The sequence below is a fragment of the Orcinus orca genome, chromosome 7, assembly GCF_937001465.1.
Source record: "Orcinus orca chromosome 7, mOrcOrc1.1, whole genome shotgun sequence".
In the NCBI taxonomy this organism is placed as follows: Eukaryota; Metazoa; Chordata; class Mammalia; order Artiodactyla; family Delphinidae; genus Orcinus; species Orcinus orca.
Window position 1 is genome coordinate 72,760,995 of NC_064565.1, and position 288,358 is coordinate 73,049,352.

Sequence of the window (288,358 nt, forward strand, 5' to 3'; positions counted from 1 at the left end):
ACACACATTACATATATAAGGAAAATATGTCAATTATAAATCTATAACTAAAGAAAATTTGCATAAAGTAATCATGCTAATTCTGAAAAACTATTTTTTTATCTTTTCTCTTTTGCTTATCTTTAAAAATATTGCCTTGATCCACCGAGTTAATTTCACAAGTAGCTAACAGTTTTTGATCCTCCATTTAACAAAATAACTATACCTTTACCCAGATCAGTAAGCCCCTGAACTTTGTTTAATCTGCAGATACTGATAGGTTTTATACGTATCACTGTATGAAAGCCGAACAATTGCAATTAAAATATTCTGATGCAGTCGAAGTATGCAAGAAAGTTATTACTATAATTTAATGATGTATCTATTCTTTAAATAAATAATTAAATGAGAGAAAAAGAGGAATGACAAGCTATTACAGTTTTTTTTTTTTTACTACCCTATAGCTCATTTTTTAAAATATATATTGGAGCACAGTTGATTTACAGTGTTGTTTCAGGTGTACAGCACAGTGATTCAGCTATACACATATCAATCCTTTTCCAAATTCTTTTCCCATTTAGGTTATTACAGAATACCGAGTACAGTTCCCTGTGCTATACAGTAGGTCCTTGTTATATGTTTTAAATACAGTAGTGTGTATATATCAATCCCATACTCCCAATTTATCCTTTGCCACCCCTCCCACCCCCGCACCTTTCTCCTTTGGTAACCATAAGTTTATTTTCTAAGTCTGTGAGTCTGTTTCTGTTTTGTAAATAAATTCATTTGTATCATTCGTTTTAGATTCTGCATGTAAGCGATATCATATGATATTTGTCTTTCTCTGTCTGACTTACTTCACTTACTATGATAATCTCCAGGTCCATAGCTCATGTTCTTAACACTGTGTAGGAAAACAATAATTTAGGGATTAAAAATGTGGGATGCTATCTAAAGAAGATAGTGTCAATTAGAAAGATCATTGCTCAGAAATGGATGCAATAAAATAAAATGAAAACAAAAGCATAAATATCCTGAAGTAAACACTGGTAATGTCCTTTTAAGCAATAACCAAGAAAAAAATTTTCTCTTTTCTTAAATTTACTTATTTACTGAAATGGTGTTTATTGATTACCTCCTACTGTCTTTTCTATTTAATAATAATTACTGAGCACTGATCTAGTTATTGAAGAGTACATTGAACAAGACAGACAAATCTTCCCTGAAGAATTTTCATTTTATCGTGATGAGACAGACCCATGTCTTCATATGATCGTCCCTCTGTGCCTGTCTATATCCTAACCTCCCATTCTGATAAGGATATCAGTCATATTAGATTAGGGCCTATTCTGATGATCTCATTTTAACTTAATCACCTATTTAAAGGCCCTCCCTCCAAATATGGCGACATTCTCAGGTACTGAGGGTTCGGATTTCTACATAGGAATTTTAGGGGAACACAATTCAGCCCATAACAGAGCCCAAGGTTTTTATGGTGGATGATTAGATAGCACCTGCTCCCTAGCACATATCAAAATCCCAGACGCCCAGATAGAAAGCATGTGTCCCAGCATAAACACTGTCTTTACAGTCTAGGAACAGTGAACCCATGTAATCAGTTTGTGAGTGGTTCAACTGCCAAGTTCCCAGATGCTAGTCATGAGAGAATCTTGCAAGCAGGCGTCTCTAAAAAGATAGCAGGCTCAGGTGTAGTGTATTAACCCTTTTGTACACAGGCTGACAAGTTCAAGCTTATTTTTAATTTGTGATATATTTTGGGCTAAATATACACATATGTTTATTATGATTACTAAATGTTGCTTTAATTTTTAAAGGAGACAAAAAATATATTTTGCCGGTTAGTCCATAATAAGCAATTTGGCCACTACTTTCCTTTTATTCATTCCCTAAGCTTATATAACTTTAAATACATTAACAGAAAATTATCCAGTGATTTTGCTTAAAGTTAGCAGAGTAAAGGTTTCAAAATACAAGAGTGAAAAAAAAAAGAGCATGAAAATTGAGGGAAAAGTATCTATATTGTCTCTGAAACAAAAAAGAATTATAAAAACTAGTTTTAGCCGTTACTTGAAACCACAACCTATGAGAAATATCTACTCAGGACAGAAAGAAGACAATAACATCAGGCATGTACCTTACCAAATCTCTGTTTGTGGTAGGATGAATTAGTATAACTGCTTTGAGGGAAACATGACAATATCTGTAAGAAAAAAAAACAACATACCCTTTAATCTAGGAATCTATTTAAAAGGATGCTTATTACAGAATTTTTGTAACAGAAGAAAATAAAAATTCATAAATATAAGACTAGTTGAATAAATTATGGTAATTACACACTATACATGTGTAGTTAAAAACTAAATTAAATCACGGTTGTTCATATGGAATGATCTTCAAGACATTGTTCAGTAAAAATGAACACTAAATGCTTCATAAGATATGTCTGCATGTACATAACAATACACAGACTATATCAGTAGTTTCTTCTGGGTTGAGAGTCTTGGGATCTGAGAATAAGGGCAAATTAATTTTAGTCTTCAGATTTTTACCCACATATGTTATTACTTTACCAATATAAAATTCTTCATCTTATGCCTTCTGAGGGACATCAAATGACTAAATCAATCAATAGGATGAAAGCTGAGAAGGGCTATCATAGAAATCAATGCATCTTGGAATTTAAGATAACATAAAGGATTAGCTTGATAATTCAGATTCAAGGGACTCATACCCAGTATCAAGCTTTACTAATAATTTCAAGGATATATGTAATCATAAGGCACAGGTAACATTTAAAAAAAGGTCCAAGACCTCTAGCACAGTTCTCCAAGTCCTACTACACCACATCAGATGCACTCTGGCCCAAGTTAACAGATGAGGTTTTTGTGAGGAATGCATTACTTCACTTTGATAGAAGGAGCCAGTTAGATTATAAGACATTTATATTTTATATTGGGTTACGCAGATTATATAACATTTTCCAACCAACCATTATCCATAAATCTTTATATTCCAGTTTGTTTACCATAAGCAATTCTAGACAATTTAGGAAAGTCCTGCTAAAAGCATTCCATAGAAAAAGATTTTTGCTATTGCTATTGTGTGGGTAGGGCCATCATTAGTATGTAGCAACAAAAATATACTTAGGACTCACTAAATGCTTGCTAGGTACTATGCCAAGTACTGTACATATAAAATTGAATAAGCAAATACCTGCTTTCAAGGAGTTTCCATTCTATTAAAGGGAGAGTGACAGGTAAAGAGACATTTTTGATGTATTGGGAAAAGTGCTAAAACAGAGGGAAGCACAGAGGAAGATAATTTGAAAAAGCTTAGAAATGTCAGAAAGGCTTCCTAGAGGAGAGAATACTTAAGCAGTCTTAAAGGCTGATTGCAATTAGCCAAGCAATGAAGTGCAAAGGGCTGTCAGGCAGAGGAAACAGCACAGCAAAGACACAGTCAGTCTTGAATCAGCAGGCTCAGAAGGGGAAGTATCTAGAATTTCTCACCTTCTGGTTTGGGTAGATACTGACACTGTCACTGAGATGGGAAATGCAGGAAGAATAGGGTCTTTGTTTTGTTCTATGGTGGAAGGTGTCGGTTGAGATTTGAATATATTAAATTTGAGATGATTGTGAGACATCCGTTCAAATTTAGGAGTCCTAAGCAACTGCATGGCATTAAAACAAATAGAGCAGATGTAAAAGTACAGTGTACGGATTTAAGAAACTGCCTCTGGGGCCACTATTTAATAGTGATTGTTATTCTTCTTTAATCTTTGAAAAAAATGAGGTATTTCTTGACAAGGCTGTTATAAAGGTTAATGTAGAGAGTGTTTAGCACAGAATCTGGAGTTAGCAAATTCTCAATAAATGGTAGGTATTATTACTAATGACCCCAAAGTAAGAGGATAAGAGTGTGCCAAGGAATCTAAGAGACTAAGTCCAAATTCCTGACATCAGATACAGTCTCTGCCCTCAAAGTACTCACAGTCTAGTTAGCTCCTTGAAGAAAGGGACCATATTTTTTTTCTCATCACTGTATCCTTTAGTACCCAGCTCAGATGACTGGCCCAAAGGTGTCAGGCACTTGATAAATTTTGGCTGGATGGTTGAGAGGAGAAAGAGGCATATAGGAGAAGAGCAAGAGAGGTGGAGAGTTGGTGAGGAGGGATTGGGAGAGAGAGAGAAGAGAGCTATAAATGAAAGAGGAAGACTAGAGGGGGGTCGGAGGACGGTACGTCCTGTGGGACCTGGAGTGGGGTGGGGCGAGGTTATGGGAACCTGGGGATGTGGTATGGTCAAGTCTGCAAGGGGGGCGGGGGGGGCGGGGCATGTAGAAAGCCAGGCCTCTGGCCCTAGAATGGGCTGCACAGTCACTCTTTTTTGTTTGTTTTCTGCATGGAACCAAACCTTCTCGGAGGCCAGGAGAAATTAGCCAGCTGGCACGCCAGCAAAGCTTTATACATTTTGATTCTGAGTTGGTTTGACTGAGGGCTGTAGGGTTCAAAGAGAAAAGATATTTCGACCTTGGCGCGCTGGGACCAAGCCCCTAGTACCGATTTCCCCAGCTCTGAGGCGCCCAGGCCTCCGGCGCAAGGGACCGGCCCTCGCGGAGGGCACTGCTGTTGCTGCGCCCGCACATTCGGAGCCTGTGACGCCGCGAGGGTGGGCAGCCGGAACTCGGGGTACCGGCCATTCCGGCCCGGTGGGGACTGAGGGACAACGACGGGAAAGGGGTGCGAGGGGAAGCGAGAGGGGAGGGCGGCAGAGGCGCAGAGGGGCCCAGGCCGGCTATGGAGTTGTACCTCAGCGCCTGCTCCAAGGCTGCCAATGTCGCCGCTACCAAGACGGCCGCCAGCGGCGTGGCCGCGGACAGCCAGCAGTGCGGAAACGTGAGTGTCAGCGAAGACCGGTCGTCCTTGTCCTCTACCAGGCCTCAGGCCTGCTGGGCGCGGTGGTGGGGCGGTGCCGCGGACGGTCACGTGCGATCCCTGTGGACCGTAACCGTCCAGCTTCTGGCGCCCTCGTGCGCCGCGGCAGATGGCAGGGCTTGGGCGGCACTGGCCCCAACTGGCGCGGTGGGAGGGAGCTGGTAACCCGGAAGCGGAGGTCTTTCCGGCTGTCTGGCAGGGCTGGACCCTTCCGTTCCTTAGGTTGGAGTTAAACTAACATACCTAAAGGAAAGACAAAACTCTCCAATTGTACCTGACAGGTCGCGCACAAAACCCACTTTCCGGGGATCGGAGCGGCTCAACTACTGGATCTGCCTCTTGGGGTGAAGCTGCCTGTGATCCCAGGAAGCAACCCTTTATACTATACCACGAAATTAAGTGAAAAGGTAAAGTGATGTTTAATTGGCTTACGTTGGTTTCTTTATCCTTTTCGACTGCTGTTAAATTCAGGCGCTAGCTACATCAGGCGAAGTGCATTGAGGGAATTTGCACTAATGTTGCGTACCTATCCTATCCTAAGGTATTGTTTAGGATGCGTACCAAGCAACTTCATCTAGTATGATTTGGACAGAATCATGGGCTAGAAAGTTTAGATTCTTAGTTCTGTCTTAATATGATTCCATAAATGAACTTTATAATAACACTTCACTTATACCTATTTATTGAGATTTAATTCACTTAGAAATGTTTGGTCGAATGGTGGAAGGTTATCTGTACTGGCTGGCATTTAATTATATGTTATGATTTTAACCAATAATAGCTTGGACAGAATTCTCATTACAGAACACCTCTCTTTGTTTTGAGCTGAATTCTGTTTCACACACAAAGTGTGAAAAAAAGTAGAGTTGAAATGAATTAAAGTGTTTAGTCCTTTAACCTGACTTTAGGAAAACAAGGCTCTGTCTCCCTGAGGAGACTCCATGATTTGCCCCAGCCTCCCTATCCAGTCCTTTCTCCAGTGCACAACCTCTGCTTTTTCTAGTTGAGGTCTTTTATACCTACTCACACAGACCATGTTAATACTTCTGTGACTTTGTTCACCTTGCCTCCCAAACCTGGCATACCCTTTGCTCTTCTCCCCAACTGTGAATTTGGACCATCTTTCAAGATTCCTTCTCAACCATTACAGCCCCCCAATTAGCTTATATTTCCTTATAATTTGCATTGCCCTTGGTTTGTATAATTTTACTCAACACTATAATTTTATAATTTAAATCTTACTGGGTTATAGTGTATACTGCCCTCAAACTCTTTCATGTTTTTAGTCCTCAGTGTGACCCCCTCTCTCAAACCTCCCCATTCCTTGATTCAGTACTTAACACTAAAGGAGGTTCAATACATTCTTTTTGAGCAGTTGCTTTGATCCATATTGCAAAAAATTCTACAAGGAAGAATTCTGAGTTACCCCCTTACTCATCTAGTATTTATGATGTCATCAGAAATGAGTAGGGGCCCTTCATATTTGATACTTGCCTAATAAACATGATTTCTTAAAGTAAATTTTGTTTATGGAAAATACATAACTTCCCTTTTTTAAAAAAAGTCTCTTCTACTAGAATACAGCAAGTTAACTAAAAATATGCCAACCTCACACAATTTGACTAAGTCATATACACACAAACCAGCTTTCCTAAAGCATGCTTGAAACCTATATCACTCCTTTTTATTATGTAAACTTAGCCCTGTCTTCTGTCTGCTTCCTCAAATATTGTTTGCTATATTACCATTTTCTCTGTCAAATAATAATTCACTTGTCAACTACTTTTTAAAAAGATGTTCTCTGTTCTTTATTACATTCATTTTCCCCCAGACTCTTCATTTAATCATAATTAGGCCCAATTTCCCTGAAGACTGACTTTGTACTGAAAGAAAAAGAAGGATATCAATCTCCTCAATGAAGTAGTGTTTTATATTTACACTTTTAGTTGTTTCTTTCCAATTATTTTAATTGACAACAGATGGGTTACCCTGACACTAATAAATGGGTTTGTATTGGGTTGCCCAAAAAGTTCATTCAGGTTTTTCGGTAAGATGTTACTGAAAAACCCGAACGAACTTTTGGGGCAACCCAATAGGAAAGGTGTTTGTTTACAGGTCACTAGTCCAGGGCTGGTTTTGAGAAACATAGGCCATCAAAGCTAAAATTCAACATCTAAAAGAAGTTGACAGCTAAACATCAACATCTAAAAGAAACAATCCACTCCTTGACTCATGATTTTTGACTATTTCCCTTACAAGAAAGATATGAACTTTTTATCTGGTCTCACTGAATTTAAGACATTGCCCTATAGAATTCCCTTTTTTTTTTCTTGCCTTCTCAGGGAAGCTTTGGTAATTAGGGAATTCTACTTTACAACTTAGACCGCTTGGAAGAGATTAAAGTCTGGTATTAAGCAAGTGGTCAGAAACTTACCAGGAAGCTTTTAAATGGATAAGGAACACTAGCATCCTATCAGGTTCCCCAGTCTCCCCTTTTGTCCACATAAGAAGAATCCTCATACTTACCTTGAGGGAGTTCTTTTTAGGGTCCCAACCCAGGCTCCTTAGTGTTCGGAATCTGACTGAGGTGGCTACCGCCAGACAGAACACAGACTGAGCACAAATTGGTACCTCCAGACAGTTCTGGATTGATGCACAATGTGTGGGGTCATATAAATTGAATTAGATGCCTGCAGACAGGGCACGTGCTCTCAGGTTTGCCACATCTCCCAACTGCCTTTCACTTGAGGCAATTCCTGCTTTGACATCACTTTAGACTAAAATTTCTGTTGTTCTGGCCAAGAAAACCTAAAGGAAAGCACAAAGATAGGATGCAAAGACAACATTCGGGTGACTTCCACACCTGCTTCCATCCTCTACTTTTTCCCTTTCAGAGGTTCTCCCATTGCCCATTATCACCATCCTGCTATTGAAAAATTTTTGAAAAATGGACTAAGTACTCACATCCCCCCCGCAAATTTTAAACCCCCTCACTCTGTAATGTTTTAACTTACAGATGAGATTAAATAATTCATCTGCTTCCTCTAAAGTAACAGATATAGCATTATGACTATTAGCTGATATTTTCCTTCTTTTATATGTTAATGACTACTTCATAAGGTTGTATTTGGTCTTTACACATATGGAGAAACCTCAATCCCTATCAATATCCTTTATAATTGGTTCTTCAATATGTTGAACTGTATAATATAGACCTTGAATTTTTTCCTGACTGTAGTGCTCAGAAATCATTGGGTTTCTTGTATTAGATAAGAACTGAAAATACAGTAACTCTTTAATTCATCATCTTTAACATCTGAGTTTTACTTCTATTTTTTGTCAGAGTTGTTTCAATGAATTTTTGTGAAAGATTTTCTGTTTTCCTTCATTTTCAGATTATTGAGATATAATCATGATAATTGATATTATCCCTTTATCCTTCTAATGCAGTGCCTTGATCTGGAAGAGGGAGGAAGAAAAGGGAGAATCTTAGTATTAGTTTTATACATTAAAAAGAAATTTTATCCTATTCCCTTTCTTTTCCTTTCCTCCTCCGTTTTCTAGCTTTGGGTCAGGAGCTGATGGAGATTGGGGTAGGGGGGTGGATTAATTGAGTGAGGGTGGATTTTTAGAATAATTCAGGTCAGTGAAGAAAAGAGGTAGGGATAAGAAATTAACATTGCCCATTCCAAATTCTTCTATTGCTGGTTTTTCCCCACTTCACATTCTTCTTGCATACTTTATTTTCAGTGAACAATCTGGTATTTTAATAGGTTGATATTAAAAGTAAAATTCATTAATTTATGTTTAAATCCATGTTTGCAGCTTTTCCGACCTTCTTATGGTTTTAACCTGACTGATCCTTATTGTCGACTTTTGGAAAACCAATATAAAAGTCTCCATGATCCACATTTAAGAGCCTACCATAACCGTAAAGACATCTTGAGGAGATTAAAGAAAGGTGGCTACATCACCAGCAATAATAGAGTGAGTTGAAGATAATTTCTTTTAATCATTGAAAACCTCCAAGACTTGGTATAAGCTTGCTTCTGTACCTCACTGGGTGACCTGTATCACCTTTAACTTTGTCATAAGAGATACTTAATGGAAAAGTCCATAAATTATTCAGTATTTGGATCAAAGGAAGTCAGACAGCGGTTGTTTTCTAAGTGAAACTACTTCCTCATTTACGTTTTTTCTTTGTTATATCAAAAGATGATTACCAAATAATTTGAGGATATACAAATAATTTTCCCAACTGTATCATAGTCCTCTTTCTCTGTTTCTGATGGCATGTATGCTTGTCAAGGATTATGTCCCATACACTTTTTAAAAACTTTAGACAAAATAAGAATCTAGCAAAATCAGCCCGATAGAGTCCTGATAGACTCTATTCTTATTGGGGTTGAACATTATTACGTTGGTATTTTTTAATAGCTCCAATTGTGTGTACTCAATTCCTTATCATGGCATAAGTCATATTAATAAAGTAATGTTACTTGGATAGCAGTTTCCTATTGATTAACAATTTTAGAGAGATATTACTTACAAAATTGTTAGCAATTTATTACTCGATATCAAAATGTTATTTTTGCTCTGGAAAGTAATTGCTTTGATTTTAAAATATTTGTATTTATATATTTTTGTTGTTATTCTTGTTTTGTGTATTTTTTTTTAGATTGTATGTACCTTGAGGGAATTGAATAAGTACAGGCAATATCTTACCAGTTTAAAATTAGACTTTGAAAGAAACTATATAAGAGAACAAGTAAGTTAAATACTTAAATTTGTTTTTTTTACATAGAGTTTGGAGGAAAGATTTGTATACAAAGTATTTTCTTATAATATTTTACTTTGAATTTTGATAACTTAATTTTTCCAAGTAAAAATTTAGAGCAGTAGTAAATAATATTTTGAGGTTCCTATTTTGTGCCAAGAGAAGGAAAGGGACCAAATCATCTATTAATATGCCAGTGGTAGCTGACAAAATTTAGTAATTAAATTGCTACTCAGATGTGTCCCTTCTACGTGAGCTGGGACCAATGGGAAGAGTCCATTGTAGTAGCAAGATTCTTAAGCTGGAAACCAAAACAGCTTAAGTAACAGGAGAGGAACAGTATGAATAGTTATAACATCCTAAATGTGACTCAAAGAACATGTACACTATATGTTTGTACCCACACACATGTAGCTGTGTTCATACAGTAAAAAATGTCCTTAAAGGTGAACTGGAATGATTGGTATAGAGTGAGTGGGTAAAGTTAGTGACTTCCTTTCACATTTTCACTCAAAGTTCATGTGAGAGTGTGTGCACATGTGTGCCTGCGTGAGTGAATTCAGGCGTTAGAGTCAAGAGAGTTGGGTAAAAATGAGAAAGGTGCTCATATATGTACTTTTACAAGTTTATGTTGTAAGGTCAAGAGAGTTGTATAGAAATGAGGATTACTCCCCAGTACTTTTAAGTGTTCTATATTTCCCCCCATTTCCTCCTCTGTGCCTACAGTTTCTCCTCCACTTCTTCCATTTTTTAAAATTTCTTCAGAATGGGTAGAAAAATAAGCTGAAATATTTATCTTTTATTTTCAGAGAGAGAAATCTTTACTTTGGTTCAGTTGTCCATGTCTGCAGTGGATTCAAAATAGATTTAAATGCAGTTAGGGACTTCCCTGGCAGTCCAGTGGTTAAGACTTCACCTTCCAATGCAGGGGGTGTGGGTTCAATCCCTGGTCCAGGAGCTAGGATCCCACATGCCTCAGGGCCAAAAAACTAAAAACAAAAAACAAAAACAATATTGTAACAAATTCAGTAAAGACTTTAAAAATGGTCCACATCGAAAAAATCTTTTTTAAAAAAGATTTAAATACAGTTAAACAATATTAGTTATTTACAAAGTATGGGAATTTTACTAAACGCTAAATATGAAAAGACATATCAAATGACAGTTTTCTGGGAAATGTTTAAAAAAATTTATATATATATATATACACACATATACATATATATGATACACACTTTTTCTTAATAGAAAATACTTGCAAAACAAGTAAGTAAACTACAGGAAGACAATCAAATACGTGGACGTTCTGATGTTGCACAGTTCCAAAATTGGTTGTTACAGGAGGGCACCCCATCTATTAAGGACCAGGAACGATTAATAAGGCACAGGTGAGATTGAAGTTAATGCATATTTTATATATATAATGTGGACCCAAATAAGTTGGAAAATACTACAAATAATTGAAGGTAGGAAATTTTTTAAAGTACTGGATGCTATTTAACTCCACTCTTTCAGTATGGAGAGGAAGGGAGATCAAGAAGTACAGGAATTGGAAACTTGGGTGCCAAGGCTAAAGATGAGTTTCTACTAGAGAAGATAGAGTTTCTGGGAGTTCAAGAGGTAATCCAAGCTGATAACTGAAGAATTAATCAAATCCAAAATCCTTCCTATAGTAGGAGATGGTGGGAAAGTATCTTTAGCACATGCCTCTAATAATAGTTTTTTATGGGTCTTCTTTAAGCTCTGACAGCATTAAGTTTGAGGAAATTAATGCAAAGTCAATAAAGGAGTTTGGTATAACTTTAATACTAATCTAAACATGCATTATCTCAAAAAAAAACCCTGCAAGCTCTTTAGATATTATCTACTTACATTCAATCATTACCTTTACATGGTCAAGACCATTTCTTACTATAGTTCTTTCCTCCTCCTCCATTAAGGTGAGAAATTAAGCTGCATTACCTGATTTTATGTTCCATGGTAGTTCCATAATACAGATTGACATACCAGAGACCCAGACTATAGATGGAAGATTTGTTCAAGGCCTTATAAATTACAAGGGGGCTCAACACACATCTTTCTAAGGAAATTCAAATCTGAATTTTTCCAGATTTGAAGTTAGTGTTTCAGTTATTTCAGTCTTCTTTGCAAACTCATATTCCTAAGTCTATTGTGAATATGTACTGTACAAAATGTTTTTAATCAGTCTGCTCCACATTTTATCATTGTCTTGGCCATAACAACAGATTCTTATATATAGTAGGGAGATCTGTATAATGAATAAAATATGGTGAGTTCATGGGTCAGGCTGGGTTAAAGTCCATGAACAGAGCTGATAGAAAAACAGTAAAATTCCTGTAGCTCAAGAAATAAAAAGCAAGAAAGGAGGTAGTTTGGGAATATCAAAGCAGATGATGCCATAATAAGGAAAACTCTCAATTCACCTTCACTTACATTTGCATTTTTACTTAGATATTTGGGTACGATAAGTAGGGAATTAGAACATCTTGAGCGCACAGCAGAAGAACAACGCCTAATACGGATGGATAGAGAAGAAAGACAACAGCGAGAACACACAAGAAGAAAACTTGATCTTCGTAGAAAAATTGAAGAGGTGAGAGACAACAAATTTAAAATATTGAGAGAAAAATTGTGTACAGTTATTTCATTTGTAAATAATTTGAGCTGTCCATCATACTTCTTGAAGTCATTTCAAGTCTAAGCATTTTACCCACATTGATCTTTGTTCACAGCTATGGTATGCATGTTGTTACATAAAATGAGGATGACACCACAAACTACATATATGAGCTAATATCTGCTCTTAAAGTGATGATGGTGAAAGTTACTAGATACTGTTTAACTCTCCTATAGCCCTCAGTGTGGAGAGGCAAAAATTTTAAATTTAGCTTTAGTTAAAAATAACCATCCCTGCATTCCTAATAGGAGTGCAGTGAAGGAAGCGCATTCTAAAGCCAATGTATGACTTCAGTTACGCTTGACCTGATTTCTGTTAGGCTCTTGACTTGTTCTAACTTGCTTGTTGGTTTATTGTGAATACATCCTGAATACAGTAACATCGTGCTCTTTAGGAATGGAAGTCAAAAGAGATGTTACTTCTAACAAGGATCGGAGAAGATGCTAAAAGAGAAGCTAGGATAGAGGAACAACGGCGTAAAAACAGAGAAGAGAGTGACAGAAAGGTAGGGTGAGCTTTAACCTCTAATTGGGGCTGTTTGAGGACAAACTTTTGATAGTTTTGATTTTTGAATGTAGTTCACTTTGTGAGACGATAGAATAGTTACCCCAAATGATTTGTATTACACAGAACTGAAAGTTATAAAAATTTTTGCTATATTTTGGTCATATTGCAACTATAATATAAAAAGTACTTCTCTGTTTTTTGATATAACTACTTTTGACTTTATCTCACACCATAAACTACACTTGTAATTCCTATAGAAAACAATGACATAACTGATTGTTTTTCTTAGAATCAGAATTTCTTGGAGAAAGTTCTCAATTTTTCCCCACCAGTTAATTTTTTTAGAGTAACTGTTTTGAACCTTAAATAATATGTAATATTTTATGATTCAGAGTATAAATCAGTATAAAGAGAAAGAAAATTCATTTGTAATCCCAGCACCACCCTATTTATTGGTATATATACACACACAACTACATACACATACATTGCATAATATGTCTATGAATATTTATATATTGCAATAAATACATGTTATTGTTCCTTATAGGCTGTTTTGTAGACTGCTTTTTCATTTAACAAAATAACATTGACAACTCTTCATGTCAATAAGTATTAACCTAAAATAATCTAATCTAAATGATTATTTTAGGTAGTATGTTGTTGAGAAACCAATATGTAAGTGTAAGATTTACATAATTTGGTCATACTGCTATCTACTGCTATATAATTTTTTAAATATTGGAAATTGAAATATGTTGGTAATCTTTTATTCTACCCTTCATACATGTACCTTTAAGTATTATCAGGGACTCATTACCCATATGGCAAGCTCAGCTTATTCTAATTTACTATAATTATTATTTTCTAGTATTTAATTTTTCACCACTTTTTTATTGGAGTATAGTTGATTTACAACATTGTTAGTTTTCAGGTGTACAGCAAAGTGATTCAGTTATACATGTACCTATATTCATTCTTTTTTAGATTCTTTTCTCATATAGGTTATCACAGAATATTGAGTAGAGTACCCTGTGCTATACAGTAAGTCCTTGTTGGTTATCTATCCTATATATAGTAGTGTGTGTGTATTCATCCCAAGCTTCTCATTTATCCCTTCCCCCACCACGTTTCCCCTTTGGTTACCCATAAGTTTGTTTTCGATATCTGTAGGTCTGTTTCTGTTTTGTAAATAAGTTCATTTGTTTCTTATTTTTTTAAATTAGATTCCACGTATGAGTTATATCTCATGATATTTGTCTTTCTCTTTCTGACTTAGTATGATAATCTCTAGGTCCATCCATGTTGCTGCAAATGGCATTATTTCATTTTTTATGGCAGAGTAATATTCTATTGTATATATGTACCACATCTTCTTTATCCATTCCTCTGTCGATGGATGTTTAGGTTGCTTCCCTGTTTTGTCTACTGTAAATAGTGCTGCAGTGCACACTGGGGTGCATGTATTCTTTTAGATTATAGTTTTCTCTGGATATGTGTCCAGGAGGGGGATTACTGGATCATATTGGATTGCTGGATCAAAAATAGAATCATAGTTCTGTTCTCCAGCATTTATTGTTTGTAGACTTTTTGTTGGCCATTCTGACCAGTGTGAGGTCATATCTCATTGTAGTTTTGATTTGCATTTCTCTGATAATTAGTGATGTTGAGCATCTTTTCATGTGCTTTTTGGCCATATATATGTCTTCTTTGGAGAAATGTCTATTTAGATCTTCTGCCTATTTTTTGATTGGGTTGTTTCTTTGTTTTGACATAGAACTGAATGAACTGTTTGTATATTTTGGAGGTTAATCCCTTGTCAGTCACTTCATCTGCAAATATTTTCTCCCATTATGAGGTTTGTCTATTCATTTTATTTATGGTTTCCTTTGCTGTGCAGAAGCGTTTAATTAGGTCCCATTTGTTTATTTTTGTTTTTATTTTCATTATTCTAGGAGGTGGATCAAAAAGATATTGCTGCAATTTATGTCAAAGAGTGTTCTGCCTATGATTTCCCCTAAGAGTTTTATAATGTACGAACTTACATTTAGGTCTTTGATACATTTTGAGTTTATTTTTGTGTACCATGTTAGAGAATGTTCTAATTTCACTCTTTTACATGTAGCAACAACGTGCCCTAGGTTTCCTCTTAATTTTTGCATGATTACATTTGCTTTTCAAGGAGTCTTGGCCAATTTTAGTGACATCTAGTGCAGTGGATCAAATTATGGCACTGGGAGTGTCCATTAAACATGACCACTGATGGTAGGTATGGTAACACCACAGGCTACCTGAGGCATCTTAATGGCAGAGCTATTTGAATTATTGATATTTCCAATGCAGCTATTCTAAATTGTCGTTTTTGAATCATGTTTTAATATGAGAGGTTTTCAATTCATTTGTATATTTTTCTTAATATATTTATTTTTTTGCTTTAAGATTTGATATCTATTTTTACTCCAATTTATGTGCTTAAGTTACAGGGTTGTCAAAAACTTTAAAGAGATCTGTCTTAGCTTCTTTGTCAAAAATCATTTGTATTAGTCTAAATTTACTCCTTTTCTGCTCTTTGCCCTATGTATTTCATGATTTATGCTATTGTAGTTTGTATTTTTAATTTCAAATTCCAATTGAGGTTAGGATATAGAAAAACAATTTTTAATATTCATTTCGTATCTTGTATTGATAAAAACACTTTTTAGTTCTAGTTGTTTTATTCTATGTACCAATCGATATTCTACATGATCATGTTGCTAGAAATAAAAGTAGTTTAACTTCTCACTGAACATGGATGCCTTCTTATTTTCTTTTCTTGCCTGACTGCACTGACTAGAACCTCCAGTATTATGTAGAATAGAAGCAATTATAATGGATATTATTATCAATTTTTTTTTGTCCTATCTTGCCTCTCTACAGACATAATAGCCTGCTTGACACTGTACCAGGCTTCACTGATATGCTTTTCATTTTGTAACTTTTAAATTGAAATATAGTCAGTGTACAATATTATGTTAGTTTCAGGTGTATTACATAATGATTTGACATTTGCATACATTATAAAATGATCACCACAATAAGTCTAGTAATCCTCTATCCTTATACAAAGTTATTATGATATTATTGACCATATTCCCTATGCTATATATTTTGTCCTTGTGATTCATTTATTATATAACTTGAGGTTTGCACCTCTTAATCCCCTACATCTATTTCACCCACTTTCCACCCCCTCCCTTCTGGAAACCACCTGTTTCTTCTCTGTATCTGAATCTGTTTTATTTTGTTGTTGTTGTTCGTTTTATTTTTTAGATGCTACACGTGATATGCAGTATTTGTCTTACTCTGACTTATTTCACTTAGCTGTAATATCCTCTACTTCATCCACATTGTCACAAATGGCAAGATTTCATTTTTAATGGCTGAGTAATATTCCATTGTGTGTGTGACCACATCTTCTTTATCCATTTGGCTATGGATGGACACTTAGGTTGCTTCCATATCTTGGCTACCGTTAATAATGCTGCAGTGAACACTGGGGTGCAGGTATCTTTTGTATTAGTGTTTGTATTTCCTTTGGTTAAATACCCAGAGGTGAAATTCCTGGGTCGTATGGTAGCTCTAATTTTAATTTTTTGAGGAGTTTCCATACTGTTTTCCGTAGTGGCTGCTACCATCTAATAATTTACAATCCTATCAACAGTGCCTTGAGGGTTGCCTTTTCTCCACATTCTCACCATTTGTTATTAGTTGTCTTTTTAATGATAGCCGTTCTGGCAGGGGTGAGGTGGTAACTCATTGTGATTTTGATTTGCATTTCCCTGAAGATTAGTCATGTTGAGCAAGTCCTCTGACCATTTTTAAGTTGGCTTGTTTTTTTTGTTTGTTTTTTTTGATGAGTCGTAAGATTCCATTGTGTATTTTGGATATTAACCCTTTATTGGGTGTATTGTTTGCAAATATCTTCTCCTATTCAGTAAGCTGCCTTTTGTTTTGCCAATAGTCTACATGTCCGAAAACGTTTTAGTTTGTTGGAATCCCATTTGTTTATTTTTGCTTTTGTTTTTCTTGCCTGAGGAGACAGATCAAAGTAATAATAATAATGCTAACATCGATGTCAAAGAGCATACTACCTGTTTTCCCCTAGGAGTTTATTGGTTTGGGGTCTTACATTTAAGTCTTTAATCCAATTTTGAATTTGTTTTTGTATATGGTATGAGAAAGTAAATCAATTTGATCCTTTCCCTGTAGCTGTCCAGTTTTCCCAGCACCATTAATTGAAGAAGCTGTCTTTTCCCTGTTTTATATTCATGCCTCCTTTATTGTAGATTAATTGACCATGTATGTGTGGGTTTATTTCTGGGCTCTCTTCTGTTCCAGTGATATATGTGTCTGCTTTGGTGCCAGCTCCATACTGCTTTGAACTGTAGCTCTGTAGTATACTTTGAAATCAGGGACCATGATTTTGGTCATCTTTCTCAAGATTGTTTTGGTTCTTCAGGGTCTTTTGTGTTTTCATACCAATTTTAGAATTATTTGTTCTAGTTCTAAAAAATGCCATTGGTTAGGGTTAGGGATTACATTGAATCTGTATATTGCCTTGGGTAATATGGTCATTTTAACAATATTAATTCTTCCAATTCATGAGCACAGTATATCTTCCCATTTGTCTTCAGTTTATTTCATTAATGTCTTATAGTTTTCAAGTATTAAGTCTCTTACCTCCTTTGTTAGAGTTATTGTTAGGTATTGTATTCTTTTTGATGCAACTGTAAATGTGATTCTTAATTTCTCTTTCTGATAGCTCATTGTTAGTGTGTAGAAACAGGACAGATTTCTGTATATTAATTTTGTATCCTGCAACTTTACTGAATTCATTTACTAGTTCTAATAACTTTGGGGGGCATCTCTAGGATTTTCTATATATAGTATCATGCCATCTGCAAACAGACAGTTTTACATCTTCCTTTCCAATTTGGATGCATTTTATTACTTTTCTTGTCTGATTGCCATGGCTAGGACTTCCAATACTATATTCAAGGAAAGTGGTGAGATGGGGCATCCTTGTCTTATTCCTGATCTTAGAGGAAATGCTTTCAGTTTTTCACCATTGAGTATGATGTTGACTGTAGGTTTGTCACAAAGGGTCTTTATTATGTTGAGGTCCGCTTCCTCTGTACCCGCTTTGTGGAGGGTTTTTGTTTTTATCATAACTGGATGTTGAATTTTGTCAAAACTTTATTCTGCATCTATGGAGAAAGTCATATGATTTTTCTTCAGACTGTTAATGTGGTGTATCACATAGATTGATTTGCAGATATTGAACCATTCTTATATCCCTGTGATAAATCCCACTTGATTGTGGTGTGTGATCCTTATAATGTATTGTCAATTTCCGACTTCTAATATTTTGTTGAGGATTTTTACATCTTAGGTTCACCAGTGATAATGCCTGTAATTTCCCTTTTTTGTTGTGTCTTTGTCTTGTTGCAGTATCAGGGTGATGCTGGTCTCCTAGAATGAGTTTAGAAGACCCTTCCTTTCTCTTTGATATTTTGGAATAGTTTGAGAAGAATAGGTGTTAACTCATCTTTAAATATTGGTAGAATTCACCAGTGAAGCCCTTAGGTCCTGCTGGTTAAACTTCATTACTGGTAATTGGTTTGTTCATATTTTCCTCCCAATTCAGTCTTGGGAGATTGTACATTTCTGGGAATGTATATTTCTTCTAGGCTGTATATTTTATTGGCATATAATTGTTCATAATAATCTCTTATCCTTTGTATTTCTGTGATGTTGGTTGTAACTTCTTTTTCATTTCTGATTTATTTATTTGGGCCCTCTCTTTCTTGATGAGTCTGGCTAAAGGTTTATCAATTCTGCTTATCTTTTCAAAGAACCAGCTCTTAGTTTCATTGATATTTTCCACCTTTTTATTTTTAGTCTTTATTCCATTTATTCTGCTCTGACCGTTATGACTTCTTTCCTTCTACTAACTCTGAGTTTTGTATGTTCTTCTCTTTCTAATTCTGTTAGGTGTGGGTTAGGTTCTTTATTTGAGAATTTTCTTGTTTCCTGAGGTAAGCTTGTATTGTTATAAACTTCCTTCTTAGAACTGCTTTTGCTGTGTCCCATAGATTTTGGATCATTGTGTTTCTATTTTCTTTTGTTTCCAGGTATGTTTAGTTTGATTTCTTCAGTGACCCATTGGTTGGTTAGTAGCATGTTGTCTAGCCTCTACATATTTGTGTTTTTTGCACGTTTTTTCTTGTGGTGATTTCATTGTGGTCAGAAAAGATGCTTGATATGATTTCAATCTTCTTAAACTTATTTAGATTTGTTTTGTGGCCTAACATGTGATTGATCTATGCTGGAGAATGTCCCACATGTACTTGAAAAGAATGTGTATTCTGCTGCTTTTTGATGGAATGTTATATGTATATATAAAATCCATTGGGTCTAATGTGTTATTTAATGCTAGTGTTTCCTTATTGATTTTCTGTCTGGATGATCTATCTATTTATGTAAGTGGAGTGTTATTGTCCCCTACTATTATTGTGTTACTGTCAATTTCTCCCTTTATGTTTGTTAGCATTTACTTTGTGTATTTAGGTGCTTCTATGTTGGATACATAGATACTTAAAATTGTTATATCTTCCTGGATCAATCCTTTTATCATTATGTAATATCCTTCCTTGTTTCTTGTCGCAGTCTTTGTTTTAAAGTCTATTTTGTCTGATAAAAGTACTGCTACCCCAGATTTTGTATGGAGTACTTTTTCATCCCCTTAACTTTCAGTTTGTGTGTCTTTAGATCTGAAGTGAGTCACTTGTAAGCAGCATATATATGGGTCTTGTTTTTGTATTCATTCAGCCACTCTCATTTGATTGGAACATTTAGTCCATTTACATTTAAAGCAGTTATTGATATGTATGTACTTAATGCCATTTTGTTCATTGATTTGTGGTTGTTTTGTAGTTCTTTTACATTCCTTTAATCTTTTGCTCTCTTCCATTGTGACTTGATGAGTATCTTTAACATTATGCTTGGATTTGTTTCTCTTTTTTGTGTGTTTTATTATATATTTTTGGTTTGTGGTTACTGGGAGGTTCTTGTGTAAAAACCCATATATATATATGATTATTTTAGTTGATTATCTCTTAGATTCAAATGCATTCTAGCAACCCTACATTTTTACTCTCCCCTCCACTTTTAATGTTTTGATATATTTTACATCTTTTTGTTTTATGTATCCCTTAACTACTTATAGTGGATATAGATGATTTTACTACTTTTGTCTTTTAACTTTCCTACTAACTTTATAAGTGGTTGATTCACTGCCTTTATTGTATGCTTGCCTTTACCAATGAGATTTTTCCTTTTGTGTTTTTCATATTTCTAGTTGTGCTATTTTCTGCTTAGAGAAGTTCCTTTCACATTTCTTGTAAAGCCAGTTTAGTAGTGCTGAACTCTTAGCTTTTGCTTATCTACAAAACTTAAGAGCTGTCCTTCAGATGTGAATGATAGCCTTTCCAGGTATTCTTGGTTATAGTTTTCCCTTTCACACTTTGAATATATTGTGCCACTCTTTTCTGGTCTGCAAAATTTCTGCTGAAAAGTTAGCTCAGAGTCTTATGTGAGTCACCTTGTACATAACTAGTTGCTTTTCTCCTGCTGCTTTTACGATTCTTTAATTTCTGCCATTTTAATTATAATGTGTCTTGGTGTGGATCTCTTTGGGTTGATCTTGATTGGGTTTCTTTGTGCTTCCTAGACCTGAATGTCTATTTTCTCTCCCAGGTTAGACAAGTTTTATTCTATTTCTTCAAATAAGTTATCAGTCCCTTTCCCTCTCTCTTCTCCTTCTGGGACCCCTGTAATGCAAATGATAGTGTGGTTGATGTCCAGAGATGTCTTAAACTCTCCTTTTTTTGTTGAACTCTTTTTTTTTCTTTTTTCTGTTCAGCTTGGGTGATTCCAACTACTCTGTCTTCCGGTTCACCAATCTGTTCTTCTGTATCAGCTAATCTGTTGATTCCTTCTAGTGTATTTTTTATTTTAGTTATTGTATTATTCAGTCTGTTTGATTCTTCTTTTTTTTTAACATCTTTATTGGGGTATAATTGCTTTACAATGGTGTGTTAGTTTCTGCTTTATAACAAAGTGAATCAGTTATACATATACATATGTTCCCATATGTCTTCCCTCTTGCGTCTCCCTCCCTCCCACCCTCCCTATCCCACCCCTCCAGGCGATCACAAAGCACCGAGCCGATATCCCTGTGCCATGCGGCTGCTTCCCACTAGCTATCTACCTTACTACGTTTGTTAGTGTGTATATGTCCATGACTCTCTCTCGCCCTGTCACAGCTCACCCTTCCCCCTCCCCATAACCTCAAGTCCGTTCTCTAGTAGGTCTGTGTCTTTATTCCTCCCTTACCCCTAGGTTCTTCATGACATTTTTGTTTTCTTAAATTCCATATATATGTGTTAGCATACGGTATTTGTCTTTTTCTTTCTGACTTACTTCATTCTGTATGACAGACTCTCGGTCTATCCACCTCATTACAAATAGCTCAATTTCGTTTCTTTTTGTGGCTGAGTAATATTCCATTGTATATATGTGCCACATCTTCTTTATCCATTCATCCGATGATGGGCACTTAGGTTGTTTCCATCTCCGGGCTATTGTAAATAGAGCTGCAATGAACATTTTGGTACATGACTCTTTTTGAATTTTGCTTTTCTCAGGGTATATGCCCAGTAGTGGGATTGCTGGGTCATATGGTAGTTCTATTTGTAGTTTTTTAAGGAACCTCCATACTGTTCTCCATAGTGGCTGAACCAATTCACATTCCCACCAGCGGTGCAAGAGGGTTCCCTTTTCTCCACACCCTCTCCAGCATTTACTATTTCTAGATTTTTTGATGATGGCCATTCTGACTGGTGTGAGATGATATCTCATTGTAGTTTTGATTTGCATTACTCTAATGATTAATGATGTTGAGCATTCTTTCATGTGTTTGTTGGCAGTCTGTATATCTTCTTTGGAGAAATATCTATTTAGGTCTTCTGCCCATTATTGGATTGGGTTGTCTGTTTTTTTGTTATTGAGCTGCATGAGCTGCTTGTAAATTTTGGAGATTAATCCTTTGTCGGTTGCTTCATTTGCAAATATTTTCTCCCATTCTGAGTGTTGTCTTTTGGTCTTGTTTATGGTTTCCTTTGCTGTGCAAAAGCTTTGAAGTTTCTTAGGTCCCATTTGTTTATTTTTGTTTTTATTTCCATTACTCTAGGAGGTGGGTCAGAAAGGATCTTGCTGTGATTTATGTCATGTTTTCCTCTAAGAGTTTGATAGTTTCTGGCCTTACATTTAGGTCTTTAATCCATTTTGAGCTTATTTTTGTGTATGGTGTTAGGGAGTGATCTAATCTCATACTTTTACATGTACCTGTCCAGTTTTCCCAGCACCACTTATTGAAGAGGCTGTCCTTTCTCCACTGTACATTCCTGCCACCTTTATCAAAGATAAGGTGTCCATATGTGCGTGGGTTTATCTCTGGGCTTTCTATCCTGTTCCATTGATCTGTATTTCTGTTTTTGTGCCAGTACCATACCGTCTTGATAACTGTAGCTTTGTAGTATAGTCTGAAGTCAGGGAGCCTGATTCCTCCAGCTCCTCTTTTCGTTCTCAAGATTGCTTTGGCTATTCGGGGTCTTTTGTGTTTCCATACAAATTGCTAATTTTTTTCTTCTAGTTCTGTGAAAAATGCCAGTTGGAGTTTGATAGGGATTGCATTGAATCTATAGATTGCATTGGGTAGTAGAGTCATTTTCACAATGTTGATTCTTCCAATCCAAGAACATGGTATATCTCTCCATCTATTTGTATCATCTTTAATTTCTTTCATCAGTGTCTTATAATTTTCTGCATACAGGTCTTTTGTCTCCTTAGGTAGGTTTATTCCTACATATTTTATTCTTTTTGTTGCAATGGTAAATGGGAGTATTTTCTTGATTTCACTTTCAGATTTTTCATCATTAGTATATAGGAATGCCAGAGATTTCTGTGCATTAATTTTGTATCCTGCCACTTTACCAAATTCATTGATTAGCTCTAGTAGTTTTCTGGTAGCATCTTTAGGATTCTCTATGTATAGTATCATGTCATCTGCAAACAGTGACAGATTAACTTCTTCTTTTCCGATTTGGATTCCTTTTATTTCCTTTTCTTCTGTGATTGCTGTGGCTAAAACTTCCAAAACTATGTTGAATAAGAGTGGTGAGAGTGGGCAACCTTGTCTTGTTCCTGATCTTAGTGGAAATGCTTTCAGTTTTTCACCATTGAGGATGATGTTTGCTGTGGGCTTGTCATATATGGCCTTTATTATGTTGAGGAAAGTTCCCTCTATGCCTACTTTCTGCAGGGTTTTTATCATAAATGGGTGTTGAATTTTTTCAAAAGCTTTCTCTGCATCTATTGAGATGATCATATGGTTTTTCTCCTTCAATTTGTTAATATGGTTTATCACATTGATAGATTTGCGTATATTGAAGAATCCTTGCATTCCTGGAATAAACCCCACTTGATCATGGTGTATGATCCTTTTAATGTGCTGTTGGATTCTGTTTGCTAGTATTTTGTTGAGGATTTTTGCATCTATGTTCATCAGTGATATTGGCCTGTAGTTTTCTTTCTTTGTGACATCCTTGTCTGGTTTTGGTATCAAGATGATGGTGGCCTCGTAGAAGGAATTTGGGAGTGTTCCTCCCTCTGCTACATTTTGGAAGAGTTTGAGAAGGATAGGTGTTAGCTCTTCTCTAAATGTTTGATAGAATTCGCCTGTGAAGCCATGTGGTCCTGGTCTTTTGTTTGTTGGAAGATTTTAAATCACAGATTCAATTTCAGTGCTTGTGATTGGTCTGTTCATATTTTCTATTTCTTCCTGATTCAGTCTTGACAGGTTGTGCATTTCTAAGAATTTGTCCATTTCATCCAGAATGTCCATTTTATTGGCATAGAGTTGCTTGTAGTAATCTCTCATGATCTTTTTTATTTCTGCAGTGTCAGTTGTTACCTCTCCTTTTTCATTTCTAATTCTATTGATTTTAGTCTTCTCCCTTTTCTTCTTGATGAGTCTCGCTAGTGGTTTATCTATTTTATTTATCTTCTCAAAGAACCAGCTTTTAGTTTTATTGATCTTTGCTATTGTTTCCTTCATTTCTTTTTCATTTATTTCTGATCTGATTTTTATGATTTCTTTCCTTCTGCTAGCTTTGAGTTTTTTTTTCTTCTTTCTCTAATTGCTTGAGGTGCAAGGTTAGGTTGTTTATTCGAGATGTTTCCTGCTTCTTAAGGTGGGCTTGTATTGCTATAAACTTCCCCCTTAGAACTGCTTTTGCTGCATCCCATAGGTTTTGGGTCGTTGTACCTCCATTGTCATTTGTTTCTAGGTATTTTTTTTATTTCCTCTTTGATTTCTTCAGTGATCACTTCATTATTAAGTAGTGTATTGTTTAGCCTCCATGTGTTTGTATTTTTTACAGATCTTTTCCTGTAATTGATATCTAGTCTCATGGCGTTGTGGTCAGAAAAGATACTTGATACAATTTCAGTTTTCTTAAATTTACCAAGGCTTGATTTGTGACCCAAGATATGATCTATCCTGGAGAATGTTCCATGAGCACTTGAGAAAAATGTGTATTCTGTTGTTTTTGGATGGAGTGTCCTATAAATATCAGTTAAGTCCATCTTGTTTAATGTATCATTTAAAGCTTGTGTTTCCTTATTTATTTTCATTTTGGATGATCTGTCCATGGGTGAAAGTGGGGTGTTAAAATCCCCTACTATGAATGTGTTACTGTCGATTTCCCCTTTTATGACTGTTAGTATTTGCGTTATGTATTGAGGTGCTCCTATGTTGGGTGCATAAATATTTACAATTGTTATATCTTCTTCTTGGATCGATCCCTTGATCATTATGTAGTGTCCTTCTTTGTCTCTTCTAATCGTCCTTATTTTAAAGTCTATTTTGTCTGATATGAGAATTGCTACTCCAGCTTTCTTTTGGTTTCCATTTGCATGGAATATCTTTTTCCATCCCCTTACTTTCAGTCTGTATGTGTCTCTAGGTCTGAAGTGGGTCTCTTGTAGACAGCATATATAAGGGTCTTGTTTTTGTATCCATTCAGCCAATCTGTGTCTTTTGGTGGGAGCATTTAGTCCATTTACATTTAAGGTAATTATCGATATGTATGTTCCTATTCCCATTTTCTAAATTGTTTTGGGTTCGTTATTGTAGATCTTTTCCTTCTCTTGTGTTTCTTGTCTAGAGAAGTTCCTTTAGCATTTGTTGTAAAGCTGGTTTGGTGGTGCTGAACTCTCTCAGCTTTTGCTTGTCTGTAAAGGTTTTAATTTCTCCATCAAATCTGAATGAGATCCTTGCTGGGTAGAGTAGTCTTGGTTGCAGGTTTTTCTCCTGCATCACTCTCAGTATGTCCTGCCACTCCCTTCTGGCTTGTAGGGTTTCTGATGAGAGATCAGCTGTTAACCTTATGGGGATTCCCTTGTGTGTTATTTCTTGTTTTTCCCTTGCTGCTTTTAATATGCTTTCTTTGTATTTAATTTTTGACAGTTTGATTAATATGTGTCCTGGCGTATTTCTCCTTGGATTTTTCCTGTATGGGACTTTCTGTGCTTCCTGGACTTGATTAACTATTTCCTTTCCCATATTAGGGAAGTTTTCAACTATAATCTCTTCAAATATTTTCTCAGTCCCGTTCCTTTTCTCCTTCTTCTGGAACCCCTATAATTCGAATGTTGGTGCGTTTAATGTTGTCCCAGAGGTCTCTGAGACTGTCCTCAGTTCTTCTCATTCTTTTTTCTTTATTCTGCTCTGCAGTAGTTATTTCCACTATTTTATCTTCCAGGTCACTTATCCGTTCTTATGCCTCAGTTATTCTGCTATTGATCCCATCTAGAGTACTTTTAATTTCATTTATTGTGTTGTTCATCGTTGCTTCTTTCATCTTTATTTCTTCTAGGTCCTTGTTAACTGTTTCTTGCATTTTGTCCATTCTATTTCCAAGATTTCGGATCATCCTTACTATCATTATTCTGAATTCTTTTTCAGGTAGACTGCCTATTTCCTCTTCATTTGTTAGGTCTGGTGGGTTTTTATCTTGCTCCTTTATCTGCTGTGTGTTTTTCTGTCTTCTCATTTTGCTTATCTTACTGTGTTTGGGGTCTCCTTTTTGCAGACTGCAGGTTCGTAGTTCCTGCTGTTTTTGATGTCTGTCTCCAGTGGCTAAGGTTGGTTCAGTGGGTTGTGTAGGCTTCCTGGTGGAGGGGACTAGTGCCTGTGTTGTGGTGGATGAGGCTGGATCTTGTCTCTCTAGTGGGCAGGTTCACGTCTGGTGATGTGTTTTGGGGTGTCTGTGGCCTTATTATGATTTTAGGCAGCCTCTCTGCTAATGGGTGGGGTTGTGTTCCTGTTTTGCTAGTTGTTTGGCATAGGTTGTCCAGCACTGTGGCTTGCTGGTCGTTGAGTGAAGCTGGGTGCTGGTGTTAAGATGGAGGTCTCTGGGAGATTTTCGCCATTTGATATTATGTGGAGCTGGGTGGTCTCTTGTGGACCAGTGTCCTGAAGTTGGCTCTCCTACCTCAGAGGCAGAGCCCTGACTCCTGGCTGGAGCACCAAGAGCCTTTCATCCACAGGGCTCAGAATAAAAGGGAGAAAAAGTAGAGAGAATTAGTAGAAGTATGAGGAAAGAAAGAAGGAAAGGAGGGAAGGAAGGAAGAAAGAAAGAAAGAAGCAAAGAAGGAAAGAAGGCAAGAAGGAAAGAAAGGAGGGGGAGGGAGGAAGGAAGGAAGGAGGGAAAGAAGGAAAAAAGACAGAAAGAAGATACAGTAAAAATAAAATAAAGTATAATAAAGTTATTGAATTAAAAAATTCTTATTTAGAAACAAAAAAGGGACGGATAGACCCTTAGGACAAATGTTGGAAGCAAAGCTATACAGACAAAATCTTACACAGAAGCATACACATACACCCTCACTAAAAGAGGTAAAGGGGGAAAAATCATAAATCTTGCTGTCAGAGACCACCTCCTCAATTTGGGATGATTCGTTGTCTAAAGGAGGGAAGGAAGGAAGGAAAGAAAGAAAGAAAGAACGAAGGTAAAGTATAATAACGTTATTAAAATTAAAATTGATTATTAAGAAAAAAATTTTAAGAAAAAACCATGGATGGATAGAACCCTAGGACAAATGGTGGAAGCAAGACTATACAGACAAGATCTCACACAGAAGCATACACATACACATTCACAAAAAGAGGAAAAGGGGAAAAAATCATAGATCTTGCTCTCGAAGCCCGCCTCCTCAATTTGGGATGACTCGTCTATTCATGTATTCCACAGAGGCAGGTACATCAAGTTGATTGTGGAGCTTTAATCCGCTGTTTCTGAGGCTGCTGGGAGAGATTTCCCTTTCTCTTCTTTGTGCTCACAGCTCACAGGGGCTCAGCTTTGGATTTGGCCCTGCCTCTGTGTGTAGGTCGCTGGAGGGCGTCTGTTTTTTGCTCAGACAGGACGGGGTTAAAGGAGCCGCTGATGTGGAGGCTCTGGCGCACTCAGGCCGGCGGGGAGGGAGGGGCATGGAGTGCGGGGCGGGCCTGCGGCGGCAAAGGCGGACGTGACTTTGCACCAGCCTGAGGCCCGCCGTGCGTTCTCCCGGGGTAGTTGTCCCTGGATCCCGGGAACCTGGCAGTGGCGGGCTGTACAGGCTCCACGGAAAAAGGGGTGTGGAGAGTGACCTGTGCTCGCACACAGGCCCCTTGGTGGCGGCAGCAGCAGCCTGAGCGTCTCCCGCCCGTCTCTGGGGTCCGCGCTTTTAGCCGCGGCTCGCGCCTGTCTTTGGGGTTCGCGCTTTTAGCCACGGCTCGCGCCCGTCTCTGGGGCTCCTTTAAGCAGCGCTCTTAAACCCATCTTCTTGCGCACCAGGAAACAAAGAGAGAAGAAAAAGTCTCTTGCCTCTTCGGCAGGTGCAGACTTTTCCCCGGACTCCCTCCCGGCTAGCCATGGTGCACTAACCCCTTCAGGCTATGTTCAAGCCGCCAAACCCCTGTCCTCTCCCTGCGCTCCGTGCGAAACCGAAACCCGAGCCTCAGAGCCTCAGCTCGCAGCCCCGCCCGCAGCCCCGCCCGCCCCGGAGGGTGAGCAGACAAGCCTCTAGGGCAGGTGAGTGCCGGTAGGCACCGATTCTCTGTGCGGGAATCTCCCCGCTTTGCCCTCCGCACCCGTTGCTGTGCACTCCTCCGCGGCTTCGAAACTCCCCCCTCCGCCTCCCACAGTCTCCGCCCGCGAAGGGGCTTCCTAGTGTGTGGAAACTTTTCCTCCTTCACAGCTCCCTCCCACTGGTGCAGGTGCCGTCCCTATACTTTTGTCTCTGTTTTTTCTTTTTTTTTCTTTTGCCCTACCCAGGTACGTGGGGAGTTTCTTGCCTTTTGAGAGGTCTGAGGTCTTCTGCCAGCCTTCAGTAGGTGTTCTGTAGGAGTTGTTCCACGTGTAGATGTATTTCTGGTGTATCTGTGGGGAGGAAGGTGATCTCCGCGTCTTACTCTTCCGCCATCTTCCCACTTCCACCTGATTCTTCTTTATGTTTTCTAACTCTTGTTGAACTTCTCACAGTTCATCTTCTTCTGTGTTCCTTGAGTGTGTTTATGACCATTACCTTGAACTCAATTTTATCAGATAGTTTATCTCCACTTTATTTAGTTCTTTTTCTGAAGTTTTGTTTTTGTTTGGAACATATTGCTCTCTCTCCTCATTTTGCCTAATTCCTTGTGTTTATTTCTGTGTATTAGGTAGATTAGTTACATTTCCCAATCTTGAAGAAGTGTCCTTATATAGGTACCATCCTATAACGCCCAGCAGCACACTCCCCTCTGGTCGTGAGAGCTCTATGCTCTAGGAGTGTCCCCTATGGGGGCTGCATGGGCTCTTCTCTTCTGCAGTTGCAGGGCTGACTACTTTGGTGCGCCGGTAGGCAGGGCTGGCCCCTGGTCTGGTTGGCTACCAGGCCGTGCCTCATGTGATGGCTGCCTGCCCACTGGTGGACATAGCTGGGTCCTGGTGCAGCTGGTTACAAGGCCCAGGGAGTCCCATGTCTCATGCCAGCCAACTGGTGGGCAAAGCATGTCCTGGTGAGGCTGGCTATGGGGCCTCTGGTGGCTGGGTTAGGAGCTAGTCACCTGTTGGGAGATGGTGGGTCACAGTGAGGCTGGTTGTATGGCCCAGGTGGATCCCAGGACTGGTGCCAGCTCCCTGGTGAGAAGATCATCCCCCGGTGCTAATAAGCTAGAGGGAGGATTCCAAAATGGCACTTGCCAGCACTGGTGTCTTCATAGTAGAACAAGTCTCCCAAAATGGCTACCACCAGCATCTCCATCCCCAAAGGGAATGCCAGCTGCCTCCTATCTCTCCAGGAGTCTCTCCAAGATGAACAAGTTGGTCTGACCCAGGCTTCTTTCAACTTACTGTCTCTGTACTGGGACTTAGAACATGTGAGATTTACATGTGCCCTTTAAGAACAGAGTCACTATTTCCTACAGCCCTCTGGTTCTCCCATACACAAGCCCTGCTGACCTTCAAAGCCAGATGTTCTTGAGGTTCGTCTTCTTGGTGCAGGACCCCCTGGCTGGGGAGCCTGATGTTGAGCTTGGACCTCTTTCTCCTTGGGAAGAACCTCTGCAATTGTGATTATCCTCTTGTGGATACCCCAAGGATACCCCAAGCTACCCCAAGGTGTGGCTCTTGACTATACCTCACCTCTTCCCCTCCTACCCATCTCATTGTGGTTACTTCTTTATAGCTTTAGTTGTGGAAAATCTTTTCTGCTAGTCTTCATGTCATTCTCACAGTTGCCCTGCAGATAGTTTTAATTTCGGTGTGGAAGGAGGTGAGCTCAGGGTCTTGCTACTCTGCCATCTTGGCCACAGCCTCTCATTTTGTAATTTTCTTTTTCTCTCAGTGTTTCTTTTTAGATGGTTTCTTTTTCTGAACATGTATTAATTAATCTCTTTCCCTGCAATATCTACTCTGCCATTAATGCGTCCATTGCATTACTCATCTCACACATTAAAAAAAAATTGATTTGGGCCCTTTTTATATCTTCCGTGTCTCTTGTTTACCTTGTAAATATATGGAATGCAGTTACGTTATCTGTTTTTTTTAAATTCAAGTATAGTTAATTTACAAGTCGTGTTAGGTTCAAGTGTGCAACAGTGATTCAGTTGTACATATATAAGTATATCTAGATAGATGCTTTTTCTGATTCTTTTCCATTATAGGTTATTACAAGATACTGCATATAGTTCCCTGTGCTATAGATCAAGTCCTTGTTGTTTACCTATTTTATATATAATAGTGTGTGTATATGTTAATCCCAAACTCCTAATTTATCTCTCCACCCACTCTCTGCTATCCCCTTTGGTAACCATAAGTTTGTTTTCTATGTCTGTTGAGTCTGTTGCTGCTTTGTAAATAAGTTCATTTGTATCATTTTTTTAGATTCCACATATAAGTGATATGATATTTGTCTTTCTCTGACTTACTTCACTTATGTGATGATCTCTAGGTCCATCCATGTTGCTGCAAATGGCATTATGTAATTCTTTTTTATGGCTGAGTAATATTCCATTGTATTTATTTATATATATATATATGTATATATATATGTGTGTGTATATATATATATATATATATATATATATACCACATCTTCTTTATCCATTCCTATGTTGATGGACATTTAGGTTGCTTCCATGTCCTGACTGTTGTAAATAGTGCTGCAGTGAGCATTGGGGTGCATGTATCTTTCCAAATTAGAGTTTTCTCCAGATATATGCCCAGAAGTAGGATTGTGGCATCATATGATAACTCTATTTTTAGTTTATCTATTTTAATGTTATCTTTAATTCTAACAGCTGTATCATTTCTGGATCATTTTTGATTGATTACTCACTTTATGGGTCTGTGCTTCTTTATATGCTTGGTATTCTTTGATTAGATGCCAGATATCGTGAATTTTATATTGTGTGTGCTGAATAGTTTCAGCTTTTTATAAATATTCCTTAGCTTTTTTTCTTGAATATAGATAGGTAGTTTATTTGGAAATGGTTTGATTTTTATAGGTCTTGCTTTTTAATAGTTGTTAGATGGGGCCAGAACCATGTTTAATCTGGGACTAGTTATTCCCCACTATTAAGGCAACATTTTAGTACTCTACCCAGTGCCCTACGACTTACAGAATTTTTCTGGGGTGGCTGGTGAGAATAGGCATCATAGGTAGGTGCCAAGTACTGTTTTATTGAATCTTTTGGGATGATCCTGTCTTTGGTCTTGGATTGTCTCCTCACATACACATAGTGATCCATTCCATTGCTGACTACTTTAGGAAATTCTCTGAGGATTTCTGGGTGATTTCCTCTGTGCAGCTATCTCTTTTCTGGCACATCCAGTATCAATATTAGTCCAGAGATTTACAGAGAGAAGTCAAATTTCATGTATGATATTATGTTTACCTATAATATAATATATATAATTATGTATTATTATAATATATTATAATATATTATATTATTATTATATATTATTATATATATAACAATATATTATTATAATATATAATTATATATAATATATAATATAATAGGCCTGAGTGACTCTTGGTTAAGGAATCCTCCAACTGAAGATGATTTGAAATTGCCTAAACTCACCAGGAGAGCAATGCATTGAGATGCTATCTGATCTGAAACTAGACACCCTGAAGGTGTGCAGTGAGATAAGTTGCATCTAAGGGCTAAATATATTCTTCATGTTTGACCATGTGTGGAAATTTACCCCTTACTACCCTCCCAAATTTGTACTCAGAATAACCTTACAAGTCATAAGGCTTGCTCATTTCCAACATACTCTCACATTTTAAATATTTATTTGTATTTCTAAACAGCAAGTTGATGTTAACCAATATACTTCTTTAATATTTTAGAAACAAGCCCTTCTAGAGAAAAAAATGGCTTATCATTTACAAAAAATGCAAGAAAGTGGCATTAAAAGAGAAGATATGAAGAAAAATACAACTGATTACAGAGAACAAGATGGACCACATGAATGTGAGAACATTAAGGGCTGATGTAGCTATGTAGAAAGTGCTTGTCTGTGTATTTATGTAAAAGATCGTTTTACAAAACTCTGTTTGCTCACGTTTGCTACCTGCTTTGTGCCAGCGAAGGGTTCTAGGCATTTCCCTATAATAGTTCAAGTTGAAAAGTAGACATACATGTAAAAATTAAAATAACCTTATCAAGTGGTTCAGCAGACAGGCTTGCCTATATTGCAGTTCTAACCAACTTCCCTATACTTAATGTATTTTTTGCTACTGAAACCTTAAAAATTTGTAAGATAATTGCTATCACATATCAACATGGTGTTCTACTATTTTGCCAGCCATAAAGAATAGACAGTACCAGAAAAGAACACAGGGAAGAAGGAAAGGAGGAGGTAGAGAAAGATAGAAAGGAACAAAGAAAGGAAAAAAAGGGAAGAAATGAAAGTTTAAAGGAAGAACATCAAGTCATTACTTTGTTATGCCCAGTATCTACCAGCTTCCTTTTATTTTTAACATTTTAAGACTATAGTAGGATTTATTAAATTAATTAATGATATTAAAATTTCATGGCCAGAATACAAAAATGTAGACTTGTTTTAATTATCTGTGACTAAATGTATCAGGAAAGAAGATAATAATCTTCCATGAGTTATCATCATAGCATCCGATCAATCCTATCTCTGTCCCATCAATCCTGTTTCTATGTGAGAGCCTCCCTTTGTCACTTAAGTATATTACTAACTAGTCTCCATTGGCTCTTATTTTTACCTACCTCAGATCCATTTTTTACACTGCTACATAATTACATGTAAAACTCTGTTCTAGTTTTTTTCTCCTGGCCTCAAAACTTAAAGATCCCCATTACCTCTTAAATGAAGCTCAGACTTCTTAGACAACCATTCATCACCATCTAGGGTCAAACCCAAACCTAACTATTTCACATTACCTCCTTGAATAAGGCAGATATGATCTAGGGGTGATATGCTTAGGCTCTAGAGCCAAACTGCTGAAGTCAAAGTCCTGCTTTACCATTGTCTAGCCATGTAAATAGCTTGAACAAAATTATTTAACCTCTTTGAATCACAGTTGCATCATCTGAGAAGAAAATACTCCTAAATCCCATAAAGAGCCCAAGAGTTCTAGCCCATAGTAAGCATTCAATTAATTTCATTGTCTAATCAAACGAGACTGCTGACCGTTCCTAAAACACAAGTGAACTTTTATACTTCTGCGCCTCTCTTTATCCAAGTTTCTAGCCTGGAATGACATGCTCACTGTCCATCTCTGTAACTCCTACAATTCTTTAAGCTCCACTGTAAGTGACACTACAAAAAGTCTTTCTTGATAACTGTAATTGGAAGATACCTGTCCTTCGAATCACTTATAGTACTTTGTATTATTCTTAATACATGTATTCCATACTTCCCACTGTCTTAATTACCTATTATATTGTAACTCCCACCTTTCTGTTTCACAGAGCACCTAGTATTGTATGTATATATGTATATCTTTGTGTGTGTTTGTATACATGCATGCTTACTGAATGGACTAATTCAGTCTATTCAGCTCATTGAGATAATGATAGCAATTTCATCCTTCAAAAAAGAAATCACTTTAGAAACTATATACATCCCTGCATCAACAACCATTAATTTTCTCATTTAATAGGAAAAGAGTTTCAAGAAGACATTTTTAAACACTTGTTGCCTCAAATCCCTTTTTTTGAAGAAGTGGGATATAAATTAATTTATTTTATCAAGGTGACAAATGAAATTGAATTATTCCTCTGTAGTAATATTGTCATCTTCCACCAAGTAGATAGCTTCCAGAGGGACAGAGAGAATAAGAGAGGACAGGAACATTGGGTGAACCTGCTCCAATGAGAAGACAGATCACTCTCACATTTGACAGCCTTAATGAAAACCCATTGAGCGCACATGCTGTGAGGATCCTTTGCCCTCCTAAATGGTTAGAAACGGGAACTATAATTTCCTTTATCACAAAGGAGGAATATGTATATGGTTGTTTATGCTAGGCTGTGAGGTACATTCAAGAGTTGGAATTGTCACTGTGGGCTGGTGGGTCTCCAGCCAGTAGCTATATTGGTATCCATCTCTACAAAGACGAAATGGCGTGTTACAGTTGAGCCAGGTATAGCTTTTCTCTCTGTCAGAGGAAAATTCTGTCCTTCTATCTTTTAACTTGAAAGGATAATATTTGAAGAGTAATCGTTTTTCACATTCCTCCATCTTCTCCAATACCTCCCCACAATCCTAAATAGAAATTAGCATATAGGCTCACTTCCTACTGGGCATGAAAAGAGAGCCTGTCTTGGGTAATTCTGTCATCATCATTATTAAAAATAAATGTTTTGTTGCATTTTTTTAAGCTTATTCTCCAAAGAAGAAAAAGAAGAGTAATGATGACATAAAGATAATTTATCCTCTTGATGACCAGAAAGCAAATAAAGGAGCATATGGTAATTTAATATTGTGATAAGAAATATTAAATAGTATTTTTGGGAAAGACTGAATTTGGATGGCCTTTTTTGCTTAAGTTCAGATAATTCCTCTGTTCTTTGGTGTCAAATGACAGATTTAGAGTGATGCTTACAAACAATGATATAACCTCTATTGCTTTCAGAATTTCATCTCAAGTTACAGATTTAGTGTTCTAAACTTATCATTTTAGACAAATTAAATGGTCTATTGCTGCTGAATGAAAAATACATGAACGTAACAAATTGCAAGATAATTTTTATATTGCTCGAAATGATTTTTAAAAACTCTGAAACGCAAGAGGGAGGGGATATGGGGATGTATGTATACGTATAGCTGACTCACTTCGTTATACAGCAGCAACTAACCCAACAATATAAAGCAATTATACTCCAATAAAGATGTTAAAAAAAAAAACAACTCTGAAGTGAGTCAGAAATTAAGTTTATGTACATTCACTCAACCCACTAGGGACCCCAGTGAAATATCACTTTCTTTATTTATATCATTCTATGTTACTTCATGTTGTCCATTAGAGCTCATTGGATTAGACCAGAACCCAAACAACAGCATAAATATCCTCCAAATAATATACTATCAAAAGTATAAGACTGGGCTTCCTGGTGGCGCGGTGGTTGAGAGTCCGCCTGCCGATGCAGGGGACGCGGGTTCGTGCCCTGCTCCGGGAGGATCCCGCGTGCCGCAGAGCGGCTGGGCCCGTGGGCCGTGGCCGCTGGGCCTGCGCGTCCGGAGCCTGTGCTCCGCGGCGGGAGAGGCCACAACAGTGAGAGGCCCGCATACCGCAAAAAAAAAAAAAAAAAAGTATAAGACTGTTAGAAATTGAGCAATATGAATTCTTCTCCCATATTAAATTTCCAGGGAAAAATTAAAGTATAAAAATTAAATCCCTTTGTCTTTATCAGTTAAATTCTAAAGAAAAAGTTTAAAATCTTTTCTTCCCTGACTGTGTAATTTGATTAGTCTCATAAAGTCTCTGGGATAAGATAGGATTAGCTGAGGCTGTCTTCCACTCAGGACTACTGAGGTTTACTTAATTCAGCTCTAAGCTTTAAAGACCAAAGATTTTTGAAGTCCAAAGATTTTTTGGTCCCATTTTTAAAGTCCGAAGATTTTTTTAATAAAATATCAAAGAGTTACTTACAACACATACAATTATGACAACACAAGCCACATATCTACTAAATGTAGACAATAAAACTAAATTCTCAGTCTCTAAAGCAGTTATCTCATGCAGATGGTCTTCTAAAAGTCTAGTGTTGAATGCAGGCCAGACTGGTCTTACTGATGTCAAAAAAATCTCAGTGTTATTGGAGGAAAGGATGATAGATGGAAAATATGATTTTCAGCCTCACTAAGGTACCACTCTATCTGTGACAGTTGTCCAGGTATCAAAACTATAAATTTAATTAAGCATAGTTGGGAGACAAAGATGAATTCTAAAACTATATTAATACATATCTGGAGGGGAGAGGATCTATTTCTACCCTCTAAGAGATTGGCAAGTGAATCATTCTTGTTTTGTGTGAATTTTAGAAATGTACAGTAGTGATATCACAATTCATTATATATTAAAAGTGCCCCTCTTTCCCATTCACCATAATCAAACCTCCTTAGTTTCCATCTCATCACTGAACTGAGTATGAACTCCATACAGTGTCACAACCTTTACACTCTTATGGGCAGTCTGCCCCCACATTTTATAATTGGCAACTATCCAGAGTTCAGAGGCCAGAATTCTCTATAGTTCCTGCTTCTGATCTTGTCTCTGTATTTTTTCATTCTCATAAAAAGATCCTGAGGTAATTTATTTTGGATTTTAAATTACCCTAAAGCAAAATGGAATTTTTTTATATAATTGCATGAATTTTAACACACGTATGAATTAGTATGACCTTTACCACAATCATGTGAGAACATTTACAACATTCCAAAAATGTCCTTTTGCAGTCACACCGCCTTCTCTCCCACTAATAAGCCCAGACAACCACTGATATGTTCTCCATCACTATAGTTCTTTTTTTTTTTTTAACATCTTTATTGGAGTATAATTGCTTTACAATGTTGTGTTAGTTTCTGTTGTACAACAAAGTGAATCAGCTAAATATATACATATATCCCCATATCCCCTCCCTCTTTTTTTTTTTTTAACATCTTTATTGGAGTATAATTGCTTTACAATGGTATGTTAGTTTCAGCTTCACAACAAAATGATTCAGTTATATATATACATATATTCCCATATCTCTTCCCGCTTGCGTCTCCCTCCCTCCCACCCTCCCTATCCCACCCCTCCAGGCGGTCACAAAGCACCGAGCTGATCTCCCTGTGCTATGCGGCTGCTTCCCACTAGCTAACTACCTTACTTTTGGTAGTGTATATATGTCCATGCCTCTTTATCGCTTTGTCACCGTTTACCCTTCCCCCTCCCCATAGCCTCAAGTCCATTCTCTAGTACATCTGTGTCTTTATTCCTGTTTCACCCCTATTTTCCTTTGGAAAATGCCTTGTAAATGGAATCATATCGTATTTGATCTTTTGATAATTGCTCCTTTCAGCATGCCTTTGAAATTCTTTCAAATTATTTCATTTGTCAATAGTTGACTCTTTTTTATTGCTGAGTAGTAGTCCATTGTGTGTATGTACCAGGTTTATTTATGCATATGTCAGTTGAAGGAAATTTGGTTGTTTCCAGATTTTGGTGATTATGAATAGAAAGATCAGAAGTATACATTAAGCTTTTTGTGTGAACAAGGAATTGTTGTATATGTTTAAGTTTATAAAGAATTGCCCAACTGTTTTCCAGAGTGGCTTTAGCATTTTGCATTCCCTGTTTGCTGTGCATCCTTGTAACTGTTGGTATTATCAGTACTTTTTATTTTAATCATTCTAATAGATGTAATGGTATCTCATTGTGGTTTTCATTTGTATTTGCCTGATGGCTAATGATGATGAATATCTTTTCATATGCTGTTTGCCTTTTGTAAATCCTGCCTGGTGAAGTATCTGTTGAAACTTTTTGCTCTGTTGAGTTTTGGGAGTTATTTGTATATTCTGAATATAAGTATTTTTCAGGTGTGACTTGCAAATATTTTCTCTCAGTCTGTAACTTGCCTTTTAATTTTCTGTTTCTGTTTCTGATTGATCAGTGTGTCTCCCCCTTTGCCCATATTGCTCTGTCTTTGATTACTGTAGCTTGTTATTAAAATGTAGCATAATTCCAGCAACTTTACTTTTCTTCAAAATTTTTATGGATATTTTAATTCATTTGCCTGAGTATAAACTTTATACTCAGCTTTACTGCAAAAATTATGCCAGGATTTTTGAATGAAGTATATTAAATCAATCTATAGATCGATTTAAGGGGGAAACAAATCTTTACAGGGTCCTTCCAATCAAGGACTTTTAGGTAGTCCTTGATTTCTTTCATAAGTGTTTTGTAGTTTTCAGTATAGAAATCTTGTATATGTTGTTATGTGTATACATAAGTGCTTCATTTTTGGTACTGTTGTACATGGTATTTTTAAAGTTTGATTTCCAATTGTTCATGGCTATTGTTTTTACTATGTCTCTTTGTACAGATTTTTTAGTGGTTGTTCTAAGTAACAGTGTACTTACTTAGCTTATCACAGTCAACCCTAACTAGATATTCTACCTCTTTATGTAGAATGTGGAAACCTTACCACTATATATGCCTCCTTACTCCTCTCCCCTTTGTTATAATGATCTTATGTATTACATCTACATATACCAAACAGCCACTCAGAGTAATCATCATTTAAATGACTAAATAGGGGAAGAACAGCCTATCATATTTACTCAAATTTGGTCGCCCATTAATTCCTGATGTTTCTGGTCCCATGTTTCTTTCTGGTATCATTTTCCTTCAGTCTGTAGAACTTCCCTTAGCATCTCTTTTAGAACAAATTATCTGGCACTGAATTATCTTAGTTTTCCTTCACCTGAGAGTATTTTTATTTTACCTTCATTCCTGAATTATACTATTTACCCTTGATATCGAATTATAAGTTGTCAGTTTTTTTCCCAAAAAAACTTTAAAACTGTTGTTCTCCATGGTTCTGATGGACATAGATAACATTATTAAGGTATTTTAATATAATTGATATGATATTGTATACAGTGTTTTGTGACTTGCTTTTTATACTCAGCATTATATTTCAAAAGTTTTACCTATGTATTGTCCGACATTTTACTTCCTTTCAGTACTAATCCTATCCCATTGTGTGAATATCCCATTGTGTAAATATACCACAATTTAATATGTTTTTCTTTTGGTGGAAGTATCGGTTATTTGAACAATATTTCACCATTCTATACATATATATCTCCTGGTATTCATGGACAGGTGATTCTCTAGGGGTTATATGCCTCGATATGGGATTTCTGGGTCATGTTCCCTCTTCTGAGAAATTATTTTTTCAAATCTCTTGTCCATTTTCCTATTGGGTTATTTTTCTTTCTTTTACAGATTTGAAAGAGTTTTTTGGTCACACATTCTATTATATACATATATACGGTATAGCAATATCTTCTTCCAATTTGTAATTTGTTTCTATTCTTTTTTTATCTTTTGATGTACAGAAGTTCTTAGTTCAGTATAATAAAATGTTACATTTTTCCTTATAGTTTGTATATTTTGTTACTTTTTATTTGAGGTTCATTTCTATGAGTTCTCTTTGATATGGCAAAGACATTAATCTTTTGTCTTATTTGTGGCACATATTTCCATAATTTTGTTAATGACTTTTTTTAGCCTTATTAAGCATTTCAAACATAAACAAAAACCAACAGAATCTTTATGTGCCTATCTTTCAGCTTCAGCAACTCCTGGACAGTTTTGTTTTGTCTATGCCCTCAACTTCTCCCTGCTGCCATATTGTTTTAAAGCACATCCCACACATATTATTTCATCCATCAACATATCAGTATGTACCTAAAAGATAAGGATTATTTTTTTAATGCGTAAGCACAATACCATGATCACATTGCACAAATAATAATTCCTTAATGTAATCAAATATCTAATTACAATTCAGCTTTCCAGTAATCTCATAAATGTCACAAAAGTATTTTGACGTTACTTTGAATCTACATTGACACATACTGCGATAGTTTGTATGTCTTTTGAGTCTTTTAATCTATAGGTTCTCCTTCCATATATTCCTCTCTTTCCCTCCCTCCCTTCCTCCTCTTCTTTAAAATTAGTTTATTTGTTGAAGAAATTGAGTTGCTTGTCTTGTTGAACTCCTCAGTTACTGAATTTTTGCTGATTGCATCTATATGGTATATGTTATTTCTTCTGTATTTCCTGTAAAGTATTAGTTAAATCTATGCACTTTCAGGTTCAGTTTCTTTAGCAAGACTGATGCATACATGATGGTGTATCTTTCCATCAAGAGACACATAATATTGCATTGTCTTTCTCTTTGTGATATTAGCAGCCATTTATGTTCAAGGCCTTGATCCACACATTAATTATGCATTACAAAATTGGGATATTTTTCCTTCTTCGTAAACTAGCTAGAAAATTTCTAATAAAAAGAAACTTTCCCCCAACTACTATTTGGTTACTTTGTGATACAGGATACTTGAGAAAAGCAGACTGATGCTTAATATTTTACCATCATTTATTAGTTTTCAAAATAATGTATTGTTTCAGTAGCATCTTCTAACAGTGAGCAATTAGTTTTGTTTCATTATGAATTCACAGATTTATATAAATTTTATGTGCTTAAAATTTTCTATTACTGTGCTTACTAATGTTGAAATTGTGACAGCTCTGGCCAGTGAGGGCCCCTTCAAGATAACTTTCGAGTCCTTTTCGACACAACCCTAGTGATTTTTGTTAGCTTCCTTGCTATCTGAGAAGACTGGACTATCCAGTCTTACCTTGAACACATTCAGTTGTTTCAACACCAGTGAGTTTCATTGGTATCTTTGAGAAGATGAAGTAATCATATATTGTTGGACCTATTTCTGGACATGCTCTTTTCTTTTATTGGTCTATTTGTCCTTATGTGAGTATATTCAATAGCATTCTCATAATTACTGTAGCTTTATAATAAGTCTTGAAATTTGGCAGTTTGAGTTCTCCAACATTTGTTGTTCTTCTAAGTTGACTTGGTTGTTCTAGGGCCTTTGCATTTCCATAGAAATTTTATTTTTTTTATTTAAGTATAGTAGATTTACAATATTGCAATAGTTTCAGGTGTACAGCATAATGATTCAGGGGTTTTTTTGGCAGATTATATTCCATTATAGGTTATTACAAGATATTGAGTATAATTCCCTGTGCTACACAGTAAATCCTTGTTGCTTATCTCTTTTATGAATATAGTGTGTATCCATTAATCCAATACTAATTTGTCCCTTCCTTATTCCCTCTCCCCTTTGGTAATCATTAAGTTTGTTTTCTAAGTCTGTGAGTCCATTTCTCTTTTGTATAGATTCATTTGTATTATTTTTTAGATTCCACATATAAGTGATACATAGTATTTGTCTTTCTGTGTCTGACTTAATGCACTAAGCGTAATATTCTCTAGGTCCATCCATGTTACTGCAAACAGCAATATTTCATTATTTTTTATGGTCGCCTAATATTCCGTGTGTGTGTATACACATACATGATACACCACATCTTCTTAAGCCAATCATTTTTTGATGGGCACTTGGGTTATTTCCATGTCTTGACTACTGTAAATAGCAGTGCTGTGAACATTGGCATGTATGTATCTTTTCAGCTCTCCAGTTTCTACAACATAGTCAGCTGGGATTTTATTTGGGTTCACCCTTCATTTCTTTTTCTTGCTGGCCAGGACCTCCAGAACAGTGCTGAACAAAATGGTGATTGTGTACATCCTGATCTTGTTCTAAAATATAAGGCCAAGTGATCAATATAAATTAGAATATAGTTCTGGAGATTTGAAGATAGCTTTTATCAAAGGAAGGACATACCCTCATACTCCTCATTCACTAAGAAGTTTCATCATGAATGGGTGTTGAATTTTATCAAGTTTTTCCTTTCATCTTTGAGATAATTGTCTACATTTCCTCCTCTTTTCTCTTACTGTAGTAAGTTACTTTGGCTTATTTTTGAATGATAAACTAACCCTGCATTCTTGGAATAAGCCTCACTTATTCATTATGTATTATCTTTTATTGTATATTATTAGATTCAATTTATTTATAGATTTTGCATCTTTATTCATAGGAGAATATTGACTGAGTTTTTCTTTTCTTGTAATGTCTTGTAATGATTTTTATATCTGAGTGATTCTGGTATCAAAGTATGAGTTGGGAGAGGAGTTTACTCCTCTTCAATTTTCTGGATGAATTTGTGTAGAATTAGTGTAAATTCTTCCTTTGGTATTTTGTGTAATTCAGAAGTAAAGTCTTTTGAGCCTGGAGTTTTCTTTGTAGAAATGTTTTTAACTATATATTCCATTTCTTTAATAGATATGAGGTTCTTCATATTTTCTGTTTATTCATGAATGAGATTTGATTGTTTTTGAGGAAAATCTGTCCCTTTCATATAAGTTTATTGCTATAAATTTTCATAATCTGTTATTTTTAGTATTATCTATAGACTGTTATGCTGTTATCTCTAATTTCCCTGATGATGGAAATTTGTGTCTTCTCTTTTTCCTGGTCAATCTGGCTTTATCAGTTTTATTGAACTTCTCAAGGAGTCAACTGTTGGTTTTTCTCTCTTGTTTTTCTATTTCTTTTTCACTTTGATCTTATTTCCTTTCTTCTGCCTACTAAGTGTTGACAAGGATGTGGGAGAATTAAAACTCTGACACACTGCTGAATGGTATGAAATGGTACAGCCACTTGGGAAAACAGTTTGGCATTTCTTAAAAGTTAGACATATACTTACCATATGACCCAGCCATTCTACTACTAGGTGTATTTACCCAATAGAAATGAAAAAGTATGCCCACACAAAAACTTGTGCAGGTAAGTTCATAAATATTTGTAAGTTGCCAAAACTGGAAACAACCCAAACAACAGGTGAATAGATAAAGAATGGTAGCATATCCATACAATGGAATACTTCTCAGAAATTTTTTAAAAAAAAGGAATGAATTATTAAAACATACAATACTGAGTGAAAGAAGCCAGGCAAAAAATACTATCTATCACATACTATATGATCCCATTCATATAAAATTCTAGAAACTTCAGATTAATCTTGTGTAAGAGGTAGAGAGCACTGTTGTCTGAGGATGGGAAGAAAGAGATAAATGGATTACAAAGGTGGATGAGAAAACTTTCAGGGGTATTAGAAATTTTATTTTGGTTGCAGTGATGACTTCACAGTTATAGATGTATTTTTAAATTGAGGAAACCGTTCAATTTAAATAATTAAGTTATAATTAAACCAAACAATTATAATTAAACCATTAAATTATACTTCAGTGAGTTCTTTTAAAAGCTATACTGTTTCTTTCATTTACTTTTAGAACCCTTTGTAAACACCATTCATCGGTCTCTAAGTAGTTCAAAGAATATTGCCAAAACATCAGTACCTTCTCTTGTTTCTCAACCAGATGTACAAGATAATGATACTGAACAAAAGGTATGAAATTATGTCTCAAGCTTCTGTATGGTGATTATTAATTTATCTAGTTAACTTTTACTTCTGTGAACCATCTCCCTCTCTACCGTGTTATGGATTGGTTAGGGATATTAGGATCTATTTATGAGAACTGATCCCTTTCCCTAGAAGTGTTGAGTTACCTTTGTGCTAAACTCACTCACTCTCATTAGTAGAAACTAATCCAAACAAACATTTAGCAATTGCAATATCTAATATTTATTGAGCATCTACTGTTGGCCAAAGCCCTGTGACTTTTTCCTGAAGGAAGGGAAAATGAATAAATTGGTCACATAGGATACAAAGAAGAATCAGATATAATCTTTCCCCTTGAGGACTCATTGTCTAATGGGGCAGACAGATGCAAAAATGTTATTACAGTAAGTTGAGAGTCTGGGATGATAAATTTTATTTTGATTCTTAGCAATGTGTTTTTAAAGCATTAGATTGGATTAGAATAGGTTGGATTGTATTTCCCTGAAACAAACTGAATGACTAAACGTTTTAGAACCAAGCACTAAATAGATTACCATGTCTTTAAAAAAAATGTGGAGTACTAGAAGAGGGTAAAGTTTGTACGTGGCTGCATATTAAACTCAATTTTGAACTAGTGAAATTTGAGATCCCTGTGGAAGGTGTCCTAGGAGGTTGGTAATAAGTATTGTCCCTGAGACAATTTTCATGAGAGAGTTAGAAGATAAAAGGGAAGAAAATCTGTATTAATTTGGTTGATTGGTAGAAGGCAAAATCTTTCAGAAGTGAAGTTACTAACGAATGTTTTTATCTTTAATGTTGTACCATATAGAAAGATGGAGAGACAAATAAAAAATCAAGTGTTTCTGATAATAGAGGTAAGAAAATAAAAAACATTCATAATTGTTCGTTGTTTGTTAAGTACCTAATTATGGTTTCACCATATGGTTTCTCAAGTTACTTGTTATACCATGGATTTTAAAAACCATGGTTATTTTGGAAAATAAAGCATGATATAAAACTGTTTACAAATTTTGATGTTATAATTAGCTTATATGTTTGAATGATTGCTTGATAAGTATGACTTTTGAAATTTGCAAAGTGTGGAAAAGTTAGAGTCTCTGCTGTAGCTGTTTATAGTGATAGGTAGAGTAAGGTACTGACATACTATGGTTCAGTAGGTTATAATACAGAGAAATATGCCCAGGAAGGTCCTCATACTGCACTGCCATCTATTCCCCACAGACAATACATCCTATTTCCCATCTCCCCTTGAGTGGAATATACAATAACTAAGTTTTTCTGCACCTTGTTAGATTTTTGGAAGTCACTAAAAACACTCTCATGCAAAACCTATATACACACATAGAAAATACTAGACACCTCCATCCAGTGGCCAATGACCACCTCAAATTCAATACAAAAATCAAAATTTTCAACTTCTTGATCCTTCTGTTTTTACCCAGGCACAAAACTTGACTTATCTTTGACTCTTCCTCTTTCTTGAATTTTGTATCCCCAAGTTGCCACTCTCTGTCTAATCTACTTCCTTCATTCCTCCTTCCCTCTCTTTTGTATTCCCACAACTGCTGCCTTTCTTTCCTCCATCCTTGACTATTTCAGTAACCTTCCTCCAACCTCTCTTCGTCTTTTTAATCCACCCTACATTTTGGTGTAAAGCAATCTTTCTAAAACACAGATCTGTTTGTTAATGTGGTGTATTACAGTTAACCACTTGCATATGTTGAACCATTCTTGCATCACAGGGATAAATCCCACTCGATCCTGGCATATGATTCTTTTAATGTAATAATGAATTGGTTTGCTAATTTTTTTTTTTAGCTCTTACATTTCCTGTTTATTTTTTTTATTTTTTTTAACAGCTTTATTGGGGTATAATTACTTTACAATGGTGTGATAGTTTCTGCTTTATAACAAAGTGAATCAGTTATACATACACAAATGTTCCCATATCTCTTCCGTCTTGCGTCTCCCTCCCTCCCACCTTCCCTATCCCACCCCTCCAGGCGGTCACAAAGCACCGAGCCGATATCCCTGTGCCATGCGGCTGCTTCCCACTAGCTATCTACCTTACGTTTGTTAGTGTGTATATGTCCATGACTCTCTCTCGCCCTGTCACAGCTCACCCTTCCCCCTCCCCATATCCTCAAGTCCGTTCTCCAGTAGGTCTGTGTCTTTATTCCTGTCTTACCCCTAGGTTCTTCATGACATTCTTTTTTTCTTAAATTCCATATATATGTGTTAGCATACGGTATTTGTCTTTTTTTTTCTGACTTACTTCACTCTGTATGACAGACTCTAGGTCTACCCACCTCATTACAAATAGCTCAATTTCATTTCTTTTTATGGCTGAGTAATATTCCATTGTATATATGTGCCACATCTTCTTTATCCATTCATCCGTTGACGGACACTTAGGTTGCTTCCATGTCCTGGCTATTGTAAATAGAGCTACAATGAAGATTTTGGTCCATGACTCTTTTTGAATTTTGCTTTTCTCCGGGTATATGCCCAGTAGAGGGATTGCGCTGGGTCATATGGTAGTTCTATTTGTAGTTTTTCAAGGAACCTCCATACCGTTCTCCATAGTGGCTGAACCAATTCACATTCCCACCAGCAGTGCAAGAGTGTTCCCTTTTCTCCACACCCTCTCCAGCATTTATTGTTTCTAGATTTTTTGATGATGGCCATTCTGACTGGTGTGAGATGATACCTCATTGTAGTTTTGATTTGCATTTCTCTAATGATTAATGATGTTGAGCATTCTTTGATGTGTCTGTTGGCAGTCTGTATATCTTCTTTGGAGAAATATCTATTTAGGTCTTCTGCCCACTTTTGGATTGGGTTGTTTGTTTTTTTGTTATTGAGCTGCATGAGCTGCCTGTAAATTTTGGAAATTAATCCTTTGTCAGTTGCTTCATTTGCAAATATTTTCTCCCCTTCTGAGGGTTGTCTTTTGGTCTTGTTTATGGTTTCCTTTGCTGTGCAAAAGCTTTGAAGTTTCATTAGGTCCCATTTGTTTATTTTTGTTTTTATTTTCGTTACTCTAGGAGGTGGGTCAGAAAGGACCTTGCTGTGATTTATGTCATAGAGTGTTCTGCCTATGTTTTCCTCTAAGAGTTTGATAGTTTCTGGCCTTACATTTAGGTCTTTAATCCATTTAGAGCTTATTTTTGTGTATGGTGTTAGGGAGTGATCTAATCTCATACTTTTACATGTATCTGTCCAGTTTTCCCAGCACCACTTATTGAAGAGGCTGTCCTTTCTCCACTGTACATTCCTGCCACCTTTATCAAAGATAAGGTGTCCGTATGTGCGTGGGTTTATCTCTGGGCTTTCTATCCTGTTCCATTGATCTATCTTTCTGTTTTTGTGCCAGTACCGTACTATCTTGGTTACTTTAGCTTTGTAGTATAGTCTGAAGTCAGGGAGCCTGATTCCTACAGCTCCTTTTTTTGTTCTCAAGATTGCTTTGGCTATTCGGGGTCTTTTGTGTTTCCATACAAATTGTGCAATTTTTTGTTCTAGTTCTGTGAAAAATGCCAGTGGTAGTTTGATAGGGATTGCATTGAACCTATAGATTGCTTTGGGTAGTAGAGGCATTTTCACAATGTTGATTCTTCCAATCCAAGAACATGGTATATCTCTCCATCTATTTGTATCATCTTTAATTTCTTTCATCAGTGTCTTATAATTTTCTGCATACAGGTCTTTTGTCTCCTTAGGTAGGTTTATTCCTAGATATTTTATTCTGTTTGTTGCAATGGTAAATGGGAGTGTTTTCTTGATTTCACTTTCAGATTTCTCATCATTAGTATATAGGAATGCCAGAGATTTCTGTGCATTAATTTTGTATCCTGCTACTTTACCAAATTCATTGATTAGCTCTAGTAGTTTTCTGGTAGCATCTTTAGGATTCTCCATGTATAGTGTCATGTCATCTGCAAACAGTGACAGCTTAACTTCTTCTTTTCCGATTTGGATTCCTTTTATTTCCTTTTCTTCTCTGATTGCTGTGGCTGAAACCTCCAAAACTATGTTGAATAAGAGTGGTGAGAGTGGGCAACCTTGTCTTGTTCCTGATCTTAGTGGAAATGCCTTCAGTTTTTCACCATTGAGGTTGATGTTTGCTGTGGGCTTGTCATATATGGCCTTTATTATGTTGAGGAAAGTTCCCTCTATGCCTACTTTCTGCAGGGTTTTTATTATAAATGGGTGTTGAATTTTGTCAAAAGCTTTCTCTGCATCTATTGAGATGATCATATGGTTTTTCTCCTTCAATTTGTTAATATGGTTTATCACATTGATAGATTTGCGTATATTGAAGAATCCTTGCTTTCCTGGAATAAACCCCACTTGATCATGGTGTATGATCCTTTTAACGTGCTGTTGGATTCTGTTTGCTAGTATTTTGTTGAGGATTTTTGCATCTATGTTCATCAGTGATATTGGCCTGTAGTTTTCTTTCTTTGTGACATCCTTGTCTGGTTTTGGTATCAGGGTGATGGTGGCCTCGTAGAATGAGTTTGGGAGTGTTCCTCCCTCTGCTATATTTTGGAAGAGTTTGAGAAGGATAGGTGTTAGCTCTTCTCTAAATGTTTGATAGAATTTGCCTGTGAAGCCATCTGGTCCTGGGCTTTTGCTTGTTGGAAGATTTTTAATCACAGTTTCAATTTCAGTGCTTGTGATTGGTCTGTTCATATTTTCTATTTCTTCCTGATTCAGTCTTGGCAGGTTGTGCCTTTCTAAGAATTTGTCCATTTCTTCCAGATTGTCCATTTTATTGGCATAGAGTTGCTTGTAGTAATCTCTCATGATCTTTTTTATTTCTGCAGTGTCAGTTGTTACTTCTCCTTTTTCATTTCTAATTCTATTGAGTTGCGTCTTCTCCCTTTTTTCTTGATGAGTCTGGCTAGTGGTTTATCTATTTTATCTTCTCAAAGAACCAGCTTTTAGTTTTATTGATCTTTGCTATTGTTTCCTTCATTTCTTTTTCATTTATTTCTGATCTGATTTTTATGATTTCTTTCCTTCTGCTAGCTTTGAGTTTTTTTTTCTTCTTTCTCTAATTGCTTGAGGTGCAAGGTTAGGTTGTTTATTCGAGATGTTTCCTGCTTCTTAAGGTGGGCTTGTATTGCTATAAACTTCCCCCTTAGAACTGCTTTTGCTGCATCCCATAGGTTTTGGGTCGTTGTGTCTCCATTGTCATTTGTTTCTAGGTATTTTTTTTATTTCCTCTTTGATTTCTTCAGTGATCACTTCATTATTAAGTAGTGTATTGTTTAGCCTCCATGTGTTTGTATTTTTTACAGATCTTTTCCTGTAATTGATATCTAGTCTCATGGCGTTGTGGTCAGAAAAGATACTTGATACAATTTCAGTTTTCTTAAATTTACCAAGGCTTGATTTGTGACCCAAGATATGATCTATCCTGGAGAATGTTCCATGAGCACTTGAGAAAAATGTGTATTCTGTTGTTTTTGGATGGAGTGTCCTATAAATATCAGTTAAGTCCATCTTGTTTAATGTATCATTTAAAGCTTGTGTTTCCTTATTTATTTTCATTTTGGATGATCTGTCCATGGGTGAAAGTGGGGTGTTAAAATCCCCTACTATGAATGTGTTACTGTCGATTTCCCCTTTTATGACTGTTAGTATTTGCCTTATGTATTGAGGTGCTCCTATGTTGGGTGCATAAATATTTACAATTGTTATATCTTCTTCTTGGATCGATCCCTTGATCATTATGTAGTGTCCTTCTTTGTCTCTTCTAATCGTCCTTATTTTAAAGTCTATTTTGTCTGATATGAGAATTGCTACTCCAGCTTTCTTTTGGTTTCCATTTGCATGGAATATCTTTTTCCATCCCCTTACTTTCAGTCTGTATGTGTCTCTAGGTCTGAAGTGGGTCTCTTGTAGACAGCATATATAAGGGTCTTGTTTTTGTATCCATTCAGCCAATCTGTGTCTTTTGGTGGGAGCATTTAGTCCATTTACATTTAAGGTAATTATCGATATGTATGTTCCTATTCCCATTTTCTAAATTGTTTTGGGTTCGTTATTATAGGTCTTTTCCTTCTCTTGTGTTTCTTGTCTAGAGAAGTTCCTTTAGCATTTGTTGTAAAGCTGGTTTGGTGGTGCTGAACTCTCTCAGCTTTTGCTTGTCTGTAAAGGTTTTAATTTCTCCATCAAATCTGAATGAGATCCTTGCTGGGTAGAGTAGTCTTGGTTGCAGGTTTTTCTCCTTCATCACTTTCAGTATGTCCTGCCACTCCCTTCTGGCTTGTAGGGTTTCTGCTGAGAGATCAGCTGTTAACCTTATGGGGATTCCCTTGTGTGTTATTTCTTGTTTTTCCCTTGCTGCTTTTAATATGCTTTCTTTGTATTTAATTTTTGACAGTTTGATTAATATGTGTCCTGGCGTATTTCTCCTTGGATTTTTCCTGTATGGGACTTTCTGTGCTTCCTGGACTCGATTAACTATTTCCTTTCCCATATTAGGGAAGTTTTCAACTATAATCTCTTCAAATATTTTCTCAGTCCCTTTCTTTTTCTCTTCTTCTTCTGGAACCCCTATAATTCGAATGTTGGTGCGTTTAATGTTGTCCCAGAGGTCTCTGAGACTGTCCTCAGTTCTTTTCATTCTTTTTTCTTTATTCTGCTCTGCAGTAGTTATTTCCACTATTTTATCTTCCAGGTCACTTATCCATTCTTCTGCCTCAGTTATTCTGCTATTGATCCCATCTAAAGTACTTTTAATTTCATTTACTGTGTTGTTCATCGTTGCTTCTTTCATCTTTATTTCTTCTAGGTCCTTGTTAACTGTTTCTTGCATTTTGTCCATTCTATTTCCAAGATTTTGGATCATCCTTACTATCATTATTCTGAATTCTCTTTCAGGTAGACTGCCTATTTCCTCTTCATTTGTTAGGTCTGGTGGGTTTTTATCTTGCTCCTTTATCTGCTGTGTGTTTTTCTGTCTTCTCATTTTGCTTATCTTACTGTGTTTGGGGTCTCCTTTTTGCAGGCTGCAGGTTCGTAGTTCCCACTGTTTTTGATGTCTGTCTCCAGTGGCTAAGGTTGGTTCAGTGGGTTGTGTAGGCTTCCTGGTGGAGGGGACTAGTGCCTGTGTTGTGGTGGATGAGGCTGGATCTTGTCTCTCTAGTGGGCAGAGAGACAAGTCTGGTGGTGTGTTTTGGGGTGTCTGTGGCCTTATTATGATTTTACGCAGCTTCTCTGCTAATGGGTGGGGTTGTGTTCCTGTTTTGCTAGTTGTTTGGCATAGGTTGTCCAGCTTTGTAGCTTGCTGGTTGTTGAGTGAAGCTGGGTGCTGGTGTTAAGATGGAGGTGTCTGGGAGATTTTCGCCATTTGATATTATGTGGAGCTGGGAGGTCTCTTGTTGACCAGTGTCCTGAAGTTGGCTCTCCTACCTCAGAGGCAGAGCCCTGACTCCTGGCTGGAGCACAAAGATCCTTTCGTCCACACGGCTCAGAATAAAAGGGAGAAAAAGTAGAGAGAATTAGTAGAAGTATGAAGAAAGAAAGGAGGGAAGGAAGGAAGGAAGGAAGGAAGAAAGAAAGAAGGAAAGAAAGGAGAGGGAGGGAGGGAGGAAGGAAGGTAGGAGGGAAGGAAGGAAAAAAGACAGAAAGAAAGAAGATACAATAAAATAAAGTATAATAAAGTTATTGAATTAAAAAATAATTATTTAGAAAAAAAAGGGACGGATAGACTCTTAGGACAAATGTTGGGAGCAAAGCTATACAGACAAAATCTTACACAGCAGCATACACATACACCCTCACCAAAAGAGGTAAAGGGGAAAAAAATCATAAATCTTGCTCTCAGAGACCACCTCCTCAATTTGGGATGATTCGTTGTCTAAAGGAGGGAAGGAAGGAAGGAAGGAAGGAAAGAAAGAAAGAAAGTAGAGTGTAATAAAGTTATTAAAATTATAATTAATTATTAAGAAAAAAATTTTTAAAAAAAACCATGGACGGATAGAACCCTAAGACAAATGATGGAAGCAAAACTGTACAGACAAGATCTCACACAGAAGCATACACCTACACATTCACAAACAGAGGAAAAGGGGAAAAAATCATAGATCTTGCTCTCGAAGCCCACCTCCTCAATTTGGGATGACTCGTTGTCTATTCATGTATTCCACAGAGGCAGGTACATGAAGTTGATTGTGGAGCTTTAATCCGCTGTTTCTGAGGCTGCTGGGAGAGATTTCCCTTTCTCTTCTTTGTTCTCACAGCTCACAGGGGCTCAGCTTTGGATTTGGCCCTGCCTCTGCGTGTAGGTCGCCGGAGGGCGTCTGTTTTTTGCTCAGACAGGACGGGGTTAAAGGAGCCGCTGATTCGGTGGCTCTGGCGCACTCAGGCTTGGGGGGAGGGAGGGGCACTGCGTGTGGGGCAGGCCTGCGGCAGCAGAGGCCAGCATGACGTTGCACCAGCCTGAGGCCCACTGTGCGTTCTTCCCAGGGAAGTTGTCCCTGGATCCCGGGAACCTGGCGTTGGCGGGCTACACAGGCTCCGCGGAAAAAGGGGTGTGGAGAGTGACCTGTGCTCGCACACAGGCCCCTTGGTGGCGGCAGCAGCAGCCTTAGCGTCTCCCGCCCGTCCCTGGGGTCTGTGCTTATAGCCGCGGCTCGCGCCCGTCTCTGGGGTTCGCGCTTTTAGCCACGGCTCGCGCCCGTCTCTGGAGTTCCTTTAAGCAGCACTCTTAAACCCATCTCCTCGCGCACCAGGAAACAAAGAGGGAAGAAAAAGTCTCTTGCCTCTTCGGCAGGTGCAGACTTTTCCCCGGACTCCCTCCCGGCTAGCCGTGGTGCACTAACCCCTTCAGGCTACGTTCAAGCCACCAACCCCAGTCCTCTCCCTGCGCTTCGTCCGAAACCGAAACCCGAGCCTCAGAGCCTCAGCTCGCAGCCCCGCCCGCCCCGGCGGTGAGCAGACAAGCCTCTCGGGCTTGTGAGTGCCGGTCCGCACCGATCCTCTGTGCGGGAATCTCCTCGCTTTGCCCTCCGCACCGCTGTTGCTGTGAACTCCTCCGCGGCCCCGAAGCTCCCCCCTCTGCCTCCCGCAGTCTCCACTCGCGAAGGGGCTTCCTAGTGTGTAGAAACCTTTCCTCCTTCACAGCTCCCTCCCACTGGTTCAGGTCCTATTCCTATTCTTTTGTCTCTGTTTTTTCTTTTTTTCTTTTGCCCTACCCAGGTACGTGGGGAGTTTCTTGCCTTTTGGGAGGTCTGAGGTCTTCTGCCAGCCTTCAGTAGGTGTTCTGTAGGAGTTGTTCCACGTGTAGATGTATTTCTGGTGTATCTGTGGGGAGGAAGGTGATCTCCGTGTCTTACTCTTCCGCCATCCTCAAGGTCCCCCCTCTGGTTTGCTAATATTTTGTTTTGAATTTTTGCATCTATGTTCATCAGGGATATTGGCCTATAGCTTTTTTTTGTTTTTTTTTCCTTGTAGTGTTCTTGTCTGGCTTTGATATCTCAGTAATGCTGGCCTTGTATAATGAATTTTGAACTGATCCCTCATCTTCTGGGTTTGGGGTTCTTTTGTTTTTTGTTTTTTTTTTTTTTTGGAAGAGTTTGATAAGGATTTGTATTAATTCATCATCTTTGAATGTTTGGTCAATTCACCAGTGAAACCATCTGGTCCTGGACTTTTCTTTGCTGGAAGGTTTTAATTTTTTTCATTGAACTATACTTGATTTACAGTGTTGTGCCACTCTCTTCCGTACAGCAGAGTGACTCAGTTATACACATATATACATTCTTTTTTTATATTATTTTCCATTACGGTTTATCATAGGATATTGAATATAGTTCCCTGTGTGGAAGGTTTTTGATTACTGATTCAATCTCCTTATTAGTAATTGGTCTGTCAGATATTCAACTTCTTTATAATTCCGTCTTGGTAGGTTGGACGTTTATAAGAATTTATCCAGTTCTTCTAGGTTATCTAATTTGTTGGGATATAATTATTTATGGTAGTTTTTTATTATCCTTTGACTTTATGTGGTATCAACTGTAATGTCTTTTTCATTTCTAATTTTGAGTCTTTCCGCCTTTTTTTTCCTGTTAAGTCAAGCTAAAGGTTTGTCTATTTTGTTAATCTTTTTTTAAAAAGTACTTATTTTTATTAATCTTTCCTATTTTCTTTTTAGGCTCTATTTCATTTATTTCCACTCTGATCTTCGTTATTACCTTCCATCTATTATCTTTGTGCTTAGTTTGTCCTTCTTTAATTAGTTCCTTGAGCTGTTAAAGCTAAGGTGTTTATTTCAGATATTTATCTTCTCAAAAAATCAGTAATGCAATGGAGGTCCTACGTTGACACAGTAGACAAGTTTGACTTAATTGACATCTACAGGATACTACATCCAAAAAAAAAAAAAAAAGACTACACATTCTTCTCAAGCATGCATGGAAAGCTCTAGAATAGACCACATACTAAGGTAACCAAACAAGCTCCAACAAATTTGAGAGGGTGGATATTATTTCAAGCATCTTTTCTGACCACAATAGTATGAAACCAGAAATCAACCACAGAAAGAAAAATGGGAAAAGAATGAACACTAATGGAGACTAAACAACATGATACTAAAAAACCACTAGGTCAATGATGAAATCAAAGAAGACATCAGAAAATACCTCAAGATAAACAAAAATGAACTCACAACCATACAAAATCTATGGGATACAGCAGAATCACTTCTATATACAAAACTACAACAGTCACACAGAGATAGATAACAAATATATGGTTTCCAAAGGGGAGAAGGGAGGGAAGGAGAGACAAATGAGAGGAGTATGGGATTAACAGATACAAACTACTATACATAAGCAACAAGGATTTACTGTATAGCATGAAGAATTAAATTCAGTATTTTGTAATCTATAATGGAATATAATCTGGAAATATATATATAACTGAATTACTATACACCTAAGACTAAGGAAATATTGTAAATCAATTGTAATTTAAAAAATAAATAAGCAAAAAGTAAATTTAATAAAGTCAAAGTCAAACATCCATTTTTCCATAGTGATAAGGACAGAGCATTCCCAGCCAAGCTATTAACTCTGTCTTCCAAAACTGTGGAATTTTGTTTTGTTTTTTATTCTAATAATAATACCCTCTATGCTAAACATTTTCATGTGAGTGTAGCTCACAACTGTAGATTTTGATATAAATTGCTCTGTTTTTTATTGGTTTACACATAGATTTTACTTCCCCTCTTAAATTCTCTTTCAAAACAGATATCTGTGTATATATTTAAATTTCTAATAAATAATTTTGGTAACATTCTTAGTTTTAATTTCTTTGAATTAGTATCAGAAAATATAGCCTTTAAATCTCTCTTCATTGAAGTTAAGTTTTCTTCGTGGCCAAATATGTATTGATATTTTTTAATGTTCCACAGATATACCAAAAAAATGTCTATTCTTTATTTGAGAGACCTAAGGTTTTAATTCATGTGTTAGCCAGCCATGAAGTCTCTATTGCAACTATTCACCTCTGCCGCTGTAGCTGTAAATCAGCCATAGGCAATATGCAGTGAATAGGCATAGCTTGAGTCTTTCATCAGTTTTGCTTTTGACAATGTCACATGTAGTTCTTAGCCCTATGATTTCTGGGTTCCTCTTAAGTGAGTTTTTAATTTTCTCTACTTGGTCATACTTTTTTTTAATGACCTTAGCTGTTAGGCCTAGGTATTAGCAGGAAATCAGCAAGTAGAGGAAACCACAATTATTTCTGCATAAGGGGAACAGGATGAATAGAATCATAAATAACCCTCTGTAAAGAGAAAGTTCCTGTACCTCCCCTCAGGTATAATTTGTAGCCCTTTCTTACCTTAAGGACCTACAGCAAAACCAGTCTACCAGTAGAGCTCCCCTTCAGGTCCTCTCAGTGTAAAACTGTTATCTCCCTTGCCTTCCTCCCCACGTGAATAACTGTTTGCCTGAGAACTTTTTTTTCCATTTTAAATTTTTACTAGAGTATAGTTGATTTAAAATACGGTGTTAGTTTCAGGTGTACAGCAGAGTGAGTCAGTTGTACATATACATATATCCACTCTTTTTTAGATTCTTTTCCTATATAGGCCATTATACATTACAGAGTACTGAGTAGAGTTCCCTGTCATATACAGTATGTCCTTATTAGTTATTATATATATATAGTTATCCATATATGTATACACACACACTGTGTATATATAGTGTGTGTATATATCAATCCAAGTCTCTCAGTTTATCCCTTCCCCCCCTTTACCCCATAGTAATCACAAGTTTGTTTTCTACACCTGTGACTATTTCTGTTTTGTAAATAGGTTCATTTGTACCTTTTTTTTTAGATCTCACATGTAAGTGATATCATATGATATTTGTCTTCCTCTGTCTGACTTCACTCAGTATGACAATCTCTAGGTCCATACCTGTTGCTGCAAATGACATTAGTTCTTTTTTATGGCTGAGAATATTCCATTGTATATACGTACCACATCTTCTTTATCCATTCCTCTGTTGATGGACATTTATGTTGTTTCCATGTCCTGACTATTGTAAATAGTGCTGCAGTGCACACTGGGGTACATGTATCTTTTTGAACTATGGTTTTCTCCAAATATATGCCCAGGAGTGGGATTGCTGGATCATATGGTAAATCTATTTTTAGTTTTTTAAGGAACATCCATACTGTTCTCCATAGTGGCTGTACCAGTTTACATTCCCATCAACAGTGCAAGAGGGTTCCCTTTTCTCCACCTCCTCTCCAGCATTTATTGTTTGCAGATTTTTTGATGATGGGCACTCAGACCAGTGTGAGGTGATATCTCCTTGTAGTTTTGATTTGCATTCCTCTAATAATTAGTGAGGTTGAGCATATTTCCATGTGCTATTTGGCCATTGACATGTTTTCTTTGGAGAAATGTCTATTTAGATCTTACGCCCATTTTTTGATTGGGTTGTTCATGTTTTTGATACTGAGCTGCAAGAGCTGTCTGTATATTTTGGATATTAACCCCTTGTTGGTCACATCATTTGCAGATATTTTCTCCCATTCTGTAGGTTGTCATTTCATTTTGTTTACGGTTTCACAGCACCACTTATTGAAAAGACTGTCTTTTCTCCATTGTATATTCTTGCCTCCTTTGCCATAGGTTAGGTGACCACAGGTGCATGGGTTTATTTCTGGGCTTTCTATCCTGTTCCACTGATCTATATTTCTTTTTTTGTGCCAGTACCATACTGTTTTGATTACTGTGGCTTTGCAGTATAGCCTGACATCAGGGAGTGTGATTACTCCAGCTCCATCTTTCTTTCTCAAGATTGCTTTGGCTATTCGGGGTCTTTCTTGTTTCCATACAAATTGTAAAAATTTTTGTTCTAATTTTGTCAAAAATGTCATTGATAATTTGATAGGGATTGCATTGAATCTGTAGATTGCTTTGGGTAGTATAGTTATTTTCACAATATTGATTCTTCCAATCCAGGAACATGCTATATCTCTCCATCTGTTTGTGTCATCTTTGGTTTCTTTTGTCAGTACCTTATACTCAGTACTTATTCTGAGTACAAGCATTTGCCTCCTTAGGTAAGTTTATTCCTAGGTATTTTATTTTATTTGTCTTGATGTGATGGTAAATGGGATTGTTTCCTTAATTTATTTTTCTGATCTTTCATTATTAGTGTATAGAAATGCAAGAGGTTTCTGTGTATTATGTATTGTGCAACTTTACAGAATTCATTGATAAGCTCTAGTACTTTTCTGGTAGCATCTTTAGGGTTTTCTATGTATAATATCATGTTATCTGCAAACAGTGATAGTTTTACTTCTTCTTTTCCAATCTGGATTCCTTTTATTTCGTTTTCTTCACTGATTGTGTGGCTAGGACTTCCAAAACTATGTTGAATAGTAGTGGCAAGAGTGGACATCCTTGTCTTGTTCCTGACCTTAGAGGAAATGGTTTCAGTTTTTGCCATTGAGAATGATGTTTGCTGTGAGTTTGTTGTATATGACCTTTATTATGTTGAAGTAGGTTCCCTCTATGCCCACTTTATGGAGAGTTTTTATCATAAATGGGTGTTGAAATTTGTCAGAAGCTTTTTCTTCATCTATTGAGATGATCATATGGTTTTTATTCTTCAATTTGTTAATACAGTGTATCAAATTGATTGGTTTGCATATATTGAGAATCCTTGCATCCCTGAGATAAATCCCACTTGATCATGGTGTATGATGCTTTTAATGTGTTGTTGGATTTGGTTGGCTAGTATTTTGTTGAGGATTTTTGCATCTATGTTCATAGGTGATATTGGCCTGTAATTTTTTGTGTGTGTGACATCTTTGTCTGGTTTTGGTATCAGAGTGATGGTGGCCTCATACAATGAGCTTGGGAAGTATTCCTTCCCTTCCTCTGCAATTTTTTGAAGAGTTCCAGAAGGTAGGTGTTAACTCTTCTCTAAATGTTTTACAGAATTCCCCTGTGAAGCTATCTGTTCCTGGACTTGTGTTCGCTGCAAGTTTTTTAATCATAGTTTCAATTTCAGTACTTGTGATTGGTCTGTTCATATATTCTATTTCTTCCTGGTTCAGTATTGGAAGGTTGTACCTTTCTAAGAATTTGTTTCTTCTAGGTTGTCCATTTTATTTGTGTATGGTTGCTTGTAATGGTCTCTTATGATCCTTTGTATTCCTGTGGTGTCAGTTGTAACTTCATTTTTTCATTTCTAATTTTTTTTTTTTTTAACATCTTTATTGGGGTATAATTGCTTTACAGTGGTGTGTTAGTTTCTGCTTTATAACAAAGTGAATCAGTCATACATAAACATATGTTCCCATATGTCTTCCCTGTTGCGTCTCCCTCCCTCCCACCCTCCCTATCCCACCCCTCCAGGCTGTCACAAAGCACCGAGCCAATATCCCTGTGCCATGTGGCTGCTTCCCACTAGCTATCTACCTTACTGCCTTTGTTAGTGTGTATATGCCCATGACTCTCTCTCGCCCTGTCACAGCTCACCCTTCCCCCTCCCCATAACCTCAAGTCCGTTCTCTAAGAGGTCTGCGTCTTTATTCCTGCTTTACCCCTAGGTTCTTCATGACTTTTTTTCTTAAATTCCATATATATGTGTTAGCATACGGTATTTGTCTTTTTCTTTCTGACTTACTTCACTCTGTATGACAGACTCTAGGTCTATCCACCTCATCACAAATAGCTCAATTTCGTTTCTTTTTATGGCTGAGTAATATTCCATTGTATATATGTGCCACATCTTTATCCATTCATCCGATGACGGGCACTTAGGTTGTTTCCATCTCCGGGCTATTGTAAATAGAGCTGCAATGAACATTTTGGTACATGACTCTTTTTGAATTTTGGTTTTCTCAGGGTATATGCCCAGTAGTGGGATTGCTGGGTCATATGGTAGTTCTATTTGTAGTTTTTTAAGGAACCTCCATACTGTTCTCCATAGTGGCTGAACCAATTCACATTCCCACCAGCAGTGCAAGAGTGTTCCCTTTTCTCCACACCCTCTCCAGCATTTATTGTTTCTAGATTTTTTGATGATGGCCATTCTGACTGGTGTGAGATGATATCTCATTGTAGTTTTGATTTGCATTTCTCTAATGATTAATGATGTTGAGCATTCTTTCATGTGTTTGTTGACAGTCTGTATATCTTCTTTGGAGAAATGTCTATTTAGGTCTTCTGCCCATTTTTGGATTGGGTTGTTTGTTTTCTTGTTATTGAGCTGCATGAGCTGCTTGTAAATTTTGGAGATTAATCCTTTGTCGGTTGCTTCATTTGCAAATATTTTCTCCCATTCTGAGGGTTGTCTTTTGGTCTTGTTTATGGTTTCCTTTGCTGTGCAAAAGCTTTGAAGTTTCATTAGGTCCCATTTGTTTATTTTTGTTTTTATTTCCATTACTCTAGGAGGTGGGTCAGAAAGGATCTTGCTTTGATTTATGTCATAGAGTGTTCTGCCTATGTTTTCCTCTAAGAGTTTTACAGTGTCTGGCCTTACATTTAGGTCTTTAATCCATTTTGAGCTTATTTTTGTGTATGGTGTTAGGGAGTGATCTAATCTCATACTTTTACATGTACCTGTCCAGTTTTCCCAGCACCACTTATTGAAGAGGCTGTCCTTTCTCCATTGTACATTACTGCCACCTTTATCAAAGATAAGGTGTCCATATGTGCATGGGTTTATCTCTGGGCTTTCTATCCTGTTCCATTGATCTATCTTTCTGTTTTTGTGCCAGTACCATACCGTCTTGATGACTGTAGCTTTGTAGTATAGTCTGAAGTCAGGGAGCCTGATTCCTCCAGTTCCTTCTTTCGTTCTCAAGATTGCTTTGGCTATTCGGGGTCTTTTGTGTTTCCATACAAATTGTGAAATTTTTTGTTCTAGTTCTGTGAAAAATGCCAGTGGTAGTTTGATAGGGATTGCATTGAATCTATAGATTGCTTTCGGTAGTAGAGTCATTTTCACAATGTTGATTCTTCCAATCCAAGAACATGGTATATCTCTCCATCTATTTATATCATCTTTAATTTCTTTCATCAGTGTCTTATAATTTTCTGCATACAGGTCTTTTGTCTCCTTAGGTAGGTTTATTCCTAGATATTTTATTCTTTTTGTTGCAATGGTAAATGGGAGTGTTTTCTTGATTTCACTTTCAGATTTTTCATCATTAGTATATAGGAATGCCAGAGATTTCTGTGCATTAATTTTGTATCCTGCCACTTTACCAAATTCATTGATTAGCTCTAGTAGTTTTCTGGTAGCATCTTTAGGGTTCTCTATGTATAGGATCATGTCATCTGCAAACAGTGACAGCTTTACTTCTTCTTTTCCAATTTGGATTCCTTTTATTTCCTTTTCTTCTCTGATTGCTGTGGCTAAAACTTCCAAAACAATGTTGAATAATAGTGGTGAGAGTGGGCAACCTTGTCTTGTTCCTGATCTTAGTGGAAATGCTTTCAGTTTTTCACCATTGAGGATGATGTTTGCTGTGGGCTTGTCATATATGGCCTTTATTATGTTGAGGAAAGTTCCCTCTATGCCTACTTTCTGCAGGGATTTTATCATAAATGGGTGTTGAATTTTGTCAAAAGCTTTCTCTGCATCTATTGAGATGATCATATGGTTTTTCTCCTTCAATTTGTTAATATGGTTTATCACATTGATAGATTTGTGTATATTGAAGAATCCTTGCATTCCTGGAATAAACCCCACTTGATCATGGTGTATGATCCTTTTAATGTGCTGTTGGATTCTGTTTGCTAGTATTTTGTTGAGGATTTTTGCATCTATGTTCATCAGTGATATTGGCCTGTAGTTTTCTTTCTTTGTGACATCCTTGTCTGGTTTTGGTATCAAGGTGATGGTGGCCTCGTAGAAGGAGTTAGGGAGTGGTCCTCCCTCTGCTATATTTTGGAAGAGTTTGAGAAGGATAGGTGTTAGCTCTTCTGTAAATGTTTGATAGAATTCGCCTGTGAAGCCATCTGGTCCTGGGCTTTTCTTTGTTGGAAGATTTTTAATCACAGTTTCAATTTCAGTGCTTGTGATTGGTCTGTTCATATTTTCTATTTCTTCCTGATTCAGTCTTGGCAGGTTGTGCATTTCTAAGAATTTGTCCATTTCTTCCAGATTGTCCATTTTATTGGCATAGAGTTGCTTGTAGTAATCTCTCATGATCTCTTTTATCTCTGCAGTGTCAGTTGTTACCTCTCCTTTTTCATTTCTAATTCTATTGATTTGAGTCTTCTCCCTTTTTTTCTTGATGAGTCTGGCTAGTGGTTTATCTATTTTGTTTATCTTCTCAAAGAACCAGCTTTTAGTTTTATTGATCTTTGCTATTGTTTCCTTCATTTCTTTTTCATTTATTTCTGATCTGATTTTTATGATTTCTTTCCTTCTGCTAGCTTTGGGGTTTTTTTGTTCTTCTTTCTCTAATTGCTTGAGGTGCAAGGTTAGGTTGTTTATTCGAGATGTTTCCTGCTTCTTAAGGTGGGCTTGTATTGCTATAAACTTCCCCCTTAGAACTGCTTTTGCTGCATCCCACAGGTTTTGGGTCGTTGTGTCTCCATTGTCATTTGTTTCTAGGTATTTTTTGATTTCCTCTTTGATTTCTTCAGTGATCTCTTCATTATTAAGTAGTGTATTGTTTAGCCTCCATGTGTTTGTATTTTTTACAGATCTTTTCCTGTAATTGATATCTAGTCTCATGGCGTTGTGGTCAGAAAAGATACTTGATACAATTTCAGTTTTCTTAAATTTACCAAGGCTTGATTTGTGACCCAAGATATGATCTATCCTGGAGAATGTTCCATGAGCACTTGAGAAAAATGTGTATTCTGTTGTTTTTGGATGGAGTGTCCTATAAATATCAATTAAGTCCATCTTGTTTAATGTATCATTTAAAGCTTGTGTTTCCTTATTTATTTTCATTTTGGATGATCTGTCCATGGGTGAAAGTGGGGTGTTTAAGTCCCCTACTATGAATGTGTTACTGTCGATTTCCCCTTTTATGGCTGTTAGTATTTGCCTTATGTATTGAGGTGCTCCTATGTTGGGTGCATAAATATTTACAATTGTTATATCTTCTTCTTGGATCGATGCCTTGATCATTATGTAGTGTCCTTCTTTGTCTCTTTTAATAGTCCTTATTTTAAAGTCTATTTTGTCTGATATGAGAATTGCTACTCCAGCTTTCTTTTGGTTTCCATTTGCATGGAATATCTTTTTCCATCCCCTTACTTTCAGTCTGTATGTGTCTCTAGGTCTGAAGTGGGTCTCTTGTAGACAGCATATATAAGGGTCTTGTTTTTGTATCCATTCAGCTAATCTGTGTCTTTTGGTGGGAGCATTTAGTCCATTTACATTTAAGGTAATTATCGATATGTATGTTCCTATTCCCATTTTCTAAATTGTTTTGGGTTCGTTATTATAGGTCTTTTCCTTCTCTTGTGTTTCTTGCCTAGAGAAGATCCTTTAGCATTTGTTGTAAAGCTGGTTTGGTGGTGCTGAACTCTCTCAGCTTTTGCTTGTCTGTAAAGGTTTTAATTTCTCCATCAAATCTGAATGAGATCCTTGCTGGGTAGAGTAGTCTTGGCTGCAGGTTTTTCTCCTTCACCACTTTCAGTATGTCCTGCCACTCCCTTCTGGCTTGTAGGGTTTCTGCTGAGAGATCAGCTGTTAACCTTATGGGGATTCCCTTATGTGTTATTTGTTGTTTTTCCCTTGCTGCTTTTAATATGCTTTCTTTGTATTTAATTTTTGACAGTTTGATTAATATGTGTCTTGGCGTATTTCTCCTTGTATTTATCTTGTATGGGACTCTCTGTGCTTCCTGGACTTGATTAACTATTTCCTTTCCCATATTAGGGAAGTTTTCAACTATAATCTCTTCAAATATTTTCTCAGTCCCTTTCTTTTTCTCTTCTTCTTCTGGAACCCCTATAATTCGAATGTTGGTGCGTTTAATGTTGTCCCAGAGGTCTCTGAGACTGTCCTCAGTTCTTTTCATTCTTTTTTCTTTATTCTGCTCTGCTGTAGTTATTTCCACTATTTTATCTTCCAGGTCACTTATCCGTTCTTCTGCCTCAGTTACTCTGCTATTGATCCCATCTAGAGTACTTTTAATTTCATTTATTGTGTTGTTCATCGTTGCTTGTTTCATCTTTAGTTCTTCTAGGTCCTTGTTAACTGATTCTTGCATTTTGTCCAATCTGTTGTCCATTCTATCTCCAAGATTTCGGATCAACCTTACTATCATTATTCTGAATTCTCTTTCAGGTAGACTGCCTATTTCCTCTTCATTTGTTAGGTCTGGTGCATTTTTATCTTGCTCCTTTATCTGCTGTGTGTTTTTCTGTCTTCTCATTTTGCTTATCTTACTGTGTTTGGGGTCTCCTTTTTGCAGGCTGCAGGTTTGTAGTTCCTCCTGTTTTTGATGTCTGTCTCCAGTGGCTAAGGTTGGTTCAGTGGGTTGTGTAGGCTTCCTGGTGGAGGGGACTAGTGCCTGTGTTGTGGTGGATGAGGCTGGATCTTGTCTCTCTAGTGGGCAGGTTCACGTCTGGTGGTGTGTTTGGGGGTGTCTGTGGCCTTATTATGATTTTAGGCAGCCTCTCTGCTAATGGGTGGTGTTGTGTTCCTGTTTTGCTAGTTGTTTGGCATAGGTTTTCCAGCACTGTGGCTTGCTGGTCGTTGAGTGAAGCTGGGTGCTGGTGTTAAGATGGAGGTCTCTGGGAGATTTTCGCCGTTTGATATTATGTGGAGCTGGGAGGTCTCTTGTTGATCAGTGTCCTGAAGTTGGCTGTCCTACCTCAGAGGCAGAGCCCTGCCTCCTGGCTGGAGCACCAAAAGCTTTTCATCCACAGGCTCAGGATAAAAGGGAGAAAAAGTAGAGGGAATTAGTAGAAGTATGAGGAAAGAAAGAAGGAAAGGAGGGTAGGAAGGAAGGAAGAAAGAAAGAAAGAAGCAAAGAAGGAAAGAAGGCAAGAAGGAAAGAAAGGAGGGAGGGAGGGAGGGAGGAAGGAAGGAAGGAGGGAAAGAAGGAAAAAAGAAAGAAAGAAGATACAGTAAAAATAAAGTATAATAAAGTTATTGAATTAAAAAATTCTTATTTAGAAAAAAAAAAGGGACGGAAAGAACCTTAGGACAAATGTTGGAAGCAAAGCTATACAGACAAAATCTTACACAGAAGCATACACATACACCCTCACTAAAAGAGGTAAATGGGGAAAAATCCTAAATCTTGCTGTCAGAGACCACCTCCTCAATTTGGGATGATTCGTTGTCTAAAGGAGGGAAGGAAGGACGGAAAGAAAGAAAGAAAGAACGAAGGTAAAGTATAATAAGGTTATTAAAATTAATTATTAAGAAAAAAAATTAAAAAAAAAACATGGACGGATAGAACCCTAGGACAAATGGTGGAAGCAAGACTATACAGACAAGCTCTCACATAGAAGCATACACATACACATTCACAAAAAGAGGAAAGGGGAAAAAATCATAGATCTTGCTCCTAAAGTCCACTTCCTTAATTTGGGATGATTGGTTGTCTATTCAGGTATTCCACAGATGCAGGGTACATCAAGTTGATTGTGGAGCTTTAATCCGCTGCTTCTGAGGCTGCTGGGAGAGATTTCCCTTTCTCTTCTTTGTTCTCACAGCTCCCAGGGCTAAGCTTTGGATTTGGCCCTGCCACTGCGTGTAGATCGCTGGAGGGCGTCTGTTTTTTGCTCAGACAGGATGGGGTTAAAAGAGCCGCTGATTGGGGGCTCTGGCGCACTCAGGCCGGCGGGGACGGAGGGGCACAGAGTGCGGGGCGGGCCTGCGGTGGCAAAGGCCGGCGTGACTTTGCACCAGCCTGAGGCGCCCTGTGCGCTCTCCCGGGGAAGTTGTCCCTGGATCCCGGGAACCCGGCAGTGGCGGGCTGCACAGGCTCCGCGGAAGAGGGGTGTGGAGAGTGACCTGTGCTCGCACACAGGCCCCTTGGTGGCGGCAGCAGCAGCCTTAACGTCTCCCGCCCGCCTCTGGGGTCCGCGCTTTTAGCCGCGGCTTGCGCCCGTCTCTGGATTCCGCGCTTTCAGCCGCGGCTCGCGCCCGTCTCTGGATTCCGCGCTTTCAGCCGCGGCTCGCGCCCGTCTCTGGATTCCGCGCTTTCAGCCGCGGCTCGCGCCCGTCTCTGGATTCCGCGCTTTCAGCCGCGGCTCGCGCCCGTCTCTGGATTCCGCGCTTTCAGCCGCGGCTCGCGCCCGTCTCTGGATTCCGCGCTTTCAGCCGCGGCTCGCGCCCGTCTCTGGATTCCGCGCTTTCAGCCGCGGCTCGCGCCCGTCTCTGGGGTCCGCGCTTTCAGCCGCGGCTCGCGCCCGTCTCTGGGGTTCGCGCTTTTAGCCGCGGCTCGCGCCCGTCTCTGGAGTTCCTTTAAGCAGCGTTCTTAAACCCCTCTCCTCACGCCCCAGGAAACAAAGAGGGAAGGAAAATTCTTCTGCCTCTTCTGCAGGTGCAGGCTTTTCCCCGGACTCCCTCCCGGCTAGCTGTGGTGCACTAACCCCTTCAGGCTATGTTCAAGCCGCCAACCCCAGTTCTCTCCCTGCGCTCCGGCCTCAGCTCGCAGCCCCGCCCGCCCCGGCGGGTGAGCAGACAAGCCTCTCGGGCTGGTGAGTGCCGGTAGGCACCGATCCTCTGTGCGGGAATCTCCCCGCTTTGCCCTCCGCACCCGTTGCTGTGCACTCCTCCGCGGCTTCGAAGCTCCCCCCTCCGCCTCCCGCAGTCTCCGCCCGCGAAGGGGCTTCCTAGAGTGTGGAAACTTTTCCTCCTTCACAGCTCCCTCCCACTGGTGCAGGTGCCGTCCCTATTCTTTTGTCTCTGTTTTTTCTTTTGCCCTACCCAGGTACGTGGGGAGTTTCTTGCCTTTTGGGAGGTCTGAGGTCTTCTGCCAGCCTTCAGTAGGTGTTCTGTAGGAGTTGTTCCACGTGTAGATGTATTTCTGGTGTATCTGTGGGGAGGAAGGTGATCTCCGCGTCTTACTCTTCCGCCATCTTCCGCCTTCTCCTCATTTCTAATTTTATTGATTGGAGCCCTCTCCCTTTTTTTTCTTGATGAGTATAGCTAAAGATTTATCAGTTTTGTTGTTCCAAAAGAACTAGCTTTTAGTTTCATTGATCTTTACTGCTGTTTTCTTTATCTCCATTTCATTTATTTCTGCTCTGATTTTTATGATTTCTTTTCCTTCTACTAACTTTGGGCTTTGTTTGTTCTTGTTTCTCTAGTTGCTTTAGGTGTAAGGTTAGGTTGTTTGAGATTTGTTTTCTGAGGTTAAGATTGTATTGCTATAAACTTCCATCATAGAACTCCCTTTGCTGTATCCCATAGGTTTTGGATTCTCTTTCTTTTGTTGTCATTTGTCTCTAGGTATTATTTGATTTCCTCTTTGATTTCTTCAGTGATCCATTGGTTGTTTAGTAACATATTGTTTAGCCTCCATGTATTTGTGTTTTTTATAGGTTTTTTTTTCCTGTAATTGATTTCTAAACTCATAGCATTGTGGTCAGAAAAGATGCTTGATATGATTTCAGTTTTCTTAAATTTTCAAGGCTTGATTTGTGACCCAAGGTGTGATTTATCCTGGAGAATGTTCCATGTGCACTTGAGAAGAAAGTGTATTCTGCTGGTTTGGGATGGAATGTTCTATAAATATCAAGTCTATCTTGTCTAATGTGTCATTTAAGGCTTGTGTTTCCTTATTAATTTTCTGTCTGAATGATCTGCTATTAGTGTAAGTGGGGTCTTAAAGTCCCCCACTATTATTGTGTTACTTTTGATTTCCCTTTTTATGGCCATTAGCATTTGCTTTATATATTGGTACTCCTATGTTGGGTGCATATATATTTATAATTGTTATATCTTCTTCTTGGAATGATCCCTTGATCATTATGTAGTGTCCTTCCTTGTCTCTTATTTTAAAGTCTATTTTGTCTGATATGAGTATTGCTACTGCAGCTTTCTTTGATTTCCATTTGCATGGAATATGTTTTTCCATCCCCTCACTTTCAGTCTGTGTGTGTCCCAGGTCTGAAGTTGGTCTCTTATAGACAGCATATACACAGGTCTTGTTTTGTATCTATTCAGCCATTCTGTGTCTATTGGTTGGAGCATTTAATCCATTTACATTTTAGGTAATTATTGATATGTATGTTCCTATTACCATTTTCTTAATTGTTTTGAATTTGTTTTTGTAGGTCTTTTTCCATCCCTTCCTCTTTTGTTCTCTTCTCTTGTGGTTTGATGACCATCTGTAGTGTTGTGTTTGGGTTGCTTTTTCTTTTTTGTGTGTGTATCTATTTTTTGGTTTGCACTTCCCATGAGGTTTTGATATAGCAGTCTATATATATACAAGTTTGTTTTAAGTTGCTGGTCTCTCAATTTCAAATGTAATTCCCATTTCCTGTATTTGTACTCTCCTCATGTTTGCTGGTTTTGCTATCATATTTGTGTATGGATGATTTCCTACTTTTACTGTAGGTTTGCTTTTACCAGTGTACTTTCCAATTTGTGAGTTTCTTGTTCCTAGTTATGGCCTTTTTTTTTTTTTTTTTTTTTTAACCTCACCTGCCTAGAGAAGTTCCTTTAGCATTTGTTGTAAAGCTGGTTTGGTGGTGCTGAATTCTCTTAGCCATTGCTTGTCTGTAAAGCTTTTGATTTCTCCATCGAATCTGAATGAGCGCCTTGCTGGGTAGAGTATTCTTGGCTGTAGCTTTTTCCCTTTCATCACTTTAAACATATCCTGCCACCCCATTCTGGCCTGCAGAGTTTCCGCTGAAAAATCAGCTCATAACCATTGGGGATTCCCTTGTATGTTGTTTGTTGATTTTCCCTTGTTGCTTTCAATATTTTTTCTTTGTATTAATTTTTGTTCATTCGATTAATATGTGTCTGAGCATGTTCCTTCTTGGGTTTATACTGTATGGGACTCTTTGTGCTTCCTGGACTTGGGTGACTATTTCCTTTCCCATGTTAGGGAAGTTTTCTACTCTAACCTCTTCAAATATTTTCTCAGTCTCTTTCTCTTCTTCTGGCACCACTATAAGTCAAATGTTGGTGTGTTTAATGTTGTCCCAGAGGTCTCTGAGACTGTCCTCATTTCTTTTCATTCTTTTTTCTTTATTCTATTCTACAGCAGTGATTTCCACCATTCTATCTTCTAGCTCACTTATCCATTCTTCTTCCTCATTTATTCTCCTATCAGTTCCTTCTAGTGTATTTTTCATTTCAGTTATTGTATTCATTTCTGATTGTTCTTTAGTTTTTCTAGGTCTTTGTTAAATATTTCTTGTATCATCTCGATCTGATCCTCCATTCTTTTTCTGAGATTTTAGATCATCTTTACTATCATTACTCTGAATTCTTTTTCAGGTAGATTTCCTATCTCCTCTTCATTTATTTGGTCTTGTAGGTTTTTATCTTGCTCCTTCTGCAACATATTTCTGTCATCTAATTCTATATAAGTTACTGTGTTTGTGGTCTCCTTTCCATGGGCTGCAGGATCATAGTTCCTCTTGCTTCTGGTATCTGCCCCTTGGTGGGTGAGGTTGGTCCAGGCTTCCTGGTGGGGGGGACAGGTGCCTGCCCTCAGGTGGGTGGAGCTTAGTGTTGTCCCTCTGATGGGCAGGGCCATGTCCGGGGTGTGTTTTGGGGTGTCTGTGAGCTTAGTACAACTTTAGGCAGCCTGTCTGCTGATGGGTAGGGCTGTGTTCCTGTCTTGCTGGTTGTTTGGCCTGAGGCATTCCAGCACTGGAGCCTGCAGGCTGTTGGATGGGGTTGGTTCTTGGTGCCAAAATGGGGACCTCCAAGAGAGCTCACGCCAATTAATATTCTCTGGGGCCTCTGCTACCAGTCCCCTTGCCCACACAGTGAGGTACAGCCAACCAACCCCCATCTCCCCAGGAGACCCTCCAAGACCCCTAGGTAGATCTAGCCCAGGTTCCTATGGAGGTACTGCTTTATGCTGAGTCCCAGTGTACATGAAACCTTGTGTGCACCCTCCAAGAGTGGAGCACCTGCACTCAAGCCCTGCTGGGCTTCAAGGCTAAATTCTCTGGAGGTTCTTCCTCCTGATGCCAGACCCTCAGAGTTTGGAGGGCTATTTTTATGTGGGAACATCCCTATGTAGCCTGCTTGGGTTTAATGGGTTTGTTTTGTTTTGTTTTGTTTTTCGTGCAAGGGCTGTTTTTAGTATGGATGACTGCCACCTCTTTTCTCAGTGTATGCCCTATCCCTTTGATGGAGGGTTTGACTGGTGTTGTGCTGACTATAGCCTGCCCTGGATATTGAGTGGGGCCTGCCCTTCACTCTGTGGTTGTCACTGCCCTGTCAGGGGCAGGGTCTGCTCCCTAGTTGTTCACATAGAGGCCTCCAGATCTGTTTCTTAGCTGTGTTTCTGGTCTATGATATGAGGTAGGTGGGACTGGAGCACTCCCATGGGGAGAGAAGCCACTGAGTATTCCACCTCTGGAGCTGTTCACCTGTGAGTGTGCTCTGTTGTGTCCCCTTTTGCCTATTGTGCGGGCTCACAAAGTACACTGTTGTTACTGCTCTCAGTCCCAGCTTAACCGTGGGTATACCAGCAACTGCTATTGACTCTCTGCCTGATAACTATTCTTTTGAAAGATCTGTCCTCACCCACTTATCTGGAATGCCAGCTTGCTAATATGCAGACACCATATATGTGTGGATCTATTTCTGATTTCTCTATTCTGTTCCAAAAGATCAGTTCGTCATTGCACTAGTATCACACTGTTGATGATTCACAATGTCTTGACATCAGTAAGGAGAAGACACCTTATCCACCAGCTCCCATCTGCTACCACTTTTACCACTTTGTTCTACTTTTCTGGGAGTGCCTTGGCTAAATCTATCTTCCTCCATATAAATTTTAAGTTGACCTGCCAGTCTCAGAAACACATGCAAACACACCCAGCTAAGGTGTTGACTGAAACTGCATTGAAACTATAAATTAATAAGGGGAGAACAGATATCTTTACAATACTGATTCTCCCTATCAGCGTAAATGGTCTATCATTCCATTTTATGGAAATTTCATTTCTTTAAGTTTAGTGTTTTCGCCAGAAACATCTTACACATCTTTTTGTTAGATTTGTTCCTAGGTACTATTTCTATTGCTATTAAAAATTGTATATTCTCTGACTACTTGTTACTAATGTATACTAATGTGATTGATTTTTATATGATTATGTGTCCAGCAACCTTTTCAAATCTCTAATTCTTATTCCTTATTTGTTGATTCTTTTGTTTTTTAATATAAACATATTACCGGTAAATAATGACAGATTAGTTACTTTATTTGCAATCTTAATATTTTTAAATTATTTCTTGTACTCTTCCCATTTCTAGGGCCTTCAGAGAAATGGTGAATAAAATGATGAAAGTGGGCTTTTTGTCTTCTTTCTGATTTAAAATATTTAAAAATTATTCATTAAATATGATGCCTAGGGCTTCCCTGGTGGCGCAGTGATTGAGAGTCCGCCTGCCGATGCAGGGGACACGGGTTCGTGCCCCAGTCCTGGAAGATCCCACGTGCTGCAGAGAGGCTGGGCCTGTGAGCCATGGCCACTGAGCCTGTGCATCTGGAGCCTGTGCTCCGCAACAGGGGAGGCCACAACGGTGAGAGGCCCGTGTACCGCAAAAAAACAAAAAAACAAAACAAATATGATGCCCACCACAATATTTTGGTAGATGCCAGGTTAAGAAAATGCACTTCTGTTTCTAACTTGCTAAAGTTTATCAGTGAATGTTGACTTTTTAGTGCATCTCTTGTTGAGATGATCACTTTTTATTCTCAGAACAATCGTTCATTCCTTGATTAAATCAAATTTATTCATCATGTAGTATACATTTCTAGATTATATTTTCTAGTAATTATTGTAGGATTTTAGCATCCAGGTTCTTGAGAGAAGTTCAGCTGTAATTTTCCTTTTTCATAGTTTTCTGGTGTGGTTTTTCTACAAGTTTACACTAGCTTTATGAGTTATATTACCTCTTTATTATTTTCCAGAAGTTTCTAAAGTTAGAATCATATATTTCATAAATGCTTGGTAGAAATTACTGGCAAAATAACCTGGGCCTGGCTCACTATGTGACAAAAACTTTACAGATTCAATGACTTTAGTGATTCAGAACTATTCCTATTTTTCATTTCTTTTCAGATTTTTGGGGCATGTTAAACTTTTCTTGAAAATGTATTCAATTCATATGAATTTTCAAATTTATTGACATAAATTTATCATATATCCTTTCCATACATATTGAAAGGATAGGATTATTGAAAGGTAGTATGGCATAGTGGGAAAGAACACATACTCTGACCCCAGACTAGTTAAGTTGAATCCACACTCCCACACTTAAAATTTATGTTTGGCCAAGTTGTTTAACTTCTCTGCTCTTTAGTTTTTCCAACTATAAAATGAGACTAATAATAGTATGTTGTTCATATGATTGCTATGGCAATTCAATAACTTAATATTTGTCAAGTGTTTAGAACTGTGTATGACACTAAATTGGTGGTATGTACAAAAGAGATTTTGAAATGTACTGCAAAATTTGATGTGCAGTATTTTTATTCCCTAAATCATATCTAAATTCCAATTTTGTGTGTTATTTTGTATTCATGAGTTTTAAAATTTCAAGTATATTGGATTTGTTTTTCTTTTTGTTATTGATTTCTAATTGCTTTGTAGACTGAGAACATGACATTTATGTTACCAGCCTTTTGAAGTATCTGAAGAATTGCTTTATTGGCTTAGCGTACATGATTAAGTTGTTTAATGTCCTGTTTGAAAACAATGAATATTGTCAACTTTGAACTACAATATTCTAAATATTTCCGTTCAACTGAGATGTTTAGTTGTATAGTTCAAGTAGTCTATAGTCTTACTTTTTAAATTCTTCAAAAAATTATTGGGAATGACAGGATAGTTTAACTCCTCTGTGTAGTTGTATCCATTTTTGCTTTTTTATTTCTTTTTTTTTTTTTTTTTTTTTTGCGGTACGTGGGCCTCTCACTGCTGTGGCCCCTCCCGCTGCAGAGCACAGGCCCCAGACGCACAGGCTCAGCAGCCACAGCCCACGGGACCAGCCACTCTGCAGCACGTGGGATCCCCCCAGACTGGGGCACGAACCCGCGTCCCCTGCATCAGCAGGCAGACTCCCAACCACTGTGCCACCAGGGAAGCCCTGCTTTTTTATTTCTTGATCAAGGTTATTAGTCATACCTAGGGTTATCTTGGTAACTTATTACCAAGTTAATAACTTAATCTTATTATTATGTAGTGACCTTTATCCTGAGCCATGCTTTCTGTCTTAAATTCAATTTGCCTGATGTTACTATAGTTGTATCAGCTTTCAATCTTAGAGTCTTTAAGAGCTACAATGTTTAATTGTAGCTCTTACAAATACTTGACTTTGGATTTTGCTTTATTTTATTCAGTATTAGAAGTACTGATTTTTAACTGAGTTTAAACCATTTACATTTATGTTAATTACAGATCTTTGGAAGATTTTTACTGCCTTATTTTTGCTTTCAGTTTGTTCTCCTTTTAAATATATATATATATATATATATATACACACACACCTATATTTAATTTTTCCTTTCTTCTTCTCTTTTAGAATATTAAGTGTATTTTTTAATTCAGCTTTCCTTCTGCTGTTTTGGACATTTTTTACTATGTGTATATTTCTTTTGACAATTACCCTTAAATTTTAACATGTATACTTAAAGTAAAAGTCAAAGTTAGAATAATTTACTTCTACTCACTATCTCGTATCATATTTAATAATTTATCTGGTAAAAAATTCAAAATTAAATTACTTTTCTATGTTATAGAAATTATGTTTCTATTTTTCTATTAAATTACTATTCTATTTTTCAAGTTTTATTTATATTTTCTTACATGTTAACCATTTTATTGTTGTTCATCATTCCTTTTTGCATTTCATACTTTATAGAATCACCTTCATTTTTCCTAAAATACATCCATTCTTTAGAAATGTCACTAATGAATGTATTTTGGGAGTAAAGTCTCAGATTCTATTTAATAAAACTGTATTTTATCCATGTTATGGGATATAATTACGGCTGGATATACCAGTTCTCAGGGACAGTTCTTTTTTTCTTAGCACTTTAAAAATAGTTTTACTTAAATGATCTTTCTGTTCTACTTAATTCCTATGTAAGTGGTCCTTCCTCCCACATCCCCCTCCCTACCTTCTCACTCCTGCCACACACACACCAAAGGCTGCTTTTAAGATCTTTCATCTGCTTTACTTTAGTATCACTATGATGAGCAGTTCTGGCCAAGTCTCAGCTGTTTTTCTCTCCTATGTTGCTTCTCCTCATTTTCTTTATTCTTTTCTTCTGAAACTCCAGTTATATATGTGTGTGTGTGTGTGTGTGTGTGTGTGTCTACTTCTACATCGTCTAAAAACCACATTTTCCATTTCTCTCTATTGTATTCTGGTTAATTTCTTTGAGGTTGTCTTCCATTTCACCAATTCTCTCTTCAGTTGTATCTATTTTACTATTATATAAATTTAATACACTTTTAAATTTGTTTGATTAAACATATATATATAATATATATTATAAAATGTCTCATTATTATTCAGATTTGATTGGACTTTTTTGATAGGTTCCATTCCTGTGATTTCCAATTACTACTTTATTTATTTAAACATATAAAATGCACATATTTTATATTCTATATTTGATAATTCCAATATCTGAAATATTTGTGGTCTAATTTTAATGCTTTTTTTTTTCCTGATAACTGGCATGTTGGTTTGTTTCTTCATATTTGTGTATGTGTGAGTGGCAGGGATGTGTTGTTATATGTTAGCTTGTTTTTGACAGAAATGCATCATTTTTGACAGAATTCCATACTTTGATAGGATGTATTACTATGTAGAAACTCAAACTGAACACATTAAATATGTACAGTTTTGCAAATATCAATTATACTTCAATAAAGCTGTTTAAGTTTTCTTCATATGCTACTGCTAGGCATCTGGGAGAGCGATAAAAACAGGTTCATTTTAAATTTCTCATTTGGAGTTTTATGGACCATACAGTGAATTTGAACCTCAAAGTCACGTAAGAGATAATATATGGTTATGAATTCTTCAGAGATATTTTTCTTTTCTGCTGTTCTTCCTCTATCCACAGCTGATGCCAAGGCATAATTTGTTTGTGCTGCTACCTCTGTGGCATGATTTTTTTAAGACAGCTCTTTCACCAAGGGTGTAGTTTTGTGGGATAAAGTATATTTTCACAAGCTCTAAGATTTTATTTCCCATCTGGTTTGAGCCTGATATATGGTTTTAAGTCCCCTGGTTGTCCATTAAGTTTGCAGTTATGGCCAGTGGGTACAGGGCAGGCATCAGCTTCATCATTTGCTTACAGTTCCATATGTGTGTTCCCCCCAATTTTTTACTCTCAAAGATTTCTCTTACCTCCTTGAAAGCTTAGCTGTTTTTAAGAGGATGGTTTTAATATTTTATATAGAATTCTAGGAAAATATTTTTAGAATATTTACTCCAGAATATTAATGAAACCACAGAAGAGTTTGTTTTTTATTTTGCTTTTAAAATTATATTATCTTCACACTTAATTTCTCAGGTCTATGAACTCTTAATTTCAGGTACTGCTTCTCCAAATCTGAACACACACAAAAAAACATATCTACACAAAGTCAAAAAGGTTCATAAGGATTTAAGTAAGACTTTTTTACACATCACTGGTACCTATTGGTTACTCATTTATTGAGAGAAACGAGTTACCACTTAAACTTGACTGAACAGGCTCTAATTACTAACACTACTTTCTGTAACCAGGACATTCTTTTTGTCTACAGTTTTTATTCATTTGTGTATTTGCATAATTAACAAACACCAAATCCAGTGTGAAGGTGTTGTGCATAAAAGCTTTCTATGTCATCTATATCCAGAATCTTTACTAAAATCCAGTAATGAAATCTAGCTAGATTACATACAAAGCGAGTGAGATGATGTTTGAGTGGGAAGAGATTAATGGCCAACAAATCAATGAATAAATGTTGAGGAAACATATTAATTACGTAGTATTCTCCAAAAATAAATGCTGGAGATATAGTGAGAAATTTACATCATAATCAGGGAGACAGAAGAGTAAACCTTTAATTACAGTATAGCATAATGAGTTTTATAATAGAAATGGGTAGAATGCTTTAGGACCACTAGAGAAGAAGATTTACTTAGTTTCAAGGAAGGCTTTCTAGAAGAGTTAACACAAGCTGACTGAGACCTAAAAGATAAGTTAAAAGAGGGCATGGGGGCTTCCCTGGTGGTGCAGTGGTTGAGAGTCCGCCTGCCGATGCAGGGGACACGGGTTTGTGCCCCGGTCCAGGAAGATCCCACATGCTGCAGAGCGGCTAGGCCCGTGAGCCGTGGCTGCTGAGCCTGCGCGTCCGGAGCCTGTGCTCCGCAACCGGAGAGGCCACAACAGTGAGAGGCCCACATACCGCCAAAAAAAAAAAAGAGAGGGCATAGGGTGCTCCAGACAGAGGAAATGACAAAAACAAGGGCCCAGAGGCATGGAAAAGATGATACATTTAGAAAATAAGTTATTTTGCACCTCTGATCCATAGAATACACATGGAAGACTAGCCAGAGAAGACACTAGAGAGGTAGATAAGAACATCAGATTGTATGGTATATTTTATGCTTTGCAAAGAAATTTAGACTTCATTGTCGAGAGTCTCTGGAGGCTTTTAAACAAGACTGTGACAACAGAGAATAAAGAACTATTAGAGGATATTATCATTTTACAAGTTGTTGGGGAAGGATGCAAACTAATTATTTTCTTTTTCTGGTAAATAGGACCTCGGGCTCCTGCCACAGTCCAGGGTACTTTCTCTTCTTCTGTTTTCTCAAATACGTAAGTATCTAAGAAAATTAATGTATAATGATAAATTAATATTCTAATAAGTACGTGGGTCATATTAAAAAGCAAATAATTACGTGGAATCCTCCATTCTTGTACTTCTACTTAGATTTAGTGAAACGTTTGTCTTTTGCAAATTCTCCTCACTAAGCTTAAATTGTAAAGTAGACAAAGTTAATGTTCTTCCTTTTCCTTATTTCCTTACCCCACTGTGGTTCTACACGTGCCCTATATTCAGAGTCTTCATGCCACTTTCAAGTATATCCAACCATGTCTTCTCCTCTTCAGGTAGCTTTCCAGGATCTGGACTTGTCTCTTTGCCTTTCTCCCCTTTGAAACATTTACCATTCCTTAAACCTTTTGAGATTACTGGTTTCCTAAGGACAGGTTAGTTTAGATTAGTTTTACTTTTAAAATTTTTAATTAGTCATTCCTAACCTAAAGTGTATTTGCCATATAATCCAAAATAATAATCTCTAATGATGGAACTTGCAAGTCTCTGGAGAAGAAATTTGGGGAGCCTGAGGGATTTTTATTCCTCAAACTGGTGGCAGCCTATTTCTGTTGGTGTCTATATATGGCTTTCTCAACTTTAGAGACTATCATTTTAGACCCAACACTGTTGCCTTTTTTAAAAAAATCAATAACTCAACTGAGGTCCAGGAAAGACTTTACAAACCCCAAATTTCTATGAAAATGGTTGGATAGAGTTAAGTGGTATATGATGGTAAATGATGTTGACATATTCAGACCAAGCTTTCTTGGAGGAAGGATCTTGACTTTAGGACTGATGAACATCAGTTTAACTGACTTACTGAGAGTTCATAGGATACACAGCACTATAATAGATGCAGAAAGAAGGAAACTGGACTAGTCCGGTTTAAAGAAATAGAACAAGGTGGAAGAATGGTGATCGTTTGTACAAAATGGCCATTTTTATTTTAGTTATTTAATAAATGTTTATTAAATATAAATACCTGCCTCTATATAGAAGTGGTTAGAGGAAGATCATAATAAAGTCTTGAGTGCTGCCTCTTTATTCTCCACCCAACATTATAGAACTACAGAGTCATTTGGATCTTTCATAGCAAATACTTTGGATACTTTTTCATTAAAAATCTTAGCTCGGTAAGATGAGTAACTCTGTATTACCTGGAGATTCTTCACCACGCCCTCCCAAATTGACAGGGAAAAATACTTTTAGTTGCAGCCAGCCAGCCCAACATCCTGTCAGAATACAAACAAAACACAGCTAACAATACTTTCTGGTCTGACTCTGCCCATCATACACATTCACATTCTTCTCATTCTGATTTAATTCCAGATTTCGTAAGACTTTACTGTGGAATCATTGCATGTATTTTATCATCCACCCTATCTCTCCCTCCCTTTCGTCTATTGATTAGTTCTATTTTTTCTAATGTTAATACAAAAGACAGAAACATTTGTAAAATAGACATGGAAATTCAAGACCAAGAGAATGAAGACAAAGCAAGTATGATAGCAGTGGGTATAAACAGTTTCAACAATTACGCATTACACTTAGATAATGAATATATTTATATTATTGGGATGGAAGATGTAGGAAGTAACAGAGTGATGAAGACAGTAAGTCTGCCTGCTACTTGCATACTGTGGTCAGAAATTTATAGTTTACTTATTGGGCAATACTCTGATGTGTTGGAAGGGGAATGATATGGTCAAATTAGCATACATGATGGATAACTCCAACAGAAATATATAAGAAAAATTGATGGCAAGAAACTAGGAACCAGTTGTAGAAGTCCATTAGTGGCCTGCACAAAGGCTTCATTTTGTGTTAGAGTGAGTAGGCCCAAATCCAAATGATTTTAAATGGGAATTTATTTATGTTCAAAGCATAATGCTAGATATTGGGCATATACCACAAGGAAGAAACCTATGCCACTGTGATTGTGAGCTGTTCTTTTTCAAAGATACCCTGTTGGTGAGAAAGAGAATGTAAATAGGACAAGTTAAAACACCACAAAGCTCACTGTTCTTACCTAGATGATCTATTTTTCTTGAGTAAACACTCTCTGGAATGCTGAAAGCCTTTGGTTAATTTTCAGAGTTCTGAAAACTAAAAAAAATTGACTATGAAAACCATTTACTATAAAATAATGAAAAAATTTGTTAGTTTACCTATTGCTTTTAAGAAGGAGTAAATTTTCAGAGCTCTTTACTCTGCCATTTTCACTGATGTCAACCTTTATCTGGTTATCACAGTTGTTTTTTAGTGGTCTTCTTTGAAGTTTTCTCAGTTATTTGATTATTTTTATTCTTAGTTCTTTTCTCTTTGTTTGGATATTTCTGCATGCCTTTGAGGAAGAAAGTCTGTTGGAGTCAGGTACAGGTATCAGTTAATACAGTGGACTCCTTGAGTTCCATTTGGTGCCTACAATATAATGTGAAGAGAATGGAAAAATGAATCTGGGAGAGTTAGGTTGCAGAATATCAAAAAGAAAAAAAAAAAAACCTGTGCTTAGGTTGACCTAAGAAAACAGATCCTGACAAAATAAAGGAGGCCAAAAGATAAAAACATGTCACTGACATTACCTTTCAGGCTCCAGGTTCCATATTGCAAAAAGTACTAGTCTGAGTATGGACTGTTGCTACAAAGCCCATGTCTGAGCTGAAACCAGGGAGTTTTCATTTTCTGCCAAGATATAGGATATAATTCTCTGTCTTGCTGTTTCTCGTAACTGAATTTTAGACTTTAGGAAATTTTTAATTTTATTTATTTTGTTTATTAAAATTTTTTTTTATATTGGAGTATAGTGGATTTACAGTGTTAGTTTCAGGTATACAGCAAAGTGATTCAGTTATACATATACATATATCTATTCTTTTTCAGATTTTTTTCCCATATAGGTTATTATAGAATATTGAGTTGAGTTCCCTGTCCTGTACAGTAGGTCCTGTTAAGTATCTGTTTTATATATAGTAGTGTGTATATGTTAATCCCAAACTCTGAATTTATCCCTCCCACCCCATTTCCCCTTTGGTAACCAGAAGTTTGTTTTCAAAGTCTGTGAGTCTGTTTCTGTTCTGTAAATAAGTTCATTTCTATCATTTTTTAGACTCCACATATAAGTGATATCATATGATATTTGTCTGACTTACTTCACTTGGTATGATAATCTCTAGGTTGATCCATGTTGTGGCATCATTTCATTCTTTTTTGTGGCTGAGTAATATCCCATTGTATATATGTACCACATCTTCTTTATCCATTCCTCTGTCAATGGACATTTAGGTTGCTTCTATGTCTTGGATACTGTAAATAGTGCTGCAATGAACATTGGGGTGCATGTATCTTTTTGAAGTATGGTTTTCTCTGGATACATGTCCAGGAGCGGGATTGCTAGATCATATGGTAGTTGTATTCTTAGTTTTTTAAGGAACCTCCATTGTTCTCCATAGTGGTTATACCAGTTTATATTCCCACCAACAGTGTAGGAGGGTTCCCTTTTTTCCACACCCTCTCCAGCATTTATTGTTTGTAGACATTTTTCTTTGGCTGCGCTGCATAGCTTGTGGGATTCTAGTTCCCCAAACAGGGATCAAACCCAGGTGCCCTGCAGTGGAACCGCAAATTCCTAACCACTGGAAAGCCAGGGAATTCCCTGTTTGTAGACTTTTTGATGATGGCCATTCTGACCAGTATAGGTGATACTGGATTGTAGTTTTGATTTGCATTTCTCTAATAATTAGCAAAAATGTTGAACATCTTTTCATGTGCCTCTTGGCCATCTGTATGTCTTCTTTGGAGAAATGTCTGTTTAGATCTTCTGCCCATTTTTTCATCGGGTTATTTGTTTTTTTAATATTGACCTGCATGAGCTGTTTATATATTTTGGAGATTAATCCTTTGTCCGTTGATTCATTTGCAAATAATTTCTCCCATTCTGAGGGCTGTCTTTTCGTGTTGTTTATAGTTTCCTTTGCTTTGCAAAAGCTTTTAAGATGCATTAGGTCCCATTTGTTTATTTTTGTTTTTATTTCCATTACTCTAGGAGGTGAGTCAAAAAAGATCTTGCTGTGATTTATCAAAGAGTATTCTTTCTATGTTTTACTCTAAGAGTTTTATAATGTTCCATCTTACATTTAGGTCTTTAATCCATTTTGAGTTTATTTTTGTGAATGTTGTTAGGGAGTTTTCTAATTTTATTGTTTTACATGTAGCTGTCCAGTTTTACCAGCACCACTTATTGAAGAGACTTTCTTTTCCATGTATATCCTTGCCTCCTTTGTCATAGATTAGGTGACCATAGATACATGGGTTTATCTGTGGGCTTTCTATCCTGTTCCATTGATCTATATTTCTGTTTTTGTGCCAGTACCATTCTGTCTTGATTACTGTAGCTTTGTAGTATTGTCTGAACTCAGGAAGTCTGATTCCTTCAGCTCCATTTTTTTCCCTCAAGACCGCTTTGGCTATTCGGTGTCTTTTATGTCTCCACACAAATTTTAAGGTTTTTTGTTCTAGTTCTGTAAAAAATGCCATTGGTACTTTGACAGGGATTGCATTGAATCTGTAGATTGCTTTTTGTAGTATAGTCATTTTCACAATATTCTTCTAATCCAAGAACATGGTATATCTCTCACCATCTGTGTCATCTTTGATTTCTTTCCTCAGTGTCTTATAGTTGTCTGAGTACAGGTCTTTTACCTCCTTAGGTAGGTTTATTCCTAGGTATTTTATTATTTTTGTTGCAGTAGTGAATGGGATTGCTTCCTTAATTTATTTTTCTGATCTTTTGTTGTTAGTGTATAGGAATGCAAGAGATTTCTGTGCATTAATTTTGTATCCTGAAACTTTACCAAATTCATTGATTAGCTCTAGTAGTTTTCTGGTGGCCTCTTTAGGATTATCTATGTATAGTATCATGTCATCTGCAAAGAGTGACAGTTTTACTACTTCTTTTCCAATTTGTATTCCTTTTATTTCTTTTTCTTCTCTGATTGCCATGGCTAGGACTTCCAAAACTATGTTGAATAATAGTGGCGAGAGTGGACATCCTTGTCTTGTTCCTGACCTTAGAGGGAATGCTGTCAGCTTTTCACCATTGAGAATGATGTTTGCTGTGGGTTTGTCATATATGGCCTTTATTATGTTGAGGTAGGTTCCCTCTATGCCCACTATATGGAGAGTTTTTATCATAAATGGGTGTAGAGTTTTTCAGAAGCTTTTTCTGCATCTATTGAGATGATCATATGGTTTTTATTCTTCAATTTTTAATATGGCGTATTACATTGTTTTGCATGTATTGAAGAATCCTTGCATCCCTGGGATAAATCCAACTTGATCATGGTGTATGATCCTTTTAATGTGTTGTTGGATTCTGTTTGCTAGTATTTTGTTGAATATTTTTGCATCTATATTCATCAGTGATATTGGTCTGTAATTTTCTTTTTTTGTGATATCTTTGTCTGCTTTTCATATCAGGGTGATGGTGGCCTTGTAGAATGAGTTTGGGAATTTTCTTTCCTCTGCAGTTTTCTGGAAGAGTTTGAGAAGGATTTGTTTTAGCTCTTCTCTAAATGTTTTATAGAATTGGCCTGTGAAGCCATCTGGTCCTGGGCTTTTGTTTGTTGGAAGATTTTTAATCACAGTTTCAATTTCATGACTTGTGATTGGTCTGTTCATATTTTCTATTTCTTCCTGGTTCAGTCTTGGAAGGTTATACCTTTCTAAGAGTTTGTCCATTTCTTCCAGGTTGTCCATTTTATTGGCATAGAGTTGCTTGTAGTAGTCTCTTATGATGCTTTCTATTTCTGCAATATCTGTTGTAACTTGTCCTTTTTCATTTCTAATTTTATTGATTTGAGTTCTCTCCCTCTTTTACTTGATGTGTTTGGCTAAAGGTTCACCAATTTTGTTTATCTTCTCAAAGGACCAACTTATAGTTTTATTGATCTTGCTACTGTTTTCTTTTTCTCTATTTCATTTATTTCTGTTCTGATCTTTATGAATTCTTTCCTTCTATGAACTTTGGGTTTTCTTTGTTCTTTTTTCTCTACTTTCAATAGGTGTAAGGTTAGATTGTTTATTTGAGACTTTTGTTTCTTGAGATAGGATTGTATTGCTATAAACTTCCTTCTCAGAACTGCTTTTGCTGCATTCCATAGGTTTTGGATCATCATGTTTTCATTGTTGTTTTCTCTAGGTATTTTTTGATTTCTTCAGTGATCTCTTGGTTATTTAGTAATGTATTGTTTACCCTCCATGTGTTTGTGTTTTTTACATTTTTTTCCCTGTAAAAGATTTCTAATCTCATAGTGTTGTGGTTGGAAAAGGTGCTTGATATGGTTTCAATTTTCTTAAATTTACCGAGGCTTGATTTGTGACCCAAAATGTGATCTATCCTGGAGAATGTTCCGTGTGCACTTGAGCAGAAAGTGTTATCTGCTGGTTTTGGATGGAATGTCCTATAAATATCAATTCAATCTATCTGGTCTAGTGTGTCATTTAAAGCTTGTGTATCCTTATTAATTCTCTGTCTGGATGATCTGTCCATTGGTGTAAGGGAGGTGTCAAAGTCCCTCACTATTATTGTGTTACTGTCGATTTCCTCTTTTATAGCTGTTAGCATTTGCTTTATGTATTGAGATGATCCTATGTTGGGTGCATATATATTTATAATTGTTATATTTTCTTGGATTGATCCCTTAATCATTATGTAGTGTCCTTCCTTGTATCTTGTAACATTCTTTAAAGTCTATTTTACCTGCTTTCTTTTGATTTACATTTGCATGGAATATCTTTTTCCATCCCCTTATTTTCAGTTTGTATGTGTCCCTAAGTCTGAAGTGGGTCTCTTGTAAACAGCATATATATGGGTCTTGTTTTTGTATCCATTCAGTGAGCCTGTGTCTTTTGTTTGGAGCATTTAATCCATTCACTTTTAAGGTAATTATTGATATGTATGTTCCTATTACCATTTTCTTAATTGTTTTGGGTTTGTTTTTTTAGGTCCTTTCCTTCTCTTATGTTTCGCACTTAGAGAAGTAACTTTAGCATTTGTTGTAGAGCTGGTTTGGTGCTGCTGAATTTTCTTAGCTTTTGCTTGTCTGTAAAGCTTTTGATTTCTCTTTCGAATCTGAATGAGATCCTTGCCGGGTAGAGTAATCTTGATTTAGGTTCTTCCCTTTCATCACTTTAAATACTTTAAATATATCATGCCATGCCCTTCTGGCTTGTAGAGTTTCTGCTGAGAAATCAGCTGTTAACCTTATGGGAGTTCCCTTTTATTTTATTTGTCATTTTTCCTTTGTTGCTTTTAATAGTTTTTGTCTTTAATTTTTGTCAGTTTGATCAATATGTTTCTTGATGTGTTTCTCCTTGGGTTTATCCTGCCTGATACTCTCTGCACTTCCTGGACTTGGGTGGCTATTTTCTTTCCGATGTTAGGGAAATTTTCAACTTTAATCTCTTCAAATGTCTTCTCTGGTCCTTTCTCTCTCTCTTCTCCTTCTGGGACCCCTATAATATGCATTTAATGTTGTCCCAGAGGTCTCTTAGGCTATCTTCATTTCTTTTCATTCTTTTTCCTTTATTCTGTTCTGTGGCAGTGAATTACACCATTCTGTCTTCCAGGTAACTTATCCGTTCTTCTGCCTCAGTTATTCTGCTATTCATTCCTTCTAGTGTATTTTTCAATTATTGTATTGTTCATCTCTGTTTGTTCTTTAATTCTTCTAGGTGTTTGTTCTTTCATTCTTCTAGATCTTCATTAAACATTTCTTGCATCTTCTGGATCTTTGCCTCCATTCTTTTTCTGAGGTCCTGGATCATCTTCACTATTGTTATTCTGAATTCTTTTTCTGAAAGGTTGCCTATCTCCACTTCATTTAGTTGTTTTTCTGGGGTTTTATCTTTTTTCTTCATCTAGTACATAGTCCTCTGCCTTTTCATTTTGTCTGTCTTTCTGTGAATGTGGTTTTCGTTCCACAGGCTGCAGGATTGTAGTTCTTCTTGCTTCTGCTGTCTGCCCTCTAGTGGATAAGAGGCTTGTGCAAGCTTCCTGACGGGAGGGACTGGTGGTGGGTAGAGCTGGGTGTTGCTCTGTTGGGAAGAGCTCAGTAGAACTTTAATCGGCTTGTCTGCTGATGGGTGGGGCTGGCTTCCCTCCCTGTTGGTTGTTTGGCCTAAGATGACCCAGCTCTGGAGTCTACCTGGCTCTTTGGTGGGGCTCATGGTGGACTCTGGGAGGGCTCACACTAAGGAGTACTTCCCAGAACTTCTGCTGCCAGTGTCCTTGTCCCTGTGGTGAGCCACAGCCACTCCCGCCCCCACCTGTACAGGAGACCCTCCAACACTAGCAGGTTGGTCTGGTTCAGTCTCCTATGGGGTCACTGCTCCTTTACCTGGGTCCTGATATACACACTACTTTGTGTATGCCCTCCAAGAGTGGAGTCTCTGTTTTCCCAAATCCTGTCGAAGTCCTGCAATCAAATCCCACTAGCCTTCAAAGTCTGATTCTCTGGGAATTTCTCCTCCTGTTGCCAGACCCCCAGGTTGGGAAGCCTGCTATGGGGCTCAGAACCTTCACTCCAGTTGGTGGACTTCTGTGGTTTAAGTGTTCTCCAGTTTGTGAGTCACCCACCCAGCGGCTATGGGATTTGATTTTATTGTGATTGTGCAACTCCTACCATCTCATTGCAGCTTCTCCTTTGTTTTTCGATGTGGGGTATCTTTTTTGGTGAGTTCTAGTGTCTTCTTATTGATGATTGTTCAGCAGTTAGTTGTGATTCCGGTGCTCTCGCAAGAGGGAGTTGAGAGCACATCCTTCCACTCCGCCATCTTGAACCAATCTCCAATATCTGTCTCTAGGTATTTTTTGATTTCCTCTTTGATTTCTTCAGTGATCCCTTGGTCCTTTAGTAACATATTTTTTAGCCTCTACTTGCTTGTGGTTTTTATAATTTTTTTTTCTTGTAGTCAGTTTCTAATCTCATAGAGTTATAGTTGGAAAAGATGCTTGATATGGTTTCAATTTTCTTAAATTTAGCAAGGCTCACTTTGTGGCCCCACATATTGCCTATCCTGCAGAATGTTCCATATGCACTTAAGAAGAATGTGTATTCTGCTGCTTTTGGATGGAATGTCCTATAAATATCAATTAAGTCTGTCTGGTTTAATGTGTCATTTAAAGCCTGTGTTTCCTTATTGATTTTCTCTCTGGATGAACTGTCCATTGATGAAAGTGGAGTGTGAAAGTCCCCCACTGTTATTGTGTTACTTATGATTTCTGTTTTCCGAAGTTGGCTATTGCTTTAATTCTGATTTTAAACATATGAATACTGCCCAGCTAAGAAATTCTACTTCTAAGAATTTATTATAAAAAAATGAGAGATGTGCAGAAATGCATATATAAAGGTGTTCATCGAAACATTTGTGTTAATAAAGATTAGGCAAAAGCATAAATGCCCAATAATAAAGAATTGGTTAAATACTTTGATATAGTCATTTTATGGAAAGTGCTTTGGTTATTAAATATGGCTGTATTTTTATCTCTCTATATACCTGTATTTTCTCATTTTTATCTACCACAAATATTTTGTAGTTATATAACTTAATTGAAAAGTTTTAAAATCTGCCCAGCTCAATGCTTTGTCCAAAATTATGTTCCTTACTTGTTTTTATTATGCTTTTTTTCCAATTTGACTTTATAACTGAATAGCCAAAGTTCAGTATATGTAGACTCTAAGTTTTAATTTTTCAACTTTAGCCTTTACATCTTCTGGTTTTATGTCGTTTAGCTTAACTTCAACACCTGACACTGAGCTGCTATAGAACAGCACACAAGCCAATGGAAAGCTGTCATTTTCATTTTGAACACTGTCTGTCTCCTGCAAGCTCATATCTGAGGCCTGTACATTCTAATTAAGTATCAAGAAGGACAAGCACAACCATAAACTCAAATAACTAGGAAATATTTGAAGATGTAATCAGTTGAAACATTCCTTTTTTCATCTAGACCTGACTGCATCCTAACTCAGAGTAGGAATTTTGGCATGATTTTGCCAGGGTTGCAGCCTGTTGGCCTAAAAGCCAGAATGAATAGTATCTTTAGTATTTATAGCTCAAAAGTTGTCTCTTTGAAAGGAAGACAAAGAGGTGCCTGATTACATCATAGCTATGTGTGCCTGTGTATGCACCTGTGCGCCCACAAGTGTGTGTGCATGTGTGTCTGAGAGAGGAGGGATGGGGGAGGGGACGGAATGGAGGAGAGGGAGAGGAGAGAGTGAGAAAGTGAGTGGGATTGTGTAAAGGGTTTCTGTTATCTTTCGCACTCGGTTAATTTGCCCTTTTAAAGTTCTTATAGACTCCAATCGTTCTTCCTAGTAGATGTTCTACTTTTAATTAATTGATTAGTTGTTCAATGTCTGACTCTCTTTCTAGCAAGTAAGAGACATGAGGGCAGGAACCATGTCTCCACCCACTCCCCTCTCTCTTTCCCTAGTTCCTACCATGGTGCTTTTTGCATACGTAGTGAGGATTTAATAAATATTAGTTGAATAAATGCATGTATGGGTCTTAAAAAACCATATATAAATATATATATATATATATATTTTTTTTTTTTACCTTGTCTAACAGCTTCTGTGGCTGCTGTAGCTCCCCCACCCCCAACTGCTCCTTAAAGCCATCTTTATAGCAGGAGAGGACCATTTCCTCAAACTGAAGGAGGTGCTTGTTGGCTACTTCTGCAGCGGGAGGGTTGGCCCACCCTCCATCCGATGTGAGCTTCAAAGGTGGGACCCACTCTTCAGCCCTGTTTTACGGCAGTTAGGATCGGTGTTTGCACCTCCCTTCCTAGCTGCCCCTATGCTCTAGATAGTTCTGTGACAAAAACCAAGCATGCGTTTCACAGTCTGCAGTAACACAGGGCTGTAGCCTTTTTAGGATGTCTCATTTGGATGCCAGTGTGACTGTGGGAACTCCAGCTCTCTCATAGACAAAGTACACATCCATCTTTAATTTGTGCTACATGCTAGGCTTTGCCTCATGAAAGCTTGACGAAGGCAGGCATTTTTGTCTGTGTTGTTCACTGCTCTGTCTTCATCCTTAAGGACAGGGCTTGAATGCCCACTCTGGGCACTCAGTAACTGTTTGTGGAATGAGCGAATGAATGATGAAATATCCTTATAGCTGGTGAATGTCATCTTGTGTTTGATGTGGCATTTTGGCTATAGTTCACTCAGTTAAGAACTTGAAATGTGTACTATTTATGAAGAGGGCAATCTTTTTCTCACCCCCCTATCCCCATTACATTTCTGATACTCTGCTGCATGATCCTTCTAAACTGGATGCCATTTCTCCCATTTTCCTTTACAGAACAGACCAAACCATTAATGTTGGCAATCATGTGCTATTGAGTATGTTGTTACCAAATTTCCAAATCTTTTTCTGATCAACCCACAGAATTTACAAATATAACAAATTCACTTTTTTTATTGGTAAAATGCTATACTTTCAAATCAATGTTTTCTGTAAGAATACTGATTTTTGCTGTGTGATTCAGAAATCAGAGGACAAATGGTGATAATATATGCTAAAATTAAAATTAGTCCACCTCCTTTTATATACAAGAACCTTGTCACTTCCCAGTTTGCTTTGTCTCTCAGGAAGCTCAGAGCTAAGAGTTATGCCCACCTATTCTTACCCTCAATTTTCTGACACAGGGATTTCATCTCTATTTCTGTTCATTACTTTATTCTTTTAAACATAAAAAAATATATATGATATCATGCTTTGTCAAAAGTAACCTCAAATTCTTTTTGGTATTTGAAAAATTATAGTTAATGAGAAGAAAAATATTTAACTATTCACAGGTGCTTTTCAAAGCCTGCCTTCCTTGATGCCATCAATGCCTGCCTCTCACTCACTAGATATCAATGCTTTTCATGAGCTGGATTTCTCTATCGTCACTGGCACTGGGAAATAAGCATGTTATGCTGGAACATTAGTGTGCAGCAGAAAGAGCCCTTGGTTTAGAGTCAGAACTGGGTTCTTGTTACAACTCCACGTACTACGGGAGTGATCTTGGACAAGTCACTTAACCTCAGTTTCTCTTCTAAACATTGAGTATAAAGTCACGTGTTATACCAGCTACCTTGGGTTCTCATGATGTAAATGAGATAAGATGTGCCCATGTGTTTTGTAAATATTACAGTTGCCTACACATCTGTGTCCCCACAAGTCTGTACACTCCTTAAGATCAGGGACTACATCTTGTTCATATTTGTGTCCCTGGGGCTTGGCTTGTTGAACTGAAGACACAGAGGGCGCTGAATGTGGGTGATACTAATTTACTCATTGTTTTCTTTCAGAAAAGTTCCTCTGGAGTCTGTTCATTAATAAGCCTTCATTGGTCAGCAGATCTTAATTGAGTACCTTCTACATGCTTTCTACTACTCCTAGATTATTTATTTATTTAATCTTTTTTTTAATTGGAGTATAATTGCTTGACAGTGTGCTAGTTCCTGCTGTACAATGAAGTGAATCAGCTGTATGTATACATATATCCACTCCCTCTTGGACCTCCCTCCCACCCACCACCCCTCCCACCTATCTAGGTCATCACAGAGCATTGAGCTGAGCTCCCTGTGCTCTACAGCAGGTTCCCACTAGCTATCTATTTTACACATGGTAGTATATTTATGTCAATCCTAATCTCCCAGTTCATCCCATCCTCCCCTTCCCGCCATGTCCACACCTGCTTTCTCTATGTCTTCATCTCTGTCCCTGCGCTGCAAATAGGTTTCATCTGTACCATTTTTCTCAATTCCACATAATGCATTAATATGCAATATTTGTTCTTCTCTTTCTGACTTCACTCTGTATGACACATTCTAGGTTCATCCAAATTTCTACAAATGACCCAATTTTGTTCCTTTCTATTGTTGAGTAATATACCATTGTATATATGTACTACATTTTCTTTATCCATTCATCTATCAATAGACATTTAGGTTGTTTCCATGTCCTGGCTATTGTAAATCATGCTGCTATGAACATTGGGGTACATGTCTCATTTTGAATTATGGTTTTCTCAGGGTTTATGCCTAGTGGGATTGCTGGGTCATATGGTAGTTCTATTTGTAGTTTTTTAAGGAACCTCCATACTGTTCTCCATAGTGGCTGTATCAGTTTACATTCCCACCAACAGTGCAAGAGGGTACCCTTTTCTTCACACCCTCTCCAGCATTTGTTGTAGATTTTTTGATGATGTCCATTCTGGCTGGTGTGAGGTAATACCTCATTATAGTTTTGATTTGCATTTCTCTAATAATTGTGTTGTTGAGCAGCTTTCCATGTGCCTCCAGGCCATCTGTATGTCTTCTTTGGAGAAATGTCTATTTAGATCTTCTGCCCATTTTTGGATTTGGTTGTTTGGTTTTTTTTTGATATTGAGCTGCTTGAGCTGTTTGTATATTTTGGAGATTAATCCTTTGTTAGTTGTTTCATTTGTAAATATTTGCTCAGAATATTTCCCATTCTGAGGGTTGTCTTTTCATCCTGTTTATGGTTTCCTTTGCTGTGAAAAAGCTTTTAGGTTTAATTGGTCCCATTTGTTTATTTTTGTTTTTATTTCCATTACTCTAGGAAGTGGGTCAAAAAAGACCTTGCTGTGACTTATGTCAGTGTTTTTCCTATGTTTTCATCTAAGAGTTTTATAGTGTCCAGCCTTACATTTAGTTCTTTAATCCATTTTCAGTTTATTTTTGTGTATGGTGTTAGGTAGAGTTTGAATTTGATTCTTTTACATGTAGCTGTCCAGTTTTCCCAGCATCACTTATGGAAGATACTGTCTGTCTTCCATTGTATGTTCCTGCCTCCTTTGTCACAGATTAGGTGACCACAGGTGCATGGGTTTATCTCTGGGCTGTCTATCCTGTTCCATTGATCTATATTTCTATTATTGTGCCTGTACCATACTGTTTTGATTACTGTACTTTGTAGTATAGTCTGAAATCAGGCATCCTGATTCCTCCAGCTCTGCACTTCCTTCTCAAGATTGCTTTGCCTATTACGGGTCTTTTGTGTTTCCATACAAATTGTAAAAGTTTTTGTTCTAGTTCTGTGAAAGATGCCATGGGCAATTTGATAGGTCTTGCACTGACTCTGTAGATTGCCCTGGGTATGATAGTCATTTCCACAATATTGATTCTTCCAATCCAGGAACATGGTATATCTCTCCATCTGTTTGTGTCGTCTTTGATTCCTTTCATCAGTGTTTTATAGTTTTCTGAGTACAGGTTTTTTGCCTCCTTACTTAGGTTTATTTCCTTAGCTTCTCTTTCTGATCTTTCATTGTTAGTGTATAGGAGGTACAAGAGATTTCTGTGCATTAATTTTGTATCATGCAACTTTACCAAATTCATTGATTAGCTCTAGTAGTAGCATCTTTTCTGGTAGCATCTTTAGGATTCTCTATATATAATATGTCACCTATAAAGAGTGACACTTTTACATTGTCTTTTCCAATTTGAATTCCTATTATTTTTCTTCTCTGAGTGCCACAGGTAGGACTTCCAAAACTATGTTGAATAATAGTGGCGAGAGTGGACATCCTTGTCTTGTTCCTGATCTTAGATGAAATGCCTTCAGTTTTTCACCATTGGGAATGATGTTTTCTGTGGCTTTGTCATATATGACCTTTATTATTTTGAGGTAGTTTCCCTCTATGCCCACTTTATGGAGAGTTTTTATCATAAATTGGTGTTGAATTTTGTCAAAACCTTTTTCTGCATCTATTGAGATGATCATATGGTTTTTATTCTTCAATTTGTTAAAATGGTGTATCACATTGATTGTTTTGCGTATTTTGAAGAATCCTTGCATCCCTGGGATAAATCCAACTTGATCATGGTGTAGGATCCTTTTAATGTGCTGTTGGATTCTGTTTGCTAGTACTCTGTTGAGGATTTTTTCATTCTATGTTCATCAGTAATATTGGTCTGTAATTTTCTTTGTGATATTTTTGTCGGGTTTTGGGTGACAGTGGCCTCATAGAATGAGTTTGGGAGTGTTCCTCCCTCTGCAATTTTTTGGAAGAGTTTGAGAAGAATTGGTCTTAGCTCTACTCTAAATGTTTGATAGAATTGGCCTGTGAAGCCATCTGGTCCTGGATTTTGTTTGTTGGAAGATTTTAAATCACAGTTTCAATTTCGTTAATTGTGATTGGTCTGTTTATATTTTCTAATTCTTCCTGGTTCAGTCTTGGAAAGTTGTACCTTTCCAAGAATTTGTCCATTTCTTGCAGGTTGTCCATTTTATTGGCATATAGTTGCCTGTAGCAGTCTCTTATGATCCTTTGTATTTCTGCAGTGGAAGTTGTAATTTCTCCTTTTTCATTCCTAATTTTATTGAGTCCTCCCTTTTTTTCTTGATGAGTCTGGCTATAGGTTTATCAATTTTATCTTCTCAAAGAACCAACTTCTAGTTTTGATCTTTGCTATTGTTATCTTAATTTCTATTTCATTTATTTCTGCTCTGATTTTTATGATCTCTTTCCTTTTACTGACTTTCAGTTGTCTTTGTTCTTCATTCTCTAGTTGCTTTAGGTGTAAGGTTAGATTGCTTATTTGAGATTGTTCTTGTTTCTCAAGGTGAGATTGAATTGCTGTCAACTTCCTTCTTAGAACTGCTTTTGCTGCATCCCATAGGTTTTGGGTTGTAGTGTTTTCATTGTCATTTGTTTCTATGTATTTTTTCTTTCCTCTTTGATTTCTTCAGTGATCTCTTGGTTGTTTAGTAGTGTACTATTTAGCCTCCATGTGTTTGTATTTTTTACAGTTTTTTCCTTTAATTGATTTCTAATCTCATAGTATTGTGTTCAGAAAAGACACTTGATACAATATCAATTTTCTTCAATTTTCCAAAGCTTCATTTGTGACCCAAGATGTGATCTGTCCTGGAGAATGTTCCATGTGCACTTGAGAAGAAAGTGTATTCTGTCCCTTTTGTGTGGAATGTCCTATAAATAGCAAGTCTATCTGGTCTGTGTGTCATTTAAAGCTTGTGTTTCCTTATTTTCTGTCTGGCTGATCTGCCCATTGGTTTCAGTGGGAAACCAAAGTCCCCCACTATTATTGTGTTACTGTCAATTTCCCCTATTACAGCTCTTAGCATTTGCCTTGTGTATTGAGGTGCTCCTATGTTGGGTGCATAAATATTTGATTGTTAGATCTTCTTCTTGGATTGAACCACTTGATCATTATGTAGTGTCCTTCCTTATCTCTTGTAACAGTCTTTAAAGTCTATTTTTTCTGATATGAGTATTGCTCCTCCAGCTTTCTTTGATTTCCAATTGCATGGAATGGCTTTTTCCATCCCCTCACTTTCAGTCTGTATGTGTCCCTAGGTCTGAAGTGGGTCTCTTGTAGACAGCATAGATATGGGTCTTGTTTTTTTATCATTTCAGCCAGGCTGTGTCTTTTGGTTGGAGCATTTAATCCATTTACATTCAAGGTAATTATCAATACATATGTTCCTATTACCATTTTCTTAATTGTTTTGGGTTTGTTTCTGTAGGTCTTTTTCTTCTCTTGTGTTTCCCGCCTAGAGAAGTTCCTTTAGCATTTGTTGTAAAGCTGTTTTGGTGGTGCTGAATTTTCTTGTCTTTTGCTTGTCTGTAAAGTTTTTGATTTCTCTGTTGAATCTGAATGAGGTCCTTGTTGAGTAGAGTAATCTTGGTTGTAGGTTTTTCCCTTTCATCACTTTAAGTATTTCCTGCCGCTCCCTTCTGGCTGGCAGAGTTTCTGCTGAAAAATCAGCTGATAAGTTTATGGGGATTCCCTTGTATGTTATTTGTTGCTTTTCCCTTGCTGCTTTTAATGTTTTTTCTTTGAATTTAATTTTTGTTAGTTTGATTAATATGTGTCTTGGTGTGTATCTCCTTGTATTTATTCTGTATGGGACTCTCTGTGCTTCCTGGACTTGGGTGCCTATTTCCCATGTTAGGGAAGTTTTTGACTATAATCTCTTCAAATATTTTCTCAGACCCTTTCTCTTTCTCTTCTTCTTCTGGAACCCCTATAATTCAAATGTTGGTGCATTTAATGTTGTCCTAGAGGTTTCTGAGACTGTCCTCATTTCTTCTCATTCTTTTTTCTTTATTCTGCTCCTCAGCAGTGATTTCCACCATTCTATTTTCTAGCTAACTTATTTGTTCTTCTGTTACTGATTCCTTCTAGTGTATTTTTTACTTCAGTTATTATGTTGTTCATCATTGTTTGTTTTTTCTTTAGTTCTTCTACATCCTTGTTAAACATTTTTTGTATTTTCTCAATCCGTACCTCCATTCTATTTCTGAGATTTTGGATCATCTTTACTGTCATTATTCTGAAATATTTTTCAGGTAGCTTGCCTATTTCCTCTTCATTTATTTGGTCTTGTAGTTTTTTACCTTGCTCCTTCATCAGTAACATATTTTTTTGTCATCTCATTTTTTTTGATGGGTGGGGTTATGTTCTTCTCTTACTGGTTGTTTGGCCTGAGGCATCCAGCACTGGAGTTTGCAGGCAGTTGGGTAGAGCTGGGTCTTGGTGCCAAGATGAGGACCTCCCAGAGATCTCACAGCAATTAATATTCCTTGGGGTCTGAGGTTCTCTGTTAGTCCAGTGGTTTGGACTCAGTGCTCCCACCACAGGAGCTAAGGTCTGACCCCTGGCCTGGGAAACCAAGATCCTGCAAGCTGCGTGGCACAGCCAAAAAAAAAAAAAAAAATTGGCAACAAACAAAAAGGAGAACAACAACAAAGAATAAAAAATAAAATTAGAATAAAAAATACATTAGAAAAAATAAAAATATAAATGAAACAACAACAAGGCAAAACCAAACCACAACAGCAACCAAAAATAAAAAAGAGCCAGAAAAGACCTCGATGGGGGGTCAGGGATTAGGTGAGGGGAACAGGGCATAGGCTCAGGACTGGCATGCCGGAAAAGGCCTTGGGGGATTGAGGGACAGGGCCTAGGCTCAGCACAGCCAGGGGGCGAAGGTTTAGGCTTGGGACCCCAGGGTCCAGAGCCAATGGGGAAAATGCTGGCCGTGTTCCCTTCTGATCCCCCAAAAGTCTCTCCCCATCCCTGCTGATCCCCTCTCCATGTGTGGGCCCCTCTGAGCGTGGGAACTGCCCCCATACCCCAGCCTCTCAGGGGCACGTGTCCTGTCTTGCCTCTACTTGCTATTTTCTTAATTTTGGGGGGTTTGTTTATGTAGGGTTTTTTCCTTCTCTTCCTCTTCTCTTGTGATTTGATGACTATCTTTAGTGTTGGATTCCTTTTTCTTTTTTGTGTATGTATCTATTGTAGATACAGTTACCATGAGGTTTTGATAAAGAAGTCTATATATATGCAAGGTTGTTTTAAGTTGCTGGTCTCAATTTCCAATGCATTTCCAATATATCATGCATTTATACTCTCCTCTTCTCACGATTGATGGTTTTGATATCATATTTGTGTGTGGATGATTTCCTACCTTTATTGTTATGTTTGCCTTTACTGGTGAGCTTTTCCATTCATACTTTTCTTGTTTTTAGCTGTGGCCTTTTCTTTTCCTCCTAGAGAAGCTCCTTCAGCATTTGGCATAAAGCTGGTTTGGTGGTGCTGAATTATTTTAACTTTTGCTTGTCTGTAAAGCTTTTGATTTCTCTGTCAAATCTGAATGAAAGCCTTGCTGGTTTGAGTATTCTTGGTTGTACATTTTTCCCTTTCTTCACTTTACATATATCATACCACTCCCTTCTGGCCTGAATGTCTATGTTTGTAGTCTCCATTCCGCATGCTGCAGGATTGTAGTTCTTGCTTCTGGTGTCTGCCCCCTGGTGGGTTAGGTCGGTTCAGGGGCTCATGCAGGCTTCTTGGCAGGAGGGACTGGTACCTGCCCACTTTGGGTGGAACTGGGTCATGTCCCTCTGGTGGACAGGCCTGTGTCAAGGGGCTCAGGAGGACTTTAGCCAGCCTGTCTGTTGATGGGTGGGGCTGTGTTCCCATCCTGTTGGTTTTCTGGCCTGAGGCATCCCAGCACTTGAACCTGCAGGCTAATGGGTGGGGCCAGGTCTCAGTGCCAAAACGGTGACCTTTGGGAGAGCTCATGCTGAGGAATTTTCCCAGGGTCCTCTGCCACCAGTGTTCTTGCCCCCCAGTGGGCCACAGCTGACCCCCAGTAGACACTCCAAGACCCACAGATAGGTCTGGCCCAGGTTCCTACAGAGTCACTGCTTTGCCCTGGGTCCCTGTGCACATGAAACCTTGTGTGCACCCTCCAAGAGTGGAGTCTCTGTTTCCCCCAGTCCGATGGAGCTCCTGCACTCAAGACCTGCTAGCCTTCAAACCAAATGCTCTGGGGGCTCCTCCTCTTGGTGCCAAACCCCCAGGCTGGGGAACCTGATGTGTGACTCAGAACTCTCAGTCCTGTGGGAGAACCTCTGTGATATAATTAAGTTTCCAGTTTGTGGGTTGCCAACCTGGTGGGTATAGGATTTGATTATATTATGAAAGCACCCCTTCTACCATCTTTTTGTGGCTTCTTCTTTGTCTTTGGATGTAGAATATCTTTTTTGATAGGTTCCAGTCTTTTCTGTCAATGGTTCTTCAGCCATTAGTTGTGTTTTTGGTGTTTTCATGAGAGAAGGTGAGCTCAAATCCTTCTACTCGGCCATCTTGCCACCCTTCTGAGGGAACCCATTTAACTGTATACATGTTCTTCTGAGATCTTGGGAGAACACAGTTGATGAGTAGGCTATCACTGATTTCAGTCCAAGTTTGTTTCCTCTGCGTGTGGTCTTCTTCACAGGTCAGTGATGCTCACTGCTATTGGAGCAGGATCCCAGCTCTCATCACTGCACAACACAAACTCAGTGTCTAATTTTATAATGTAAAGTACAGGCCTAGAAAAAGTAAAAAAGGTATATCAATTATCTCTTAAGAAAGCAGGAAGAAGGTAAGCAAAGGACCTATGTTGAAATTTTTGAAAATAAATATCTGAAATATACAAAAATAAATCAGAACTAAAGTCTTAGATCTTGTTTCATTAACTGTATGTTATTCTATATTTTTCATTGAGTTCTTTAATTTTTACAATTCAGAAAACTATGTTGTTTATTTCATTAGTATCATGATAAAAAATCTAATTAGAACACATGATAGAATATTGTCATACATAGAAAAGGGCTACATCTAAATTAGTATTTAATATGGCTAGAAATTTATGATTTTAACCCGTAGTTATTAAATAGTCACCACTTAATTCCTTACTACTGTTTGATGAGAGTGTGGGTAGGACTATGGGATTTGAAAGGATAAGTAAGAATTATCCGGAAGCTCTTGTCAGATTGTCTTGCTACCTCATGTGTCTTTTAGCAAACAGAAAGGACTAGCTCACTGTCTCCCTCCAAGTCTGTGGCCTTCCCCAGAGAACCTCAAAGCAGGAATGGTTAACATGGGTCAGAATTGGAATTTTCAAATAGACATACTTTTTATGCAGCAGCCACAATTCTACTCCTCTGAGTAATAAATCATGTGGGCCAAAATCAAAGAAGGAAGAGAAATAGGTGGTGGGGGTGGACAATAAAAAAGTTTATTCTTTTGAATTTCTTTTAAAAATCTCTTAAAGAGAAAAAACTGATTCACTGATTAGAAGTTTTGGAAAAAGCTACATAAATTCGTGACCCTAAATAATAACTAAATCATCAACCTTTCTTGACTTTACAGACAACAGAATCTCCTACAAAACTGCTTGCAAGAAAAAGTATGTATCATAAAACTCATTGATAAAGCAGCATATTAACGATACTCTTGTATGTGTCATAATAGGAAAAAAACTATGAATCAAACAATGAGTAATCATTTATTGATATTAGTGTCCCTCTTTGCCCTTTTTTTCTTCTTTAATAAGTTTACTTTAAGTTAATTCTTAGATTTCACAGTAGTCTAAAGTTCTCATCAATATATAATTTTGCCTGTTCAGGAAGATGTCTCATGGGGATGAGCAAGAAGTCAGGGAAGGGTCATTAAGGGACCTAGCCATCAAATAATCATAAACCCAGTCTGTCATGGGAAGCCATTAACAAAATCACTTCACAGACTTGGCTAATGAGTTGGGATGCCTGGGTTTGTCTCTAGCCAGTTTGGTGGGAAGCACCCAGTTACATAGAAAGGACCTGGTCACCTATGAGCTGAGACTTGGATAAGAGGGTATTTTTATAAGGCCTAATTCTGGATCCAGTCAGACCAGTTAGGAAAGAGAGAGGTTTGAAAACAACATATATTCTGACATACTTTTTCACATGGACTCAATTCATAGAACATGTAGCAAAATGAAAACTTTGATTCAGGAGAATGTTTCTCAGTTTAATATAATGGAAAGCAACTGCAAACTAGGTTCTATTTATCGTATTTTACTACATAGAAAATTTTAGGAATATCTTTCATATATCAAGGTTGGAAACTTTTTCTCATACCTAGCCTAAGAGTAATAATGTAGGGCTACTGTTTATTATCTCTGGTACTAAGAAAAATAATATATGTTGAATGTCTTAGTTTATATGTCATAGTAGATTAGAACAGTTGCTTTGTTCTTAAAATATTAGATTTTGGATGTGATTATATAAATATTATATGACATATATGCTATCGCCCAAAATATGTTTTTCAGACCACTAGCCATTGTCTGTATAATAAATGCAAAAATGTATTAGGAGATTCAGGGATTAGAGCAGAATAAAATAGCTTTCCTTGGGGTGCCCGTAAACAGTCTTTAATATGTCAGGAGAGAGTATGCTACATAGGTGTTAACTTATTTTTCAATGTTGGTCTGAAATGGGAATAATTCTAACTAACTTAAGGCAATATTTTGGGTGTGAACAGCTCCATTACAGGAATCCTATTCTTTATCCTCCTGCCTACAAGCCAGCCTTCCAGGCTTTGCTGCCAATTACTTGTACTTATTGCTTTTTGTTTTAAGAGTAATAACAATTTAAAACATACTATTAGTTTATTATAGGCAAGAGGATGTTTTGTGAGTCCAAAATATATTTTCAGGGGCTTCCCTGGTGGCCCAGTGGTTGAGAATCTGCCTGCCAATGCAGGGGACGCAGGTTTGAGCCCTGGCCAGGGAAGATCCCCCATGCCATGGAGCAACTAAACTACTAAGCCTGCGCTCTAGAGCCTGTGAGCCACAACTACTGAGCCCACACGCCACAACTACTGAAGCCCATGCACCTAGAGCCCATGCTCTGCAACAAGAGAAGCCACTGCAATGAGAAGCCTGTGTACCCCAACGAAGAGTAGCCCCCGCTTGCTGCAGCTAGAGAAAGCCCGCACACAGCAATGAAGACCCAATGCAGCCAAAAATAAATGAATAAAAAAAATATTTTTTTCAGTACATAATTTGAGGTATATAGAAACAGATAGATTTTGTTTCTACTGTTGGTCCAGTTTAAATGTAGGACAGCACCACTGACCACTAAGGAAACTGTTATTCAAATCTGGTCCCTGAGTTGTTATTTCCAGCTCAAAATGAGGGATTCTCCAACACCTATTCTTGCTCAGCCCTCCTGACTGACTCTTTGAGACTCAGTTCTAGATTGCCCTTGTTTTCAATCTAAATTCATTTGTTCCCTCAGTGCATCACCTTTTCTCAGCCTTCTTAACAGTTTCCACTGATACTTTTTTGTTGGATACAGAGCCACGCAATCTCTGTAAAGCATGAACTTTTTTGTTGCCTATCAAATGATTCTTAGCAATTAGCTGTAGTCATTTCCATATATACACATCACAGGCTCACCCCTGCAGCAGGGAAGGGGAGGAGAGATGGCTTCTTGTCCATCCTTACATCTTAGCTAGACAGATGCCTCTGAAGGCACCCAAATGTTTTGACTGCATCTGTTTGAGAAATGCTTTGTTAGAAATAATCTGGTTCATTTTAAAGTAATTTTGCTGGGTTGTAGACACCATATTTCTTCTTGCCGAAATACTTGCCAGTAATGTGCCTGGATAGCTAGTTAGTGATCTTTTTTTTTTTTTTTTTTTTTTAACCAGAAATTCATTTATCCTAGCAATAAAGGTTGGGGGGGAGAAAAAGCTTCTGAGGGAATGGGAGTCAATTGGAAACTTATACAAAAAGTATTTTACTGTAGCACAGAATAAACCAACTTGAAATTAATTTGAAATTCCAAATAGGTTTTCTTTCACTGTGTTCTTTTTATAACGATGGTGGTATCAAGCTATGCATTGTTTGACATAAAAAATTAAATGTTATCCTCTGTCCCAGAATAGAGTAAGTTGTTAACATGATTTTCTTTTCATTCCTGCTTGCCTCTTTTCCAGGTAACTTCTGGGGAACTGAATAGCACAATTCAGAACATAATGACCTGGGTTGTGGCTACAGTGACCAGTATATTATACCCAGCCATCACAAAGTATGAAGAAAGGTTGAAAAATAATGCATACCCAGTATCTGATGACTCCATCCTCTCTTCAGATAGTTCGAGTTTTTGTAGCACATGCAGTGAAGAGTTTACATATGGAAGCTACACATCTGCAACAACTAAAACATTTCAGGGAGAGCCCTGTGCATTTGCAGTTGACATATCAGTAAGGCGACCAACCACACCTTTAAAACCACCATCTGCCCATGTGGAAAGAACAGTTGTGGGAAAAACACATCACATTAAAGGACAATCTATAACATCTGAACTCAAATATAATAAAACAAGCATGATATATACATACCCTAAGCTCAGAAGTTGTAAATCTGATAGTCACCTTCTAGCATCATTTGAAACGGGCACAAAAAAATCAAAGGATGCTACCACTGAAACAGACGGCTTAGAGAGTCCATTGTTTTCTGATCAAAAAACAAAAGCTATGAATGAAATGAAGAATTTAAAGAATGTTTTTGTTAACTTTAAATGTCACTTAAAAGGGGAAACTGAATTGATTTTGGAAAGCATTTTTCAAGAAATAATGTCTGATTTAACACAGGCCATTCCTTCTATTTCTTCTGTTACTGCTGAAGTTTTTGTTGACCAAAGTGAGCCTGAAAAAGGAGACTTGGTTTCTAATGCTGATATCTGCTCAGTAGCTTCAGAGATCGTGGAAAACATGCTTGAGAAGCTACAGTCTGCAGTTGAGAAAAAATGTATCCAGATATTTTCACAAGAAGATTTGTCAGTCAACATTAAACCAAGCTTAACACCCAGTGGAGAATCTCTCACTCCATCATATGGAAAACCTTTAATAGATTCACTGCCTCATACTGTGGAACCCATGTGTGATATTGCAGAGGATATGGTGCATGCCATTTTAGAAAAGTTGATGACTCTTGCATCTTGCAAGCAATATGAACTTCCTCATCTTGAAGATGCAGCTAAACTTTCTTATCAGCAACATATGGCAGACCCAACATATATGTGCTTTATAAAAGCCAACAAAAAGAAATGTCCTGAACTTGATGCAGCTAATTTAATTGTTAAAGAGGAAATACAAAATTTAATGTCAAATATTTTTTCCCAGTCCTCTTTGGTTGGCTTTATAGAGGAAGCAATCAGCACTATACTAAGACATGTACAAACCGAACTTAACAATGAGAGACTTATTGCATCTGATGAAACAGTAGTACTCCTTAAGCTGCTCGATGAGATCTTTACTCAGTTACATCAGGAACCAGTAAAAGCAGATAATCAAAAATGTAGACATTCTAGACTGAGAAGTCCTTCTGACACTGAAGTAAAGTACAGACTCACTGGCACTAGATTATCTAATGGTTCTGGGTCTGGAAGACCATTTCCACCTATTAATGTTCCTGGCATGGTCCTTTATTCTGAAGATGATAATGAAGAAATAGACAAAATTGTGGAAAATGTGCTTGATTCATCTTTTAAAGATGAAAAAGCAAAATCACAAGAACAGATTCCTGAGCATTGGTTTACAAAAGGAAACACTTGTCTTGAATACAAAAGAAATAGCAAACAACCTACAAAGCCTGCTTCTCCAAGAAGCAAAACTGCATTTCATGATCGGAGGTTAAAGACTGAGCTACCATTTTTTAAGAATAAAATTTTAAAGGAAAATCCCTGTTTAAATAAAGACATTTTGTTTTTCAGCCAAGATCAAAAGCATCAAATACAAAAGGCTTCAGAAAACATAGTTAAAAGTGTTTTAACGGAAATGCTCAAGGACGTATCTTCTATTCCTCTTGGTCATTTAGACAGTAAAACTGGCAAAGAAGCTTCAGTTGTTGTTTCAGAAAAACCTCAAGGACTGTCACATCAAGAATGGATGGACCAGATGTTTTCTGTGTCAGAAATTAGTGCAGTGGCTCAAGAAATAACAGATGCTGTATTAAATACACTTTATAAGGCAAGCTGCATTCCCAATGCCACCAAAAGTTCCATTTCATCATCAGTTCTTCAAACTTCTCTAGAGAGTCCTGACACTCTCCACATGGTCAAAAAAGCACCAAATCAAAAGCCATTAAAAATATGGTTCGAGAGTGAAAAGAAAATGAAATATTTATCTTCACTCGATGTAGATCCTGCAAAGCCTTCCCTGTTAAAATCTGAAGAAAGTGAACCTAAGCCTATAGATGACATTACTGATAAGATCATTAATGCAGTTTTTAAAAGGCTGAAGTTATTTGTTTGTCCAAAATTGCAAATGGGCTTCAAACCTTCACTTGCAGAGCAATCTTCATTACAATCTCAACTTAGTACTTATACAACTAAAGTGGTAAACATTGTTTTGCATGCTATCCAGAATGAACTGGAACTCAATAAGAAAAACCTAAATCTTAGGGAAACAGACCATACCAAATCCCTTACAGGTAAAGGATTTTTTACTGACACTGATAAATCAGAATCTCTTGTCTCAAATCTCAGTGATGACATTATGGCATCTGCATTATTAACTTGCATTTGTGAAATATTATCAAGTGGACATTCAGATCAAAGCAATATTTCACTCCCTTCAGAAAATCCAAAGCCTATGACGTCATGCGGATCTGATAATGTTGATAAAGGGAACATTTTGCCAAGTGGACAGGATAAAAACACTTTTTACAAATTTTTAGCTACGCCATGTGCTCTCCACAGTGTCATTAATGAAAAAGATCTCAAAGAGAATTCCAGATTGCAAGTGTTAGATGATATTGGGGAAACACTCTATGAAATGTTATGCAAGCTCATAGGAGCCCACCCTCACTGTCAGCCATCTTGTAGTAAGCTAAGCAGAGAGAAGACAAATGAGAATCAGCAAACAGCCACTGAAATGCAGTCTAATATTCAGCTCATTTCCACAACAATTTTGGAATATATCCTTGCAAAATTATGTAGTGTTGACATGGATAGTAGTTCTGTAAGTTCAGGATTTAAAGCTGTCTCAGAGTCTCTTGATATTGACAGCCTATTGTTTACTTCAATTATTGAGGAAATGGCCAAGTGCACTGACATAATCTCCAGCATAGTTTCCAGGATGGTTCAGCAGGGTAATAAAGAGAAGACTAAAAGCAAGGAAAAATCTATTGCTCCTAAGTCTTCCAAAACAGGGAGCAAAAAAGAAATTCATTCTAATAAACTGAAAGCTGTGGCTTCAGATATTCTTAATATGGTTTTTGCTAAACTAGAAGAGTTTGCCAATGGAAATTTAGAAACTCTGGAGGCGTCTATCAATGATGGAAATAAAAAAATCAGTAAGATGGACTTGGAATGTGAAAGTCCCAGTGTTTTCACGGACACACATGAAGAACTATTGCAATCTGCTTTATACACGCATGCAAAGAAGGTATCAAGTGCTATTTTGAAAGCTATTCAAACAGAATTAAAGATGAACTCATTAGATTTGAGGACAAGTATGGAAACACCATCACCTGACAAACAAATGCTTGAGAATATAGTCAGTTTAATTTTAGATGCAGTATCCTCAGATATGCTTAATGAAACTGAATCTGAAGAGAGAGGCATTCAAACTTACAGATACAGGCCAACCTATGGAAATTTTCTTCCTGGTGGAGTTGAATCAGATTCATTTCTAGAAGATGCTGCAAATACAGAGAAAGAATTCATTGGAGAGAGAAGATCACTTAGAGAAGAAACTAAATCAGATTCTCTTCAACAATGTGTTCTAGAAAGAACCTTAAACAAAACTGAAGTGAAACTCAAAGAACCACAGAAATCTCCAGTTGTTCCCATTATAAGAAATATTTTGAATGAAATTTTTCAAAGTGCTTTGGTCAGTCAATTAAATGTGCTTTCTCTCTCCCACTCCTATTTAAGTGGCATCCCTCACAATATTGAAGAGACAGTTGCTCAAACATCTGCTCAATTTATAGATAAAATGATGGTGTCTGAAGCAGATGTAACCAAAGTGGTAGATGATGTTGTTAGGACTGTGTTTGATAAACTTTATTCAGCTGCTATGACAGGGAGAAATGCAAGTGAAAACCGGTATAAGACCATCACCTTTTCAACAAATGTTTCTTTTCATGAACACACCAGTGGAGGAGAAAAGCCCTCCATCACTGTGCCGAACAAGAATCCGTATACTCTTCAGTCCAGATTCAATGTTGACAAACAGGCTAAAGTAAACATAGTTGAAGATATTATACAGGCAATATTAATAAGTTTAGAAATTTTTGCTACTTCCAAAGTACAATCTCTCTTTTGTCCCCAGATCAACTTCACAGTTCCAATGGCTTTACCTATTCAGCAGGATAAGAGTACATTAAGCAAAGCATTATCAGCCAAAGATTTGTATTCTGATGATCAATTTTCCTGTTGCTCAGTGGATCATATTATGTCAGAAAAGACCAACTCATTATGTCAAGTCTCTTTGAATAAATTAAATACATATGCAACAGAAGTGGCCAGAAAAATTTTACAAGGAATCAAACATGAATTAGATAAAGAAAGGGAAAATTCTTTCTTAACTCATAACATTGTGGTTTCTGAGAGTATTGCAAGTCAAATTGTTAACACAATGTTAGATATTGTATCATCTAAAGGAAAATGTGACAAAAACAATCCTGACAAAGACATTAATTCAGATCAGCAAGAAGGTATTATTGAAAAGCTGTTTATTAAGACTGAGTATCAAAAAGTACTTCAGTTTCAAATACAAGATACCATTGAAAGTATCTTATGTGATATTTATGAAAAAATACTGTATCAGAATAATCTCTCATTTGCCACACCCACTTTGAAATGTAGCATAGCTGGCAAACATTCCAGAGCAAATTCTGAAATGTTCATTGAGGGTGCAAATAAGATTCTTCCAAATTTTTCAGTTCCTAACTCAGATGTCATATTGATATCCACTGATATAGTAGATATCGTTCTGCATAATCTCAGTTCTGCTGTCATACTTAGCATAAATTCAAAGGATCCTACTTCTACAAGATTGCCCCTGACCTTTTGTGATATGTTTCCAAAAGCAGAGTGTCAACAGCCTCTTCTTATGGAGTCAAAAAGTGAAAGAAAAACAGGGCATTTTCCATCTTCAAAAAATCTGAAATCAGCTTATGCTAATGATACTCATATAACTATAGTAGAGAAAGAAGACCCCAAGAAATCTGTTCCTGACCCATGTGAGGAAAGTGCTGACTTCATTACTAAAACTATTTTCAATCGGTTAGAATCATTTGCCACAGAAAGAATGGATTTGTTAATTACTCTTGCTTTCCAGCCTAAAGAAAAGTCATTTCTGAGCCCAGAACTGGAAAACTGTAGACGAGATGACAGCATCTTTCATGAATCAAGCCAGGTGGAATCAAATGTGAATATTCTGAAAATATCAAATGAAACTGTTCTCAGTGAAGAGCTCACAGATTTCACTTTTGCCAGTTACAGAGAAAAACTTGGATCTACAATTCATCTATCACAAGCTAGTCTTAAAGAATATGCTGACATCATTGCCAGTGCCATTTTGAAGCTGATTAAAAATGACTTAGACCTCAAAATCCAAAAGATGCATCCATACCCAAACAACATTTCATTCCAAGAAATCACCACTGTGAGTGAAATTGTCAACAGTATCTTAAAGATTTTATATAATAAAAGATCTGTAAAGGAAATCAGTTTTTACTCAAAGGACAATCCTAACTTACTTTCACAACGAACTGCATCAAATGAAATATCACTGGGACAAAGAGCTCAGGAAACACACACCAAACTGTCTCTGTTTTCAAAGTATCCATTAGAACAAAACCAAATGGCATTGGAAAGGGAAAGCCAGAGAATTGTTCTAGAGGAAATATTTACAAAAAATGAAGAATCAAAACAAAAAGCAAGAACTGCATTATTCAGTGCAGTGGAAGAAGTTTTAAGTAAAGTGTATCAAAGAACAATGGAAATCATAGGCCATTTGCCTTCATTTAATGAAATCCCCCACTTTATGTCTAGCTCTAAAATTAAAACATTAGACATAACACAAAAAAACTTCTTTCAATCCCATATTAACAGTGTAGCAAGTGACATAATTGAAAGCGTTTTGGGGGAAATGTACTCTGTAGTTGTGACGTCGTTATATGAAAGTAATAAAGTACAAGCAACTGACAAAAATATTTTGCCAAAGAAATCATCATGCATCAGAGAAACTACACAAGCAGGAATAGGAAGTAATCTCACTAGCTATATGCTACCACAGGTTTATCCTTATGCAGGCAGTCAAAATGTCCCTCTATTGGAAAAAACTTTTTTACAATATTCACCATTAAAAGTGGGGAAGGATTTAGTCCAAATGGTTCTCAATAAGATCACAAATTTTGCCTCACTTTATCTAGAAGAGGCCCTGTCCCATAAAGGTGGTTCTGTTGAGTTGCAACCTCTAAGGCTACACAGTTCTAAACTAAGCCCTAAGGGCAACCCTAAGCCAGGTTTTAAAACAAGTTTAAAAGCAAGATCAAAAGTTACTCCTTTGCCTAAATTTAGAGCAAAACCACACCTAGGACCTAGTCGTACTAAGGCCAAAAGCAAGACTAAATTAGGTCCTGGAGAGAAGACTCCAAAATACATCTGGTCCAAGACTGCCATTGGGCTGCCACACATCCTATCAACGGGAGATGCCAAAAACTTACTGAAAGTAAAGTTGCCTACTTCAGAACTAAAAATGTATGCCAAGGATATAATAAGTAATATCCTGAAAACAACTGTTAAAGAATTTGAAAAGGTGACGCAAATTAGAGCAATGGTAGGTGATAAAGCTTTACCATCCGATCAAATCATGGCAGCAAATAAAATAGTTAGTACGGTTTTGCAAGGATTATATGCTACAAATAACCAAAATTTGGCTAATCCTATCGTATTCTGTCATCTGGATGATCCCAAACTTTCACAGGGGAATATAGGTGCAGAGTCTCTTGTCAAACCACAAGCATGTTTTTACTTGGAAAATGTTTCTTCACAGTTAGAACAGATTTTTCCTAAAGAAGGTGTATTTAAAAAAATGTTTGACAAATGGCAAGCAGAATCAAATGACATGGAAAATGAAAAATGTAAGCTCTTGATGATAGCTGAAAATGGTTTGACAGAAATTTCAATAAAAGCAAAAGAATTAGAATATTCTCTTTCGCTTTTAAATTTGCCACATCTTGAAGATTGTGAAAACAGGTTTCATAGTTGTTTTAAGGGAGCTTCTACAAGAGCTGAAGACACCAAAGCACAAATTAATATGTTTGGAAGGGAAATTGTTGAAATGCTATTTGAAAAATTACAGCTGTGCTTTTTATCCCAAATGCCCACCCCACGTGGTAAAGAAACTCCAGCAAGCAGGAAAGAACACATTACTACTAAAAGTAAATGTGGTTTTCCAACCAAGGACATCCTCAGCAATGAACCAATATATAACACTAAAACCGAAGACCAAAGTCTTTTGGGCTCTAGCAACCAAATTGTTCGAGAAATTGTAGACAGGGTTTTAAACCTGTTAGAGTCTTTTGTAGACTTACAGTTTAAACATATCTCTAAATATGAGTTTTCTGAAGTAGCGAAGATGCCTGTAGAAAACCTTTTTCCTGTCCAACAGAGACTAAGCAAAAAGATGTTGCCAAAATTACAACCACTAAAAAAGTTTTCTGATGAATCCAAGTCAAGTACTGTTATTTCCAAGGAAAATGTACAGAATACCCTTCTACAGGTTCATTCGTTCCATTCAGAGTTACTTACATATGCCATTAATATTGTCAGCGACATGCTTGGTATAATTAAGAGCAAGCTGGACAAAGAAATAAGCCAAGCAGAACCATCTTCAATTAGCATATTGAAAGAAAATATTGCAGCAAGTGAGATCATTGGTACATTGATGGACCAGTATACTCATTTCAATGAGTCTCTGATCAAAAACCTTCCAAAGGAAAGTTTGTTCCAAGGAGTAGAAAATACCTACATTGTTAATCAGGTTGAATTAGCAACTGATACGAAAATGCCCATGTCAAAGTTAAAGGAAGTAGGATTCGGGAATCATCCTCCACAAAGCAGCATACCAGGTTTAGGGTTTTATTCAGAGGAAGATAAGAAAAAAAGGTATAAGTCTTCATCAAATTTACCCTTATATTCCAGAGCCTCCGTAGAAGACACAATTAGAAACTCAGAGCCAATGGAAAGGCCTGATTCAGAAAACATACCATCATGCTCTAGAAACAAAGTACAAGACTTTAGCCGAAAGGAATCTGACTTGGGCTATTTTGATCAAGCTATGAAAGGAAATAGCTCCCTCCCTGAAGGGAGTGTCTTACAAAAACTGTTAAAGAAAGCAAATGAATCCACAGAAACAGCATCACAGCAAGTCACGTCATTCACAGAAATGAGAAAAGGTGAAAATCCAAGAGTGTTTCATTATGAGATCTCCAAACCAGTTGTTGAGCCAAACCAAATTCAGACAACTGTCTCTCCACTCAAAATTTGTTTAGCCGCAGAAAATATTGTCAGTACTGTGCTGTTAAGCTACGGCTTTCCAAGTCAACCACACATTAATGAAAGCACAGAAACAATGAAACCATTTTTCATATCAAAGCAAAACCCTTTGTCTGTAATATATGGTCAAAAGAATGAGGAAAAAAGTTTGCTTAGAATGTGGGATAAAAGAATCAGTTGTATACCTGAAGAAGAAAACAAAAAACCTGAAGCCAGCAGGGGAGATTTTTCTTTAATGCAAAAATTGGAAAATAAGAGTTACCTGAAGATAAAGACTCTGAAGGAAGTTGAAGTCATTGCTTTTGCTGATCATGAACTGGGTCCAAATGAAATTCATTTGGTAGCAAGACATGTCACCACATCTGTGGTCACATATTTCAAGAACTTTGAAACTAGAGGTAAGTAAGAGTGGGCATAATTTAGAAAAAAATAGATATATTTAAAAGATCTCCTGTCCAAGAAGCTTCATTTACTGTTTTTCTGAAAACAGCCTTAGAAGGAGGGTATTTAATTACTTCTTAATATATCAGGATACTAAAAAAAAAAAAAAAAAAATTAAACATTCATATGGTTTGAATCTGAAAAGGTCTGTCTCTCAATTTTCCGTATCTGCAGGTGAGGGAAAATGTGACTTTTTTAAAGCAGGGGAGTTTGGTTGAACATGAGGTCCGAGTTCCAAAGATTATTAAAGTTCTCATGCATGATTTCTTTATAATCATACCAAATGTACAGGTAACTGAAGGTTGTGATTCAACTTTAATGTGTACAGTTGAAGTCGTTGCTATTATTAGTCACAGTGTATAAGAACAGTTGTGTTAAACATCTTATTTTGCTTATATTCCAGTGTTATTAAATTCCTTTTAGGTATAATACTCTAAACATATATTTAAAAATATATTTTCATTCCCTTTTTAAAAAGGCTTATCTGTATATGCTAGAGGTTGAACCATATGTGATAGCTACTTTCATATGTGAAAATTTATTATTGGAAAGTTCATAACATTCAATCTAATAATCTATTATAGCTTTGAACTGGATCAGTAATTCTAGTTGCCAATAATTAGTTGCTACATTACCAGTCCAGATACATCACTTGCCCATCATTCAAATTGCAGAACACATACTATCAGTCCTACCTACCTGCACCATGAGGCCATTTCCTATACTTAAAACTGGTATGATTTCAAGGTGGACAGTTGTGTGTCTGCAACTGCAAGCTTATAAGTAGAATTTCTTTAAGCATAGCCTAATTGAACTTAGAGAATAAGAAAAAGAAAGCAAACAAGAGAAGATCCATGATTCCCTCCCACTGGTATTTGGCTCTTTCTATCATATATCTTCTCTATTCCCAGACATGTCCAGGGCCTTCCAGCGATTTCACTCATGTTCCTTCCACGTGGAGCACTCTTTCCTCCCTCCCTTCATCTCAACATGGCCAAAACCTGTCTAGCTGTCAAAGTTCAGCTTAAAGCCTCCCCTCTCCACTGAGTCTTGCCTGATTCCACATGCAGAGGTATAATAGGTTATTACATTCTGAGGTAGTTTTGTGAAAAAAACAGTATGTAGCTCTGGCTGCCACTCCAAGAAATTGGCCATACCAAGTAGGTATATGATTTGCAGTACTCTGTTGAATAGCAGAATACAGTCCTGCACCTGGTTGGGTTGGCCCATCATCTTTGTAACAAACTAATCTAGGGGTTAAGGTACTGCTGATGTTACAGTCCATCCCTAACCTTTCTGAAGTGAGCACTCTTTTATTTCAGTCAAGTTGTTATTGCAACACAACTCTTTAGTTTCCTAAAAGTAATACATATTATATGTTTGACTAAAAATATTTTTTTAAATAATTATATGAAGTCTCTAGAGATCACTGCAGACATGTTAAGATGTAACATCACACTTGGAAATCATTTCTCTGCCCCAGGATTTCCAGCTTCTTTGAGCACCTTCACCCATCTAAGCAAGACAGGTATCAGCACTAGACTTAGAGATTTGAATTCTTTAGGGTTATTTTCTCAACTTTATGGCTAAAACTAAGATTCCACAGGTGGGAAAATAAGTATCTGAAGAAAACCCAATATCTTTCTTGACTAGATTTTTCTTTTTCTTTAGTGAGGTGTTCCAAAGGTGAAATTCATATGTAAATAACTACCAATATATAGAATTTTCCATATGTCCCTTAATGCGTGCTAAAATGGTAATGTTTTCTTTTTTAAGTTTCCAGTGAGGAGGTGTCTATTGTTTCCACACCGTCAAGAAAAAAATATGAATCAAAACAGCCTCTAAGAAGCATATACAATGATTATTCTCTTTATCAATTTTGTGAACATCTCACTGAGTCCGTCATTTGCCATTTAATTTCAAGCATTTCTGATAGCACCACAGATAGCAGAGAAAAGGAGAAAGCTTCCCATGCAGCATTTAACACAATTATTTCAATTGATTCTCAAGTGTTTGAGAGTAGGTCAATTTCTGTTGGAGAACTTGCTTTAAGTATTTCTGAAATCATTGCTGAAATCCTTTTAAATAGTAACATCATAGAGATTGACATTGCACAGCAAATGTCTTCGTTAAAAAGAAAGTACATTTGCTGCCCAGGAGTAGCTGCTGCTGACTTTGATGATCTCTTTCAGGATCTCTTAATAGGTGTGATACATGTACTGTCCAAAGAAATAGGGTTAAATCATCACCTGGAAAACAGTGGAAGAAATAGACCATTTTCCATGCTTAGAAGCAACAGTGTGCCCATTTGCAACAAAAAAAATACCATGCAAAGACAGAAAGCTTCCAGAGACTGGGAATTATCTACTCACAAAACTGATCATATCATTCAAAAAAATAAATTAAGTTATCTGGCCCATAAGTTAGATAGTCTGGCTGGTAGCCTAAAACCTCATGAATCCAAAGAAGTAGTCAACAAAGTTTTCAGTATTGTTTTGGATTTATTTTTACCAGATGAACAGCCAGATGAGGCTATGGATGCTGATAAAAAAGCAATATTTTTTTCATCATCAAATGATCGGCAATGTAATAACATACTTGGAAATAACTTAGGGCTCACCCCCAAATCAGTTTTCCTTCTCAATGTTGTGTGTGAGAAACTTATTAGAACACTTTTAGAAAAATGCACAAACTCTGTCTTTCTTGATAATAGCCCTCTTTCTGAAGAGATATCAGCAGAAGAATGTCAACTTTTAAAAATACTTCAAAGTGTACAAGGTGAAGAATTTGGTTGTTGTAAGAGAACGATGGACTGTGAACAATTTCAAGGGGATTATATGTCAGACGTTTTGGAAAATCTGGCAGAAATGGATCAAGATTTACTGTCATCAGACTCTATTCTTACTGTTCTTTCCCACAGCTTGGTTAAATCATTGATGGATAAATTATGTCACAGTATACAACTGCCCCAAAGTCCACCTTTTGCAAACAAGCATTTGAAGTATGGAACGAGAGAAATACAGTCTAGTTTCATAAAAACAAAAAGGCCAGAGTTAACAGAATTAGGACAAGGTAAAGGTTCTTTAGGACTCACGAGTTATGAGGGCAATGCTTTGACAGGACCCCTGAATAATCTCAGTGTAGTTAACTCCAAAATACAAGCACCATTTGGCAAGAAGTATTCAGCAAATTTTGCTAATGTGTCACCTCTTAAAAGACAGGGAACAAAGGATATGGATACAATAGCCATCCATAATAAGCTATATCCAGGAGATATGAATACGGGTGTTTATTCAGCCACATTTTTAGAGGACATAATTTCAGAACTGTTTTTTAACCTCTCTATTTCACTGTGGGGCAAAAATGAAAACATCACTGAAGCCCAGCTCAATGAGATGAATGCATTATTTATCAACAGTGTAGTGAATGAGTTTAATAAGGCAAGGGTCACTGTTTTACGGAATTCTGAAGAAAGACTGTGTTTTCCACCAATCCATAAAGAAACTTTTAGTAGGATTGTTGACTCCGTTTATTATGATGTTTTACAGCAATATAAGTTGAAAATGACCTGTGGTGGTAATCTGGCATGTGACAGTACTTCAATAGCAGAACAAATAACGAATAGCATATTGTTAGAGATTTTGGACTACCAACTCCCATCTTGCTTCAGGGGAAAGCTCTTACATAATTCATACTACCCTCTCAATGCTGAAATTATATTACAGAAACTTCAAAACAACCTGAGAGAATTTACTTCCCAAGCTAGTTCTTCAGCGGGCTATAGCACCATGTTATCACACTCATTTTTAGAAGATATCATCAGAAGACTTTTATCTCAATTCATTCCTCCACCCAGTAAGGCGTCCTCTTTGGGAAAAAAATATTTCATGAGTTCAGATTTTAATGAAATATCAACCTGTATAATAAATAAGGTTATATCAGCCATTTCAAAACATAAAATTTGGTTCACTATATATGATAATCAATATCTATGTACAGGAAAAAACCTCCAGAAGATGGTGGATTCTGTTTATAGAAATATTATGCAAACATCTGACTCTCTTCTTTCAATACAGAAAAGTATAGTCAGCAGAAGCGCAATTATGGTTGACCAAATAGCCAGTTTTATTATCCAAGAGATTATTGAAAATCATCTTCAACCATTTTTGTGTGGAGAAGGTTTACCTCGTCCAAAGACTCCATCGGATACAATATCGAATACGGTTAAACAGGTTCTCAGTGAAGTCATAGAGTCACACAGACCCCAGACACCATCACCCTCAGGTATTTACCCTAAGACATTTGTAGGGGAAATTGTTGCCAGACTTTTATCAAAAATTTTCAGTCCAAAGCATAACACTGAAATTGAGCTGGAAAACATGACCCAAAAAATAGTAAACTCAGTAAATAACCATTTTGACAAAGCTAAAGTTCACATTCTATATAATGACAAAGAACAGTCTTACCCCTCTGTAGATACAGATATTGTGGATGAACTCGTCACCTCAGTTTATAGAAATGTTTTAAAACAGCATGGATTAGACCCTGAGGTTGATAAAGAGTCTGAAGACAGAGATATTTTTGTGAAAAAAATTACCAACTTAGTTGTAGCAGCTATTTCAGATTACCTTCTTCATCCACTGTTTTCTGGGGATTTGCCATCTTCATATTTTATTTCAACAACTGAGAATATCATTCAAGATGTTCTTAGTAACATCAGTAGGTCTACCAAGCCAAGTCAGAGTTTATCTCCATATAACACCTTGCTGCCATATACATTTTTAGAAGACATGATCAGAATACTATTATCTAGAATTTTCCCTTCTGCATCTAGCATTGTTGCAAACAGAGAAACTCCAAAAGATAGATCAAAAGTTAATTTCAATGAAATTGCTTCAAATATAATCAGTGATATTAGGATGAAAATTTCCCAACATGACATTCGATGTTCAAGAGATGAAGAAACCAAGTTTGTTTATTCAGAAGACAGTGTTCAGCATCTTGTGGACTCAGTATTCAAAAATATTTCAAACTCTGAGTCTCAAGAATCAGTTGAGCAAAATATCACAAGCAGTAATGACGTTTTTATTGACAGAATAGCAGGTTTTATCATTAAACATATCTGTCAACAACATCTTCAGCCATTTGTGAACAGAAAGTCATTACCTTCTTCATCATATACATATTTTGGTGATGAGAAAAGGCAGTGGTTTTATGCCAGTGTTTATTCCTCAACTTTTTTGGAAGATGTGATTTCTGGGGTTTTAGGCAAGATATTCCACAGGGTGTTAGGCATTGTACAAACAAAATCAGTAACAGATTCAGAAGATGAACTGTTTGATAAAGCTGAAAAACTCATACAGTTCATAACAGAGGAATTCTCAAAAGCCCAAGTTAGCATTTTAGAGAATGCTGAGGAAAATTTATGTTTGCCTCCAGTGGAGAGAGATGTAGTCAAAAACATTATTGACATGGTGTACAGCAAAGTTGTGCAAGAATATGAAATGGATATGATGCCTGATAAAGATTTTCTAAATGACACAAAGACACTGGCTGCAAGGATAACTAAAACCATCCTAGCCGAAACCTTTGATTTCCAAATTCATACAAATCTTATAGAAAAGTTTCCATTTGGATCACAATCCAAACTTAGTACTGATATTTTGATAAAGAAAGTTCAATGTGACATTACTAAATCAAGATTCCAAAGACAGGCTTCAACAATATATACTACTATGTTATCACATACTCATTTGGAAAAAATTGTGTCTCAGCTTATATCTCAGATGAGTCCATTGGCCTCCAGTACAGAACACCCAAATACTTCTCAATCAGACTTAAGTAATACAGTAATAAAACTGATAAATGAAATCATGTCAATAATTTCAAAACATTCAATATGTATTATTAAACATGGGAATGAAAAACATAGTATGATTTCAGAAAAAGATATCCAATCCATGGTTGATTCCATTTATGCTGATCTTTCCTATTCAAATATATACCAGTCTCTTACAAAAGATAAAAAAAATATAAGTAATATACCTGTTTCAAAAATAGCAAGTTTTATAATAAAAGAAATCTTTAACCATCATCTTCAGTTATTTTTATCTGGAGATAAAACTCTCCTTTCAGCCGCAGTTGATCAAACTTACAAACAGAAAGTAGTAGATTCTAAACAAAAAGAGTTGTCTTTAATTGTGAATTCAGCTGTCTTTTTGGAGGAAGTAATTTCTGAACTTTTATGTAAACTTCTTTATGCATTCTCACATAATGTCTTGGCTGCTGAAAATCCAGATATAGTTAAAGACAAAATTACTGGCATTGTTACAACATTAGTAAAATCAATTGTTCTGGAGTTCACCACATCGGAGATTTTAGTTTCAGATAACTTTGATGATGATATGTGTTTTTCAGAAGGATATAAAGAAATGGTTAAAAAAACAGTCAACCTAATTTATGAAAAACTATTAGATGAATATAAATCTCTGATTCAAATATATAGGGCTATACAAAGTGACACAGCTTGTTTTGGAAGAAAAATATTTAATTTGCTTTTGGAAGAAATTTATGATTATCAGGTGCAGTCATTAGTTTCAGGAGAATTAGTATCTTCTTCCTACTCTTCCCCTCAAGCTGATAAAATCATCAGAAATGTGCTCAATGTCATCATGAGAGATAGCCATGCCTTGCCATTACGTATTACTGTGCTGTCACATTCTCTTTTAGAAGACATGATTTACAAGCTTCTAGTGCATATCTTCCCTTCAACTGACACTGAAAGTGAACTACAAGAGGAAGAGGTTTCACCAGATTATGAGTTTGTGGATGCAGCATCAAAATTAACTGATGAAATTATCAAAGAAATTTCTGAACATGAGATCCGTCTTGCTAGGGCAGAGGAGAACACAGAGAGTATGCAATTAGAAGTGACTGAGAATTTGGTTGACTCTATATGTAATAATATTTTGAAAAAATCTGAATTTCAAGCTGAAGTCCAGAAAGATGCAGACAAAAAAGGAGGCTCATTCCTCAGTAAAATAGCTGGTTTCATTATGAAGGAAATCATGGATCATCATCTGAGGCCATTTTTACATGGTGAAGAATCATCTTCCAATAACTTATCTAATTATGACCATGTCTCTGTACATACTAAACCTGGTAAAGAAAAGAGACAGCCTTCTCTATATTCAGCTACATTTTTGGAAGATGTAATTGTTGACCTTGTTCACAAGTTTTGCTCTCTTCCAAGTATTACTGAAGATTCTAAGAAAAAAGAAACACCAGAGCCAGACATTGTGAGCTTGGCTATAAAATTTGCAAACTCTCTGATAGGAGAATTTAGGAAAAGTGAAATTAAAGTTCTACCAAATGCTGAAGAAATTTTTTCTTTTCCACCAATTGATAAAGAGACAGTTGATAAGATATCCAATTTTGTGTATGATCAGTTCATAGGAAAGTATGGATCTAATGCTATTCAGAAGGATGATAAAAACAACATTGTTACAGAAATGATTTCTGCTTCAGCCCAGAAGGCCATCTCTGCTTTCAAGATTCAACCACTTTTTTCAGGAGACTGGTCTTCCACCTTCTATTCATTTCTAAATCCAGATAACATCACCCAAAGGGTTAAACACCTTCTACAGAAAACCTCTACACAGATAAACAGATGCTTAAAAGGGAACCAACTTACTTTACCAGAACAATCATATAAACACACATCTCTAACCTCAGACCAGAAAAATGTGTTGGATACTTTGGAAATAGATAGAGGTGCAATGAGTAAAAAGAAAAGTTTCAAAACTAAGGAGACATCAATGAAAAAAGGTGACATCCAAGATCCAATAGTTACCTCTGTAACTAGAATTATGAAAAGCAACATGGTTAACCTGTTATCAGAGTCAGCTGCAGATGTGGCAAATAAAAAGAAAGAGAATGAAAATAAAATGGGAATTCCAATTCAAAAATATAATGTATCAGAAGTTACTTCTCCAACTACTAGTGTGAAAAATAAAGATAAACAGGAGCTGTATTTGAAGGGAACACTTAAAAATAATGAAATTGAGAAGAAAAGCATATCACTTTCAAATAAGGAGGGGCAAGGTAAGGAGGTACACACACAATTTCTAGTAGCTACTGATGGTACAGAATGTGAAAAGGAAATACTTGGACCAGATTTTGCAATAGACATTGAGAAGAAGATTGACAAAACAAGAGAAAATTCATTAAAAAAAGAAGACAAGCCCTTTCAGTTATCTTCTTTGACAACCAAAGCAAGAAATACAAAGACCACAATAGAGAAAACAGTTGCCCAAAAGCCAAACGATGAGGAAAGGAAAGACTCTCCAGCTCAAATAGATATAAAGGAAGGACAGTGCTCAGATTATGAATGTGTTCAAAATGTCATTGAAAATATTTATGATAATATCTTAGGAATATATCATTCTCAAGAATTAGCAGATTATTCAAAACGACAAAGTCTGCCAAGTTATATATCATTGCCTCTAGTTCAAGAGGTTGGCAAGGATTTTGCACAGTCCATTTCAACAAAGGATTTATACCTGTCAATTAACAAAAATCTCCCTGCCAAAGAGAAAAAAGAAGAAAAAGAGAAAGCAAGAGAAATAGAAAAAGAGAGGGAGAAAGAGAAAGAGAGAGGGGAAAAAAGAGAAAAAGAGAAAGTAAAAGTTAAGGATATTAAAAAGGAACCTAGTAAATCAGACAGTCCTCAGTACCCACCAAAAAGTGAACCTGGAATTTTTCCTGCTAAATTTTTAGAAGATGTTATCACCGAAATGGTTAACAAATTGGTCTTTTCTTCCTCAGAAACACAAACATATGATAGATGCCAAAATGTAAGTGATGATGAAAATCAAGCTGAACTCTATGACACAGCTATGAGACTTATTGATTCACTGTTGAAGGAGTTTTCAGATGCTCAAATTAAGGTATTTAGGCCAGATAAGGAAAATCAGTTTTTTCTACCTGTAGATAAAGTGTCATCAGTTCCTAAAGAACCTCCCAGGCATAAAGAATCAAATATAGATAAAGCACCATCCAATGTCAAGAAAATAACTGTGGATAATATGCATAAAATGACTGAAAAACCCTCTTCAAATAAGATACTTTTCCTAGATAAAATATCAATTGATAAAACATTGGTCAACAAAGTTGTTCACTCCTCTGTGTGCAATATTTTGAAGGAATATAAATCTCAAGACTCCATTTGTAAGACTATAAAGAGTAATGGGGGAAATTTAGCAAGACGACTAACTAGTGCAGTGATAAGTGAAATTTTTCAATATAAGCTAAATTTGATATCGTGTGATGAGTTTCCACCTTCATGTTTGCCTCTGGAAACTAAAGATGTTGTTAAAAAGGTCCAAAAGCTGGCTCGAACAGCCAGCAAAGAATGTCAAACATCATCGCCATATACCATCATGCTGCCTCATGAATTCTTAGAGAATGTGATTTACGCTCTTTCATCTAAAATTTTCTCAACAGTATCCAACACTGAAGCAGAAACATCTGAGGGCAACTGGTTCACAGAACTAGATTTCTTTCAAATGAAGTTATTAAGTACAGTTACAACAGAGATCTCCAAAAATGAAGATATGATTATACAGTATGTGGAATCCTTACATCCCAATGATGATGAAATTATTCAATTAGTGGTTCAATCGCTCTATAATAATCTCTTGTCACAGTTTGGATCACAAGAGATTATACAAAATTGTGCAACCAGTGGATGTAGAATTCTTTCAGAAACCATGGTTGACTTAATTCTACAAGAAGTGACTGGTAATCAGTTGCAGAACTACTTTTCTGGAGAGCTAACTCCATATCAGTGTGCAGAAGTTGACAATGTTGTTGAAAATATTCTTAAAGATGTTATCCAAACTGCTGATGTTCCCCAGCCTCAACCATCACATGCTCGTATACTGCCTTATAACATAATAGAAGAAATTGCTGTGAAATTTTTATCGAAGCTTTTATCTATGTTTCCAAAAGTAGATAATGAAAGACCCAAATCCCTAGAAACTGAAATTCAAAAAATTATCTCAAAAATATTAAATTCAATACAAGAATTTATCTCCAAAAGTAAGATTAAAGTTGTATCACCAGCGAAGGAATTGCCTACTGTACCTTTAGCTGACAATGAAACCATTGAAAAAGTAGTTAATTCTGTTTATACCAGTATTTTAAAGCACTCTGGCTCACACATTTCTATATTTAAAGATTTAATGGGTAAGAGTAATGTCCTCTCTGATATAATAGGTTTTTTATTGGTGAAAGAAATTTCCAATTCTAAATTTCAACCTCAAGTAGAGGAAGAATTACCAAGTTCAGAATTAGCTCTGGAAGCTATCAAAATTATGGAAAGAGTGGCCAAAATGGTTAATGAATTTAAGTCCCAGGAAAAGTCTTCATCCAAAAAACGTTCTGTGTTAGATGCCACGTTTTTAGAGGAAGCATTGGCTTTGTTCTTGGCTAAAATAGTAAGGTTGCCAAGTGCCTCAAGCAAACATGCAAAAAACTTATCAAAGCCTGAGTTAAATAAAATTGCATCTCAACTGACAAAATCTGTGACGGCTGAAATTTCTAAGAGTAATATTAATCTTGTTGCTGCTGATTCTGAAGAACACTTTTTAAATCCAGAAAGTATAGAAATGATTTCTCAGGTTATTGATTCTATTTATAGTAATGTACTACAACAACCGAGAACCCATAAAGATCTTTATTATGATATAAAAAGTACAAATGGAGTTTTCCCTAAAAAAGTGGCCAGTTTAATTATTAATGAAGTTTCAAATTTTCCCTTAGATATCGTTAGTCCAAAGAATTCAAATGCTGGTCTCTTAGGAGATCTAGACATTAACAGAATTGTTCAAAAGGCACAAGAGCATGCTAAAGTGATCCCTGACTTAGATAAAGAAGAGTCAAATAAAGATTCAATTGTAGAGGACTCTACAATTAAAATAGTTCCACATGTTGGGAATAAACCACTCAAAATAGATCCAAACATTATCTCAGAACATTTAGCAGTAATTTCTGTAAAAACTCAACCTCTTGAGAAACTTAAGGTGGAATGTTTTAAAAACACTGGACATAACATAGCAGAACTGAGAAGAGCATCAATAAGTAGAAGAAGTTATTCCTCAGACACATCTACTGTAGGACAGTTAAAAAGAGAAAGACGTACCTCATTGAATAAGATGGGACGACTCGATGTAAAACCCTTTGAGGTAAGTGAAAAAGAAATAGAAAAAAAAAAAAAGTGAGCCATGGTTGTTCTGTGATTCCCTTCCTCAAATAGGTATATGGGAATATATTTTTTTGTTGTTGTTGTTATTGCCTAGCCCAATAGGAAAATTGGTTGCACAAGTTCATTCGTATAGTTATATGACTTACTGGGACTTGCCATATCAGCTCTGTGGCTCACTCTAAAGGTCTCAGGCTAGTTTTCCTAACACAATAAGTTTAAACTGGCTTTAAAAAAATAATGGGAATATAGGGAAATACCCTTAACAGTAAAATCAGGCTGACTGAAATTATAATGATAAAAACTATCTAAAATACATTTCTCAAACCTAAGGCTCTACAGGAGTAATACTACTCTTTTTACTTTTAACAACATTCATCAACACATATCAGACTACTCTGATTACTACTGCTCTATAAACTCTTAGGTTATACTTGTTTCTTATTATTTCACTTTAATTATATTAGCCTTCCTCAAGTTCTTCTATACTCTCAAGAAGTGGCAAGTTTCTTTCTTCTTCTATCCTTGTTCTAGATTTAGCTGCTTTAATGCTGCCATATTTATGAACCTGTTTCCTCATGCTTTAGTCCCTAGCTCTGCCCTGCAGCTCCATACTTAGGCCCCAAATATATTAAACTAATTGAGACTTTAAAATGACAAAATGATGTCCTTGTTACAAGGAAACTATACCACTGAGGTCAAAGGGTGGTCTAGCCAATAGTTACACTGATCTACTACACATTTTGATTTTTATCAGAGCCTCTTCTACTCATGGTATTCACTCATAAGAGGACTGAGTGTGCTTAGGGGTACAGTCTGTGGCCTGGACAATGAGCAAAGTTTTATAGAACCATTCTCGCTGGAGCATAAACTTGAAGTAAATTTTCTCCAGCACTATCCTGCAACCCATTGAACTAGGTCTCAGGGCTGTTAAATGTTAATTGGCACTTTGTGTTTTCATACTCAAATACTGAGATTATTATGGGCTAACATACTAATTTAATCTTCTTTTCCCTAAATTTTTTGAACCAGATGACAGTCCTTTCAAACTCTAAAATTTATCCTTCCACATGGATTCTCATTGTTTGCATTAGCATATTATTTGGTAGTCTTCATTCATACATAAGTAACCCCTTAGGAGTAAAATCTGTTGAACAGACTATAGAATAACATTAGTCAAAAGCAGTTTTTAATTATCTGTAGAATTTTCTGTCGCAAATCTTACTCGTATTTACCAGTTCTCTTTCATTAAGTCATTTATAGACCACAGGAAAGCAGGATGGGAATATTTAAACCAAAATAATTACTGCTGTCCTCTTAAGGGGAAGAAAATCCATCCTCAAAATAAAACACAAAGAAGCAGACCTAGACAACTCTGATACGACATACGATTTGTACCAATCTGAGTATCAATCTCCTGCATAGGGACCAGAGAAGAAACCAAAGAACAGTAGATTAGATCAGCGAATCTAGACACTTGTTGGCCTCACCCAAGGGCTTTATTTTCTGTTTTGAGATACCATAAGTTCCCAACACACTAGGCATGTACATATGAAAACCATATATAGTCACAAATTCCAAAGCCATATAGAAAGATTTTGGATTTTGTAAACCACTGGTCCCCTCCACTAACACAGAAAATCAAAACTGATTAGTTTTAAATTCTTAAGGAAGCTGTTTCTATATTTTTTTTCCACAGAAGATATTCTTTTAGGACACCAATATCTGAAAAAACTGGCTTAAAGTGTTACACAGGGATGTTGAAGTCTAGAATTATTAACTCAAAACAATTTGGAGGTTCTGTGGCATCATCAAAGGCTACTGAAATGCGGAAGTTCTATTATTTAATTGTAACTGTCTTTTATCTGTCTTAAGACATTGAAAATGGAAAGTGAGATTTGACTAGGGAGGTGAAAAAAAAATGAAGATTTATATTTTCAAGATTCTTTTGGAAAATATATCCAAAGGATCAGGGGTGGAATGATAGGGATTAAAGAGTCAAAGACCTTCACAATCTTGGTTATTCATCATTTTTAAAAGTCAAGATCAGATAATACCTTGCTTTCTTGTTGAAAATATGTACATTTCAATTTCTCTATGATAACCCATCTACAATTTTAGAAAAATATATTATCATGTCTACTTCTGTCACAAACTTTCAAAGTAACCAAAAAACAAAGAAGTAAATATGATGCAACAAAATATAAAGTTTAACCAAAAAAAGAAGAAAAAGTCCTTCCTTTAGTCCTTCCTTTAAACTCTGAAGTAAATTATGGTAGATTAATAAAATAACCTCTGAAGGTAAAAGAAATGATACCAACAAATATTTCTTACAATTTTCATGTTTCTTTTTTAAAATATTGCTAATGTAAGCATGGCATCTTAAGATAATACTACTTTAACAATGAAACTAGAAATCATACTAAAATAGCTGTATTATAATAGAATCATAGGAAAAGTGATTGAGGCATTTGTTTTTGATATTCATTATACCTTCAATTCCAGGCTGTTTGCAGAAATTCATTTCAGAATATAAGGAAGCCTGATATCACCAAGGTGGAGCTTTTAAAAGATGTTCAGAACAAAAAAGAACTTATCCTTCGGTTAGTAGCTCATGATATTGATCAAGAAGTTTCAGAAAGTACCATAGAAGAGGAACTAATGTCTGATGAAAATGAAGTTGTTTTAAGAGAGATTGTACAAGAAGAACACTTAGGAGAAAAAGTTGAAGATCAAGTGAAAGAAGCCACAAAGCCAATAGAAACCAAAGTTGTTTCTCCCAAGCCAACACGAAGCACAAGTAGCCTGAAAAAGAATTTTTCATTAAGCAAATGTTGTCAGCCCACATCCAATGCAAATGTTGAAAATACTGAAGCAACCTCAAATCATGTAATAGAATCGAAGGAGGGACAAGTTAAAAGAACTCTTGCTAAACTTGACATGGCCACCTGCTCAAGAACCTTGACTGAAACAGATTCTATTTGGGAGGAAAAGCCACAGAGCAAGGTGAGTGAGAAATATGACTGTCAATAACCAGATATCTATGGAAAGAGTAGAGATCTTCAGAAATTCTGTCCAAGAATGTACCTTAATTGGGCAGAAAAAATTACTAAAATGGTTCCAGATAGTCTCTTCCTTAGTCTGGCAACATTTACAGTATGAGAGAAATAACTAACAGATGAAGCCATAAAACAGAATTGAGGGAAAGCAGGTAATGGAAAGAGACATATATTAGCTAGAAGTCCAGGGATAACAGAAAATGGAAGCTATTTAAGAGAAATGCAAGCTAATTATTTACATCCATCTTTTAATAGATTCCAGCTCTTTTGTATTTTGGCTGACAAATACCTTTTGAGCAGGTAGGTTGGGACCAGAAAATAGGCCAAGGTAGCAAGAGGTAAAAAAGAATCCATGCGAATTCAGATTGTCTGAGTTTGAATCTTGACTCTCACTTTAATAGATATATATCTTTTGGGCAGTTACATAGCCAACTTTTTCCTTACAAGTTAGCCAACTTTCCCAAAGTTAAGTTAATCAAAATATTTTAAATATCACCCTTGCAATCAGCCCATAAACTCCACTCTCGTCATGGGGAACAGCTCTTGTCCCTAATACCATACCCCTCACATAACATAATGGTCTAGACTTCAGTGACCCTTTGGGTGGTTCCTGTCCAAAAATCCATACCAAAACATGTCTTGGAAAAGTGTATATGGTACAGGATTTCCTGGTGAGACAATTCTATTGATTATCCATTTGACATTATTCCTAGGTTAACATAAAAGCTGAGATGAGCCAGAGAAAAAGAACAGAGATACAACTCTTCAGTTCAGAAGTTTCCCAGGTAAATCATTTTAACACATACTCTGACCTATTTGTTGGGAATCTATGTGTGATTACATGACCAAATGCAGTCTGCAGAATAGTTTTCTTGAGCCTCATAGTCAGAAATCCTGGCTTCATAGATAACTAAAGAATTGTTATAACAATACCAAAAGTCAAAATGGATTTCATATAATGGATTATTGTTCATATACAATAATCCCCATAATAGTAGTCTGTTTTTTCAAGATTCTAATAGACATAACAATTAAGGTATTCTTACAAAAGTTATAGCCATAAAATCACACGTGACTTCCCAACAAACAGATCAGAGTACGGTTAAGATGACTGACTTGACAAGCTTCTGAACTGACCAGAATTATATATATATCTGGTTTTTTTCTTTTTGAACTAAGTTTTCATTAAAATATTTGTAAAGTACAGAAATGGAAAACTATATTCTTCAAAGTTTGTGCTAGGTTAATCTTTAATGTTTATTCAGACTTCAATATTATAATATAGATCATCTGTACTAGCCATTTCCAAAGAATTATTGGAAAGAGACATTTTAATTAGAATTACAGTGTTCATCCATTTTTAATGTAATCTCTGAAACTTTTTCTAATAATAGTGTAGATTAGAGGGCAGAATATGCCAAGTATATGAGAAAGTGCATATCAAATGCTACTTTATATAACATATGGTTTGCACTTTTCCAGAAAGAAGAAAGAAACCATATTTCTGAGCCGACACATTACTTCATACACAGAATTATGAGTTCATCTTCATACAACCAAGAAGACCTGATTTCATCTGCTGGGTACATGAGATTAAAGCAATATAAAAATAGAAATATGAGATGAAAGTAATGCTTATGGGAAGAATGAGTTCTCTGATAAAACTACGATTGGGCAAGTATTCAGCCCTAGACCTTCCCTCACTCCTTATCCTTTTCTCCCTTGGCTCCCTACTGTGGACATTCCCTAAACCCTCTCCTTTCTATCTGATTCCCCATTTCTAGTTACTTGGCCTCTATGTTCTTCCTAGTATAGCAGTGTCTTGGATGAAGAATTTGCTAGTGTGTTTTGGTTTTGTTTTTTGTTTTTCTTACCTGGAAGATAGAGCAGATTCTATTGTGACCCAGTGCCTTTCAGCCCAAAGGGTTCCTGCTCAACTCTCTTTAAGTAACAAAATGTTCCAGTGTGTATAACTGCCTCTAAGAAGAATCCAAATAAGAGAGGGAGCAGTGTAAGCCGAAGCATTCAGGGATGAATTCTAGAAAGCAATTGAGTTTGATGTGGGCCTGTAAAGATGGACAGCATTTACATGAGGAGAAGGCAACCCAAGTTCGGATGACTATAGGAGGAAAGTCTGAACTATATGGCATTTATAGAGGACAGAGAGAAAAAGTACACTGTAGACTTGAAATCTAATTAATAACTATATCTAAAACAATAACTATCTAAAACAGTTAGAACTTGTCTAAAATTATTCTTAAGTTTATAAGAATATTCATAACCTAGAAGAGGTAGCATTTCTATTGTGGGAGAAGCAATAAGTATAAATAGGAGAAAAATCTACCTGGTTATAATTTTTTCCCACTCAACATGATGGAATTGTTTCTTTTTGACACTGACACTATTTTGGGACATATTTTCCTGACCAATCATTGCCTCTTTTTTCCTGTGTAATGATTATATTAACATACAAAATTAGTAATGCAGGTACCTCTCTATTGTTTATATCAGTGGAGACAGAGGACACAGATAATACCAAATAAAAGATAATTTAGAGCAAGATAGCAGACCAAGAAACTGCACACCCTTATTTTCTTGTAGGAAGAAAAAATAGACAACTACACACTGCTAAAACAACTTTATAGGAGCTCTGGAAACCAGTCAAATAACTGCAGCAACCAAGGGAATGCCCAATCAAAGAAAAGCCACATTCAAAGTGGCAGGAAATTCCACACACTTTTACTTGTTTTTGCCCAACCCCCTTCTGCAACATAATGTGGCACAGTTGGGAAGAAATGGCCCAATTCTCAGTTTTCTCTCTTGAGGTGGAAAAAGTAGATTGGAACTTGTTTGTAATGTTTGGGCCTATCTGTGGGCTGCCTGAGGGAATGTTTTCTGTCTCACCTGAATAGGAGCTCAAATTGGGAATGCTGGCATTGTTTGGGTCTAAGCCTAGAAGCCACTGAAGTCAGTAGATGGATGCCATGGTGCATGAAAATCACAAGGGACTGCAGATGCACAAACAGGTACCTGAGGAAAAGAGATTACAGGCAGGGGGAAACAATAAGATAGCTAAGGCCCTTAGAAGAAACATGATGAGACCCTTAGGAAATAAAACATTGAAAAGCAGGTCAGGAAAATGGAAGAAGGAAAAAAAAAAAGTACATACATAGGCCCAGAAGGACATTTACCCAGAACAAAAGTAAGATTTGAAGGCTTTACCTCAGACTGTTCCCAAGGTTCAGAGTCCTACTAATTAGTGAAGGGCTTCTACAACAATCTCCAAAAACTGGAAGAGGTAGCTATTTCTTTAAATGCTCAAATTTCGACATAAGATCACAATGCATATTAATGAAAATAGGGCACATTTTAAGAAACCAAATAAATTCCCAGAAAATGTCCATGGAGAAGCACACGAATTAGACATACATGAAAAAGATTTTAAAATAACTGTCTTAAATATGTTCAAAAGCTACAGAAAAACACAGACAAAGAACTAAAGGAAATCAGGGGAAAAGTATATGAATAAAATACATATAAATAAAAACAAAGAGATAGAAACTAAAGAGGAACCAGACAGAAATAACAGAAATTCTGGAGCTCAAAAATTCACTAGATGATTCAAGAGCAGACTCAATCAAGTTGAAGAAAGAATCAGTGAACTTGAACACAAGTCATTTGAAATTATTGAGTCTGAGCAGCAAAAAGAAAAGACTGAACAAAGAGTGAACAGATTCTGTGGCACTTAATGGATACCTTCAAGCAGTGATATATACATATGTAAGTATATATATATATATATATATATATATACACACACACACACACCATGGTGAGTTCCAGAGAAGAGAGAGAGAAAGGGGCAGGGAGATTATTTGAGGAAATAATGGCTAAAACCTCCTCATATTTGAAAAAGCATGAATATACAAATACAATAAGTTCAGTGAATTCTAAGTAGCATAAGCACTCAGAGACTACCTGAGACATCTTATAATCACAGTCATCAAAAGCCAAAGACAAAAAGAGAGTCTTGAAAGTGACAAGACAGAAATGACTTGTACAAGAGATCTCCATAAAGTTATCAGTAAAATTTTCAGAAGCAATCTTGCAGGATGGAAGGCAGTAGATTATATATTTAAAGGGCTAAAAGAAAGAAAACTATCAAGTGACACTATAACCAGCAAAAAATACCCTTCAAAAATGAGAAAGAAATCAGAATATTCTAAGACAAAAACTAAAACAAAAAGCTGAGAAAGTTCATTACCATTAGACATGACTGCAAGAAACACTAAAAGAAGTTCTTCAAATTGAAAGTAAAAGATGCTAGACAGTAACTCAAAACCATATGAAAATATAAAACTCTCTAGTAAAGGTAAACACAGGGACAAATATAAAAACCAGTATTATAATAATTTCAGTTCATAATTCCACTTTTATTTTCTACAAGATTTAAAAAACACATAAAAATAATTATAAATTTATGCTGATGGGCATGGAATATATAAAGCCATAATTTGGGACAGTAATAACAAAGGGATGGGTGTTGATCTATAAAGGAGTAGAGTCTTTGTATGAAGTTGAGGTTAAATTGGTATCAGTTTAAGAGAGACTGTCATAACTTTAGAACATTATATGGAATCTGTGTGGTAACAAAGAAAATATAGAATATAAATGAAAGGAAATAAAAAGGTAATCAAAATGCATCTCTGCAAAACCTCAACTGACACAAAGGAAGGCAGTAGTGGAGGAAATGAGGGATTACATACCTCAATATAATAAAGGCCATATACGACAAACCTACAGCTAACATCATACTCAGTGAAAAGCTGAAAACATTTCCTCTAAGATCAGGAGCAAGACAAGGATGTCCAGTCTTGCACTTTTATTCAACATAGTTTTGGAAGTCCTAGCTCTGACAATCAGAAAAAAAAAAGAAATAAAAGGAATTCAAATTGGAAAAGAAGAAGTTAAACTATCACTGTTTGCAGATGACATGATATTATACATAGAAAATCCTAAAGACACTACCAGAAAACTACTAGAGCTCGTCAATGAATTTAGTAAAGCTGCAGGTTACAAAATTAATACACAGAAATATCTTGCATTTCTATACACTAATAATGAAAGATCAGAATAAGAAGTTAAGGAAACAATTCCGTTTACCATTGCAGCAAAAAGAATAAAATACCTAGGAATAAACCTACCTAAGGAGACAAAAGACCTGTACTCCAAAAACTATACAACACTGATGAAAGAAATCAAAGATGACACAAACAGAAGATATACCAGGTTCTTGGATTGGAAGAATCAATATTCTCAAAATGACTATACTACCTAAGGCAATCTACAGATTCAATGCAATCCCTATCAAATTACCAATGGATGGGCTTCCCTGGTGGCGCAGTGGTTGAGAGTCCGCCTGCTGATGCAGGGGACATGGGTTCGTGCCCTGGTCCGGGAGGATCCCACATGCCGCGGATCGGCTGGGCCCGTGAGCCATGGCTGCTGAGCCTGCGCGTCCGGAGCCTGTGCTCTGCAATGGGAGAGGCCACAACAGTGAGAGGCCCGCGTATCACAAAAAAAAAAAAAAAAAATTACCAATGGCATTTTTCACAAAACTAGAACAAAAGAATCTGTGTGGAGACACAAAAGACCCCAGATAACCAAAGCAACTTGAGAGAGTAAAAGAGAGCTGGAGGAATCATGCTCCCTCACTTCAGACTATATTACAAAGCTACAGTAATCAAGACAGTATGATACTGGCACAAAAAAAGAAATATAGATGAATGGAACAGGATAGAAAGCCCAGAGATAAACCGACACACCTGTGGTCACCTATTCTATGACAAAAGAAACAAGAATATACCATGGCGAAAAGACAGCCCCTTCAATAAGTCGTGCTGTGTAAACTGGACAGCTACATGTAAAAAAAAAAAAAAAAAAATTAGAACACTCTTTTACACCATACACAAAAATAAACTGAAAATGGATTAAAGACCTAAATGTGAGACTGGACACTATAAAACTCTTAGAGGAAAACATAGGCAGAACACTCTGACATAAATTGCAGCAATATCTTTTTCAATCCATCTCCCAGAGTAATGGAAATAAAAACAAAAGTAGGGCTTCCCTGGTGGTGCAGTGGTTGAGAGTCCGCCTGCCGATGCAGGGGACACGGGTTCATGCCCTGGTCCGGGAAGATCCCACATGCCGCAGAGTGGCTGGGCCCGTGAGCCATGGCCACTGAGCCTGCGTGTCCGGAGCCTGTGCTCCACAACGGGAGAGGCACAACAGTGAGAGACCCGCATATCACCAAAAAAAAAAAAAAAAAAAAAACTAAACAAATGGGACCTAATTAAAAGCTTTTGCACAGCAAAGGAAATCATAAACAAAATGAAAAGGAAACGCACAGAATGGGAGAAAATATTTCCAAATGATGTGACAGACAAGTGATTAGTCTCCAAAATTTACAAACAGCTCATGTGACTTACTATCATAAAAATAAACAACCCAATCAAAAAATAGGCAGATGACCTAAATAGACATTTCTCCAAAGAAGACATACAGATGGGCAAGAGGCACATGAAAAGATATTCAACATTGCTAATTAGAGATGTGCAAATCAAAACTACAAGGAGATATCACCTCACACCAGTCAAAATATCTATCATCAAAAAAATCCACAAACAATAAATGCTGGAGAGAGTGTGAAGAGAAGGGAACCCTCCTGCACTGTTGGTGGAAATGTAAATTGGTACAGCCACTGTGGAGAACAGTATGGAGGATCCTTAAGAAAATAAAGCTACCATATTATCCTGCAATCTCACTCCTAGGCATATATCTGGAGAAAAACATGGTCCGAAAGGATACATGCACCCCAATATTCACTGCATCACTGTTTACAATAGCCAAGACATGGAAGCAACTTAAAAGTCCATCGACAGAGGAATGGATAAAGAAGATGTGGTACATATATACAATGGAATATTAGCCATAAAAAGGAACAAAATAGTGCCATTTGCAGAGACATGGAAGGACCTAGAGATGGTCACACAGATTGAAGTAAGTCAGAAAGAGAAAAACAAATATCATATAATATCACTTATATGTGGAATCTAGAAAAATGTACAGATGAACTTACTGGCAAAGCAGAAATAGAGTCACATAAGTAGAGAACAAACTTATGGTTACCAAGGGGAGAAGGGTAGGGTGGGACTAATTGGGAGATTGGGATTGACATATATACACTACTATGTATAAAATAGGTAACTATTGAGAACATACTGTTTAGCACAGGGAACTCTACTCAATGATCTGTGGTGACCTAAATGGGAAGGAAATCTAAAAAGAGTGGTTATATGTATACGTATAACTGACTCACTTTGCTGTACAGCAGAAGCTAACAAAACATTGTAAAGCAACTATACTTCAATAAAAAAGAAAAAAGATCTTATAATAACAACCTAACATTACATCTTAAATACCTACCTAGAAAAAGAAAAATAAGCTAAACTCAAAACTATTAGATGGAAGGAAATAATAAAGATTAAAGTAGAGATAGACAAAATAAGAGAATACAAAAATAAAATCAGTGAAACCAAGAGTTGGTTCTTCAAAACATTGATAAAATTGACAAATTTTAGCTACATTGCCTAAGGAAAAAAAAAGAGAAGACTCAAATAGCTAAAATCATAAGTGAAAGAAGAGACATTATAACTGATTTTACAGAAATAAAAAGAATTATAAGAGTACTATGATTTTACAGAAGTAAAAAGAAGTATAAGAGTACTATTAACAATTGTATGCCAACAAATTGGATAACCTAAATGAAATAGACAAATTCCTAAAAACATGACCTACCAAGATTGATTCATGAAAAAATGGAAAAATCTGAAGAAACCTATAACTAGTAAAGAAATTGAATCAGTAATTAAGAAGCTCCTAACAAAGAAAAACTCAGGACCAGATGATTTCACTGGTGGATTGTAGCAAACATTTAAAGGAGAATTAAAACCAATCATCCTCAAACTATTGATGTAAAGTAAACTTCCTCCAAAGAAAACAAGAAAAAACCTCTTCAAACTATTGATACAAAAATCTTCAACAAAATACTAGTAAACAGAATTCAATAGCAGATTAAAATGATTATACACTATGACTAAGGTTGATTTATCCCAGGAATACAAGGGAAGTTCAACATATGAGAATCAGTCAGTGTAACACAAGACATTAACAGGATGAAGGAAAAAGAAACACATTCTTATCTAAACTAATGCAGGAAAAACCATTTAACAAAATTCAACACCTTTTCATGATAATGACACTTAACAGACTAGAAATAAGAGCAAATTACATTGAAATAATAAAAGCCATATATGGAAAAACTACAACTAACATTATTGTACTCAGGGTGAAATTCTGAAAGATTTTCCTCTAAGCTCAGGAAAAAGACAAGGGTGCCCATTCTTATCACTTCTGTTGAGTATATTACCAGAAGTCCTAGCCAGAGCAATTAGGCAAGAAATAAAAGGCATCTAAATTGGATGAGAAGTAAAGTGAGCTCTGTTCACAGATGGCATTATCTTATATGTAGAAAACCCTAAAGATTCTATACAAAAAAGAAAGAAAACTCTTAGAACAAATAAATGAATTCATCAAAGTTGCTGGATATAGAATCAACACAGAAGAAGAAAATTGCATTTCTAAACACTTAATGATGAACAATCCAAAAACGAAGAAAAATTCAATCCGCACTAGTATCAAACAGAATATTTAGGAATGGACTTACCAAGCGGCAAAAGATTTGTACACTGAAAACTACAAAACATACCTAAAGGAAATTAAAGGAGACACAGATTAATGGAAATAGGCCGTTAAGATTTCAGTATTACGCAAAGGATTCTACAGATTAAATGAATCCTTATAAAAATACTTAATGACCTTTTTCTGCAAGAGAAGAAAAAATTCATTCTAGAATTTATGTAGTATCTCAAAGGACTCTAAACAGCCAAAACAATCTTGAAAAGGAAGAACATACTTGGACTTCCTGATTTCAAAACTTACCACAGAGCTATGGTAATCAAAACAGTGTGGTGCTGACATGAAGACAGATATGTAGACCAATGGAATAGAATAAAGAGCCCAGAAACAAATCCTTAATATATGGTCAAATAATTTTTGATAAGCATGCCAAGACCATCCAATGGAGAAAAAAAAAAGTCTTTTCAACAAACAGTGTTGGGAAAACTAGATAACCACACACAAACAAAAATGAAGTTAGACCCTTACCTTATATTGTGTATAAAAACTAATTCAAAATGGATCAAAAACCTACATAAAACTATAGAACTCTTATAAGAAAACATAGGGGGAAAGCCCCATGACACTGGATTTGACAATAGTTTCTTGGATATGATACTAAAAGCACAAGCAGTAAAAGAAAAATTAGATAAGTTTGACTTAACCAAATTTAAAAACTTTTGTGCTTCAAAGGACAGAGTGAAAAGTTAGCACATAGAATGGGAGAAAATATTTGCAAGTCATATGTCTGATAAGGGATTACTATCCAGAATACATAAAGAACTCCTATTACTCAACAACAGCAAAAAACCAAACAACCTGATTAAAAATTGGGCAAGGGACTTGAATAGATATTTCTACAAAGAGGATGTACAAATGGGCAATAAGCACATGAAAAGATCCTCAACATCACTAATCATCAGGGAAATGCAAGTCAAAACCATGAGATGCTATTGCACACCCATTAGGATAGCTATTATCAAAAAAATTTTCAGAAAATAACACGTTGGCAAGAATGTGAAGAAACTGGAACCCTTGTACAGTGCTGCTGGGAATTTAAAATGGTGCAGTCACTATGGAAAACAGTGTGAGAGTTTCTCTAAAAAGTTAAATATATAGAGTAACCATATGATCCAGCAATTCTACTTCCGGGTATATACCCCAAAGAATTGAAAACGGGGACTCAAGCAGATATTTTTACACTCATATTCATAGCATCATTATTCACAATAGCCAAATCATGGAAGCAGCACTAAGAGTACATTGATGGATGAATGGAAAAACAAAATATGGTATATACATTCAGTAGAATATTATTCAGTTTTAGAAAGGAAGAACATCCTGACACATGCTATATGTCACCTTGAAGACATTATGCTAAGTGAATAAGTCAGTCTCAAAATGACAAATATTATATGATTCCACTTATATGAGATACCTAAGTAGTCAAATCACAGAGGCAAAAGGTGAAGGTTGGTTCCAGGAGATGGAGAGAGAGGAATATGTGGTGTTAGTATTTAGGAGTACAGAGTTGCAATTGGGGAAAATGAAAAAGTTCTATAGACGAATGGTGGTGATGGTTGCACAATAATGTGAATGTACTCAAGCAAAGAACTGTACACTGAAAAAGGGTTAAGATGGTAAATTTTGTGTTATGTGTATTTAACCAAAATTTTTTAAGTTGGGAAAAAAGAGTCAATTTATAAATAATTTGCATTCAATTTGGAAACTCAGTGATACACTCTTCCAGGTTTATTTCCATATGAAGAATGACTGAGAGATTGTTCTTTTACTTAACCAGTAATTTCTTGATTCATTAAATACACAAAAAAATTAAATATTTTTTTCTTTTGTTTTAGTGAGACTGAAGATTGTATGGCAGATAAAAGTACAAAAATTATGGAAGGTTGGAGTTTTGTATTTCTTGATTTAAAGTAGAAAGTATTCAAAAGGACACTCTACTGCTTTGATCAGTGTTTTTAGTTATCAAACCTGAAATTGATACTTTTTTTTTTTCCTACGAGCTTATCTACTTTTAGAAATGATCCAGTACGACATCACACATGTGTTAAAATAAGTCAGCTAGTTTGTCTTATTAATGATTTTGGTCAAGAATATAGTATAATATGAATTTATATTTACCATGCTCCTGTGAGAAATATTCATAAAATCAGGGTATATCATGATAGTTTCTAGCTGAACCAGAACCCATGATACTAGGATTTAACAATTTCTTTGAGAAGTTATCCTTCATTTGTGCTTAACCCTATCAAAATGTACCCCAAAAAAGACTTTTATAGCTAAATTTATTTGCTTAAATTTAAATATGGCTAGTATGGACCTCACTTTGTTGTTTTTTTAATCTATAATTGTACTGACTGCTTAGAACATTTGTGTGATGACTGTTTGGCACTCTGTTGAAACCTCAGATGATTAATGTGGTTCTAACGATGGTAGCATGTCCAAGAGGTTGAGTGTCATGTTTACTATAAAGTGGCCTTGAAATTTGAACCACAGGTTTACCCTGGCTATTTCAAACATACAACTCACTTAGGTTGTTACTACAGAAACATATTCTCTCAACTTGGAAGTGGAAGTCAGTTTTATTAAGATGGGATTCATAGAGTAACAGTAAGCATGCCAAAATTCTATAAATGTACCATAACCAGGGATCAAAATAATCACTGTATGATTCCTGTATTATGGAATCCTAGGCTGCTAGAGTTAGACAGAAATCACTTACTATAACGCCCCTCATTGTTTACATGAGGAAACTCAAGCTCAAGATGAGAAAATGTCCAAGATTACTTTGAGTCAGAGGCGGAACACAGTCTAGATCCCAAGGCTCCTGACCCTAAATTCAGTGTTTTGTTTTTTCCAACTTTGTTGCAATTATCCAGCTTAATTCTTATATCCTTCAGTAATATTGCAGCTGTCCAATTCAATCGTTTATTCATTCATTCATTCAAAGATTTTACTGAGCACCTCCTTTGTGTTCTAAAATCCCATGTGTGAACAAAACTGAAAAAGTCCTTAATCTCAAAGAATTTACATTGTAACTTGAGGCAGGGCATCAAAGATAATTTCAAGTATAAGTATTACCCATCTCATCTGGGACAAAAGCCAAAGAACTTACAGTGGCTTGCAAAACCATACATCATCTGGACATCACTCCAAACCCCTATTACCTCTCTAACCTCCTCCTCTGTTTCTTTCTGGCTCACCCTGCTCAGGCCTCACTGACCTTCTTGCTGTTCCTCAAATATTCCAGGAATTCAGGGTCTTTGCACTTGCTGATCCTCATGTAGTGCTCTTTCCTCTGTATCTACATTGCTCATTCCTCACCTTCAGAACTTTGCTCCAATGTCACCTTCTCAGTGACATCTTCTTTGACCACTTTTTGAAATTGTAACCTCATTCTCAAGATGGCACTGCATATTCCACTTCTTTGCTATTTTTCTCCCTAGCATTTATTACTATATGCCAGACTGTATGTTTTAATTAATTGTTTTTTCACTACCTCCCTCTAGAATGTAAGCTCCATGAAGATCACAGCTATATTCCCAAGAGTCTAAAACAGGCATATAGTAGGAGGAGTTAGTAAAATAGGAGAGACTATGGGAATCTAAGGAGGTTACACAAGAATTCTGTTTTGGTTATGTTAAGGTATTAGATATTAGATATTTAAGTTGAGGTGTCACATAAGCAATAGGATATTTCAATCTGGAGTTCAGTGACAAGCTTAGGGTTGAACACATACATTCCTAATTTTAGTTTATAGTTTTATATAGAATATGGGAGAAAATCTCAAATAAATCTGAGTATGTTAGATCCTGAATTAGCAGGAATTTTTCTGTGACTCTTCATCAAAACAAATTCCTAGTATAATCCTGGAAAGTTGATAGCCATCTAACCTGGAAACATAAAAACTAGTGTTTGGAATAATAGTCCTGGTAGTAAACCCAAATGTCCTCAGTCATTTAAAAGCAAAAGTCAGTTCAGCTATATGTGATATAGAGTCAGACACTTCAGAAATATTATCAACCAACAATGAAATTTTACCAATTTTCTCAGATAAGTCAGATTATCAGCTCTTATCATATTTGAGTTAATTGAGGTTTTACTATTTTTTTCCAGAACCTACACTGACCCAAAGGGTAATTCAGAGAGTAATCACATGTGTGGACTCTTGATGATCGCATGTCTATAAAATGCATACTTTTTACGTATGAGATATCTCATTGAGTCCTCTTGAGTGACAGGCAGGAAGATAGTCTTATTCACATTCTACATAGGAGGAAACTGGGAGAGAAGTTAGATTAAATTTGCCAATATTCACACAGCTCTAAGTAGTGAAGCCAAGACTCAAACTCGGGTTTTCTGACTCCCTAACACGTTAGCTGGGGTCTTTATGAAACTTATCTCACAGTACCATTTCTACCTCCTTGGGTTGAATTCTTCTACTGGTGTCTTGACCTCACCTGAAATTTAGGTAACTTTTAGTTCTGTACAACTCCACAAGGTTTCTTCTTGGTATTGCCTCAAAATTCTCCTGATTTTCACTCAGAGTATTTCATAAGACCAGCACCTTCCTCTTTGTTCCAATTATCTGCTTTTAATTAGCTATGTAGAATCAAAGAGTGTTAAAGCTAGAAAGGCCCTTAGGAATCACCTACAGGGTAACTTCTCATTTTACATGTACAATAAATAGGCCTGTAGGGATTGAGTGGCCATGCATAGATGTATGCCTACTAAGTTACAGAATCTGCCTTACCTACTACATCACACTTCATCTTTCATAATTTCTAAAAGAAGGGCTAAGATATGCCACAGAATTCTAGCAATCTCACCTATTTCAGTTTTGTTCACATTGTCCGTGCACTAAAAATAATAATAATTTCCTCTATCAGCCTAAATTATATGACTTTTTGGTGAAAAACAATAAGATCAGATTTGTGTCAACACTATTTATGCCTCAGAAAAAATACTATTTTTCCCCCCTCTACAGCAAGTTCTCGGGAACGAAGCCCAGAAAGTTCAAACAGTGTTAAGGTAAATATTTTTCAATATCCTCTAATTAGAATACATGGAGTCCAGGTGAACATAGCCCAATTTTCAAGGTCAAACCAGGGACTACGTGGTGCTATTTGAGAGGCATCAGGAAGCATTCCCCTATTTGCAATTTCTTCATGCTCAGATCTCTCCTCCTGGCTGAGACTTGTTGGTGGTACCCAAGAAATCCATTAGTTCTCACCTTAGGGTTAAGTTATCATTCCTTGCTTAAGTGCACTGGATAAGCCACCGTTCCTCCCTAGCACCTAATTGCAATTCCATCCCTTAACCCTGTTACTGCAGTCTCTGGAGGAAATCCTAGAGGGAGTGAGTCACTTGGCCCTGCCTAGGGCAGGTAGACCCAAGTGAGGGACTTGGTGGAGGCAGGGAGGAAATACAAGCAAAAATGGAAGAGAGCAGTTTATAAGAAATAATTGCTGATTCCATCTATTTCTCTGTATTCCTAAGGACTGACTGTCTAAAGGCAGTTTTCCAAAAGGCCCAGCTGTTCTCCAGTGTAAACTCAGAAAGTGTCCTCTTTGCTAATCCTTTTCAGAAAGCTTCCAATGAGTGCTCAAGCTACAAATCCTCTTCTGTTTTGTTTGTTTCTTCACTCAATTTAATCCCATTTTTAAGCAAATCTCCCCAACCCCATGACATTATAGTCCATCGATTATCCAGTCACTTCTCATTATCAGAGTAATTTTCAGAACTACAACTCATACTTAAGATAACTTTTGCCACATATCTAAAGATGCTGGGTTAGTTCCTCACTCAACCTAATCTTCATTTTTGAACATAAACATCTATTTGACAACCTCAGGCTGCACTTAGGCCATATTTTCCAAGTAAAATCATATGGCACTAAAGGGGAGACAATGATTCTCTAGTCTGATGACAGGCCATTCCTTGTGCCAAAGTGAATTGCAGGCTAATCTGGACCCTTTTGGTTCTTGCTCTTTTCCTTGCTTACTGCTTTTTCCATGGTAAAACTATAACTAAAGTTGTTATTCAGTCCAGTTCTGAGTAAGGTGGAGTAATAAGCACATTCCACCTGTATCTCTCACTGATTAAAACTAAAAACTTTGGACAACTACTGAGGGTTCTGAAAAGTAAATAATAGAAGGAGTTTGAGGAGGGAAATCAAAACTCAGAAAATAATACCATTATGAGTTTCCTGCGTTTTTTCCTCTCACATCTCCTAGCAATGACCCAGGGCAGTTCAAATCCTGTAATTATATAGAGGGAATGGATAAAATAAGAAAGCTCCAAGAGAATCCACTGCTCTCTTACCAGAATTAGGAAGAAGTTCCTATGAAATGGAAAATAGGGAAGCCCACTTTTTCCCCCTCTTCTGCCCCTGCCACAAGGTAAGTTTCAGCCATGAAGCTACACAACAATGGCAGCAAAGGCTGTGAGGCACTTAGGACTGAAAGAAAATCCTTCTGACCAGAGGAATTAGGAAAAAGGCTCCAGTAACCTGAAGAACATTAGGGGGAAACGTGCTACTTTTTTCTCTGCTTTCTCTTGTTAATTTACCCCAGACGTGGATACAGTCATGGGATGTGAGAGACAGCACACAGGAAGGCTAGAAGCACACAGCATTCCAGGCATAGAACCAGAAAAGGGGACTGTTGAGCGTCAGAGACACTAAAAGAAATCAAAGAGAGGAGGGATATCAAAAAAGGAATCCCTCCAAATCTGTTTATAAATTGTCTCCTGAGATGTGCATGCCAGGAACTGACCTGAAGTTCTATAGACAAAAGACTATGAGAACTTGAACTACAGTCTTAATAGTGGTATAGACTAAAAAATAACACCAAGACTTTGAAAACTGAACTTACATTGGAACCACAGCCATAGAAGGCAGAGTAGGATGTGTGGTCTGAAACTTAATGGGTTAATTACGTACTTTAAAAAAATCAACCTGCTACAAAGAATTTTAACAGTTCTTAGAATCACATACATTGTTTAAAATGCTCAGGATACAATCCAATATTACTTAACATACAAAGAACTAAGACAATGTCTACCACTTTCAAGGGAAAGGACAAGAGATGCCAACTCCAACATAGCCAAGATTTTGAAATTTTCAGACAAAAACCTTAAGTGATTTTAACAATGTTCCACGAAGTAATAGCAAATACTCCTGAATCTAATGCAACGCTAGAAGTTCTTAGCAGAACTTAAGTATATTACTCATCTCATAAGTAGGGAGCATCTGCTCCCTACTTATAGATTAGGGCTTATCAACTCTAATTCTCACAAATTAGAGCCATGATTTTTTTTAATATCAATATCTGCCCCACCCTCAAGGATTTCAATTCCAGTTGTGGTATGGGACCCAGGTATTCATATTTTTTAAAAATTTTCCACAGATAACTCTGTGAAGCCAATGCCGAGAATAAATTCTTTAGGTAGTCTCTGCTCCATTTTATTCTTCAGGCATCCTGTTCAAAATATTTCAATACATAAACTACCTCAAGTCCTTTTGGAGGAATTGTGGTAAAACTCATTAATATCTGGTAGTCTTTACATAATCTATATACAATACATTTTATGTTACATGTATTTAGCCTCACTTCATTGACTTTTTTACTTTTTAAATTTCTAGCATTATAGAATAGTTACAGTGAAGCCCAGGTACCTGTCCCAGGCTATTTTATGCCTTTCTGGGAAAACTGCTCCCTTTGCATTCAAAGATATGATAAAGACGTACAGAGTAAAACCAGTACCTGAGCCATGTTCCTGGCCCTAGCTCCACACACCTACTTTACTTCTCTAGATTCCAAAATTGCTAAAATTTCCATAAAAGGAAATTGGGCTTATATAGTAACATCCATTTTCCTTCTCTTATCTCTATTATCAGAAAAGAATTTATAACTTACTTCTCACTCCAATTCATCCAAAAGGGGAGGGGGGAGAGACAGAGCTGACATTTTTTGTCACTTTTAACATGCCTGAACCTTTAATCATCATTTGGTAGCCAAGGCCCATATCTATGAAAAGGGTCAATCCTAGCCATCATAATTGGCAAAACGTATGAGTCTAAGTCTCAGAGAATAATTATTTATGACTGCAGAACACAGAAATTATATAAAATGCTGTAATGATTGTGCTACATCTCTTGAGGATTTCTAGGTATCTCTAGTGTGTAGTATCCAACAAAAGATCGAGTCAATACTTTGTTTTGTCTTGGCAGTTTACCACCATATTTGAAGGAAACAAGAATATTCTTGGTAGTGTGAATTCCTCAAAAGAAGTCATTTCAGGTACAAAATATACTATCCTTTTAACATTACTCCTAGAATGGGTAGGAGTAGTATTGACATGTATTATCAATATGAGATTGCTATATATAAAAATATAAATAGTAAGATATTATTTCCATTTGCAGTTTTCTATGCAATTCTTAAACCAAAGGAGTAATAGATAAGAGAACTAATGTTGAACAGGTATCAGCTATCTTCATTTTACTAAAGAGAAAGTGAGAGTAGGTTACTCAAGGTCACCCCAAGCTAGTAAGCTGCAGAGCTGGGATTCAAATAACAGATCTGCCCGACTTCAAAGCCTAAGCTCATTCAACATGACCACAGTTCACATAATCAAATGTTCACAGGAGCTAGGTAGGTAAAAAACAAGAGCAGTATTTTGAGCAGGGGTCTGTGGTCCACTGGAGATGGCATGCCCCATTTAAAGAAGGGAGCTGTTACTCAGGTCCAGTCATTGGCATGCTGGATTGTTGCCAGGACTTCTAATTCAGGTTCTAGCATTTTTCAAAGAAACTGGAAATGGAAGTTCTATGTGAAAATTCCTGACTTTCAGGTTTTATCAAGTAATGCAAAACACTTTATGGACCAAACCAAACTTGTTCATATCTCCTACACCGTATTATATTCCCTCTGCAAGTCTTAGAGCCCTAATTTACAAATGAGAAAATGTAGGTAAATAACTGGCTGAGGTTATACAGCCAACAAATGGAGAGCTTTTAGGGCTCAAAAACATATCTTCTGACTCTGACCCAACATTCTTTCTTCCCTCTACATTGTGGTTCCATAGAGTTGCCATTGCATCCCAGAATTATGTCCTCAATGACAAAGATAGCTTAAAGTTTTACTGCGAAAAGAGCTATTAACTGATAAGCACAAGCATTCACTATTCTCTCTGGGGATGATGCTATTAACCTAGGACACCAGCAACCCACCAGTCTTCTAATAGTGAATATGGATTTGGGCAGTGTCTTCATTGTGTTTCTAGGAACTGCTTTATACTGGAACCACCCAGCATACTTTTTAACAATGGACCCTCTCTAGCTGGCTAAGTTAGCATCTTAGAGTAATGATGCCCAGGAATCTGCATTTTTAACAAGGCCACCAAGTTTTCAGAACATTAACTCTTACCTCTCCAACAAGAATTTCAGAAGCCTTGTATCAGTGCCTTGGTCATGTTAGTAAAAGTTTTATCTTGCCTTTTCAGAATATACATCTTTCTCTTTCATTCATGCTTTTGTCTTATCTGCTGCAGATTTTGGCTTTTTCCTTTTTATAGCACAGTAAAAACCTAAACATACATTTTTATTCTTTATTCTGTTGGCTTTCTTAGTTTTAAATCTGCTGTTGGCTATCTTAGCTTTAACAATAGAAGATTACCTTGCTAGAAAAGACAAATCTAGGTAACTGCAAGAGGTATAGTCATGAACTTTGGCATGTACTGAAATTAAGAAAAGATGGGCTTTTACTATCATGTGTGTTTTCATGTCCTATCACATCCTATCATAAAGTTTCAGAGAAGTAAATATTTACTTGTCTTTACATGTAAAATATTCATTTTGTTAAATTATAATATATTCTGAGAGTCCATGCCCTGAAGAGTGGTATAGAAAAATGAATCCAAATAGAAATTTTTATTATCTATACAGTCTTGTTACATGACAAAAAATAAAAAATACTTGAAGTTATCAACTAAAAGTTTACCCAAAGTGGTGAGAAATTATAGCAGTTTTAATGCACTTCTGTTTTCAAGTGAACACTCTGAAATAGACACCCTCACTGTATAGCGCTGAAAGTTACTTTCCCTTGTGAGTTTAGCTCATCAGACTTTTTCAGAGGTTTTTCTGCTAGAAAAAGAAAGGTATTCTTTGTACACCTGATTAACGAAATATCAGAGTGCAGCATATAATAATGCCATGAGAGAAAGCTGTTCCCTGTCCAAGCTTGGCCACTCCTCATGTGACCTTAGGCAAGGTTTCTGACCTCGCCAAGATTCATATACAAAAATGGAGATATTTTCCCTGTTTCCTTCACAGGAGTGTTGGAAGAATCCAATCAAAAGAATCTTTCTTTTTTAATCCCATAAATTATTCTATAAATGTCAGTTTTTGAATTCTAAATCATTAATTGTATAGTATGGCTGCCTCAACTAGAATGTCTAATAATTATCTATACTACTTTTGTTGCTTTGTCCACAGAAACTCCGAAGGCTAGTATTCCTAAACAAGGATCTAAAATGCTGGCAAAGATATCTTCAGCTCTGTCAAAGGTGTTTTCTCGAACTAACACCAATATTTCCAAATCTTCCTCACCACCTCACCAGGACAAGCACTGAAGTTTCTACACCTGATATAACTATGCTTACTTCCCTTAGAAAATAAAATATTTTTTAAAACATAACATAGTGTCCTGTAAGATGATTCTTGTAATGCTGAGCAAAATATTAAAAGCAAGAGAAGTATATTAGAGACCTGGGTGAGAGAAAGTTTTGATAATGCTTTTGATAAGCATTTTGGTATAAGAAGATGCTGAGTGCTAGTATTATTCAATACAAACATGCCATGAAGATAAAGAGACAAAAAGTGTACCTAGTAAACCAGTTAGTCCTCATTACTCATCAGAAAATGAACTTGAATTTTTCCTGTTAAATTTTTAGAGGGTATGTTCACCAAAATAGTTAGCAAACTGAGATGAAACTCAAGCTTAATTCTATGACACAGCTATGAAACTGATTGGTTCACTATAAAAGATGTATTTGGATGTTCAAATAAAAGTATCTATACCACCTGCAGATAAAATTTCATCAGTTTATAAAACACCTCCCAAAAAGATCCAACTATGGATAAAGCACCATCAAGAAGTAAAGAATTATTGTGCATAAAATATTATATATACATAAAAAGACCCCGTGACTAAAAAACCCTTTTCTGACAAGGTACATTTTGTGGATAAAATACCATCAATACATAAATTGTTGGTCAATAGTTATTAAATCCTTTATATAGATACCTTATATGAATATAGATATAAAGATTCTATTTGTGAGAACATAAAAAGCACTGAGGAAAACTTAACAAGATGGACAGCTAGTGCTATCTATTTTTTCAAAATCAGTTAACTTGCTACTTTGTGACATGGATCCAACTTCGTTCAGCATGTTTGCCTCTAGATTCTAAAAGTCTTGTTTAAAAGATAAAAAAGGTGGACCAAACAGTAAAGAATTTCAATCATCATCACTATCTACCCTAATGCTGACTCACACATTTTTAAAGAATGTGGTACCTTTTATCTATAATCTTCTTGACAGTAGCCAGCGCTAAAGCAGAAACATCTGAGAAAATTTTGTTTCACAAAATTGGATTTCCTTTAATAAAGTTAGTCAGTGAGGTTATAACAGATAGCTCCAGAGGGAAAAAATGTAATTATAAAGAATTTTTACATTCCAGTGATGATGAAGCTACTCAATTAGTAATGTAGTCTATTTATAATAATCTCTGATAAATTATTTGATCTCAAAGATCATACAAAATGATATACCCTGTAGATGTAGACCTTTTCAAAAATGATAGTTGATGAGAAATGACTGGCAGTCCAGATCAAAACAATTTTCAGGAGAACTAATTCTTCCAGTGTGCATAAATTGACAGTGGTATTGAAAGTATCCTTACAGATGTCGTCCAAACAAACCACTGATGCTCCCCAGCTTCAGAAATCACATACTTTTAGGTTGCCTTTTAACATAACAGAAGATTTTAGTGTAAAATTTTTTTATCAAAGTTCTCGTCCATGTTTTCAAAAGTTGATAAGGAAATAATCAAATCTTTAGCGCTGAAATGCACTCTGATTTTAAGGCATTCTGGTTCATATACGTCTCTAATTAAAGATTTAACATATAAGAGTAATGTACTCTCTGATAGAAGGTTTTTAATGATAAAGGAGATTTCCAATTTTCTCCAACTCGAGAAAGAAGCATAAAGTTCAGAATCCTTGAAGCTGTCAAAATTATGGAAAAAGTGGTTTAAATTATTGATAAATTTAAGTTCTAGGAAAAACCTTAATCCCAAAAAGCTTCTGTTATATGTCATGTGTTAAATGAAACTTTGTGGGGCTTCCCTGGTGGCGCAGTGGTTGAGAGTCCGCCTGCCGATGCAGGGAACACGGGTTCGTGCCCCAGTCCGGGAAGATCCCACATGCCGCGGAGAGGCTGGGCCCGTGAGCCATGACCGCTGAGCCTGCGCGTCTGGAGCCTGTGCTCCGCAATGGGAGAGGCCACAACAGTGAGAGGCCCGCGTACCGCAAAAAAAAAAAAAAAAAAAAACTTTGTGACTGTTTAGATAACTTAGTGGGAAAAAATGCATATTACCTGATAAAGTCTGTAGTAGCTTAAATTTCTATAAGTAACGAGCTTTTGATTCTGAAGAATACCTCTTAATCCATAAGGCATGGGAATGAGTTCTCAGGTTGTTGACTCTGTTTCTGTTGTACAGAGGCTGGCAAACCTTTTATGTGAAGGGATAGATAGTAAACATCATACTTTTGCAGGGCACAATGGTCTCTGTCAAAATTATTTCATTATGCCTTGCTAGCACAAAAGCAACCATAGACAATATATGAACAAGTGAATGTGGCGGGAATTCAATGAATATTTATGAAAAGTAAAATTTGAGGGTTTTTTATAGTTTTACACCCCAAAACATCATTTTTTTCCAGTGATTAAAAACTTATAAAACCATTCTTACTTTGCAGGCTTGTCAAAAATAGATGGCAGGCCAGGTTTACCCCATGGGTGGTAGTTTCCTGACTCATGTACTATGAAAATTTGGGACCCATAAACTAACTGAGTTTGATATTAAGGGCACATATATTTCTAAAAACAATGAACTTTGGGAGTTCCCTGGCAGTCCAGTGGTTAGGACTTGGAGCTTCCATTGCTGAGGGCCTGGGTTCAGTCCCTGGTCAGGGAACTAAAATCCCACAATCCGTGCAGTGAGGCCAAACAAACAAAAGCAATGAATTTTACTAGGGAAGTTTCAAATTTTATTACAAAAAATTAATACATAAGGTTTAAATATTCATATTTTTAGTAATTTGGGTATTGAATACATTGCTGAGAAGGCACATGAGCATTCTGCTAAAATATACCTTGAGTTAGAAAAAGAAAGTTGGAAAAAAAGTTAGATCAAGACTTAATGTGAGGTTGAATTTCCAGTAAAAATTGTTTATTACCTTAGAAATAGCCAATCAAAATGGATCCAGACATATTTTCAGAACACGTGGTAATCACATTTGTGAAAACCTCACCATTAGTCTAGATTGCAGCAAAATGGAGTATACACCTTTAAGTTCCCATACCCCCACAGAAACACTGACAAGCAAAAACTGTCAAACCCAACTTTTCAGAACTCTGGAAAACAGTTAAAGGTTTACAGTAACTAATCAAACATTGAATCAAGAAAAAGGTAACTTTCAAATGGTAGCAAAGATTTATGATGTTTTTACTTGTCCTTGCCCCACCCCCTCCCCAGCACAGTAGCAGTCTTAAAGAAAGAAACTTGCATTCCTTGTGTAAGTCCTTGGTCCCTGCTTTTGAAGGAAGCAGAGCAGACTTCATTGGAAAATTGTTGTGTTTGTCTGTTACAAACTGGGAGCTGCCTGAAATGTAGAAAAGCACTTGTCCCCATTTAGCTTAACTGGGAACTCAGACCAGAAAAGCAGTAGGCATAGCTCAAAAAAGCTGCAAGCCAAATTAACAACTCACAGATGCTTAGGGGAAAAAAATGTGATGGAAACATAAAACAGATGCCAAAAGCCCTGGAACAAAAGTTAGGGAGTTTCATTAAGAAATTAAGGCATTCAAAAGCATCCATGCGAGGAATTTAGAAAGCCATGGACAAGCCCAGAACAAAACTCATGCTCAGAAAAGATATGAAACACCCTAAATTTTCACCTCAAACCAATCCTTAGGCTCAGTGTAAGCCTACCTAAGTATTTGAAGTAGTTCCCTTCATAGATCCAATCTGCACAGACTAGGGTGTGTATGTTTTTTAGCTCCTGGTCTTCAAGGGAATCTCTATGAAAACTCTAGCTTAACACAAGGAACGGAGACTTCAGTGACCACAGAAGATAAGGAACACATCCTCTGAAAATATAGTTTGGGGAAGTCACTAAACAAATGGGCTACTATAGCCTTCAAAAATCAAAAACATAAAAACACCAAAAAACACGGAAAAGAGGCAGATCTGATTTCCAAGTTACCACATTATAATATGCAAATGTCCAGTTTTCAACAATAAAAACAACCCAAAAAACCCCACAAGGAATACAAAGAAACAGGAAACATATAGCCCCTTTAGAGGAACAAAATAAACATTAAGAAACCCTCCCTGAGGGAGTCCAGACTTTGGAGTAGTTATACAAAGACCATAGAACAATTATATTAAATATCCTCAAAAAGCCAAAGGAAAACATAGACATAGACTGAAGGAAATCAGGAAAATAATATGTGAACTAAATGAGAGTATCAGTACAGAAGTAGAAATTATAAAAGGGAACCAAACAGCCGCCATGGAAAATTTTGACAGTCCCTCAAGAAGTATAGAATTGCTACATATTTCATTAATTCCACTTCTAGGTATATAACCAAAAGAACTGAAAGCAGGGATTCAGATACTTGTACACCAATGTTCATAGCACCACTATTCACAATAGCCAAAGGTGGAAACAACCCAAATGTTCATCAATAGGTGAATGGATAAACAAGATATAGTATAAATGTACAAAATATTATTCAGCCTTAAAAAGGAATAAAATTCTGATATACACTATAACATGGATGAACCTTGAAAACATTACGCTAAGTGAAATAAACCAGACACAAAAAATGGTTAATGTATGATTTCACTTATCTGAGTTACACAGAACCAAAAAATTCACAGAGAAAAGTCAAATAGATGTCAACAGGAACTGGAGAGAGTGTGGATTGGGAAGTTATTGATTAATGGGTACAGAGTTTCTTTGGGGGATGATGAAAAAGTTCTGGAAATGGATAGAGGTAATGTTTGCAGATCATTGTAAATGTACTTAATGGTGCTGAATTACACACTTAAATATGGTTAAAAGGGTAAATTTTGTTACGTATTTTTATCATCATCATCATAATAAATAACTTGTAAAAAAATGGAACCACACAGATTCTGGAGATGAAAGTACAATAACTGAAATAGAAAATTCACTAGAGGGGTTCAACAGAAGATTTAAACACACAGAAGAAATAATTAGTGAACTTGAAGATAGAAAAATTGAAATTATTTAGTCTGAGAAGCAGAAAAAAAAATGAAGAAAAATAAACAGAACCTAAAAAATATATATGGACCTATGTTAAGAGATAAGGACCTATGTGATACCGTCCAGTAGACCAAAATATGCATTATGTGAATCCCAGAAGGAAAAGAGAAAAAGGACAGAAAGAATATGTGAAGAAATAATGGCCCAAACATCCCAAATTTATCGAAATTCATGAATCTAAAAACTTTAGTTTCAAAATTGGATAGACTCACACCAAGAAACATTATAATCAACCTGTCAAAAGACAAGCTATCATGAAAACAGTGAGAGAAGTGACACCTCACATTCATGTACAAGGAACCTCAATAAGATTAACAGGTAATTTCTCATCAAACTATGTGTGGCAGAAGACAGTATGATGACCCGTTTAAAGTGCTGAAAGAAAAAAACTATCAACTAAGAATTCTGTGTCAAACAAAACTGTCCTTAAAATAGGGAGAAATTAAGACATTCCCAGGTAAAAGCTGAGGGAGTGTGTTATCACTAGACCTGCCCTACAAGGATTTATAAAAAGAATTCTTCAGATTGAAATGAAAAGATGCTAGACAGTAACTCAAAGCTTTGTGAAAAAGTAAAGTTCTCTGGTAAAGGTAAATACATAGGCAAATATAAAAGATAATGTTATTAATTTTTGGTTTGTAATTCCAAATTTTCCTATAGGATTTAGAAGACAAATACATTAAAATTATAATTCAGTGGTATTGGCCATATCATGTATATATTTTTTACAATACTTATTGTATTCTACATACAATAAGTACAGGGGAGAAGAGGAGATAAAGCTGTATAAGAAAAGTGATTTTCCATGCCATTAAAGTTATGTTGACATCAATTCAAATTATGTTATAAATTTGTAAATGTATTCTCTCCATGGTATGGTAATAAAATAATGTTATTTTATTAACATTTTAGATATTAATAAAACATCTAAAAATATACAGAAAATAAAAAGATAGTCAAATGGTTCATCACAAAAAAAGCAACAACACACAAAAGAAGGCAGTGATGAAGAAAGTGAAGGATAAAAATAGCTGTAAGCACACAGAAAATAGTTAAATGGAAAAATCCTTCCCTATCTGTAATTACTTTACATGTAAATGGAATAAATTCTCTAATCAAAAGACAGAGGCATATAGAATAAATAATAATAATACAACTATATACTGCCTACAGGAGACACATTCTAGATCCAAAGAAACAAATAGATTTAAAGGATGGAAAAAGATACTCCATGCCAATAGTAACCAAAAGAGGCCTAGGTTGCTATATTAATATCAGGCAAAATAGATTAGGTCAATGTTACGAGACAAAAAATGGAATTATATGTTGATGAAAGGGTCTATTCATTAATAAAACAATTATAAACATATCTGCACCAAACAACAGAGCCCCCAAAATAAATAAAGCAAATAATGACAGAATTCAAAGGAGAAACAGTTTTTCAATATACCACTTCCAATAATGAATAGAACTTCTATATAGAATATCAATAAGTATTATAGAAGAGTAAGGTAAAACTATGAATTGATTAGACCTAACAGACATATAGGGCACTCCACCCAGGAAGAGAATCCACAAGGGCACACAGAATATTCTTCAGAATAGACCATGTTAGGCGACAAAACAAATCACAATAAATTCTAAAAGACTGAGTCAAACAAAGTATCTTTTCTGACCACAATGGAGTAATGTTAGATATCAATAAGGAACATTGGAAAATTCACAAATATGTGGAAATTAGACAACATACTCTTAACCAATGGGTCAAAGAAGAAATCTCAAGAGTTTAGAAAATACTTTTAAATAAATTAAAATAATGATGCAACATAACAAAACTTATGGGATGCAGCAAAGGCAGTGCTCAGAGGGAAATTTATGGCTGTAAATGTCTACATTAAAAAAAGAAGAAAGATCTCAGGTCAATAACCTTAACTTCACACCTTGAGGAACTAGAAAGAGGAGCAAAATAAACCCAAAGCTAGCAGAGAAAATGAAATAATAAAGATTAGAATGAAGAAAAATAAAATATGAAGTAGAAAAACAATAGAATCTATGAAGCCATATGTTTGTGTTTTTGAAAAAATGAAAATTTACAAACTTTTAGCTAGATTGACCAAAAAATAGGAAACTTTCCACTTTTCACCATTGAGTATGATGTTATTAGCTGTGGATTTTTAATAAATCCCCTTTATCATGTTGAGGAAGTTCCCTTCTATTCCTAGTTTTATGAATGTTTTTATCATGAAGGAATGGTGGACCTTGTCAAATGCCTTTATCTCTGTTCATTGAGATGATCATGTCACTTTTCTTCTTTAATCTATTAACGTAGTCCCAATTAGTTACTTAGGGCTACTGTTACAAAGCACCACAAACTGGTGCATTTCTTAAACAACAGAAATGTCTCAGTTCTAGAAGCTAGAATTCTGAGATCAGAGTTTGCAGGGCCATCCTTCCTCTGAAAGCACTAGAACAGGATCTGTTCTAAGCCTGTCTTCTAGCTTTTGGTAGTTCCTTGGCTTTGGGCAGTATAACTCCAGTCTTCACATTGGATTTTCCCTGTGTATATCTGGGTTTTTACATGATGCTCCTTCTACAATAACATTAGTCATATTGAATTAGGGTCCCACCATACTCCACTACAACTTCATCTCAACAAATAATTACATCCTCAATGACCCTATTTCCAAATAAAGTGACTTTATTTGGTAGAGAGGTTAGAAAATCAATATATGAATTTGGAGGGGGCACAATTCAAACCATAACACAGTGTATCATATTGGTTAGTTTTCTCATGTTGAACCTTCCTTGCATTCTGGGATAAATCCCATTGAGTCATGATGTCTAATCCTTTTAATATGCTATTAAATTCAGTGTGCTAGTTTTCTGTTGAGAATTTTTGCATTTATATTCATAAAAAATACTGGTATTTAATTTTCTTTTCTTGTGATGTCCTTACATGGCTTTGGTGTCAGGGTAATGCTGGCCTCATAGTACAGGTTAGGAAATGTTCCTTCCTCTTCCATTTTTGGAAAAGTTTGAGAAATACTGGTGTTATGTGTCATTTAAGTGTTCAGTATAATTCACTACTGAAGCCATCTGGTCCTGGATTTTTCTCTGTTGGGAGATTTTTAGTGCCCTGTTTCATCACTACTATTCAACATCATAATAGAACTTTTTTTTACCAGAGCAATTAGACAATAAAAAGACATAAAAGGCATCCAAGTGGGATAGAAAGAAGTAAAACTATCTCTATTTGCAGATGTGAATAGACATACCCAAATATGCAAATCCACAAGAAGGCTACTAGAACTAATAAGTGAACTCAGCAAGGTTACAGGACAGAATATAAACACAAAAAGTCAATTGTATTTCTATACACCTAAAATAAATAATCCCCCCCAAAATTAAGAGCAATTCCCACTACAATAGCATACCTAAATAAAATAATAATCAATCAAGGACGTGAAAGACTTATACAGTAAAAAGTTCATAACGTTTCTGAAAGAAATTTTAAAAGGACTAAATAAATGGAAAAGACCTTCATGTTCTTATATTTTTGGCAATGCATTATTAGATATGACACCAAAAGTGTGAGCAACATATCTGGACTCCATCAAAATTAAAAACTTTTGTGCATCAAAGGATATTATCATGAAAGTGAAGAGACAACTTGTAGAATGGAGGAAAATATTTAAATATTTTCAAATCATATATCTGATAAAGGTGCAACATCCAGAATATATAAAAAACTCATGCAACTCGAAATAAAAAACAATTAAAATATGGGCAAAGACTTGAATAGACATTTCTCCAAACGAGATATAAAAATGGCCAATAAGCTTTTGTAAACATGCAGTATCATTGACCATTAGGAAATTGAAATCAAAACCAGAATGAGTTACTGTTTCATACATACTAGGATGACTTTTTTTTTTAAGGAAAATGACAGGGTTGGCCAGGACATAGAGAAATTAGAATTCTCTTAAATTGCTGTTGGGAAGTGCAGCTGCTGTGGAAAAGTTTGGTGGTTCCTCAAAAAGCTAAACATAGAATTACCATATGACTTAGCAATTCCACTCTGAAAACAGGAATTCAAATACTTATACAATAACATTCATTGCAGTGTAATTTGTCACAAGGTGGAAACAACTATTGTCAACAGATGAATGGACAAAAACAATGTGGTGTACACATATAGTGGAATACTATTCAGCCATCAAAGAATGAAGCCCTTACACATGCTATAACAGAAATGAACCTCTAAAACATTATACTAAATAAGTGAAATAATCCAGACACAGGACAAATATTTATTCTACTTAAATTATATATTGTATACAATAGGCAAATGCATAGACCTAAAAAGTAGATAAAAAGTTACCAGGAACAGGGGTTGAAGGTAGGAATGGAGATTACTGCTTACAATTACTACTTAATTGTTGCAGTTTCTACTTGGAGTACTGAGAAATTTTTGGAAATAGTGGTGATGATTCCTCACCACTATACATCAAATAGTGGTGATGTAATCCTCACAGTGATTACACTGTGAATGTAATGCCACTGAATTTTATACTTAAAAATGTTTAAACTGAAAAATATTGTATGTTCTATCACAATAAAAGAAATTTAAAACTCTCACCCTTCTAGAGAAACTGAAGATGTTATATCTAACTAGAACTGGACATAGAATAACTGAACAGAGAAAAGCATCAATAAATGAAAAGAGTTACTTACTAGGCACACCTAATGCAGAAAACAGGAAGACCTATTTTAATAGATAAACCTAGACAACTGGATGCAACATTTTTAAAGGTAAGTGAAAAAGGCAATGATGAGAAGAAATGAGTGGGCAGTGAGACACAGTTCTTCTATTACCCTCTTAAACTGGACTCTGGGAATGGAAATGCAGTAAAACTGACTGGCTGAAATTGTAATCCTCATTGACCATTCAGAAGAAATGCAATCTTTTACAGTTTCTGCAATTCTTTATTATGGATATTCTTTATCATACACTGTAGTGATGCAAAAGGGCTAATAAATAGAACAATGGAAAACTAACCTCTACTATAGTTTTAAATCCTCAAACTAGTGTTCCACAGTAACACTGTTCTTATTTTAACAATATTAATTAGACTTTAAATACTAGGTTTCCCACACTTTTTCTTATTATATTTGCATTATATAAACCTTTCTCATATATTTTCACATCTTCATAATAAAACTAACTTCTTCCCTCTTTTACCTTGTCCTAAAGCTAGCTGTCCCAATGTTGCTAATCTTATGCATCAGTTTCAATAAGGAGCTTATCAGGTCAATAGTTTTATCTCATACTCTATTTTTTTGGAAAACATAGATATCATGACCAAATGCAATGTGCAGTTTCCCACTGCAGCATGGTCAGAAATGCTGGCCTACAGCATTTCTAAGGAAATTTTGTGGGTTTTTTCCTTAATTTATACCAAACTCTAATACTGGACTTGCATTTTTTCCTAAAGAAGAAAGGAGACCAATTACTGAACTAACACATTACTTCATACATAGAATTATGAGTTCACCCTCATATATCCAAGAGAATCTAATTTCATTTGCTGCTTACACTCAATTAAAGGGAATTAAAAACTATGAATCTGAGATGTAAATTAAGCATATGGCAAGATGGAGCCCTTGATAAAACTTTGAGGAAAACAGTGATTAGCCCTCAATCTTCGTTGACTTCTTGACCATTCCTCCATCAAGTCAGTTCTTAGACCTCCCTTTTCCATCTGCTTCCCTGTTTCCCTGATTTCTATTTCTTTTTCTTGAGACCATCTTGGTTGTAGAGTGATGCAAGGGATCAAATGTTTGGAATGTGTTAGATTATTTAATTGGGACACAGGCACTGAGTTAACAATAATACAGTGCCTGTACTATAGGCCCCAAAATTCACTGATTCAAAGCTTGCATTTTTGTTTTTAGTATTCAATTATTCAATCTGTAAATCTCAGTCTCCTTAAACTTGTAACACAACCTGTCACTTATAATAGTCACTTGTAAATATAGTAAATTTGTGTTAAAATTAAAGGCACTCACTTTTACTTGTGTCCTTTGTTCAAATAATACTTAGTTTATCATTTTGACAGTGGAGAATTACCGTAAGTATTTACCAGTTTACAAATTTCATTAGGTAAATTCCTTAAGATGGTTCAAGCTATACGAAAAATTAGTTTATTTTTCTCAAGCATTCAAAATATCTACATCTCAATCTAGACAACAAAGGCTTCCTACCACTTATAAAACTCTTTTAAATTTAATAGATCAGACTTTTAAATTTAAAAAATCACTCAAGTATTTCAAAGCATGAAGAAAAGCATAGCGATTATAAAATTTGTCACTATGATTCTTAAATATATCAAATAAATTAGCAATGTTATGGATTTTTTATAAACATGCACCCATTCAAGTACACCCACACACATATATGAATATTTAAACATTATTATAATTGCAAGGCAGCTTTAAGCTTTGTGACCAAAAATAAAGTTTGGGGTGATGAATTTCATTGATGGGTGTCATTAGAGGGCCTGAAATGACTGAAGATTACCAGGATCACCTCACCACTCTAAGGCTAAGAGCAATGATCAGAGAGGAAACCCAACTGTCAATACTTGCTCAATTGAAGCAGTCATCCCCAAGAGACTATTTGTCCTCTGATACTGCTTAAATTAACTGAACATGTAACCAAAAGAGATTTAAACAAGAGTAACAGGATGTTGTCAAGTAAGGAGTTTATTTTTCCATTAGCAGAGTGAGATCCCATGGAAGGCAAAGGGAAGGAATATTAGAACACTTACAGAAAGATGAAGAAACTGTTTTCTCTGAATACCAAAGTATTGTCTGGGTTAATGTGCAGAACTTGTGGCTGGGACTTCTGGCTATGGCTTTGAGGAATTTAATGAATCCTCCTCCTCAAAAATACGTATAAAATTAGACAGAATTATCAAAACAAACCATATTAGGAATCTGGAAATAGAACAATGGCAAAAAAATTTGGGAAGGTATTATTCATAATTTCAGGTAAGAACAGAGTCTGTTTTTTGCATGGGTGGTGTGGGGAGCAGTGTGGGGCTGCTCCCCTCCTTCTCTCTTCCCATCTTGATCAGCTAGGACAGTTTTCACAGAGCATGGTTGACCACTATAACCAGAAGCTTTGCTTCCAGAAAGGGACACTTGATTTGGGGTGAAAGCTAAAAACTTGTGGTGATTTTTTTTTCATTAATAGTAGGGAACTGAGTGGGAAATAAAGGGCAAAACCTGTAACTCTGCTAGGAATAGTTTGTAGTCCTAGTTGGTACACAGTGCCCTAGCCAGAGAGGCTGGATACTGGAGAACTATGTAAGGGTGAGATAAGCTGTCCTGGCTGACACATTCCTGGCTGACAAAGAAACTATGTACATGCATAAGGGATACTTGAGAGATCCTGAGATCTCTCATCCCTGAGATATTTCAGATATCTGAGAAGTGGAAGCCTAGAAAGACTGGAAGACTGGCTGTATTTTGAATGCATTTCAACATACATGCAGGTAATTAGGCTAAGGTTTAAATTCTTAAGGACTTGAGTTGTAGGAGCACATGTTTTTCCCCTATCACTGGCTGACAGCTTTGCAGTCTTAGCCTCTTAGACACTAGGCTAAAAAATAATTAGAATAAAAAATATGAGAAGAGATATAACCAGATATATTCTTTGAGATGCAGGAAAGTTACAAAAAATAAAGGATTCAGACTTGCTACAACATATTACCTAAAATGCACAATTTTGTCAATAAAATTAGGAAATATGAAAGAATAAGAAAGCCATGATCCATACTCTGGAAGAAAAGCAGGCACTAAAAATAGACTTTCAGAGGGCCTAGATGTTGGATTTAGTAGATAAATGCTTCAACTATTTTACATATATATATATATATATATGTTTAAAGAATTAAAATAGGATAAAAATGACTCAATAGAGGGAATTTTCTAGTTATTTTTCTGTTATTTCTAGTTCAATTCCATTGTGTTCTAAGAGCAGTCACTATATGATTTCCATTCTTTTAAATTCATTAAGGTGTGTTTTATGGCTCAGAATGTAGTCAGCCTTGATGAATATATTATGTGTGCTTGAAAAGAATGTATATGCTGCTGTTGTTGGAGAAAGTGGTTATAGATGTCAGTTATATCCAGTTGATTGTCCTTATTGATTTTCTGCCTACTGAATCTGCCCATTTATAATATGGGGATGTTGAAGTCTCCAGTGATGATAATTGGTTTATCTATTTCTCTTTGCAACTTTATTAATTTTTGCCTCATGTAGTTTGTCATTCTCTTATTGGGTGTATACATGTTAAGGATTGTTATACTTCTTGGATAATTTATATTATTATGTAATGCCCTTATTTATCTCTGATATCTTTCCTTGCTTTGAAGTCCTCGCTGTCTAAAATTAATATAACTACTCCTGTCTTCTTTTGATTAGTATTAGCATATTATATTTTTCTCCATCCATTTACTTTTAACCTATATGTGTCTTCATATTAATGCAATTTCTTGTAGACAATATATACTTAGTCTATTTTTTTACCCATCTGACAACTTGTCTTTTAATTGGTAAATTTAGACAATTGATGTTCAAAGTAATTACTAACTTAAAAGGATATTAGAGGATAAAACTACTAATCTTCCCAAATTTCATAGATCATTTGTTATCACTTTAATGTCAGTGTTTTTACTGGCAAAAAAAAAAAAAAAAAAAAAAAAAAACGAACAAATATAGCTATATTACAAATTAATGTTATTACAAATTGATCATGTTTTCAAAAGTAACACTAAATTATAAAATTTCCAGTATCATGAAGAAAAAATGTGCTCTCAAACGTTTCTATGCTATAGCACTTATAAGAATGCCATTTAATTTAATAATGCTATTTAAAGCATTTCAAAAGTTGAAAAGCATAGTGAAATATACTTTTGTGAAGGAGATTATTTTTGATAGTACATATAACTTAAGTCTTTATTTTGATGGAATAAAATCACCTTTGGAATTTCTAAGAAAAATCTTATTTCAAAAATTCTTATTGAAATTCCAAGAAAGTTGTACTAGAGAGGTGATATGATGAAAATTGAAGAGTTATGAGAATTAAATGATTTGCAATGTGTAAAGCACTTAGAACAGCCTGACACAAAGTAAATTTAAGAGTGCTCAAATGAAATAATTAACATATATTCCCAACTAACCTCTCATTCCTAATTTCTTCTCTGGAGAATTAAAACAATCCAGGAAATCATATTGAAAGGCACCTAGTTTACTTTAGACCAAAAGCAGAGTTAACAGTTATACAATTTTTTCAAAGGCAGTTGGTGACGGCCGAGGGACCTATGGCAAGGAAGTCTTGTGGCACTTTCACGTGAGGTAAAATCATAGATTTGGAAATGTGCTAAGAGTTCTAGGGATAAAAAAGAATAATAAATATACTTAGGAAGTGCTCATATCAGTTAAATTTGGTTCTTGTAAGAGTTAACTAGCTCTTTTTACCCCAATAAATATGTGAAGATGTTATGTTGGTCAGATAAATTGCTCCCAGTGGGCACAGTGGCATCCTTAGAGAATATTGCCACTTGCATCCAGAAAGATCTGAGTTAAGAGAGACAAGAGGTAGTTATGACTTTTCACCTCAATATATGCAAACTACAAATGCTATGTTGATGATCTCAAAAGCTAAATTAAATTGCACACAGGATTTTAGATATATATCCTGATGCTCTTGAATGCCACGAAGAGGGATGGCTTCAAATATTTACTGAGCTTCTACTACATCTCAGGCACTGCTCACATTGGGTAATACAGAAATAAGTAAAACAGTTTGCAGCCTCTGGCTCAGTATAGAATACAAGGAATATATATTAACTGATAATCACAATAATGTAAAATAGGTAGTATGGCTAATATAAACAAAACATGAAAGATAAATGAAAAACATATCTAAATGTACCAAATAGCATAATTTTTAAATCACTGAACTTTCAGTTCCATAGTAATTATATAAATAAATTTGTAGAAAATGAAAATACAAATATGTCTTCTGTAACAAAAAAAAATAACTGTACAACTGATGGAAATATAAGCAATATAAAGAACTGTATTATATCACCATCATAGAAAAGAATCTGGAAGTCAGATATAAAAACATGTAAAGAAATATTTATAAATATGCATGTATATAAGTAGAAGTCTGGAAAGTGATATGGGAAATTGAAACAGTTGTTTTAGCTCTGAGGAGCATTTACTTTTTTCTTTTATAAAATACTCTTGGGGTTAAAATTAATAAGTGAATAGCTATATTGATCTTCCTTTCTGCTATTACGTTAATTATCTACTACTTCTGTTATTACATTATCTATCATGGAGTACATGTCAAAACACGTGGGTTTTGGTTAATCCATATTTAAATATTATAATGTGGTGAATAATGACAGAGAGTTGAGAAACAAACACACCTGGGTGCATATTTTCTCTCTGTCACCCACTACCTGGGACAGGTTACTTATTCTTGCTGTACAATGGGATACTAAGAATTCCCATTTCACAGAGATGTTGTGGAAGAATTATTGAAGCATGTAGATGATGCTCAATAACTGTTATTACTCTCAATTATTATCAACTACTGACTTTGTTTAGCAATTTCACTTTACAGATGAGAAAACTGAGATCGAAAAAAGTTAATAGACTTACCCAAGGTCATAGATCATAAAATTTAAAGCCATATTTACAACTATTTATTCTAAATAACAGCTACTTTGCTGTATGTTGATGAATTTTAGTTAAATTTACCATTACTTCAATTTTTTCTAAAATTAATGAATTGAATAATTCACAGATAATTTTCATTCAGATCAAATATCCTCAATGCCCTAATATTCCTTCACAGGCCAGAAATATTCACTCCACTATTGAGTCTTGTGCACATGTTCCATACTCTATAAAAACACGAGGAAAAGGTAAAAATCTCACCTAGCCCCACTCCACACCTGGAAGCCCTTTCTGCCTTGCAGTGAGAAAACTATTTCCAGCTAATAATTTGGAAAAAATCACAGGATCATGTTGTTCGCTTTTCTCTTCTCAAAGGATCACAGACTTACACTGCATTTTGTCCAATGTCCAAAAACAATTATTTCATATTTTTCGTCTGCCTTCAGATTTTGTTTTTGCCGAAGGAGAAAGGGTAAATCCAGTTCATTACTCTGTCATAGATGGAAAGGGAAGTTATTATTTTATTTTTACTCTTATTTTAAAATTTTATTAGAAAACTATTAGGTAGTTTTAGTTGGAAACTTCCTAGCAGATCAACTAAAAGATTTTATACACTAGAGTTTAATCAGTTCAGTTCATGATCAAGACAGTTTTATATACATTCCTTGTGGAGCACATGAATTTCCTCTGAGCTTAGAACACCAAGTCTAAATATCCCTGACCTTAGAGAACTCTTAGTTAGAGTGTATGAGTTTAGTTTTTTATTGACTTGAGAAGTGTGGTTTAGATAAATCACTTTTTGATGTTCTAAACAGTTTCATCACATCATTCAGAACAATTAAATTTTGTGTTTAAGACTCCCGTTGCTAATATGTGCCAGGCTCTGATATTATATATTTATAAAAATTTTACATCTGATCATCTTTTATCGATGATTACACAAAAGATTCCAAAATTCACAAGCTTCAATTTCTTTAAAAGTTTGAAATAGGGTATTGTCTTAACTAAGAAATAAGAGTTTCAAAATAATACTATAACACAATCAGATAATTGATCATTATCAATATGTTTTGCTATAAATTATATACTCATTTTCTGAAAATTATATAATTCTAACTTGCTGACAGCCTATTTTAAACACTGAATAAACTATTTTACTCTCTAATGTATTTCACTTATGATTTATTTTTTATTGCAGTATAAGGAAAAAGAAAGCAGCTGCATTCTCCAGCTGTGACAAAGTGTTTCAATATATGAGGCAAGCAACATCAGTAATAAATAAAGCAATTTACTTCTTTACAAAAATGACTATCTCTATTTAATATCAAAGCTGTGGTAATATCAAAGCTAGTGGTAGAGACTAGCAGCTGGTATGGCTAAAGTGAATACTCACAGGGAAATTAGGCTGCCACTATATCAGCTATATTATGCTCACAAAGGCATACTAAGATTCCTGTGGAAAACATTTAGGTGCTTTCCTTTTGAATTCACTACCAAGAAACTATCTTATTTCACTTAGGTCACTGATAACAATTGAGTGACAGAATGCAGTCCATTGCTGCTACCACAAAGCAGTTAACTTCCACTTCCCATTGTAGGCAAAGAGTCCAGAGTGTCCTTTAATGTAAATAATATACTAAATTCATAAAATTGATGCAAAAAAATAAAATTATATTGAATCTCCAGCAGTTGCCATGTTTCTAGAACAGCTAGGGGCTGTGGAAATAGAGTATGTTCCAATATGAAGCTTTCAGGTAATTCATCATTTTACACACACACACACTTCCCCAGTTATCAACTATCACAAGTTAGACTACTATGATAAAGTTAAAACTTCCCAAAGGGACTTCAGAACTAGTTGTATTTTTGAGCAACCACTAATCTATAAGGATCTATAATTAGACTGAATTTTCTAATGTCATTTTCACTAGAGAAACCAGGCAACTACCCAACAGGTATTTTTCAACCATCGACCTGGAATCATATTTTCACACTAATATTTGGATATTAGAGATCAAGGCATCATCTATTCCTGGATCCAGGTATGTGTCTTGAATTTACATATGTCAACGACTAAGATGCACTGTGTTCATATTTCATTGAAATAACTATAGCTTATATTTGGATATCACCTTATAGTTTACATTATATTTTTTGTATATTAATATATTTAATAACTATGTAAGATGGATATGAGAGTGTAACAGAGAAAAACAAACCTGACTTCATATTGGATCTATTCCTTTAGCTCTAACCCTTGTGCTCTGTTGCCTGTGCTTAGTCATGCTGGCTGTGCACCTTTGTAAAAGAATGTTACCTATAGCCTGAAATATACATGATAGGCTCTGACCTTTAAAGGTATAACACTTTTCCATTTATATAGAGATAAAAAGTTGCAAAACAGAAAATAACATTTGCCTTCTTGGAGGCTCACAAGAACATTGTGAAGGACAGCTGCAAGAACAAAGGATTTCTTCACCAAGAAGTCTGCAACCTTTTAGTATAAAAGAAGCCTGAATTCTAACTCGGGTAAGATGGCTCTTTGGACACTAGTCCACCATCTTTTTGGTTCAGTCTGCTGGATTTCCAAATAAAGACACTAGTCCTTGCCCCAACAACTTGTCTCTCATTTACTGGCCTGTCATGAAGCGAGCAGTATGATCTTGGACTCAGTAAAAAAGGAATTATTGCCCCACTTGATATGAGACCATGAATTTCATAAGGGTAAATAATAGCCTAATGCTACATAGCAGTCATTTGCAATCTGTTTGCTAGACTGTGAAAAGGGAAAATTCCACAGAATAACTGTCAAAGTCATTATCATTACACTAATACACCAACTTTTGGAAATAAGTTAATGGTAGGGAAAAAAAGCTTATAATAGATAATGGAGAAAGGAAATGATTACAAAGGAATTTCTGTTAACTTGCATGTTTTCATCAGTATTTTATCCTATATCTTTTTACTGTATCAACTGAAATAAGTTTCTGCATATAAAACCACATTATATATTATTTGTGGAGAAATTCTGTATTCTGAGAGTGCTAACAATCTTGTCAACTTGCTTGAGCTACTAAATGCCCAGCAGGTACATACTGATAAGAATTTTTATACCCCAAAGGTCTGACACTGAGGACAAATTGGAGAATTTTTCCATAGCTGTCGAATAGTACAACATGATTATAGAAAACTAATAGGTAACTTAGAAGGCCACTTCTTGGTTTTCTATATCTCATAAAATGGTCAGTGAAGTAAAAATTATTTTCTCAATAATAATAACAGTAATATGAAGCAGCAGAAGAGAAGGAAGAAGAATAAGAGGAAGAAGAGAAGGGGGAGGGGAAGAAGAGCAAGTTTGCCTTTTTCATGCTACTTTCTTAAGTATTCCAGACCACGTGATGTATATTACAACTGAATGAATAAGCTCTGTTCTATTGAACCAAACATGAGATTTCTAAAATGATAAGATGCCACTCTTCTTGCTATTTTTGTTTTAAAGTTATTTTTAGTTATATAAATATATAGAATATTTTATAAATATTTCATAATATATTCATTTTAATTATATTGTTTTATATTATATACAATACCTATTTTAAATGAATATTCTAAAAGTTCTCCATTTAAATTTCTAATATGAAAAATATAGATAGAATTTACCCACTTTAAGGGTCTCCACAATTTTTAAGAATTTTATAAGTTTCTGAGAGAAAATTTTGAGAGCCACTCCCTTAAATTATGTTTTAGAGTATGTTACACCAGGTACATAACTAATATATTCATCTTTTCAAATGGGCAAAGAGTTCTGCTTGTGCTACATATAATATAATGAGTTCTTTTTGTCTGGTCTACTAAGTTAAAATTTTAGAATAAATATTTTCTATGGAATATTTTAAAAATACTCAAATTATCATTAAGCATAGGTAAATGAAATAAAAATTCATATTAAGGATGTGGGTCAAAATTTGTTATTTAATTTGATAGTTTATCATTATAGGTAAAGAATTTTCCTTTTCATAGTCATGACAATTTATTATTATATTGGTGAGTGACTATAAAACTTATCTGTATAAGGAGTAGTATATTTTGAAGTAGAGAGAAAACATGTAAACAGTATTCTGGCAATGGTCAAAGTGGATTATATTAAATGACTTCAGTAATAGCACTCTCTTCTTTGGTGTTCAAAACAATAGATCTAAAAGGTTCCTGACTGCAAATTCTGAGAATCACTCAAAGTCACATGCGTATTAGAAAATTTTTTTTCAATGAATGTAATTGTCCTCCCTTATAACACAAAATATTTAAAATAATCAGAAGTTAGAAACAACCTATAAAATAAGAATGCTAAAGTTAAAACTAAAGTAATTTGAAAGTATACTATGGGATGTAGATTGGCATATTTTAGATTACCTGAATAATCCCATAATTCTGTCTTTTACAATTTCTAGAGTATGGATATATGATGTTACATTTTCACTTAGAAAACTGATTTAACACATATTATGTGTCACAAATTGTGAGTAAAACTGGAACACGAAGTTAAGATTGATGTCTCAGGCCTAGATGTTACAAAATTTCCAGTCTCTTAGTATGAAAAGTATATATGTATATTATTTGTTAAGTTTTGATATATATATATATATACACACACATATATAAATATACACACACATACACATAAATATAGATATAAATATAGGTATAAAAGGGTGTGAAGACCAATTCTTAATCTATGCAGAAGCTGGGAAGACCTGAAATAGACTAAGGGGTTCTATCAGTCTACTGCAGGTCATGAAGTTCTGATACAATACTATGATGGTTGGTCATTTTGCATGAACTTTGGGAGGTTCATTTCATTATTAAATTTAACTGAATATTTAGTTTGTTTTGTTATTCTTCCACGGAAATCTAAAAAATCTAGCTTGATCTGAGTTATGCTAGTTCTGCCTGTCTTAGTATAAAAGTTAACCTTTATTCTATCTTGGTTTACTTTGTTTCAGCACCAACTTTTGGTCCATATTCAACTGTTTTATTCTTATTGGAAGAAAATTATATATTATATAATTTTTTATCATGGATCATAAGAGTAAAACTAAATTTATCACCACTGCCTAAATTAAAGATTTTTGGTTACACTACTTTATTAACCTAACCACCTGCTTATGCTTCAATAGTTAAATAAACATCTTAATTTATGAAACTAATTGTATATATAACTGCAATTGTACTAGTTAGGAATTATTACTAGAGCTCATACATTGAAAATCTAGCAATCTAGTTAAACTAGCTAATCCCAGTTGTCTTGCATTGGGAAAGAGTTTAAGTAAACCATGCTAATAATAAAGGATACTTCTCTAACAATAATCAGTGCTCTTCTACTCATTTAGCTGTAAGGATAGATAGGGCTCCTTAGCAAAGAAAATAAAATAATGCATTGAAACATTTTCTTCACTATGTAAAGCAATCTATTAAAATATCAACACTGTGATTCCCTTGCAGGTATGAAGAAGCAACTGCCTCAAATCAATCATCTGAGCTCCTGATGTGGTTAGTTTTATGTCAACTTGACTGGTGCCCACGGGGTGGCCAGATATTTGGTCAAACATATTTATGGGTCTGTGAGGGTGTTTCTAGATGAGATTAACATTTGAATTCATAAAAGCAAGTAAAGCAGACTGTCCTCCCCAATGTGAATGGGGCTCAACCAACCCATTGAAGGAATGAATAGACTAAAAGACTGAATAAGAAAACTTATTTCTAACTGCTTGACTGTCTTCAAGCTGGGACATCAGTCTTCTCCTGCATTCAAGCTCAGTCTGGAACTTACACCACTAGCTGGCTCTCCTGCATCTCCAGTTTGCTAACTACAGATCTCAGATCTTATGTCAAAAAAACTCGCCTCGCATCACTTCGCTTCACCTCACCTCGCCTCGCGTCTTCGCCTTGCTGTGCCTCAGCCGAGTCATGCCACGCCTACCGGTTCTCTGCCTACTTCCCAGCTGCCACGTGACCCTGCTGGTCCTGCAGCCTGGTCAGCGCCTGGCCCACTCGGAGCCTCCCCGCCAGCACCCCGTGTCGACCGTAGAGGTGGCTATTGCCCTCGTGGTGTTTTTTACCACCTTCTTAACCCCTAGTGGTTATGTGCTAAGCAATATGAACCAGTTCTGAAGACGGTAGTGGGAGAAGATGTAGAGCAGCTGTTAACGTCCAACAAACTTTCAAAAAACGCTGTGGCTTCTTTAAATGAGTAAAAGTGCTTAGTTGGGTTGATGATGCAACCGCTGTGGGTATTCACTTTCATAACCACATGCTTATGGTAAATATTTTGCACTTTTTTTGTACTGTGTATTATAGAAAGTTGTATAGTCATTTAAAAATGTTAAATAAGATTGAGACAGTTGTTCATGCTTGGTAAAAAAAAAAAAAGAGAGAGAGAGGTGTCTTATATTGATACGACACACACACACACAGAGTCAAATTCTCAAAAGCAAAGAATACAACAGTGTTTGCCAGGGGCTGGGGGGATGGAGAAAATGGGGAATTGTTATTTAATGGGCATAAAATTTCAGTTACACTGGATGAATAAATTCTAGAATATATGCTGCGCAACACAGTACATATAGTTTACAATACAGTATTGCGCTCTTAAAAATTTAAGAGGGTAGATCGCATGTTAATATCTCACCACAATAAATAAATAAACAAGAAAACTCTGGAAGGTACTGCTATGTATATTACCTTGATTGTGGTGATGGTATCAAAGGTGTATCAAAGGTGTTTGCATATGTCCCAATTCATCAAACTGTACACATTAAATACATGCAGCATACATATAAATGATAACTCAACAAGGCTGTTAAAAAATAGGAAACTTCCTCAATCTGATCAAATGAATCTAAAAAAAAATCTACAGCCTAGATTTTCAATAATGAAGGAAACCTGAATATTTACCCTGTGTAATCAGGAAAAGGGTAATGATTCCCACTTTCAACATTCCTGTTCAACATTGTTCTGAAGGCCCTAGCCATTGCAATAAGGCAAAAAAAAATCAATAAAAGATAAAGCCAGGAAAGTAAGAAGTAAACCTTTTGCAGATAGTATGATTGTTTAAATAGAAAATTCCATGGAATTCACAAAAAAAACTACTAATATTTATGAATTAATACGGCAAAATTCAAGGATAAAAGATTAAAATACCAAAATCAGTTGTACTTTTGTTAACTAGTGGCAACAATTAAAAAAATAAAATATTTAAATTTCCATTCACTATACACAAAATAAAATATTCATGAAAAGTCTAACAAAAGATGCACTATTTCTCAACAATGTAAATTACATATCATTAATGATAGAAAATAAAAGACTACTAGGTGGAGAAATATTCAATACTCATGGACTGAAACACTTAGTATTTTTAAGATAGTAACGCCTCCCATTTCAACTATGCATTAAATACAATTCCAATCATACAAGTCGACAAGCTGATTCAAAAATGATTTTGAATAAAAAGAAAAATCTGGAAGACTTATTCCACCTAATTTTGAGAATAAAGCTACAAAATCAAAACTGTTTGGTATTAGTGAAAAGATAATATACATCAATGTAACAAAATGGAACATCCAGAAATAGGCCACATATATAGGGTCAATTTGTTTCTGACAAAGATGCCAAAGCAATTAAATTTAATCTGTATGCATAAAGATTGAGCATTCTCCCTTTTCTCATGCCATGAAGAAAAAATGAACTCAAAATGAAAAGCCTACCTAAATATTCAACTAAAAATGATAAAATTTCTTAAAGAAAACAGTTTATTTGTAATCTAATAAAGATTTTTTAGATAAATTAACAAAACATGGAACATAAAAAATTGTAAACTGCGACTTCATTAAAAAAAGTGTTCTTGGGCTTCCCTGGTGACGCAGTGGTTGAGAGTCTGCCTGCTGATGCAAGGGACACGGGTTTGTGCCCCGGTCTGGGAAGAGCCCACATGCCGCGGAGCGGCTAGGCCCGTGAGCCATGGCCGCTGAGCCTGCGCATCCGTAGCCTGTGCTCTGCAACGGGAGAGGCCACAACAGTGAGAGGCCCGCGTACCGGGAAAAAAAAAAAAAAGTTTTCTTCAAGGACTTCCCCGGTTGTCCAGTAGTTAAGACTCCACACTCCCAATGCAGGCGACCCAGTTCCATCCCTGGTCAGGGAAGTGGATCCCACATGCCTCAATTAAAAGATCCCACATGCCTCAACTAAGACCCGGCGCAGCCAAATAAATTTTTTTTTTAAAGTATTCCTCAAAAAACATTATACAATGAAGAGAAAAACTGTTGAGCTGCCAGGTGTCAAGGTGGTAGATTACCGACAATGAGCCAAACCAAAAGTAACAATCAAGGCTTTGTTCACTTACTGTGTGTGTTTGTTAGGACTGCCATAACTGCCTAAACCATACCACAGACTGGGTGGTTTAAACTTACAGTTCTAGAGGCTAGAGATCAAGATGTCAGCAGGGTTGTTTCTTCTGAGGCCTCTCTCCTGGGCTTGTAGATAACCATCTTCTCCCTATGTCTTCACGTGATCTTCCCTCTGTGTGTCTTTGTCCTAAAATTCTCTTCTTATAAGGACACCAGTCATACTGGATTAGAGTCCATGCCAATGACCTCATTTAAACTTATTACCTCTTTAAGTCCATATTTCCAAATACAGTCACATTCTGAGGTACTGGAAGTTAGGACTTCAGCATATGAATTGTTCGGGGACACAATTTTCCCCATGATACTGCGATAGTGCAGGCAAGAAGCAAAGAAAAAGAAAAGTATAGGCTAGCCAATGTTCCATTTTTCCCCATGGAAGGGTACCGGCAGAGGGTCAGTCAGATGATATGCAGCACAGTGGGGGAAATCATCTCAAGGCTGAGGATCCTGAAAAAGAAAGAAAGAAAAAGAAACCCTCCTGCCTTTTATAGACCCAGGTGGCCAGGAGCAGGGGGAGGGAGATGTGGTAGGAGTGAAAAAGTGCTGAGTCAGAGTGGAGCAAATATTTTAGCAAGAAGGTTTCAGCTGAGGCGCCTAAAATGTGCCTCAGCTGTGGGCTCTGAATGGCAGCACCTACTTTAGGAATGCTGATATGCATATGAACATGGCTCACCCAGAAGTGGGGGGCTTTGTCCTTGTCTGCCACTCTCTCCATAGTTACAGTCTCAAGAATGGTTTTTCATGAATACAGTGTATAAATACGTGAAAGTCTACATTTTAAATATAAAATTAGGAACACATATTCTAGAAGCAATTAAATTTGTCAGGGTACTGATAAAGGAACTGTGGAAATAAACTAAGACAACCCAAATGAGAATGAGCAAATGAGATTTATTCAGAGCCTGCTATAGCAAGGGAGTCAGCCATCAACCCTTTTGTTGGCAGAGACTCAAAGGCAGACAGATGAATGGGAAAGCTTTATATGGAAAGAAAAAAAAAGGAAGGCTTCAGTATCCTCTGATTGGAGGCTGTTGCCCTGGAGAAGCCGTAAGCAGACTAACTAGAAGTGGAGCAACCTATACAATTGGTTAGGGGAGCACACTTGGCTTTCTCTGGTTGATCCTAAGTTGGAAGCAGGGGCAAAAATTAGAGAAGCCTCCGTTACTGATCAAGTCCTGGCTATTTTGGGTCAATGGCTACTGAGGCTGTTGTTTAGCTTCCTGGACTGGTTGCTGCAGGTTGAGGGTCAGAATTCTACTTTTATATATGGTTTTGAGATAGGCTGGGACCGGGACCCTTTACTGGAGTGCTTGCCCCTGGACAGACGTCTCCTTCTTGAGCAACAGAATACAAAGAAACTATAAGGGATTAAAAATAACTGCATGCATGCACAGTTGGGGCAAATTATGAACAGTAAGATAGAAAAAGGCCAAAAACCAACTGACACGTCTGAGGTTCCAGGAGCAAAAGCAGGGTACTGCACATGATCCCTGCACACAGCACCACCAAGGGGGTACGCAGACCACCTAAGCCACCCTTCCGGCTCACCCACCCATCTGCCCCTACTCTCACCACATTTAAGGAACCAGCTTGCTCCACCCTGGGGGAGCAAGCAGGGCACCTGTTACTTGTTTTCACTCCCTCTTGCTGAAGCAGGAGTCCCAGTAAAGCCTTGCTTAAGTTTCTCATCTGACCTCTATCAATTTCTATTTGATTAAGGAGTCCAAGGACCTAGGTTGGTAACACTTTGGCTATTGTCCATTTATATATTCAATCTCTCAGTGAGAAAGCAGTAAAAAATTAGTGCAGAATTTTATGACCAACTTATACTGTCAACTGCTGAATAAAGCCCAAGTAACGTATATTCTTTTGCATTTTTTTCTGTAGTTTATATGTGGAATTGAAAGTAACATTAAATATGTAATTAGAATTAAAATTACATTGTAAAGTAGGAAAAGTGTGCACAAAATTAAGTGAAATAACCATGAATGTACTATAAGATACTGAGGAGGAAAAATCAAAGCCTGGAGTTTCCCAGAAGACAGTGAATGCAATGCAAGTCACAAATAAGGCATAACACAAGATCAGCAGATTAGAGATCCTAAAGGCAAATTATAATTTTTTAATTTACCACATTTTTTTCCAGAAAAAAACAACAACTTGGAGTAGTATTTAGAACAGGCATATATTCCAAGGCATTGAAAAAATTAATGACTGGAGAACAAACCAAATTTTAAACTGTCTCTCAGCCAGGGTAAAAATAAATGTTAATTGCATTTGCTCTCTTTAATTGAAAGAATGAACAATACCGAAACCTCAAAGAAGGGAATCATGTTTTAAACACTAAAAGAAATTTCTCATAGTCTGGTAGTTTGATATGATGATAAATAGTGTAGTCTCTAAAATCAGACTGCCTCAGATCAAGTCCTATCTCTGCCACTTATAAGCTGGTTGTTTCTCTCTATAACATGAAATTCTTGTCATGGTTATGTAGCATATATTTAAACCACTTAAACATAACACCTAGCACCTCATTTAATATCTCTTCAAAGTTAGCTATAAATATATTATTCACATAAGAAATAAGTATTGAGTGCTGAAAACTGTCTAGTCACTATTTTAAACACTGGGGATACAACAGTAAGCCAAATAGACATGGTCCCTGGTTTTATAGTTGCATTATGGAGCCATATAAATGCTATAAAGAAGATTAGGGCAAAGTAAGAGTTAGCCATACTGCAGAGAGAAGTGTTCTATATATAGAATAGTCCAAGAAGAACTTCTACACAGTAACTTTTGAACATAGACCTGAAAATAGGGGAAAAGTCACAGGGAAAGGTAGAAGAGTGTGTTTGATAGAAGGAACTTTCTGAAGTGTCACACACATGTCAATGCATTCTTAGCATGTTCCAAAAACAACAGGGCCATATTGGTGAAATGGAAACCATGACATGCTTTGAGCAGAGCAATGATTTGATTTTATTTTGAAAGTATTATACTGGCTACTCTTAGCAGCATGAACTATAGGGAGGCAAGACAGAAGAAAGATCATTATCTTTGTCAATGTCTCCCCCACCTTTCCCCCATATATATCATCCATCCATTCATTTATCTATCTATCTAGAGTATATTATATAATACACATATGTTATATGTATAAAAGAAGACCAGCTATTATATTTGCCTTGTTCATCTAAGGTGATATAACGAGAACTCTTTTGGAGAGAATTTTTAAAACAGAAGTAAATAGAGGGTATTGTTTTGCTTTGGTTTTTGTATTCTGTTTGTCTTGCTATAATTTTAATAAAAGATGACGGCCTGGGAAAGTGAAATTCAACGAAAGCAAGGTTGTAAGCATCTAAGATAAGTATGCCTCAGTTTGGATCTTGGTTCTGTGACCTTGGACAAATTACTTAACCTCCCTGTGATTCAGTTTCTTCATCTTTAAATTGGAATAATGCTAGGACCTACAGCAAAGTTGATATTTTTGTTGTTGAGAATAAAGTCAATATATATAAAATACTTAGGAAAATGCCCAATTTAACAAGCATTTAATAAATATGAGTTCTTATTATTCTTATTATTGAAGAAAGAGAAAAATGATTTGATTGACCAAACATCATGTGGCTCTAAAAGAATATTTTAAATTCTGACTTAACTAGTAGAATTGTGTCAGTGTAGGTGATTTTGCTTAGCAGCACAGTGGTGAGCCTCTGGGTCAGACACTCTGAAGGACAGCAGCCATCTGAGGTCTTTTATAGACTGAGGTTTATCATACAGATGGCTAGCAGGTGTTGAGTGCAGTTTTGCAGGGTATGCAAAGCAAACAGTCTCTAAATGGCGTAATCTAAAAAATCTGAGTTTGGTGCCTGTGGGCTTTGGAGCTAATGGGCCCCAGCCTGCTATGAAGAAATAATCACCATAGGCCCAATAGACAGAGGCCATCTTTGCCTTGTTTTTATTACAGAGCCTCCCATGAGTCCCATGTGATGTGGACATGACTGGTTCAGAGTCAAGTCTGTAGTCAGGGACCCTGAAATAGCAGGGTCCCAAAAAGCAGGTGCCCGAAGAAAAATATGACAGAGAAGTAAAGAGGGCTCCTCTTCCACTTAGGATGAAAGGAAGCCTGAGAGGGACAAGCGCTGTCAGTGGGCACTTTTTAAGACACGGAGATCAGGTTCTTTGTTACTCTGGCATGGACTTTTGTTGCAAAGGCTATCTGGGCAGTGACCAGAGGATACGAATGACAGAAGTGTTCTGTGCCTCACCTTAATAAGAGATCCCATAAACCATATTTCCACACACCTCTTGTCATTTGTAGACAAAGTCTGAGAAGCCTGAGAGACCAAGCATTTTACCTAAAGAGACTGAATGTTTCCTTAAAAGATTCTTGAATCACTTATCTATACTAAGTCTAGCTCTTTTGTTGATTTTCCTTTGCCTGCTATCCAAGATAGGGGTTGGGGATGGCCTGTGAGGAAAAAGAAACCATTTATAGACAAAGAAATCACCTTTCATCTGATCACAGCTGTGGTTGTTTGAGGATTTTTCCCAGGCTTTCTACCTACTCATTTTTTGAGATTATGGTATTGCGGGGGATGGGGGGGGCGGGGGCAGGGGAGGGAGGTGTGGTATCTGTGTTTGGTAAAAAACTTTTATGGTTGCTTGTATTTTCTTTAGTTCTCAATTTATTCAGTTTACAAATTTAAAAAACTATTTTCCTTTTAAACTCCTAAACATGGTTTATAATCTGGTGTATTCAATTATAAATATAGTAATGTGGGTTATCATTAAATACCTTTATTTGGAAAATTTGTTTTTTTAACAACTTTATTGAGGTATACAAAAAACTACACATATTTAAATATGCCATTTGATGGGTTTAGACACAAGTAAACATCTGTGATGCCATCAGTATAATCAAGGTAGTAGACATATCCAACACCTCCCAAAGTTTTCTTGTGTCCCTTTATTGTTGTTTAATTTTTCAGTAAGAACACTTAACATGAGGTACACCTTCCTAACAAATTTTGGAGTGCACCATGCCTTATTGTTAGCCATAGGCACTATTATACAGCAGATTTCTAGAACTTACTCACCTAGCATAACGGAAACTTTGCATCCATTGAACAACAGCTCTCCATTTCCCTCAACCCCCCAGCCCCTGGCAACCACTATTCTACTCTCTGTTTCTATGAGTTTGACTATTTTAGAAACCTTAGATAAGTGGAATCAAATTTAATGCCCAATTAATTTTCATTTTCATTTCCATGAGTAAATTTCCCTAAATATCTAGTAATGTTTACAAACTTAATTTTATCAATTCTGTAAGACATTTCAAACTACATCTGAAAATGTAATCTATTTCTCTCAACCATTTGCAATACCTACTTCCAAATGTTTGAAAAACTCTTTTACATCTAATAAATCAGACTTTTTTCAATCTCCTTCAATGCTTCAAATAAACATAGAGAAGCACAATGATTTTAAAACTTGTCACTACACTTGTTAAATACAATTTAAACCAATTAATGTTATATTTAAATCTACTATAATTCTATAAATACAAACATTAATTTAAATCTATGAATGTTATAGAATTTGATTTAAAAATCACACAAACACTCCCATGCAGACATGCATAAATATGGATAATTATAGACATAGGGGACAGTGTTAAAAATAACTACATCAACTTCATAAACACTGATCCACTTACAGACACCTCCCATCTTCTCTCATTCCCACATACATCATATTCAAACCATCCATACATGTCCATATCCAAAAGCATAAGACCCATTGTTCCAAAAGCATACATAAACTCATATTTACATATACATATTTAAATATAACTGGAATGGACTTATAAATATTGTTGGAAAAATATCAATCCTAAAATAATCTTGCCATATTAATATATTCTAATGATTTAAATACACATGTGGTATAATAAATAATACCAAAATTCTTATAAAAATTGAATTGCTTCATTTGGTATTGCAATATAAAATATTCACATAAAGAAATCTTGTAGAATTGGCAACAATATAGCATATCTGTTCCTTTGTGTTTAAAGCACATCATTTCTTAGGTGAAGATTAGCTCCAGATCTCTAAGGAGTCACTTTTAGTCCTCAAAGTGAACATTGTGAAGAATGGGACATTCTTATATAATAGGTTTCCTTAGATTTGTCACCTATTTCAGCCAGGTTTAAGATTATTTTAGACTTTGCATCTTTTAATCTGAACATCAGAGTTTTCGCAGCAACTTTTGAATAAGCTTATTACTAAGTCATGGAGTTGGAGATGACTAGTTGAGAATGGCCCTTGCAAAATAGCACCTGAGCTGTATACCCAGCAGTAATAGGATTTGCAAAGTGAAGCAAACAAAAAGTCTAATTCATTCTCTTTAGATTTTAAAATAAAAGGGATCATTTTACATAGTAAATAATTAATTCATTTCTCAAAATGATAACCCCCTGCTAGTTACCTTCTGAATAAAAAACTATTTTTATGGTTTTGGATATATGTAAACAGAAAGTTTTAATGCTTAAAAATATATGTAGATTCCAAAATGAATCTGAGGATACAGTATATTTAAATATACTTCAATATTAATGTTGAAATATGTTATAATTCATCAATGAGTTTATTTTTGGTTTCAGTATGAATTCATAATTAGACCAAACATGGTTTGAACAGTATATATTTGCAATGAAGAAACTGAATATTTGGGGTAATTGAATCATAAATTTTACCCATTATACCTGGACTTTATGTCTATATCCTTCAAAAGAGCTCTAACATCCTTAATTGCATCCTGTATTATTTTTGTAAAATAGCTTTGCACAATTTATTGCACAATTATTTCAGAACAATATGAGGACACAGAGATATCACATTCATTTTATTTTCTTTCCATTGTGTTTTATGGTTGTGTGAGGAACTGTGGTTCTATAATTTGTATTTTGTTTGAATATTGGACACTACATTAATTTAATTGAAATTTTTAAAAACTCAACAATCGTCCACAGTGAAGAAATACTATTTCAACATTTTTGGTAAATATAGAGATGTACCACCAGATCTCCCACAAGGAAGGCTGACTGCATAACAGTGGAGAAGAAAGTCAGCAGACAGCTTCCAGCTCGTAAGTTCTTCAGAGCCTGCCGCAGCTGCAAACACCTAACCTCACCCAACTTCATGCCCTTCCCAGGAAACCTGTATCCAGACTGAAAGAGATAAGGAGTCAAGGGCCTTGCCCTTTTGAACCAACTGGATATCATCTGATGGGCAACACTCCTGAGAGCCCCTTGCCAGGTTGACCAACGCTTTTCTTTTATTTTTTTTTTCTTTTTTCCTTTAACATCTTTATTGGAGTATAATTGCTTTACAACGTTGTGTTAGTTTCTGCTGTATAACAGAGTGAATCAGCTATATGTATACATATATCCCCATAATGCCTCCTCCTTGCATCTCCCTCCCACCCTCCTTATCCCACCCCTCTGGGTGGTCACAAAGCACCGAGCTGATCTCCCTGTGCTATACAGCTGCTTCCCACTAGCTATCTGTTTTACATTTGGTAGTGTATATATGTCAATGTTACTCTCTCACTTCATCCCAGCTTACCCTTCTCCCTCCCCGTGTCCTCAAGTCCATTTTCTATGTCTGTGTCTTTATTCCTGTCCTACCCCTAGGTTCTTTAGAACTTTTTCTTTTTAGATTCCATATATATGTGTTAGCATATGTGTTAGCATACAGTATTTGTCTTTCTCTTTCTGACTTACTTCACTCTGTATGACAGACTCAAGGTCCATCCAACTCACTACAAATAACTCAATTTTGTTTCTTTGTATGGCTGAGTAATATTCCATTGTATATATGTGCCACAACTTCTTTATCCATTCATCTCTCAACTTAGGTGGCTGCCATGTCCTGGCTATTGTAAACAGAGCTGCAATGAACATTGTGGTACATGACTCTTTTTGAATTATGGTTTTCTCAGGGTATATGCCCAGTAGTGGGATTGCTGGGTCATATGGTAGTTCTATTTTCAGTTTCTTAAGGAACCTCCATAATGTTCTCCATAGTGGCTGTATCAATTTACATTCCCACCAACAGTGTAAGAGGGTTGCCTTTTCTCCACACCCCTTCTAGCATTTATAGTTTGTAGATATTTTGATGATTGCCATTCTGACAGGTGTGAGGTGATACTTCATTGTAGTTTTGATTTGCATTTCTCTAATAATAGTGATGTTGAGCATCCTTTCATGTGTTTGTTGGCAATCTGTATATCTTCTTTGGAGAAATGTCTATTTAGGTTTTCTGCCCATTTTTGGATTGAGTTGTTTGTTCTTTTGATATTGAGCTGCATGAGCTGCTTGTATATTTTGGAGATTAATCCTTTGTCAGTGGCTTCCTTTGAAAATATTTTCTCCCATTCTGAGGGTTGTCTTTTCATCTTGTTTATGGTGTGCAAAAGCTTTTAAGTTTCATTCGGTCCCATTTGTTTACTTTTGTTTTTATTTCCATTTCTCTAGGAGGTGGGTCAAAAAGGATCTTGCTGTGATTTATGTCATAGAGTGTTCTGCCTATGTTTTCCTCTAAGAGTTTGATAGTTTCTGGCCTTACATTTAGGTCTTTAATCCATTTTTAGTTTATTTTTGTGTATGGTGTTTGGAAGTGTTCTAATTTCATTCTTTTACATGTAGCTGTCCAGTTTTCCCAGCACCACTTATTGAAGAGGCAGTTTTTCCTCCACTGTATACTCTTGCCTCCTTTATCAAACATAAGGTGACCATAGGTGTATGGGTTTATCTCTGGGCTTTCTATCCTGTTCCATTGATCTATATTTCTGTTTTTGTGCCAGTACCATACTGTCTTGATTACTGTAGCTTTGTAGTATAGTCTGAAGTCCGGGAGCCTGATTCCTCCAGCTCCGTTTTTCTTTCTCAAGATTGCTTTGGCTATTCGAGGTCTTTTGTATTTCCATACAAATTGTGAAATTTTTTGTTCTAGTTCTGTGAAAAATGTCATTGGTAGTTTGATAGGGATTGCACTGAATCTGTAGATTGCTTTGGGTAGTATAGTCATTTTCAGAATGTTGATTCTTCCAATCCAAGAACATGGTATATCTCTCCATCTGTTTGTATCACCTTTAATTTCTTTCATCAGTGTCTTATAGTTTTCTGCATACAGGTCTTTTGTCTCCTTAGGTAGGGTTATTCCTAGATATTTTATTCTTTTGTTGCAATGGTAAATGGGAGTGTTTCCTTAATTTCTCTTTCAGATTTTTCATCATTAGTGTATAGTAATGCAAGAGATTTTTGTGCATTAATTTTGTATCCTGCTACTTTACCAAATTCATTGATTAGCTCTAGTAATTTTCTAATAGCATCTTTAGGATTCTCTACATATAGTATCATGTCACCTGCAAACATTGACAGTTTTACTTCTTCTTTTCCAATTTGTCTTCCTTTTATTTCTTTTTCTTCTCTGATTGCTGTGGCTAAAACTTCCAAAACTATGTGAATAATAATGGTGAGTGTGGGCAACCTTGTCTTGGTCCTGATCTGAGAGGAAATGGTTTCAGTTTTTCACCATTGAGAACAATCTTGGCTGTGGGTTTGTCAAATATGTTTTTTCTTATGTTGAGGTAGGTTCCCTCTATGCCTATTTTCTGGAGAGTTTTTGTCATAAATGGTGTTGAATTTTGTAAAAAGCTTTTTCTGCATCTACTGAGATTATCATATGGTTTTTATCCTTCATTTTGTTGATATTGTATATCACATTGATTGATTTGTATTTATTGAAGATTCCTTGCTTTTCTGTGATAAACCCCACTTGATCATCATGTATGATCCTTTTAATGTGCTGTTGGATTCTGTTTGCTAGTATTTTGTTGAGGATTTTTGCATCTATGTTCATCAGTGATATTGGCCTGTAGTACTCCCTTTGTGACATCTTTGTCTGGTTTTGGTATCAGGGTGATGGTGGCCGTGTAGAATGAGTTTGGGAGTGTTCCTCCCTCTGCAATTTTTGGGAAGAGTTTGAGAAGGATAGGTGTTAGCTCTTCTCTAAATGTTTGATGGAATTTGCCATCTGTGAAGCCATCTGTTGCTGGGCTTTTGTTTGTTGGAAGATTTTTAATCACAGTTTCAATTTCAGTGCTTCTGATTGGTCTGTGTATATTTTTTATTTCTTCCTGGTTCAGTCTCAGAAGGTTGTACTTTTCTAAGAATTTGTCCATTTCTTCCAGGTTGTCCATTTTATTGACATATATTTCCTTGTAGTAACCATTTTATCTTCCAGCTCACTTATCTGTTCTTCTGCCTCAGTTATTCTGCTATTGATTCCTTCTAGAGTATTTTAATTTCAGTAATTGTGCTGTTCATCACTGCTGTTTGCTCTTTAGTTCTTGTAGATCCTCGTTAAATATTTCTTGTATTTTCTCCATTCTGTTTCTGAGATTTTGGATCAATTGCAGACAATTTTGTTATACCACTACTTAAATGAACCAAGGCTCTTAATATCAACCTGAAAATAAACATTATGACATTTTAAGAGCTCACAGAACTTTATCTGTGGTCAGGTCATTATTAACCTCAAAGCACTACACTTTCTGTTAGGGAGCACTTCCTGACCTTTAGTTTCTTGGTGTCAAGACTACCCTTCTACCCTCTGCTCAGTGATGCTGGGGTAGGAAACCTGCAAACTATATTTAGCTAATTCCTTTACCAGCTGAGAGTTACTCTCTCCTAGTAGTAATCACTGGTGGAAGATTAGAAAGCTGGAATGAGGAGAAGAGCTTCCAGCTCATTGGTCTGGTTGACCTCTCTCTGGTTAGGAAGGTTAAGTCCAGATTCCAGCATCTTTTGACACACCCAGCAGTCATGTGTCACTCCCTCTGGAGTATGCATAACAGCCCAGAAACATGAACTGAGGCGTTAGAGCTTCAGAAGCACCAATTTGTACCCACCCCTCCTCTGCTCTCTATACTCCATCAATCACAGCCCTTCATCACAGGTGTGAGCATCAGAGTCAGGATTCCTAGACTCAGGTGATATAACTTCTTCCCTTTGGTTTCCCTGCTCAAATAACGGTGGGGCCTTTATGCAATTTTGATTCTCTGGGTTCCCTTAGGATCCTTTTATCCTCTGTTGGGCTCCACCTATGAAAACAGATGCCTGTATTAAATCTCTGTGTTTTGTTTTTTTTTTACTGGACCCTGACTGATACAGGATGTTTTCTCAGAACTGGGGTGGAGTGGAATATAAATTCTTATACATCAAGAAAATTTAGTTTATAAACATGAACACAACATGAAAAGATGTGACAGCATGAGAGCACAAGCCAAGTATTATTGAAATTCTTACATTGGAAAATCAATACAAAATACATGTTTAATAAAATCATGTTTTAAGTAGTGATCTTTTTTCACAGTGCATACATATACAAAACAAGACCTAAAATGAAGTTACCTAGAAAAGATAACTTCACCAACATCTAATTAGAGTCTGCTAAATTATAACTTACAAGATACATTGAGAAAATCGTCCATTCATTCAAGATTTGTAATTTTTTCTTTAAGACATAAAGTATATAACATCTTTGGTAAAAACCTTGCAATTGGGGGTAATATTTAACTCAATATTACAGACAAAACTATTGCAGCATGCAGCCTTGAAGATGTTCCCTACCTCATCCCTCCATTGCCCCTGCCTATGGGTATTCAAGTCCTTGTGTAATACCCTACCCTTGAATATGGCCTGGACTTACTTGCTCATTTCTAGTGAATATGATATAGCGGACATGAAGAGCTGCAGTCTTTCTTGCTCTGTCTTAGACTGCCCACTCAGTGGGAAACCAGCTGGCAGCCCTGTGGAAAGGCCACATCACTATGCCTACAAACAGACTTACTGAGGCCTGTCAGTAATCGTGAAAGTAAGCTTGGAAGTGAATCCTACCCTAGTTGAAATATGAGACAACTGCAGTCCTAGCTGACACTTTGATTGCAGTCTCTTGAGAGGCCATTGAGCAGTAATACGCAGCAAATCTGTGCCTGACTTCCTGACTGACAGAAACCGTGAAATAATAAAAGTTTGCTGTTTTCAACCACTAAGTTTTGGAGTAATTTATTAGGCAGAAATAGATTACTAACACAGATTTTGGTGCCTGAATGTGAGGACTGCCATTACAAAAACCTAAAACGTGGGAACAACTTTGAAACCGAGCAGTGGACTTTAAGGAGAGTGTTAGTGAAAACTTAAAATGCCTTCAACATTCTGTCTGTGGAATTTAGGACTTTATGCTACAGGTGAAGGCTTACAAGAAAGAGAGGAAAATCTTTCTGAAAAACGGAATAAGGAGAATCCTTGTTACTTAGTGGCAGAAAGATTAACAACACTAAACTGGATTGTGTAGAAAGTAGAACATATGCCTAATGAGCTGGGTGATCTCCCTAAAGAGATGTATAAGAAAAGAGATACATAAGAAAAAAGATGTATAAGAAAAGTTTTGAAGGTGCAGCCTAGCTTCTTCATGTTGCTAATAGTGAACTGAAAGAAAAAAGAGATAAATTGAAAGACAGACTTAAAAAAGAGCCAAAACTTGACGGTTTAAAAAATCTTCAGCCTCTCCAGACAGCACATGATGCTAAAATTAAGAATATACCAAAAGAGAAGAGGCCTTTGGACCTCCAGATTCTACTTGCAGGAAGCAGGCTACTACATCTGTTTAGCTACAAAAAAAAGTGCTACCTTTCATGCAATAGGTAAAATGACTCAGAGGGTGAAAACATGAGCCCAGAGATCAGATGTGAGTGCCAAGGAAAATTATTTCCAGGCCTTAAGGCATAATCAAGGAGCTCCTAACATTTCCATATATTTTAGAATTCTTATAAACAAGTGACTACTTGTCTCACTTCCCCCCTTTCTAAACTGAATGTCTATAGCAGTTATCCTATACCTGTCTCACCATTAATGTTAGGTATTTTGAGGGCGGACAACATGTCTTTTTGGTTTCCAGGGTCTACAGATTCAGAACTATAATTGAGGAGCTGTACTTAGAAAACAAACTTAAAGGGCTTTATCCATGTATGGACCTGAATTAGATGATGAGATTCTGGACTTTGAGCTGATTAAGTAATGGTATAAAGAGCTCTCTAAGGAGAAATACAGGATATATGTCAGAAAATAAAACTGTTTTGAAATGGAAAAGAGTTTTCAAAAACTATCCAAACTTTACTAATTTCTTAAAAGCATAAGAAGGAAAAAATAATCAAGAACATAATCTTTTCCTCATTTTTATTAGATTATGTTCTTATTATTGAGTTCTAAGTGTTCATTTTATATGTGTGTGTGTGTGTGTGTGTACAAGTCCTTTATCAGATATGTGTTTTGAAAATATTTCCTTCCATTCTATGGCTTGCCTTTTTATTTTCTTACAATGACTATTGAAGAGCATCATAATTTTAACTTTGATGAAGTCCCATTTATCATTTTTTTGGATTTTATAATTCATGATTTTTTTGTCCAGTCTAAGAAGTATTTGCCTAACCTATGGTCACAAAATTTTTTTCTTTGTACTCTACTAGAAGCTTTAAAGTTTTACTTTTTACATTTAGGTCAATGATCAGCTCTGAATTAGGTATTGTAAATGTGTAAATTAAGTTTTTAGGTTAAATTTTTTTCCCATGTGGATATTTAACTTTCCCATCATCACTTTTTTTTAAGTATTTCTCCCACTGTATTTCTTTTATAAAAACTGAATTGACCATATCTGTGCAGGTGTATTTCTGAACTCTCTATTTTATGCCACCTATATATACATATAATACTTAAGTAATAATACACTATCTTAATTACTGTAGCTTTATGGTAAATCTTGAAATCAGGCAGCTTAAATCCTTTAACTTTGCTCTCCTTTTTCTAAAATGTTTTGGATTTTCTATGTCCTTCATATTTTCTTATGAATTTGAGAATCAGCCTGTCAATTTCTGAGAACTCCCAGTGAGGTTTTGATGGAATTAATGTTTGCCATGTTTTACATATGGTTGCTTCCTAAAACTTAGTAGTATACAGAAGAAAATAGCTTAGCTTTCAAAAGTGCTTACTCAAGGAAAATGCAAATGATTAGTTAGAGAGGAAAACATTTGGCCAATAGGCTTTTAATCAATTAATAATTTTCTTCATTAAAATACATAAATCCAGCAATAACTCTTAAATAAAAGAAATACAATATTGTCTAACTCCCTTTTTGTATCTAGCTTTACATCATTAAGATGTCTTTCTCACTAGATTACAGGTGAAAATCAAAATGTTAGTGCAAATTAACAATGCTTGCTATAATAAGCATAGCGTAAACACTTTTTTTAACATCTTTATTGGAGTATAATTGCTTTACAATGGTGTGTTAGCTTCTGCTGTATCACAAAGTGAATCAGCTATACATATACATATATCCTTCCTCTTGCATCTCCCTCCCACCCTCCCTATCCCACCCCACTAGATGGTCACAGAGCACTGAGCTGATCTCCCTGTACTATGCAGCTGCTTCCCACTAGCTACTTTACATTTGGTGGTATATATAAGTCCATGCCACTCTGTCACTTCATCCCAGCTTACCCTTCCCCCTCCCCGTGTCCTCAAGTCCATTCTCTACGTCTGCATCTTTATTCCTGTCCTGCCCCTAGGTTCTTCAGAGCCATTTTTTTTTTTTTTTTTTAGATTCCATATATATGTGTTAGCATATGGTATTTGTTTTTCTCCTTCTGACTTACTTGACTCTGTATGACAGACTCTAGGTCCATCCACCTCACTATAAATAACTCAATTTCGTTTCTTTTTATGGCTGAGTAATATTCCATTGTATATATGTACCACCATATGACCCAGCAATCCCACTACTGGGCATATACCCTGAGAAAACCATAATTCAAAAAGAGTCATGTACCACAATGTTCACTGCAACTCTATTTACAATAGCCAGGACATGGAAGAAACCTAAGTGTCCATCGACAGATGAATGGATAAAGATGTGGCGTAAACTCTTCTTAATTTTCTTATTGTTCATTAATGAGACAGCAACACATTTTATTTATATATTATTATATTCATTATAAACATATAGCACTCTTATTCTTCTCAGATGCCCCACTGAATGAGTTTGATGATGCAATTCTCAAGAGAGAGAAATATATAGTGCTGTGTGGCTAAAAGCAAATTTTCTTTAAATAGATTATCTCTTTCATAGACTAAAAAGTACATGCAGTTCTTATAAACATTTAAATTCTGTTTAAGTAGTAGAATAACAATTTGACAATATACTTCAAACATTTTTTAGGTTTAAGTAGATACATTTATAAACAGTCAAAAAATATCTGTCAGCTCTTTTGGTCTACAATTATAATATATAGACTTAATAGAACAGCATCTCTGAACACTTGTACCTTTACTGGCTGGAATGACAACAGGAAATCATGTTGAGTGGAACCTAGAGAAATATGCTTAAGTATTCTGCTGTCTAGGGAGCAAAGGCTCTGAAATACCTCAGTCTGGCACTGTTCCCACTGAGTGAGCTGAAAAGGTCAGGCAAGGGTCTTTAGGGAGCTGGAAGGGGTCAGTGTTTATAGGTATGTTGGGTTATCTGTCACTCAGTTTCTCTGGATGATCAGTATGAGATTTCCCACTGGCTAATCATCTTTCATAGCATATCTAGACTGACACATATTATCTGAAACTCTGACCATTTCTTACTATATCCACTGTGAGTAACCACCACCATTTCTCAGCTGGGTCATTATTATAGATTCTTAACTGGTCTTTCCTCGCATTTCTATGTCTATTCTCTACTCAAAAGCCAGAGTGAGGCTTAGAATCATTATCCAGATCATCTCATTCTATTTTTCAAAACCATTCAGTGCCTCTCCATCTCACTCAAAGCAAAAGCCAAAGTTCTCACATGGTCTGAATGACCCTCCAAGGTCTGTGCTTCTCAGTAAAGTTTTGTCCCTGCTTCTTTCAAGACAGTATTAAAGGCCACAAGAATGCGTCAACATAATTCTACAGTCTGACATTTTTCTGCTTAGTTCTCTAAACATCCAAACTCTGTAGGCATATGATATACGTCTTTCCACAACACACACACACACACACACACACACACACAAAGAGATAATTTAACCAGGTGCTTAATTACCAAATAAGGATTGCCAAATGCCCACTTGTTAGTGAATGTATTGGGTTGGTCAAAAAGTTTGTTCATTATGTTATATAAACGTAACATCTTATGGAAAAATCTGAATGAACTTTTTGACTAACCCAACAAATTCCCATCCTTCTGACAACTCCAAAAATTTCATACTTTAGAGCTTGTCAGAGGTAACAGCCTACTTGCAAGTATCAGATTAAGTATTAGGAAACTTTTGACTGCAAATGATGCCAGTACATCTCAGACTAGCTCTAAGAAAAGAAAATATAGTGCCTAAATTGAGACTTTGAAAGGGGAAAATGAATTCAGGTCTCTCTTCTCCTATTGACTTGGCTTTGCTTCCTACTGTGCAGGGCTCCTTTTGTGAGCTCTACAGATGGGCTTCCAGCATTCAAATAGGTGAGATGACCATCAGAGTCCTCAACATCACATCTCATAGTTTAGCAGGTTTAGAGGGGGTTTTCTTCCCTCTTTCCTTGTTTCTTAAAATTAATATTTGAGAGTATATCTCACTGGCACTGTTTAGATTACATGCATAATTCTTTGACAAACACTGTTAAGAAAGAGAAATCATAATTGGCCTGATCTTGATCACTGTTCCCGTAAAACCTGGAAGTGCCTTACCAGGATGACATACAGGTAAGACAGTAATTCCCCAAAGGGAAGGATGCTACACAATGGGAAGAGGAAAATTCTCTGATATCTTGCTATGATATTGTATATTTGCACTTTCAATGATAAGATATGGAAGCTAGTAGCATTTGCCAAATTCTGCATCTTTCACTATAACAAGAATTTCTACTCTGAACAAAAATGCAATGTCTTCCATCCCAAACCTGAAGAAGGAAACAGATATCCAGGTACGGGAAGCATAAAGAATCCATCAACAGAAGAATGGATAAAGAAGGTGTGGTATATATATGCAATGGAATATTACTCAGCCATAAAAATGAATGAAATATTGCCCTTTGCAGCAATGAGGATGGACCTAGAGAATCTTATGCTTAGTGAAATAAGGCAGACAGAAACAAATACTGTATGTTATCACTTATATGTAAAATGTTGAAAATAAACTAATGAATATAACAAAACAGAAGAAAAGTGCAATATTTTTATAGAAAAAAATAGCAACAGGCTAAGTACTGAAGTTTTGCTCTTAAGAAACTTTATGGGTGACCCATACCAATGAGAAGTTGGGGACTACTGTGCTATTTATGAAAATATTATATGGCTTAAAGCTATACATGGATAAGGTCTCAAAATGTTTAAATTCTATGATACAAATGGAAACAAACTGCTATAACTATTAATAGAAAGAGGAAAGGTTGTTGGATCCAAGAAGAGTTTATAAATTTTTCAATATAAAAAACAATTATAACACAGTGGCATAAATAAATTAATCAATTCACCTAACAAAAAATACATAACACCTTTATGCATATTTTTAAAATTCAATTAAAGAACAGAAAAAAATACCTATATAAATGCAGACATATACCATTTTCATAGTGATGAAAAATATCAATACTGTAAAGATGCCATTCTCTCCAAAATAATTTAAGTATATATTTAAATAAGTAAATTTAATTTATAAATGTAAAGAAATATGAACAAAATATGCAATTTCATAAAGGGGTCCTAAAATTTACATGAGAAAATAAATGCCCACAGTGAGCAAAAGCAATTGAAAAGAACACACATAAGAGAAGTCAAGGAAAATGCACCCTAACAGCTATTAAGCCAGCTGAAGCCACTGCAATTAAGACAATAAGGAACTGATATAGACAAACAGACCAAATAGAATCCAGAAATAAGTATGATTTATGTAGAGGTATCATCACAAATAAATGTGAAAATAATAGAATGTTCAATAAATTATTTGGGGAAATTTAACTCACTTTAAGAAAAAAAATATGATGCTATTATCATTAACTCACATCATAAATAAAAATAAGCCCCAGGTGGATTAAATGCCAGATATGACAAGCAAAATTATAAAGCCTGGAAGATAAAGCTAAGATGATTTATGGAGTGGGAAGGATTTCTTATACAGGGCCTAAAATGCAAGATCTAAGATAATTTTTAATGAATTTTACTACAAAATATAAATACATTTTATTTAGTTACTATAGCTTTGATCAAAACAATCTCCATACCCCATATAAATTTATCAATAATAATTAAGTAATTAATAAGTTAAAATATAGAAAATACTATTGGGAATATAAAAAGTAAATAAGACAAAAATCTCTATTTTCAAGTAGTTGACATGTGCATGGATAATAACTAAAATTCCAAGTAGAATCTGATAGATTTTTTAAAGATAACTCAAATTACTGATCATTTTTCCCACCTTGTATGTTTTAAAACATAATTTGTATGTGTTATCTTCTCCCTATTTCAGAGAATTCATTATAAATGATACATTCAATAATTTTTATGTTTTCATTTATGATAGTACCAGTCAAACTTACTAATATGTTTGTAAAACTGCTTCAAAGAACCTATTTCCACTTAACTTTAACCTAACCTAAATAGCTTTTTGGCTAACAAATCTTTGTGTTTTAATTACTGTTGTTAAAAGTGTAAAGGCTTTTCTCCCTCATGATTTTATTGAAAATATCTACCTAAGCCATATACCATATGGACCACACTAGAGAAAATTTATTTAATGTGTTATAAAAGGCTGTACTCCTCTCTTTAATTAGGACTTTAATGCCAAAAACAACCACTGCATCTTAAGTTAGCCACAAAATTATCAAATGCAATGCTTAGATTTAATTAAACATTTTATAATCCCTTTTAACCTGGCAAAGATGTTCACCCTTTTCCCAAGTCCAGTTATAAGAATAGAATGGTATATAACTAATAAATTAGAATTAGGTTTATAATTTTATTTCCAGAAAAATTACATGTTTTTAATATGCATTTCAGCTTATCTGTAAATAACCTAAAAGTGATGTCAAAATCTTACCAGGTAATATCCCTTCTGTCATATTCAAGTATAAGCTGGTGGGTGCTGTGTGTCAAATGACCACAGTTTTCCGAAAACATACAACATAATGAATCACATATTTTAAATGTTCATTAAATACCCATTTATTGTCATTTCTCTTAAGACAAAGATAACATGTACTCATTTGTGGAATATTGTAATAACCTTCTGTTATTTTTAAGGTAAAATGAAGCAAGCTCAAAATTATCAAAAAAGATGAGTGTATTTGGAATACAGAGGCATTACAATTCCAGACACACAAACAGGTGAATCTGCTGAGGGTTTAGGGTAGGCTCTATATATGGTTAGGGAACATAACGAAGGGAGAGTGCAGTTGGAATCTGTTAAAATCAAAAACAAATGGAGACCAGATGTGAAAATTCCCTGAGCAGACAAAACCAGTCCAGACATATAAACAAAGCTCAATTCAGCTTATTTTTCAAGACCAACGAGACCTGGCTCATATCTTGTTGCCTCTGGAAATCATAAGCAAACTTTCCCAAGGTTGATATGAGGCAACCCCTAACCAACTCCATATCATTTAAGAAAATTCCAATATTATCAGTCATCTGTAAATCAGGCATTTATAGGAAATCAGTCTCTCAGTCCTTAAGTTTTGTTTTCTTAGGACACATGCATGACATTTTCCATTTTATACTCTCTGGTTCCATTTCAGATTGACATTCTTTCTAACTATACTCTCCACCACCAGCTTCTCTCCTTTGAATTGTCCCAGCATAGCGCTGCTTGCTTATTCTTTCAAAAGCACCCTCAAATGATTTCTCTGTTCAAGAGTCATCAGTTCTCCACTGCCTATAGAAAAATGTCTACACTCATTATCTTACTTAATGTCTTTTATAACCTTGCCCAAATAGTTTTTCAATCGAATTTCCCAATACTATCATACAGGAAATTTGCATTTAAAGACCAAGAGTCTACTTACCATCACATAACTCACTTGTAATTTAACTCAAATCATTGAGTACCTACTATGTGCCAGGTACCACCTTAGCACCCTTGTTCATCTCTTGTATAATATGACATCATTTGGTGATTTTAATTATTAAAAGTCTATGGGTCTTTCATGTCCCAGAACAGACACCATCTGTACCATGATACCTGTCCTAATTGCTTAAACTCAGTCATCTCTACTTGAGCCAAGAACCCATATTCTGTACAGTCGGAAATACTGACAAAGCGTACTTCCTTGTATAGTGTTGTATATTTTCTCATAGTGTTATTTTATGTTTTGATATTTATTGGTTTATTTTACTATAATTCACATGTATATGTCTTGCAGAAAAAGATAATTGGTCCCTACAGTGCAGAGACAAAATATGGAATATGAATAAAATACTGTTCCTGCTTTCAAGTGCTTATCAACCCCAAATAGATATCAGATGACCTCACAAATACTTTCCTCTGCTATAAACATCAATAGGCATCCAGCATATCAATACACACACACACACACACACACACGGAACAGTCACATTAACTTCAAGAAAATACTTCTCTATAATTTATTTACATTTCCCTCTTTCACTTTTAAGATGTATGAGAATTGAAACCATTTACCAGTACATGCACAGAGCTTACCATCTATATTAAAATGACTTCTAGTTTTTCACCGTCTTCATCAGCACAACCAAGTGGTCATAAAGCAGTTACGGCTTTTGAGCTTTTTTTGGTTGTGTTTTCCAGGAAACGCTTGCCCAGGAAGAAAAAAGTTACAAATAATTTTATTATTCATTTCAGGAACAGTTCCTGAGAGATCTATTTCATTGAACATCAGATTACTGAGCATTTTAATCAATAATCTCAAATGACTGTTTCTTTCCCAGACTCTTTTTTTTTTATTGAAGTATAATTGACATACAATATTATATTAGTTTCAGGTATACAACATAGTGATTTGACATTTATATATATTACAAATTAATCACCACAATAAGTCTAGTTACCATCTGTCACCATACAAAAGTAATAGAGTATTACTGACTGTATCTCATATGTTGTACATTACTTCCCCATGACGTATTTATTTTATAACTGGAACTTTGTACCTCTTGATTCCCTTCACCCATTTTGCCCACCACCCAACTGACCTCTTCTCTGGCAACCACCAATTTGTCTTCTGTATCTATGAGTCTGATTTTGTTTTTTGTTGTTGTTGTTCAGTTGTTTTGATTTTTAGATTCCACATATGAGTGAAATCATATGGTATTTGTCTTTCTCTATCTGACTTATTTCACTTAGCATAATACCACATTTTCTTTATCCATTCACCTATCAATGGACACTTAGGTTGCCTCCACATCTTGGCTATTATAAATAATAGTGCAATGAAATAGGGGTGCATATGTCTTTTCAAATTAGTTCTTTTGTTTTCTTTGGATAAATACCCAGAAGTGGAATAATTAGAACTACCATATGATCTTCTAAACTCTTTCAATCCCTTTCCTCAAAACCCTCACTTTGTTGTATCCATGAGGCCTCAAAACCCTCACTTTGCTGTATCCATGAGGCCTAAACTATCATATCATAATCTTTACCCAATCCTAATCAGACTATACTATCAAAAAGTTCATAAATTTCACAACTCTGTGTCTCCCCTTGGAGATGCTAAGACTCTATCTAGGTAGTGCTCACTCTTATCACAGAAAGTAATGGACTCATCTTTGTCTTATTAACAAATTATTCCAGTGGTATTTTGGGGAGGCTAGTATTTAACATTTGTCATCATTATATATTATGTATTCATTTAGAGTCTGTGTTCTTAGCTAGAAATTAGAAATTAAAACTAAAATCCCTAGGAGTAATTTGAGAGACTAAAGATTCTTGGTGCATAAGGTATGATGCAGAAAGGAATAGACCATAAGCTTAGGAAAAAATTATATTTGATGTTTGGAACTTATTTTCTTTTAACACCTGAAGAGAAATTTTATATCTTGGGATTTACTCTCTCTGCATTCTGACATATCTTGATTATAAAAGTTATTTAAAAACAAATTGAAAGGGCTTCCCTGGTGGCGCAGTGGTTGAGAGTCCGCCTGCTGATGCAGGGGACACAGGTTCGTGCCCCAGTCCGGGAAGATCCCACATGCCGCGGAGCGGCTAGGACCGTGAGCCATGACCGCTGAGCCTGCGCGTCTGGAGCCTGTGCTCCGCAATGGGAGAGGCCACAACAGTGAGAGGCCCGCGTACCGCAAAACAAAAAACAAAAAACAAAAAACAAAGTGAAACAAAAACTCAAAAGGCATAAGCACTTTGTGTCCACTTAAAGGTAAATAAGGATAGTTACGAACCAAAATTCTATCTCAATCTCTAATTGAGCCACATGGAGAAAGAAAGCTAACAGGAAATAAATTATTTGGGGGAATCATCATAACTAATCTTGGAAAAAAATGTGAGAATTATTCAAGTGAAAGACCAGGCTCAGAAACTGCCTTTTTGCTCACACACTGTCTATAGCACTCAAATATGTCTCAAATATGCCACATGGACTGCATTCTTTCGCCTGGTAACACTTGGGGTTAATGTGAGACGACCACATGCCAACTCTTTACTTTCCATAATTAAGGGTTCAGAAACATTGAAGAAGAGTTAGAGAAACAGGATAGGATTGATGGGACTTCTCCTGGCCTTAGTTCCCTAACAGATGTAAAGTTGCTGGTAATCCTGCCCAAGCATGATAGAGTCCAACCAGATTTGAGGAAAGTCAGTAATTACTGGCATTAGGTCTTTAGTAATTCAAGTGTCCAGCCCAGCAGAGGGTGGAGGTTGGGGAGAATATACAAGCTTATTTCGTTCACTTAAGGGAATATGAAACTCATTATTAGGGAGGCCATACCTTCACCAATGGGCAATATATAGAGTTCACAGGTATCCTGAGAGCCATGACTGCTTCTTCCCATCCAATGTCTCAAAAAGCACAACCCTCATGAACATATACTGGCACATATCATCTCTAAAATAAAATGGACTTAGGTTAAACTGCATTGCAGTTAATGACTTAGGTTATCATGCAATGAGGACAGGAGAGAAAGCTGTATGGGAGTGAGAGCTTGAAGTCAGGAAAACTGCAGTTTTAGACAAATAACAGATGAAAACTCAGCACTCTAGGGAAACAATGTTGGGCTTCTGGAAAGCTACTAAAGAAGCCTTAAAAATTGTTAGTTTTTACCAAAAAAAGAAGAATTATATCTATGGGAGCCTGGGAGTAAAGAAGAAAATTTTAAAGGCATTTGTCTGAATCATTTACTGTCATTTCTAAAGGATGTAAACATTTCTAAAAAAAGTACATATTCACAATTTTAGAATTTGTGGATTAATCCCTTTGTATTACAGATGAGGAGCAGACAGCCAGAGTTTAAGTGACATATCCAAGGTTATATAGATAGAAACAAAGCTATTCAGGAATAGAACCTCAATTCTCTTACCCTTGAGAAAGGTTTTTTCCCCCTCTACAATATCACACTCTCTATTTCAATCAATTAAATTGTGTTCTGAATATTCATTATACAATCAAAAAACATTTTAAAGAATCTACCAGCCACTGGGCTAAGTACGAACAATGGTGATCAAAATGGGTATGCCTCCTCCCCTCATGACCCTTACAGTTTGATATTATGAGAAGGAAATAATGGTAGAGTACACGTACAAGTCCCATAGTGCTTCAAATAAAGTTGGGGAAGTGGGACTTCATGACTAAATGCAGACTAAAGGAATACACAGGGGGAGACATAGTTCTTTAAGTCAGAAACACAGATAGTGTTTACATTTTACACTTAAAGAGAATGGAGAAGGCATTGCTAGCTAGAATGGTAACATGAGCAAAGAAAAGGACAACTGGGTGAAAGAAAGCAATCTTGCATTGCTTTATACTTAAAATTCTTTTTACATATCTACATAATTTAATTTTTAGAAATATCTGTAATTTAGTTTTAATTTTTTTGTATTTTGTATTTAAAATAGCTTAGATTTAGAAAGGCAATTAATGTGTTCAAGTCAGCTAAGCTAAAAAATGCCTAAACTTGGACTAGACCATAGGTTTTCTGATTTCAAGTCCAGTGCTTTTCTACTATAGTGTTGCATAAATCACAGCTCAGATACAATTTCCTGAAGCAAACAATCACAGTTGATGTTGTGCCTGATTTGTGTAACAAAAATTGGATCTGGTAATAGAAACGCCAACTCACAATCTTAATAACCTAATCATTCAGATCTGAAATTTGTTTTTCAAAATGTGTGACAAATTAGTTTGAAGTAATAATTTATTTGCTTTTTTCCCAAATTTTCCAATATGTGTTGTAATTCTATCACTGTTAATTGGACATTTGATGTTAATAACCATTTTGAAAACTTCAGTACATTTGAATTATATAGCTAAAAGATAAATCAATTTTTCGCTACATTTCCCTATTAAATAAATACTTATTACTAGGATAATCTAAGAAGGAATATATTTGAAGACCAGAAATGAGTTATAGAATAGAGAAAAAATTATCTAATCTTTATTGCATACATTATCCTATACTATTAATTTTAATCCCTGTATTTATATTATAGACAAAGAAATGTATAGAATTAATAAAAAATAAATTTATAAATAGTCAATAATGACTCACAAAGGCTGCTGCTATGAGACAAATGATAGAATTGATCTATTTTCCCTTTTTCATATTTTTAAGTATTTTCTACTTTAGTCATATTCCTATGTACAGAACTATCAATATACACCAGTTCTTAAAAGTAAAATAAGGTTTGCAATAGGGAAGAATGACTCTGACTCTATATGGGTCTGTTTCTTTAACTTTCTATTGTTTTTGCTACAAGTTAATTACTAAAGAGATGTTGCCTATAGTTTAAAGTATACATAATGGCCTATCCCTGGGAACCCTGCCTCCCAAACAATGAGGTTAAACTAAAATACCTTTGTTTAGCTCACAGGAAACATCTTGACCAGGCTTACCTGTGAATAGCTGCAGGAAAGAAGAAATTAACACATCCCTTCTGGAGTCTGGTGGGAACCAGGAAATATCTGCAATAACTTATCACCTTTTTTTTACTCACCTCCCCGTCTTTGTTCTATAAAAGAAACTAGCATCCAAACTCAGGCAAGATGGTTCTTTGGGACACTTGTCCACTATCTTCTTCATCAGCCAGCTTTCAGAATAAAGTCATTTCTTGCCCCAACAACCCATCCCTCCACTTATTGGCCAGCCGTGTGGCAAGCAGTATGAGCTTGGACTTGGTAACAAGTTCACTCCCTTCCTCTACTGAAAAATGTGTAATATTTCATACCAATGACCATTGAATAGAGTATAGAAAGTAAGACAGAAAGAGTAAGAAAGGAAGAAAGCAAGTAAGCAAGAAAGAAACAAGAAAAAGAAAGAAAGGGAAAGAGAGAAAGAAAGTTAGACATCACAAACTCTTGGATTATGAATTTGGTTTTATGACCTTTATGTTTTTAATAATTTGATACCAGGTTATAAATGCTCAGAATGTGAAATGATGAAAGCAGAAAAAATATTAGAGGGATGTTTATTACATACTTAACATCTGAGAAGCCTATATTTTTAAAAATCCTTACATAAAGAGTATATATACATATATATATATATATATATATATACATATATAACTAGTTAATGTAGAAAGAAAGAAATAGTTGCTAATTTGTGGCCATTTCTATTATTAAGCTAATGGAGTACTTAGCTCAAGCATAAACTAAACTTTTTTACTGCTTTATATTTCTAATATAACTTTAGAGCTTGTAGTTTACAATGTTTATAGTCTACTTTTTATCATATGAATGGCCCTGTTAGTACATAAGCATTTACAGTCTTAGTTATAGATGATGAACTGCAGGCTTCAGTGGTTAAGTGATTTTCTTAAGGCTACTTAACTAGTAAATAGTAAAGTCTAGATCCAACCATATCTTCTGAATTTAAAGGCAAGGCACATTCTATTATAAATAATTCCTCTGAAAATGAGTTTTCATTACTTAGTAGTCATAATCAAGGCACATATGCTCACTAATTATTAATTCTAAGGATAGAATTCAAAACAGTCTAATGATTACTGAATTAGTTGCTATGAAAAGCAATTTGAGCATGCTTGAAAATTTTCAAATGCCTGGTTCTGCTCCAGATATCAAGCATGTTACCTACCAGAGAAATAGCTCTCTCTTAGCTATAAAATTTTGCTTCTCATCTCTTAGAATTCACCTAAGACTGGTAAGGAACAGAAGAACTCATCATTTCTTTTTCTCATTTCCAAAGCTCTATTTTCTGCAAAGAGGAAAAATCCAAAGTGGAATATCCCCCTGAGGTGAACCCCATATTACAATATTGCCATGAAATGATGGTGTAAAAAAAGATGAGCACATAAAACAGGAGAACCTCTAGGAGATGTTTCCTTAAGGATGTGATATTGAGTTGAGGTTTGAAGGATAAGATCAACAGAATAGTGAAAATGTTTTAGGCAGAGAAAACAATGTGGACAAAGACCCTCTTACAAGAACATATGACACATTCAAAGAAATATTAAAAAGTCTACATGACTGGCTCAGACAGGAAAAACATGATGGATGTTGTGATAAACTTTTGACATAATTTCTCACTGCAGTTTCTCTATTGTCTATTGCATCTGCCTTTTGTGGCTTTTCTTTCTTTCTTTTTCTTTTTTGTCCTGCTATCCTAGTCCTTTCAGTCTTTTATTTTCAAAAAAATGGAAAATGAAACCCATTATCAGATAGTAAGTAAATTTATTAAGCTTCCAAGAACTGTACTAATAAGTAAAATATATATAGAATAAAGCACTCTTTCACATATTTTCTTTTGTTTTGTATTAAGTAGTTCAACATTTTAACTGTCATGCTTATTTAAGTTAACACAATCATTCAAAAATCATGATGATTCTGAAAATATAACAAGAATCTTTTTGTAATAATTTTATAGTCCATAAATAATGTATATTCACTTAGTAAAGATTAAATGAATTCAAAGTGAAAAATATCTAGATAATCATGTTACTCACTGAAGTCCATTAGAGAGAAAGTGAGAAACAGAGAGTTAATAAATGAATAACTGCCAAATAGAGAATATTTTGAAACCAACTAGTAGAAAATATCAGAACTGGATATATAAATATATTTACAATTCCCATGGAGTGTATAGAATTTTCTAAGAGAATTTGGCACATCTCTTAGGTATCCAAATAACAAAATCTTGAAGTAAATGTAAGTTTCAGAACAGGCCTGTTGCAGGTGAGATGTGAATCATCCCTAGGTTTCTCATTATAGACTGTATAGTAGTCAGGAAGGAAGAAATAAAGTAGGATATCTGCTTCTTATTCTTCTGAGACCTAGTTGTATAAACCAGAACTCTGGACTGAAGATGTTGCAGAATGGAGAAAAAAGCTTGAGAAAGAAGCACCTTTGTAACTACTGATCCAAGTCACTTGAAACCAGATAAATAAATTTCCACTTGGGAGAACTATGAAAGCAATAAAAACTCCTGCAGATAAAAAAAGGGGTCACCAAACATGAGGGCAGACATGTTACCCCAGGGAGAGGACCCAGTAGATGTGGTGAAAAAGTATCCTTATAGAGTACAACCTAACTAAAACTTTCAGATGATTCTTATCATTCTCCCCAAATTTCCCCCACAAATTCTTGACGTAAATATAGGCAAAGTTTAAAAAATTGTCCCTGATATGAACAAAGTAGCAGTTTTGTTTTGAAATCTCCCATTCAAAATATTGATGTTCTTTCTTAGTGTATAGGACAACACACTTAACAACAAACACACAAGCACACACAAACAAAAAACACTTTCTCAGGGGAGAAAAGCCAAAGAAAGAATGAAAACACTCACACTTGAAACTAGAACACACTAAGAGGAAATCCTCAAATTCTAAATGCTAACAGAAACAACAGAGAACTTTGGAACATCAGGAAGCAGCAATGGGAGTGACAGTAGAATGGGGAAAGAGAGAAAGGCATTGAATGGCAGATACCCAAAATCAGAAGCAAAAGTGAGCTTTCACCTCATGTTGCATTTGCACAGGATGTGAGCATATGTGAAGGGATAGAGAGAAAGTGTAGAAATAACCCAGTGACACAAAGTTGGCAGACCTCATAAGGTATGAGGAATAAACATCTTCTAAAACAGAGGAATAGGGCTTCCCTGGTGGCGCAGTTGTTGATAGTCCCCCTGCCGATGCAGGGGACACGGGTTCGTGCCCCGTTCCAGGAAGATCCCACATGCCGCGAAGCAGCTAGGCCCGTGAGCCATGACCGCTGAGCCTGCGCGTCTGGAGCCTGTGCTCCGCAATGGGAGAGGCCACAACAGTGAGAGGCCCGCGTACCGCAAAAAAAAAAAATTAAAACAGAGGAACATAGCTTATAAGGGGTAGGAAGTTTGGAGATAACAGCCAGGGAAGGAACTAGAGAACACAGGAAGCTCCCCAGAACATGACTGAGTTCATAAAAGTCAGAAGCAGGTTACCTACCAATTGGCACAGCACTTAAAGAGAATAACTGCCCCCACAAAGTTCCCTGGGGGTAACTTCCTTGCCTTCTCCCCTTATGCAAAAAGCTGGTATAGAAAAATTAAACTTGGAAGCAGATTCTAGGACTAAGTTAACTGTTAAGAAACAGGCAAAACTCAGTTTCTTAGAAACATAAAACATTTACAGAAACAAGGTCAAAATTTTAAGTCACACGGGAGATGACAGACCTGGTTAGTAGTTAAGTAGAGAACATAAAGGACAGAAATAAAATAGTGAGCAAACTGAAACAAAAATAAACATTAAAAATTACTAGTAAGAAATTAATCACTGAATAGGGAAAGGATAGCTACTGTATGTATACTTGGAGTTTCCAAAGAAAAATATTAAAACAACTGGAGAGAACAAATGTTTAGTAATACAATTCAATAAATTCCTATAATAATAGACTAGAATCTGATGTTGAAAGGGCACTTTTTGTGACGGAGAAAGTTAACCAAGAGTGTCGAACACCAAGTCAAATGTTAGAGAAATATTTAGATTTTTTAAACAAAAAAATAATTTTTGGTTACTAGGCCAAAAGATCAACTCATATATTTTAGAGAAAAGGACTATGACTAGTATAAAATTTCTCTGCATTAACATTCAACATACACTAAGACAGGAGTGTGCATACTTTGGGATGAATATGACCACGTTTGCATTTGGGAGGGTAGCCATAGGACTGACTACATAGAAAAATTCTAGAATTAAGAAAATAGTAAAGTTAAGAAAACAGTTTATAGTTTAACAGTAAAAGAGACATAGCTAAAGAGAATGAGTGAACAAGCAGAGAGTTCACAAACAAATATACCAACTAAAACACAGAGCAGGAAAAGAGAATTACAGAAAAAAAAAGTTAAGAAATACACAGGCTATGGTGGAAAAGTACAACATAAAGTATAAATAAAACACTAAAAGGAGAGGAGATAGATAATGGGGCAGAAGAAATATTTGAAGGTTTTTGGGTAAGAATTTGTAATACCAATAAAAGACATTAACCTATATATTCTATAAGAACTAGGAACACCAAAGAGGAAAAACATGATAAAAACCATACTTAGGGTATCACAATAAAATTTCTGGAAAAAAAAAAAAAGGAAAAGATTTTAAATGCAGCAAGGAAAAAAAGATAGTTCTGCTATAATGAGACATATGTGTTCCTATAAATCATTGTATTATGCAAAATGACATAATAAAATCCACAGGGATTATGGGTCAACAGGGCTTCAGGCACAATATTCAAAAACTGTCAGTGACACATTAAAAACAACAACAACATGGGACTCTAATAAAACAGTAGTACAATTTTATACACATTAAATGATTAAGAAACACATAAATACTATAATAAATATGGCACTTTGCCTTGAAAAATGCCCAAAGTTTGTGAAAGAAACTGTGGGAAGAGTTGCAGCTAATACACAATCTTATGAAAATTAAAAAAAAACAAAGTAGCTCTCTCTGATTATCAGTCCTTTCAATACCTACTTTCTAGAATTATTTTGAGTATAAAATATAAGCAAATTGCTTAGAAGAATGCCTGGCACTTTATGTGTTCACTAATTGTCATTAGTTATCAAGGAAATACAAATAAAAACCACAGTATGATAGCACTTCATACCCAATAAAATGGCTGAAATAAAAAGGATTGACTATGCCTAGTGGCGACAAGGATATGGAGCAACTATAATTCTTATATATTTTAGATGAGAGTGTAAAATGTTACAACTACTTTAGAAAACCTTATACAATTAAACATATATTCATTCCGTGTACCAGAGATAGCAATTCATGGATATATACCGAAGAGTACATAATGTATATACTAATAAAAGATTTGTAAACTAATATTCATAGCATTTTTATTCATAATAGCTAAAAACTGGAAACAACACAAAAGTCCATTGACAAGAGAATAAATATGAAAGTTTTGGCATATTCTTACATTGTGATAGTACTCAGTAATAAATGATATAAACTATTGCTTTGTGAAATACCACAGAAAATTCAAAAAAATATATCATGGATGAATTTTTAAAAATAACATAACATTGCTGAGTGAAAGAAGCCAGATGAAAAAAATTTACAACACAATTTATATGTAGTAGTTCCAGAACTGAAAAATCAAAGCTGTAGTGATAAAAATCAGATCAACAGTTACCCAGAGGCCAGGGCATTGAAAGCAAAAGATCAGGAGGACCTTTCAATGATTATAGAAGTAATTTCTATCTTGAGATTGTGGTTCCACAAGTGTATAAATTTGTCAAAACTCATCAAATTGTAGTCTTAAAATCTGCTCATTTTAATTTATGTAAACTTTACCTTGGTAAAATTGATTTAAAAGATCTGAAAACAACCCAAATATCCATCAACAAAAGAATGGATAAAACATTTGGAGTATACTCATATAATGGAATACTCCTAGGATATAAAAATGAATGAAGTACTGATTCATGCAACAATTGGATAAATCTGAAAAACATTGTGTTAAGTATAAGAATCCAGAAACAGAGCACCTGATGTATAATTGCATTAACATGAATTTCTAAAACCAGCAAACGAAGCTAAGGTGCTAAAAGTCTGAATGGTGATTGCTTTGGGGTGGTTTTGGGAGATTAGATAGAAAAGGGAAAAGCATAAATTTCTGAGATGATGGAAATGTCCTATATCTTGATTTGACAAAGCTTGTTAAACATACAATCAAAATTTTAAAATTTTCTTGCATGCTAATTATACTTCAATGATAAACAAGAACATACATATCTATGGATGTATGTCTTTGAAAAGAAATACAATAAAATAAAAGTTCAAACTATGTTTTTAGTAGTCTTAAACTAGTATGTAAACTAACTCATGTTTCTAGTAAACACAGAAACTGATGTTTACACAGAAACTGATGTTTCTATGTAAACTAACTGATGCATAAAATTCAAGTTCTCTGACAATAAATTCAAAACTGAAGAGAATAGGGAGAAAAAATTCCATTAGTCAAAGAAAACATGAATGATTTGAATTTGGGGATGGAAATATGTAAGTAATACAAAGACAGAAAACCTCTTATAACTGAACATATTGGTTTACTGTCTCTCGTAGAAATTAAAAGAAAACAAAATATCAATGTACAATATTTGCTTGACGTTTTCAGAGTCAGCTTCAAAAGGCAACCTATTGTCTTATATATCAAGATCTAATCATGCAGCTCAGTGGCCTGCATCTATGCCTTTGCTGCTTGAGAGTGAATTTTGCCCATAACTATAACTAAAGGCTAAATTGGAGCTCCAATCTATCATCTGTTTAAATTTCTTTTACTCATGATGACATAAAAATTACTAGGCAGATAATGTCTATCTCTTCTGTAAGATTCCTGTGCTGCGCTTTTCCATTTTATTTAGTAGTTTTGAAAACATGTTTACAAACCAATAATTCCCCTCCAACCTAATGTAACATTTTTCTTTTTCTCTAAATTTAAGATTATATTCGTATTTTAAGGTGAAAGACAGAAATCAGTTCAAATATAAGTTGGAAGACCCTAGCTTGACCCCAGAGGATTGTGCATCAGACCAAATGTTTGTGGGTCTTGTCTCTCCTTCACGTTATTTATTGCCTGTGTTCTACAATTTCAAACTCCCTGTAATATTCTAATTTGCAATATTCTAATTTGCAATATTCTAATTTGTTGCCACCACTCATTTATAATTCAGTCTTCATGTCATCTAATTAGTATCCAGAAATTTACACTGCCTATTTGTAGTTGTAACATAAGCTCAACCCAGACAGAATTCTCTAAATCAGTGGTTTTTAATAATTTTTGGGCTCATGGATGCTTTTGAGAGTGTGACAAAAGTATGAACTGACTCTCCCAAGGAAATATATGTGTGCACAGAGACACATACATGTGCACATTTACACGTATATGTCCACATATTTATTACATATATGTATATATGTGGATTATCAAATTATATATTCTATTGTCAAAAAAAATTTTTCTTAAGTGAAGGACCCTCCATGGATCTTGTAGGTTTTTCTGGACACCCGATTGAAGTAGGTCTCCATATTTGGTTTTACTTATTCTGGGCTCTAGCGTTTGGGCAGATACAGATTTCTCTGTATACCATTATCTGATGTAGACTTTTACTCAAAGTTTTATGAAATTGACAGAATTTATTAATAATAACTAAACTGAAGAATAAATATCCAGAATAATAAGTGATATGGATTGTGATTCTAAAACCTGTTTCTAGAACACTAACAACAACAAAAAAAGCTATCATATAAATACTGACTAGGGGAAGTTTTGATAATATTAAGACCATGGAAGGACAAATGTTTTCCTCTCTTCCTGCTGCATTAAATGTAATGAAGTCCATTGTTCAGTTTGGTAAAGGCTCCAGCCACTTCTCTACATAAGCAGAAAAAGATGATCATATTGGAACAGATCTTTAATCTTTAGAGACCTTTGAGAAGCTCTTAGTTTACACAAATTTAAATAAAATAAACACTTTGTGCAAAAAAGAAAAATTCTCAATACAGCATGACTGCACTATGCCTTGTTATTAATATTCAGGAATCTGAAGAGGTTGGACCTATGTATACAGGGTATAAGAAAACTAGAAATCTTGGTAGCAAGATTAAGCAAGGAAGGAAATCACTCAGTCTCCTTCTCCCTAGGCTTCAGAGTTCTGCAAATCTGTCAGATGGATCTCAGTATCTTTGATCAAGGGATCATTTACTGCTATTTACCATCATAAATGACATTAATTGACTGACCATGAGAGGAGAGTCAGAATTTTGTGACCTTAACAAAAGGACACAGAGGTCCTCTTACAGATGATTTGATTTGGAAAAGATGATGTATAGACTTTGAAGCTTGTTGTTGGGGAATGTTAGTGGTCCAAGGAGGCTCCTCTGTTACCTACTGCTGGTTCCACTGTTCTGACTGAACCTTGACAGACACATACATTGAGAGTGGTTCCAGAGGATCAGACTCTTAAGGATAAGTTCTATGAATTTGTTCTAAGATTTATGGAATGAGATCTCTGATCTGATTAGATATAAAAGCATTAAGGACTCTGCTTCCAATGGTAAAGGAGGCATGATATTCTATGACATGCATAGGAAAACAGTTACTCAAATTATCATGCTAAGATGCTTGTAATCAAGTGTCAAAAGGCAAGGCTCTGTGTGATTATGTATTCACTCCCATAGAATATTTTAGTGAACATAAACAGAATAGGGCAGATGGTTAGTTGCTTGCTTCTCTGTGATTGCTTGCTCCAACTGTGCTGGAGGGTTTGAGAAAAGAAAATTATGCACTCAGGCCTTTAAATTCCTAGTTCAAGGCCTTAAGTAAGGGATGTGAAAGCCTCTATGACTTTGCTGAAGAAAGTCTTATTTCTGTAGCTACAGGACCAAGACTTCTGAAAACCAAAACAAGCAAATTGAACTCCTAAACTTGTGGGGTCTCTTTTATTAAAGTTAGGTCATTAATTGGGAAGGAATGAGATTCTGACAATTGTAATGGAGTTAGAGGACAGATTCCAATATGGGAAACTTGGAATTAGGCTGAGAGAACCGCTCGGTTGTGAACATGTGCTACATTTTCTGAGAAAGAAACTTCACTCAAAAGAGCCCAAAAGGTGGAGCTCAAAGCCATGGAGAAGTATTCCAAAGCCTTAAGACAATTCAAACTTGCAGCATTATTCAGTATGGACTTTAGAAATTCTATGGACCAGTGATCAACTTTAGCCTCCCATTTCCCACATTTTGAACAGGAATGTCTGTAGTGGCTATCCTATATCTGCTCCACCATTGTATGTTAGGTGTACGGGGAGCAGATAACTCATCTGTTTAGTTTAGGTCAAAAGGAGTGTGTTCAAGAAGCTGTAAAGAAATTACACTTGAGGAGCCTCATCCATGCCTGGACCTGATTTAAAGGACAAGGCTATGGATTTTGAACTGATGCTATGAGATGAGACTTCGGGCACTCTTGGGAGGAAGAGAGTGTATTTCATATGTGGGAGGGCTGTGACCTATTGGGGCCCAAAGGGTAGATTATGGAAGCCAGCATCCAAGATAGCACAAATCATCTTACCTCCTGGAATTCAGTCTTTGCATGATCCCTTCCCCTTGCATGTGGACTAGATTTAGACTTACATCTAATACATAAGGTTAAGTGATAATTTACTTCTGAGATTAGGTTATAAATATCTGAGGTGCATTCTTACTTCCTCCAAGATCATTTATTCTGGGTGAAGCCAGTAGCCATGTGAGATTCCTATAAAAGGTCCACATACAGAGGCCAACATCCAGGGATGAATTGATGCCCTCAATCCAAAAGCCCACAAGGAACTGAGGTCTGCCAAAAATCTCTGAGTGACTTTGGAAACAAATTCTACTCTAGTCAAGCCTTCAGATGAGAATGCAGGCCCAGCTCAGAGTGTGACTGAAATAATGAGAAATCTTGAGCCAGAGTTACCCGCTTAGGCTGCTCCTGAACTCATGATCCACAAGAATTATAATATTTGCAGTTTTAAACTGCTAAATTTTGGAGTAATTTGTGGTATAATATATAACTAATATAGTACTGCTAAAATGAATAAACAGAATTGTAAGAGATATAGACTGTGGTTCTGATAGCAGTATCTTAGGTTTTCTACAAAGCAAGTGAAAAGTAAACCTACCAGCCTTTTCAAGGGAAGGATATCTTTTCTGGTCCGGTTTGAATTATATATGTTGTTCACTTTTGATGATTCTCTTTAGTGGATCTAATATTCTTTTATTTCTTCATATCATCACTATTAGAATTCCACTTATTTGTCACAGTGCCCTTACTATTAAGTTCTTAGCCTTTGTATGCTCAATGCTGCAAGTACCACTTAAGAACTGAACCTTTATCAGTTGATATTCAATGCAGAGTCTATTTCTAATGTGTTTTACAAAATGCCAGCTTTCTGCTTTACTTGTTAACCTTGGGAATGACTATTATCTGTTTGGCCCTGCAGTTCCTAGTTCCTTCTGTAACTAATCAGTCTGTCTTTTTTTTTTTTTTTATCTTGAAGTCATACTAAAAGTCAGCCGTGTCATCTCTGCATGCTCGGGCAAATGTGAGTTTTTATTCTTAATTTTTACCAGTAGTAGGAAAAGGGAGGGAAAATATGCCTGCAATCTTATATAGTTACACAGTAGCTCTTTTACTGAAAATTTATTTGAGGGGAATAGTCTCAATTTATGCCTGTTGTCCTAGCATAATTTTTAGCATATCCTTTTACTCTAGAAAGTGTCTAGATATAAATGATAATTCTTGACAACTGCATTTTTAATCCAAAGTGTTCAATCTAAAGAGGCAGTGTTAAATTGTGATAAGGAGTGCCATTTTTGTCACCAGAAAACTGTAATGAAATTCTAATGCTATCTTTTTTCAGCTTTTTTGCTCTGAGGCAAATTATTTACCTGCTCCTCATTTCCAAAATAGAAAAAAAAAAAAGTAATATGAACTCATAGATTTGTTATGAGTATTTAATAAATTAATACAAGTAAAATCCTAAGAAAAGTAACTGTCATACAGTAATCAGTAAATATGAATATTGCTATGGTTAATTTTCTGTGTTAACTTGACTGGGTCATGAAGTACTCAGATATTTGGCCAAACATTATTCTGGATGTTTCTAAAAGGGGGTATCTGAATTAGATTAACATTGAAATTGGTAGACTGAGTAAGGCAGATTGCCCTGCCTAATGTGGGTGGGCTTCATCCAATAAGTTGAAGGCCTGAATAGGATAAAAAGGCTGACCCTCCCCTGAGTAACAGAGAATTCTTTCTGAATGACTACCTTCAAACTGGAACATTGGCTTTTTCCTGCCTTTGGACTTGAACTGAAAGATCAGTGCTTCCTGAGCCTTGAGGCTGCGGTCTTCAGACAGGAACTACACAATTGGCTCTCCTAGGACTCCAGCGTGCTGACTCACCCTGTAGATCTTGGGAGTTGCTAGCCTCTATAACTGCATGAGCAATTCCTTTAAATAAATAACCGATCAAACTAACAAACATCTTATTGATTACGTTTCTCTGGAAAACCCTGACTACTACACGTATTACATAGTCTATGAGAAAATTGCTTAATAACCAGTTGTGTATGCTAGAGAAGGAAAAGGATATATTCTTCAACTTTTCCACCTGTAGCTTTTTAAAAGGGGAGAATTTAACACTGATCCTGAGCAAATCCATTTACAAAATGGTCTGTAGAGAATTTGATTAAATTAGCTTACAATTTAAAAATATGTAGTATACTATAATTCAGGAATTGGGTTCTCAGAATTTTGATATCGTGGTGAACATGATGACAATGATGACTATGGTTATGGAAATCAAAACAACTATTACAGTCATCATTTACCTTAATACAAAGTGACTAAGACTTGAACCCAGTACCGAGGCAGACAATATTTTAAAATGTCAAAGAAAAAAAGGTGTTTCTTATCATTAAAATAAAAAACTATTCCAATTAAAATAATGAAGCACAATTAACCTATTAGAATAGCAAAATATTTTCTTTACTTTTCAAGTAACAATAATTGATTTTGAACAGTATCCTGTGAAATGGGTAGTTTCTTAAGAAAATAATCAGTCACACTCAAAAAACCAAATAAATAAAAATGCATTTCATTGAACTTTAATATTCTTTGTTGTTTTCTTTGGATATAAATTAATAGAAGAACAAATTCCAACTATTCCAACCTACTATGTTGTTCTTAGTGAAGGTCTCCATTAAAATCATCCACAAAGGATAACCATTATTAATAGTTCATGTTTTTTCCTGTAAATGTTTTTCTAGATCTCTTTCTCTCCCTTCATTAGTTTATATCATTGGATCTTGCTATAGAAACTATAAAATGACTTTTTCATTAAAAAATATATAATATCGTGGGAGCTGAGGCTCGGGCTTCGGTCGGAGCGCAGGGAGAGGACTGGCAGCGTGAACACAGCCTGAAGGGGTTAGTGCACCACGGCTAGCTGGGAGGGAGTCCGGGAAAAAGTCTGGACTTGCCGAAGAGGCAAGAGACTTTTTCTTTCCTCTTTGATTCCTGGCGCGCTAGGAGAGGGGATTAAGAGCTGCTTAAAAGAGCTCCAGAGACGGGTGCGAGCCGCGGCTAACAGCGCAGACCCCAGAGAAAGGCATGAGACGCTAAGGCTGCTGCTGCCACCACCAAGAAGCCTGTGTGCGAGCACAGGTCACTATCCACACCTCCCTTCCGGGGAGGCTATGCAGCCCGCCACTGCCAGGGTCCCGGGATCCAGGGACAACTTCCGCGGGAGAACGCACGGCGCACCTGTTCAACGTCACGCTGGCCTCTGCCGCCGCAGGTTCGCCCCGCACTCCATACCCCTCCCTCCCCCCGGCCTGAGTGAGCCAGAGCCCCCAAGTCAGCTGCTCCTTTAACCCCCTCCTGTCTGAGCGAAGAACAGATGCCCTCCGGCGACCTACATGCAGAGGCAGGGCCAAATCCAAAGCTGAACCCCGGGAGCTGTGCGAACAAAGAAGAGAAAGGGAAATCTCTCCCAGCAGCCTCAGGAGAAGCGGATTAAAGCTCCACAATCCACTTGATGTACCCTGCAACTGTGGAATACATGAATAGACAACGGATCATCCCAAATTGAGGAGGTGGACTTTGAGAGCAAGATTTATTATTTTTTCCCTTTTTCCTCTTTTTGTGAGTGTGTATGTGTATGCTTCTGTGTGAGATTTTGTCTGTATAGCTTTGCTTTCACCATTTGTCCCAGGGCTTTATCCGTCCATTTTTTTATTGTTGTTGCTTTGTTTTTACTTTTTAAAAAACCTTTTTCCGTAATAATTATTTTAATAACTTTATTTTATTTTACCTTATTTTATATTCTTTTATCCTCTTTCTTTCCTTTCTTCCTTCCTTCCTCTCTCTCTCTCTCTTTCTTTCTTTCTTTCTTTCTACTTTTTCTCCCTTTTATTCTGAGCCATGTGGATGAAAGGCTCTTGGTGCTGCAGCTAGGAGTCAGTGCTGTGCCTCTGAGGTGGGAGAGCCAACTTCAGGACAATAGTCCACAAGAGACCTCCCAGCGCCACATAATATCAAACAGCGAAAATCTCCCAAAGATCTCCATCTCAACACCAACACCCAGCTTCACTCAACGACCAGCAAGCTACAGTGCTGGACATCCTATGCCAAACAACTAGCAGGACAGGAACACAACCCCACCCATTAGCAGAGAGGCTGTCTAAAATCATAATAAGTCCACAGACACCCCAAAACACACCACCAGACGTGGACCTGCCCACCAAAAAGACAAGATCCAGCCTTATCCACCAGAACACAGGCACTAGTCCCCTCCACCAGGAAGCCTACACAACCCACGGAACCAACTTTAGCCACTGGGGACAGACACCAAAAACAACGGGAACTACAAACCTGCAGCCTGCAGAAAGGAGACCCCAAACACAGTAAGATAAGCAAAATGAGAAGACAGAAAAACACACAGCAGATAAAGGAGCAAGATAAAAACCCACCAGACCTAACAAATGAAGAGGAAATAGGCAGTCTACCTGAAAAAGAATTCAGAATAATGACAGTAAAGATGATCCAAAATCTTGGAAATAGAATAGACAAAATGCAAGAAATATTTAACAAGGGCCTAGAAGAACTAAAGAGGAAACAAGCAACGATGAACAACACAATAAATGAAATTAAAAATACTCCAGAAGGGATCAATAGCAGAATAACTGAGGCAGAAGAACGGATAAGTGACCTGGAAGATAAAGTAGTGGAAATAACTACTGCAGAGCATAAAGAAAAAAGAAAAAGAACTGAGGACAGTCTCAGAGACCTCTGGGACAACATTAAATGCACCAATATTCGATTTATAGGGGTTCCAGAAGAAGAAGAGAAAAAGAAAGGGACTGAGAAAATATTTGAAGAGATTATAGTTGAAAACTTCCCTAATATGGGAAAGGAGATAGTTAATCAAGTCCAGGAAGCACAGAGAGTTCCATACAGGATAAATCCAAGGAGAAACATGCCAAGACACGTATTAATCAAACTATCAAAAATTAAATACAAAGAAAATATATTAAAAGCAGCAATGAAAAACAACAAATAACACACAAGGGAATCCTCATAAGGTTAACAGCTGATCTTTCAGCAGAAACTCTGCAACCCAGAAGGGACTGGCAGGACATATTTAAAGTGATGAAGGAGAAAAACCTACAACCAAGATTACTCTACCCAGCAAGGATCTCTTTCAGATTTGATGGAGAAATTCAAACCTTTACAGACAAGCAAAAGCTGAGAGAGATCAGCACCACCAAACCAGCTTTACAACAAATGCTAAAGGAACTTCTCTAAGTGGGAAACACAAGAGAAGGAAATGAGCTACAATAACAAACCCAAAACAATTAAGAAAATGGGAATAGGAACATACATATCAATAATTACCTTAAATGTAAATGGATTAAATGCACCCACCAAAAGACACAGACTGGCTGAATGGATACAAAAACAAGACCCACATATATGCTGTCTACAAGAGACCCACTTCAGACATAGAGACACATACAGACAGAAAGTGAGGGGATGGAAAAAGATATTCCATGCAAATGAAAACCAAAAGAAAGCTGGAGTAGCAATTCTCATATCAGACAAAATAGACTTTAAAATAAAGACTATTACAAGAGACATAGAAGGACACTACATAATGATCAAGGGATCAATCCAAGAAGAAGATATAACAATTGTAAATATTTATACACCCAACGTAGGAGCACCTCAATACATAAGGCAAATACTAACAGACATAAAAGGGGAAATCGACAGTAACACATTCATAGTAGGGGACTTTAACACCCCACTTTCACCAATGGACAGATCATCCAAAATGAAAATAAATAAGGAAACACAAGCTTTAAATGATACATTAAACAAGATGGACTTAATTGATATTTATAGAACATTCCATGCAAAAACAGCAGATTACACATTTTTCTCAAGTGCTCATGGTACATTCTCCAGGATAGATCATATCTTGGGTCACAAATCAAGCCTTGGTAAATTTAAGAAAATTGAAATTATATCAACTATCTTTCCCGACCACAATGCTATGAGACTAGATATGAATTACAGGAAATGATTTGTAAAAAATACAAACACATGGAGGCTAAACAATACACTACTTAATAACGAAGTGATCAGTGAAGAAATCAAAGAGGAAATAAAAAAATACCTACAAACAAATGACAATGGAGACATGACGACCTAAAACCTATGGGATGCCGCAAAAGCATGCCCAAAGAGGGAAGTTTATAGCAATATAATACTACCTTAAGAAACAGGAAACATCTCGAATAAACAACCTAACCTTGCACCTAAAGCAATTAGAGGAAAGAAGAACAAAAAACCCCCAAAGTTAGCAGAAGGAAAGAAATCATAAAAATCAGATCAGAAATAAATGAAAAAGAAATGAAGGAAACAATAGCAAAGATAAATAAAACTAAAAGCTGGTTCTTTGAGAAGATAAACAAAATTGATAAACCATTAGCCAGACTCATCAAGAAAAAAAGGGAGAAAACTCAAATCAATAGAATTAGAAATGAAAAAGGAGAAGTAACAACTGACACTGCAGAAATACAAAAGATCATGAGATATTACAAAAAGCAACTCTATGCCAGTAAAATGGACAACCTGGAAGAAATGGACAAATTCTTATAAATGCACAACCTGCCAAAACTGAATCAGGAAGAAATAAAAAATATGACCAGACCAATCACAAGCACTGAAATTGAGACTGTGATTTAAAATCTTCCAACAAACAAAAGCCCAGGACCAAATGGCTTCACAGGCGCATTCTTTCAAACATTTAGAGAAGAGCTAACACCCATCCTTCTCAAACTTCCAAAATATAGCAGAGGGAGGAACACTCCCAAACTCATTCTACAAGGCCACCATCACCCTGATACCAAAACCAGACAAGGATGTCACTAAGAAAGAAAACTACAGGCCAATATCACTGATGAACATAGATGCAAAAATACTCAACAAAAGACTAGCAAACCGAATCCAACAGCACATTAAAAGGATCATACACCATAATCAAGTGGGGTTTATTCCAGGAATGCAAGGATTTTTCAATATACGCAAATCAATCAATGTGATACACCATATTAAAAAATTGAAGGAGAAAAACCATATGGTCATCTCAATAGATGCAGAGAAAGCTTTCGACAAAATTCAACACCCATTTATGATAAAAACCCTGCAGAAAGTAGGCATAGAGGGAACTTTCCTCAACATAATAAAGGCCATATATGACAAACCCACAGCCAACATCGTCCTCAATGGTGAAAAACTGAAAGCATTTCCACTAAGATCAGGAACAAGACAAGGTTGCCCACTCTCACCACTCTTATTCAACATAGTTTTGGAAGTTTTAGCCACAGCAATCAGAGAAGAAAAGGAAATAAAAGGAATCCAAATCGGAAAAGAAGAAGTAAAGCTGTCACTGTTTGCAGATAACATGATACTATACGTACAGAATCCTAAAGATGCTACCAGAAAACTACTAGAGCTAATCAATGAATTTGGTAAAGTAGCAGGATACAAAATTAATGCACAGAAGTCTCTGGCATTCCTATACACTAAGGATGAAAAATCTGAAAGTGAAATCAAGAAAACACTCCCATTTACCACTGCAACAAAAAGAATAAAATACCTAGGAATAAACCTACCTAAGGAGACAAAAGACCTGTATGCAGAAAATTATAAGACACTGATGAAAGAAATTAAAAATGATACAAATAGATGGAGAGATATACCATGTTCTTGGATTGGAAGAATCAACATTGTGAAAATGACTCTACTACCCAAAGTAATCTACAGATTCAGTGCAATCCCTATCAAACTACCACCGGCATTTTCCACAGAACCAGAACAAAAAACTTCACAATTTGTATGGAAACACAAAAGACCCCGAAAATGGGCTTCCCTGGTGGCGCAGTGGTTGAGAGTCTGCCTGCTGATGCAGGGGACACGGGTTTGTGTCCTGGTCCGGGAAGATCTCACATGCTGTGGAGCGGCTGGGCCTGTGAGCCATGGCCACTGAGCCTGCGCGTCCGGAGCCTGTGTTCCGCAATGGGAGAGGCCACAACAGTTAGAGGCCCGCGTACCGCAAAAAAAAAAAAAAAAAAAAAAAAAAGACCCCAAATAGCCAAAGCAACCTTGAGAACGAAAAACGGAGCTGGAGGAATCAGGCTCCCTGAGTTCAGATTATACTACAAAGCTACAGTAATCAAGACAGTATGGTACTGGCACAAAAACAGAAATATAGATCAGTGGAACAGGATAGAAAGCCCAGAGATAAACCCACGCACATATGGTCATCTTATCTTTGATAAAGGAGGCAGGAATGTACAGTGGAGAAAGGACAGCCTCTTCAATAAGTGGTGCTGGGAAAACTGGACAGGTACATGTAAAAGTATGAGATTAGATCACTCCCTAACACCATACACAAAAATAAGCTCTAAATGGATTAAAGACCTAAATATAAGGCCAGAAACTATCAAACTCTTAGAGGAAAACATAGGCAGAACACTCTGGGACATAAATCACAGCAAGATCCTTTTTGACCCACCTCCTAGAGAAATGGAAATAAAAACAAAAATAAACAAATGGGACCTAATGAAACTTCAAAGCTTTTGCACAGCAAAGGAAACGATAAGCAAGACCAAAAGACAATCCTCAGAGTGGGAGAAAATATTTGCAAATGAAGCAACTGACAAGTTGCAGCTCATGCAGCTCAATAACAAAAAAAACAAACAAACCAATCCAAAAATAGGCAGAAGACCTAAATAGACATTTCTCCAAAGAAGATATACAGACTGCCAACAAACACATGAAAGAATGTTCAACATCATTAATCATTAGAGAAATGCAAATCAATACTACAATGAGATATCATCTCACACCAGTCAGAATGGCCATCATCAAAAAATCTAGAAACAATAAATGCTGGAGAGCGTGTGGAAAAAAGGAAACCGTCTTGCACTATTGGTGGGAATGTGAATTGGTACAGCCACTATGGAGAACAGTATGGAGGTTCCTTAAAAAACTACAAATAGAATTACCATATGACCCAGCAATCCCACTACTGGGCATATACCCTGAGAAAACCATAATTCAAAGAGTCATGTACCACAATGTTCATTGCAGCTCTGTTTACAATAGCCAGGACATGGAAGCAACCTAAGTTGAGAGATGAATGGATAAAGAAGATGTGATACATATATACAATGGAATATTACTCAGCCATAAAAAGAAACGAAATTGAGTTATTTGTAGTGAGATGGATAGACACTGAGTGTGTCATACAGAGTGAAGTAAGTCAGAAAGAGAAAGACAAATACTGTATGCTAACACATATATATGGAATCTAAAAAGAAAAAGTTCTGAAGAACCTAGGGGCAGGACAGGAATAAAGACACAGACGTAGAAAATGGACTTGAGGACACGGGGAGGGAGAAGGGTAAGCTGTGACGAAGTGAGAGAGCAACATTGACATATATAGACTACGAAATGTAAAACAGATAGCTAGTGGGAAGCAGCTGTATAGCACAGGGAGATCAGCTCGGTGCTTTGTAACCACCCAGAGGGGTGGGATAAGGAGGGTGGGAGGGAGATGCAAGAGGGAGGCGTTATGGGAATATATGTATACATATAGCTGATTCACTCTGTTATATAGCAGAAACTAACACAACGTTGTAAAGCAATTATACTCCAATAAAGATGTAAAAAAAAGAGAGAAAATGGGTAGGTGCACATTCAATGATCTGTGATTCCATTTCTGGATATAAAGCTGAGAAAAATCCCACTCAGGGTCACCACAATATTGCTTGTGATAGCAACACAGTGGGGGGCTAGAATGGGGTTTGGTTACAAGTGACAGAAATCCTCCAATAGCAGTGATTTTTTTTTTTTTTTTTGGCCACACGGCTTGCAGGATCTTAGTTCCCTGGCTAGGTTTTGAACCTGGGTCCCAGCAGTGAAAGTGCCAAGTCCTAACCACTGGACCACCAGGGAATTACCACCCAATAGAAGTGATTTAAACAAGACAGGAAGTTCCAACCCCGAAAAAAAAAAAAATCTATCTAAAATTCTATTATCATAGCCAATAGCATGGATTTTGTAATTATAAACACTGCATTCAAATTCTACCACATACTGGCTGTGTCACCTAGAAAAATTATGTAAATCTCTCAAAAGCCCAATTTCCTAGTATATAAAATGCTGATAATATTTTCTGACTCATAGGATTCTAATAAAAATTCAATGAGCCAATACATGTAAAGCTCTTAGCACAATGTTAAATATGTTCAGCTGTTTTTTAGTTGTTGGTATTGTTTATTATTATTATTTTATATTTTACAACAAAATAGTATTTTTACATGCATGAAACATTTTCTTCCATCCGTTTCTATTGCAAATTTTTTGTTCTTACAAAATTTATTGTTACAAATATATATTGGATAAAACATACCCATGGCAAATATTGCTTGAGGATCTATTTTTATAAGTGAAATTATGGATCTAAATCTTTTCATCTTAAAAAGTTTTAGCCAATTTAAACTCCTTATAAAAACATATGAGAGGGCTTCCCTGGTGGCGCAGTGGTTGAGAGTCTGCCTGCCAATGCAGGGGACACGGGTTCGTGCCCCGGTCCAGGAAGATCCCACATGCCATAGAGCAGCTGGGCCCGTGAGCCATGGCCGCTGAGCCTTCGCGTCTGGAGCCTGTGCTCTGCAACGGGAGAGGGCCACAACAGTGAGAGGCCTGTGTACCACACACACACACACAAATATATATATATCAATGGTCTAAATACACCAATTAGAAGATAGTTTGGCCAACTGGACAAAACAAATTGACGAATCATATGCTAGCTAAAATAAACTTACTTCAAATATAATGATTTCAAACAAAATGATTTCAAACAAACTGATTTTAACAAAAATACTTAGGTTGAAAATAAAAGGATGGAAAAAGTTACAGCATGCACCACATCAAGTGAAAGAAATCAGGAATGGCTATATTAGTTAAGTAGGCTTCAGAGCAAAGAGAATTATTAATGACAGAGGGTGACATATTGAAATGCTAAAAGGGCTAATCTACTAAGAAGATATGGAAATCCTAAATGTGTATGTACCAAACAACAGAGCTGCAAAATATGTAAAGCAAAACTGATAGATCTGAAAGGAGAAATAGGCAAATGCACAATTATAAATGGAGACTTCACTTCAATATCCTTTTATCAACAATTGATACAGCATATTTGTCTATTGACAGAACATCAACAAAGATTTAGAAAAACTTAACAACACTGTCAACCAACAGGATCTAATCAACCTTTGTAGAACAGTCCACTCCAAAACAATAGAATAGACATTTTTTTCCCAGCATGGAATATATACCAAGATAGACTATATTCTGTGCTATGAAACAAAACAAACAAATTTAAAATGATATGCTCTCTGACCACAGTGGAATCAAACAAGAAATGAATAACAGAAAGAAAACAGAAAAATCTCCAAATACATGAAAACTAAACAGTGAATTTCTTAATAATCCATAGGTTAAAGAATAACTCTCAAGGGAAATAAAAACAATGCCTTGAATTAAATGAAAAAGAAAATAAAATATATCAAAATTTATGAGAAGCAGCTAAAGCAGTGTTGGAGGGAAATTTGTAGCACTAAATGCTTGCCTTAGAAAAAGGGAAAGTCCTGAGTCAGCTAATATAAACTCTCACCTTGAGAAACTAAAAAAAAGAACAGGAAGATTAACCCAAAGCAAGTAAAATAAAGGAAATAATAAAAGCAGATATCAACAAAGTATTAAACAGAGAAACAATACAGGAAATCAATAAAAAATAGACCTGGGTCTTTGAAAAGATCAATGAAATTGATAAACCTTTATAAAAACTGACAAAATAGAAATAAGACACACATTACTAAAATAAGGAATGAAACAAGGGATATCACCTCAGACTTTGCAGACAACAAAAGGACAATAAGGGAATACTATCAATAATAATACATGTACAAACTTGACAAATTAGATGAATTAGGCCAATTCTTCAAAAAATATAAATGACCACAACACAACCAATATGAAACAGAAAATTTTAATAGCCCTATAACTATTAAGTATATTTAAATTATTCTTTTAAATCTCTCAATAAAGAAATCCCTAGCACAGATGGTTTAACTGAAGAATTCTACCAAATATTTAAAGAAGAATTAATATTAATTCTACACAATTTCATCCAGAAAATAGAAAAGGAGGAAACACTTCCCAATTCAACCTATGTAGCATTACACAGATACTAAAACCAGACAAAGACAGTACAAAAAAGAAAACTAGACTAATATTCCTCATGAATATAGATGCAAAAATTCTTTACTTTTACCAAGTAGAATTCAGCAATATATAGAAAGAGAATTATGTACTATGAACAGAGTATTCCAGGAATTCAAGGCTAGTTTAATAATCAAAAATCAATCAGGGCTTCCCTGGTGGCAGAGTGGTTGGGAGTCCACCTGCCGATGCAAGGGACACGGATTCGTGCCCCGGTCCGGGAGGATCCCGCATGCCACAGAGCGGCTGGGCCCGTGGGCCGTTGCCGCTGGGCCTGCACGTCGGGAGCCTGTGCTCTGCGAAGGGAGAGGCCGCGGCGGTGAGAGGCCCGCGTACCGCAAAAAAAAAAATCAGTCAATGTAACTATCATACTAACAAGCTAAAATAGAAAAATCACATGATCATATCAATTGATGAGGAAAAACCTTTTTACATGATTCAAAACCCATTCATAATAAAAACTTTCAGAAATTAAAAATACAAGAAAACTTCTTCAACTTAATAGTATCTACAAAAACCCATATATCTGATAAATGACTCATACGAGAATATATAAATAATTATTAAAATCAACTGTAAAAAAATCTAATTCCAAAAGGGGCAAAAGATATGGAGCGACATTTCACAGAAGATATGTGGATGGCAAACAAGCACATGAAAAGATGTGCAATATCACTACTCATTAAGATCAAAATGATATCACTACACACTTACTAGAATAGCTAAAATAAAAAGTGATAATTTTTACATTTTAAGAATAGCAACCTATATAAAAATATTTAAATGATTTAGTTAAATAATATTAAATATAAAAATAATGTAACCAAATGATGACAAGGATGCAGAGAATCTGATCTCTCATACATTGGTGGAGAAAATGTAAAATGGTACAACCATCCTGGAAAACTAGTTCAGCAGTTTCTAAAACAAAACAAAACAAAACAAAAAGCCTAAACATATATTTACCATACAACCCAGCAACTGTTATTTGGAGCATTTATGCCAAAGAAATGAAAATTTATGCCCTCACAAAAACCTGCCCGTGATTGTTCATAGTGGCTTTTTAAAAAAATTGTGGCCAAAAATTGGAAACAACCAAAACACCTCTTGATTAGTGAATGGTTAAACACACTACAGTACCCCCATACCATATACTCAGCAATATTAAGGGATAAGCTACTGATACACACAACACCTTAGATGGATCTCAAGGATATTATGCTGAGTGAAAAAAATCCAATTTCAAAAGTCACATACATTATGATTTCATTTATATAACAGTCTTGAAATGCCAATATTAAAGAGTTGGAAAACAGGAATGTTTCCCAGGGGTTAGCAGGGAATACAGATTAGTGGTTTCTAGGTTTGGAGGGTGGAGGGTGGAAATGACTAAAAATGTATAGCATGAGGGAGAACTTTAGAGTGATGGAACAGTCTGTATCTCTACTGCAGTGGTTGTTATATAAATCTACCCATGTGATAAAAGGACAAGAACTACACACACCAACGTCATTGTACCAATGCTAAATTCCTGGTTTTGATATTATTGTACTCTAATTATGTGAGATATAACCATTGGGGGAACTGGGTAAAGGATACAAGGAGTCTTTCTGTCCTATCTTTACAACTTCCTTTGAATCTACAATTATGTCAAAATAAAAGGACTTTAAAAAAACTAGCAGCATAATGTACATATTTCTTTGAGTCTGGAGAAAAAACTTGTCTTAAAGATTATACCATGCTACCTATTTCTTTATCATGGCTGTTTACTATATCAATTTTAAAAATTCTGGTATTGTTTGATATTTTGTTTTTTTTCTGACTTTTTGGTATGATAAACATTGTTGAAATAAATATAAATAGTATGTGATATCAGCAAGTGCTTATCACAGCACATTCATAATAGTTGGTTACAGTAGTAATCTATTCTAAAAGACTGGGCATACAATTTGATGAATCAGTTCCATTAAAATACTGGCTCTAAAAGTTTTATATGTTGTATTAATCTACATGACAAATTTCCAAGAATGAAATTACTGGATAAATCTATTTTTATTAAGCAAAGTTTAAATTAGTTTTAATACTTAGTAGAGATAGTATCTCCTCACTACTTTTTATTTTTACACAATTTCCTGGGAATATTTGTCTATCTATTTTAATGTGAATTTAGAATAAGTTTTGCTAACTAAAAATTCACACTGATATATTATTGGAAATATGTTAAAATTATAGATTAAAATAGGGAGAGATAGTGCCTTTCTGATAGTGAGTCATCTCAAGATCACACTGTGACTGTAATTAATCAGTTCTTCCTAACTATCCCTTAATTTTTTCATACAGATCTAAAACATATCTTATTAAATTATTTCCATTTTGAGGCTTTTGTACACTGTATGTTTTTTCTAGTACATTTTCTAGCTCTACTGAACTTTTTTAATGAGAAAATCATTGATTTGTGTTTTAATTTTAGAAGCTCCCTCTACAGAATATAGTTCACTGTATTTAACACTTGTTTTGCTTTCCTCCTGAACACACAGTTAACACCTCCCAGCCACAGTACACCTACACACACACACACACACACACACACACACACACACACACACACACACATAAACACACACACTACCTTGGAGTTAGGTATAACCATATGATTAAGTTCTGACAAACAAATGTGGAAGAAGGGATGTAACGCACTTACATGAAAAGTACTTGCATCATCTACACATTCTCTCTTTTGTAACCAGATGTGAAGGGTCTAACAGAAGACTCTAAATTCAAAGGGGTAGCTTGGTCTTTAAATCATCATGCAGAAGGCCAAAGGGATGATCAACTGCTAAACACCAGCACTAAACTTGGAAGAGAAATAAGAAGCCATCAAGGCATTTCTTCAGTGACATACTTAAGATCATTTAAAAATCAAATTGGAGTAACTATGGTTCAGGTATCCAAAAGGGAGCTGGGTGGCCATTGTGGATGTGGTTTTAGACACATTCCTATATCACTGAGAACTTGAGTTTTCTCTTAACTGTATCAAACTCTAGGACACCACTAACCATTTTCAAAACACTACGTGCTAGCAGCTACCAGCTGCAAACTTGTACTTTGACAGTTCCTCCCTTTGAAACTATGTAATAATTTCAGACCCCAACCAATCCTTGCTTAGCAAGCCCCCATACTTCTTACCAGCTCCAGTTCTAATTATTGACAAACAACTTATGTAACTGGACAGTTTTTTGCCTTTATAAACCTCCCCCATTTTGTAGTCAGGCAGCACATAAATCAAGTGCTTCTTGAATCTGTCTCTCCCAAACAGGCCTAACAAACAGCAAACAAATGCCTGTTTATTTCAATCAGGTACCCATTTTTGGTTAACATCTTAAAGCATTATGCATGCAATTGTTTCAGGTTTCATTATCCTTCAACTGCTATGGATTTGGATCAAGGGATTTTTAAATTTACTATAGAAGTTTTTTTTCTTTTTGAAGTCAGAAGAAATTATTAAGAGTTTAAATAAAATTATAGCTTCAGAGATGTTCAAAATTAGTTATTTTTTAAATCCACAAAAGAAAAACACATTATGCTGAAAAATATTAATTATCCACTAAAAGTTTTATCTTTTAAAAATAATTTTGCCTGTTATTGAACTATAAGAAATAAAAATGCACTTTTAATTTACTGACATTATGATTAAAATTTTTAAATAGATGTTTCTGTACATTGCAGATTTCATTTAAATAATGTACGTATTCTATTTAGTCTCATAGAGGGGATAGATACAGATACAGAGGCATGGAGATGGGTAGATAGATGGTGATGTAGATAGATAGATAGATAGATAATATAAAAATATATGGATAGAAAAAACTATATGTGTAGATAGAAATAAATGTATATTATATATATATAAAATTTTAACCTCTCCAAGATGTTATAAAATTAAGCATTTTGAAATTTTGAAATCTGAAATCTGAGTTTATCCAGAAATAAATGTTCTAGTCCAGATAAAGTGGCTTATTGAAGGGCTCTTAATTTTTGTGGTATAAGGATAAAATAATAGAAATTTTAAGCACTTTGTTATCTAGTATTCCACTGGATATTAAAAGAATTAATGTAATAGTCCTTCATTTATAGAAATAAAATTTACTTCAATTCCAAGCTAAATCATAGTTTCATAAGTAGAAATATATTTTCTTCTCATAATTCACATTCCTACTATTCTCATTTTTATGGCATTTATTTTCACTTTATAATGTCTGAGATTATCTTCATTATATTTCTTTTTCAATGTCTTTTGGTAAACAGGCACCTAAGGGTACCTCATATTGCTTTTCTTTGTGTAATGGATCAGCTTGAATTGGCCTGGAGGTTGTTGCATAATGATGTTTAAGATACTCTGTAAAAATCATTAACTCATATCTCAATACTGTCAGGAATTCTTGAAACATTTATTTCTCATTCCCACTGGTTTTCTAGTTCTGGTCTCCTCTAATATTTTGTATTACTTTTAATTAATATCTCTATCTAGCCCACTGAGAAAAAATTACACCCTTCTATATTACTTCTAAATGTTTTTCTGAGTGGGTTTCTTAAATCTAGTTATTTACTATTTATTTTCTTTCCCTAATGGTAGAATGTTTGGTTCAACTTCCAAAAATATTATTCAGATGAATTTATCACTATCCCAGAATAGTTGCCTGTAGATTATATCTTTGTTTGGTTAGCCTTTCTTTTGAATAGAATTTTCTTTCATTTTTAAAAACTAAAATATTAGTTATTAAAATGTATTACATTTCTTTGATTCCTACTATCTCCTTTCCTTGTTAACAATTAAGAGGCATTGGTGATTTTATACGTCCTACTACAATATTTTTTCAACATTTACAAAACACTGGGAACAAGTCACATAGAAAGTGTAAAAGAATCTTTCATTTTTCTCTTTTTCTTTTATGCTAAATATACATATTTTTGGCTTTTCAAGGAATTTAAAAGTTTTTTTCCAATTAAATTCAAGTTTTTTCAAATTTCCATAAGAAATATTTGCAATATTTTATTTATGTATTACTTTTAAGTCCTTATTTGGAAGGAACATAGGTGTGTGTGTGTGTGTGTGTGTGTGTGTGTGTGTGTGTGTCTGTGTGTGTGTGTGTCTGTGTACACATATGTGAGAGAGAGAGATTGATTCTGCATATGTGCCTTTGCCTGTGCTTTCATTTTTTCTTGATGTATTCTATTTTATTATGTTGTAATCAAAATGGTGTCTGTACTGTTTAAGATTCATTAGAACTTCAAATGTTGTCTAACATAAGGTAACCTTTTTTAAATGTTATTCCTATGTAAGTTCAAAGAAACAATGAAAACAGAAGTTACAGATAACATTACTGAAATGTACTGAGATACAACTAGAGTAGTGCAGAGGAAAATTCTCAGTCCTAAATATTTACATTTATAAAAAGGAAAGATGAACATCAATTAATTAAACACTCAATTCAAGAAATTATAAGGAAAACAACAAAAATATTTGATGAAAGAAATTAAAAATTCAAATATTAATAAATTAGAATACAGAAAAAATAATCCTTAAAACCAAGTGTTGGCTGTTTACAAAAGCAAATCATAAAATAAACAAACCATTAGCTCACCTAATCAAGAGAAAAAGACAAAAAGCACAAACATGCAAAATAAAAAGGAGCACACATTTTAAATCATATGGGAAAAAACAATCTTAAATTTATCCATTCTCAATTCAAGGTGAGATGAGATGACAATCTACTGGAAAGAAATTGATTATATTCTATAACCCTCCATAAATTCAAGTAACCATAGTCTATCCTAAAACTCAGTTGTGTCACATAACTCAAACATTTTCTGAATTATTTGTGTAATCAAGCAGGATTCTACGGGGCCTTTCCTAAGACAGACCCCTCCCCCATATCCTCTGCTTTAGCTCTTCTCAGCAATACCTAGATAATAGTAGCTGAGGAATATATCCTGAGTTTTTCAGATGCTAAAACCACCACCAAATGGAAGAAATTAACTACTTGATGGTCAAGAGCGCGAGCCCCCAGACCTTCATAGCCTAAGGATTGATCACGGTCAACCAATCAGAATTGTGCACAAGCTGATCACATACCCTGGGGTACCCCTCCCTTACCTTCCCTTTAAAAATGCTTTGCTGAAACCCTTTGGGAAGCTTGGGGTTTTCTGGAGCACAAGTCACCTGTTCTCCTTGCTTGGCCCTGCAATAAACCTATCTCTGCTCCAAACTCCATTGTTTGAGTTTGTTTGGCCTTACTGTGTCTCGGATACCAGAACTTGCATTAGGTAACATTTATATTCAGGGTCCAAGGCAAAATATAAAGTTGAGACCAGAGAAACAGTATTGGGAATTATAATAAAGTGTGAGTTACAGAATGCTGAAGTAAAAAGTATTAATTTTCCAGACTGCAGAAGAGTCATGGGATTCAACCAAGTGGTAGCAAGGAAACAATGAAATTGATCAAAGGCAGCACCAGCCTCCTCACACTGAGTTTGCCTTTATTTAGATAGGCTTAGTCCTGGAAGCTCTTTGATGTCCTGAATGTGTTATCTCCTTGATTAGAAAGAATACCTTACTGTCATGAAAAAATAGAATATACCACTATATAACTAAGGACAAGTTTCAAAATGACCTTAATATGTTCTTCAGCAATCCCCTGGTTTCAAAAGTGAACAATCAGGTGTTGTCAGTGCTTCCATGAATGCTGTAACTGTAAATATTGTGGCATGACATGAAATACTCCAGAACCAATAACTCAAGGCACCTAGGAGTTAAATTGTCTAAACCAACCTAGTTGTCATTAAGCTGTCCATTTTTCTTCACCCTCTGCCAATGGAGAGACTTGAAATTCAATTTTGCTAAGTCCCTCCCATGAGGCTACAGCTGGGTCTACAAATATCTTCACCTAAAAATAATAACAACAGAATAATACAGAAACATTGAGAAATGACTGATAAATATCTAGGGCAGGATCTACAGTAGCAGACCATGGCAGCATACTGGGAAGTCAGGAACCTGACCCCCTGTTCTGTTTCTCTCTGGTGTCCAAGGAATGCTGTCATCAGAGTGGGTAAGCAGGGGAAATAGATACAGAATAGAAAGTCATTTTGAGACAGGAGACAGATGGGCCCCCAGGGCATACAGTTTGAGTTTGTTCCTTGTGGACCGACACTCCAAGATGGGAATAACAGGACAACTGAGAGAGGAGGCTGGGCCCTGCCCAGATAGAAGATAAGAGACCATATATTTCTACAAAGCCATAGGGCCAGGGCCTTGTCACTGACCACTGGTCTAGTGGCTAGGATTCGGTGCTCTCACCGCCGCGACCCTACCTCAATCACTGGCCAGGAACCGAAACCCTGCTTCAAGCCGCTGCAGGCAGAGGCCACTGGAGATCAATTTCAGATCCTGCTCTCCAGTCATCCCAGAACAACCCTCAACACGCACGTGTGCGCGCACGCACGCACACACACACACACACACACACACACACACACACACACAGGAGCTGACTAAGGGTAAGGGATTTCAGAACATTTTGGCCTGTTCCCCTATCAAGTATGGGCTGCAGCAAGGCATGAGTGCAAAGAGCTTCTTACTTGCCTCAGCAGAGTGTGAACCTAAAAGAAATACTCCATGTGTTGCACAAGAAATGTTTTCAGGTCAAAACTGAGATAAATATTCAAAAAATACGTTGCCAATCATGTGACCTCACAGATTCAAGAAATGGAACCAAAACAGAAGCCAAATCAGATTATGTAAAACCTAGAATACTACTATATGGAAACCTAGGTATTCCTATTAACTTTTATATGGTCAAGATGCTATCTACGTGTGCCTGACTCTTCAATAAACTGCAACTAAAGCAGTGGTTTCTAATCTTGACTGCTTGTTGGACTAGTACTGGGCACCAAATCGCCACCCAGCTTTCTGATTTAACTCATTTTAGTGTGGTGTGTGCATCAGATTTTTTTAAAAGTTTCTCAGAGATTTCTAACATGCAGCAAATGCTGAAATAGGATATGTTTAGTGAGACAGGCACCCTTAGAATAAAGGCACCTATCCCATCCCCCAAGGTATGTAGCTTCTCAAGTGTCACTACACCTAACCAAGCAACAGGGTGATAAAAATGGAATTCTCTTTTTGGTTTAACTTAGGCTCTAGGAAAGAGAATGGCAAATTGTGTACCTTTGCCTATTTTTGTAAATAAAAAGTTTATTGGAACACAGCCATGCTTTTATTTACTCATTGCCTGTGATTGTTTTTATACTACTTCGGCAGAGTTGAGTGGCTGCGCTAGAGACCATATGTCTGGCAAAGCTGAACAGAAGAGAGTTTACTGACCCTTGACTGAGGGACTGGCTGGACCACTCCTACCCCTTGCTTCTCCTCCCTCTATGCTCCCCTCACTCTAGCCAGTGAGCTAGAAGAAAGACAAAGAGAGCACTGCAGCCAGAGAGAAGCTGCCACAACTTTAAAAGAAGTTCATAATTTTTAAATTTTATACTGGAATAGACATAAAACTTAATGAACCGATATTGTTTGAGACTAAAGAGAAAACAAAACTTTTGGTTTACTAGCTGTTATGAACTGAATGTCTCCCCAAAGTTCATGTGTTGATGACCTAACCCCCAGTGTGACTCTGGGGTGATGGAGCCTCTAAGGAAGTAATTAAGGTTAAGTTAAGTAATAAGAGTTGGGACCCTGATAGAATTAGTGTCTGTATGAGGGGAGACAGCAGAGAGCTTTCTCACCCTCTCCGTGTACATGCAAGGAGGAAAGGCCATGGTAGGACATTGTGAGAAGACGGCCATCTGTAATACAGGAAGAACCAAATCAACTGGAACCTTGATCTTGGACTTCTGGGCTCCAGAACTGTGAGAAAATTAATTTCTGTTTGTAAGCCTCCTATTCTATGGTATTTTGTTACGGTAGCCCAAGGAGACTAAGACACCATCAAAAAGTCAAGAGATAAGCTACATATTTGCTCAAGTTTCAACACAGAGAAAAAGGAAAAATTAGCCTCAACACACAGTTTTGAGAGGTCAATTTGGGGAGAATAAGGTAGTTTTCAATTGAATCCTACCTCTGATTTTCTTTGGACATTTGCACAAAGCATTTATTATCAAATTGACAATTTTTGAAAGTAATTTTTAATACAAGATGGATGTTTCCTTTGATAATGAAAGGTTTTGCCTCTTCTTCTCTTTTTATGTCTTCTATTTTAGTTTTTGTTATAGTTTGTTTCCATACACTGGGGAAAATGCCTTAATTTACTTCTTTACATAAATTTGTAATGTGTGTACAAAATGTGTTGTAAAAATGACTCTTTGTTTAACAATGTAATAAAACCTGATTCCTGTTACGAGGGACCTCCCCTTTTCTTCAATCCACCCCCATCCACACTCCATGAGTGGGATCTTATGGGATCTAATATCCTTCATCTATGACACTGAAGTGTGTGTCCATGAAACTGTGGCAAGTACACTTGGTAGCTTACAAGTAGGGTAAAATCTCAGACCATTCACAATTTTTGATAACTTTTGTCCTCCAGTAAAGTAGCCTGGTTGTGATGAACAGAGTCTAGAAGTAGCCTCATGATTGCCACCTCCTGCTGTTCACATCCTTATGGGATTCCCTCCCCTTGGGTATGGGCTGGAACTGTGATTTGCTTCAAAATCCATAGAACATGGCAAAGGGAATGGTATGTATGTGATTATGCATATGAGATTACATGACATAAGAATGCAGTACTTATCTTTTGAGTTTCTTTCTCTCTGGTTGGCTTTAAGGTAGCAAGCAAGCAGCCTTACGGAGAAGCCCCATATGGCAAGGAATGACAGTATGCCTCTAGGAGCAAAGAACTGAATTCCTCCAACAACCTGTGTGAGCATAGGAGTGGATCTTTTCTCTGTCAGACCTCAGATGAGACTGCACTCCCAGCCAATACTTTTATTTCAGCTGTGTGACACCCTAATCAAGGACTGAGCATAGCTGTGCCTGGACTCCTAAACCACAGAAACTGTAATAAACATGTGTGGTTTTAAGCCACCAAGTTTACAGTAATATTGTTACAAAACAATAGATAACAGACACACTGTCTTTCTCACAGAGTAGCCTGGAGGAAGCATTCCAAGGGAATAAAAGTGGAAGCTGCAAGATCTCTTAAGGTCTAGCCTCCAAAATCAAGTAACATCACTCTAATCACATTCTGTTGGTCAAAGAAAGTCAGAAGTCAGCTTAATATTCCAAGGAATAGAGAAATAAACTCCAAGTCTTGATGGGAGGAGCAGAAAATTACATTGCAGAGGACATGGGAGGAATTGTTTCAAACACCTTTCAAAGCAATCCAACACAGTCTGCTCTTTGGTCTCAATAACTAATATCCATACCACATGCAAAATAAACTCATTCCCCTCTCTCAAGACCCTCAAAGTCTCATCGATCATGGCTTCAGGCTCAAAGTGTATGAGACGCAGATCAGGCTCCTTGAGCATTATCCTTTTAAAGGTTTTACAAACTGGATTTCTTTTCTTTTTTTTTCTTTTTTGTGGCTGAAAGAAGTCTAGAGAGAAATGTTCCCTGTCAGTGTAAAACTAGTCATATACAATGAAAAAAACAAATAATGAAATAAGAGCCCATCCCTAAAAATAAAGACATTGCTATTTTCCACATCATCTTACTCTTCCCTCTTTTTCTCAAAATGCTCAGCTCAGTTTTACTTTCTGTCTTAAACTTCTCCTCCCCATGTAACAACTACAACCACCAATGAGATCACCAGCTCACGCATTTTCTTGCCCTTTAGCCAATAAGAGCTGATGAACCATGTTTCTTAAAAGGGTCAGCAATGAAGTTTGGCAGCAAGAAGATGTAACAGGAGTTGTTAGAGCAGGAAAGGAGCATAAATATATTCATCTCAGACTAGAAACAGAAATTAATGAAGTATAGATTATTGAAGTTTTCTGGTTGATATTATTATCATTGCTTTCTTTTCTTTAAATGAAATAGCTATAATTTCAGGCCCTGAAATATGTACATTTTTTAAATGATGGGCAATTTCCCTTACTAAAATAGGATACCTTTCCATTTGCTAGCTTCTCTTCTCACCTACAGAGTCTTCTTGTGCAGATAAGAAAAAAGCTAAAGATTAACATTAAATAAATCTGCCTGATTATTCCTTTTACTCTAGAACAGTGGTTGGCAAACTTTTTCTTAAAGATCCAGGTAGTAAATATTGTAGGTTTTGAAGATCACATGCTCTCTGTTACAACTACTAAACTCTGCCATTGTAGCCTAAAAGCAGCTATAGCTAATGTGGAAACATGGGTGTATTGTTGTACAAAAGGGGTCATTGGTTGGATCTGGCCAAAGGCAGTAGTTTGCTGACTGCTGCCTTAGAGCATCACTGTCACCTAGAAAAGCATGAGCTACACATCTAATACTACATTTTCTAGTGGCCTCATTTAAAACAATAAAAAGAAACAGGTAAAATTAAGTTTAATACTATATTTCATTTAATCCATATATCCAACATTTATCATTTCAAATGTAATCAACACATAAAGTTGTTTTAAGTAATTTTCTTATAAAATTACTATATTCTGCATGCTTTTGTGTATCTAAATAATATCTTTTTTTAAAAATACCTCTAGATATTTCATATTCTTTTCCTTTTCTGTACTAACTTCAGAATTTAGCGTGATCTAATACTTACAGGACATCTCAGTTTGGTCTAGCCATATTTCACGTGCTTAATGGCCACATGTGTCTAGTGGTTACCTTACTGGACAGCACAGTCTGAGAGTATGCAGAAAATGAAAACAACTTGAAATACTACCCAAAACCTATTTCAAGTGACTTTTATCCAGTTCAATTTCTCTTATATTAGGTCTGAATTTAAAGTTTTGGGAGATATTTTAGAGGAGCAAAATTTGCCATCCCAGAATGTATCTCTCTGGCAGGAGGATTAATTTAGGCTGATTATTATTAAGAAAAAGAAGACTCGGGAAGTCTTTCTTTTTACCTCCCCCTAAGCTGCCTGAAGAATTTAGATAAAGGGACTGTTCCCAGAATACAGTTATTACCACAAAGATCTGCAAAGAATATGGGCTTGTTGTGGTGGGGGAAACTCCAGGCCTGGCCTAAAGATGAGAGTCCATCCTGTGTCCCAGTGTCTCTGCCTGGCCCAGCAAACATTTGTTTACCAAACCTTTGCTTTTCCATCTCCATGTGAATTGCCTTTCTCCCCTCTGAACTCCCAAACCCCTACCCGCAATATCCTCTTTTGAATTTAGCTGAAGATGATATTTAAGATGAGGTCTTTGAAAACTGAGTTACTCAGTTTTCCCAAGTCCCTCCCACCTACACAAGTTAATAAATTTTGTTTGATATTCTCCTGTTAATCTATCTCACATAAATTTAATTCTTAGACTAGCCAGAAGAACCTAGAAAAGTAGAGAAAAATTTCTTCCTCCCCAACAATATTTAACAAGAAAAATTTTATAGTGTTTTTCCATAGACATCATAAACTTAGAAGGGGCATACATAGAGAAAAATGTTGCAGTAGTCAAATGATTGTTCTAATTTAGTGGTTGAGTAGTTTTATAATAAGTTTTTAAAGTTTTGTGATCACACAAAATAGTCTGGCCTCTTGTTAATCATATAGAATTCTCCTAGAGATTCTATTTCAATGGAACTAGACTTGGGCTTCAAGATTTATCTATAGTAAATTTCCCATATGGTTTTTAGAACCCTGACATGTTTATACAAAGTTATGTAGTAAAGAAAAAAAAATCATGTCCATATTGATTTATACAATAACCTGGAAACTAAGATTAAGTTTATTCTTTAAACACTTACACAAACAAACACAAACAAAACAGTCCCTTGGTACAGAAGTGGATTTGGAAATTTTTGTCATTCTTTCACTCAACAAACAATCCTTATCCATTCTCTATTTTATCTGCTTTATCTTCTCATTTTTCCTGTCTCAGTTTTATTTTCCTTTTATTTTCCCCTTATCCCTTACAAGTTGAACCTCCCCCTTCCTGTGACCGTTCTCCTACCATCCTCAGGATTTTACTATCAACTTCTCACTAATAGATTTACTCTTTCCTTTATCCTTACTTTTACTTCCACACCTGGTTCTCTTAGTGTTGCTATATTCCTTAAAACATTCCTGCATTTATCTCCAACTACGTCCATGACTTAAATCATCACTTCAGTAACCAGCTTTCACTTTATCCAGTTCAAAATTCTTCTTCAATAAAACTGACTGAAATACAGCATGAGATTTCATCAATTTACCATAGACTGTTAAAAATGAAACAGACCTTAAAAATAGTTCCTTCCCTTAGAGGTCCCTGCTCCAGCGATAGAATTTTTCATTTATGTGATACATTCCAGAATGTTTCCAGAGGATAGGTGACTTGCTATTTTCCACATCAGTCTTTAACAGTTATAGTAATAAGGTAAAAATAAACTAAAAGTGACAAATATGAAATACTGTGGACATTTTAATTAAAGAAGAGAAAGGGACCAGCAGAGAAAATAACATAAAAAAATAAAAAGACAGAGATAGGAATCAGAGAAAGGAATGAGGGACAAACATAAACAAAGGCAGAGAAAAACAGAGACAAGGAAAGAATAAAGACAAAGAAAGAAACAGGACGGAAGGCACCCAGCAAGAGACAAGAGGAAAAAGCCTAACAGGAAATACATTAAAAAAATGATTAAGTATCTTTGGGTGACATCACTATAAGATATTTTCATTTTCTGTCCTTGTTTATTTTTCATGTTTTCTACCCATAAGCTTCAATTACTTTTATAATTAAAGATACATTTTATGTCTCAATCAGAAAAATAATATATATTTTTAGTATAACTTAATATAAAGACCAAATAATTTTACCCATCCTCATGTAAAAGTATGGCATATATTCACATTCTTGGTCTGAAAAAAAACCAATTTTTAAATCACAGGTGAACCTAACGAGTTTTAGTATAAATCTGAGTTTTAATCTCAGAGCAGCTTTAACAAAATAGTAATTAAGTTTTTGCAATTGATCTGAGCTCTCAAAATTCTAAATGCTCTTGTTCTCTAAAAGTGTTAGTTTTTTCATCATTTTTCTCATAAGCAAAGTTATAAGGGCATCTAAAATCTTGACAGTAAAGATCAAAATAAAACTTCAAATTTATTCCACTGGAAAACTCTCAAATATTATTGAAAGAACAATATATTAGAAATTCTTTTAAAAACGAATTAACAGTAGTTGAATATTGAATTGTGTGAGACATACACAAACTCCCAATATTGTATTTAACTCACATATTGTATATAATATGTTCCCACTGTACTTCCTGAATTCTGAGGCATTCTTCTTTCAGGGCTTATTTGTCCTCTTCTAAAAAGCTGAATTACCTAAGTCGACTATTTAGTCATTTGGTAAGTATATGTTAGCTTCTGCTTTATGCCCAGATTTGTTCCAAACCCTTAGTATAAAAAGATAATTTAATAGGGCCCTGCCTCTAGGATCTTGTAAAATAATATTTACAATTTAGTTATAAAGCCTCTAGCAAATTAGGAATGATTCTTCAACATCCCTATGCGTTCAGATGAAATTTCATAAATAGTAGGTGTCCAAAAATATATAATAATACATTTTAGATTAATAGATTGGCAGTATATAGTCAATACATCTGGAATTTATGTAGAATTGATTTGCCCTGTTTCTCACAAACTGAAAAGCAAATTGGCATGGCCCAATTCCTTACGTATAACTTGGTAATGCATCTTGGGCAGATCACTGCTTTCTAAAAAGGGGTAAATAATATTATTGGACAAATAATTTACCAACAAGCACTATGTAGAACCAATACAGGATTAGTATACCCTTTGAGGATTCTGTTTTGATTTGTTTTTTTAGAGTTTTATTTATTCTGTATCTGGCCTTATTTTATAAATCCTTTCTATGTAAATCTTCAAATCATATTATTTTCTGTCTTTGTTTTTAACTTAACAGTATTTGAAAACACTGCAACTTAAAATAAAAGATTTAAAACGTAAAAAAAAGAATAAATGAAAAGTGATTTTTGAGGTATATTAACCTAAAGCTCTGAAACAAAAATAAACTCAGTCTTCAAGAGACAGTAACTTTAGCAAACAGCAATTTGTATAGAAGTACTTCACCTCTTTTTAAAAGCCCCTTAGTATCAAAAGAAGACATGCAAAAAGTAAGAGGGCTTCAGACAGCAGTTTTCCGAATGAGAAAATTAATAGGAGGAAGCAGTTCCTTTTATCTTTCAATTCTTTTTATGTCAAATACTATAATCTAACCTAACTATATGTTAACCTAACTATAATCTAGATTCTGAGCAATCAAGACACAAAGATGTTGGTTTTTACATTTTATTTATATAATCTGGTGTTGAGCAGATGCAGCTATTAAACGATGAGAAGAATCATCTATGAAAATGAATACCATATAATAACAATAAGTAATGAAATAAATGCACAAAAGAAGTCATACTGATTAACAGCATTCTACTATAATCCTCTAAATATGTAGTATTGGTTTATTACAAGTTGCCTTGGAAACTATTTTAGGAGATTTTGTTTTCAGAGCTAAAATGATTTTCCTAATGAGAACAAAGATCTAGTAAAAGTATGCAGTCAATTTCTCTGCCACCTCCCTGCAAAAAGAAATAAAAAATGAAAATCCCTTGTGTTTGATGTTAGCTGCTTAATGCAACCACAATTTTCATATTTTAAGCAAAATGCTCAGTTTGCAACAGCAGAGGAGGGTAATCCAGTGTGGCTATTATCAAGAGTTGTGTTTCCATGTTTTGTGGTGAGGGATAAGGCTTTGGAGCCACACGGCTTGGGTTTGAATCCCAGCTCTGCCATTTATAGCTGGCTGTTCATGGATAAGTTTTTAAAGCTCTCTCTGTTTTAATTTCTTCATCAGCAAAACTCAAAAAATGACTTGCACCTGCATCGTAGAACACATAGTATAACCTTATTAAATGTTAATCATCACTGACAAAGAATACTGATAAAAGGCTAACCAACAATACTGTGGAAACACAATCCTGTATGGTACCTATTGTTATTTCCCAGTTTTCAGATAAGCAATATTTCATCTGAACTTAGCCAGTTTTCACATAAGAAAATGAGACAGTTAAGAAACACACCAGCTACATGGTTAGAATCTGGAAGACTAGGATTCCAACTTCACCTTCTGACTGTAAGTGTACCACCCTAAATGTGCACCTTGGTTCATATCCTCATCAGCGTCTTCCTCTATCTTAGCCTCCTCTGCTACCCTATCCAACCCCAGCCATCTTCGTCATCATCATCATCACCACTACCACCACAGTCAGGGCTTACTGGTTATTGATTTCTAACTATGCTCCAGTCACAGTGGGTTTTTTGGGGGGTCTTTTTGTTCTCTTTGGGTTTTTTTTGTTTTTTACAATCATTACCTAATTATTTCTCATAATAACTCTGGAACTTTGGTGCAATTTATCCCCATTATACAGAGAAAGACACTGAAGCTTTAGAGTGGTTAGGTAAATTTTCCAAAGTCTTTGAGTTAAGTGATGAAATGGAGTTGAATCATTTGTTTTTTATGCCGAAGTCCAGACTTTTTTTAAACAGCTTCATTTAGATATAATTCATATACTACATAATTCACACATTAAATTGTACAATTCCATGGCTTAGTTATATTACATTATTCTTTTTAATTGTGGAATATATATAATAAAATTTACCATTTTATCCATTTTTAAGTATATAATTCAATGACATTAATTACATTCACCATGTTATACAACTATTACCAGTCTCTATTTCTAAAATTTTTTTATCACCCCAAATAGAAATTCTGTAACTATTAAACAAAAACTCTACACCTGACCTCCCCAAGTCACTAATAACCTCTAACGTACTTTCTGTCTCTGAATTTGCCTATTTCAGATATTTCATATAAATAAAATCATGCAATATTTGTTCTTGTGTGTCTGGCTTGTTTCATTTAGCATAATGTTTTCAAGGCTCAACCATGTTATAGCATGTATAAGAACTTCATTCCTTTTCATGGATGAAAATTATAAAACGTATACTACGTTTTATCCATTCATATGTTGATGAACACTTGGGTTGTTTCCACCTTTTGGCAATTGTGAATAATGCTGCAATGAACACAATTTATATTTTAAAAATTCTGTTGTTTGTGATTGGTGTCATATCTAAGAATCCATTGCCAAATCCATGGTCATGAAGATTTACTTCTATGTTTTCTTCTAAAAATTTTGTGGTTTTTAACTCTATATTTAGGTTGTTGATCATTTTGAGTTAATTTTTTCATATGGTATGATTTAGGGACCCAACATCATTCTTTTGCATGTGGAAATCTACTTGTCCCACCACCATCTTTTGAAGAGAATATCCTTTCTCCATTGAATAAACTTGGCACCCTTGTCAAAAATTAATTGGCTATGGAGGTATAGATTTACTTCTGAACTCTCAATCCTATTCCATTGATTTATATGTCTTATCTTCATGCCAGTATTACAGTATTTTAATCGCCATAGCTTTGTAGTAAGTTTTAAAATCAGGAAGTATGTGTCCTCCAAATTTGGTCATCTTTTTCAAGATTATTTTAGCTATTTGAAGCCTCATGCAGTTTTATTTGAATTTGAGGATCAATTTTTTTCATTTCTGCACAAAAGGCCATTGAAATTAAAAGGACTTTGTTGAATCTGTAGATCATTTTGAGTAGAATTGACATCTTGATAATATTAAGTCTTTCTATCCTTGAACATAAGAGGTCTTTTCATTACTCCAGTCTTCTTTAATTTCTTTCAGCAATGTTTTGGAATTTTTAGCGTACATTCTTTTACCTCCACAATTAAATTTATCCTCAGTATGTTATTCTTTAAAACGCTATTGTAAATGGAATTTTTTTCTTGATTTCTTTTTCTGATTGTTCATTACTGGTGTATAGAGACATAACTGATTGTTGTGCCTTGATCTCCTACCCTACAACTTTGCTTAATCCATGCATTAGCTCTAATGGCTTTCTTGTGAATTCTTCAGGATATTCAATTTTGGGGTCATGTTATCTGTGAAATGAGTTTACTTCTTCCTCTCTAATTTGAATGCCTTTTATTTCTTTTTCCCTGTCTAAATTTCTTTGTCTAGAATTCCAGTACAATGTCAAATAGTAGGGTGAAAGCAGGCCTCCTTCTCTTGTTCCTGATCTTGAGGGGAAAGCATCTGTCTTTCACCACTGATTATGATGTTAGCTATGGGTTTTTCACAAATGCCTTTTATCTTGTTGAGGAATTTTCCCTTTATTCCTAGTTCTCTGAGAGCTGTTGTTGTTGTTGTTTTTAATCAAAGTGTATTGGATTTGTCAAATGCCAGTTCTGAATCAATTGAGATCATTCAAGTAATGTGATTATTAGATTAATTTATTTATTTGCTTATGTTGAACTATCCTTGCGTTCCTGGCATAAATCCACTAGAGTTATGGTGTAATCCTTTTAATGTGCTATTGGGACTTCCCTGGCAGTCCAGTGGTTAAGACTTCGCCTTCCAATGCAGGAGGTGCGGGTTTGATCCCTGGTCAGGGAGCTAAGATCTCAAATGCCTTGTGGCCAAAAAACCAAAAACAAAACAGAAGCAATACAGTAACAAATTCAATAAAGACTTAAAACATGGTCCACATCAAAAAAAAAATCTTTAAAAAAATGTTCTATTAAATTTGATTTGCTAATATTTGATTGAAGATTTTTTTCATCTACACTATAAGAGATATTGGTTTCTAATTTTATTTTCTTGTGATGTCTTATTTTATTGTGATTAAGAACACTCAACATGAAATCTATCCACTTAAAAAAATTTATTGTTGATTATAGGTACAATGTTATATAACACATCTCTAGAACTTTTATCTTACTTAATTGAAACTATATGCCTGTGGATTAGTAACTCATCATTTCCTCCCCCCACAGCCCCTGGTAATTACCATTCCAGTCTTTGATTTTATAAATTTGACTATTTAAGGTACCTCATATAAGTGGAATCATACAGTACTTATCTATGTCTGGCTTATTTCACTTAGCATAGTATCCTCAAGATCCATCCATGTTCCTGCATATTGCAGAATTTCCTTCTCTCTTAAGTCTGGATAGTATCCCACTGTATGTACATACCACACTTTATTTATCCATTTATCAGCAAATGGAAATTTAAGTTGTTTCCACACCTTGGCTATTGTGTGAATAGTGCTGCAATGAACATTGAGAGTACTAATATCTCTTTAAGATCCTGATTTTGATTCTCATGGATATATATATATATATACAGAGTTGGGATCGCTATATCACATGGTAGTTCTATTTTCAATTTTGGAACTATTAAAAAACTATCTAATTTTAATTTTAATGTTGGAATGTGTTCCAGAATCCAGGCTCTCTGGATCTGGACCTAGACTACATCTCTTGTTTTTTATAAAGGCAGTTAATTGGAGGAAATAATAAATGTACCATAGTTTGGCCATATTTGGTGCCATGAGTACAGATGAAGAAGTACAAGTGTTCTTAATCCACATTCTGTCACTGGCCTCACTTAAACTTGAATATTTCCAACCTATGAAAAGTATGCAGCTTGTAGCTCTGAGGTAAATAATTTTTATAAAGAAAAAAACTTTAATTTCCTAAATTGATGGCATTTTATTTTGCTCTAATGTTGTTTTAGTCTTTCCCATTCAAAGCTTCATGAATCAGAAATGCATGTTACAAACACTAAATCAATTTCATTTCTAAGTATCTTCTCTTATATGAAAGGGAGGCATTATTATAGAAATAATATAAAACTTTTTTTAAAAAGCATCTATATGAAAGCCAAACGAATATGAAAAATTAATTTAAGCCTTGGTTTCTGGAGCATTTAAAGAAGAATGCTTTACAGCACACACACAAAGGCATGCACACACACATACACACACACAATAAAATTAATGTATATAAAATCATACTCCTTGTTAAAAATTATCAAACCTAAAGAATAGTAATCATAAAGATCAGTTTGCAATGAAATATAAATTACTTATATCACATATTCATAGATTTACTTTAAATTTTTTATTATTGATGGCACAAAACTAGAAAATTGGACAATTTTTTAAAAGTTGATCATCTTTGATAATATCTGAAGAAAGCAATGGTTATTTAGATATTGCTCATTTTGAGAAATGAACATTTAATTACTGAGATATACATTAATTCTCCAAGGAAAAAATTTTAAGTTACAAATTATTAATACATAAAAGTCCATTCATGAAAGACTAACAACTTGGGAGAGTTACTGGGATGATTTATTATCAATCTACTGATTCAACTAAATTTAATTTGAGTTAAAGTCCATTTCAAAATTTAGGTAAGAGTTTGTGTTACAACTTCTAACTATTTACTTTTGATTTTTAATCTATTACTTTTTCCAGTTCTGTGTAAATAAAAATTGGTCCTTAAATATTGCCTCTAATATATTGAACTCTGTAAATATTCGCTGGAGAAAATTATTATCTTTGAGAGTCAATCATTTTTGGAATAATACATGAGATATATTTTTACTAATATTAATAATGGATAAACACGAATCTTGGATAGCTTTCCTTTGTATCTCAATACTTGCAACACAGCTATTTAATTGCTGCTGTTCAACTTTCAATTTCACTTCCCTTACCATGATGATTGTGGAAGCACAATCTCACTTAATTACTTCCATCTGTAAGTGGAACAGATCACTCATGTTCACGTTTTATTGGTCAAAGCAAGTGATATGATCATGTCTAATCTCAAGGAAACAGAGTGATGTAATTCTCCCAAGTAGCCAGAAGTCTATCCTTCTGGTGACCAAACATTAGGTCACTCTTTTACCTACACTCATTATGCATTCTACTCCTGCTCAAAAGAAATACTCCCAAAGGTTATTCCAATACTGCAATCATGTTCAGGGTCCAGAATCCTTTGGTGAAAGTTGACGATCTCTATCTCAGATGAATGTTGCAACTTTTGATTCATTATCTTATGAACTAAAAGACAAGTTATCTGACCCATGGGCCCTCAATAATCAAAGGGAAAGAATGAGTGACACATATCAGGCAATAGCTGTGATGGATAATTTTATGTGGCAAGTTGACTAGACTAAATATTGAATAATATTGAATAATATTTAGTCAAACATTATTCTGATTGTGTCTGTAGGAGTGTTTCTGGATGAGATTAACATATGAAGCAGTAGACTGGGTAAAGCAGGCTGCCCTCCATAATGTGGGTGGACCCCTTTTAATCAGTTGAAGGTCTGGATAGAGAAAAAGGCCAATTCTCCCACAAGTAAGGGGGAATTCCCTCCTGCCTGACAGTCATGAGCTGGAACATAGGTTTTATTTCTGCCTTTGTGAAGCATTAGCTTTTCTTGGGTCTTAAGCTTCCTGTCCTTCAGACTGGGACTACACCATCTACTTTCTTGAGTATACAGCTTGTCAACAGCAAATCATGGGATTGTTAGCCTCCATAATCATGTGAGCCAATTCCCATTTCTATTTAAGAAGGACTTTTTAGAGAAGTCCAAAGACAACAGGAGAGACAAAAATAAAAACACTAGAAGAATTCAAATCCCCTGGCAACTGCAGGTACAGCAACCACTAAACATAGTACAACTCCTAGCAAGAATAACATGCAATTTCACAATAAAGGCCTTTACCTCTGCTCTAATTATTTAATACATCATATCTGCTTTCAACCAAAAATTACAAGGCATGAATAAGGCAAGAGAAAACACTATCTGAAGACATAAAGTAAGCATTAAAATAACTATGATTAATATTTTAAGGACTCTAATGGAAAAACTGGAAAACACAAAAGATCAGGTACATTACCCAATGTAGGCAGAGATATAAATTTTTTTAATGAATCCAAAAATGGTAAAAATGTAGGGCTTCCCTAGTGGTGCAGTGGTTAAGAATCCGCCTGACAATGCAGGGGACACAGGTTCGAGCCCAGGTTCAGGAATATCCCACATACCACAGAGCAACTAAGCCTGTGAGCCACAACTACTGAGCCCGCACACCTAGAGCCCATGCTCTGCAACAAGAGAAGGCACTGCAATGAGAAGCCCATGCACTGCAACGAAGAGTAGCCCTGCTCGCCGCAACTAGAGAAAGCCTGTGCACAGCAATGAAGACCCAATGCAGCCAAAAGTAAATAAGTAAAATAAAAAAATGAAAAATTTTTTAAATGGTAAAAATTTAAAATATTGTAACAGAAATAAAGAATTCTTTTGATGAGTTCATCAGTAGACTGGATATGGCTAAGGAAAGAATCAATAGACTTGAAGATATGTCAATATAAACTTCCCAAATCAAAATGCAGTGAGAAAAAGAATAAAGAAAAAACAGTTACAAAAGGTGTAACATAATGGAAATGCCAGAAGGAGAAGAAAGAGAAAAAAGAACAGAAGAAATATTTAAGTAATAATGACTGAGAATTTTCCAAAATTAATGACAGACACCAAACCCAAGGTCCTAGAAACTCAGAGAATACTGAGTGAGCTAAAAAGTTTTAAAAATTTAAAAATACAGGTAAGCATATCACATTCAAACTGCAGAAAATCAAAACAGTGAAACCTTGGAAGAAGCCAGAGGAAAATAGCACCTTACTTGTAGAAGAACAAGAATAAGAAATAGATCAGACCTCCCTTCAGAAACCATGCAAGCAAGAAGAAAGAGGAGTAAAATACTTAAAGCACTGAAATAAAAAAAAAAATCAAACTAGAATTCTGACCAAATTAAATTCTCTTTGAAAGTGAAGGAGAAATGCTTTTTGAAGAAAGCAAAAGTAGAGAGAATTTGTCCCTAGTAGACCTGAATTGTAAGATATATTAAAACAAGTTTTCAGAGAGAAATCATTGTTACAATATCAAATCTTCCAACTTCTCTTCATATTGGATGCATTCCCAATCAAAATTCTAGCAAGTTACTTTGTGGACATCAACAGACTGATTTTAAAGTTTATATGGAAAGGCAAAAGATCCAGAATGGCCAATACAATATTTAAGAAAAAGAACAAAGTCAGAGGACAGATGCTACGTGACTTCATGACTTATTATACAGCTACAACAATCAAGGCAGTGCAGTACTGGTGAAAGAAGAGATAGATCAATGTGACAGAACAGATATCCCAGAAAGCAACCTACACAAATATAGTCAACTAATCTTTGAAAAAGGGGCAGAGGCTATGGCAATAGAAAAAGAATAGTTCTTTTCAACAAATAGTGCTGGAACAACCGGATATTTATGTGCAAGATGACCTTACAACTCTCACAAAAATTGACTCAAAGTGGGGCATATACCTCAAGGTAAAACACAGAACTATAAAGCTTATAGAAGATAACAGAGGAGAATATCTAGGTGACTATCTCTTTGGCAAAATGTTTTTAGGTAAAACAGCAAAAGCATGATCCTTAAAAAAAAGTATATATTGGATCTCATTAAAATTAAAACTACTCTCTGCAAAAGACTATTAAGAGGATGAAAAGACAAGCCACAGACTGAGAGGAAATATTAGCAAAATAAATATCTGATAAAGGACATGTATCCAAAATATACAAAGAACACTCAAAAATCAACAATAAAAAATGCAACCCAATCAAAAAAGTGAGGAAAAGGTTAGAACAGATACTTCACCTGAAGATACAAGGATGGCAAAAAAAAAAAAAAAAAAAAAAAGCATACAAAAAGATGCTCCACATCATATGTCATTAAGGAATTGTGAACTAAAACAAAAATTAGATATAACTATACACTTACTAGAATGGCTAAAATCCAAAACACTGACAATACCAAATGTTATCAAGGCTATAGAGAACCAAGAACTCTCATGCATTGCTGGTAGAAATGCAAAAAGGTACAGCCACTTAGGAAGACAGTTCTGCAGTTTCTTAAAAATAATAAATATAATCTTACCATATGATCCAATAATCATGCTCCTTGGTAGTTACGCAAATGAGCTGAAAACTTATCTCCACACAAAAACTTACACATGGATATTTACAGCAGCTTTATTCATAATTGCCAATACTTGGAAGTAACCAAGATCTTCAATAGATGAATGATAAACAAACTGTGATAATCCATTCAATGGAATAAAGAGAAACTATCAAGCTATGAAGAGACATGAGAGAACCTAAAATGCATATTACTAAGTGATAGAAGCCACTCTGTAAAGGTTACAAACTGTATGATTCCAACTATAGGACATTCTGGAAAAGGCAAAATTACACACAGTAAACTGATTAGTAATTTCCAGACATTAGGGAAGATGGGAGAGAGAAAAATGGAATTATATAAAATGTTGAATGAAAACTAGAAAAGGCAGAAAAAGAGGGAAAGGAAAAAGAAACAAAGAACAAATGCAGTGATTAGAAAACAGTTACAAATATGGTAGATATTAATGTAACTCTATCAATAATGCAAATAGTCTAAATATACCAATGAAAAGACAGACTGTCAGAGTAGACTAGAAAAAAAAGACCCAATTGTAAGTTTTCTACAGAAACCTACTTTAAATATAAGGACTCTGATAGATTAAAAGTAAAGAGATGGGGGAAAATATATAATGCTAATAATAATCAAAAGAAAGCTGAAGTAAGCAAAATAGATTTCAGAACAAGGAATATTATCAGGAATAAAGAGGCATTTCAGAATGACAAAGAACTCAATTTTTCATAAAGACATAACAGCCCTTAATGTATGTATTTAAAAAGTGTCAAAACACTTGAAACAAAAACTGATAGAACTGCAAGGAGAAATAGACAATTCACCATTATAGTTGGAGACCCACTGTAGTCAGCAATCTTCTCTCAGTAATTGATAAATCAAGAAGGCAGAAAATCAGTAGGGATATAGATGACCTGAACAGAACTATCAATCAACTTGATCTCATTGACATTTACAGAATACTCCATTAAACAACAGAAGAGTACACATCTTTCTCAAACTCACATGGAACAGTCACTAAAACAGACCAAACTATAGGCAATAAAATACCCCTTTACCAGTTTAAAAGGACAGAAATCATGCAAAATATATTCTCAGACCACAATGAAAATGAATTATAAATCAATAACAATCAATAAAAGGTGGAAAATTCTCCAAATACTTGGACATTAAATGACACACTTCTAAGCAAAACATGGGTCAATGAAGAAGTCTCAGGAGAAAATTTTTTTTTAATCAATTTATTTTATTTTCAGCTGTGTTGGGCCTTCATTGCTGTGTGCAGGCTTTCTCTAGTTGCAGCGAGTGGGTGCTACTCTTCATTGCAGTGCGCGGGCTTCTCATTGTGGTGGCTTCTCTTGTGGAGCACGGGCTCTAAGCACGCGGGCTTCAGTAGTTGTGGCACGTGGGCTCAGTAGTTGTGGCTCGTGGGCTCTAGAGTGCAGGCTCTGTAGTTGTGGTGCACGGGCTTTGTTGCTCCGCAGCATGTGGGATCTTCCCAGACCAGGGCTCAAACCCATGTCCCCTGAATTGGCAGGAGGATTCTTAACCACTGTGCCACCAGGGAAGCCCTCTCATGAAAAATTTTTTTAATTTTTTAAACTACATTTAAATCAAAATTTTAAACTAGATATTTATAGTTTAAAAATTAAAACTAAAAAAACCTATTTTTTTTAATTTCAGTTAAACTGATAAACCTCTAGCCAAGCTAACAAAGAAAAAATGAAAGAAGGCAAGATTATCAATATTAAAATGAAAGAGGTGCCATCACTGATGATCCCATGTACTTTAAAAGGATAATATAGGAATATTATTGCTGATCCTAGGACTGGGGAAAAAATAAACAAGATGAACATGCAACATCTTGTAGTGTCAGAAAGTAAAGAAGTGTTAAAAACAACAACAGGGCTTCCCTGGTGGCGCAGTGGTTGAGAGTCCGCCTGCCGATGCAGGGGACACAGGTTCGTGCCCCGGTCCGGGATGATCCCACATGCCGCGGAGCGGCTGAGCCCGTGAGCCATGGCCGCTGAGCCTGCGCGTCCGCAGCCTGTGCTCCACAACTGGAAAGGCCACAACAGTGAGAGGCCCGCGTACCGCAAAAACAACAACAACAACAACAATAACAGCAACACAGTGGTGGGGGATTTGTCAAAGGGACATAAAAGCTAATTTAAAGTGCTTCCAATGGCCAAAGCTAAAACTATTTGAGCAAGAAAGTAATGAATTATTGGTTACAACTCAAAGTATAAACTAAATACCCATGATTCCATAATGACATGCATAAGTGACTGAATTAATAAATAAATGGGGGATAAGACCCCATGTAAGAGAACTCCAAATAACTTATGTAGATACTCCCCCTTCAAGGAGGTTGACTGAACTCACTCAGGCGTGAGCTAGGCAGAGTGACTTCCTTCCCATTACTACAATATGGAAAGTGAGTGGAAAAAAGAGTAACTCTACAGTGAAGAAAGCTGAAAAACTACTAGCTCAGCCAGGTGATCAAGGTCAAGATCAACAGTAATAAATCTTGTTGATAACATGTACTCTTGACATGATGTGATAAAAATAGTGCTTTACTTCTGTGGATTCCTCCTCAAAACCTATAACCCCAGTCTAACCATCAGAAAAATATCAGACAAATCCCAATAGAGGGGCATTCTACAAAATATCTGATCAGTGTGGGTGGGAGAGGGAGACTACAAAGGTGTGAATTCTGGAAGGTTAAAATCACGATGCCATCTTGGAGGCTGTCTTCTATAGTCTAGCCTCTGACTTTCAGTGATTCATATCCACTCCACACGCAAAATACATGAACACCTTCTCAAGACCCCTAAATATCTCAACCCATGACCCATGACAGTCAGCTCATGGTCTGGAATCTCATCATCTAAATCAAATCTGAGTGTGAATGAGATCCCGTAGGTGTTGTTCCTTACATACAGCTACTTGCGAATGGTTCCTCTTTATCTGAAGTCTTGAAAACTAAAGAGAAAGTTATATGTCTCATACACTCAACATGTTGAGACAGGAATAGGATAAATGTTATGGACATTCTTCCTCAAAGACAGAAAATAATTGGCATACAATGGATACTGGTAAATTTGATTTTTGCTTAGAAACCATTCATTAATTTTAGCTTTCTTTGCCACCTGAAAAGGTTGGTAACCTTCAAAATCAGCAAGTCCCAGCTTCATTATTTAATGATCCTTCTATTAGCTTAACTTTCTCTTCTTTCATTTTGCTACAATCTGCCAGAAGAAACAAGATGACATTTTCAACCCTAGAGTTACAAATTTCTTTAGCTATATCACACAGTTCACTGGGCACATAGTCTAGTTTGCACATTATTACAGGAAACAGGGTTGATAAACTTTATGCCACAACATAACGAGGATCCGCTTTCTTCCAATATTCAGTAGTATTTTTCTCACTTTAAGACCTCACCAGCAGCCTCCTCAGAGTTCAAAATTCTATAAACAGTGTTGAAGACATTTAATGATTTAACTAACAGTCTTCTCAAGATCCTTACAGCTTTCTCCAATTCCATTCCCCACCTGGTTCCAAATCATTCCTATATTTTAGGTTTTTGTTATGATAGTACCCAACTTCTGGTACCAAATCTACCTTGTAATTGTTGTGCAAAAATCACTCCCAAACTTAGTAGATTAAAACAACAAATACTTATTACTTTAAATAGTGTTTGAGGTACAGGAATTGAGGAGCATGCTTTTCTGGGATTCTCTGGCTCAGTGTCTCTTATGAGGTCGCAGTCAAGCTGTCAGCCAGGGATACAGTCTCTAAAGAAGAATTTATTGTGAACATACTCACATGTTTGTTTGTAGGAGAAGCTGAAGTTCCTCACAGTGCAGGTCATTTCATAAGGCTGTTCGTGAGCTGGCTTTCTCTAGAACAAGTGCAGAGAGAAAGAAGAAAGTAATCTTTTATAACTCAATCTTGAAAGTGTATTCTATTGGTCACATAGAACAATCCTGGTACAATTTGGGCAGGGACTATACAAAAAGGTATAATGGCAGAAGTTAGAATCATTGGGGACCATTTTTGGAGGCTACCAACCTCAGCAAGATATGTGAGTTTCCATGCAGGTAGAACAGTAGAGTTTGTTATAAAGGGTAGTTCACTTTTTTCCTCAATATAAAGCAGAGTCATCAGCTGAGATTGAGTAAGGCAAGTAAGTTATTAGATTTCTGTGGGAAGGAGTGAATATACGTGATATTCTTGGAGAATGGGAAGAAAACAGAGTAAGGATATATGGTAGGATTGCCATGCTATATTAAGCAAACCACTTATTCTTAGTTATAAATTTAAAGTGCAACCAGTCAGCATAATATGTTTTCTCATAATGTTCTATTGCTTGTTAGGTAGGCTCAGTGTAGATGAACTGTTTAGTTTTAATAAGGTGGGAGTTTTGCAACAAAAGTGCAATGGAGTTTTTAAAAAGTTGCAGGAAACAAAAGCGTTTGACAAGAAATTATTAAATGCAATTAATGAACCTCTGTAATGGGTAAATATTGATACTAGGGAGCAGAGCTCAGACCAGAGTAATAGTTAGAGAGTAAACTACCTGAAAGAAAACACTGTAAGTCTTCAGGAATGTATTAATGCTTTTCTGAAGAAAGAATTGCTGATATGTGAGTCATTAGATGGCATTTGCTATTATGCTTTGAGGAACTATCTAGAGGAATTGTTTTCTTAAGGAAAAAGAAATAAATTTAAATAAAAAATTATTACAAGAAAAGGATTACATCACAAAATAATTTTAACACAAAATTAGTAAATGTATACTTTATGTTATATATACATACTGACCACAATTGTCTTTATACTCTACCTGTCATACAACAGACAGATCAGAAACAATAAAGACCTCCTTATTTCAATTTAATCTATTGTTTATAAATATATAACAAATTCAAATGACTTACCTTACTTAATTTCCTTTAAGTCTATCTTTGACATTGAGAAATGCATGTCTATTTGGAATGAAAAATTATTCCTCACTAAGGTTATAAATTTGGTATAATAAAATTATATTCCTATCACTTAGTAAATTTAGTCTAACCAAGATTGAGAAGATCTCAGAGAAAAAATAAATTTTCATATTATCATATTTTATTTGTGAATGAGGAAGAGGCTATTACTTGTCTTCATATTGATGGAAATTATTTTCTCTTGATTGATTTCAACACAGGACAAATATTTTTAACAAATACTTTAAATTTTAAAAATGATTCAGTAGAAAACGAATCATGTTTAGCCATGCTTTTTTAAAGACAACAATTTCTTATAAGTAGCTCAGGTGAGAATAGAAGATTTTAGTCTCCTATTTGTTAAATAGCTCAGCTTCAAAAAGAAAGGTATTACTTTAGCTACTTAGAAGAAAAGCTGAGTGCTGAATTCTATGTCATCCTCTTTCCCTCTGAAAAGAATAACATTTTTAAAATATAAAAACCATTCAGTAAATGAAGAAAGTAGTTATATCAGTAGAATATCTATTTTTTATTTTATAGGTTTTTTCTATTTAAAATAATAAGAGGGAGAAAAAGAATGATTCCTTTAAATTCTTGTATTTATCATAAATTGCATAGAGTTTTAATACATAATTGTCATAAGTGGAGGAAGGGTTCTGGTTAGACCCGCTTTTTATTCAGATTTGTTTTTGTGCAGATATGTTTAACTGGTCCATTTCCTACTTTTCTTCTTTTGTGATGTCAGCATTTAATATTATAAATTTCTCCTCAAATATCCCTTTTTATATATACCACAAATGTGGCAAAAGTATTTTCATTAGCACTCAGTACTAAATATTTCTAATTTTCATGGTTCATTTCATTCATAATATTTTATTTTCATTTTTATTTGGCACATGTGTTATAAAAAAGTGAGGATTTACATTTCCAACTTTAAGGGGATTTTCAGTTATCTTTTTATTATTTAATTGTAACTTAATTTCATTGTGGCCAGCAAATTGGTCTCAATTTTTTTGAGAAATTTTTAGGGCCCAATATATAGTCAATTTTTAAATGTTACATGTTTGTTTGGAAAGAATATGTGTTCTCCAGTTCTAGGGGGGAGAGAGAGAGAGAGAGAGATACATACACAGATGGTAGATCAATGTAAGTATAGATACATACAGATACAGAGATACAGAGATATATATATAATATGCATATACTGGACTAGTTATGTTTGAAGTTTTCTTAAAATTTTCTATATTCATATTGATTTTGAGTCTGAATAATCCATAAACTAGTGAGAAAAGTGTGTGAAAATCTCTTCTAAGAAGTTGTTGATTTCTTCTGTATTTAATTTGTCAGGTTTTGCTTTATATATTTTCAGTCTATATAATTAAGCACATACAACTTTATGGTTGTTACATATTCCTGGAAATTTGTATCTTTCAAAAGCATAAACTGGATTTTTTAAAAATCTCTAGCAATATATATATATATATATTTTTTTTTTTTTTTGTCAGAAAGTCTATAGGTGTACAAACTTCTTTTCGGTTAGTCTTTTCCTTGTATATATATATATATTTTTGTTGTTGTTGTTGTTTTTTGCCATGCCTTCACTTTCTCTGTCTATATTCCAGGTACGATTTTAGTAAACTGTGCAAAAATCACATTGTTTTCTAATCCAATTTGGCAACTTTTATCTTCATTGGAGGGTTAGTCCACTTGGATTAACCGTTGATGGATGTATTTGAATTAATTTCTAATATCTTGTGTTTTTTATTTAATCTCCTTTGTACATTGGGTTTTTTTTTCTGTTCAGTATACTTTATACATCTTTTTTCTTTTCTCCTGACTTCTTTTGTATTACTGAATTTATATTTCTTTTCTCTGAATCCAGGTTTTCCCTCCTTGCTTTATGTGAGATTTTCTTATATAACCTCCCAACTTCATCCTGACCCTTAGAGAATGGTTCATTAAAATCAAGACTTTGTTTCCTGGTCCCCAAGGAAGTGGCTCATTAAAACTAAGGGGCTAGGCCATCAAAAATAAACATTAAGAGGAAAGATGCCAGATCTAAAGATTTTTTTCTTTAGGATCATCAGATTATCTTGTGTGGTTAATACCATTGAAGTACCTGACTAGCGTAGCAAGAGGAAATCCAACCCAGGCTCCATGCAACAAACATTTCCCTGGAGAAAAGGGTAACTCTTATAATTCTACCCAAAGACCATGTTTGTTTTTTGCAACTCCTTCACCTAAATTTGTTGCCTTTTCGCAATATCTACACAGTCCCCACATGCGCTAGCATGTATCCATGCTTCTTACTCGGGATTAATGTTTCCTTGTTGAATTGTTTAGTATCCTATAAGAAAAGAGAAACTTCTCTAGATATTTCAAGCATGAGAGACTTAATGCAGGGAATTGGATAAAGAACTGGAGGAGCAAAAGGAAAAGGAGAAAATGCACAAGGGACAGGAGGAACAAAAGGAAAAGAGATATCTAGAAGCTGCTTCCTCTTTCAGGTAGGAAGCTATGAGCCTGCACGTGTCACTGAAATGACAGAAGTGATGCTTTTGTTTTTTCTGCATTTAAAACTGGACTGCTGATGATTCAGAAGCCCGCAATCTTGTTGATGTTTTTGGAATTGCCCCTGATCCTAAGGCAACATAGGTCTATTTTCAGTCAACTGCTGCTCTCATTGCCAGCAATCACTGATAGAAGCAGAATATAAATAGCTGCAGCTTTCTTTCTGCCTTTCAATCTTTCACCTATACTTTCCCACTGGCAAAAGCTAACATGAAGTCAAGTATTAAGCAACTCTGGAAAGTGCAATTTGAGGCTTCCAGCCCCAATGAAGAAGAAAGTACAGGTTTCCCCCACTATCGGAAAGTAGAGCATTCCCATGAAAACTTTCATAATTGCCTAAAGTGAAGAAGCAATTAACTTGGGACACATCTTATTAACAGATGCACAAAATAAAATGAGATAAAGCATAGACACAGTTCAAAGTTACAGCGGCTTGATGCTGAGATGCTGAGTGAATTTCCAGGGGAAGGAGCTTGCTGGTGCCGCTCCTGCTGCTTAGGGTACAGGCTGCCTTTATAACAGCTGGCTGCAAAACAAACACTGAATGCTATTTTCACTTTTTACCTTTTTTGTAAAAGTGAAAATCCTCTTTGTATTTCTTTCAATTAGTGAAAACTAATGTAGGTACTACATGTAGGTACCATTGTAGGTCTTTTGTAAAAACAAAGCATAAGGCAAACTTTCAAAAAGTGGGGGACTCCTGTATAGGTGTACCAACGTGGGAGGGAGACTATAGATGTTAGAGTCTACCCCTTCCACAACTCAGCATCCATATACATTTCTCTACTTGCTAAAGACTGAATGTTTGTGTCCCCCCTCAAAATTCACACATTGACACCTAATCTCCAATGTGTTGGTATTTGAAGGTGGGGCCTTTTGGATGTGACTAGGTCATGACAGCAGAGCCCACGTGAATGTGCCCTTATAAGAGACCCCAGAGAGTTCCTTTGCCTCCTTCACTATGTGAGGAAACAGCAAAAAGACCACCATCTATGAACCAGGAAGAAGGCTCCCACCAGACACTGAAATTTCCTGTGCCTTGATTTTGGCCTTTTCAGCCTCCAGAACCATGGGACATAAATTTCTGCTGCTTACAGTCTACCCAGTCTATGGTATTCTGTTACAGCAGCCCAACTGGACTAAGACACTGCTCGTATTTAAATTTCTATTCAACAACAATAAAACAGTATAAATAATACTTTAACTAGTAAAATGCAACAATAGCTCATACAAATGAAAATAAGTTCATCCTCTCCCCAAAAAGGGGAAACAAAATTTCATCAGTCATTGTACTCAACTATGAAAAATGTTAGTTCTTCTTTCGGTCCATTTGGATATTCTAGAATTAAAGATTACATTTTAAATTTATCTATCAACAATGCACTTTATACAAAATGTTAGTAAAACAGGAAAATAATTATGATATTCAAAGATGGAAATAATAAGTGCATACAATTCTATTTGTATAATTTGTTGATCATACATGATAGTTATAATTTCCATGAGATATTACAGGTTTGTTTTTTTTAACCTGAGCAAGAACCTCATACGGCCAAGGATCTTTACTAATGGACTGTCCTAATCCTCACTGAATCATTAATTGTCCTGTCTTATTGTGTTGCCTTAATCCTCCATGACCTTGTAATAGATTATTTTAACTGTTCGTTGAAGCAAAATATGTATACACAAAGGTACTCATATAATAAATGTGCAGATCAAATTATTTTTCAAAATTGAACACAACTATATAATCAGCACAGATAAAAATCAACACTACCAGCAGTCTGGAAGCTTCTCTCATGCTCCCTTCCATTCACTATCTTCCTCCCTGAGAGTACTCATTATCTTGAATTCAATTTTTACTTGCTTTTACACTTCAAACTTTTTTTTTTTTTTTGCATTACGTGGGCCTCTCACTGTTGTGGCCTCTCCCGTCGCAGGGCACAGGCTCCGGACACGCAGGCTCAGCGACCATGGCTCACGGGCCCAGCCGCTCCCCGGCATGTGGGATCTTCCCAGACCGGGGCACGAACCCGTGTCCCCTGCATTGGCAGGCGGACTCTCAACCACTGCGCCACCAGGGAAGCCCTACACTTCAAACTTTTTTACTTTTACCTACTTTAAACCATTATGTGAATAGAATCAATTTAATATAAATCTATATTAGTCAGAGTTCTCCAGAGAAACCAGTAAGATGATAGATAGATAGATAGATAGATAATGATGAATTGGCTCATGTAATTATGGAGACTGAGAAGTCTCACAGTCTTTCATCTTCAAGCTGGAGACTCAGGAAAGCCAACAGTGTGATTCAGTCTGAGAAGCAAGGAAGCCTATGATGTAGATTCCAGTTTGAGTCTGAAGGACTGAGAACCAGGTACATCAAGAGCAGGAGAAGATAGAATGCCCCAGCTGAAGCAATCAGGCAGGAAGGGGATAATTCCTCCTCCCTACACCTTTTGTTCTTTTTTTTTTTGCCTCCATCTTCTGTTTTATTCAAGCCTTCAATGATTTAGATGACGTCCACCCACATTGGGGAGGACAATCTACTTTATTGAATCCACCAATTCAAATGCTAATCTTATCCAGACACCCTCACAAAAACACCCTCTTTAATCTGGGTGCCCAGCAGCCAGTCAAGTTGACAGGTAAAATTAACCATCACAGTATTATTTTGTGCCTGGCATCTTTTCCTCAACATTGTGTTTGTGAGATTCATCAGTATTATTCATGTAGTTTTAGACTGTTCACTTTTCTATTCTATCTTGATAGAAATTTGGGTAATTTCTAATTTTTACCTATGAAAACAGTACTTATATATACATTCTAGTATATTGCTTTTGATAAACATATGTATTCATTTCAGTTGAATATGTATAAGAAGTAGAATTGCTGGATCTTGGAAAACACATTTAGTTATAGTAGATACTGCCAAACCATTTAATCTTCTACTAACTTTTACAGTCGGACGTGGAATCACTAAAGTGACACACCAGAGAATGCCTTGAATTCCATTCATAGCCTTCCCTACTTGTATTATGTAGCAGGAACCTCACTGAGTACAGGCGTACCTCAGAAATATTGCAGTTTGGTTCCAGACCATCACAACGAAGTGAATATGGCAATAAAGTGAGTCAAACAAATTTTTTGGTTTCCCAGTGCATATAAAAGTTATGTTTACACTATACTACAGTGTATTAACTGTGCAAATAACAGTATTATTTCTTAAAAAATGTATATATCTTTTTTTTTTAAATGTATATATCTTAATTTTAAAATTCTCTATTGCTAAAAAATGCTAACCTTCTTCTGAGCCTTCAGCGAGTTGTAATCTCTTTGCTGGTGGAGGGTCTTGCCTCGATGAAGATGAATGCTGACTGCTCAGGGGGTGATTGCTGAAGTGTTGGTGTGGCTGTGGCAATTCCTTTTTTTTTTTAATAAATTTATTTATTTATTTTTATTTTTGGCTGTGTTGGGTCTTTGTTTCTACACATGGGCTTTGCCCAGATCCATCAAAGAATTCACTACCTATGGCAGCTATAACCTTATGAAATCTTTCCTAAATAATAAGGCTTGAAAGTTGAAATTACTTCTTGACCCATGGGCTACAAAATGGATGCTGTGTTATGCAATGCCAGCTGCTTTTTTTTTTTAATATTTTATTTTTATCTTTATTTTTATTTATTTATTTATTTATTTGGCTGTGCCACACAGCTTGCGGGATCTTAGTTCCCTGCTCAGGCATTGAACCCACACCTTCAGCAGTGAAAGTGCGGGGTCCTAAACACTGGACGGCCCAGGAATTCCCCCAGCTGCTTTTCCATAATAGAGTATGTGGCAAGACCAGCGAACTCAATCAACATATGCTTATTGTAAAATATATTTTTCTGATGTGTTAACCATTATCAGAAGCAAGGCTGTGTGAAGCAACATGGTAGTAAATAAGTACTTTATAAGTTATTGAATGGTGCTGCTAGCTGAAGCACTGTAGCCAAAAAAGGCAATACTCTCTCTAGGATAAATTTCTTTATCAGTGAAACAAATGACTGCTTCTTTTTAATTAAGGTGAATTCAACTGGCATTTAAATTCTACAAGTAGCAGTCGAGTTTCGAATTTGATATTTCAACTGTTACAGCCCTTTAGCTTTTGTTATCTTCCTATGTCTTAGCTGTATGAGGGACTGGCTAGAAATTTAAATACTTGAACTAGCCATTTTCTTCCTGCAAGTTATCTAATGTAGTCAGAAGATGGTGGCTGCTGAGTGTTATGGAGGCTCTGAAGGAAGTCCCAGGCTGGTGGAGGGTAATTAATCACAAATACAGGGCAAAGTGTGAAAGCTAGAGGCCCTCTTTAGCAGCATTGAAAAATATCTCATCTTCAATTCTGTACCTTCTCAGGAATCTCCTCCAACCATCCTCTTCTGGTTACCACAGAAATAAGAGGATAAAGTCAAAAATTAACCAAACCAAGGAAGTGTTAGACCTCCTAAGGGAGGAAAGGGGTTATACTTTGAAATATCTGCAGAATCTAGACAGCATGAACCCAAGGAATCCAGTAGTATGTGTACAATTGGACCCTGAAAAGGAGCCTGGTGAATGGTGCTGGCTAGAAAGGATCCTGGAAACTTTAAAGAAAGTGATATTCCACATCAAGTAAAGTAGAAATGCCAGTATACTCTTGAGAGATGGAGGAAGAAGGGGTGAAAAGATGCAGAGAAGGGAATAAAGTACACAAGACTGGAAAACCCACCAGATGGTTATGTTCTTCAGGAAAGAAAGACTAGAGAAAGTCATGATAACTCCAATTATCAAGCAATAAGAATGTGCTGGTGAGAGGGGCATCAGTAACTCCAACAAGGTCAATGTTGGCTACACTCTTTGGACAAGGAATGACTATGAAAGATGCTCTTACCTACCAAACTGCCTTACTTGAATGCAACGTGGAGGATAGAATCCTGAAATAATAGAGATCAGGTGGCAGCACCGAACAGTCAGAAACAAAGTGGGTGTAATTACAATAATAGCAGCAAGATTTGAATGGCAACAAAGTGGACCTGGATGGTCAAGAGCTACAGAGATGGTTAACAGAACATGACATCTGTAGTGTCAATATAGATGGCAGCCAACAGTATATTTCTCACTCTTTACTACAAAAGAAATGAAGGATCAATGATCAGAAGCCTTGGAAAAACCACCAAAATAAAAGTCATGATTTCTTGCCTAATTTCTGGATCCAAGCTTACTTTTAAGCCCCAGTAAAAGGAACCCTATAAAATCATAAAAAACATATTTAGTAAGTATTCCCCCTGTCTTCTCCAAAGGGTAAGTGTACTAGGAGAAAAGAAAATACCTGGAGATGTTGAGAACTGTTGGACAATGGGTCCAAGTTGACATCAATACCCAGAGACCCAAAATTTCAGTTATCATGGGGACTTATTGGGAGCATGTCTTAAATGTAATCTTGACTCAGGATCAGTACAGGGTCTACACACCCACCCAGTGGCCATATAATCAATTCACAAATGTGTGATTGGAATAGATATACTTGGTGTTTGCCAGAATATCCACATGGACACCTGGCTGTGGGGGAAGTTCTATTATAGTGCACAAGGCCAGTATGCACCTTTGAAACTGACCTCCTGTCAAGTTATTAAACCAAAAATATCACCACCTGCTGACAACAGCAGAAATTAATGCAACTCTTAAAGATCTAAAATAATGCAGTGGTGGCAGCCCCCATATTGTCCCCCATTAAATTCATGCACCTCTCTCCAGTAAAAGTCAGAAAGATCCTGGAGGATAACAATGTGTTACCACAAACTCAACTAAGAAGTATTCTCAATGGCAGATGCTTTCCAGATGTAAAATGTTTGCTAGAGCATATTAACACAAGTACATGGTGATTCAGAACTTTCAAAGATGAGGGTATGTTATTACCCCACCAAGTGAGACATATAGTCCGGCAGAGGTATTAGCTTATGGAAGGCAGTAGAGGGAGTGTCCTCATAGCCCAGAAACCACATAGTAGTGACAAGGGCTGTAGTTACTCCCACTAATGTTTCTACATTTTCCTAAGAAAAGAAACCAACTAGAATAATGGAAGAGCTGTTCCCAGATGTATTGAAGTTAATTTATGGATCTGAAAGGCACAAGTGTGGTCAGGAGCAGATGCTGCCATGTGCTAACCAGGTTTTGCTTAGGACCAAGGCACTAATTCCCCCAGCTGCTGGGAGGGATGCCTACTGTTGGCTGACACCTGAGTGCCTCCCCAGGAACTGTCCTTGGCCAGAGAGAGTTACCTTACCCAAGGTTATGCCTTTTCTCCAGAGGCATCTGACATCCAATCACTTGCTTATGAGTGAGTACAAACTCTGGCTCTAGCTTCAGAGCTCATGATACAATTTGGCCGAGGCCCGGCAGTAACTACATAGCTGCACTTCAGCTTCTCCCTCTTCTCAGTCTTGCCTTCCTCACAGCCTAACAGCCATCGTGCTCTAGAGAACTATCCCAACAAGGTCGTGCACACAAATTTCCACTTCAGAGTCTATTTCCCATGAATCTCGCCTAAAATAAAGACTGAGAAAACACCACTGGATTTGGCAGTTCTGAGTATATAGTGACACTGTAAAGAGGAAATCATTTTGTTCTGCTTCTGACATTGAAAACTAAAGAGCCTGGTTATTAATTTTCTAGTTTATCCATTAATATATGCATTAAATATATGCATAAAATAAGAAAATGAGTACAAGGCTAGGTGGTTTTTCTTTCCATATTAGAAAACAGTTATAAATTTAAAATATTTTTCACATCTGCTGAGTGAGAAAAAAAATTTGATTATCTCCATTTAGAAACTTGCAATTATTTTAAAATCAACTGATAAATGATGGGATTTATGATTAAGCAGTTAATCCCAAAGAGAATATTTTTTTAAATATGTATAGTTAATTCAAAACCTTTATAACTGATTGTTTTTCAAAGCAATTACAATACAAAGTTCTGAATTCCATTTGTTGTATCAATATTCAATTATCTTTCCTTTATAAATATGACTTGTTCTGAATTTGTCACTATCAAAAAAAATCCTATCAACATACATTATATAAAATTGCCACTATATTACAAAGGCAAAATAATATGCTAAAGACAAAAGTAGTTCTTTTCCAATATCATATGAATCACTGATTTCAGTTTTATTGATATTATATTCAGGATAAGTAAATGCTCATAATCAAAAGACTAGATAAAGTATAGGATTTCTTTTAAATTTTTAATGCACTTTATAATAGGACTGAAAAATTAAAATTGAATTAAACCCATAAGGGTTCATCCACTAAAGTGATTTTTCTGACAGAAAAATGTACATAACTACAGAGTATATTCTACTGTTGGTAAAATATTCTTAAAAACCTTATCAATTTTGATAACATACCAGCTCACTTTCATTCCAGGATTTCTAGCTAGAAATATTTTTGTTACATGAAAGGAAAACACATTTAAGGGAACTCAGAAAAAGGAAAGTTTACTTGAAAGAACACAAGAATCTGCCAAAAAAAAAACAAACAAAAAAAACAACCCTAGGAAAATTCAACACCCAGGTCCCAGGAGGATCAAAGACTGTTGAAGATTCAGGTAGCTACCCTATTTTGTCTTCACCCTTTCTCAGAAGCTCTCTTCCTAAGTATTGTTCCCAGCATTTTTTTTTTCTTTTGTGATAGGTCTGCTCTCTCTGCTTTTTAATCATCCATGAAGCTCATAATACTTGCCCAAGATGCCACTACAACTGAAAACTTCCCTTTTTGCCTCTTAGAATTCCAAATAAATCCAATTTTCCCAACTTATCTCTGTGAGACTGACACAAATCATGAGTGCCTAGACAGACTAAAATTGGTAAAAACGTACAAAACAAGGTTTGGGATCACAAGGTACTAAAGTCTCAGCAGAACCTGTAAATTGGAGCATTTTCCTCCAGAAAGGGTGATAGCTTATAAACAAAACTAAACATCTTCAAGTAGAATAGACTCTGAGATATATAGTAGTCAATTTTTAACGCCTCCTTTTTTATAATGATTTGTTTTCTCCTTGCCATTTTATATTTGTTTTTTCGGAAATATTTCATTGTCTCTATTTTTTTTTAACATCTTTATTGGAGTACAATTGCTTTACATTGTTGTGTTAGCTTCTGTTGTATAACAAAGTGAATCAGCTCTACGTATACATATATTCCCATATCCTCTCCTTCTTGCGTCTCCCTCCCACCTCCTTATCCCACCCCTCTAGGTGGTCACAAAGCACCAACCTGGTCTCCTTGTGCTATGTGGCTGATTCCCACTAGCTATCTCTATTTTACATTTGGTAGTGTACATATGTCCATGCCACTATCTCACTTTGTCCCAGCTTACCCTTCCCCCTCCCGGTGTCCTCAAGTCCATTCTCTATGTCTGCGTCTTTATTCCTGTGCTGCCCCTAGGTTCTTCAGAACCTTTTTTTTTTTTAGATTCCATACATATGTGTTAGCATACGGTATTTGTTTTTCTCTTTCTGACTTGCTTCACTCTGTATGACAAACTCTAGGTCCATCCACCTCACTACAAATAAAAGGAGACAAAAGACCTGTATGCAGAAAACTATAAGACACTGATGAAAGAAATTAAAGATGATACAAACAGATGGAGAGATATACCATGTTCTTGGATTGGAAGAATCAATATTGTGAAAATGACTATAGTACCCAAAGCAATCTACAGATTCAATGCAATCCCTATCAAACTACCAATGGCATTTTTCACAGAACTAGAACAAAAAATTTTGCAATTCGTAAAAATTTTGCACCCCGAATAGCCAAAGCAAACTTGAGAAAGAAAAACGGATTCCTGAGAATCAGGCTCCCGGACTTTAGACTATATTTGTTTTTAAATATCACATACCTGTTAATTCCAGGCATTGGCAAGAACTAAGAGTGTTAATAGAGAAAAGAGCTGAGTGGCAAAAAAAAAACAAAAAAAGCTGTTGCAAAGCCCTGGCCATCTGATTCCTGAGAGAAAGAATCTCCCTAAGACCCTATGGAAACAACTATGTAAAAAAATTAAGGGAAACTCTACTTCTGAAATGGCAACGGAAGGACCTCCAAAGACATATTTCCTAGCAAAACAAGTATAACTGGTAGGAAAAATAATTCTTAATGAAGTTTTGGGAAACTGTTCCAAGGGCAAAAAGTAAATAGCAAACATTTAAGAAAATCTATAAGAACAGGGAAAGTCTGTGGTATTTGAACATGATCCACTTCCTCCTTCTCCTCCTAGCTCAGCTTAATGGAAACTCCACTGAAGGTGGCTACAGCCAAGAATACAGGGTTCCTTCTCCCAATCAAGGGCTATGGTATTGTTGCGGAGGAAGAAATTTTCCTCTGCCCTTCTAGGTTCTTCTGGCTAGTCTAAGAATTAAATCGACAGGAGGCAAACTAACAAGAGAAAAACCAAACCAAAAATTTAATAACATGTCCGCATGAGGGAAGCCCAGGAAAACTCAGTAACTCACTTAAAAAGGCCAAAACCCTCACCTTGAACACCATCTTCAGTTAAAGACAAAGAGGATGTTGGGGCTAGTCGTTTGGGATTTCAAAGGGGAAGAAGGCAATGCACATGGAGATGGGAAAGCACATGTTTAGTAAACAAATGTTTGCTGGGCCAGGCAGAGACACTGGGACACAGAGTGGACTCCAATCTCTAGGCCCTGCTGAGCTTCCCCCACCCCAACTAGCCCATATTCTTTGCAGGTATCTATGGTGATAGCTCCACTCAGGGACTAAGCCCTCTAGCTAAATTATTTTAGGCAGCTAAGGGGGAGGTCAAAGCTTTTTCCTGAGTCTTTTGGGTCTTGATTGTTTTCAGCTCAAAATAATCCACATGCCAGAGACATTTCAGGGTGGCCAATTTGCTCCCCCACAGTATCCTCCCGGGAGGAACAGGCTGCCGGGATTTCTCATTTCTGCCAGCTATTAGTTGCAGAAACTAAATCTCAGGTGAGTGTGGCCAAGATAACACAGGCTCTCTTTGTCCACCAGTCTCCACTCATAGGGTAGAGAATCAACCTCAGGCATGAAAGGCTAGGAAAACTGGGCTCCAGTCTATCCTTACCAAGGCCCATACACAGTGTGGAGGTCCCACACCACGAGACACAAGCTGAGAAGACCAGAGGCTACCACCCTACCCAGCACCTTTCTCTTAAAGCAGAGGCATCACTAAGAGAAAAGTGGGCCACTGTCCCACCCCCAGACCCAGAGCCAGGGCTCAGAGATTTGGCCAGAAGAGAGGCAGGCCTTAAGAACTGGGAAATGTGAAGTTCTCCCCAGTGTAACAGAGGGTGGCAAAGGTCAACGATAATGGTCCTCTCAAAAACAGTGAAGGTTTTGGTGGTAAGCAATTAAGGTAGCTTCACAAGAGTAACAAGTTAAGCCATAGAAAACCAAGTTAATCAGATAAAACCAAGTATCCAGACAACTAATAACTTTCATGGGATAAGCTGGAACCTCAAACATTGGCCTCCAAAACTACCCCTGTAAAGGGGCCGAAGTTAATTATACCAGACAGTGGAGCAATTTACACTCCAGGGCATTGTCAAAACAATAGCGCAATTAGTGGAGTCTAACAGCTGGGTTTAATCAGGAAAGGAGACAAAGAGAAACCTGCTAAAAACACTGTCACTCCAGGGTGAATATACACACACCCAAGACTGCACCTCTGAGCAAGAGTCAGAGGCTTCACACTGCCGGGCAAGTAGATGTCACTAAAATAATCCAGCTAGTCACTAAACAAATAGACCAACAACAAACCCCAGGGAGAGGGGAGCTGCTCCAATATATAATCTTAAGTGTCCAATTCTCAACAGAACAACATTAAAACACATGCAAATAAACAGCAACGTGTGACTCAGAAAAACACCAAAACAATCTTGAAAAAGGACAAAGTCAGCAGGCTCACACTTTCCATTTTCAAAACTTACTACAAAGTTGCAGTAATCAAGACTGCGTGGTACTAGCATAAGAAAGGACACACAGGTATATGGAATAGAATTGAGAAACCAGAAATAAAATCCCTCACATTAATACTAAGTTGATTTCAAGAAGGGTGCCAGACCATTCCATGGGTAAATCATAGTCTTTTTTTTTTTTTTCTTTTTGCGGTACGCGGGCCTCTCACTGCTGTGGCCTCTCCCGTTGTGGAGCACAGGGTCCGGACGCGCAGGCTCAGCGGCCATGGCTCACGGGCCCAGCCGCTCCGCGGCATGTGGGATCTTCCCTGACCGGGGCACGAACCCGTGTCCCCTGCATCGGCAGGCAGACTCTCAAACCACTGCGCCAGCAGGGAAGCCCCCTAAATCATAGTCTTTTCAAATAAATGGTTCTATGACAATTGGATATCCTCATGCAAAAGAGTGAAGATGGTCCCCTACCTCACTCGATATACAAAACATAACTCAAAAGGCATCAGGAACCTAAAAGTAAGTGCTAAAATTATAAAATTAATAGAAGAAAACATAGGAGAAAACTTTCATGATTCTGAATCCAGCAATGACATGACATTCTTAGATATAACATGAAAAAGGAAAGCTACAAGAGAAAAAATTAGGTAAATAATTTAAATTTTATGAAAATTTAAAAATTTTATACTTCAAACTGTACCATCAAGAAAGTATACAGACAACCCACTAGATGGGAGAAAGTATTTGCTGTACTTGAAACTAAAAAAAAAAAGGCAATTTATAAAGTAATTTAAAAAAAGGTGAAAGGACTTCCTTGGTTGCGCAGTGGTTAAGAATCCACCTGCCAATGCAGGGGACATGGGTTCGAACCCTGGTCTGGGAAGATCCCACTTGCTGCAGAGCAACTACTGAACAACTACTGCACCTGGGCTCTAGAGCCCACAAACCACAACTACTGAGCCCATGTGCCACAACTACAGAAGCCCACGCGCCTAGAGCCCGTGCTCCACAACAAGAGAAGCCACTGCAATGAGAAGCCTGAGCACTGCAACAAAGAGTAGCCCCCGTTTGCCTCAACTAGAGATAGCCCACGCGCAGCAACGAAGACCCAACCCAGCCAAAAATAAATATAATTTGTTTTGAAAGGTGAAAAGTGTAAAAAGCCTCTGAAAGGTAATTTTTTCCACAGAAGTACAATATAGGTCAATTTGAAACCTATACATGAAGATAGCAATATTTCTAATATGTTTCAGTAGAGAGAACATAGAAAAAGTTAAAAAATAAAAAGAAACGGAAAAAGAAAAGATTGTAGAAGGCTTTGACAAAAATAAGTTGTCTTAAAGTAAAAACTTTGTCATTTTAACCAATCTTATTGTGACATTTTGATTTCAAGGAATTTTTTTTTCAACCACAGGAACCCAAGATACATACCAGAGAGATAAAAAGCTTGACTTTAGTGTTCTCAGCATGTCAAGAAAATTGGGAGCATGTCAAAGTTATGGACACTGGAGAATATCCAATGAAGAAATAAAGCAAAATTTTTTGATTGTTTTAAAAAAATAAAACACCTTACGTCCTTGCAGTTTGAAATGTTCTGTTTTTGAAATGCTGATATGAGTGCATAATCTCATGAAGTAATAAAACTATAAATTATGACCTGTGAAAATATTGTTTAAAATGGCAACTTGGGTATGTAATGGGGTATTAACATGTGCTATGTAGGAATACTGCTAAACTGCAGCTATATAGTATGTTATATATATAGACACCTTTATGACTAATGCACCAAGGAGAAAATTCTGGCAAAGTAACGTGTGTTCAAATTCCCTGTATATAACTACACTGAAACCTAACATTGATTTGGTATAAATTATAAGTTATTATACCAATAGCTAACCATTTTTTATTGGCTGTCATGGTTTATAGAAAATAGCTACAGCATCAGCTCACTTTTCTACCTACAATGTGTCTACTTTGTAAAATAAAAAATCATTATTTTTTTATTCTAGTCTCTTGAATCATAAGTTATAGCATAATAACTAAAGCCATTTAATACAGGAAAATCATTCCAAATCAAAAGGACAGTAGATTGACTATTGCAAAGGAAATAAAAGGGTAAGAAACTAAAATATTGTTTGAATATGCAAAACTAAGTATTTCACATCTACAAATGCAATTACACCACAATATGGCTCTCCAATACATTCCGGAAATGACATAAATACATGGAATGTCCTATGGTCCCCTATAAACTCCTGTTTCAGATGGTGGACCAGGGCAACCAACTTACACACAGTGAAATGGGAATGAGACCTACTTGGATTTTTTTTTCTCTATTAAATGATGCATTTTTACACATGATGAAGCTTCCTGTTTCTTTAGTTTCATGATACTGAGAATGACAATTGTATATCAAAAATTTATCATATGTTCATGCTTTTTATGTTTTTTTAAAGATTTTTTTTGATGTGGACCATTTTCAAAGTCTTTATTTTTATTATTATTTTTAAATAAAAGTCTTTATTGAATTTATTACAATATTGCTTCTGTTTTATGTTTTGGTTTTTGGCCGCAAAGCATGTGGGATCTTAGCTCCCTGACCAGGGATGGAACCCGCACCCCCTGCATTGGAAGGCAAAGTCTTAACCGCTGGACTGCCAGGGAAGTCCCCTGTTCATGCCTTTTAAATTGTGAAAAATCATACATAATTCTGTGGTCTGTTTCCAATGTCAGCTCACCAAATAAGTTATTCCGTCGTATAATTTGATGAGTAATTTCATTTTATTCAATGTTTTGGGATGTTATTTATTGACTGACCCAAATGACAATAATTTAAAATATTTCCTTGGATATATTAAGGAGAAATATGTCTATTAAAAAAGGGGGTCTTAGTTATATTCCCAATATTTTATTTTACTCTTAAATCTCAAAAACTCTATGTAATCATAAAGAATTTCAGTTTATGGAACAAAAAAAAAACTATACACCTTAACTACAGCCATCTATCCCCTATGTTTATTACTTGCTTAGGTAAGTATTTTAGACATGTAAAGTGCTACCTACTGAGTTAACTGGTAAAATAATTAGAATTACATAGCTGAGATCGCCTTTCTTTTTGTATTATTATAATCCAATTGCTACCACATTTTATCTCCACAATAAAATGTTAATATTTAGTATATATTAACTGCATTCATATTTGCTTAATTTTTCATACTTTATGTTCCCTGCACAAACTGTTCCATAAAATGGGTTGGGACAAATTTATTCACATACCATATTTCAATGACATTAGCAAGTTAGCCATTTAGTTGATTACAAATTGTGAATAAACATTTTCTGCTCTGGTTTGAAAACCTAAATACCAAGAATGTTGCTATTTATAGTTAAGAAAGTTTTTGAGAAAATGATTCATATGGACATATTTTTAAAATAGAATCAAATAAACAGTTAATCTCTTACTTTGTAGACTTTTACAACCAAAATATTAAAAAAAATTTTTTTGTGTGGCAAGCCAATAATAGAAAGTTTCGACTCTCCATCCTCAAAGACCATTGTATGGTGGTATATCCCACACAGATATGAGGGTCAGGTAACCAAGGGGTGGAAGTGGCCTTGCTTACCATACCGAAATACTTGGGGAATCTGTGCTTTCCATTCTTGGTGATGTTGGTCTAGAGTTCCCAGTTCTCAGAGAGATTGTTTATAACACAGGAAACAGCAAGATTCTCATTAAATGATGGCTGCTGATAGGTTTCTTCAGGTTCCTTTTTCCAAGAGAACATCAAGCAAGGAAAGGAGTCACCACACTAGCTGGTGAACTAACCTTGATTATCAAGAGGAGATGGGTATGTTATTATACACTGAAGGCAGAAAAGAATACATTTGTCTCCCTGGGATCCACCAGGGTGTTTCTTAGTACCCCCCACTCTGCCTATTTGGGGCAGCAAATAGACAAGTGCAGGAGCCCCCACTTGAAAAGGTCATGATAACAGGTGCTTGGACCCCTCTGGTGTGAAGGTCTGGCTCACCCCATCTTATAAGTCACCTAGACTAGAGGAGGTCCTAGCTGGGAATTAGGGAATTTAGAATGAGTTATAGATGAGGGACATAAGAAGCATCAGTTGTGTCCTCATGACCAGCTGCAGTTGTTGGGATCTGAGTCCTTTCCACTAACCTGCTTTGTGTAAGCATCCCCCAAATCCTAGAGAAGCTATTTCTCGATGAGCTGAACTTACTACAGGAAGCAAGTGGATGTGAATGCACAGAATAGGCTGTACTGGATGCTGTGGTGCCCCAGCAAAACTGCCCTCCAGGCCTGAGGCATCTTCCCTCAGTTGCCAGTACCTGCTGATATCTCACTTCTGATTTGCTCTCCAGGAATTGTCCTTAACCACACATAGCTTCCTCCCCTTTTTTCTTCCAAAAATTGGTCCCTGCCGGGTAATGAGATCTGATTTCCTCCCACTGGTCCAAGACAACTCTGGAAATTGTCCAGCTCCAGAGTTCTCCATATAATTGGCTCCCATATAATTTTTTTTTTGCATCAGAGTTTAACATCTTTCCTGCCCATGTCTGCTTCTCTTGCGCACAGATATTGTTACCAAAAGCACCTCCTAAGAAACCTCCTGCATAAAAATTTCTGCCTCAGAGTGTTAGATTTGAATAATACAATCTAAGGCAATAGCTAAACTGCGTGATTAGGATATCTTTTAGTGTACTGTTAAAATATGTCAAGCAATAGTGGCTGGGCAGAGTATGAAAATACTAAATAACAATAGGCTTTTTAGAAAAATGAAGTTAAGTATATGTCTTTAATCACAACAAAAAATGAAAGCTACAAAAATATTAAAAATTTGTACAATAATAAAGGTATTTCTGTTATTCAATAGACAACATTTAGCCTGTCTAATTAGAATGAATTGATAAAATTGGAATATCCCTATTTTGTCACTCATAATGAAAAATATGGATCTAACTAACAGTGATTATCGGTGGCTGCCAACATTACAAAAAGAGAAGCCAGACATACATGCTTCCTGATGGACGTGTACAGCACCATATTTGAAGTATTTTACTAAAATATAAATATATAAACCTGAATTGTACAGTCACTAGATCTAACCACTAATTACAAAATCTGTAAGAATACATTAAATGACACTAGAGGATATCATCCCCAAAGTTCAAATAACAGGAACTACGAGACAAAACTGGCTAATAAATAAATTGGGAAAGGGAGGCAGGAAGAAAGAGTGATGTGTGTACAATCATGGGGATTTGAACACTGATGATATTAAAAGAATTATTGGGTTTGCCAAAAAGCGCTTTCAGTTTTTAAGTACAAATAAAAGACACAGTTTTCATTTTCACCAAGAACTTCATTGAACAACGTATTCACCCTTTGGTTCCACTACCTTCTGCCATTTTTCAGGCAACTTCATAATTCCATCTTCCCAAAACTTTTTATCTTTTTGACCAAAGAACTGTTCCAGGTGCCTTTTACAGTCTTGCAGGGAATTGAAATTTTTTCTTTCAAGAGAATTTTGTAAAGACCCAAATAAATGGAAATCCAAAGGTGCAATGTCTGCTGAATAGGTGGATGAATCAGAACTTCCCAGCCAAGCTGTAACAGTTTTTGCCTGGTCATCAAAGAAACATGCAGTCTTGTGTTATCCTGATGGAAGATTATGCGTTTTCTGTTGACTAATTCTGGACGCTTTTTGTTGAGTGCTGCTTTCCGTTGGTCTAACTGGGAGCAGTATTTGTTGGAATTAATCATTTGGTTTTCCAGAAGGAGCTCACAATAGAGGACTCATTTCCAATCACACCATATACACAACATCACCTTCTTTGGATGAAGACCAGCCTTTGGTGTGGTTGGTGGTGGTTCAATTCACTTGCCCCATGATCTTCTGTTCCACATTATTGTACAGTATCCACGTTTCATCACCCGTCACAATTTGTTTTAAAAACAGAACGTTTTCAGTATGTTTAAGTAGAGAATCTCATGCGGAAATATGGTCAAGAAGGTGTTTTTCGCTTAGTTTATATGGAACCCAAACATCAAAGTGATTAACATAACCAAGCTGGTGCAAATAATTTTCAGCGCTTGATTTTGGTATTTTGAGTACGTTGGCTATCTCCCGCGTGGTATAACATTGATTGTTCTCACTTAATGTCTCGATTTGATCGTTATTGACTTCAACTGGTCTACCCAACTATGGAGCATTGTCCAGCGAGAAATCTCCAGCAGGAAACTTCACAAACCACTTTTGACACATTTGATCAGTCACAGCACCTTCTCCATACACTGCACAAATCTTTTTTGCGTTTCAGTTGCATTTGTAATCTTGAAATAATAAATCATAATCTGCTGAAAATGTTGCTTATTTCTTCCATCTGTAATATTAAAATGGCTACACAAAAATTCACCAATTTTGATACTTTTTTTTAAATGCATGCTGATATGACAGCTGTCACAATACAATCTAACAAAATTGTTTCAAATGAAGCTAAAGACAACTAAGTGCTACTACAGCCATCTTACAGAAAAAAAGAACAAACATTTTGGTGAATCCAATATTATTTTTAACTGTATTTTACATATAATTACTAGTCCAAATTGTTTGTGAAGTTTCTAGAAATACATGCTGAAATATTTCCATATAAAATTAAATGATCTAACTCAAAAGAAAACCAATGAAGTGTGGAGTATTGGTTGGCATTTGGATAAAAGAAGATTGGCCATATATTATTATTAAATCTGGGTGAAAGAGGTTCATTCCACTATTCTCTCTACTTCACTATATATTTGAATTTTTCCATGTTTAAAAGTGAAAAAGAATTAACCCATAAAAAAATGAAATAACAAGCCACCCACATGGAGAAAAATAGCTGCCATTCTGTAACTGACAAGGTATGCAATGATTAGATATTTCATTTAGCATATTGTAATTGTTATTGGGGTCTTTTCTTCAAGTGCAGCTTCTAACTGCCTATCATTTATATGGAATAAAATTGATTTCTGAACATTAATATTATATCCAACATTTTTCTAAATTCTCATACCCTCTTAGATATTCCAAATAAACATAATTTTTACACTCCTGACATGACAGAAGAATACCTATATTTTTGTGTTAAGTGTAATTGTGATTTTTGGATTGGGCCACATGTAAATATATTTTATGATAATAAATATCTGCCTATCCCAATTTCATTAAATGTAGGCAATTATATTATTAGCAACTATGGAGATGATTTAGGATTTCCTAATGCTGGATCATCTTTTCATTATTGTATAAACTTGACTTGTTCAAAGTTTATTATTCTTTCATGTGCTATCATTTTTCTTTCCATTTTTGTAGCAACATTCAAAAAATTGTCTTGGTTTCTGCTTTCCTTATTTGTTGCTATCTTTCACAGGCCTTCGTATTCTTCAAAAGGATTTGGAATTTGGATTTCTTTTTGATATTCTTCCTTTCATGTTGTTGTTTGCTTCTGAATAATCGTTTAAAAATGTCTTGAGCTGGTGTTATTTCAGAAATAGCTTTTCTCTTTTTCTCATTTTTTTAATATGTAAAGTGTTCCATATGGATTTTATATCTCTTTTGGCATGTATGTTTTATATTTTCCTAAAAATTCATTCATTCCAACCAGGTTTTCAAATTAATTTGCATAATTCTGATTGAAGTGAGCTTATTTATTAAAATAAGCATTTAAAGCTACAAATTTTCACTCAAGCATTACTTTAGTGAATTCCCATGTATTTGAATATGGAATGCTTATGTTGTTCATTTATTCTAAGTCTTCTGCAATAACAGCTTTGATTTCTTGTGTGGCCCAAAAGTTTTTTAGAGGTATCTTAGGTCTCTTTTAATATATATTTTGTTTCAGTTTGGTAGAAATTATTTTTTTCTAGGCACACCCTATAGGAACAAGAAAAAAGTGAGACTTCATAGAGGATCTGACATGTCTGCTGGGACCATAATAATATGTAGCCATTTTCTAATGAAGGTAAGGGTCTCCCAAGAAGAAAAAAATAATAAACAAAGGAATAAAACCCTGATACTTGGAGGAGTTATTTGTAAATCAATTACATTATGTTATATGTAGCATGAGAAGCATTCTATGTATTATGCGGTAGAGTAAAGCAAAAAGAGATAGATGATAGAGGGCCTTATGTGCCACACAACCTATACTTTACTCCAAAGAAAAATTGAAGTATTAGTCATGGAAGTAAAATCACCAAGTTTAAACATTATAATCAAGACAAGGCACTTATAAGAAGGATAAAATGGAGAAATAAAGATTGGAGATTAGAGACTTCTACATTATTCAAACAAGAAACAGAAAGAATCTAAAATAAGATAGTAGATATGGCAATATCATCTTTACCAATTTTCCTGGATTTGGTCCCTGTTATGAACTGAATATTTGGGTCCCCTCCCCAAATTCATATGTTGAAGCCCAAACCCCAGTGTAGATATATTTGAAGAGGGGACCTCTAAGGAAGTAATTAAGGTTAAATGAGGTCATAAGGATGGGGCCATGATCTGATGGGATTAGTGTCCTTACAAGAAGAGACACCAGAGAGCTCACTTGCTTTCAGCAAGCACACGAAGAAGAGGTCGTGTGAACACACAGTGAGATGGTAGCTGCCTACAAGCTAAGAGAGGAGGCCTCAGAATGAAACATACCTGGCTGGCACCTTAATCTTTGACTTCCCAACCTCCAGAACTGTGATGAACTAATTTCTGTTGTTTAAGCCATCCAGGATGCGGTATTTTGTTATGGAAACCCAAGCAGACTTATAGAGGCCCTTATTGGATATTGGGATGTGAGGGGAGGAGAAGAAAAAAGAGGGCTTTCTTGATAGAATGATTGAATAACAAATGCATTAAAGAAATTTAAAAAACATCCAATTATAAGATAAATAAATACTAGGGATGTAATGTACAACATGATAAATATAATTAACACTGTTGTGTGTTATATATGAAAGTTTATTTTTGGCTGTGTTGCGTTTTCATTGCTGTGTGTAGGCTTTCTCCAGTTGCTGTGAGCAGGGGCCACTCCGCTGCAGTGCACATGTTCTCATTGCAGTGGCTTTTCCCATTGCAGAGCACCGGCTGTAGGCATGCGGGCTTCAGTAGTTGTGGCTTGTGGGCTCTAGAGTGCAGGCCCAGCAGCTGTGGCAAACGGGCTTAGTTGCTCCACAGCATGTGGGATCCTCCCGGACCAGGGCTCAAACCCTTGTCCCCTGCATTGGCAGGTGGACTCTCAACCACTACACCACCAGGGAAGTCCTATATGAAAGTTTTTAAGAGAATAAACCCTAAAAGCTTTCAGCACAGGAAAACATTTTTTTAATTTCTTTTTTTTTTTGAGTTTAAAAAGGTATTATTCTTTATCTTAAAAAATAGTGATAAAATATACATAACGTAAAACTTACCATCTTCACTATATTTAAGTGTACGGTTCAGTGGCATTAAGTACATTCACATTGTTTGTGCAACCATCACCACCATCCACCTCCAGAACGTTTTTCTTTTTTTTTTTTCACACACACACACACTGTATTTTATTTTTACAAAAGATAAATAAACTGACACCAAGCATTGACCACAACAAAAGCAAAAATGATTGCAGTTACCAAACACAAAGCACACTCACACTATGTCATAATATTAATTTTGTATCTGTACGAGATGATGAATGTTCAGTAAACTTGCGATAATCACTTCATGATGTATGTAAATCAAATCATTATGCTATAAACCTTAAAGTTATACAGTGGTATATGTCAATTATATCCCAGTAAAACTAGAAGAAAAAGTACATATATATTTGACTGGTCTTGAAAGTGTTCCATGTTAATACAAAATACATCTTAATGGAATACATGTGTCCATATTACTAAACTGGTTAGAATAAATACTTATATAATTGTTATATTTATATAACTTGATTAAAATAGCAACAGGATACATAGCATTAATTTAGATATTAGAGCTTACCACTAGAGATTTATGTTTTAGATTGCTAAAGAGAGCCTGAAAAGATGTCACACACTTCCAGTCTAATCAGTCATTAGTTTAAAACCAATAAAAATGACACCTGAAAATTGGAATCTCAGTAATGAGACTATATTGAAAGATAATTTTGGAATACACCAAAGACAGATTTTTCTGATTTAGAAATTCTGCTTTTCACTAGTTCTTTAGGCATTACACATTTTATTTGTCAGTCTCTACACCTGGGAAAATATTTGTACCATAGGTAAAATTGTTTTAATGTCACATAAAGTAGTTACTGTGGTGTTTCTTAGATTACACAGTCTTGACAATAGAGAATCAGTGTGTATACTCAGAAAAATGAGGTACAGATGATGTCACTGTGAAATCAATAATTTCTTAAGTCTCCAGGCATTAGTGCCCACTGGTACTGACAAAGATGACTGCCTTTCAGAATCCTTAGAATTTATGGCCCTAAGCACAGCCTTGGGAAGTGAGAAAATAAAATGAAGGAAAGAGCCCTATACCGTGAGAACCATTAAGAATATAATGAGATAGTAAGAATGCTGAAGAATTTAGCAAAGCTCATAAAACCCTTTCCTTCTTCCTTTTTCCCTTTCTTTTCTTAGGTCCTCCCTTTATCTCCCCCCTCCCCTCACACACACACACCACACTATCCTCATCAACTGCTCTTCACTGAGAGTAAAATAAAAGAAGATGCAATTACTGTATTCTTAAACTTATAAAGAGAACAGGCTTTCAAAACCTCAAATCCTCCCTTCTCAACATCTGGTTTCACTAGTTCTTTAGTCACTCAATCTATAATTGAACATAATTTCCAAATGTCATCAAGAATTAAACATAATATTTTTACAAATAAAAAATTAAGAAGGCACTGGAAATAGACATGGTGAATTCCAAATCATTACTGTGAATTTGATTACCAAACTGAAAGTAGAAATGTCCGTCTAGTTTTGGCAGAACTTTTATAATGTAAAGGTAGTTTACTAACAGTAATATGATCTGTAGCTTCAGATTATGTTAACATCTGAAAGAGGTAAAGAGACAGGAACATATAGATCTTAAATAAATGTTTTGCCTCAGGAAGATTTAAAAGATAGAAGCTTCTGGTGAGAGTGATATTTTCTACTCCATTGCTTTCATTTATTGTCAATGGACTATTGACTCTCCAAGTAAATATCTCTGCTGAAAAAATGTCTCTGGAGTTCTAGACCCACACGCCTACAGGCCAGGTGGGTAGCTCCATTGGTATGGCACACTCGCACCTCCGCCTCAATGGGTTTAAAACTGAAGCCCTCCTCCCCACTTGAACCTGTTCTGCGACCTTTAATAAAATGTTAGCATCATCATCCAGTTTCCCAGGCCAGAAACCCGAGCCTCAACTTTAAAGTGATAATATATTCTCATTTTTCATTAGTGTCCTCTTTCATTCTCGAAAGTATATTCTTTTGGACAATAAATTATAGGATTACCTTGATCATCTTTGTCTCTTCTCTTTCACTTTCAACTTGTATCTGAACAAACACCAGGTCTTTTCATTCTTCTCCTTAAATGTATCTCAATTTTGCCCACATCTCTTCCTCTTCAACGCTACTACCGTTGCTTCAGGATGCCTACTATCTCTCCCTGGGGAAAAAATTAAACAGAATATTTGAAGCATCTCGTAAAGCAGGTAGCATATCTCTCCTGTTTAATTTTGTATTCTCAGTCCAGTGGGGCACCTGTTGTGAGCTTATAAATGTCTGTTGTTTAAATGAATTATCCAGTGATCCCGAACCCTGGCCACACCTTGTAGATTTGTCCCCCCAGCTCCCTCACACCATCCTCGGTGGGAGCAGTAATGGTTGTAGAATATGGCCTGTGCTAAGATTTGGAATGACTCAAACTCAACAGATGAACCCTATCCTGAGTAACTTTGGGATCTAAGATCCCACATGCCACGCAACGTGACTAACAAATGAAAACAAAAACCAAGAATCAGAACCAAGAGATTCTAGGATCAGTCTGACTGCTTTTCTCGAAAAGAGAAAGTGTAAACTCAGAATCTGGGAAACAGTGGATGCTTGCCTGTAAGGGTAGAGATGAATAATGTTGACACGCAAAGAAAAAAAAGGGATTAGAAAGCAGGCTGTAGGGGAACTCCCCTGGGGGTACCCTTCCATGCTCCCAGGCCCTGGCTCTAGTCTATTTCTGGGGCTGAACCACATCCCTACTCTGTTCTGTGAGTGATTTCTGTAACCTTAAAATAAGTCCCCCTTTTATAAGATAGCTCAAGAGGAATTTTTTAATTTATAACCTGAAAAGTCTTAATTAATTCAGTCTCACTATCATCTGTGGAGATTTTTCAAAATAAAAATGACAAGGCTCACCCCAGGAGATTCAGTCTCAGCTTAAGACTCAGTGGGAATGCATGGGGAGGCTGGCCTCTCTCAAGGTATTTTTAACAGCTTCACAGATCGTTCTGATGCTCAGCCAGGGTTGAAAACCACTGAACTATACTATTTGTTGTAGGGAAATATAAAAGAAAAGGACAGTAACCCAGTACTCCAGGGATCTTAGATTTCATTAATTATATTGGACATGCATATGTAAATAAGACTTAAGCATGCTTTCAAAGGAATGTATCAAATGTTTGAACTATGTTTAGAAGTATTGAATAACAGGATGGAATTGGGACACTGGAATTATAGCAAACTGTTTCTTTTAAAAAAATGATTTATCTCAATCTCAAAGATATCTTTCAGCTCTATAAATTAGAAAACTAATTAACCTCTTAATAATACAAAAATGATGGTCATTTAGGTAAAGATGACATAATTTGAGTTTAAATAAAAGGGTCAAAATGTTCAAATCATGCAAATAAGTTGTAAATTATTGAAGACCATAAAACTGAAATTTTCATTTGATTTACTGCCAGATGAATCCATCCTATGTAAATTCTGTATATCTGCTCTGGGCCATTTTTCTCTGAATTATATGCCATTCATCATCCTGACACAACTAAAATAGCATAAACTTCTATTGATAAAGACAATGCATTTTAAATGTCATTGCTGATATTCTGTTTATGTTTCCATTTACATTGGAAGAGGATCTTGAAAATTAGCAATATGTAAATGACATATTGACCAACAATACAATTTGACCCCAGAGAAAAAACATAAATGTGTAATAATTTTTCTCCATCAAAATAACTTGTTTATTCCTCATGATACTTCTCTTTATATGAGGAAAGGTACACAGAGATGTTATTTACAAGGATAGAACCATACAAGTCTCTCAACTCCCAGGCCACCCCTTTCCACTTATTTAAGCATTCATCTATGTTTTGTACAGTATAAAACCTGCACATTCCTTCTTGTTAGTAGGAAAGGGAGACATTCTTGCTTTCCCTCAATTACACTGTATAACCCTGAATTTCAATAGCATTTGTTATGCTTTTGTGGCTATAATTTTTTAAGTATTATGATCACTCAAAAAAAATATTTTTAGACAGATGTTATCACTGTAAAGTTCAGTCAATCTATAAAACCTGAATGTACAATTAATTAACTAATATTGGTTTGGGAGCTAGAAGGCAGAAGTGAATCTCCCAGATAAGGAGGAGTTACCACTTTGTAGGGTCTAGTTCTCAACCTTACAGGCACAGAAGTGAGATGTTCATTTGCTGAGTATTTTTTTTCAAGTTTACCAACCATATGCATTGCTATTTTTCTGAACTGCCTATTCAATTTTTGTCCGATTTTTCTGTTGCAGTACTCAGCATTTTATTATTGACCTTCAATAATTTTGTATCATAAATCTTTACACATGCATTGCCACTATTTTCCAATTTGTTTTTCTTTGATTTGGCATTTGCTTCTTAGTTGTCAGAAGTTTTAAATATTTGTGTAATTCAAACTATCAGTTTTTTTGTCTTTATTGACTTATTTGGCCTGATCGCTATTCAGAATATTTATTATAGATAACATAGAAATAAACATCCGTTCAAAAAAAGGCATGGCTAAAGTTGGCAATCTCAATAGAGATTTAGTCAGTCATTTTTCTTAGCTCTTGGCAGGAAGTACATGGTTGAGCACTCCTTTCTTGACATTTTTTCTTTATTTTCATTAAAGTCTCCTGGGTTTCATCTTTCCTCTCTTGCACCTCTTTTTCTGTTTCCTTCACAGGGCCATCCTACTTTACCCAAACAATAAATATTGCAGTTCCTTAAGATTTGATGCTAGAACATATTCTGGCATCATTCTGCACTCTCACCCTTGGATGCTTCATTGAAACTAATGAGTTTAACTGCTATATATGGCCCGTTGGTTACTCACATCTTTATAGCTCCCACATGAATCACTCATCTGAACTCCATATATATTCAACTATCTACTTGACATACGTTCTTATAAATTTCAAAGTACCTGAAAACTCAGATGTATGAAACTGAGATCTTTATTTCACTCCACTCCCTCGCCAACGTGATCCTCTTCCAGTATTAACTAACTCATGAATGCTATCAACATGCACATGAAATTCAGAAATTCAGGAGCCTCTCTCACATTACATTTTCCCTTATTTCTATACCCAGTGTACTGTGAAATGGAGGTATGATTATCCCTCTTGGATTCACGTATTACTGTTTATTTTTGTAAGCTCTCAGCTCTCACCTAGATCACTTCAATAGCTGAAATCAGTAGTCAGTAAACTTTTTCTGTAAAGGCCCTAAAATAAATAATTTAGGGTGTTTGAGCATTGTGATCTCTATTCCAATTACTAATGCTGAAATTGTAATGACAATAACAGTCACAGGCAGTAAATTAATGAAATGAATAAGAATGACTGTGGTCCAATAAAACTTTATTTATGGACACAAATTTGAATTTCACATAATTTTTATGTGACATGAAATTTTATTCTTCTATTTTTCTTTCAAACATTTAAAAATGTAAAAACAAAATTTAACTCCTGGGCTGTAAAATAAAGCATGTGGCAGGCTGGATTTAGCCCACAGATCCCTAGTTTGCTAACCCCTTGTCTTAAGTGGTCCTCCACCTTTTACTGAATATCTTTTAAATTTATTTTTAACACTGCAGGCAAAGGGACCTTGTGGAATTCAAATCTGATTATGTCAAACTCCTTCTCAATGACTTTCCTTGGCTTTTAAGGCAAATGTGAAACTTTTTGACACTGTTTCAAGGCTCTGTAGGGTCTGATTCCTACCTTTCTTTATTTTCATTTTATACTATCTTGATGGACATTTCATATCATACTCCATGAATTTCTCTCATCAATAATTTTTGACCAGAACTTCTTATCAGTATAACATGGAGACTCTGATTCTTAATTTTTATGTCCTGCCTCACATATAGGACATGATCACCAAGTATATATTAAAAAAGGTTAGAAAAAGTTCTCCTACAAACTGTTTATGTAAAGTGAGTTTCACAACTTTGCCTTCTTGCATTTCAATTTACAAACAAAATATGTATTTTCTGGTTGTCAGATCCTATGTGATAACTGTGTGGTGTCATACAATTATAATCTTTAAGACGGCATCTAACTCTATTTCATGTATTTAAAAAAATCTTGCTAAACACCTAGGAATCAAAACTGAATACTTTTAATAAGACCTTGTAGTGGAATTTACGTAAATTCACACATTATGTGTAACAAAACAAAAATGCTTATTACTCTGATTTAAATGTTGCTTTCTACATGAATAATCTGTACTGAATTCCATTTTTCAAATCAGTTTACTTAAATGACTTTTCACAAGCTATTAAATAATGTCCATAAGCCAGTAAGTCAGAAATATGAGATTGTTATTACAACTGACACTTGACTCTGTTGGGGGCACCCTGCACAATTTAATCAAGAGAAACTCACCTGGCTTCTATACCTATGCTGACTCTCCACTGTGCCAATTAATTGGGTTACATATGCCAAATCTTATTAACATAATCAGCACATTAAATGGTAAAGGTATTAGTGGTTATATAAAAATGAATCTCTATAATCATAGTAATAGTAATAATGACATCTTGACTCTTCTTCAAGTCTGGACATTATAAATTGTGATTTCTCACAATGGCCATCCAATAGGGTAAAAAATAGATTATGAGAGCTGGAAAACTTAAGAGTGAATTAACTAACATGATTTAAATACAAAATTTAGGGCTGAAAGAACTAGTTAATTAACTTCAGGTAAGTCATTTAATTTCTCTTTGTCTAAAATATGTCACATGTAAAATGGGCTAATAGTAACAACCTCATCATATACATTAGAGAATTGTGTGTATGTGTGTGTAAACATTGTCATACACATTTAAGATATTATAATGCTCACTTTTCCATGGTGCATTTGCCTGGAAGATCAGTCAACCTTTTATTATTGGATTGTTCTAAAATATAATGAAATATCTGATACAAGTTGAACAATATCACTTTCAAAGTAGGTCTATTCTGATCACCCTATTTTAACTCAAAGAATGTACCCTGTACCTCACACTCACAATCTACCCTGATCTTTTTATTCCATAGCATTTATCACAATCTAGCATACAATTTTTCTATGTATGATATTTCCTTTCCTTCTCTACTATAAGTTCTATGAGTGAGGAGTGCAAAAATATTTTCCTATATTGGGTGGAGTTGAGAAGATAGTAAGCACTTACTATTTGTTGGATAAATGAATTAATGAACTTCACACTTTGACATTTTGATGTCTTCCTTCTTCTACTTATTCTCAAAAAGATACTTTTAAGCCTCCAAAAATAACCTCTCATTCTAGTCTCATATGTTCCCATTGACCCAAAAGTTTAACAAATGGTCTACACATGACCATTTATTCGATATCTAATTTTAGTAGTATTAGTGATTTGGCTATTACAAATCATTTCAATATGCTTTCAAAGAAAGTAGATAGGTGTTTCATCTAATCCTGTGGGACTGTTTTTGTGAATCACTGATAATTTTTTTTCTTGGAACTCTGTCACACCAGGGGAATAGGTTGTCATATTGTCTGCTGAATTTTACAAGCACAGATCATCCAATAAAAATCATTTGGCATAATCTAAATTATAGGATAAAATGACATGCTAGGTTAATTATGACCACTGTTATTCTAAAGTACATAATGACTTCATCATTTATTTTTCTTCTCTTGTTCTGGGAAACAAGTATTTTGGTTACTTTGAAATGACCTTTAAGTACATAATGACTTCATCATTTATTTTTCTTCTCTTGTTCTGGGAAACAAGTATTTTGGTTACTTTGAAATGACCTTTAAGATATGGCTATTTTAGAAGATTTGAGGTAATAAAAATTGGCATAGAAGAGTCCCTAGAACAAAAATTTTAGGCCATAAATTCACTTTTGTGGGACGTATTTGATGATAATGATAACATTACAGAGAAATTCATTCGAGGAACGTCTAAGTCTCTAGGTATACAACAGACTGACCATTAGATATGATACTTTTGGACTGGTAATAAATGCAAAAGATCAGTCACAACATACACTAAACCACAAGTCAGCGCCAAGGCTTCAGAATAACTCAGAAGATGTCAAAATTCTCAAACTTCCAAAGGTCTTAATTGTCCTTGAAAGTAGACCCAAAGGTTCTTTGTTCTTCCTTAACAAAAAAACTGTCAGAATCTCTCACCAGGCAGGTAAAAATATTTTTTTAAATGAAGAATAGTTTTTTAACTTTAAAAGACAAGTAATAAGATAAAATACCAAATAATAATAATAACAATTCAGGCATTTAATCTATTCTTTTTTTTTTTTGTATTTAATCTATTCTTGCACTAGAAATTCATTCAGGTGATAAAACAAGAAAACTTTAAATAAATATCTCAGAATTTAACTCAGTATTATTTATTTAAAAATTACTGGATTAATATACATAGGCACAGATATTTGAAAGAAAATATATTTTAGATTATATTTGCTTATATCTCTTATAAACTTTTTAATGTAAATGTATGTATTGTGATGGTTTGGGCAGCAAGTAGCCAGAATTCTAGCTCAACTTGCTAACAATGAGTAAGTTGGAATACTCCACACAAAAGATACCAACATCAGCAACTCAGGTTTCATTAACTCAACATTTCAAGGACCCATATTCTTTCTATCATTTCCTCAGGCATTTTCAAAGTGTTTTCTCTGCTAGTTTCGTTTCCTTCATGGCCACGGAATGGCTTCCACAGGCCCAAATGTCCCAAGCAGATAGGACAACATGCAGGGAATATGACAGATGACAATCCTATGTTTCTTACTAAGAGTAAGAAAACAATTCTTAGAAGCCAATAACATACTTGACTTCACATCTTATTGTACAGAAAGATGTCATATGCCTAAATGATTGGTTACATGAAGCACAGGACCTTGGGAAGAAGAGTGGATTATCTGAACAAAATGAGGGTGTTGTATGAAAGGAATGGGGACTGAGGAAATTCCACTAAATGTTATGTGAGCATTATACAACATCTACTACATTCATCATTTAATTTATTTGTTAAGTAAATATTTATTGAATGTCTACCATGTTGCAGGCATTGAGAGTTAAACATCAGAAACAAAATCAAGAATAGGAAAAGTGAGATCTCTGCCCTCATAGCATCTGCTTGTTAATGAAAAGAAAATCTCAGTATCATAATAATAATGAATATTATTAAAGAAAAATAGATGGATATAAAACATTTTAAAGAGATAACTGTATTTGCTAATGCACAGAATGTGAATAGTGAGAGCAAGATAGAAATCTTGGTGGATGAGTGTATTTACTGAGATAGTGAAACAGGTTTGAGGGCCAGTTATGCAGTAGAAATGTGGGGATATCAAGAGGTCTGTTTTGCTCTGAAGTAGGCATGAGAAATTCAAATGAAAATATTGGATACCTTAACCTGGAATTCCAAGGAGAATCTCTACTGAAAGATTACATATTCCATAGAATTACCTCATGTTCTCTGGATATTTATTTTTCCATTATTTAAAACAGCTTATGGTGGGAATGCAAAATGGTACAGCCACCTTAAGACAGTGTGGCAGTTTCTTACAAAACTAAACATCCTCTTACCATATGATTCAGCAGTTGCACTCTTTGGTATTTACCCAGAGGAGTTGAAAACTTAGGTCTGCACAAACATAACACATGGATTTTATATTTTATAGCTTTACTCTCAATTGCCAAAACTTGGAAGCAACCAAGATGTACTTCAATAGGTAAGTGAATAAACAAACTGTGGTATACACAGGCAACAGAATATTATTCAGCACTAAAAAGAAATGAGCAATTTAGCTGTGAAAAGCCATGGAGGGAGACTAACTGCATACTACTAAGTGAAAGAAGCCAATACAAAAAGCCATATAATATATGATTCCTACTACATGATACTCCAGAAAAGTCAAAACTATGGAGATGGTGAAAAAATCAATGGTTGCCAGGGCTTTAGAGGCAGAACATAGAGGATTTGGGGGCGGTAAAACTATCCTGGTTGATACTATAATAGTATATACATGTCACTGTACATCTGCCAAAACTCATAGAATATACAACACCAAGTATAAACCCTAATGTGAACTATGGGCTGTGGGTGGTAATAGAGTGTTGATGTAGATTCATTGACTGTAACAAATGTACCACTCTGGTGTGGCATTTTGATAATGGGGGAGGCTGCACATGCGGGCAGGCAGGGGGTATATGAAAACTGTGTACTTTATGTTCAATTTTTCTGTGAACCTAAAACTGCTTTAAAGAAAAAAAAATGTTTTAAGCAAGTTGCAGGAAGATATTTTTGTAAATACACTTTACAGGCAGAGATGTAATCATTTCAAATTGTAAAGAGGAAGTTCTGTCATCTAATACTTTGCTGAAGTAAGCCAAAACTTTCACTAAAAATTGATTATAGAAAGTGAAAATACGAAATACAGTTTAAAAAATTATTTTCCAAATTGAGTTATCAGTTGATGTGTTCTTCTTAAAAATTACAGGCACAAGTTCATCAACTTGTGGAGTTCAGCAACTCCAGCAGAGTTGCTTTTCCTTTATCTCTTGTTTCTTAAGAGCCTTGAGATCTTTATATAAATTGCTTTGGCAAAATTTAGAAAGCTAATTACTTTCTTATTGACATTCAACGAACCTGTTATTGAAACCTGCACAGTCCTTGCAATGATGCATAACACGTATAATTATTTTACCATCTCAGATTTCTCATATAACATAAAGAGACAATTTCATGAACAATGATACATGATTGTACCAAATAACTCAAGATTAAAAAATTAAATAAGAAAAATGACTAAGAACTTAATTTCAGGAAGCTGAATACAATGATATATTCAGTTAGTGAGACATTTATCTGACACCTTGGTGGACAGGGCACTATACTAGATGTCTTCTGATGATATAGGATGATGGAAAGAAACAAGCAGTATGAAGATTATACATATAAAGAAGAAGCAACATTTAGAAAATTTACTAACAACAGTGTGCCTGTTCTTTTGTCACTTAGAATTTTTGAAAAGGGGGAAAGGGAGGGCTTTGTATTTTTCATCTCAATTTCTGACCAAATAACAACAAGAATTTATTTTTGTCTGAAAATCTGTAATAAAAAGAACTAAAGGGGGAAAAGGAAGAATCACAAGAGAATTCTAAAGAACAGAATGAGTAATTTTTTATACAATTTTGGTAGATACAGGTTTGTATATTTAGATTACTATTTATAATTTCATGGTTAAAACTCTTTGGATATAAATATACACATCAAAATTAGACATTAAATTCACAACAAACCCTCCATGGTACCTGTGATTTTTTTTTTGTTACCTGGAACTAGAAGAAACAGATAAAGAATATTCATAACCGATGTGTGAAGCTGATTTGCAATTTCTGTGAACCTTGATACTGAATAAATTGCAGCCATGCATCAAAATCATAAGCTGATCTTTTACCAAATTTGAGACTTAAGTAAACTTACTTTTCTTTACAGTATTAAGAAACTTCCTATACCTTTGTGAGATTTCTCAGTAGAAATATTTTATTGCTGTATATTTCATCACATCTCATCAAATTATTTTGCTTGTGGTGCTATTTGTTATTTTCCTTTGATATATCCTTTCTCATCATTCTTCTTCAGTGAATTTGTTTCTCCTCAAGAGTTCAACAGAAACAAGGTTTATTTCAAATTTTACTCTGATGTATCAAAGTACTTCATATATGTTTAGAGTGATAATTCTTGGTTTTGCACTTAAAAAGTGCTATTTCTGAATATTTAAGTACATATCTATACAACATTTAAAAATCTGACATTTAGTTGGAAACAACCCATGAGATATTTATATAAATGGAATGCTTCAACTAATACACAAAAACCAATATGAATTTGTAAATGTTGAATTAAATTCAGATATAGAATTATTTCTACCAAGTAACAAAAAATAATATAAAGCAATTTTCATGGGGTTTATTATTAGAGTCTGAAGAAATAAACTTTTGCCACAATGTATAATATAGTTATAATGAAATATAAAATATATTACAAATACCGAAACATCATAAAAATGTGTAATTACTTAAAAACAAAAAAAATTTAGGTAGAAGCATTGAAGAGGAATTTAAGTATGGTGATTTACTTGTAATTATAATATTTATTAGTGTATACTCATAGTTTTATATTGATATGATCAAGATTAATTATGTTAACCACAACTGTATTACGATAGGTTTGATATTATTTATTTACATCATTTTAAATGTAAATACATACAAAGGAACAGGAAAAAAATGTCCTGTAAACCTCTGAAATGAAGAATGTATATCATTATAAAGTAAATTTAATGTCTTTCTAACTTTTGTATAGCTTTTCTCATAGCTCTAGAATATGTCCCTGTATAGCTACTTACGAAGAAGAAAAACCACCTCTTCAACCAATATTGTTGTATTTTCTCCTGTGCTTTTCTACTGTCATGCACAATTTCTTTTGCCATTAAATATTTTATACATGAGAGATTCACCTCAGCTGTTCTGCATATGAATAGAAAAGGGGAGGATAATAGTATCCAAATAAGTGGAGGTGAATGAAATTAAAACAGGAATATTCTGATTTTATGGGGTAAAATCATCGTGATCATGTTGATAATAAAATGTTCTTATGGAATACTGTGATATATCAGGCCAATTATAAGTCTTAGTCAACTTAACCTTAATGACACATTCACCAATGTCAATATTCAGGCAACTGGATCAAATGACTTCTTAAAGTCCTTCCATGTCTTTGAATCTATAATTTATTTTTTGGATTTACCATTATATCTTTTTCATTCTCATGAGATTAAAATTGGTATATTTCACATATGTGTAAACATGGTCTCCTTTTTCATTAAAAGGCCTTTGCTGAACAAATATTTCCTTTAAAAAAAATCTATTAATTGCTGCTTCAAGCTAGAGAGCAGTAATAACCTAGGCAAAACCTCTTCTGTAAAAAACTGGAAAGCTAGAAAATTATTTAAAAACTGTTTTCAGAGACCAGAAAAGAGACAACTCAGAACTATGATTTCTGAGACAAGAGAAATAAATGAGATGAACTATAAAATTACCATGGCTTTCTGCTTAGAGGCAATTTCTAGACAAGGAAAACATGGAGGAGGAACCTAAACAAAACCTAGTGGCCTAGTTGAGGTAGGGAAATAGAGATTGCAGTCTGACATATTTATGGAACCCTAACAGGGTCAAGATTTAGTAGTAAGTTTTAACTATCCCTAGAGTGAGGGATATCTCTGCCCTCAAAGATCTAAAGAATTGCTTTGAAGGGATCAAAATGATCGACAATAACTAAAATGCCTGACCAAACAAGAACAAATAAAACACTCTTTAAAGGAAGACAACAAAATCCAAACACTCAACAAGGTAACTCACATGTCTCTAACATACAATAAAAAAATTACTACTCATGTCCAAAACCAAACAATGTAACCCAGTACCTGAAGAAAAATAAGCCAATAGAAACAGACTCAGGAATGACACTAGAAGAAAAGGGCATTCAAAAGGCTATTTTAAATGTATTCTATATACGAAGGAAGATAGAGAAATAGATGAATATGATAGGAAATAGAAACTATAAAAAATAATCGAATGTAAATTATAAAGATCAAAAATACAAGGTCTGAAATGCAATTGCCCTTGGATGAGATTAAAAGCAGATTAAACACTGAAAAAGAAAAGATCATTGAACTTGAAGTCTTAACAACAAAGCAGAAAAAAACCATCAGTGCCCTGTGTCCTGGTGTTTTTCATCTCCTATATTTCTTGTGTAAGGGAAATAGTATGCAGAGAAGAATAAAGGTAAGAATTAACACAGACTTCTAATTAGAAACTATGCAAGTCAGAGATCACAAAATTATACCATTACATGCTGAAATTAAAAGAACCTGTCAACATAGAATTCTATACCCCCCATTAAAAAATGTGCTTAACAAAAAAGAGCAAAATAAAAATGGTTTCAGAAAACAAAAGTTGAGAGAATTCTTTGCTATCAGAATAACACCACAAGAAATGTTAATGAAAATTCCTTGGAAGAATAAAAAGGATTACATATGGAAACTAAGATTTCTACAAAGAAACGAAAAGCACAAGACGTAGTAAACATGGTAGTAAATATAAAATATTGCTTTTTCATTTTTAATTTTTTTAAAATAAAATTATGTGTAAATCAAAAATGTTAAAAATTTATGTGGGGTTTATAATATACGTAGAAGTAGAATGTGTTACAAAATAAGCAACAATTATAATAAGGAATAAAATGGGAACATATGGTCTAAAAAATCTTACATTTCTGAAGTGGTAGAAGTTTTTGGAAGGTAAACTTAGATAGTATGCTGTGACAGATGAGTAAACAAGGAAAATGCTCCACTCCCAAATTCTGTGTGGCCTGGTCACTAAAATCACACAGCTTGTACATAAATCTCAAATTATGTTCTGGCTTCTATCCATTTTTATCCTCTCCAGTGTTAGACCAACATCCTGGAACTAGAAAGAGAAATAACATAGTCCTGTGTTTAAGGTGTACGGGATTAAAAGGTACAAACTATTATGTATAAAATAAATAAGCTACAAGAATATATTGTACAGCCCAGGGAATATAGCCAATATTTTATAATAACTTTAAATGGAGTATAATCTTTAAAATTTTGAATCACTACGCTGTACACCTGAAACTAATATAATATTGGAACTCAATTATACCTCGACTAAAAAGAAAGAAAACAACCCCATTACAACTGCATCAAAAAGAATAAAATACCTAGGAATAAATTTAACCAATGAGGTAAAATCTGAAAACTATAAGACACTGATGAAATAAATTGATGACAACACAAGTAAGTGGAAAGATATACCATGCTCATGGATTGGAAGAATTAATATTGTTAAATGTTCATACTACCCAAAGTAATCTACAGATTCATTATAATTCCTATCAAGATACCAATGATGGGGAGACCTTCAAGATGGCAGAGGAGTAAGATGTGGAGATCACCTTCCTCCCCACAAATACATCAGAAATACATCTACACGTGGAACAACTTCTACAGAACACCTACTGAATGCTGGCAGAAGACCTCAGACTTCCCAAAAGGCAAGAAACTCCCCACATACCTGGGTAGGGCAAAAGAAAAAACAGAAAAAACAGAGACAAAAGAATAGGGATGGGACCTGCACCTCTGGGAGGGAGCTGTGAAGGAGGAAAAGTTTCCATGCTAGGAAGCCACTTCACTGGTGGAGACAGGGAGTGGCAGGGGGGAAGCTTCAGAGCCACGGAGGAGAGTGTAGCAATAGGGGTGCAGAGGGCAAAGAGAAGAGATTCCCACACAGGATCGGTGCCGACCAGCACACACCAGCCTGAGAGGCCTGTCTGCTCACCTGCTGGGGCAGGTGGGGGCTGGGAGCTGAGGCTCTGGCTTCAGAGGTCAGATCCCAGGGAAAGGACAGGGGTTGGCTGTGTAAACACAGCCTGAAGGGGGCTAGTGCTCCACAGCTAGCCGGGAGGGAGTCCGGGAAAAAGTCTGGAACTGCCTAAGAGGCAAGAAACCATTGTTCTGGGGTGCACAAGGAGAGGGGATTCAGAGCACCGCCTAAGCAAGCTCCAGAGATGGGCGCGAGCCGCAGCTATCAGCTCAGACACCAGAGACAGGCGTGAAATGCTAAGGCTGCTGCTGCAACCACTAAGAAGCCTGTGTGCAAGCACAGGTCACTATCCACACCTCTCCTCCTGGGAGACTGTGCAGTCTGCCACTGCCAGGGTCCCGTGACCCAGGGACAACTTCCCCGGGAGAACACACGGCGCGTCTCAGGCTGTTGCAATATCATGCCAACTTCTGCCGCCGCAGGCTTGCCCGGCATTCCGTATCCCTCCCTCCCCCCAGCCTGAGGGAGCTAGAGCCCCCTAATGAGCTGCTACTTTAACGCTATCCTGTCTGAGCGGAAGAACAGATGCCCTCAGGCGACCTACACACAGAGGCAGGGCAAATCCAAACCTGAACCCCAGGAGCTGTGCAAACAAAGAAGAGAAAGGGAAATTTCTCCCAGCAACCTCAGGAGCAGCGGATTAAATCTCCACAATTAACTTGATGTACCCTGCATCTGTGGAACACCTGAATAGACAATGAATCATCACAAAATTGAGGCAGTGGACTTTGGGAGCAACTGTAGACTTGGGGTTTGCTTTCTGCATCTAATTTGTTTCTGGTTTTATATTTATCTTAGTTTAGTATTTACAGTTTATTATCATTGGCAGTTTCGTTTAATTTGATTGCTCTCTTCCTTTTTTTATATATATATATATTTTTCCTTTTTCTCTTTTTCTGAATGTGTATGTGTATGCTTCTTTGTGTGATGTTGTCTGTACAGCTTTGCATTTACCATTTATACTAGGGTTCTGTCTGTCCATATTTTTTGGCTACTTTGGTGTTTTTCTAACATAGATTTTAGCGCTTGTTTTCATTGGCGGATATGTTTTTTGGTTTGGTTGCTCTCTTCTTTCTTACTTTCTATTTTTTTCATTACTTTTTAATTTTTAATAATTTTTCTATTTTTTATTTTAATAACTTATTTTATTTATTTATTTTTTCTTCTTTGCTTTCTTTTTTTCTCCTTTTCCTTCTGAGCCAGGTGGATAACAGGCTCTTGGTGCTCTGGTTGCATGTCACACCTGAGCCTCTGAGGTGGGAGAGCCAAATTCAGGACATTGGTCCACCAGAGACCTCCAGGCTCCATGTAATATCAAATGGCGAAAGCTCTCCCAGAGATCTCAATCTCAACACTAAGATGCAGCTCCACTCAATGATCAGCAAGCTACAGTGCTGGACACCCTATGCCAAACAACTAGCAAAAAAGGAACACAAACCCACCCATTAGCAGAGAGGCTGCCTAAAATCATGATAAGGTCACAGACACCCCAAAACACACCACCAGACTTGGTCCTGCCCACCAGAAAGATAAGATCCAGCCTCATCCACAACAACACAGGCACCAGTCCCCTCCACCAGGAAGCCTACACAATACACTGAACCAACCTTACCCACTGGGGGCAGACACCAAAAACAACAGGAATTATGAACCTGCTGCCTGCAAAAAGAAGACCCCAAACACAGTAAGTTAAGCAAAATGAGAAGACACAGAAACACACAGCAGATGAAGGAGCAAGGTAAAAACCCACCAGACCACACAAATGAAGAGGAAATAGGCAGTCTACCTGAAAGGGAATTCTGAGTCATGATAATAAAGATGATCCAAAATCTTGGAAATAGAATGGAGAAAATACAAGGAACGTTTAAAAAGGAAATAGAAAAACTAAGGAGCAAACAAACAATGATGAACAACACAATAAAAGAAATTTAAAATTCTCTAGAAGGGATCAATAGCAGAATAACTGAGGTAGAAGAACGGATAGGTAACATGGAAGATAAAATAGTGGAAATAACTACTGTACAGCAGAATAAAGAAAAAACAATGAAAAGAATTGAGGACAGTCTCACAGACCTATGGGACAACACTAAATGCACCAACATTCGAATTATAGGGGTACTAGAGAAGAAGAGAAAAAGAAAGGGACTGAGAAAATATTTGAACAGATTATAGTGGAAAACTTCCCTAATATGGGAAAGGAAAGAGTCAATCAAGTTCAGGAAGCACAGAGAGACCCATACAGGATAAATACAAGGAGCAACATGCCAAGAGACATATTAATCAAACTATTAAAAATTAAGTACAAAGAAAAAATATTAAAGCAGCAAGGAAAAAAAACAATAATATACAAGGGAATTCCCATAAGGTTAACAGCTGATCTTTCAGCAGAAACTCAGCCAGCCAGAAGGCACTGGCAGGACATATTTAAAGTGATGAAAGGGAAAAACCAAGATTACGATACCCAGCAAGGGTCTCATTTAGATTCGATGGAGAAATTAAAGACTTTACAGACAAGCAAAAACTAAGAGAATTCAGCACCACCAAACCAGCTTTACAACAAATGCTAAAGGAACTTCTCTAAGTGGGAAACACAAGAGAAGGAAATGAGCTACAATAACAAACCCAAAACAATTAAGAAAATGGTAATAGGAACATATACTGATAACTACCTTAAATGTAAATGGATTAAATGCTACAACCAAAAGACACAGACTGGGTGAATGAATACAAAAACAAGACCCATATATATGCTGTCTACAAGAGACCCACTTCAGACATAGGGACACATACAGACTGAAAGTGAGGGGATGGAAAAAGATATTCCATGCAAATGAAAATCAAAAGAAAGCTGGAGTAGCAATTCTCATAACAGACAAAATAGACTTTAAAATAAGACTATTACAAGAGAGAAAGAAGAACAGTACATAATGATCAAGGGACCAAGCCAGGAAGAAGATATAACAATTGTAAATATTTATGCACCCAACATAGGAGCACCTCAATGCATAAGGCAAATGCTAACAGTCATAAAGGGGGAATCGACATTCACACAATCATAGTAGGGGACTTTAACACCACACTTTCACCAAGGGAAAGATCATCTAAAATGAAAATAAATAAGGAAACACAACCTTTAAATGATACATTAAACAGAATGGACTTAATTGATATTTATAGGACATTCCATCCAAAAACAATAGAATACACTTTCTTCTCAAGTGCTCATGAAACATTCTCCAGGATAGATCATATCTTGGGTCAAAAATCAAGCCTTGGTAAATTTTAAAAAATTGAAATCGTATCAAGTATCTTTTCTGATCACAACGCTATAAGACTAGATACAATTACAGGAAAAAAGTCTGTAAAAAATACAAACACATAGAGGCTAAACAAGACACTACTAAATAACCAAGAGATCACTGAAGAAATCAAAGAGGAAAGGAAAGAACACTTAGAAACAAATGACTATGAAAACACGAGGACCCAAAACCTGTGGGATGCAGAAAAAGCAGTTCTAAGAGGGAAGTTTATAGCAATACAATCCTACCTCAAGAAACAAGAAACATCTCAAATAAACAACCTAACCTTACACCTAAAGCAATTAGAGGAAGAAGAACAAAAAACCCACAAAGTTAGCAGAAGGAAAGAAATCATAAAGATCAGATCAGAAATAAATGAGAAAGAAATGAAGGACATGATAGCAAAGATCAATAAAACTAAAAGCTGGTTCTTTGAGAAGATAAACAAAATTGATAAACCATTACTCAGACTAATAAAGAAAAGAAAGGAGAAGACTCAAATCAACAGAATTAGAAATGAAAAAGGAGAAGTAACAACTGACACTGCAGAAATACAAAGGATCATGTGAAATTACTATAAGCAACTATATGCCAATTAAATGGACAACCTGGAAGAAATGGACAAATTCTTAGAAAAGCACAACCTTCCAAGACTGAACCAGGAAGAAATAGAAAATATAAACAGACCAATCACAAGCACTGAAATTGAGACTGTGATTTAAAATCTTCTAACAATCAAAAGCCCAGGACCAGATGGCTTCACTGGCAAATTCTATCAAACATTCAGAGAAGAGCTAACACCTATCCTTTTCAAACTCGTCCCAAAAATTGCAGAGGGAGGAACACTCCCAAACTCATCTAACACCTATCCTTCTCAAACTCTTCCCAAAAATTGCAGAGGGAGGAACACTCCCAAACTCATCTAACACCTATCCTTCTCAAACTCTTCCCAAAAATTGCAGAGGGAGGAACACTCCCAAACTCATTCTACAATGCCACAATCACCCTGATACCAAAACCAGACAAAGATGTCACAAAGAAAGAAAACTACAGGCCAATACCACTGATGAACATAGGTGCAAAAATCCTCAACAAAATACTAGCAAACAGAATCCAACAGCACATTAAAAGGATCATACACTGTGATCAAGTGGGGTATATCCCACGAATGCAAGGATTCTTCAATATACGCAAATCAATCAATGTGATAAACCATATTAACAAATTGAAGGAGAAAAACCATATGATCATCTCAATAGATGCAGAAAAAGCTTTCAACAAAATTCAACACCTATTTATGATAAAAACTCTCCAGAAAGTAGGCATAGAGGGAACTTACCTCAACATAAAAAAGGCCATATATAACAAACCCACAGCCAACATTGTTCTCAATGGTGAAAAACTGAAACCATTTCCTATAAGATCAGGAACAAGATGAAGTTGTCCACGCTCACCACTATTATTCAACATAGATTTGGAAGTTTTAGCCACAGAAATCAGAGAAGAAAAAGAAATAAAATGAATCCAAATTGGAAAAGAAGTAAAGCTGTCACTGTTTGCAGATGACATGATACTATACATACAGACTCCTAAAGATGCTACCAGAAAAATACTAGAGCTAATCAATGAATTTGGTAGAGCTTCGGGATACAAAATTAATGCACAGAAATCTCTTGCATTCCTATACACTAATGATGAAACACCTGAAAGAGAAATTAAGTAAACAGTCCCATTTACCATCACAACCAAAAGAATAAAATACCTAGGAATAATAAAATATCTAGGAGACAAACGACCTGTATGCAGAAAACTATAAGATGCTGATGAAAGAAATTAAAGATGACACAAACAGATGGAGATATATACCACGTTCTTGGAATGGAAGAATCCAAAGCAATCTACAGATTCAATGCAATCCCTATCAAACTACCAATGGCATTTTTCACAGGACTAGAGCAAAAAATTTCACAATTTGTATGGAAACACAAAAGATCCCAAATAGCCAAAGGAATCTTGATAAAGAAATATGGAGCTGGAGGAATCAGGGTCCCTGACTTCAGACTATACTATGAAGATACAGTAATCAAGACAGTATGGTACTGGCAAAAAAACAGAAATATAGATCAGTGGAACAGATAGAAAGCCCAGAGGTAAACCCACGCACATATGGTCACCTTATTTTTGATAAAGGAGGCAAGAAGATACAATGGAGAAAAGACAGCCACTTCAATAAGTCATGATGGGAAAACAGGACAGCTACATGTAAAAGAATGAAATTAGAACACTCCCTAACACCACACACAAAAATAAACGTCAGATGGATTAAAGACCTAAATGTAAGGCCAGACACTATAAAACTCTTAGAGGAAAACATAGGCAGAACACTCTATGATATAAATCACAGCAAGGTCCTTTTTGACCCACCTCCTAGAGAAATGGAAATAAATACAAAAATAAACAAATGAGACCTAATGAAACTTCAAAGCTTTTGCACAGCAAAGGAAACCATAAACAAGATGATAAGACAACCCACAGAATGGGAGAAAATATTTGCAAATGAAGCAAGTGACAAAGGATTAATCTCCAAAATGTACAAGCAGCTCATGCAGCTCAATATCGAAAGAACAAACAACCCAATCCAAAACTGTGCAGAAGACCTAAATAGACATTTCTCCAAGAAGATATACAGATTGCCAACAAACACATGAAAGGATGCTCAACATCAGTAATCGTTAGAGAAATGCAAATCAAAACTTCAATAAGGTATTACCTCACACCAGTCAGAATGGCCATCATCAAAAAATCTACAAATAATAAATGCTGGAGAGGGTGTGGAGAAAAGGGAACCCTCTTGCATTGCTGGTGGGAATGTAAATTGTTACAGCCACTATGGAGAACAGTATGGAGGTTCCTTAAAAAACTAAAATTAGAACTATCATACAACGCAGCAATCCCACTACTGGGCATATACCCTGAGAAAACCATAATTGAAAAAGAGTCATGTACCACAATGTTCATTGCAGCTCTGTTTACAATAGCCAGGACATGGAAGCAACCTAAGTGTCCATCAACAGATGAGTGGATAAGGAAGATGTGGCACATATATACAATGGAATATTACTCAGTCATAAAAAGAAATGAAATTGAGTTATTTGTAGTGAGGTGGATGGACCTAGAGTCTGTCATACAGAGTGAAGTAAGTCAGAAAGAGAAAATCAAATACCATATGCTAACACATATATATGGAATCTAAATTTTAAAAATGGTTCTGAAGAACCTAGGGAAAGGACAGGAATAAAGATGCAGATGTAGAGAATCGACTTGAGGACATGGGGAAGGGGAAGGGTAAACTGGGATGAAGTGAGAGAGTGGCATGGACATATATACACTACCAAATGTAAAATAGATAGCTGGTGGGAAGCAGCCACATAGCACAGGGGGATCAGCTTGGTGCTTTGTGACCACCTAGAGGGGTGGGATAGGGAGTGTGGGGGGGGAGATGCAAAAGGGAGGAGATATGGGGATATATGTGTGTGTGTGTGTGTGTGTGTGTATATATATATATATATATATATATCGATCGCTGATTTACTTTGTTATAAAGCAGAAACTAACACAACATTGTAAAGCAATTATACTCCAATAAATATGTAAAGAAAAAAAAGACACCAATGACATTATTTTTCACAGAACTAGAACAAATAATTTTAAAATTTGTATAGAAACACAAAAGAACCTGAATAGCCAAAGGAATCTTGAGAAGGAAGAGCAAAGCTGAGGGCATCACACTTCCTGATTTCAAACAATATTACAAAGCTATAGTAATCGAAACACTACTGTATTGGCACAAAAACAGACACGTCGATCAATGGAACAGAATAGAGAGCCCAGAAATAAACCTATGCTTACACAGTCAGTTAATCTACAACAAAGGAGGCAAGCACATAAAATGGGAAAAGATTGTCTCTTCAATACATGGTGTTGGGAAAACTGGACAGATACATGCAAATGAATGAAACTGGACCATTTTCATATATACAAAAATAAACTCAAACTGTATTAAAGACTTAAATGTAAGACTTGTAACCATAAAAATCCTAGAGGAAAGC

General features: G+C 35.9%; 2 protein-coding genes across 2 annotated transcripts; both read left to right on the plus strand.

Annotated features, from left to right (window-relative positions):
- The first annotated feature begins 4,795 nt into the window (after nucleotides 1-4,795).
- Nucleotides 4,796-141,928, plus strand: FSIP2 (fibrous sheath interacting protein 2). Its single transcript, XM_049712187.1, has 21 exons — nucleotides 4,796-4,894; nucleotides 5,215-5,340; nucleotides 8,759-8,920; nucleotides 9,612-9,701; nucleotides 10,959-11,098; nucleotides 12,183-12,324; nucleotides 12,803-12,913; nucleotides 31,963-32,086; nucleotides 34,472-34,561; nucleotides 43,085-43,200; nucleotides 44,024-44,069; nucleotides 75,669-75,726; nucleotides 96,481-96,517; nucleotides 99,097-108,070; nucleotides 109,890-119,359; nucleotides 121,882-122,382; nucleotides 123,918-124,018; nucleotides 133,094-133,140; nucleotides 136,243-136,286; nucleotides 139,489-139,558; nucleotides 141,754-141,928. Exons 1-21 carry the CDS (start codon nucleotides 4,796-4,798, stop codon nucleotides 141,888-141,890), a joined length of 20,685 nt encoding a protein of 6,894 aa, XP_049568144.1. The 3' UTR covers nucleotides 141,891-141,928.
- Nucleotides 141,929-163,625: 21,697 nt separating this feature from the next.
- LOC105748355 (cytochrome c oxidase subunit 8C, mitochondrial) lies at nucleotides 163,626-163,829 on the plus strand. Its single transcript, XM_012535617.1, has one exon. The coding sequence runs from the start codon at nucleotides 163,626-163,628 to the stop codon at nucleotides 163,827-163,829; it is 204 nt and encodes a 67-aa protein (XP_012391071.1).
- The last annotated feature ends 124,529 nt before the right edge of the window (nucleotides 163,830-288,358 follow it).

Coding starts and splice junctions, on each gene's coding strand:
- LOC105748355 (XM_012535617.1), top strand. CDS start 163,626: ATGCCACGCCTACCGGTTCTCTGCCTACTTCCCAGCTGCCACGTGACC.
- FSIP2 (XM_049712187.1), top strand. CDS start 4,796: ATGGAGTTGTACCTCAGCGCCTGCTCCAAGGCTGCCAATGTCGCCGCT. Junction 4,895..5,214: donor ACAGCCAGCAGTGCGGAAAC/GTGAGTGTCAGC, acceptor TGTACCTGACAG/GTCGCGCACAAAACCCACTT. Junction 8,921..9,611: donor ACATCACCAGCAATAATAGA/GTGAGTTGAAGA, acceptor ATTTTTTTTTAG/ATTGTATGTACCTTGAGGGA.